The sequence below is a fragment of the Miniopterus schreibersii genome (assembly GCF_964146895.1).
Source record: "Miniopterus schreibersii genome assembly, chromosome: 2".
NCBI lineage: Eukaryota > Metazoa > Chordata > Mammalia > Chiroptera > Miniopteridae > Miniopterus > Miniopterus schreibersii.
The window spans coordinates 148,426,373-148,714,730 of NC_138102.1; the positions used below are offsets into that span (position 1 = coordinate 148,426,373).

The following is a 288,358-nucleotide window of genomic DNA, read 5'->3' on the forward strand; positions in this document are numbered from 1 at the left end:
ATGAGGAAAAACATTTATCATCATTCTTGGGATCATTGGGATTATTGGCTCTGACTTCAGATAAGCAGGATAAACAAACCTCAGCTCAAATGGAAGCTTCTGTTGCATTCCTCCATGCCAGACTCTCACAGCTTATTCTGAGAATTTCTAATGGGTTACATATATCTGCTTATTTGCTTTTCTCATGTGTCTTTATTTGCATGCATACTGGTCTAATGGACACCTCTTATGAGTGTTGTCGTTAAACGTGCTTCCTAATGATTAAATATTTGCCCTGTTTTGGCAGTGATAATCAGCTCACTTGCAGATAGGGTTGTCCAGTGGATTTAGTTTTTGCTTTTGTTTAGGGAAACAGTCAAATAGCTTATGAACAGGTCCCTTTTTGAAAACATCAGTGATATAATTATTTAAATAATAGTCCTACTTAAGTTACCTTAAATGGGGACAGGATAGATAAGATATCCATATGCCAGGCTGATTTCACATGCTCTCTTTATTTTTTTAAAAAAATATATCTTTATTGATTTCAGAGAGAGGGAAGGAGAGGGAGAGAGAGAGATAGAAACATCAATGATGAGAGAGTCATTGATCAAGCCCACAACCCGGGCATGTGCCCTGACCAGGAATCGAACCCCGATCGCCTGGATCCTAGGTCGACGCTCAACCACTGAGCCACGCCCGGCTGGGCATCACATCCTCTCTTTAATAAAAATTATGGCACAGGGAATTAAAAACTAATGTTTCTAGGCTTCTCTCTTATGGTTCTTTGCATTCCCCTATACCTACCATCTATGCTTGAGGTTGCAATGATAGTAAAGTAGGGTAAGAAAGGACTGGGGGTGAAGTGTAAGAAAATGGAATGAATGAGAGAGGCACTTACAATTGGTTCAGATTTAAGTACTGGATTACTGATTTGCAAATAGGCTAGTTCCCTTATGTGGAAAATATATACAGAGTTGACATAATTTTTTTATAATTGCTACATATAACTATATGTCACTTGTCTAAAAGACATTTATTCAGCAACCTCTCATCTCTGTAATAGAACCAAGAAGTAGGAAATAAGGGGGAAACACTGTGATAAAGCAAATGAGAAATGACAATTTTTGTACACTGATGTTCATGAACTTTATCCAGAAGACAGCCCTTTGAATTTTCAATCAGTCTCTATTTTTCTTGCCTGTGGCAACATAGAAGCAACAGATTAGAAAGGAAGACAAGGCAGGTAGTAGCAAGCACATTGATAGCATAAGTGGTAGTGGACAGCTGTATAATGAGGGAAGCGAGACAGAAAAAATGTAAAAGCAGACTGAAGACCTTAAAAGTTGCAGGCATCTTAGTACGTCTATTATTTATGACAAGCAAATCTACACATAGGAATGACAGAATATCTTTTACATGATACTAAAGTGTTTAGATAAGTAATTAGAAGTCACTAAGGACCTTTAAGTGCTTAATCACAATCAAATTTAAATATTAGTTTTAATCAGCCAGACAAAAAATATTTAACAAGAACCCTACTATCTGGGCTAGCTAGGGTCACAGAAGTCAACAACAGTTTCTGCCCTTGTGGGGTTCGCAATGTGGAGAAGAGGTTATAGAAAGAGTCAAAGGTTTTAGGCCAGGCAGAGGAATAACTAAAATATAAAAAAAAACCAGAAGGAATGGAAGTAATAAGAACTTAGATGTGGAATGTGGGTGTGGAAGGTTACAGAGAGCCAAGATTCTCCCATGTGGGCAGTTGGGTAGATTGTGATGTTACCCAGGATATGAAAAGCAAGAGGAACAATATATTTTGGAGGAAGGATGAGTTCACATTTGAGATGCTTATGGGATAGCCAGAAATACTATTTGGAAATTCCAAAGAAAATTCTTTGCCATTATCATTGTGATGGTTAATTTTATGTGTCAATTTGACTGGGCTAAAGGATGCCCAGCTTGCTGGTACAACATTATTTGTGAGTGTGTCTGTGAAGATGTTTCTGAAAGACATTAGGACTTGAATCACTAGACTGAGTAAAAAAAAAAATGTGCCCTCACCAATGTGGGTGGACGTCATCCAGTCCATTAAGAGCCTGAATAGAACAGAAGACACAGGAAGGGCAAATTCTTTCTTCTTAAGCGTGAGACATCATCCCCTCCTGCCCTCAGACATTGAAGCTCCTTATTTGTAGGCCTTTCGACTCCAGGACTTGCACCAGCGGCCCCCATGGTTCTCGGGCCTTTGGTGTCAGACTGGCTTTTCTGGTTCTCCAAATTGCAGATGGTATATTATAGCATATCTCAGCCCATAATCACGTGAGCCACTTCCCATAATAAATCTCTTCGTATACGTCTATTGGTTCTGTTTCTGTGGAGAACCCTGACTAATACAACTATGTACATGTAATGATAAAAGCTGTAGGTGAAGAGAAGAATCCTGTCTGTAGAGCAAGAAGATAAAGTACAGGAATTTGTGAAACATCTATATTAAAGATATGAATAAAAATATGAATAGGTCAAGAGGGGCATAGATGAGTCTGACCCTTCTAACAGAAAAACAATAGTTTTCCTGAAAACTGATTAGCTAAAACTGTGTCAATTGACCACTCTTGGTGTTGAAGGAACCTGAAAAATCAAAATTGTTTGATGTAGGGCAGACTATGTTTTAAGTAAAATTGGTGTTAGAAAAAAGAAGAGGTAATAGACCTTAGATAGGTAATAAGTGAATGTCAGAGTATTCATTTATTATCATCTCATGTGGTTCTGAAAGGTATGTAAGGAGGTTTTAAAAAAATATTAACACCATAGCGAAGTTTTAAAAAAGCATTAAAAATAAACCAAAAGGGAAATAAGAATAAGATTACAAAGTGGAGATGGAAGTGGAATTCATTCACAAAATTGGCTCTAAGCTGTCTAGCAGCCAATCCAAAGAGGAAAACATTCTAAAGAAAACTCGTGTCCTTGAGAAAGGAATTGTTTGGTTGGCTATTTGGTTGGTTGTTGGGGGCAGTACTGCAAAAGGCATAGTAAAAAGAACGAGGGTGGGTGAGCAACCACCAGAGGGGGAGTGATTTTTGGGGAATACGTACAAGCAGTAGAATGACAGCTATACTTTAAAAGACTAGATAGAGTGTAAGTGTTGGTGGAGGAGGGAGACTGTGATTCGCAATTGTGAGAGTGATTGAGGATGACAGAGAGATGAAGAAGCCTTTTAGGATTAATTGCCTTTGAGGTTCAAAGTGGCCCCAGGCTAAAACCTCAGATGGTGTCAGACCTGATGAAGCTAAAGTCTATGCCTCTGTCAAGAGTTTTTAGCCTTTGCTGGCATTCTGAACAGAACAGTGCATGCACGGCATGTGTTGTGAGTGCCTGAAGAGAGATCCAGCCGGAGGAGAGTGACAGTTTCCTAAAGTGCTCTCTCACTGAATGACAGAGAGGGAAGGAGGCGGGGAAATGTGTCAGTTCTCGGAATGTCACCTGTCTATGTAGTTTGGGGCCCAATGTCACTTGAAGGCCACAGTTTGCATTTATGGAAACTTTAAACTCTGTCCATTATGCAAGCAGTACCCACATCCCTAAAGCTGTCTCTCCCCAAACAAAAGTTAGCGGGGACTTGGCGCTGTTTCCATATGTGGTGAGAAGTGCTATTGCATCTAAGACATGATTATCTTTATTTTTTTGAGAATCAACAGTATTTTATTTTTTTACTTTACTTTTTAAATGTTTATTTTTTATTGGTTTTTAGAGAGAAAGGAAGAGAGAGGGATAGAGAGATAGAAACATCTATCAGCTGCCACATGCACAACCTCTACTGGGGATCGAGCCCACAAGCCGGTCATGTGCCCTGACCGGAAATCGAACCCATGACCTCTTGTTTCTTGGGTAGATGCTCAACCACTGAGCCACATCGGCTTGGCTACATGATTATCTTCTTAATTCATTTACCTGTGTTTTTTCTTTTAATGTCAGCAGTAGATTCTAAATGAGTGTCTTGTTTTTAAAATTCCTAAGAGCTATCACTATGCTGGATTAATAATAATAAATAAACATGGCTTAATAAATAAACATTTAGTTATTTGTAGTTTTTGTATCTTTTACTTTTTGTAGAATTTTAAAAACATCCAGATAAATTCTGGATGAAGCCATAAAATGGCTTATTATAGAAATTATTAATTTTTAAAAAACCTAGTAGAAAAGCTGTTCCAGAGCTAAGGAATTTGGAATGTCAGATTTTCTTTTTGCAAACAAAATTTAAAAATTGTAAATCCACAATTGTAAATATACCTCTGACATTAGAATTTTAGAAAGCAAATAATGATGCTGTGAACATAGTGTGACTCTAGTAGTAGCGTAAGTACAAGGAGATGTTAGAAATCCTTCACTGAAGTATATTTCCTCTCAGTAGGTTCTTCCTGACTGTCCCCACTAGCCACACTGTTGTCTATTAAATCTAAAGTCCATTTTCTTTTCTAAATATGCCTCACAAATCTGACAGTAACATATAAAAAGCAATGTTAAATACATAAGTCACTCTTTTAGGACTTTTAGCTCAATAATATGGTGGTTTCTCAAAAATTAAAAATAATCACATATATATGAAAGTCTCGTTAATAATAATCCTGGAGATCTATTGAGGTGCTTAGCGAAACAATGATCAAGAAACATATATTTTTTAAAAATACCAAGAGGGATGCTGCAGAGTATGTGAAGAGATGAGCTAATGTTGTAAACATTATGCCAAGCATGGTAATGTAGTTTTGCACTATTTTGCACCAGAAATTGTCTTTCAAATATGCATTGGTACATGAATCACTGTATTACTTCAAAGATAAACCCAAGCTGTATGTTAAAGAATACTGTAACATTAACCGCTACACGATATACTAAGAGCCGTAATAATAGATGAACAAATTTTGCCAACGGATAAATCATTCCACTATCTGATAAAAGTAAAAAGTCAGTGGAAAAAATGTCTTGCTATTAAAAACATCAGAGAAATTTATCTGGGTTTGGGCAGTGCGGGGTTTGTGCCTCTGGCAGAGTAGCTGGAAGCAAATATGGAAACTCAAAACCATCAAAGCAAAGCCGCTTATCCTCTTAGCAACTGGCATGACTTCATATACATGAAATCTAACTTGGACATCTTATAACGTAGAAATGCTTTGATGTCAGTTTAGAATCAATGACTTCGGTATGCTTGCTACAGAACCAGAAGTTTCCATCTCCATTAGCGCAAAGGTCTTCTGTTAAAATAAGACAAGATTGACTTTAAAAGTGATCACATCTTGCATTGGTAAAAGGTATTAACTGTGTAAAGAACTCTCACACATATATATTTCCTCATTTAAACTTAACATTTATGCTTGGATTTGTAAGGACTTTAGAAACTTTCAAACCTATAAAATTCTGTTATTTCAAAGTAGTTCAGGAGTTTTATGGTGATTGAGTCATAGAAATACATATAAACATGCCAATTTATTTTGGTCCTATTTTCTCCATAATAACAAGAAATTATAGGATTTATAGAAACCTACAGTTTAGGCAGCTGCCACCAACAGTGAGTCGTATTTGAGCTATGGATTTGATTCAAATAGCAAGTAAGACTCCATCTCTCAGACCACACCACACCAAACATCATCTTGTCACAGGGATAGAATGCTAGAGTTTTAGAATTTTATACCTGGAAGAGATATGAGAGATTTTGAGTATAATCCTTTCATTTTATAAGTGAGAAAATTGAGGATCAAAGAAGCTAAGTGATAAATATGTTGGTAAATATTTAGATACAAAAATACATAGATTAAGAAAACAGTTCCAGAGTAGAACTAAGCCAACTCAAATACATTATAACTTTCAGCTGATTCTGTACCTCTCTCTCTCTCTCTTTTTTTTGTTTTTAAACCTAAAATAGAAATAAGTATAATTATATGTATACTTCCATTTGTCTGGAATGTCACAGGGAACCCTGGGCAGAAGGAATCCTGGAAGGGGGCCTGGTTGCCCCATCAGAGGATTCAGTGGGTTCTGGGATGATGGGCTACCTGAAAATCCACTAAGTTCTGGGTTTCAAGCCTCACTGGTATTCAGAGTGAGCAGGAACAGCTGGTAAAAGCAAATGTTTATCTAGAGCTGAAAGTGTACCAGCCACAGTACTTTATGTATATCATTCTGCAATAATTCCATGAGGCAAGTGTTATTATCATTCCTGTTCTACAGATGAGGAAACTGAGGTACAAAAAAGTTAAATAATTTGTCCAATGTTATGCAGGGAGTAAGCTGTAGAGCTAAGATTAGAAACTGTCGGTCTGGCTCTAGCCATTCTGTTGAGCTACCTCAGAAAAACAGCTAGGTCTTCGATATTATAAGTGCTAAGCACTGTTCCTAAGGGCTTTACATATGTTAACTTCTTAACCCTCATAACAGCCCCATAAGTGCATACTATTAAGAGTCTCATTTCATAGATGTGAAAGCTGAGGCACAGGTTAAGTAATTTGCCCAAGGTAACACAGCTAATAAATTTCAGAGCCAGAATTTGAATCCAGGCAATTCGGCATTGGATAATGCCCTTAACCATTGGTTAAGCAAACAGTTTTGTTTTGCTTGTTGCCATAATTTATTCATGTTAAAATTTAAAATTATGTTTGATCTGAGAAATGTCAAGTAATATATAACATGAAAAATCTGTTTCGTATATTACTGGAATAAGATGTGTTTGCTTCTAGAATGTAATATACTAATGAAATGTATTATTTAAATGGCAGTGTGTTTGCTGCAAGAAATTGCTGGAGTTATATTTATATTACTGCAAAAACTGATGCTAGTTCAATCATTTTCCTATGAAGATACATATGACAACAGATTGAAATTTCTCCTTAAACATCTGTTTCCAAGATTATGTCTCGGGGAAATATTATTTTCACTACTGAGAAATATGGCACTGCAGCTGTGTTTGTGCTCTTGGCAGGAAGACTTTGGGTACTTAAATTTTTTTTTAGATACATTAAAGTATATTTTTCTGGGTCAAACATTAATATAAAATGATTAAAGTACATTAGACTTTACTAGGGGTGCTAAGTGTAGCTACAGTATTTATATTTTGTACTAGAAGTTTATAAAATTACTTAATATGTGATTGGGGATGAAATCTTTACAACTATGGAGTTTATTGCATGAAGAAACCTTCCACAGTGACTCTTCCTCTCCCTCAGTCCACATTGATGGCTTTATAAATAGTTTCTTGCAACCTATTGATTGAGCAGAAAAAACCTAGGACTGGGTTACAAATAGTTCTGCATGACATATGAGCACCAAGGAGAAGTGGACAATTGCATCATTACAGTCCCACTGAGAGGTGGCCCTGAAGGCCATTAATGGAGGGAAATTCTCCTAATGAGCATAGTGTGGAGCAACACATTTGATTGTTCACTTTGTCTGGACTGAAACATGATCAGAAATACTGATCTACAATGATTCGTGGGCACTTGCTAACATTTTGGCTGGATGGTGGGGAACTCAGAAAGGACAAGATTGGAACACTGATACGAGAAGGGGAAAGAGGCTATGTGGATGGACCTCTCAGAATGGGCACAGTGTGGAGATATTTGTGTTCCATGCAAATATGCACCAATACCCATTGTCTGAAGAGGAGGCTTTCAATAATCAGGTGGACAAAATGACAATCAATGTCTTATTGTCCATCAGCCATTGTTCCTAACCACCCTACTGTGCGGAGTGGCCATGTTGTTTGATATGGGGGCTCTCCATGGTCTCAGCACTATAATCTTCTCACCAAGGCAGACCTTGTAGCCTGCTACTCTGAGACTCCTGAGTGCCTAAAGAGTCAAGAGCACAGATCAACACTGGGTCTCCTATTTGGCACCCTTCCTCAAACGAACAAGCCTGGTTTGTTTATTATATTGGACCATTTTCCTCATGGAAAGGGCGGAGATATTTTTACTGGGGCAGACACATATTTTGGATATTGGTTTGCCTTCCCTGCCTATAATGCTTCTGCTAGTCCCACTATTTGTGGACTTATAAAATACCTTATCCATTTTGATTGCATTCTGTACAACATTGCTCCTGATTAAGGAATTCATTTCACAGCAAAGGAAATGCAGCAATGGGCTCATGCCTGTGGAATTCTCTGGTCATACCATATACTCCATCACCCAGAAGTATCTGGCCTGATAGAACAATGGAATGGCTTACTCAAGACTCAGTCAGTTTGGAGACAATATCCTGAAAAAATGTGGTGCTGTCTTACAAGATGCAATATATATGCTTTGAATCAGAGACCAGTATGTGATGCTGTCTTTTCCATAGCCAGAGTAAATATAGGAATTAAGAGCTGGAAGTGGGAGTGTCTCTTCTCACCATCACACCTAAAAGTCTGCTTGCAGAATTTTTGCTTTCCATGCCCATAACATTGAACTCTACTGATCTGAAGATCTTGATTTCCACGGTAGGAATGCTTCCTTGAGGGGCCACAACAGAGGTTCTTCTACTGAATTGGAAAATTAAACTGCCAGTTGGACATTTAGTGTTCCTCATATTACTGAACCAACAGATAAATAGGGGAGATGCTTTATTGGATGTGGAGATTGATCCTGATTACAAAGGGGAAATGGGGTTGCTGATACACTGTGAGGAAGGAAGGACTATGTGTTCAACCCAGGATACTCTTGAAAGCACCTCTTAGCACTTCAATGTCCAATAGTAAAAGTTAATGGGATTTCAACAGCCAATCAAGGCAGGACCACTGAGCATTCAAGAATGAAGATTTGGGTTACCTTACCAGGTAAAAACCTAGACTAGCTAAGTGCTTGAGGAAAAAAGAAACATTGCATGTAGAATGGTTAATAGAAAAAAATTACAAATATCAACTATGGCTTCATGAAGAGCTGCAGGAATGAGTATTGTAGCATCTACATATATCTTCTTTACTGCTTGTTATGTGTATGTGTGTATGTATTTGTAACTATGAACTATTTTCTTCCTCCTCTTATTAATACAAGTTTTCTTGGAGGTTACCTTTAAATTTAATTTTTGGGTAACAGAGTTTCAGGAGTCACTAAAATAGCGTAGAGATGGATGATGTGATTTACTCCCAGAAATGGGTATGACGACGATTGGGCCCTTGTGCCTCCTCATTTGCCGGGGAGTGTGAGAATGTCTTTGTAGACAGGAAAGTTGCATCTAACTAGGCAGGGGAAAGATAGAGATGTCTTGTTATAGTATAGATGTTCAAATATGTGTGGAAGGGTCTGTGTGCATGGTGAGTATCAAAGGGGTCACTGTGGCCGTTATTCGGTCATTGCCTATCAGCCCCAAACCCACCACCTATTCTATACCCGTTTGTGATGCTGGGGCTGGTAGTCCTCTATACTTTGGGACATTTCAGCTTTGTTAGCTGGCTCCAGCTGGCTCCGCCAGTAGGGGATGCCAGGAGGAGACTGAAAGGCAAGAGGAAGAAGGGATTTGGTTTTTTCCCATCAGCTTCTTGCCTTTTTGTTGTCATCCAGTCCACTTCCTGCTCCTCTGAGCATCACCCCAGCAGCAGCAGTTCCTTTCTTTGGTAGGCGCTGAATCCACTTTGCAGTTTTCCCAACATTTGCAGTACCAGCTTCACATGACCCTGCCAAAGATATCAGCTTTAAGGGGCCAGTGGCTCTTCTTCAGAGCCGTGGTTCAAGCCTTAAAACATCTTCTAACTCCCTGTTCAAGTTCCTCTGTTAATGCATCTTGTGTCCCCATCACATTCCTTTCTGGATTTGGGGAAGGTGGATGAGAGCCAACATGTAGAAATGGGAGGCTATCCTGAAGCTAGTGCTGGATTGGTTTGGAGTAAAGAGGAAATGCAGGAGAAATACAGCCCTGATGGGTGGGTCCTTTAGTCAAGGCCAGGCTATGGGATGAAATACAGAACTGTTAGAAAGCAGTAGGATATAGGAAGATAGAGAGTTGGAGAGTAGAGAGAACAAAAGGCCAGGAGCTGACAGTGTAGTAAAAGGGTTATACTGGGCTGAAATGAAATTGAGACTTACAAGCCATCATTAATATTTTGGTGCGTTTCCTTCTGATCTTTTTTTCTATGCTTTTAATACAGTTTAGTCTTTACTATACATTCAGTTTTATATTCTGCATTTGTCACTTAACATTACAACATAAGCACTGCCTCTTCTTACAGATTCTTCATCAACATCATGTTTTGTTGTTTTAAATTTGGGCAAGAAAGCAAAAGAGACTATAAAGATAATACACAGTGCCACAAACAGTGCTTTCACTATATTTATTTATTTTTGAATCAGTGACATTTTATTTTTTTATTGAGGTGCAATTGACACATTATGTTAGTTTTAGATGTTTAACATAATGATTCGATACTTGTATATTTGCAAAATTATCATCACACTATGTCTAGTTAACATCTGTCACCATACATAGTTACAGAATTTTTTTCTTGTGATGAGAACTTTTAAGATCTACTCTCTTAGCAACTTTCAAATATGCAATACAGTGTTATTAACTATATTCACCATGCTGTACATTACATCCTATGACATTTATTTTATAACTGGAAGTTTGCCCTTTTGACTTCTTTTACCTATTTGCCAGCTCCCCTTCCCTCTGGCAACCACCAATCTATTCTCTGTATCCATAAGCTTGTTTTGTTTTTCTTTTAGGTTCCACATATAAGTGAGATCATATGGTAGTTGTCTTTGTCTTGAATTATTTCACTTAGCATAATGCCCTTGAGGTCCATCCATGTTGTCACAAATGGTGAGACTTTATTATTTTTTATGGCCGAATAATATTCCATTATTTATATATATGTATATATGTGTATATACATATACATAACAATTTCTTTATCCACTCATTCATTGATGGACACTTAAATTGTTTCCATATCTTGGCTACTGGAAATAATGCTGCAAGGAACATGAGGGTGCATGTTCTTTGAGCTAGTGTTTTTGTTTTCTCTGGATAAACACCCAAAGTAGAATTGCTGGATCATATGATAGTTCCATTTTTAATTTTTTGAGAAACCTCCATACTGTTTTCCATAGTGGCTGCACCAACTTACATTCCCACTGATAGGGGTTCCGTTTTCTCCACATCTTGGCCAACACTTATTTCTTGTCTTTTTGATAGTAGCCATTCTAACAGTTGTGATATGACATCTGATTGTGGTTTTAATTTGTATTTCCCTTATGAATAGTGATGTTGAACACCTTTCTTGTATTTGTTGGCCATCTGTATGTCTTCCTTGGAAAAATGTCTCTTGAGATCCTCAACATAGTTTTCAGTGACTACTTAAAAATCAGGGATTTTTGGTTAGATCATTATTTATTTAACTATTCCTCTTTATGATGGGCATTCAGGTTATTTTCAATGTTTATTAAAATAACTGCAATGACTTTCTCTGTGCAAAAGCTTTTTATGTATTTCAGGTTGTATCCTTAGTATATATTCCCCAAAGTGGAACTGCTGTGTCAGAGAATATGAATGTTTTTAATCTTAATATTTCCATTCTGAATTTGCCCTCAGATTCTTACAGGTGAACATCCTTTTTTCATAATTCTCTAACCTAAAAAGCACTGAAAATTGAAAGCATCTTCATATTTTACCTGACCTGTAATCATTTAGCAGTAAAACCTGAGTAGAACTGATATAAAGTGATTTATCAACTTTATTTTTCAACATAGTGTGACTATTTGTGTTTTACATAAATATTCATGCATTTGATTATGGTGTGCTACTTCAGAACCCACTCAGAGGGTTAGGTAATTATGTAGTGTTTGTACCATACTGCCTTTTGAAAATCCGAAAAAGTCTTACTTACAAAATGTATCCAGGCTTAGGGGTTTCAGATGAGGATTGTGAACCTATCATATTAGTAATGTTACAAGAATGCACTAGATGTGTTCATTTAAAAAAAAATCTTTGCTGAAATTTTTACACTAGTGTTATGAGCTGAATTGTGCCCCCTAACAAATTCATGTTGAAGTCCTAACCTCTAGTACCTCAGAATGTGATTGTTTTTGGAGCTAGTCTCCAAAGAGGTACTTAAAGCAAAATGAGGTCATTAGGATAGGCCCTAATCCAATATGACTGGTGTCCTTAAAAAAAGATACTGGGGCACATACACACAGAGGGAAGACCACGTAAGAGCACAGAGAGAAGGCAGCCATCTACAAGCCAAGAAGAGAGCCTTAGAAGAATCCAGGTTTGTGGATAATCTAGCCTCCAGAACTGTAAAATAAATTTCTGTTGTTCGGCCAGTCTGTGGTATTTTGTTTTGGCATCCTAGAAACTAATACAATGGTAATGTATAAATTTATAATCAACAAAATTTGCAAAAATAAAACACCAACCAACTAAACTAACTGCCTCACCCTCCCAAATCAAGCTTTTAAAATATGATTGGCTTTGCAATTGTGGCCATTACTTTCACAAGTAAACCACAGTTCTTGTCAGTCTCTTTGAAGATCCAGCCAGTTGAGGAATTTAAAAACATCACAATGTTTTAGGCTTGAAAGAGGCCTTAGTTGAGATAATAGTTTTTAACTCCTTTATTTTACAGATGCGAAAAGTGACTAACCTAAGTTTACTCATTGCATTACTGAGAGATTGAAGACTAGGCCTTAGGTCTTCTCTTGTGTGTTTTCATCAATCATATTCCTCATGGTTTCTGTGCTTCTGAATCAAGGTTCTGCGTCTCAAGAAGTGACACATGCAAGAAGTACAGATGGTGCAGTGAGTTCAGAGACTTCTGTAAATGGAGTGATAAGGTTAATCACAAAGCAGGGTTGGTGAAAGTCTAGGAGGATATTTGAGCTCTAATCCTGGCCAGTTCATTAAAGAAAAACCACTTAACCAGGGCTCTAAGTTCCTTGTCTTTCAAATGAAGGGATAGGCTAGTTGATAAGAATATTTGCATAGTACTTGAGTCCTTTAAAATATGCATTTGTGTAAAGAGTGTTACGAAATGCCTGGCATGTAGTGTTAAAAAAATGTTAGTTCATTATTAATCACACAGCCCCATAAATATAGATGTTATTTTGCAGATGAAGAAGCTGAGAATTAAGAAATTAAGCACACAATTTCCAAGGTCCCAATAGGGAAAGTAGGCCGAGAACCTGGATTTCTATTTCCTTGGTAGTATATTAAGACCCGTTTAGGTATAAGATTATTTTACAAGAATTCAGACTTGCTGTGAATCAAGAAAGATGGGTAGAAACAGTATGGTCAAAGAGAAGAGGGAAATGGTTTCTGCAGAAGTAGGCCATGTGTGTGAAGGAAGGGTTTGGGGAGACAATGAATTTCATCTGCAGTCTTTGCTAGGAGGCAGCTTTTCTGATGGGGAATGGGGTGGAAGGTAGGGAGAAGGTGTAGCATGCCAGGGCCTTAGCAAAATCCTTGATCAGAGTGGTGGCACAATGTAACCAGCATTTTATTACCAGTCTGGTTGTGGATTGTTAAAGAGATTGGGGCCTTGGGGCTGGAGGTTGAGAGACCACTTAGATGGCTGTTGCTATCGTCCAGTATGTAGAGATGAGGGCATCCAGTAAGTTGAGGTAATTAACGAGCCCTGGGAAGGAACAGCCCTGTTTTTAGTCAACAGATCGCGTTCAGGCACCTGTAAACCCATTATTTTAAAAAAAGGCGGCGGGCTTATAGGTACTTAAAATTTTTTTTTAAGCAGCTACTGTATAGAGGCCTGGGAAGCCAAAGTAGCGCATTTGGAATTGAAACCAGGGTTAGATTCCTGGCTATTACCTTCTAATTATGTAATACAGAGGAAGTCATCTAACCTCTTTTGAGCCTCGGTTTCATTTCCTCTAAGTTTCCGGCGAAATTCCCTACTTGGTAAACCAAAGAGTATTTTAAGGGCCCTAGCAATAGCGCTTAACGTTGGCTCCCGTCTTGCCCCCGGGCATCCTGCGGGCTGGGTCTGAGTAGCCAAGGACGGCTGAGACCGGGAGGGCGGTTCTGCCCGTAGACCTCGCCCGGAGCTGGGCTGACCTCCGAACACCGGCCCCAGCTCGGGCCAGGCTTCCCGTGGGGTGACCGAGCAGCCCCCGCCAGCCCGCCGGACGGGGAGAGGGCTCCGGAGCGCGTGGCAGCCCGAGCTCGCCGCGCACGCCGAGGGGAGGCGGGGAGAGCGGGCGGGGAGGCGGCGGCGCCCGCGGCTGCAGCGTCACCCCCGCGCCGCCCGCCCGCCCGCGAACTCGCCGCGGGTGCTGGGCCGCGCTGGCCGCGTTTGAAGTCTCAGGCGCGGCCGCTGGTTGGCCGGCGCGGGTCACGTGCGCCCGGGCAGGAGTTTCCCCGACAGCTGGAGGCTGCGTGGGATCCGGCGGCGGCTCCGGAGCTCGGCGGTGCGGCCTTCCCCGCCCCCTCCCTCCCTCCTCCCCCGCCCGCTTCCGCCCGGCTTATTATCCTCCTTATTGACAAACAGAGCGGCCGCGGCGGCGACTCTCGGCGTGCATCTCTAGCCAAGCCATGGGAGACAAGAAGAGCCCCACCAGGTAACAGCGCCCGGGCCCCCGGGCCCGGACTGCGCGGCGGCAGGGCCCTCGCGCCGGGCTTCGGGCGACCGCCTCGCTCGCCGCCCGGGCAGCGGGGCGAGAACGGGGGCGGCGCCGCCGGCCGCCCCACAATGGAGCCGCGATGGCGGCGGCCGGAGCTGCAGCCCCGGGTGTCAGAGCGGCGGCGGTGGCGGTGGCGGCCGCGTTAGCTGCGGCTGCAGCCGCGCTCGCGCCCTCCCCCTTCCTGACTCCCCTCCCCCTCCGAGCCGGAGCGCGGCGCGCGGGGGGCCCGCGGGGCGGGGGTCGCGGAATTGGGGCAGGGGGCGGGGCGGGGGCGGCCGCGGGGCCCGGGCGCCGGGTGCGGCCTGCTGGTGACCCTGCGCGGCGTCGTGTCCGGGTTCTGTCCTGCAGGCCGAAGCGGCAGCCCAAGCCGTCCTCGGACGAGGGTTACTGGGACTGTAGCGTCTGCACCTTCCGGAACAGCGCCGAGGCCTTCAAGTGCATGATGTGCGATGTGCGGAAGGGCACCTCCACCCGGTGAGTCCCGGGCCAGCCCCGCGCGGCCGGCCGGGTCGCGCGCAGAGGACGCCCCTGCGGCTGCCCCCCCTCCCGTGACACTCGCAGACCTGGCGGGAGGAGGCCAGACGGAGGTGGTGGCCGCGGTAGGAGCTGGGTCAGATTGATCGCGACCCAAGCGATGGTTTGCGGTGAGGGGTAATCGAAGAGGCTGTAACGTGTTTTTTTTTGCTGCCAAGAGAGAATAAATTATTTAAGGGAGGCATTAGCTACTTCGATTTAATGCGTATCGCTAGGTGAACTATCACCCCCCCACGCACGCACACACACACATTCCGGATATTATAATGTTGGCTGCATTGTTGTTTTAGTGTGTAGGACTCAAAGAAAAATCATGAAGACCTCTTTAGGAGCAAAAGATGTAATTTAATTGTGTTCCTCAAAAAAAAGTATCTGATTAGAGAGAATACACAATAGGTTTAACTTCCTTTTTTTATATAGACGTCTGGAAGGGTCAGATCAAGGTTTTGTTTAGTGTTTGTATTCCAATTCTCCAATATTTTATAAATAGATAGTTGGAGGTAAGCCCAGTCACGGACACATTTTTACTGAAAATATCTGAGTATCTTTAATTTGATCAAATGGCAATGTTAGACTATACAAATGAGATTAAATGACTTAATCTGTCTATTTTCAGTCTTTATTTTATTGTAAGCTTGCAGTAGCTGAGTCTTTTTTAAAAAACCACTTAAGTTAATTAAGTGGGTAAAGAAAATCATACAGGAAATTCAGAGTCAGTGACATTGTTGATATGCCAGCACTTACAGTTTCTTTGCCTTTATAGGAAGGTAGCCTTTAAATTAATTCATTATAATCCTGTGATTTATAGCCTGATAATTAGATAACATGTATTTTGATATTACAAATTCTGTTACAAATTACAAGAGTATACTACTAATGTGGTATACTGTGTTTAAAAAAATGCCAACACAATATTGATATTAGATTTACATATTCAGTAGAAATTAGATTTCTAAAAATGAGGTATCAGATTTTTAAACACCATTTAGAGCATTTTATTCAATTTTTAAAATGTAGACTCAGAAACGGTTGGCAATAATTTAAAATTTCATGATTTACTTAGTGAAACTAGCTGCTTTTGACATGTGTCTTTTTGTAAATCATAATATGCTTTTTGCATATTCCCATTTACATTGGATGCAATATGAGCATTTTTCATGATATCCTTTAAAAAGCAAACTTTCAGACATCTACAAAATTCAAAGAAATGTAACAGAACATTCTAATAAAAAAGTACCTGTTTGTTAAAATGAATGTGGTAAATAGTTTTGGACCCGTGATTTAAGTGTTTTTGAAAAGCAGAATATCTTTATATCTCTATGTCTATATAAGGTTGGAATTGGTTTAGGTTATATTTGTGTATCTATGTTAGTACTTTATACTTTTTTAAATGCTCAATAGTCAATTTTCAGAAAATTTGGTTGTAGGAGGCAGGAACTTTAAAGTGGAGATAGTTATTATAATCTTAATCTCTGGTACGATATTATTGCTTTTTGTTGTTCCCTCTATTTTCTTGTAGCCATTAGAAAAATACTGAAACTAGAAGAGCCTATATGTTTATTTGCAGGGACAGCAAGGAAGGGGGGAAGCTGGTGTCCTACTCCACAGCCAGTCTTGGGGTTAGAGGAACCCCGAGAAATAGAGTAGGTGGTGGCAGCTCAGAAGAGAAGAAACAGGCTGAATACCTGGCACCTGGAAGAAGAAGGAAAATAGTGCACAGGGGAGTTGGCCCAGGACAGAGAAGTGGGCCTAGTTTAAAAGAGGCTTGAGGCCCACATGGGGGCCCCTGACATTTTTTACCAGTGCATCTGAGCTCTTGTAGATCCAATTTTTAGTGGATTACTTGAGGAGGACTCAGAGAAGCATTGTCATTTGGATTGAAACTGAAGAGGCTCTGGGCAACTCACCAGAAGTCTAAGGGACACTCTGTTCCTAAAAGTAAGTGTTCTACACTACAACCCTCTCAGCTTCTTCCTTCCTCTCTCTGAATTGTCTCTTTTTTGATTTTGGCCATAAATTAAGAGCTCTAATTTCTCTGTCTCTTATTTTCGTACCGCTGTTTCTGAAAATCAGAGTGGAATCCATGTTTGGATAGAACAATGGAGCAGGGCATTGTTAATAGGGCAGATATTGATTGCATCACAAAATATTGCCCTCTCTGGTAATGTTAGAAAACAGAATTAAAGGACTGCAGAGCACTATGGAAAAGCAAAAGTTTTAGTAGTTGGAAGAAATAATTCTCTACATCTGACATGTTAATTAGCAGTTAAGGCAATTTCAAGGATAAGGTTGGTGATTACCAAAACAGGGATTGGATAGCTGCAGAGCAGAAGGATGCAGATTGCTAATGACTTGTTTGCATGAAGACAGACGGAGCTTCAATCCCTTGGGTCAGACTGACCTTTGTACTGATTCTGTCTCGGTGGACAAATGGGAGGCCAAGTCTAAGCCATCCCAGACACTTGAAAATCTCTTTTTTCTAAACCTCCAGAAAAGATGGAGTCCATGGTCTCCCTTTAAAGTCTTCACTGGCAGTTTTTTTTTCTTTAAGGAATATCTAATTCAAGAAATATATATATATAGTTCAAATCCTTTATATTGCAACAGAAGACCATTTCCTTTGGCTATATCCTTGGTAGGTCACGTTTTTCTGCAGAATAAGTTTATATGGGATGAAATGAGGTTATATTCATAGCGGTATTTTAAATGAAATGTGATTTGATTGAAGTAGCTTCAATTCCAAATTGATAAATTATATTCTTTAAATTTAAACTATTTCTGTGATTGAATTTCAGTTTGGTACTTGCTGGCGTTGATTAGTTTAAATTTTATTGTTTTTTAAAATCCAGAATCTAAATAACTACATAGTTGAAGTGTACCTGAGGTTTTCTAGATTGTGTTTTTGTGAGCGAAAAATGATAAATGTCAAAATGACAGGAAAAATTTAAAAAAGAAAAAGTTACAGTGACAAATTGTTATCAGAGGTATGACATAACCTCCTTTATATTTATATCTCAAGTTCTTATAAGGCAATTAAGTGTCTCAAATATAAACCCAGAAAACTTTAAGAAATTAAGAACCATTCTGAATCATCACAGAAAATGAAATATTTAGTATAGTGTGCGTATGAAGATAGTACCATCAGTGTATGACAATTGAATTAGATTATCATCTTATTGTCACTTCTTCATATAGGGGTGGAAATTACTGCTTAATTCAAATGGCAGATATTAAAAAATGATAATGATGAACTGTGATCTAAATGAGAACCTATGAAACAGATCATAGCAGGCTTTCTATTGTAATTTCAAGTGGAACAGATAATGTTGTATCTTCTCAGGGTAAGTTGTAATAGTTCCTTTGGAGTCCTCAGATGTTATTTTAGAGAACGATGAAAAAGATTTCACATAGTAGAAAGAGGACTGGATATATTGTACCAGGAGTCTGGTAACCAGGGTTCTTATTTCCTCCACTTCAGTACCCAGCATTCAGCAATGTTTATTGAACATCTTATTTTATACATGGGCTGAGCAAGGTACTGAGCATACAGTGGTGAACAAAATAGATGTTTCCTTTGTAAAATTTTATGATTTTATCAAATCGGGAACACTTTGAATTGTTCCAAATTCTATACATGAGGTAGTGTTATTAAATCTTTCCTTTATGTGTGAGCTGAAGAGGTGAAATTTTCTCTTGTAAAGAAAAACAGTTTTTTAACTGAACACGGTGTTATGGTTAGGATTGACTGTTGGTAAAAAGAATGAATTATTTCATCTTTTATAAAATGAGATTAAACTGTATAAAATTCACATTTTGAAGAAACCTTAAAGAAACTAGTTGTCATTGATAAAAATCATTTTAGTGTCGTTGTCTTTTAAATACTTGCTTCCTATCTTGTAACTTGAAGTTTGGCACAGACTCTACTAGACTTTTGCTGTGGGAATGGGAGGAAAAAGTTGAGGACCATTTAAGTCAGTCCTTTTTTCAGATACACAGAGTTCCTGAGCCTCCCTTACCTGTCTGAGGAGCCTTTACAGCTACCACACAGTTGTTCAGAGACTCTTTATTCTAGGAGGTTTGTTTGTTTGTTTTCCTCCCTATATATTGGGTTAGAGTAGTTACATGGGTTTAGTGTTCACAGAGAAATTTTGAAAATTAGTTTGGATAGTCTAGAGTAGTGGTTTTCAAAGTGTGATCTGAAGAACCCTGGAGTTCCCTTTTAGGATCCTTTTAGGAAGCCTGTGAGGCTCAAACTATTTTCATAATCATACTTAGATATGATTTGCCTTTTTCACTGTGTTGGCACTTGCAGTGGTGGTGCAGAGGCAATGGTGGGTGAAACTGCTGACCTCTTAGCATGAATCAAAGCAGTGGCACTGAATTGTTACCTTCGTTGTAATCTTCACCACCATGCATTTGCAGTAAAAATAGTCAGTTTCACTTAATGATATCTTCGATAAAGCAGTAAAAGTTACTAATTTTCAAGGGAAAGCATTTGTGTAGTTGTTGGAGTTGCAAGCAAAACTAGCTGCTTTTTTTTTTTTTTTTTTTTGTAGAGCATTATTTTTACTTGAAAGAATGCCTGGCAAACTATGGTTATTCAGACTTGGACATTTAGCAGATACTTTCTAAAAAATGAACACAAAGAGTCTTTCACTTAAAGAGTGATAAAAATTGAGCTTTCAAGGAAAAATCAGAGGTTTTGAAAACTTGTAACCACTACAGTGACGTTAAGAACTTCCCGGCCAGCGTGGCTCAGTGGTTGATCATCAACCTATGAACCAGAAGGTCATGGTTCCATGCCCAGTCAGGGCAGATGCCTGGGTTGCAGGCTCGATCCCCAGCAGAGGGGGTGCAGGAGGCAGCTGATGAATGACTCTCATCGTTGATGTTTTTCTTTTTTAAAAAAATAAGTTTTTATTGATTTCAGAGAGAAGAAGGGAAAGGGAGAGAGAGAGAAAAACATCAATGATAAAAGAGTTGTCATTGATCGGCTGCCTCCTGCACGCCCCAGACTGGGGATTGAGCCTGCAACCCGGGCATGAGCCCTGACCAGGAATCAGACCTCGATCTCTTAGATCGTCAGTGCTCAACTGCTGTGCCACGCCTGGCCAGGCTCCCAATACTTTAATGATGAGATTGGCGATATCAGTTAATGTAATTTCTGATATTTTATCATGAAATTTGTCAATATTTGGAAGAGCTCTATAACTCAGTGACCCACTATTTCCCAATAACCAGTGTCTGATGTTATAAAACCATGCATGGGTATAACCTATTCAAAGTACTCAATAAGCTAGTGTGTTTTAAGTAAGGGAACACTGAAAACTTCCTTGATGTGGTTTCAGATTTAACATGTAGTGCATCTTTGAGAAACCTACCTGTTGTGTCTTTATGTAATATCAAAGAATATCCACTATTATCTGAAAAGGCTATTAAAATACTCCTCCCTTATTTCAACTACATATTTGTGGTAGTCCAGATTTTCTTCGTATTCTTGAACCGAAGCAGCATAGTGCAACAAATTGAATGCAGAAGTAGATATAACAATCCAGATGACTTCTGTTAAGCCAGATGTTAGAGGTTTGCAAAAATATACAAGTGCAACTCTTCAAGTAAAATTACCTTTGTTTTGGAAAATACAGAGTTTTTGTTTGTTTTTTCCATAAAAATAATATTTATATAAATGTGATGTACTTTTGTTAGTTTTTAAATGCACTAATATTTAATTTTTTTTCTGTTTTTATTTCTAATAAAGTATTTTATTTCTTGACAGATAAGACCTACATGAACAAAAGCTCTTTTAACTTTTGAGAGTGTAAAGAGATCCCGAGACCAAAAAGTTTATGAACTGTTTGGTCTAGAGTTGTACTAACTTGGGTTTCTACATACAACAGATTTATTTCAGCAGCATTCTTCTCCTTTTATCCTTTGTTGAGTAAGATCTCTCTGTGACCTAGTTGTTAAATTCAGTGGCTTAATCTCAGTCTTCTTTCTATGTTACCTTTGCAGTATTTGATATTGGCAACCTTTTTTAAAAAATTGAAATTCTCCTTCCTTGTCATCTATAACACTACCTTTTCCTAGTTTTCCTTGTATATGTCTGAAATCAATTTCTGCATACCCAAACTTGGCTTCTTCTCTGTGTGTGGCACAGACTTTCTGGAACCTGAGCTAGAAACTATTATTGACTTAGCTTTGATTCTAACCCATCATCATCCCTTATGTTTAGTCTTTCTCTGGATTTTCTCTCAAATCTGTCCTTTATCCAATTTATGTAGCTGTAGTTTAGAAGCCCATATTACCTCTCATGAGTTATTGGACAAATTATTCTCTTCTCCAGAATGCTGCTACTGTTATCTTCAGTATAGTTTTTGAAAGCTGTGTAATTATGTTGGTCCCTGTATTTTTAAAAAATTGAGACTCCAGTGACTCCTGAGTAAAGGTCAAGCTCCTGAGAATAGTGTTTCAGGCAATAATAATCTATCCCTAAACTACTTTCCTAGCTTCATTTTCTGCTATGTATCCCAACCAATCCTATGCTGCATCAGCACTGAAGTATTTTGATCAGATGGTCTTTCGTAAGAGAAACCCTCTGTGATTACCCCCCTATTATCATATTGATTTAATCTACCTATCTATGTATATATAATAATTATTCCTAGAGAATTACCATATTGTAGTATTATTGTCTAGATGTTTTATCTGCTTTATGAGGCACTGACTCTCTTCCTCACTTTGGTATCCCCAGGAGCTAGTAAAATACCTGGAATATTGTAGGCATTTAAACTTTTTCAATTAATTTTTTTTTTATTTGACTTTTGAATTTGACTACTGGCATTGCTTTTCCAATAACTTTTAAGTCTGTGTTTTTAAAAATATTATCAGACTGTTTTGTTTGTAATTTATATGTATATATTACTTTTAGCATTATTTTTCACAATTTATATTTTGATGCTTTGTTAATTGATTAAAAGCACAGTTTTTACAGTTAGACTAGTAACTGAGATGAGTGACTCTGAGTTTTAGTGTCTTCATCTTTAAACATGGCAGTATTTTTATAGCACAATAATGTTACAACAATATGTGATTATTTTGAAGATTAAATTAGAATATACTTAAAGAACTTAGCATGCCTTATTTTTCTCTATTACTGTATTTTTATTTGTTCTCATTCTGTTCTTAAAAACGTGTGCAAGTAGAAAATAGAATTTTCCTCTCAGTTTTTGAACATTTCTAGCTGTATCTTTTTTTTTTTTTTTAATCTTCACCCTAGGATATTTTTTCCCCATTGCTTTTCAGAGAAAGTGGAAGGGGGAGAGAGAGAGAGGGAAACATTGATGTGAGAGAGAGAGACCTCGATTGGTTGCCTCCTGCATGCACCCTGTTTGGGATCGGAGATTGAGCCTGCAACCGAGGTATTTGCCTTTGGCTGGAATCAAACCTGAGACCCTTCAGTCCGCAGGCTGATGCTCTAAACACTGAGCCAAACTGGCTAGGGCAGCTGTATCATTTTTTAAATTAGCATATAACATTATATTAGTTTCATGTTTTATCATTATTTCAAAGATGATATTATATGTGAGTACCTTAGCATTTTTAAGAAATAACTTTGGAACGTTTTATGTTTATTATTTTTATTACCTCATTTACCACCACTCATTTAGGTCTTGTTGTCCAGGCCATTGAGATTTATATAGTACAGCTATAAATGAGAAGTAAACTACTGAAGTCATGAAAGAATACAGCATATTATGAAATATACTTAATTTCTCAACTAAATTATAAGTTCTCGTTGAATGACTGTTAAAATCAAGATAGTTGACATTGTGGGTCTATCAAAAAATAAAATATACTAAAATTAAATAGAGGTTTGTGGTATTTGAGATCGTTTAATTGAAAAATAATTTAGAATTCAGATAGTGCATTTGTTTGAACTGTACTGAGTTTAAAATTAATGGAACAAATTAAATTTAATTATAATTAAAATTGAATTAATCTTTACTGATTGAGGTAGTATTGTTTTACCTATGAAATTATTGCTTTTAAAGATAAATAAATTATACAAATTAGCAGACAACAATTACAGAAATTAGATAGGCATTAAGAAAACAATGGAATTTTCCTTCATCTTGTACTTCTTTACTACATCTAATTGTTCAGAGTCAGGCTAACAGGATTAGTCACTGATATCTTTCTAGAATTTCATTATTATTTTGCCTGCCTAGTTAACTGTTCTTCAAGACCCAGCTCCCATGTCTATGAGATTCTCCTATGCCCATCCCAAACTTGCCTTCTTTTGTGTTTCTTTTGTGCATACCTCTGATTGTATTCTCCAGCTAGCTTTGGCATTTCCTCATAAATCTGGAGTTGATTTCTGCTTTCTCAGGAAGCCGAGTATTCTCTCTCAGAGGACAAACTGATCAGAGTGGGGAGGATGGTTCTTTGGTTAATGTGATGAGAGTAACTATATTCTCTTTCTAGAATATGAATAGTCCCTCAAAAGCAAACATTTGTGATGTTTACCTTTATTATATCGTTTAGCATACTATAGTTCTGTTACACGTATGCATTTACTCACTTGTTATGCTATCAGTTTCTAAGGAAAATACGAGTTTTTCATGATCTCTTTTGAAAATGCTTGGCAAAGTGCCTGGGAAGTAATAGGTATTGAATAAAGGTTTGTTAAAAGAGGACCATAGGTATTAGAAAGGAAAATTTATTATTTTTTAAAAATAAGCTTTGAAAAGTTGGAATTCTGATACAGGTTGTATAAGTCATTATTTAGAAAAGAACCCTTCTGTATACACGTGCAAATTATCGGAAATAAATGGAAGTGAACAAAATTCTAAAATTCTATAAATGCTATTGATTGGACACCTACCATATGCCAGGAATTATGCTAGGACTATAGAATTGTGGATGAGACCCAGTTCCAGCTCTCTTGAGAGCTTGAATTCTAGCAAAGAATATAATATCACTAAGGAGTAAACAGAAGGAATTTAAAATTAATTTTCCAACACAGTCCTAGTTTTCTGAGAGGTCCTATGCTCAAATTAAATATGAAATCAGTTATTGCTGTGGCCATTATTAGTAAAGCACTTTCAATAAAATGTGCTTTAACATCATGGCCAATTTCTAATTTGGTGTATTACCTCTCTCCTACGAAATTTCAACCAAACGAAGCTGCCACTTCATTGCTGGGTGAAAGAAGCCTTCTCTTTCTTTCTTTGTACATGTATATATGTATGTGTGTGTAGAAGTGTATGTTTTTAAAAGAAACTACTGTTTTTAAAATAATAGTTGTTATATAATTGAAGATTTCAGAAGACTAAAATGATTACTTGCCTATGACAAATTTACATGTAAATTTACAAATTTACATATATAATTATACTTATTCATCCCAGAAACCACCTTTTCTGAGTTTTGTAATAGGACTACATTATTAAATTTAATGTGTGTTTCTTCAGCTATCTTATTAGTTATATTGGCAATGCTACTTAGGTTTTTAAAATTTTCTTTAAAAAGTACTGCTGAGATGCTTTAACAACTTAATTTCTGTAAAGCTCTTTACACAGTGGCTTACCTGTAGTAAATGCTTACTATATGGGAGCCATTACTGTTAAGTACGTATTTGAAAGAATGTAATTTATGGCCCTGGTTGGTGTGGCTCAGTTCGTTGAGTATCATCCAGTTCACTGAAAGGTCATGGGTTTGATTCTTGGTCAGGGCACATACCCAGGTTGTGCGTTCGGTCCTCGGGGCGTGTATGGGAGGTAACTGATCAATGTTTCTTTCCCTCCCTCCCTCCCTCCCTCCCTCCCTCCCTCCCTCCCTCCCTCCCTCCCTCCCTCCCTCCCTCCTCTTCTTCTCTCTCTAAAAAAAAATAAAAAAATGCTAAAGAATATAATTTATTACTGCCAAATTAATTTTTAGTTACTATTGATGGTTTGTGGTGGGAGGTAGGAATTCAGTGAAAGCAGTATCTTTAAATTTCATTCATGTAGTACTACTGTACTATAGAATTCTTTCCTATGTATCCTTCATTTTGCTCATCAAACCACCCTACATGGATGGAGGAAAGGAAGATGGTCATCTCATCACAGATTTAGTGTTCGAATGTAGATTGAAACTCCGGTTTTTTGGTTGATCTTTTCACCCTTCCATCTCTGATAAACAGGTTTATAAAACAATCCTATTTGGGTAAAAGGTTTCTTTGCTCATTCCTCTTTCCTTCAAGGTTAGCTATAGGGCCAGTATACTGAAAGAAAGATTAGCATTTTGTGGGGTATCAAGTTTTCTCAAGGATTTAATGAAAACTTAGTGTATGTTTCTGTTTTTTTTTGGAAGACATTTTCCTTAAATAATCATCTTTTACAGGTTGTAATTTTACTGGTATTACAAGTGCATAAAATGTCATAGTGACTTTGTAAGTTATTCATTTAATATTGAATACCTAAAATGTTTCTATTTATTGGCTTTCAAATGTTTGCTAATAAAATCTCTACCTTTTTATATATGACCTAAGATTGATAATCATCTGTTTTAAAAGATTCAGTGTGCACTCCATTCTGTAATATTGTTTACTATGGAAAATTGCAGAATTACTGAGAAATTCAGAGCGGGAGGGAACCTTTCAAGAGCTTCCATAATGTTTAGTAATTCTTGAGACAGGCTAGTTTTTATTACTTGGAGCCTTAATGGTAAAGGGATAAGATGATCTTCAGAGGAAAGATCTTGAGGGGTTTCAGGTAGAGATGTCCACATTAAAACTTTTGAAGTGGGTTGAGGCCGCTATTGTTTGCAAACCCTTCTTGGTTAGGATTTTCAGCTCAGTTTGGAGGATTCTTGTTCTGGTACTGTCTTAGAGAACCTCCAGGTAACATACAGCAATCTGCTGGGTGAGGTCTTTTTTTCCGTTGTTAGAACTCATGGCTCTAGCCTAGCATCTTCTTGACAGGTAAGAAACAGGCCTGGAAAGACTGTGACTATGGCTAGTGTCAGATTCAGGTATTTGGATTTCCAGTTCTTTTTATTACATTGCTGTGGTAGCGTTTAAATTTGCTGGCAAGTAACTTCATAAGGATTTCTTGTAAATTTCATTATACCTAGATCTAGTGCTATATATTTTGATAACTCCTAACATTAAACCTACTACTTATAACTAATATGATAAGAACTTATGTTAAAATCTGGGCTAGTACTATAATGAATGAGAAACAAAATACTCTGTTATTTTCCCTATTTAACAAATACATATATATTTTTTTTCATTCATTTTTATTGCTGGCTAACGTTTCATTCACCACAGTTATTTGACCATTTTATTGTTGATAGGCTTGGCATAGTTGCTACAAATACTTTTGAAGTACAAATATTAACAAACTTCATTTTGATGTCGTTTATAGTAATGTTTATTGTGCTATGTATTTTTTCTTGTTTGATACAGTATTTCTTAGGAAAAGAATCCCAGTAAATATTACTTCCCCTTTTATTTGTGACATAAGTGATAAGAATCACTAATAGTATAACTAATAACCAGTTTGATTATATGTGTATACATGAATGTGTGTGTACGATAAAAAGTTTGTACAGCTCTACGTACATTTGCAGAGTAGGCAAAGCCGTTTTGGTCGTCTTTTGTCTTTTTCCATTCCCTTTTGCTATTTATCTTTTTCCCCAGGGCCCACGGTCTCCTTACTAGCCCTCATTCAAAAATGTTCTGATTCCTTTATTTTCTTCATTCCACCAACAGCTCTTCCTTCACTAGAAAATCTTACCTGCTTTATGTAAATCTAAATAAAGTAATTCTTTCAAATGTGAATGTAAATAAAAGTGAGCATGGTGTATAGCGTTATTTTTTTCCTTAAGATAATGCTCTGATGACAAAAGTATTACATGCTCATTGAAGATACTAAAGAATAAAGAAGTATAAGGAGGAAAATAGGAATGTCCATCATAACATATCTCCAATGAGAGAGAGCTGTTTTTCAAATGTTGTGTTTAATGTTTCTTTTCTGTCTTTTTACATGTAGATATTAGCGTTTAAAAGTGGAAGTTGAGGTATCTGGTTGGAAGAATGGGAGAATGGAGAAGACTTCTAAATCAGTGGCCTTCTCTGACTTCCCATGACTGCTTTCACCTTGCCTGATCCTCTATGCTCCAGTGTGTTTCACAGATACTAGTCCTAGGGAATGCTCTTTGAAAACAAGAAGTCAAGAAAGTTTGAAAATACTGCATATCATATCTTCACGGAGTTTAATAAATGAAAGTTTCTTAGAAGTCCTCTGGTAAAACAACTTGTTTTATTTAATTGAACAGTTATCTATCTTACTTGACCAGAACATGTTGGGACATATTGTTCTGTGGACCCTTTCTATTGAAGTTGGTCCAAAGACCAGTGGTATTGGCATCACCTGGGTATTCATTAGAAATGAAGAATCTTGCCCTGGCCAGTGTGACTCAGTTGGTTGAGCGTCATCCCATGAATGAAGAGGTCACCAGTTCCATTCCTGGTTAGGGCACATGCTCGAGTTGTGGGCTCGATACTCAGTAGGGGGTGTGCAGAAGGCAGCTGATTGATGTTTCTTTTCCCTCTTGTTCCTCTCTAAAATCAGTAAAAACATATTTCCTAAAAAAGGCCCCCACCAAGGACTTAGTCAGAACCTACATTTTCACAGGATCCCTAGATTATTCATGTGCACATTAAAATTTGAGGAGCACTGCTTTAGTTTTTTTTCAGGATAAGATAAACTGGGCAAGGTTCTGAGTTGTTTATTCCACTTGATCTGCTTTTTCCAAAGGGCTCTCCCCCCCCCCCCTTTTATTGTGTGAGCAATGTGCATGTGTGCAGGCAGGGTTGCAAATACGCGTGTATGTGGGCATGCATGTATATACAGGCATGTGAGTGTGGGTGTGTTTCTGTTCATGGTGCCCCTTCTCTGTTCAGCCAACACTTCCCTCATGAACTCTATGTCCAAAAATGACTCCCTCTGTTAACACCTTTTTCCTCTTATCCCTGCTTCTGTTTATTCATACACAACCATACGTTCCTTCAACCATACAGCTCATTCAGGGCTGACTTTGGAAGCCTCCTGTGAGAGAGCAAGTTGCAGGACATAAGGGAGTAGGAGGAGATAGGTCTGCCACTTAGAATCAAGTAACATTTCTTGGAGTAGAAGAGAGTTGGCTGTCCCTCAGAGGGCCCAGGGGTTTTGAATTGTGTTGATTGGAACCCTGAGGTCTCATGGAATTGTTTCACTGGCTGCCAATAGGAGCAAGCAAGTAGGGCTCCATGCTCCCCATTCCACTTCAGTCAGACCACCTACACTCATTTTATTTATTAGGATTTGTTTTGATCTTTATCTCCTAAAGGTACTTTGCTATCAAAGCACTATTTTTGAAAATTGCTGCCCTATTCCATCCATTTAGCCTTCTACAACTCAGATTCTTCTGTTTACAACAGACTGGGTTAATTGTGACTGGACTTTTTTTTTTTTTAATTATTTTAAATTTTATTTTTGTTTAAAATATTACAGATGTCCCTTTTTCTCCCCAATGACCCGTTCCTTCCCCCTCCCCAGACCTTTCCCTTAGCCTCACATTTCAAAGGGGAGAGTTGATAATGAGTTTTGTATATTGGTGGGGGAGATTTGAAGCTTGCTTTCTTGAAAAGCCTTTCCTCCCTCCTTTCTTCCCTGTATCTTTCCTTTTTTCTTACCCATCTTCTTAGACACCTCTTTTTTTAAGACCAGGGCTGGTAAGGCCCAGAGCTACATAATCTGATTAGATGAGTAATGAGCAGTACAATTTATAGATGAAAAATATATTAAATTCATAATGTCACCAAATTGTACTTTTGACAAAATTTAATAGGACTATTCCATTATCTATGAGATTCTGGTTAGCAAATTTGGCCACTATTCCCTTGTTGCCAATTTTCCATAAACTTAATGTCTGATTACACAGCATTTTTCAGTAATATTTACACAGTAATATTTCTTGGTAATTTACATTTTAACTGTAATCTTGCCATTTTCCCCTTGTATAGGGTTTCGTTATATATTCATATTTTTAGTGCAAGAAAATATATCTAGTTTTACTTCAAATATGTATTTATTTTAAATTTTTATATGTGTTTAGTCTGATAATGGAAAGCAAAAAGAGAAAAGAGAAAAGAGCTTCAGTATTTAGTAATTTTCTGCAATTAAGTAGTATTGTGGTGAAGAGTTTAGACTCTGGAACTCCACTCTTTGGGTTTAAATATTGGTCTTACCACTTACTGTGTGACCTTGTGAAAGATACTCAACCTCTTGAGCCACAGTTTTCTCATTTGTAAAATGGAGATGATAATTACACCTACCTGATAGGGTTGTTGTGAGGATTAGAGGAGATAATTCTTGGGAAGTACTTGGTACAGTGCCTGCTATGTAGTAAGTCCTCAAAAAATGTTAGCCAAAAACATCAAATACACAAGTGGTAATATAATTCATATAGGGGTATAACAGTCCCTATTGTCAAATGTGTGGATTGTAGTGAGGTAACTAACAAAACCAGAGCATAAGAATAAGTGTTTTCTGCCCTGGCTGGGTAGTTCATCTGGTTAGAGCATCATTCCAATACGCCAAGGTTGTGGTTTTAATCTCCAGTCAGGACACATACAAGAAGCAACCAATGAACGCATAGAATAAGTGGAACAACGAACTGCTGTTTCTCTCCTCTAAATATCGGTACATTTTTTAAAAAGTTAGAGAAAAAAAAAAGCACTTTGGTAGTGTGATAGTGATACGCACTGAATATACACTTAAGAGTAAGTTCATGTTGGATTGTCAGCATGGTCATGGTCCTTTTTAGGACACTGTGTCATCTTGTTCTGTGTCATATTATGCTGTTTCTTCTGCCTTACACTTTCCTATCCTCCACAACTTGTAATTCTTTATGATTGCTTAAGCATCATCTTTCTTGAGAAGCACTCCTTTATTTTGAGGCCAGAATGAATGCCCTTTCAAGTACTGTCAAAGCATTCTATGCAAAATGTGATGATTGTATTACACAGCATATTGAAAATATTTTGTTTTTGTTTCTCTTTCCTTTCCTGGACTAATCTTGAGAGTAGTACCATGGGTTCTGGAATCACATTTCAGTTTAAATCCCCATCTTGCCATTTGTAGCCATATAACCATAGGGCTTTTTGGTGATAATTAAATGTGATGAATGATGTAAGGAAATTGTCACTGTTCTTAATAATAAAGATAATTGTAAATGATAGTAATAAAAATTCTAAATGCCTGTCACGGTGTCTTACATAGGTATTAATAATGCTTAACTTAACTGCAAAGGCTCTTTATCATTTATCTGATTCTGTTGCTCCTTTAAATTGTTTTCCACTTCTTGTTTTTTAAAGACTAATATAATTTAATTTCATTATGAGTCAGGTGGAGTATGTTTAATTATGCCCATTTTATTTGATAAAAGAATTTGTGTAAACTCATGTTACCTTCATACCTGACTTTTTCAGCTGTTTAATATGCTTAACTAGAGGCAGATAGACCATTTAGTGGAAGCCATTGCAGTAGTCTGGGCAAGAGATAGTAGTGGCCCAACAAGGATAATGTCTGTGGTAAAGAGAAATGAATGGATTCTAGACATGTTTAAGAGAAAATTTATAGGACTTAATGAGTGGTTGGATATGGCTGTAGGAGGTAGGCAGGTGGGTTGTAGAGAGGGAAGAAGCAAAGATGAGTCCCAGATTCTAGCTTAATGAAGTAGCTGGGTAAATAAATGGTAGAACTTCTCACTGACATGGGCTACAGGAAGAAGGGCACGTTTGGGTAAGGTAATAGTTCCCTTTTAGATTTATTTAATTTCAGGTGTCTGAGGGAAATCTGAGAGGGGAGACCTATGAGGGTGTTGGATATGTGGGGCTTGAGCTTAGGAAGGAGAACAGCTTAGGATGGTGTCGTCATCAATATGTTGAAGACATGGGAGAGGAAAACATCAGGGAGAGAATAGACTGCATAGCATTAGAAAGGAGAACCTGGACAGAAACTTGAGAAACATCACTACTTTTTTGTGGTGGTAGAAGAGAGCAGCCACAAAGGAGAAAGAAATGGAGGAGAAAGAAAAACTGAATCTGGAGTAAGAAACCCAGGAAAGTGTGATGTGACAGAGACAGGGAAGAGTGTTTTGGAAAGGGTGGAATATGGCCAGCCGCCTCATGGGGCCGCCACTTCATCAGGCAGTCACATTTCTCCCTGCATTCTCTGTAATGTTTATTTTAACAAATGAGGCATTAAAATACACTTTCTAAGTTGTAACAAGATAATCCTGCATAGTGCTTGTACTAAGCTTTTCATGATAGTTACAAAAGTTCTGAATTATATCTATAGGTTAAGTAAAGGAGGTTGGGAGATGAGTAAAATTATTTAGCATCTAACTTTGTTTCTCAAGGAAGAGAACTTATCTAGTAAAATCTGTCATTAAGCCTGTACTTCCACAGGTAGTTCCTGATTATAGCTACAGAAATTAATAGAATGAATAAAAAAAGTTGGGTCCATCTTGGTATCAAGAACTTCTAAAGTGGTAAGTAAATGTATAGTAATTTGAAGATCTTGGAAAATTGCATGGTTAATTGTGGAGGAGCATGAATGGCTTGAAGAAGCCTTTATCTTTTGTTTTTAGGAAGAGTGAATCCTTGTGCTCTTTATGGATCAGCTAACCAAGCAAATCACAGCTTTTTCCATAAATCTATATTTGGTCTGTAAAGTGATAGTCGTCTGTGGAGTGCATTGGATTTGATGTGACTCGTGATTCAGATTTCATGAGTGCTGAATAACAGAGCTATTACTTAGAGCACAGGCAATAGTTTGAAAACTTACTGTTGACTTCAGACTATATTGAAATTTATTATGTTGGAAAAATTTGCCAGTGTTTTATAAAATCAGTTTTACACAGAAGATATGTACTTTAACATCTTTGAGATAGTTATTAAGAATTGATTTGAAAACTAATGGAGGGCTTAAACTCTGGTCGCATTAATTGTAATATAATCAGAAAAGATGAGAAAAAATGTAATTACAGAATGAAGGTTAGGCTTCCTTATTGTGTTGACATAATTGTTGACATTTTTGCATATTAACTTGGATACTAACTATAATCAGTGTGTAAATGGCTGCATGTAATGCTCCTGACATTTTGGACTGGGATTAGGGAAATGTTAAGAATAGATGGTATTAACTGACTACAAAGTATCCCATTTTAAGATATGGTTTATAAGATGCGCTTAATTAAGGGACTGGGGTATCTGTCAAATTAGGAAGGTTGAAATGTTTACGACCAATTAATGTGATTAAGGGATCCTTAGGATATATGACTAGTACGTAAAATGATGTAAAACAAAACCACACAGCATTACAACATTGGATAATTGGTCAATGTTTAGCGTAGTATAAGAGGTGGTAAGAAGTGAAAAACACTACTTGATGTTCACTAGAATGGAACTTTATTCTGGGGTTGTAGTAATATAGGCCTTTTTAAAAAAATTCTCACCCAAGGATATATTCTTAGTGATTTTTAGAGAGAGAGGAAGGAGCAGAGAGAGAGAAGCATCAATGTGAAAGAGAAGCATTGATTGGTTGTCTCCCATATGCCCCCCAACCAGAGATCGAACCCACAATCTAGGTATGTGCCCTGACCAGGAATCGAACCCACATCCTTTTGGTGTGCTGGACAATGCTCCAACCACCCGAGCCACCCAGTCAGGGCAATGTAGACTTTTTTTATATCTATATTTGCTACATCTTAACATCATTGAATTTTTAAAAAGTAGTCAGTAGATAGAGCAACCAGTTTCCAGGGCTGCTGCATACTATGCATTGTGCAATTCTTTGTACATGGAAATGTTGGGAAGGAAATGCCCTGGAAGGTGGCATCTGATTTATTAATAAGTTTGGTGAGGATGGTTGGTAAAATTCAGTCATTGAGTGTTACCCGCTTTGGTATTTGATTGAATTTTGGGGTCTAAAAACCAAGAACAAAATTCAGGATTGGGCCCCCCTTGTCAACTCATCAATATTATTTTCCTATGAGTTCCTTTTTAGGCAGCTGATTGACATTTGCTTTGCTACTTTTAGCTTAATACTAATTATTTTGTATGCTTTCTGTATTAGTTATATATTGCTGTGTAACAGATTACCTCAAAACTTAGTAGCTGAAAACAGTAGACATTATCTTTTTTTCTTTTTTTTTGAGTCAGGAATTTAGAAGCAGCTTAGCAGGTGGTTCTGGCTCAGGGTCTCTCTGGTTCAACTGAGGGAGGATCCAGGCTAATTCATAGTTGTCAGCAGACCTTAGAACACCTGTTTCCAAGTTACTCATGTGGCTATTGGTGGGCCTCAGGACTCTGGCTATTGGCCAGAGATATCAGTCTCTTGGCCATGTAAGTCTCTCCAGGGGGCTGCTCATAAGATGGCAGCTTGCTTACCCCAAACTGGGAGCCCCCAAAACAAAAGCTATAATCTTTTTATAATCCATTTTCCAGAGTGAAATCCCATTACTTCTGTTCCTTAGAAATGAGTCAGTAAATCCAGCCCATGTTGAGGGGGAGATTACAGAAAGGCATGTATTCCAGAAGGTAGGATCATTATGACATCTTAGAGACTGCCAAGGCACTATCCTTTAAAAGTTTAAAACTTTAAATTATTACAGAATTCTTTTCTTTTTTGTAAGAGAACATTTATTTATAAAATTATAGAGGTAGAAGAAGCAATTTCTAGAAGAAATGGGCTTAGGAAACAAGTTACAGAGGCAAAGGATGGGACCCTGGAGCTTGGGAGTGAGAAAGCTGATAACAGTGCCTGGGGGGAGGGAGAGGGAGAAGGGAAAGAGGAAAGGAAAGGGATAGGTACAGGTTTGCTCCTCGAGGGAGAACACTGCAGAATCCTTTCTTGAAAGGAAAGCATATGGGTAGGGGAAACTCAAAATAATATTGTAGATAAAAGGGGAACCGTTCTGTTCAGAGCAGGGGTCCTAGCCCTTGATCAGAAATCAAACCTGAACCACACTGGCCAGGGCATAACTCTCTTTTTTTTTTTTTAAATCCTCACCAGAGGATATTTTATCTATTGCTTTTCAGAGAGAATGGAGGGAGGGGGAGGGAGGGAGAGAAAGAGAGAAGTGACATCAACTGGTTGCCTCCTGCACGTGCCCAACCGGGGGCCGGGGCTTGAGCCTGCAACCAAAGTATGTGCCCTTGGCTGGAATTGAACCTGGTCCCTTCAGTCAACAGACCGGCACTCTAACCACTGAGCAAAACCTGCTAGGGCTATAACTCACTTTTAACCTTACTGTGGTTAACTGAGGTTCAACTTAATTACATAAACACACATCCCTGCATATTTATATATGAACCTTCAATAATGTCACTTATATATGTGTGAATATGTGTATAATATCAAATTTTATTATACTATTACAGGATTTATCCTGAACAACTTTCACAACTGTAATACCTTACATTAAATATTTAAATCTTAATGGAAATTAGAAAATAATATACCTGAAAACAAAACCAGTTGTAATTTAGGTTTCTTCTTGCCAAAATATAATGTCCAAACCAATGGGTAGTAATGGAAGTGAAAGTTAGCTACCACATTGTTTTCTGAGCACTTTTTTCAGATTGATTTGATGGAGTAGATTTTCATTAGTGAAATGCTTGATTTGGTTCTTGATTACTAAGGAGGGCGAATACCTTTTTGTGGATGAGTGTAATGATTATTAAAGCTTACACAGGTACTTTTGAATAGAACATCCTAATTTTTGGAATTTCTTTTCTAAGCTGTTCTGATAAAATCTTCATCATAATTGAGCTTCAAACATAACTTTGAATACTGGTCTTTAAGTGACCCTTTTGCTTACCTTAAAATATTTTCAAGAGATTTTAATTCATTTAAGTTTTTTGAAAATGTACTTGATTCTATTTTAAATTTGTAAGACCTGAGTTTAGTGGAGACTGCATTGCTATAAATAAAATTTGGAAATTATTGCTTAGTTCTTAATGACATCTTTTATACCAGCTTATACCATAAGGTTAGTATGTTTGGATTATTGCTCCTATGTCTGTTTTATCAACTCAAACCTTTGTGCCATGTACTTGCTCACTCTTCAGGGAATCGAAGTTAACAAGGAATTTAGTTAACTAGAAAAGTTAACTAGATGACCCTTTTGGTATTTATTCTTGTATTACAGTTAGAAATGGAGGTCTGTGTTGTGCCCCTGTTTGAGTGAATGATTCATTTAAAAATGAATGCATTAATTAGTGTCATTTTAAAAATTCAGATTTATAGAAAAATGGATATAATTTACCAAAGACCATTTATATCTTAAAATTAAGTAGAAATCTAGCAAAAATCTTGACGTGTGCTGTTAGCCTTTACAAAATACAAATACTACCTCATAACAAGATTGAAATGTAAGGTTTAAAAAAGAGTCTTTATTGATTTTAGAGGGAGGAAGGGAGAGAGACAGAGATAGAAACATCAGTGATGAGAGTCATTGATTGGCTGCCTCCTGAATGCCCCTGACTGGGGATCAAGCCCACAACCCGGGCACGTGCCCTGACTGGAATCCAACCACGATTTCCTGGATCAGAGGTCGATGCTCAACCACCAAGCCATGCTGGCTGGGCTTGAAATGGAAGATTTTAATTAGAATTACATTTTCAATTTTTTTGTTGAATAGCTATTTTATAAACCATTTTATCCTATTTACAATTAAAATGAAGGAAAAAGTATACATTATCTTTAATTTGTTTCCAAAGGATGAAGAATCATGAAACCATAGTTTCTTGAAGGTAGTAACATAATGGTAAAAGGGAGGTGTATTACTGAAACATATCTTTCTGTATCTTCAACAAGAATTAGTGTTTGAAGTCATCACTGCTGTAGCACATTAAAATGAACATATGCCTGATATGTATTGAGTTAAAGGATATAGGATATGTTAATGTGAACTTGAAGATAAAGTTCTGTTGAGTAGACCTTGTTTTCATTTTGTTAGAAGCAGTTGGATTTTTTTTAATGACAGGTCCATTTTTAGGCAATTATTTTAAAAGTATAACAGTTAATAAAAAATATTACTATACTACTTTGTACAAGTATTTAAATTAAAATCATCATTGTTATTTGTCCATGGTCTGGCATACTTTTATGCATGTGTATGTGGTTGGTTTGTTATAGGTGGCAAATGGTTATTTTAAAGACTTATGGAGTGATGAATGGGAATTGTATTGATGCTTTTTATTTGAAGTCTTGTATATTGTTAATCCATTGTAGTGGCCTCAACACCAAAATTCAGTGAATGTTAATGGCAGTGGCTAGTTAGGAAATTACAGATAATGATCAACTAATTATCCTTGTACTAATATTAAAAATGATGGTGTTGTTTCAGTGAAATGGAATAGTCTGATAGCTGATATATTTGTGTATTAAAATATAACTACCATTATAGTGGAAACTTAAAAACGAAACCATTTAAATCACTTTCTTTTGCTTGTGTTTCTAATAATTCCAGAAGTTTTTGTTGACAGTGTAGTTAGCAGTGTCTGTATTTACTTTGGTGCATGCATATGTAGTTATCTGGTGAATTTACAACCCTTTTCTCTGTAGTTCTATATGTATTAATAATCTCAAATAAAATGAAATTATCTTCTTATTCTGATAGAGAAGAAAAAGCTGGATCACTTACCAGTAACTGGAGTTCTCCTATTGGGTAATCTCCACAGATCCACATTCTTTGAAGTTATTGTGAATGCCTTGAGGACCAAGGAACCGTTGAAATTTCCAATTTCAGGAAGGTAAGCAAGTGCACTGAAGCATGTCTCTAGCATCTTCCAAATCCCCTCCCCCCAACTTTCTTACATATACATCTGTACTGCATGCCCCCTCAGTTCCAATGGAAGCCCATCAGGAAGAATCTCATGCTGGACAGAAGGGCAAGAGAGGTGGATCTGTGAGGGAAAAGACCCAATAGGATAACTCAAGTTACTGGTAAGTAATCTAGTTTTTTCAAGCTTGAGATTTTTTTCTCACATTTCTTCTCTTTAGAAGGAGTTCGTTTAATTACAAATAAAGGAAGTTGTTTGCGATAGCTTCTTTTTGTAAGTTTGATATGGATTATGGAATTTATTGTATGGATGATAAATACCTAGTTCTTCAATAGTGTATGAATAAACATGACGTTAATTTCAAAGTATATCATTTATATAATGGCTGTTTATAAAAATTATGTTTATTATCTTATGGAAACAGTATAAAAAGCAAATTAAGGAATGTGTTGAAATATGTTAAGTCATTTATTTGTGATGTTGCTTTTATTGAAATAAATATTTAACACTAAAAGTTATGCTTATGCCAGTTGGACAAATTCTTTTGACATAATGCTGAACAGCAAAAATAGTTTTATTTAACCTGACTAGCACTTCTTACTGACATAGTTTTCAGTGTATCTTTTAACTTCACTGAAGGTGTATTTAGAAAATAACTCAGGGCATGTTGCAATTTTATTTACCACTTCCTTGTTCATGTTCATAGTGGATGGACTTACTGATGTGAAGGGTTGCGCAGTTGGTTCAGTGTTTGCTCTCTGGTTCCTCAGGTACCAGATAATTTATTGAGCTGGCATGTAAATGTTAGAAATGGACAGAGTTCTTTGCTTCTCATTTCTCTCTCACATTATGCATTGTTACCAGGTTACCATTTCTAAAAGGACACTTTTAGCATGTAAAGAGCCTGTAGTGGTGCCCTGCTCTAGCTATTTTATAAAATTTTCTTCCATTTGCTAGGTACTAAAGGCCTCTCGTAATCCTATCTCATCCTATTTATCTAGCCCAAATTTCTTCACTTTGGAATTTTTGTTTGGCCTTATTTGGGCACTTATGTTTATATTTTGGTTTGTGCTTTTCCATTTTCTTGAAATGACCTTTCCATTCTTTTCTATACTTTAAGGTTGAGGTCAAGTAGTGCCTCTTACGTAAATCCTTTTATGCTAGCACCTCTCTTTTACATTTGTTTCAGTGAGTGGAAACATGAGATTGCTCTGAGGATTGAATTAATTCATGGAATGTACTTAGTTCAGTGCCTAGCAGCACATAGTAAACACTCTTCTTGTTAGCTATTATTTAATTGTAGATTGATCTTAAACATTTCTGTGATTATAGATATACTTCTTATCTGTATGACACAGTTTAGCCTTTAAATATTAGCTTCAGGTTATAATGCTGTTTCTTTTTAAATAAAACTCTTAAGCTGACTTGTATGGTCTTTGAGAACAAGTCAAGGATAGGATTTTTCAAAAAGTCCTTACCCCCAAGGACATGCTTGCTTTATTTATTTATTTATTTATTTATTTATTTATTTATTTATATTTATTTATTGATTTCAGAGGGAGGAAGGGAGAGGGAGAGAAACATCAGTGATGAATCATTGATTGGCTGCCTCCTGCATGCCCCCTACTGGGGATTGAACCCACAACCTGGGCATATGACCTCACCGGGAATCAAACCTCGATCTCCTGGATCATAGGTCGATGCCCACTCTGGCTGGGCATGCTCATTGGTTTTAGAGAGAGAGGAAGGGGGAGAGAGGAAGAGGGAGAAAGAAAGAGAGAGAACATCAATTGATACCTGAAACCTTTCTGTATACAGGATGATTTCCCAGCCAGCTGAGCCACACCAGCCAAGGCATCAAGGATAGGATTTTATTGTTCTTTATCTTATTTAGTTACTCACACTAGTGAGTAGATTAAATTGTATCCATTGAAAAATTAGTTTTTTATCTAAATTTACAAATATACTTAACAGTTTTTGCATTTATAAACAGATTTATTTGGCTTATCAGTGCTGTTTATACTGTATGTTTTTGTTAAGAACATTTCCCCCCCTATAATACTGGCATAGTAAAATTATAGTTTAGTACAATATAAACTTCTCTTATGGAATATTACAAAGGAGTGTATAGTTTTGAGAGAATTAGTTTGGCTTTACTTTAGGACTCTGTGTAATGTTAGAAAACAAACTGGAATTCAGTATACTTGATTTTTTGAGGTTTGACTATCTTAGAAGGTTATTGCTTAATTTTGAGGAATTGGATTTAAGTATACCTATCTGATGTAGCAGTAAATGAAATCTGTTTTCAAGGTCACTGAGGAAGGAAAGGCTCTTTGACAGATTGACTGTCACTTCTAAATAATCTATCAGAGAACCAGTTCATGTCCAATAGACAAGCCAAAATAAAGAACATTTAGTCAGATGGCTTCAGTGCTTGTCTTGAGTCTGTTTATGCACATCCACATAAGAGACTACAATCTTATGTTTTCTTTGGTTTGATAATGGTATGATGGTTATTACTGACAATACCTTTATTCTTTAGAGGTATATACTGAAATATTTAGAATTGAAGTATCACAGTGGATTTAGGAATGGGCTCAGAAAAGAAAATGTTGGTATTTGGGTGTGGTGTGTGTATGAATGTATAAAGATAAAAAGAAAGATAAAGCAAATGTTAATTTTGAACCTAGGTGAAGGGCATATAGATATACATTATACTTTCAACTTCTCTGTGACTTTGATATTTTTCCAAAAAAAAGTTGGGGAGGAAGTACTTTAAAAAGAACTTTACTGTGCTTCAGTTTCTCTAATTCTAAAATAGGAAAAATAGAACTTGTTCTTTCCATGCCTTGATGCAGGTAGGCATAGTGGGATAACACTTGGTTGGTAGAATAGCAGTCAAGAGGACTTTCAGGAAGTTTTTTTTGACATTAGAGTTTTATAATGGAGAACTTTTCAAAGAACATATCACCTGAAAGTGTATTAGCTTAATATATATTTATTCCCTTTTTAAATTAAGAGTATACTGCATTATAATTGAACAAGAACCAGCAAGAAATAAATATATAGACATATAAAGTAACCAGTTGAAGTATTGAAAATGAAAAACATATAGGAAGTTTTAACACCATAAATGGACGTAATAGAAGATTAGACACTTCTTGAAATTAAGAACTTCTTAATTAAGAAGTTCTAAATTAAGAAGTTCTTAATTTCAAGATAAAACTGGTAACTCAGGACACAGCACAGGGAAATAAAGAGATGAAAAATGCGAAAGAAAGCTGAGATATCTTGAAGGCTAGATGAAAAGCTCCAAATGAATGTCTTATTGGAGTTCCAGAAGAGAGGATACAGAGACTAGTAGAGAAGCAATATTGAAGGAAAAAATGACTAAGAATTTTTCAAGAATTAAAAAAGAGCTTAATTACAACAAAATGTATCAAAACTTGAGGAGTATAAGAGAAGTGGGGCTTTAGGGGTAAATTTATAACCTTAAGTGCATGTATTAAGTTGAAAGAAAATAAATGAACCAGATATTCAATTTAAAAACGGAGAAAGAAAAACCAGAGAAAGAAGGAAGAGAGAGGAAATAAAAGTAAATACAGAATTTGGTAAAATAGAAAATAATCAACAATAAAAACAGTAGTGATGTTTATTCAAATCAAAGCTGGTTCTTTTCAGTTGATTAAGTTCTGAAAATACTCATCAGGAAACAGATGACATATAATAAAATTTAAAAATGGAATATAATTACAAACAATTGCATATAAAAAGGGAATATAATTACATGTGCAATTGTAATTTAAATATCACCAGAAATCATCTTTTTTTTAAATACATCTTTATTGATTTCAGAGAGAGGAAAGGAGAGGGAGAGAGAGAGAGGGAAACCTCAATGATGAGAGAGTCATTGATTGGCTGCAGCCCGCAACCCAGGATGTGCTCTGACCGGGAATTGAACCCCGATCTCCTGGACCCTAGGTTGACGCTCAACCACTGAGTCATGCCCAGCTGGGCCAGAAATCACTTTTAATTTATATGTATATAAGTTTTTTAAGCCAGGTGAAAAGGTATGTTTTTTGGGGGGGGAGGGAAGTCATTCCAAAATTGACTATACAAGAAAAAGAAAATTCAAAGAAACTAAAAACCATTTAAGAAATTAAAGCTGTAGTAAATTTCCCCAAGGGGAGCTTTTTTTAAATAGCCAGTTTATTAAGCTATAATTCACAAACCATACCATTTACCTATTTAAAATGTAATATTCAGTAGTTTGTAGTATTTTTACAGAGTTGTACAACCATTACCACCGTCAATTTTAGAATATTTTCATCACCTCAGAAAGAAACTCTGTACCTATTAGCATTCAGTGCCAATTCTCTGCAAACCAGCAGTAGGCAACCACTAATCCGCTCTCTGTTTCTATAGATTTTCCCCTTCTATTTTTAAAATTAATTAACTAATTAATTAATTTTAATATATCTTTAATGATTTCAGAGAGAGGAAAGGAGAGGGGGAGAGAGAGAGAGAGAGAGAGAAACATCAATGATGAGGGAGTCATTGATCGGCTGCCTAGCCCGCAACCCGGGCATGTGTCCTGACTGAGAATCGAACCTTGATTGTCTGGATCCTAGGTCGACGCTCAACCGCTAAGCTATGCCCAGCCGGGCTTAATGTGTTTTTATTGATTTCAGAGAGAGGAAGGGGGAGAGAGAGAAACATCAGTTGGCTGCCTCTTGCATGCCCCCTACTGGTGATCGAGCCTGAAACCTGGGCATGTGTCCTGACTAGGAACCAAACCAGTGAGCTCCTGATGCATGGGATGACTCTCAACCAACTGAGTCACACCGGCGGGGCCATTTGCCCCTTCTAGACATTTCATATAAATGGAATAATTTAATATATGGTCTTCTGTGATTCACTTCTTTCATTTAGCATAATATTTTTAAGGTCCAACCATGTTATAGCATATACCAATACACTTCATTCCTTGTTATGGCCAAGTAATATTTCATTGTATGGGTATACCACATTTTGTTTATCTATTCATCAGTTGATAGATATTTGGATTGTTTCCCACTTTTTGCCTATTATGAATAGTTCTGTTATCAGCATTGTGTATAAGTTTTTATGTGGACATATGATTTCATTTCTCTTGGGTATATACTTAGAAGTGGAATTGCTAGGTTACATGGTGACTTCATGTTTAACTTTATGAAGAACTGCCAGATTACTTTCCCACCAGCAGTGTATGATGGCTCCCATTTTTCCACATCCTCACCAACACTTTCATTATGTGTCTAACGATAGCCATCCTCAATGGTGTGAGGTGGTTTCAGAAGGAATAGTTTTTTTTTACTTTAATTTTTTATTTTTAAATTACAGTTGATATACATTAGTTTCAAGTGTACAACCCAGCGATTAGACATTATATAACTTGTTAAGGGTCATCCCGATAAATCTCATATCCAGCTGACACCATAAATATTTACTACAGTATTGACTGTATTCCCTATATTGTATCTTATATTCCTATGACTCTTCTATAACTACCAATTTGTATCGGAAGGAATAGTTTTTTGTGTTTTTTTTTACTTTCTTTTTATATCTTTATTGATTTCAGAGAGAGGAAAGGAGAGGGGGAGAGAGAGAGAGAGAGAGAAACATCAATGATGAGAGAGTCATTGATCGGCTGCCTCCTGCATGCCCCCAACTGGGGATTGGGCCTGCAACCCGGGCATGTGCCCTGACTGGGAATTGAACCCCAATCGCCTGGATCCTAGGTCAACGCTCAACCACTGAGCCACGCCCGGCCGGGCAGGAATAGTTTTAATTGTGATATTTGTTACCATAATTTCAGGTGTACTTTTGTGGAACGGATAAATCCCAATTTTATTTTATTTATTTATGATTCATTTATTTTTTAAAATATGTTTTTATTGATCTTAGAGAGAGAAAGGGAGAAGGATAGAGAGATAGAAACATAGATGAGAGAGAAACATCATTGATTGGCTGCCTACTGCACGCCCCCTACTGGGGATCAAGCCCACAACCGGGCATGTGCCCTGACAGGGAATGGACCAGCAGCCTCTTGATGCATGGGATGACTCTCAACCAACTGAGCCACACCAACCAGGACAATACCAATTTTATACAAACTGACCCAGATAATAGAGAAAAAGAGAAAGCCTATCCTGCTCATTTATCATAGACAGGGTTAGCCTTGAAACCTAAATTGGAGGGAATATACAAGGGAAAATATATTACATTCAATCTCATCTATGAACTGAGACATAAAAATTATAGTTAAGAATGTAAGGACAGCCCAGCTGGTGTGGCTCAATGGTTGAGCATCAACCTATGATCCAGGACGTCACAGTTCGATTCCCAATGAGGACACATGCCCATGTTACAGGCTCGATCCCCAGGAGGGGACGTGCAGGAGGTAGCAGATCAGTGACTCTCAATCATTGATGTTTCTATCTCTTTCTCTTCCCACTCTGCCTTCCTCTCTCTGAGATCAATAAAGATAAAAAGAAAAAGAATGTAAGGACAGTTCAACATTTGAAAAATATATCAATTTAAATTTCATAAGACAGGTAGAAAAAATCTTGAAAGACTTAGTGAAAGTATAGGATAAAAGTCAGTGCCTTTTGGTGTTTTGTTTTGGTTTTAAAGTAACCCTTAAACCATGAAGAGACTTGAACTTTGTTCTTCTAGTAAAGGCTGTCTTTCAAATCCTGTCTTTCAAACAACAAGCATCATGCCTAATGGTGAAACCTTAGAGATATCTCATGAAAGTCAAGAATAGGACAAATATACCTGTGCTAGTAAGATAAGAAAAAAAAAAGAAAGAAAATGAAAAAGGATTGGAGGAAGAAAAAGGAAATGAACAAATCACTAAAAAATTTTTTTAAAAAGTCAACTGACTGTCAAAGGGAATTAAATGTTACTGGCTACAAGATCAACATTCCGTTTGGCAGTAGCTGTTCAGAAAAACAAAACAAAACTCCTTTACAGGAAATTCTATAAAGTACCCGAAGTTTTATTGAAAGACTTAAAGTTGGACATGAATAAAAGGCAAATAAGCCTGGCCGGGTGTGGCTCAGCGGTTGAGCATCGACCTAGTATCCAAGGGATCAGGGTTTGATTCCTGGTCAGGGCACATGCCTGGGTTGCGGGCTGCAGCCGATCAATGACTCTCTCATCAATGATGTTTCTATCTCTCTCTCCCTCTCCTTCCCTCTCTCTGAAATCAATAAAGATATATTTAAAATAAAATAAAATAAAAGGCAAATAAAACTCTGTTTCTAGGGGAGTACAAATATTGGGTAAAAATTATGTCTCTATGATTTATATGTAGTTTTAGACAAACACCCCCATAGAATTTTTTTGTGTGGAAAATGACCTTCATATACAAAAGTACAGGCGTAGGAATTACTGAGACAGTTCTGAAAGAAGAAAAAGAGTAAGGAGGAGGAACTTGTCCTGTGGACATCAAGACTAATTTTTAAATTACAGTATTTAGAAAGAAATACTACATAACCATGAAAAAGAATAAACTACTGCTCACAACATGGGATGAATCTCTCAGACTTAATGTTGAGCAAAGAAAGTGAGAAACAACAGATTACACATTGAATAATTCCATTTATAGGAAGCTGAAAAGCAGGTGGAACTAATCTATGGTGATAGAGATAGGAATAATAGTTATCTTGAAAACATGGTACTGATTGGCAAGGGATATGAGGGAACGTTCTAGAACAGGAGAAATTTTAATATATTGGTTTGGATCACAAAGGGGTATTAGACTTCTAAAAATCAAGCTGTATACAGTATTTGTATACTCTAAATTATACCTCAGTAAATAAGTAAGTTAAAAATGTACGGTGTTTAAAGTAATACAGTCTTGATACAGGAAAAGGCAGATTAATATGACAGAGAGTTCAGAAATGGATCCGTATGTATTTGAAGTTGTAAGTGCTAGAGGTGGCATTTTCTATCAGCAGAGAAAGAGTGTGAACAGGTGAATTGATTTTCTGTATGGGGGAAGGGACTAGATCTCAAACCATATGCAGAACTAAATTCCAGTTGAATTAAACACTAAACGTGAAAAGCTTTTTTAAAAAGAGGAAAATGTAGAAGAATATGTGTCTTTAGGATATGTAAGGCCTTCTTTAACAAATCAGGGAAAGAAGAATGGACCATCAAGGATAAAGGATTTGAGTACCTCGAAATGAAAAACTTAGGTTTAATAAAAGACATCACACTCCAAACTAAAACATAAGTGGCATGACTGGGAGATAATGTGCAGTGTTTATAATATCCAGTGGATTTTTTGTCCAGAATATATAAAGATCAAAAGAATAAGACAGGTGATACAAATAAAATGAACAGTGGATATTAAGGAAATTCACAGCAGAGGAAACTGAAAATTGGAATGGCTAATGAACTGAGAAGATGTTTAGTCTCATTTGCAGGGAAATGCAGTTAAAAACTTATGACCCATCAGTTTTCACTCATTAGATTGCAAAACTCAGGATCGGGCAAGTGTTACGTAGTTGAAAATGTACATACCCTAGTATCCAGCAATTACTATTCAAGGTATTAGTCTAGAGAAACTCACACATTTGCCCAGCAAGATTTGTACAGGGATATTAGTTTGGAAAAAAATCTAAACGTCTATCAATAGGAGTCAGGGATAATTAAAATATGAAATAGTTCTATAACAGAATTACCTAGATCTATGTTCAGATTATTGTTGGTGATTTTTTTTTTAACTTTAAGAAACATTGTACTGTGTGTGCCTAGGGATTGTTCTAAGCATTTTAGAAACATGAACTATTTTAGTCCTCCTCGGAACTCAGAAATATTCACCGACATTGTCTCCATTTTACATATGGGAATACTGAAGCATAGAGGGGTAAATAACCTACCCACTCTCATAGGTAGTAAATAGCAGAGCTGGGATTCAGAGCTAGGATTTGAACCTCAGTTGCCTGGCTCCAGAGTTCACTATGCCATGCTTTACATTTGATGTATATAAATATGGAGAGACCTCATAAGTATAAGGAAAAGTTTGTTGCAGAATGATGTGATCTTATTTACATGAAATTCGTGGAAGTGGTTACCTCTGGTTGGGGTTGGGAGGTGAGGGAGATCTGGTGTTATGGTGGAAGGAAACTAGCTTTATGGAACTGCCTGTTTTTCCTTAAAGAATATGTATATTACTTTTAAACACCTACATTTAATGTATGTATATGCTTGCTTTTGCGAAAAGAAACACTGGAAGGATTGACCTTTATTGTTTTAATCTTCATTTATTTTTGATACTGGTTTGTAGTAGAAAAAGAAAACAGTGGCCTTAGCACAATGGCTATAACTTAATCTAATTCTGAGATTCTGAGCTGCGCTTGAGCTCCAGACACTGAGTTAGGGGTAGGGGGTGACTAGATTTCATCCTCTGTCTTTAAGGATTTAGAGTTTTACAGGGAAAGAGATAATTTTAATTCATTATGTTAAATGCAGATTTCTTTTCTTCCCTGTTTCTCCATATCCACCCCTTTCCCTCCAAATACAAATAGGAGAAGGGGGAAATATCTTGATTTGGGAATGGGAAACAGACAATGAAATATCAATGGCGATCTTCTTATTCTTTTACAAAACTACCAGAGAATAAACCTATAATGGTTAGAGGTTGTAGCTTGTTCACCGTTGTGTCTTTGGAACTTAAACTTAGAATGCCTTGTGCTTGGTGTTTGAATGAATAACTGCTGCACTTTCACACTTCACTCTCAAATCAGCTAGCGCCTGAACCCAGAGTTCTCCTTAAGCCATCTAGGATGTCTTCAATTGGTTCCATTTCTTCCATTCGTTACCAAAGGCTAGAGTAATTTGAGAACGCTATATAAAGCCTTGAATTGTTTTGTGCCAAAGAACCCTGACTTGAGAAATATTTTAATCTGTAGGAAATACTGAATCTCTAAATCCAATTTTATTTTCATTGTGCTGAGTCTGAACATTTTTAAAAGCTACTAGTCTTCTAATATTGGGATAGTGCAGTTGTTTTTCTGAGAGTCACTGTATTCTGTCTTTGAGTCACTGCTGTCTTGTAATGTGTTTATAGTCTGCATCTTAATTGTGAAATTCTTAATTTTCCCAAACCACATTCTCTTGAAGTTTTCAGATGGATTAGTGTTCACTATCTGAAAATTCTAGTGTCTTTTTAAAATTTGTCATGGTATCTCATAAAAAGTAGTTACTGTTATTTCTTTTCATTCCAGTGAGAGAGGTATGTTTCCCTTGATAGCAAATTAGTCAGTGTTAGGTGAGATCTTTCCCAAAAAGGCAAATTTTAACATCTAAAAATTGCTGAAAATGGATATTTTTTAAAATAAATCACAGTGAAAGATGCTTATCCTACTTTGTAAGTTTAACACCTGGATTATAATTGAGAAAATCCTTAAAGCATATTACTGTGCTGGATGGATTATATTAAACTATTAGTCAAAATCCCATTCCATGTATACATAGTGCTTCTTTCTTACTATGTAACCCTTTGCCAGAGTGGAACAATCCTGCTGGCTCAAGCCACTGCCCAGAAATTTGATTCACTCTCTTTTCTGGACAGTCTGGTAAGCTGTCATTGCTCTGATTCAGGGTGTACCCAAGAAGAATTTAATACTAAAGGAACAAACAATAGTAAATTCATTGAAAATGTTAGAATAATCCATTAATCTAAAGCTTCACATTAAATATGGCTAATTTATAACAGTGCTGTCCAACTGAAATGTAATATAAGCCACAGAAGGGAGCCATATGTGTAATTTTAAAATTTCTTTTGGCCAATTTTAAAAAGTAAAATCTAACAGGTGAAATTCTTTTGATACTATATTGTATTTCACTCAGTATATCTAAAGTATTGTTTTTTCCATTATTAGATATTTTACAGCCCTTTTTCACACCAGGTCTTCAAAATCTGGAGTGTATTTTGTACTTAGAATACATCTCAATTTGGACTAGTGCATTTCAAGTGCCCACTACTTACATGTGGCTTTTTCATGGTACAGCTCAGACTTATAGAGTATCTGAAAAATTATTTGGTTCTGTATCATTCTTCTGTTACTTTTCATTAAAGATGCTTTGAGTATTTTTCTTTTATTGCTTCACCTGTTCATGGGTGCTCTGCTTTACTATTGATCATTGGTGACCTGAAACTCTACTATTTATTCCTAAATTTGACAGAGCATTTAGATCTTTCTGTAATGTTCCCTTATATTTAGGTTTACTTAATTTTTTTAAGATAAAGAGTAAAGTTTCCTTCCTATAAGCTTTGAATCAGAATATGGACTCCTGCTTTTTCTCAGACTATCAGATGCAGACCCTCTACATGGGCCATTGTAGGTAGGATTAAGCATTATTGCCATTGTCATCTCCCTTACCCTAGCTGGGTAACAAACCTCTCTTTTCTTGGTTTAAAGTTGTTGCTCTGAACCAGTAGGATTCCGTATATGATGACTTTTTTTGGGGGGGTGTACATTCTCTAAGATATTAATTGCTTAGAGATTTTTAAGTTAATGCATTTTTCTCTGCTTTTTCCCTAGTAGATACTTGCATTACAAAATAAAACCATATCTAAGGTATACACACATGACATTCTAATAGCCTGTTGGTTTCACCTTTCCTAGATGAGGGGCATTTAAGAAGATTATTCTCAATAAATGAATTTATAACATCTAATACTGGTTTTCATGTGTCCCAATAACAGCAGAAGAATCTTCTATGATTTATATCAAACAGTGCCAGACTTTGCTCTTATGAGATTACTTCGCTTCTGAACATATAAATGCTCAGATTCTGGGGGGGGTTGGATTCCCTCTTGTTTAATTATTAACTTTTATACCTGCTCTGAGTTTCTAGTCTTTCTCAGCCCACATCTTTGCTACTCCATTTCCCTTCCAGCAGATCTCAATTCCATTCTATTTCTTTTCCAACTCTACTTTCCATGCATACCCATTATTTTTGGTGGGTGTTCCCAGCACAGTTAGTGAAGCATTTGACTGTTACTTATCCCTGACGTTTAGGTAGCAGTTTTAGCAACAAGATAGAATTGGCATCGGAGGTCCTGGCCTGATGTTGAAGTGAAGCAAAGAATATTCTCATTCTGCCATCTGTTGTGATCATTCATCCTACTTAATTTCATTGTCCCTAGCCAGGTGAAAACTGATAGTTGCTAATTGTGGTCTCTGGTGTGTTGACCAAATTTCTGAGTTAGAGGCAGTTTTATAGCCAAAGAAAGAACACTAGGCAGCATATGGTAGCAACTGTGAACAAAACTAAAAACTGGTAGAAGAGTGGGCTAGTATTAGAGCAAAGGAGCACTGGATTAGTTTTCTTCTTAAAAAAATTTTCTGTCCTCTAGTTTGTCCTGTCTGCTGCCATGACACTGATTTTTAAAAAATTCCAGTTTTAACTTCATCTATAAATATTTACTGAAACTAATAAAGTATCAGATACTTTCTCAGCAGTGAATAAGGCAGGCACTGCCTTCTCAAGTGGTGGTTACTTGTGATTCCTCTTTAAATGTCCAGTAACTCATTGCTGCTTCAGGTCTAAGTCAATGGTCCTATAGTCTTTGAGGTTCTGCAGTAGAGTCTGGAAAGTGATGACTGCTGGTTTGACTCTCAAGTCTTGTTTTGTTTGGTCCCCTCACTATTGGTCTATACGATGTTTTAAACAAACCGAATTGCCATTTTAAAGAAATGCAGGGTATTTCTCTTGAAATTTCAAATTTCCAGCTTCTTTTTATTAATTGGAAGATCTAGCAACACTGAGCCCCATATTGTTCATTGTAACAGTTTGCCCCATTTAGAGGGGATTTTTACTCTCAGTAGTTCTTATCACTCCCTGTTATCTCCTGTGTTTTTCTAGTACCTAGTTCTCTTTACTCATTTTTATTACTTACCTGGTCTCTGTAGATTGGGGTGGGGAACCTTTTTTCTGCCAACGTCCATTTGGATATTTATAACATCATTCGAGGGCCATACAGAATTATCAACTTAAAAATTAGCTATGAAAAAAGCTCCTAGATTTATTTATTAAATATATCGTTATTGATTTCAGAGAGGAAAGGAGAGGGAGAGAGAGATAGAAACATCAATGATGAGAGAGCCATCGATCTAGCCCACAACCCAGGCATGTGCCCTGACCGGGAATTGAACCCCTATAGCCCGGATCCTAGGTCGATGCTCAACCGCTGAGCCACGCCCGGCTGGGCACTCCTAGATTTATTGAATTTTGAGTCCTGCCTGCAGCTGCCTTGGCAGGGCCAGTCCAAATGATTTCGGGCCTCAGGCTGGACGTTCCCCTCCCGTGCTGTAGATAATTGAGCTTGCAATCCCTGTTTAGATAATTTGGTCCCTCACTACGCTGAACTTTTCTTTGATGTGAACCTTTTAGTATGGCCAAAAGGACATCCTTAGGTAACGTCTATACTCTTTAACATGACTTAGAAATTTTTGTGTGGTTTGGTTCCTGTTTATTTGTCCAGCCTTAGCTCTTGCGATTCACCCCAGTAAAGTTATGCCCCAGCCATATCTACCACCCACCTACTGGTGGTGTGTTCTGTTGTTTCTGGCCTTTGCTCACACACACTAATCTCTGGATGCTAGTTTCCCTTTCCTCCCCATTCTCTGTACCCACTGCTTCCCGACCTTCACCAGGTTTGGTTAATTTCTGTTAATGTCTTAGTTTAGATGTCACATCCTTCAGAAAGCCTTCCCAGCTTCCACAGGGTCTGCCTATGTATTTTAATAACTGCCCGAATTTAACCCAGTCTTAATACTTACTACAACTGCTTTTGATAGTCTGAACTCCATATCATTCAGTAGACTTTTAAAGGGTGTCTTTTTCATCTTTGATTTCCAGGGCCTGTCACAAGATAGGTGTATAGTTAATATTTCTTGAATGGCTGACTACTTTCTCTAAGCTCTTGTAATAATTCCTGCTTCTGAGTCTTTGCTTATGTGGTTTCTATTGGATGAAATGTTCTCTTTAATCTTCCAACTCTGTTTGTCCTCTAGACTTCAACTTGGGGTCTATCCTATGAGATTTTTTTGGTGGTGGTGGGGTGCTTATTTCAGTATCTACTTACCTTTTGCTCCTTTAAGTTCTGGCAATGCTTTTTAGATACCTCTCATTTTAGCACTTGCCATAGTTTCATATATTTTACTTTGAGTTGAAGTTATTTCTAATGTCACAATTTCATATGTAAGGTGCCAGTACCTATGCTTTACTTATGGTATATTGCTAACTAAAGGAATTTATCTATTGATTATATTCATTCATGAGTCAAGCCTCTACTACTTTTCTGGATATTCTCCCTCATTTATTGAGAACTATTACATCTAGCCTGAAGTTTTTATCTCTACCTAAATTTCTTCTTTAATTTTGGACTTATACCATAATACCTTTTAGTGTCTATATTTTAACTGCTTGAGTGTTTTTCCTGTTTCTTACATTAAACTGTAAACTAAGGAAGGGTTGAAACCATGTCTGTGTTGTTATATCCACCTGTTGATATAATAGTTTAATCGTGGAGTTTATATGATCTGCATATTCACCATATGCATGTTTAAGATGTGGCTAAAAAACATTGAGTGTTTTCAGTAAGTGTGGTGTGAATATCTCTCACTTCTTTACATGTGAATTGTTAGGCAATTATTTAGGCAACTCCATTTGTTTGTCTCCAAGGTATCTCATATTTAACATGTGAAATTGAACTTACATTTCTGTCCCCAAATTTCTCCTCCTCTCTTGATGACACACTCTGTTTTTCCCCCCTCTCACTCTCTAATTCCTATTCATCTACAAATCCTAGATGATGTACCTCCAAAATATGTTTAAAATTGTACCACTTTTTCCACCCTCTACTGTGGCTATCCTAATATAAGCCACCATCATTTCCTGCCTGCCTATTATAGTAAGTTCCTAATTGGTTTCTGTGATTACACTCTTCTCCTACCATCTGGTCTCTGAATAGCAGCCAGGTAATTTTTTTTTTTAAGTTTCCAAAGCACATATTTATCTGATCCTCACAAACCCCTTTTAGAAGGACTATTATTATAATTATTTTACCAGGAAAGCAGAATCCAGAAAGGTTAAGTGACTTACAGGAACAGAAGCTATTCAGTAGTAGAACCAGAATTTAATTATAGATCTTCATGTCTCAAAGCTTTGTCTTGTGAACCACAAATTCCCATATAACTCCTGCCCTCAGACTTGCATAGCCTCCCCCATTATTAACATCCCCACCAGAGTGGTACATCTGTTATAATTGAAGTACTGACACATCATTATCTCCCAAAGTCCATAGTTTACATTCAGGTTCATCCTTGGTGGTATACATTCTGTGAGTTTGGACAAATATATAACGATATGTATCTATAATTATAGTATCATAAAAAATAGTTTTACTGCCCTAAAAAGCTTTAGTATTGTGCCTATTAACCCCTCTTCCCCTAACCCTTGACATCACTAATCTTTTTATTATCTCTGTAGTTTTGCCTTTTCCAGAATGTAATATAGTTGGAATCATATGGAATGTAGCCTTTTCAGATAGGCTTCTTTTATTTAGTAATATGCATTTAAGGTTCCTCCATCCCTTTTTATGGCTTGATAATATTTCATTGTCTGGATGTACCACAGTGTATTCATCCATTCACCGTTGCTCCACACCTGCACCAGCATTTGGTGTTGGCATTGTTCTGGAGTTTGCCCATTCTAATAGGGCAGCCAGGTATTTTTTATTTTAACTTTAGTTAGATCTTATTCTCTTGCTCAGAACTTCCCCATTTTACTTAGTTTCTCATTCTGCTTAGAATAATAGAATTCCAAGTTTTTCCCATTGTATGAAAGGCAGGCCTTACATGATCTGGCCACTGGCTGCCTCTTCAAACTGACTTTATTATTTTCTCTTTCACTCATTGCAGTTCAGACATTTTGGTCACTTTAGTGTCCTTGAACACGTCAGCCTTCTGCCTCAGGGCCTTTGCGGTTGGTCCTGCCTGTCCTAAATGTTTTATATCTAGATACCTGCATGGCTTACTTCACTTCATCAGGACTCTGTTTTAGTGTAACCTCCTCCCTCTAATGGGGTCTCCTTGATTTCCCTGTAGAAAAATAACACTTCTGTGTAACTCTCTCTTCCCAGACCCTGCTTTATATTTGGTCTACGACTGCCTAATAATACTTCATACATACATATAAGGTATCCCAAAAAATGTTTACACACTTTAACAGCTGATAACTCAATATTCACTCCTTTTCAGGTTTAACTTATTTGAAATAATGGGTGAAGCCAGACTAAGCTTTGAACTAAGAAAATTTATCCTAAAGTGCCACTAGACTTTTTTGTATGGGGATACATAAAAGATAAAGTTTACGGTACAAAACCGACAACAGTCGACCAATTGAGGGCACACAAACACTGAACAAAATGATTCTTCATGTTTGTGATTCTGTTGCTTTTCGTTAACAGCAGTGCCTGGACCAGAATGGTCATCAGTTTGAAAATAGGCATTGACAAAAAAAATGACTCATTTCTGTAGATTCTTTTAAATTTTGAGAATGAACTGTATGTTATAAACACTGACTTTATAGTCATTCAAAGTGTGTATACATTTTTTTGGGACACCCTGTATACTTGATGGCCTATCTTTTCTAGAATGCATGTATGCCCGTGAGGCAATATCTCTATACATCTGTTGAATAGGACCTGTGTTTAGTAAATGCCTGTTGAGTGAATGAATGACTATATTACAGCAAAAAATGTTTTAATGTTACTGATTTAGGATATTATGGTAGGACATAATCAGAAATATGAGGAAAGCTTAGTTTTATTTCACAAACTATAAGCTTTGTGAGGCTAGAGAATTTTTTTCTTCTTTGCTATACTCCCATGCTTAGTGTATTACCTGGCAGTAATAAACACTTAATAAATATTTACTGATTGAATGAGTTTATGTAAAGGAACAGTGATGTCTTTATTGTAAGAACAACCAAATTATACTATGTGTAAAAGTAATCTTGGAAGGGGAGGAAGAAGAGTGATATTACTACCTTGATTAGAATGTTTGGATCCATTCATTTCCATCTATCTTCACCAGTGCCAACTCTTGCAAGCCACTATCACCTCTTGTATGGGCTACTCTACTAGTGTAGCACTTGATCTGTCTAACTCTATGTGTCATGCACTGGTTCATTCTGTACACAACAGTTTAAAAATGGAAATACGATAGAAGTCACTTCTCTCCTGAAGAGTATTTTAGGATGTCTGTCTCCCCTAAAATAACTAGGTTCCTTAACTTGACCCATTTGTAGACCTGACCTGGCCTGCTACCTCTTGATCTTTCCCCTCACTCAATATTCTCTAGCCTTACTGACTTTCAGTTTCTGTAATGCACTAAGTTCTGTCCGCCTTTGTACACTCAGTACTTACTTTTCTGCCTGAGATAATCTTCCTTCCACTCTTTAATTTGGCAGCTCCTTTATCTTATTAAAATCTGAGCATGCCAGAACTTATGAGAAAATTTCCTTGAAAGCCTTACCTACCTCCACTCCTGATAGAGTTGCTCATGGCATTGGAGTGGGGTGAGGGCAGGACAAAATTATAGGTTGTAATTATATACATGTAGCTAACTTTTTGGTTTACTATTATATTCCTAACACTAAGCATGGTGCTTTACACATGGTAGGCACTTAATAAACATTTGTTTAATATGTGAAATATGTAGCAAAAGATGGAAAACAAGAAGAAAAAACTGTTAAAAAAATAAAAATGAAAAAAGAATGAGCATGATAGGGAAAAAAACAAACCCCCCAAAACTAAAATAGGACCACATATGCTTAAAACAATAAATGCCCATGACATAAACTCAGCTATTAAGCAAGACTTGGATTAGATTAAATGTAAAACCCACCTATACACTTGATGTTAGAAACACATCTAAACAAAATTACTAAGGGAGTTGAAAGTAAATTGATAGTAAAACAAAAGAGTAGGCAAATATAAATAAGTTATCAATGGATTGATATTATTGCTAGACAAAATTGAATTAAAAGGAGTAAACATCAGAAAAGTTGCTGTGAAATTTACACAGGTTAATACAAACACAGTTCTTATAACAATATCTGACATATGGAAAGCGTTCAATAAATATTAGTGACACAAAAATAAAGTGGTAGAGCAGGCATAATACTGATAACACCTGATGGAGATATCATAATAAAATAAAACTACAGATCAATTTTATCTAAGAATATTCATGAAGAAATTCAATATGTTCAAAATATATAGTACTGCTGTATATATACGTGTGTGTGTGTGTGTAAAATATATACTATGACTAAGTAGAATTTATTTCAAGACTGCAAAGATGTATTGGAATGCTCTTAAAATAATTCACCATATTAGTAGATAAAAGAGGAAAAGCCATATGATCATCTCAATAGATCTTGAACTGCAGTTAATAAAATGAGACATATATTTCTGAAAGTCATCTTCAGTAAAACTTTAACATAATTAAAATGCGCATCCCAAATCCATATCAGGAAAGTACTTTATATGTGAAATTAATATTAGGAACAGGGCAAGAAAATTCTCTTATTATTTAATGTTGTTCTAAATCCACTAAAAGTTATAGAAATTAAAGAGGCATGATAGAGAAGTAACCCCCAAACCCTTTGAATAACATCCAGTGCTTTGTTCTGGGCATTTAATTACTTTATCTTCAACAACTGTTTGCCTTGTTGAATTTTTAGCCACTTTCCAGTAACTTTCACCCAATGCAATCTTACAGTGTTTTCGGTTTGCTTATTTTAATAGTTTTCACGCTTTTAAAATAAAATCAGAATTTTGTTTTCAACTCCAATTAGTAAAACAAAAGCAGAACTACTGTGATTGTAGAGGGTTTCGTTACCTCTTTCTCCTCACTCACCCCTCCTGTACTAGGTACTGGGTGTACAGTATGCAGCTTTACAAATTATAACTATATTCTGTTTTATGCAGTTTTCTATGCCATAGTCTTTAACAGTGATATAAAACAGTTGTTTTATAAAATATGATCACTAATTTGATAAGGTTTCCTTACTCTTGGCAGCTTTCATTTCTTCTTTGATTATGATAGATATTAAATTAGATCCGGCTTGGGAGTTTGAGTTGTGAATGGGATGATTAAGGTTGCCCAGAGCAGATAGATATACTGAGAAGTGGTAACTGACAGCAAGACAGGAGCCAAAAAATTACCAACTAGGATGGCACAACATTCTGGAGCTACCATTTCAGATAAAGGCTGGTGGCCCAGAACATCTCTATTGCCCCAGAGAGACATGTTGTATGAGGTTCTAAATGGTGGTTCTATGTCGTCAAGACAGCACAGCATTGTGGCATAGAAAGTATGTGCTGTATAAAGACAAATACTGCACATAATCTCACGTATATGTGGAGTCTAAAAAAGTTGAACTCATAGAAACAGAGTAGAGTGGTTGCTGTTCAGGCTGGAGAGTGGGAGAAATGGCAAGATGTTGGTCAAAGGGTACAAAGTTTCAGTTATGCAGGATAAATAAAAGTTCTGAGGAATCTAATGTACAGCATGGTGACTATAGTTAATACTGTATTGTATACTTTAAATTTGCTAAAAGAGTAAATCTAATGTTCATACTATAAAAAAGATGTGAGGTTATGGATTTTTAAATTAGCTTGATTGTGGTAACTATTTTACAATTTATGCATATATCAAAACAATACTTGTATACCTTAATTATATACAATTTTATTTGTCAATTTTACTATAATAAATCTGGGGGAGAAAAAGTGTAGACTTTAGATTCAGGCAGACCTGGAGTCAGGTATAACTTGGAATATGATCATGGCAGGCTTCTTAAACATTTAGAGCCTTGGTTTCTTCATTCTGTAAAAAGGAATTTGAAATTAAATGAGTTAGTGAATATAAAGAGCTTAGCATGATCCTTGGCACACATAAGACACCCTTTAAAAAGTTAATAGCTTTTATATGTTATACTATTTACTCAGACAGTGAAGCATGTAACACATTTTAGGAAGAATATAAAAAGATTTGTGTTTTTAAAATGCGTACCTTACTCAGCTGGAAAATTAGTTTTATCTAAATATTTCATCCTCAATTACTCATAACTAAAGTCTTGCTATATTTAGTTTTTTGACTGAAGTATAATTAACATACAATAAAATGTACAGATCTTATATTTTCAGTTTGACAACACTTAACTTTGACTATTAATGTGGTAGTATCTCATTTATATTGAATGACTTACTAGTGAATTGCTAAATTTAGTTGATAACTGTGATGACTTAGTAAATTCTATGTTAAGAAAGTGCCATCATAGGAAGTTAATGTTATTTCAAAAAACTGAGTTGATTTGTAGTCATTACTCAGTGGTGCTGGTGGTAGTAAATAGTGGGCTTGCTAACAAAAATTTCTGCACATAGCTTCCATTTCTTAGTACATAATACATGTTAACTTGTGTAATCCTGTGTAGGATTAAAAAGTTTGTCTTCTCAAGTTTCTTTTTTTATCTCATTTGGAGAACCTTATACACTTTTGTTCTTATGTTTACCTTTGATCAAACAGCAAGGATCTGAAGTAGTCACTTATGCCTGCTGATTGGTTGACATATTACTAATTCATGTTTATAAATTTGTCAGTTTAGCCACACACTTATGTTTTAGCTCTGTGTGCTAAAGTAAGTTTTGGCTAGCATGAGCAGATGGAGAATTATGGGATGGAAGAGGAAATCACAATTTGGAAGGAAGGTAACCTTGACTTAAATTTCTTATGCTCATTAGAAATAGAGGATCCTGAAGTGGTTCCTTATAGTCTTTGGGAAGAGAAACTGGGAGTTCACTAGTGTTTGCTGAGAAATGCTGAAAACAGAGGGCCATTTGTCCTTCCTAAATAAGGACTCTGTTCATCAACAGAAGTCCCTTCCTTAGTCTTTTTCTCCCCTCTTTTACTTTAGGTAGGCCTCTTTTTTGTTGCATGTTTTTTATATTTGATATTATTGTCAAGTCTTAATTTCCTCTTTTCAGTTATTTTGGAATATATCATTATGACTCATTCATACTATTTAAACCTATCTTAGCAAACATTTGAGTGTTTATTTTTGTTCAAAATACTGTTTTTATTCTAAGAAATATGGTATTCTGCCATAAACTTAATATATAGCCAAATTTTTGGATCCACATTTTAGAGAACTTAATGAAGGCTGAATTAAGTCTTCTGTTAGCAGATAGGAGATAGTAACAATTTGTTGACTTCTTATGACCCTAATGGTGAAAAATTAATGTATAGTACAATGAAAAAGAAATAGGCTAGCTACGATTGGTATTATTAGGCTCAATTTTTTAAATCTTTCTAATTATAGGTATCTTTAAAAGAGTATTTTTTAAAATGGAACAAAATCTCTGTGATTATAGGCTTCTTGAATTAAATAGAAAAAACAGTCTAAAGAAAACGGTAAGGCATGGTATATTAAAACAGATGATTTTTTATCAAGTTTTGTGCTTAACACTTTCTGCTTTTATTTTTTACAAAGTGTATACCGATGTGTAAATTACTGAACCTGTTTGTCGTTAACTGATTATTTGTATATGAATTATCAATAAATGTTCATACTAAGATAATTTTCCTCTGATACTTTGGGTTTGTTTACCTTCCCTTTCTATCTGTACCATATACCATCAATTGGTACTTATGAAATTCCATCTAATATTAATATTAACCTAAGAAACAATCAGGAATATAAAATTTCTAATGATTTTATATCTGCTGCAAATATGTTATGTATTATATATGTTTTGTAATATATAATATATATAACATTTAAACATCAGGTTATATATAGGTGCTATATGTGTATGTATATATGTGTACACACACAAACACATATATGTATACACAAGGCCAAACAGCAAACTTTGAATATGTTTCTGCTATTGTGGCATCGTTATGCTCTCAGGCACCCAGCTTTAAACCTTAAAGTCATTATTTCTTCCTTTCCTCTGTCTCAGCAGCCCTAAATCTAGTTAGACTGCTGAGTATTTTTCTTCTCATACTCACTCACATATAACATAGCCCATCTAACCCCTAAAGCCCTACTTTGGACCCTTGTCGCCTCTCTCAACTATTACAATATTTGCTTAATGGTTTTTGTTTTTTTAATCCTCACCCAAGGATATTTTTTTCTATTGCTTTTTAGAGAGAGCAGAAGGAAGAGGGAGAGAGGGAGAAACATCAATCGGTTGCCTCCTTCATGCACCCCTTTGGGGGCTGAGCCTGCGACGGAGGTGTGTGTCCTTGACTAGAATCAAACCTGGGACCCTTCCGTCCACGGGCCGACTCTAACCACTGAGCAGAGCCGTCCAGGGCTTAATGGTGTTTTTTGCTTCAAGTCTCACCCTGATACTCTTCCATTGTCAGCAGTGAGGATTCAAAAACTATCTCAGTTTTTAAACTTTTTATATAACATTTCAGACATAAAATGTAAAAGTAGAGAGAGTAACAAATGGATTGAACTTGTGGTAGCTCCGTGTTCCTTTAGAATGAAATCTAAAATTCAGACCTCTAAATATATAAACAGAATTCTCCATAGCCCAGTTCCAATTTGCCTTTCCAGTTTTGTCTCCTATTATAATCTCAGTATTCCAGCTGTACCAGGTTACTTTCTAATTGTGTGTTTTCTGAAAATGCTTTGGAAATTCCCTGTATCTTCCTGATATTGTGACTGTTCACTGTGCTCTTTCTGCCTTTATTGCCCTTCTTTTCAACCTTATCCGTTGATATTCTGCGTGTTACTTAAGGCTCAGTTTGAACACTAGCTCTTTAGGAAGGCTTCCCTGGCGTGTTTCTTTTCTACTCTTACCCTTCCAGTTGTAGGTGTGCCTTTATTTTAGTATTCCCTACCTCTCATATTTATTCAGCAAATACTTATTGGGAATATATTCTGTGTTGTAGGCCATATTGGATTCCTCTTGTCTGTTTCTCCTACTAAATTGAGGCTCCATGATGTTTGGAACCATGATGTCTTCAGTCTTCATCTCTTAGTTCCCTCTTGCATTTAGCACTGTGATTGCATATAGGTGTGAAGTGGATGGTGATTTCAAGACTTGACCTTTATTGTTTTCAAGTAATTGTTGCATAATAAAATTATACATGTGAATACTTAGAAAGTTTTTAAAGTTAAAAAGTATATTTTTGTTATGCTAAGTGAAATAAGCCAATCAGAGAAAGACAAGTATCACATGATCTCACTCATATGTGGAATCTAATGGACAGAATAAACTGATGAGCAAAATAGATCCAGAGACACAGAAGCATGGAACAGAATGAGGGACCTCAGAGAGAAGGGGGCCATTGATTAACCAACTTACATGCATATATATGCATAACCCATGGACATAGACAATAGTGTGGTGAAGGCTTGGGTGGGGCAGGGTGGAGGAGATCAATGGGGGAGAAAAGGAAACATTCTGTAATACTTTGAACAATAAAGATAGATTTTTTTTTAAAGCTTACCTTTTTTATTTTGAAAAGTATACTGTTAAAAGTATGAAAATATAGATAAGGACAAACAAGATCTTAGGAACCTAGAAATAATGACAGCCTGAAATATTTTTGAATACTTTGCATTGATTTATTCTGTTCATTTTGATTAGCTGTATTCCCATTTCTCTCCTTTTCTCTCTTCTGTGTTCCCCTTTCCCAAACCAGACACCACTGTTGTTTTCACATGGATTTTTGGCAAACACTTATTATACATTTCTGTGTAACAAGTTATCCCAAAACATTTATTTTCTCACAGTTTCAGCAAATGAAGAATTTGGGAGCAGCATAGCTTGATAGTTCTGTCTCTGGGTTTATTATGAGGTTGCAATTAAAACATCAACTGAGCTGCAGTCATCTGAAGGCTTGACTTAGCTGCGCATCTGCTTCCAAGGTGGCGCACCCACACTGGCTGATGTTGGCAGGAGACCTCAGGTCCTTGCCATGCATACTTCCTCATAGGCCTGCTTTCAGTGTCCTGATGACAGCAGCTGGCTTACTCCAGATCAAGTCATCCAAGAGTGAGCACGAAGGAAGTCAAAGTGTCTTTTATGATCTAGTCTCGAAAATCCCACCTAGTCATTTCTGCAGTATCCTTTTGGCTACACGGGTCAGCACTTTTCAGTGTGGGTAGAGACAGTACAAGGGGCACAAATGCCAAGAGATGTGACGCTCATTGGCCACCATCTTAGAGGCTAGCAGTAGTTATCTGGAACTGGGAAACGTAGAGATGAAATGAGAAAGCCAAATAGCTTTTAGTTTTTCCAGATTGGGTATAGGATAGCATTGCCATTTTGTTTGAAAATGACTCAGTATGAAAGACTTAAACTCTTATAAGGATGCATTCCTAAATCATATTTTAGTGGTACCTTCACATACTAGGTTTCAGGTTTTTATACACTTAATTGTCTGAATAACCTCAAAGAATAGGAATAAATAATACAGTAGTTTATTAATCTTTATTAGTACTTATTACATATAAGACAGTGTATTAAGATATTTTCACAATCACAATATTTACTCCTCACAATTACAGTTTTATAAACAAGAAATGAGATTTTAAGTAAGTATCAGAATAGGATTAGACTCCAGGCAATCTTATTTCACCTCCAGGCATTATTAAACATTATGCTATTGAATCTCAGTCTTTCAGTATCTTTGGAACACTGTATAAGCATATCACTAATATTTGGTAAATTAAAAAATACTGTCACACTTAAAGTAATAAAAAGAGAATAGTATTTTTTAAAATAATAGTTATTATTTATTATGTCATATCTGTGAAGGAGATGCTGTTTACCAGGTTTTCTTTTTTACCAGGTTTTCTATAGGACTCATGAGCTTGAATTATATATCAGCTTCCCCAAATTGTATTTTTTAATGAGAGTGGAAGGGAGGAGGAGAGACAGAGAGAGAAACATCAATTGGAGAGACACATCAATTGGTTGCCTCCTGGATGCGCCCCAACCGGGGCTGGGGATTGAGTCTGCAACCTAGGTACATGCCCTTGACTGGAATCGAACCCACAACCCTTCAATCTTTGGTCTGACACTCCAACCACTGAACCAAACTGGCCAGGCAAATTATGGATAATTTCTTAAGCTGTTCCTTGTACTCTCAGACTCTGAACTTGTCCCACTAAAATACTGAAAGTTGGACTATTTCAAATCGAGGCAGTGGCAACTGTAATATTAATTAGCTTTTTGGTTATTAGTGGGAAAGTCAGTTACTTGCTGATCAACCCTATGCATTGTGTTTGACTTTTTCTTAAACTAAAAATTAAATTTATTCTATTGTGTTTTAAATCAATATATTCATACTATTCAAGATTTAAACATATTGCTCAGATATGCATACCACTTGAACAGATCTCTAGAAAACAGAAACGATCATTTCAGATATTATTAGTGCCTTGAAGAAATGTAAACACTTTTTCCTGCAATGGACAGTTTATGTTAAGGTAGAAAAGACAATATACTCAGTAATTCTTTTTTGTATAGAAAGACACTATGACCATCCTGACCACTTTGAATCAAAATTGGGAGGTGTGTTTTTTTTTATTGAGAGCTATACATCAAGGAATAAAATAACATGTAAATTAGGCGGTTAATTGCAACCTCTTTTATACCTTCATATCTACACCAATACCTGATGTTCTGTCAATACTGATTCCAAACCACCTTTTCCAGCTGACATCGCAATTCACAGTTTTTAGTGTAGTTTCACTCTACTGGAAATAACTTTTCTGTAGCTTGGAATGTCAGTGATAAACAAAAAGCCATTGATTACTTCTCTATCAAATAGGTTGTCTATAATGGTATAACAAGAATGGATTGATATTTTTTCACATTTGTAGTTTGTTCTTCCAGCTGTAAAGCAAAAATACCTGCTAGCCATGCACATGTAACAGTATTAACTCTTACACTGCATGCTAATATTATACAATGCCCAACTGCATCACATATTAAAAGAATTTTGTGTCTTCTGCTTTCTCTTCAAACATATGGCATCAGTTTTATGAATTTTTAAAAAAGTTTCTGTTTATCATGTTTTTGCTATTATGATTACAGCTCTGAATGATGCCATTGTAGTTTTAGACTTCTTTTTTTGGTGACAGAATATATCAGTTTTACACTGAAGACCATATTTTGTCCTTGTTTTGTAATAACTTGATTTGCTAGAGAAATACTTTATTTTAAAAATTACTCAAAAGCTTTGATTATGCTTCATGCCACTATTTGACAAAGAATTGTACTGTGGTCACTGGAGACAAAAGGATGCTGACTTGTTAAAAAACAGTTTTCAGATGTTTATCAATACACTTCCCATTTTTCTGGGTACTTGTGTGTACACATCAACACTTGGAGATTTATGCGCCTCAGTCATACTGATTGACCTTCTGTATTTTATTGAAGCTCTCTTCAGTGTTTAAATCATTACTCTGAATTCTGGTGTTTGTGGAATTGTCTACTTTTATGGGTTAAAACAGTTTTTATGAGTTTGGATTATACATTACAAAATAACAATGCGGTTTCTGTGAAAAATCATATTTGATCTTATCTTTTCTATTCATCTATTTATTTTTAATCCTCATCCCAGGATATGTTTTTATTTATTTTAGAGAGAGAAGGAGGGAGAGAGAAACATTTATCAGAATGTGAGAGGGAAACATGTATCAGTTGCCTCCTGCATGCACCTTGACCAGAGATTGAATGTGCAACCTAGGTATTGAACCTGCAACTGGGAATCAAACCTGAAAACTTTTGCTGCATGGGACAGTGTTCCAACCAACTGAGACACTTGGCCAGGGCTGATCTTACCTTTCAAATTTATGATTATACCAGGCTGACTGTGGAGCACTAGGTGAACTGACATGGCCCAGTAGTGGTACACAGACCATGCTTTGAGGACATTGCACTTAGCTGCTCTAGGAACAGATATTAAAACAGCCACAGATCTGATTATTACACAAGAAGTAACAGGGTTGGCTGATGAAAGGTAAAGGAGAGGTAAAATGAAAGGAGCAGTACTACTTCATGGTGATGACAGTGAAAACCAGTGTCCTACCAACATTGGGCCAAGAAGCAGAGGAAAAGCAGTAGGGCAAGGAGTAAGGAGAGACAATGCAAAATAAACTGCATAACAGGAATTATTGATAGCACAGAATAAAGGTGAATGTTGCAAAGGAGTGAAAAGAAACACCAAATAGAACAGCTGTATGAGAGTGCTAACTGAAGGGCAAATCAGTTACACCAGTTACCTCAAGCAAAGGACAGACAGCTTGTCCCCCACTGAAGGTGCTGTAATCTGGTGGCTGCTTTGTTGTAGTCAGTACCATAACTTCTGTGTAATGTATAAAGATTCAGTGGACAGGTGCTTCAAACAAGCAGTATGGGTGCCAGGTTTTCTGTAACGAAGAATGGCATCTCAATTCTTGGAATAGAATAGGTGCCAATAAGTATATTAGTATCTACTGCTGCATAACAAATTACCTCAAAACTTAGCTGCTTAAAACAAGAAATATTAATTACCTCACAGTTTCTGTGGGTCAGGAGTCTGGGTACAGCTTAGCTGGGTCTTGTGATTCAGTGTCTGTCATGGCTGCAGTCGTCTCGAGGTGTCATTGGGGGAGGAATTACTCCAGGCTTACTCAGGTCACTTTTGACAGGCCTTAGTTTCCTAATGGTTGTTGGACAGAGGATGTTCGTTCCTCACTGACCTGTTTCTTGACCAGAGGCTTCTCCCAGTTCTTTGTCATGTGGGCCACTCTATAGGAGAGCTCACAGCAAGATAAGGGAGGGTGAACAAGATGGAAACTGGAGTTTTTTTACTAACCTGTGTGTCATTAATAATTTTCTCTGTATTCTACTTATTAAAGGACTTTCCTAGGTCCATCCAACTCACAAGGAGGGGATTAGAAAGGATATGAATACAGGAGGTGGGGATTATTGGGTACCTTCTTAGAAAACTGTGTGCTAAAATAAGTGAGTAATGAATGAAGGAAAGAGAGAAACTTAGGGAAAATAGCTTGTACAGGCATACCTCATTTTATTTTGCTTCGATTCATTGCACTTTATGAAGGCAAGATCCTCCACTAGCAAAAATATTGACTTTATTGTGGTGGTCTGGAACTGAACCTGCAATATCTCTGGAGTATGCCTGTACTAAGTTGTCCACAGATATAGACTACAGGAATGGAAATTGAACCATAAAAGAGAAAAGTAATCTCTGGATAAGAATGGTTTAGCTAAAAGACATATTTTGATCAGTAAGGACACTATCAGTTCATTCATATCACAAAGGCTTGGAAAATATGAATGCTCCTTTCTGCAGATTCTAAATCAAGTAACATCTTCTACTACAGCCAGTCTCTATATTTAGAAAAGATCTAGCATCCAAATTTGATGCATTTCAGTCATTGGTTTTCTGCTCTCCCTGCATATTGAAATCACCTTGGAAACTGAAAAACCAAGCCAAAAAAAGATGCCTAGGCTCTATCTCAGGCTAAATAAATCAAAGCCCCTATAAAGGTAGGGCCAAGACAAGCATTTAAAAAAAAATTTTTTTTTTTTTTTAATATATCTGTATTGATTTCAGACATAGGAAAGGAGAGAGAGAGAGAGAGACAGATAGAAACATCAATGATGAGAGTCATTGGGGATAGAGCCCACAACCTGGGCATGTGCCTTGACCAGGAATCGAACCCCAATCTCCTGGATCCTAGGTCGATGCTCAACCGCTGAGCCACGCCCGGCCGGGCAAGCATATTTTTTAATAAAATTTCCTTAGGTGATTCCAGTGTGTATCAGGCATAGGAACTGCTGATTTAAGTGGTTCTTAATGGAAGGATTTGAGTATGCATCCTTTCTCCATCCTTTCTCTGGTTTAGTACAAATTGAATAAAGAAATAATTATATGAACAGGCTTTCTTCATTCAGTATGTATGTATTCAGTGCCCAGAATATACATAGCAGTTGTGGGGAATAAAAAAAGAAATTTAAATAATTTAAAAATGGGTGTAAGCTGTACTTCATGATATAGTTAAGTATTTACTACTATTATCTGACACAGTCCACATGTGCTGTAGGGTTCCATAGAGGGGAGAGATGAATACAGACCACAGTAGATAAGGAAGGCTATTTGGACAAAATGGGATCCAGGGCTCATTAGGAAAGCACATTAGTGAAATGCAGGAACTTGCTGCCCTTGACAGATCCAGATCCGGGGATCCAATTTGGAGAGATCTGACAGTTTAGCTGACACTTTGATCTTATTCTATTGGTGGGTGGCTGTGAGAGAAGGGCAGCTGAGGAACTTTGAAAAATACCATATTTCACTCCTGGAGACTTTGATTCAGTTGGTCTGGGCGGGGCCCAAGTATTGTCATTATAAAAAGACTCCTTGTGGTGCTTGTGTCCAGCCTGGGTTGGGAAACTGCTATAGATTACTTAAGGGCCCTGGAAATTTTTGAGTTGGAGGGTTTAACATTCACCCATCCATTAAAAACACATTAGCAGCACTATTTACAATACAAAGATCTGGAAACAGCGCAAGTGCCCATCAGTAGATATATGGATAAAAAGGCTGTGGGACATTTACACAATGGAACACTATGCAGCTGTAAAAAAGAAGAATCTCTTACCCTTTAAGACAGCTTGGATGGACCTGGAGAATATTTTGCTAAGCGAGATAAGCCAGTCAGAGAAAGACAAATATCACATGATCACATTTATATGTGGAATCGATAAGAAACAAAATAAATTGACCAGTGAGATAGGACCACAGACATGGAAGCATGAAACAGACTGACACATCTCAGTGGGAAGGCAGGACGGAGGGTGGGAAGAGATTAACCAAAGAACTTAAAAGCATATATGCATAACCCATGGACACAGACAATAGACAGGTGAAGGCCTGGGGTGGGAGATGGGGGGGCAAGGGGGGGGAAGTGGGGGACATTTGTAATACTCTCACAATAAAATAAATTTAAAAAAACTCATACGATATTTTTTATGTCACAGGCACAAGGCAAACAACAGTGAACAGAAACAGGAAAAAGTCCCTGTTTACACCTATGGGGGTGTTAGGGAGCTTATATTCTTTTCTGGTAGGGGAAGACAGGCAATAAACTAATAATATATAATATGGTAAGTAGAAACAAGTGCTTTGAAGAATGTAAAGCATAGTGAGGGGGACAGTAATGAGCAGAGTTGGAGAGGAGAGTGCTATTTTATGTCAGGTTAGGAGAGATTTCTCTGAGAACTGGCATTTGAGACCTGAAAGAATTGAGGGAGGGAGTGGGCAGAGGGGATAGCAGGGGACACCCCAGGCAGGAGTAGAAGGCCAGTGAGGTTGGATACTATGAACTGAATTGTGCCCCTGCCACCAGTGTATATATTGAAGTCCTAATCCCCAATGTGACTATTTGGAGATAGGCTTTTGGGAGGTAATTCAGGTTAAATGAGATCATAAGGGTGAGGTCCTAATGTGATAGTATTGGTGGCCTTATCAGAAGAGGAAAAGAGATCTCTCTCACTTTACCATGAGAAGACACAGAAGGAGGCCCTCTGCAAGCCAGGAGGAGAACACTCACTAGAAGCTAAACCCTGTTGGACCTTGACCTGGCCTCCAGAATTGTGAGAATAAATTTCTGTTGTTTAAGCCACCCAGTCTACAGCATTTTGTCATGGCAGCCCAAGTCACCTAAGACACGGGAATAGAGAGTATCAGAGGGGAGAGTATAGAAAAGTGGAGAGAGAGACTGAATCATGTAGGCTGTGGACTAGAGCAAGCATTTTGGATTTTATTCTCAATTTTGCCTTATACTCTGGTTGCCAGAGTGTAACAAAGGAAGGGTTTGGGTGGGAAGGAGGAACCCATTGAATTAAGGAGAGGAGTGATTTAAGTTGATTTACGTCTGGAAGGATCAGCTGGTTTGTGGGAGAATCGGGAATATTAGTTATGGGAATATTACAAGGGTGATATCAGTGGTGGTAGTGAGAAAACATTCAAATCTACATATATTTTGAAGGTAGAGTGGAAAGAATTTGTTGGTGAAGTAGGTGTGGGTATGCGGGAAAGTGGAATATTGTCTCTAAGCCTTTGGTCTGAACAAATATAAGTACAGAGTACTATTTACTAAGATAGGGAGACTGTCAGAGAATGGAAGAGTGGGAGGAGAGGGGAATCAATAGTATATTGTTGCCGTAGCCAGTTTGCTCAGTGGTTAGAGTGTCGGCCCACGGACTGAAAGGTCCTGGGTTTGATTGTGGCCAAGGGCATGTACCTCGGTTGCAGGCTTGATCCCTGGCCCTGGTTGGGGCTAGTGCAGGAGGCATCCAGTCAGTGTGTCTCTCACATCGATGTTTCTCTCTTTTTCCCTTCTACTCTCTCTGAAAAGCAATGGGAAAAATATCCTTGGGTGAGGATTAAAAAAAAAGTCTATTGTTGAACAAACTTATTTTGAGTTGCTGCTAGATAGCCAAGTGAAGATGTTAAACAGGCAGTTGGCTCTATAAATCTGGGGTTTTGGGGAGACATTGGAGGTTTTTATTTAAAGTTTGGCGCAGCCTGTGTGACTCGGTTGAGTGTCTCCCCAAGCACCAGGACATAGCTTGTTGGATTCCTGGTCAGGGCACATGTCCAGGTTGCCCTGGGATCGATCCCCAGTAGGGGGCGTGCAGGAGGCAGCCTATTGGTGGTGGTCTCTCATCAATGTTTCTGTCTCTCTCCCTCTCCCTACCTCTCTGAAATCTATAAAAACATGTAAAAAATAAAGTTTGGAGTATCATTGTATGGACTGTTTGTTGTCAACCTTGAATGCACTTTACAATCAGCTTGGGAACTTTAAAAAAATTTCTGAGCCTGGCCCCACCCCTACAGATTCTCATTTAACTTGGGAATGGGGCTCAGACATGTTTTAATTTGATTAGTGGTTAGGTTAAACATTTTTTTAAACAGCTTTTATTGAGGTATAATTGACATACAGTATACTGCACACAAAGTGTACTATTTGATAAGTTTCATTATGTGAATACATCGGTGAAAATTCTACAGTTAAGATAGTGAACATATTCATCATCACCAGAAGTTTCTTTGTACTCCTTTTCAGTTCTTTCCTCCTGTGTGTACCTCCTTTCCATCCTTAGGCACTGGATAACTACTGATTTGCTTTCTGTATAGATTAGTTTGCATTTTCTAGAATTTTGTAAGTGGAATCATACAGTATATACTCTTCTGTGTGGCTTCTTTAAGCATAATTGTTTTGATATTCATTTATGTTGTTGCATGTATCAGTACTTTATTCCTTTCTGTTGCTGAGTAGCATTCCATTGTATAAATGTACCACAATTTTTATTTAAACATTTGTTAAATTTATTGGGGTTGGATTGGTTGATAAAATTATTTAGGTTTCAAGCGTGCGTACAGTTCTGTAATACCTCATCTGTATACTGTATTATGTGTTCACCCAAAGTCAAGACTCCTTTCATCATCATATATTTGACCCCCTTTACTCTTTTTACCTCTGCCCCTACTCCCCTTTCTCTCTGGTAACTAGCTCTGAGGGAAGTGCATATCAAAACCACAGTGAGATACCACCACATACCTGTTAGAATGGCTTTTACCAATAAGTAATAATACGTAATAAGTGATGGAGCAGTTGTGGAGAAAAAGGAACTCTCATACACTGCTGGTGGAAATGTAAACTAATACAGCCGCTATGAAAAACAGTATGGAGAGTTCTTAAAAAATTGTTACCGTAAAACCCAGCAGTTCCACAGTTTCTTTATTCAGCTATAGATGGACATTTGGGTGTTTTCAGGTTTTGGCCATTGCAAATAAAGCTGCTAAGAACATTTGTGTACAAGTCTTTGTATGGACACATACTTCTTTCTCTCTAGATAAATATCTTGATGTGGAGTAGCTGGATAATATGGATCACATTTGCTCGTATGTTTCAACATGAGAGGTTTTGTGTGTTTTTTAAAAAAAAAAAGGATTTTTATTAAAGTTAATGTTCACTTTATTAGTTTCAGTTTAAAAATCTAATTTTTTTCTGCCCTGGCTGGGTGGCTCAGTTGCTTACAGTGTCATCCCATACACTAAAAAGTTGCAGGTCCAATTCCCAGTCAGGGCACATGCCTAGATTTTGGGTTCGCTCCCCTGTGGGGGTACATATGGGAGGCAGCCAATCTATGCTTCTATCTCACATTGATATTTCTGTCTCCCTCCCCCCCCCCCACTAAAATCAGTGAAAATATATCCTCAGGTAAGGTTTTTTAAAAAAAATTGAGGGTTTTCTTAAATGTTTGTTCACTTTTACAGATCTTACTCAACTTATAAAATTTGACTTTTCCCCCCTAGGCATAGCTATTTTTAAAAAGCATTGCAGGTTAATTCTAATTGAAGTCAGGGCTGCAAATCATTGTACAGATGGTATTTACAGCCAAGGACTGAATTAGATCACCTAGACTAGCGTTTCTCAAGCTTTATGTGCATAAAAGTACCCATAGTTCCAGGGCAAGGTCTGAGAATTTGGAATTCTAGGAGGCACCCAGTGCAGATTCCCTTGGTTGGGTTGGTGGACCACACTTCAAGAAGTACTGTCCTACAGGGTTAGTGTAGATAGAAGAGAGAGCTAAAGGCCAAGTCCTGGGGCACTGAACAATTTAGAAATTGGGAATGAGGGAAAGGAATCAGTAAGTGAGATTGTGAAGGAGTAGCTGGCGAGGCAGGAGAAAATTGGAAGAACGTGGTATTCTAAAGACTTGTGAAGAAAGTTTTGCTGGAAGTGAAGGAATGATAAACTCAGTTAAATGCTTCTTAAAAAGACCGAGTAAGGTAAGAGCTACATTGTCCCATGGATATGATAAAGTGATTGTTGGTGACCTAGAAAGAATCTGTTTTGGTAAATAGGGACAAAAACCAATTGAGGTAGAAAACAAAAGAGAGAGATTGGGCAGTGGCTAGAAAGGGATGTGGACTTAAGGAAGGGCATTTTCTCTCTTTTTTTTAAGGTAAGAACTATTATAATGTGTTTGTATGTTAACAGGAATAACCTATTAGAGAAGGAAATAAATATTGTTGGAGCAGAAGAGAAAGGAGATCAATTGCAGGAGTAGTGTCCTGGAGAAGGGACCCCATGGGCAGGTAGAGGCATATATATATATATATATATATATATATATATATATGTTTTTAAATCCTGCCCAAGGAATGAGGATATTTTTTTCCATTGATTTTTAGAGAGAGTGGAAGGGAGGAGGGAGGGGAGAGAGGAGGAGAGAAGAGAGAGAAAAAAACATCAATGTGAGAGAGATACATCAATTGGCTGCCTCCCACACGTGCCCCAACGTGGGGGTGGGGATCAGATCAAACCTGCGACCCAGGTATGTGCCCTTGACTGGCAATCGAATCCACGACCCTCTGGTGTACAGACCAGTGCTCTAACCACTGAGCAACTCCGGCCAGGGTGAGGCATATTCTTAAATAGGAACATGAATAGGGAGGTTAGAGTATATGGGCACAGCTTGTGGAAATTGTAATCCAGTGGCTTCTATTTTCTCTGTGAAATAAGAATCAAGGTCACCCCATGATAATATGGCACGTAATAAAAGTAAGTTTTGTTCAGTGCTCTATCCCCAGTGCTTAGAACAGTAGTTTGAACATAATGAGTATGTAATATGTTAAGTAAAGGAATGCAAGGAAGAGTAATCTTGGATTGGGAGGGAGAAGGCAAGGAGGTAGTGTAGGAGGCAAGTAGGTAGTGTAGGAGGCTGTTGTTGGATTAGGCTAAAGTGGTGTTCATAGGACTGATAAAGGGGAATTGTGACAATAATACGGAAGAAAAAAATGAAAGGAATTGATGTTTATTTGGCTAAGGGGAAGGAAAAGTTGAGGATGACCTGATTGTAGCTCTAGTGTGTGTCATTGGTCTTTTAAGTTAAGTAAACTGTAATGTTGTTTAATGATTTGAGGGATTTCTTAGAAACTTAATTGCTGAACACTCTAACCTAGTTTTTATAGCAGATGTAGTCATCTACTTTGTCTGTGCTTACCAAGGACTTTCATAGTAGCTGCCAAGGAATCAAGTCTTCCCTGCTGCCACCTCCCAGGAGTTTAGGGAAAATTGTGTTCTGGGCTTCTGCAGAAATGTTTGCTGTTGAAAATTATATATATACATATATATATATTTAATACTCTTCAAAATACTCTGCATAGATTCTTGAAATGGTGAAGGATATAGTTCCATACATTCTATAAGCACGCATTTAGGAAGTGTCAGGAAGAAAGAGTACTGAACCTGTGGTGTAAATTTAATTGGTATAGTGTGAATAATGTTGGATCAGTGGTTTTCCCGTTGTATTTGTCACAGCCACACATCAGGAATAACTGGGAGATTTGAGGATGTGCACTGAGCACATAGGGGCCAAGGAGTTTCCACATCTACTGCATAGATGTAGAAGTTTGTTTTTGCAGTTTTATATACTGAGATTCCTTGTAAAATTTTGTTAGCGTGATGATTCTGCTGCAAAAAAGCCAGGTGTGGCTCAGAGGTTAAGCATTGACTTAGGATCTAGGAGATCGTGGTTCGATTCCCAGTTAGGGCACATGCCTGGGTTGTGGGCTCAATCCCCAGTCAGAGGCATGCCAGTGATGACTCTCTTATCATTGATGTTTTATCTCTCTCTCTCCCTCTCCCTCCGTCTCTTTCAAATCAATAAAGGTATATTTTTTAAAAATACACTATCTAAAACAAAAAAAAATTTGAATATCCTTACTGTAGCTAATATATGAATTTTGCTAATAAGTCAGATAGTGCTGGTATTAGCAGAGTAGATGAGTCCATTGTTTAGAGGTGGGGAAAACCACTTAAAAATGACTTTTTATCCTTTGACTTAATAATAAAATTTTATAGAAAGCAGCAGTACATTAAACTCTTCATTCTGTCTTTATGGAAAAGAAGTAGATGGCTCAAAAGCAAGATGGCATCAGAAAGTTTTTTAAGAAAGTGAGTCCTTGGAAGTTGGCACCTAATCAAATCAGTGTTCACACAGTTGATTAATAGTTGTTTTTATACATTTTATTTAACTTATATTAATATCAATACATGTTTATTGAGCAGCTGATATGTATAAGATCTACTGTATTAAATGCTGAGGATACAAAAATAGGTAAGATGTCATCTTTTCCCATGTAGGAATTATATAGTCCAGTTGGTGGGGAGATAGAACACAGCCATGCAAGGATCAATAGCAGTACAGAGAAGTGTGGAAGACCACAGTTCTTTAGAGGTACTTCAGGGGCTCCACAAATATTTGATGGCCATTTCTTTTTAAAATATTTTAACCATTTAAAAAATAAAATAACACGTTATATAAACGTGTTTTTTGCACCAAATATTAACATCCACAGAAGGAAATACCACTAAGGCTAATTAAATTATTTTGCAGATTAATGTATTCTTTTTTTACAATTTCAAAATAAAGTAGCAAATCCTTAATTTGTATTTCTCAAACACTGTGAAAAAAGACATACAGCCCTAGAAGCATTTTTTAGTCATTATTTTCCCTTTTCCACCTCTGCCCTCACCTAATAGTTTTGCTCCCAAGCTATAGTCCTCAAAACCTCTCTAACTCCCACAAAAAAACAAAACCTATTCTGGCAGTTTCTTTCAACTTTCTTTACTTCTGATTCTCCATCACAAAATCTCAAAAATGGATCTATCAAGTAGATAGAGCAGGCCAAGCTAGAGAATGCTCTTCAGAGGTTCTGGGGAGGAAAAATCCAGGGACTTAACATGGAGTACTTTTTATCCCTTTATGTTTATTAATCCTTTCTAGGCTGCATGGTGCTAGAGCTCTCTGATCAGGTGTTCAAATGACAATATCCTAGATGACTTTTTCTCAGACTCGGAAGTCATCACATGAATAATATATGTGTAAGGACAAAAAGGAAATATGGTTTCTCATGAGTAGTCATTCAACAGAAAGGATTTTATCATGCAGTATTTTGCAACAATGAACCTAAACTGTCTTGTTTTGCTTCTAAAAGCAAAACAATATGTGATGGTATTCTTTTATCTTCTATGGTATTTGACACCTAAATTTATCTGATATTACTCATAAGTGGATAGATATACTGGAGGATAGGTATGTATACTAGCCTAAAAATGAAAATGCTTGGTAATTTTGGAGCAAATAAAAGGGCTGTCCTCTTTTCAAAGAATGATGAGCCATTAAGGTTTTCAAAGTAAAATGTTTTGGCAGTGCAAGTGTAAGAAGTGGTAAAGATAAGTGAAAATCTATCAGATATGTATATTAATTCAGGAAACCAGTGTTTATAAGATAGATTTGTTCCCAGGATTATATATGATAGCTGATGTTAGTTATATTAAAAAATTTTTATGTGCCCAGCCAGGTGTGGCTCAGCGGTTGAGCATCAACCTAGGATCCAGGAGATCGCGGTTCGATTCCTGGTCAGGACACATGTCTGGGTTGCAGGCTCGATCCCCATTGGAGGTGTGCAGGAGGCAGCCCATCAGTGACGACTCTCTTATCATTGGTGTTTCAGCTCACTCTCTCCCTTTCCCTTCCTCTCTCTGAAATAAAGATAGATATATTTTAAAAATAAAAATAAAAAAACCAAAAAAACACTTTGTGTATTTTAGGTCCATATACCTTTAAAATCACATTATTAAGGAATAAAAATTTGGCTTACTGTGTTACTACAATTTTTAATACTCATTTTTCCTTTATTTCATCTATAAATTATTTGTAAAATGGTTTAATATATTTTAAAAAGAAGTCCATGGTGATGGCTATTTTTCCTGGTGTGCTTGTAGTTTAGACATGAACTAAAGTTTTTTCTACTCTGTTTATAGTAAGTCCTCTGTCTGTTTTCTGTATCATAGCACACCATTTTCTTCTTAGTGCTTTTGACAATTTAGTTTTATGTAGTTTCCTTTTGAGTGGTGTCTTTCTCATCTGCTAATAAACTCTGTGAGGGCACAGGCTAAGCCTGTCTTGTTATATGGTGAATCTCCACCACCCCACCTAGTACCTGACAAATGTTAAGTGTGCAATAAATTCATCAAACAGGGTGGGTGCTTATAAAACCGTCCTTGGTTGGATTTTTGGACTTTTGTTGACAATATATCCACAGACTCAAACGATTTGGGTTTAGTTCAGCCTTTTTTACTCTTTGAGATTTATTATATTGCTTCACATTACCACAGTGTCATGAACCAGATTGTAGTGTCATGAACCAGATTGCTTTTTTCTGAGCTATGAGTAATGCTGCCTCTTTTAGAATAGAAGTAGTAATTGTTTTATACTTGTTTGTGTGTGTTTTTTTGTTTTTGACTGTTCAATTTAGATAAGTTAAATTGTAATGAGATTGATCAAGCTTAAAACATTTTTCTTATATTTAGCACATAGAATTTGTATTGGAGGGTAGTGGAGGTGAAGAACAGACACATAATTAGTAATGGAATATATTAAGCCTCCTACTCATGTGGAAGGCTTAACAGCTCCTAAAATATTTTGTTGTGGTGAATAGTAGATATCCATTCAATGGTTGTTGAAATGTTTCTCTTTTTTTATGTTACAATAGATCATTAGATCTGCCAAAATATACCGTCTATTTGGGCATTTATGATGGACACATAGAGACACAGGGGTTCCAAAAATTTTTTTAGTATGTTTTTTTATTGATTTCAGAGAGAGGAAGGGAGAGGGAAAGAGTGATAGAAACACCAGTGATGAGAGAGAGTCATTGATCAGCAGCCTCCTGCTGGGGATCGAGCCTGTAACCCAGGCATGTGCTCTGACTGGGAATCGAACCATGATCTCCTGGATCATTGGTCGGTGCTCAACCACTGAGCCATGCCAACCAGGCCCAACATTTTTGAACACAATATTTCACAAGTTACAGCCTAATCATGACATATGTAGGAAAGTATTAGAGTACATTTGGAATATAGCTGGACAGCACTTATTGTACTAGTTTGATGACCTTTTTGTCCTTATCACAGAACCTTTGGCATTACAGGTGTATTGTCAAAATCCTGAATGATAAAATCCCTGAACATAAAAAGGCAAACTATATAAATGATGCCCTGCCCCTTATTTCCTGAATTAACTGTCTCACTCCTCTAAAATTCCCTACTATCCTCATTTTTCTCATCAAATAGAGAAGGGATCACAGTTAAACCTTCCTACGCTCCCTGGAGATAGGAGGGCTTTCTTTTTAACAGGGCTTGGTGAAAATGAGTCACTTTATGATATGATAAAAAGATCATCATGAGCTATGTTCCCTCTATCTTTAGTGAAGGATCTTTAAAGCTCATTTAACCCCCCTAGAGAGCAGCAGAAAACTTTTTTTCAATAGGCTATATGTATACATATATATTTATATTTTGTGCTTTTCTCCCAAATTTGAACCAGAACACATAATCCTAGAACAGAGAAGCAAAGTTATAATCTTTAAGTAAAAATCAACCACCAGCCCAGCCAGAGTGGCTCAGTGGTTGAGCATTGACCTAGGATCTAGGAGATCCCGGTTTGATTCTTGGTTGGGGCACATGCCCAGGTTGCAGGCTCGATCCCAGTAGAGGGGGGGTGCAGGAGGCAGCCAATCAATGATGACTCTCATCATTGATGTTTCTATCTCTCTTTCTCCCTCTCCCTTCCTCTCTCTGAAATCAAGACATATTTTTTTTAAAAAAGAAAAAAATCTACCACCATTAAAATAATTTTAAAAAGTGTGGATAGTATATATTTAGTAAAGATAAATATATACTAATATTTAATATAAGATAAAAAGAGAATAAGAAATATTAATAACAGAAATAAATAACATTTTTCTTAAGAAAAAAGAGAACCACTATAGAAAATTTATTGGTGATTAAAAAATAAAATCAATAACAAATAACACTAGGTACAGATATTACCTGGTGCTTATCTAACCACTAGTCTCACATTTCCACTTGCCCTAAGGACAGCTTTGTTTATAGTTGATAAAATCTGCAGAGAGAGAGAGATGTGAGAAAGACACATAAATTTGTTGCCTCCTGCATGAGCCCCGACCAGGGCCAGGGATCGAACCTGCAACCAAGGTACGTGCCCTTTCCAGAATTGAACCCAGGACTCTAACACTGAGCAAAACCGGCCAGGGCTCTTGCTGCTCTTTTCATTACTTGTTTGCTCTGTGTAGTGAATGGTGGATCCTGGACAATGAGTAAGCTTAGACATTACTGTACTCCTTTTCTTAAAAAACAACAACTTCCTTCCTCATTCCTGATTTTATTATTCACTCATTCTTCAGCAAATACTAAGTATCTAGTATTTTTTAAGTACTGTGCTACGTACTGGTTATACAGTGGTGCATAATACCATCTCTTTCCATGTGGAATTTATTTTAGAAGAGGAAACAAGACAAAATTAAAACTTTATCTTCTCCCCCAACATTCCCTATGTCCCTTATTTGATTTTTTTCATAGCATTTATTAACATCAAATACTTTTTTTTTATGCCACCCACAGACAGTTGGCTTCATGAGGGCAAAGATTTCTGTATATTTTGCTAAAGGAATGTTGGTTGCTTGAGAAGTGAGAAAGGCACATCTGACTAGTCATCATGTCCCTTTGACTGTGCTGCTTTAGTCTGTCTTAAGTAACTCCACTGCTGCTTCCTTAGCTCAAGCCCTTTTTAATTTTGCCTGATCTAGTAAAGAAGCTTCTTAACAGTTTTCTTGCCTCTGTTGTACCTTTCCTCTTAAGACTGCTGCCAGTAATCTTTGTGAAATTTAAATCTGAATTTCTTCAGTGATCTCCCATCTTTTCCAGGTAATTCAGATTCCTTAGCTTTTTATTATCGAGTTTCTTTGTAGCTGTCCAGCTTTGCTCTTTTTATTTCTCTGCCACTCCCTGTTCTTCATCTCAAACTTTATGCTACAGTAGTACTAATATATTGCACTTCCTCAAGCTTCTTCGCAAAGTGTGGTGGCCAGAACAGAGGCATCAGCATAACCTGGAAACTAGTTAGAAATGCAAATTATTGGGCTCTACCTCAAGCCTGCTGAATCAGAAACCCTGGGAGTGGGGCTGAGTTTTCCAGGTGATCCTGCTGTACCTTAAATTTGAGAGCCACTCCTTTAACCGTTTTTTTAGGAAGTTCATTTCTTTTAAAAAATATATATATATTTTTTTACTGATTTCAGAGAGAGGAAGGTAGAGGAAGAAAGAGATAGAAACATCAATGATGAGAGTCATTGATCTGCTGCCTCCTGCACAACCCCTGCAGGGGATCGAGCCCTGGCTGGGAATCTAACTGCGATCTTGTGGATCATCGCTTGATGCTCAACCACTGAGCCGTGCCAGCCGGGCTAAAAAGTTCATTTCTTGAATAATCTCAGCCACTACTTGCCATGCTTTCAGTATCATTTTCATTTGTGTAACTTTTTTTTTTAACTCCTCACCGAGGGATATTTTTTTAGAGAGAGTCGGGGGGAGACATCAGTGTGAGAGAGAGACATCTATTGGTTGCCTCCCACACTGGGGCGGGGATCGGACCTGCAACCAAGGTACGTGACCCTAACCTGGAATTGAACCCTCCATCTCTGGCCAACGCTCTAACCACTGAGCAAACCAACGAGGCCTCATTTGTGTAACTCTTAATCTACATCATTAGCATTGATTTCTATGTCAATCCTACTTTTTAAATTGTGTATTGGACATTTATCCTGGATATCCTTCCTGTACTTCAGACTCTTAAGGCTCTGAACAAAATTCATTTCCCATCTGCTGAAATTTGTTTTACATACTGTGTTTCCTGTTTCCTCCTTCAAAGGATTCCTCCTTGCAGCTGTGAATTATAGATTATGTAGTAATTTTCTCATTGGTTTATTATTTTGTCTTGCTCTTGAGGAACCAAAAACAAAATTTTTTTTTTTTTTTAGTAACTCTACTGACCATAATAGGGTCAGGTTTTTCCAGACAATAAAATCACTATTGTTTGTAGACCATCTGTTAAAATGTATTTTTATCTTATCTTCCCTTTTTCCCCTTCCCTCCCTTTTCCCTTCCTCAGTCTTCTTTCTCTCTCTCATTTTGAGAACTTAGAGACTACTTCCTTTGAATCCTGACTTTAGTTGCCCAGATTCTACCGTAAAGCTGAAAGGATCCTTGATCTGGGCCAATAAAGTGATAGCTTGTACTGACTGGCACCAAAGGTTAAAGCCAGGCAACATTTCAGATATCTCTGTGCAGTTCCTACAGTAATTTCTCAATAAATTCTTTTTAAATGAATAAGTGAGTGAGGAGGCATGTCTCAAAGGACTGGGCAGATCTCCAAGGTCAAAAAAGCATTGTGCGATTGTGGCTAAAACCTCAAAAACCGCACAGTAAGGGCTGAGAAATTTCAACACTCAAATATTTATTAAATGAGTAAATGAAAGATTTTAAAGGAAAAAAACAGTCATCATAGATGGTTAGATATTTCCTTCTCTGAGGGAGGAGGGATAAATTTAAACTATTTCAGTGTAAACTTTCAAGTTTAATTTTTAAAATTAATGTTTATTTTTATGTGTGTTTCCCTATGAGCAGCTTGATAAACATTTTTAATAATTTTCACGTTGATTGATATAAGTTATTTTTGTTGGATTGGAAAAATGTGTGTGTGTGTGTGTGTGTGTGTTCAGATGTGTGTGTATATGTGTATATATATATTTGTTAAATTGCACATGTGAATTACCTTACGTATGAGGAATTTTTATACTTGAAAATCATGATATATACCTATTCTCATAACTTGAGCTATTTTCTCATAAAGAATATGTATTCTTAAGTTATAATAATAAAAAATTTCTTTTTGACATACACACAGGAAACCTCGACCTGTCTCCCAGTTGGTTGCACAGCAGGTTACTCAGCAGTTTGTGCCCCCTACACAGTCAAAGAAAGAGAAAAAAGATAAAGTAGAAAAAGAAAAAAGTGAAAAGGAAACAACTAGCAAAAAGAACAGTCATAAGAAAACCAGGTAAATTTAAAGAGTATTTTATGGTACTTTTGAAATAATAAAATTAACCATTTTATCTCTTTTAACATTGATACAAAATAGAAGTAAAAGATTTTATTCCCTTTATTGTAAAATATCATGAAATTGTGATTTTTTTTTAAGTTTGAAAGGTGTACTAGAAATAAACACAGAGGCCACAAACACAAGCCTAAATGTGTGGATGCTTTTTTTTTCTTCCCTAGATTAAAATACATTTATTTGTGTTTGAGCTATTTCTTTTCCATTCATAAAGCCAGGAATGGTATTCACAGTATTCACGGATATTTGCATGGGCTTTAATGAGTGAAAATGGTCATGGGTCCGGGGGAACAGACAGTCTCGATCACTGATCCATGCACATCAGCGGAGTAACAGCCCTGTGTATAATGCAGTCTTAGCTGTTACCAACTTCCTCTGTGATGCAACTATATCATTGCAGTTCCAAAACGTTTTTAAATAAAATTGATAAATGTCTGAAAAATTATGATAAAGCTATAAAAGCACAATTAAGAGACCATTATTTCCAGAGTGCCACTGTTTTTTTGTCACATCAAAGAAGATTTATGAGTGATTGGTTTGATTAATGTTAATGATTTGACACATTTAATATTTTTGTGATTACACATGAATGTAGAGCTTTAAACATAGGTGTATTCATTTTGTTGTTTTTTCCTAATTTATTCATTATATGCATAGAAAGTTGGTAGGCAGAAAAGCTAGTTTAAAATTATATCATCTTTTGTGTGTTTAGGCCAAGATTGAAAAATGTGGATCGGAGTAGTGCTCAGCATCTGGAAGTTACCGTTGGAGATCTGACCGTCATTATTACAGACTTTAAGGAGAAAACGAAGTCACCGCCTGCATCTAGTGCTGCTGCTGCAGATCAGCACAATCAGAGTGGCTCTAGCCCTGATAACACAGAGAGGGGAATGTCCAGGTCATCTTCACCCAGAGGAGAAGCCTCATCATTGAATGGAGAATCTCATTAAAGTTTATTTTCTCCAATTTCTTAGTCACTTCTGTCATACCATGCAGATACACAGATTATGCCAAGAAGTACCACATTTTCATGACAAACATATTCATGCACAATTCATAAATTTGCTTTTTACATAAAATAGAGATTTGTTAGAATTTGTTAGATTTTATTGCAGTTGATGCCTACTAGACATTTCCAGACTTCCTCATTTTGGTCCCCACAGTTAAAGGTGCCATGAAAATGTGGTTGAATTATTCATTATGCAGTGTTATTGGTAAGTCTGTTTCACTTTTAGTTTAGTGAATTCTAACACATAATTCTTGAATTCTCTACTATTGGCATGTAACGAATTTAAATTTTTATAACATAGTGCAAGCTGCCTAAATATGTATTATTTGAGAATTGTGAAACAAATAGTTATATGTATACAAGTCAAAGATCAACTTAATCAACTATTGCTGCAACAGGATTTTCTTAATGGTTATCCTCTTAATACACCTGCTGGTACTTGGTGTGGTTAAATAGGAAAATTGTTATTAAATAAAGAATTTGTATGAACCGTTGCCAATATTTTTGACACATTTTACTAAATTATTATTCCTGAATTATGTTTCTGGTTTAATCTGTTTTTGTTTTGTTTTGTTTTGTTTTGCTTATCTTTCAAAACATTCACTTATTGTAATGTTTACTTTCAGATTAGTAAACAATAAAACATTGATTATTTAGCTTTATAATTCAGGTTTAGTGCTATTGTCATTGAACACTGGTATTTTCTGTATTATATAAGATATTAATAAAATTCAGATAATTATAAGCATTTGGCAAAAGCAGAAAAGAAACCTGCCATATTTTAAAAGCTGCAATTTTGGGAAAAGCTTTAACTTAATAGTTCTATCACTGTTTCCTCGCCCCAAACTTTATCCAGGGTTATAGAAGTATGAATCTAATTAATACAGAAATGGCAACTGTTGCACAGAACTGGGAAAAAAACTAGTCTTAAGTCAGTTTAATTGGCATCTTATTAAATGTAACAATTCTTATGAAAATCATAGTGCCCTATTTTCAGACACAACTGCCAGTTTATGCATTTATCAATATCCCAGAATAAAGAACTATTTACAGCCCCACTTACTATTATGTAAAGTTATGAATAAAATATTTTTATGACTACAGATTTTGCATTTTTGTTTACAACTAATAAAATGTTTTATGTTATATTTAAAAATCAAACCTAGAAACCACACAGTACTACTTAAATTCTCCTAGGGTCTCCTGCTTTTTCTTAGCCATTTGCTTAATATATAGCCACCTGTAGGAGACTTCTGCAATATAAATGAACTTAACAACATAACTTGGATACAAATATCACATAAAGACATCATGCTAGCATTTCAAGAAAAAAATAAAACTGTAGACCTTGACAGTTGTGATATATGGTGGTTTCACGTGGTAATGTAATTTTCTGTTTAATTGCAGTACTTTTTACAGGCACAATGGTACTGTCTTTTTTGTAAGATGCTAGTTGTGAAATACAGTTAATTGCATACAGTAAAAGTCTGTGATTAAAACATTTATATACCTCATTCTTTAGTGTTGTTAAATGAAAAATTAAAATTTGTTTTTATTATAAGATACTTTCAATGGAACTGCAACTAACTGGCTATGTTCTTTTAAAACATGAAGTTTTTTGTCATTTTGTTTTTTTTTAATGTGTTTTAAATGTTTTTTTTATATACTTATTTTTAGACCTAGCAAAAATTACAGATAATAGTAATAGGGAAAAGATTCTAAATTTTAAGTCAAAACTATGCGTTAGAGGTACTGGGTCTCCTGATCATGCTCACATACTGTCAGGATGTATTTTCAATGAACTGCAAAAGAGAGAAAAATCTGACAGAAGTTGGGATTTTACCGGAAGGGGGCGGGGCATAGTCATCCTTCTATATTGGTGGGGAGATGATAATAACTGGTGCCTGGTGTTTGAAGCCCTGTTGTAGAACCTAAGTGAGGCTGAGTAAATTACTCAAGGTCCCTTCCCATCCGTTAAACGGTGGTGATGATCCTGTCTAACTCATAGGGTTGCTGGGAGGATTAACGCTCCATATAAAGTTCTTAACAATTGCCTGACACGTACTGGAGGCTCAGCAAATGTGAGCCTTTACTATCTTCATCGGTAAAATCCCATTACAAAAATTTTTTTGTAACAAAAATCATTCCCATGCCCTCTTGGGCCACCGAAAGGAATTGTGTTCTATAGGTTACAGTGAATTTTCTACATCAGATGTTTGCTCTGACCCCAGACCAGCCATCTTCCCATAACTAAAAAACCTGATGGTGTGCACTATGAGACGGGAGAAATGAACTGAGTTGGCTAGTTTAAAGTTTTGTTTTCCTTCCATTAATCATAGTTATTATCTTCACCTGCCTTCATTTCACTTTCATTTCACCCTACCTCAAACACTTCCAAACGAGGAAGCAGACCCAAATCCCATAAATACTTATGCCTAATATTAAAATATGCAAAAAGATTCAGAGCTTGGGCTCAGAGTACATTTTTAGCTCTGTTTCATCAATTTACCCTGTGATTTTAGCAGTGGGTTCTTTTAACCCAATTCCATACAAAAAGAATTTGGATGTTTTTCAGAGTTTATTACCTTATTTTGATATAAGTAAGAGTGAAGATATAATTTGAGGCATACAAGAATACATAACTCTTAAAGCCTTTTGTATTACACACTAGAAATAGTTGACTTAATAAAGGTTTTATTTTTATTAAATGCTTTCCTAAAATTATAGTGATGATAGTAGACAGTGAAAACATTAAAAAGGGAAGAAAACCCTCAGTTTTTCTAAGTTGATTGCATATTTATTACCTTTCTTTTAGATAATTCTTATTGCTTAAAAAGAATGTAATTTCTGCATATTATATGCATTAATGCTAAATGGTCTAGAAGTTTTAGTTTCCACTGAGGCTCATTTTTACATATTTTCCTGGTTTGCAACTTAATCTCTTTTCCAGAATCTTTTAAGACCTGACGTAGCAACTGTGAAATTGACAATTTCTGTACTGTACTTTGAAACTTAAGAAAAAATAGAAAAGTTTGTGTAAGGATAACTATAAAATAATACTTTGACCTGTTAGCACTGGCCCCTCTCCCCTTTAACCACAGGCACCTTCAGTTCTCTGGAACTATGAATGTAGAAAATGGACATGTAGAAAGTTATCAGTGACAAAAACAGCTGAGCAGAATCAAGAGACAGTGAAGGTTGCAGAATACAGGATGTGACTGATCATTTTGTGAAAGCAGAAGGTACAGAATACTCTCAGTGGCTAGTGATGAAAAATAAGCCCTGCTAATATCAAAGGCAAGGTAGAATGGGAATGGGGGAAAATGAGGGAAGAAGAGGCGGAAAAGCAAAGCACAGATAGCAGAAATTAGAAAATGGGGCATTGGGATGCAATCAGGATGATAGAGAAAAATCACTGGGAACGGAGAGAGAACAAATGGAACTTACAGCATGTTTGCCTCAGAATATTTGAAAAACATTCTATGATAAGTCATAATGACAGTCATTAAAGTTTCAGTTGTGTTTGGTAGACTTTTCACTAGGGCAGCAGTATGTAATTACTTCATTACGATGTTCTTCAAAACCAGTGCATTTTAAAAAGCTGCCTAGAGAGATTTTATCTTGAATTATATGAATACTTTCCTGAATTCACATCCCCACTAGCCCAGGTAATTTAAATATGTTTCTAATGTGGCATTCTGTTTAGCCAGTGTAGAAAGTCCTGCCTTTATGGAATAGGCCAATTCTGGAGCATATGAAATGCTATGATAAGACCAGGTACTTTATGGGGGAAATCAAGTGTAGCTCTGAAAGGTTTCAGTGCTGTGGGACGTTTCATGTTCTGAATCTTTTCTAGTGGTGATCCCCTCCTTGCCATCAGAAGGAGCTGTAGATTATAGTAGTAGCTATTTTACTGTTGTAGTATTTCCAGTATTTTCCTGATCTAGGTTTTCTTTACATCAGTATCATTCAACTCTGAACATTTATTGAGTATATTTTGTGTGCTAGGACTGGGCGAGGGGTTGGTTACAAAGGACAAAAATATGGAACTCGTATCTTGGAGAAGAGATCTGTAAATTACTAGAGTGCCTTCACTGCAACAATAAAAATATGCATAAGATACAGAAGTAGCAGTGAGGTGGGTGTGCTTGTCACAATTTTGTTTCTAGAAAATTCATCTTGGCCTAAGTATCCACTGCAAGTGTACAGTGAAAACGTTTGGATCTCATCTTGATAATTGAGCTGGTAATGTTGGGTGTCACAAATAGTTTTTAGCCAGCACTCTTTCATTATTCCAGTTTGGATTTTCAAAAGTTTAAAATGTTAAGCCCTGTCATGTGAGATTACTTATTATTTTTCCATACTGATTTTTAAAAATAAACATCTGGATGAGGATTGCTATTGCCTTTTTGTGAAGATTATTGAGGAAACATCACATCACTCAATCCAAATGAGAAATTTTATTCAGACCTGTTTCAGGAAAAGCTTTACTTCTGAGAAATCAACTTGCCTTTTCCTTACGGATAATACAAATCTTAATTGTCCTTGACTTTTGTCCTGTTCTTGTTGTTCTCGGATTAAAATTAAGTTTGCTTTAAATAATTATGTAGGACTCAAATGCCTGCATGTCTATATTCTAACTTGTTCTTCATTTTTCTTCTAGATTGCGATTTTTATCCACTTATGTTTTTCTTTGTGTCCTTTTAAAGCTCCTTTAATTTCTTCTGTAAATAAGGCTAAATAGTAATACTTTTTAAAAAAGCTTTAAAAAACGGCTTTATTTCAAGGTGTGAGGATAAGCCCCAAAGGGAAGTTTTTGACGCAAGGAGCCAGTAAAGTGGAGCCTCTCAGCTGGAATTCCTGATGAGTGGCAATAATTGTACGAGTTTGGTAGGTCTTGAGATTACACCTTGGTTTAGATTCTGCTGACCTGCTTAGAAGTAAGTACGGAGTTGGGATGAAAGCTACCATACCATCTTCATACTTCCATTAACTCTTTCAGCAAGAGAATTCAGAAACAAAACTGGGTACCAAGATTTATCAATTTAGACTTTTTAGTGTGTATTATGTTCACAGTCCTCTTTTAATTTGTAATAACAGCAGTGAATGAGCCTGTGTTTACTTTGGAGTCAGCAAGATAGAGAAGACTTGGGATACTTGTTTAAAAACAGTTTGGGAGAAGAATACTGAAGGACAAAATGGCAGTGACAGCATTTTTTTAAAAAAGGAGAGTAGTCTGAATTCAAGGGCAGAGCGACCTGGCCTCAGGCCTGAGAGAGTTTTTGATCTTTAATTAGAGTAAATAAAACAACAATAAACCTGTGTTTCCAGTACAGGATAAGAAAAATAAGGGACACTTAGAGCAACAAATAATTTTTTTTAACTTTACTCAAAATAAAATATGGGAATGTAAAAACAAAAAGAAACCAAACATAACTCAGCACTGCCTGGTGATGTAATTCCTGTGTAGAAAGGAGTATGCGTAGCAACAAGAATTCTGATGTTTTTCAATGAAGCACTGGACTTTGGAAGTGTGAGGATATCAGAATTCTTATTTTCAGCCTTCATTCTTGGGAACCTGGGTTAGGAGAATTTGTGCATATGTTTTTTAATTTTAATTTTTCCCATGACTAAATTTCCCTGCAAATCTAGCTTTTAATGTTACTGACAGCATTTCTTTTAAAATAATAGATTATAATCTACTGTAATGGGAATGAAGATTGAACCAGGGAGAAATACAGGGATGGTCCACAGGATAGTCCTTACTCCCTTCTCTACTCCAACCCCTCCGCACTCTCCCGTGTGGGTGGGAATGCCAGCTAAATCCTGGCATCAGGAGTTAAGGTGTCCCCATTTATTGGTTTTCTACCACTTCGTCCAATCTTGTGGCCTCTAGCTGAGTTTCTTAGTGTTTTACTCTTTCATCCTGTTCCTGACCCTCTCCATTTCCCACACTTACTGGTCTGAATGAACACTAAAAATGAAATACTTTTTGTTTAAACTGACTACATTATTTTCCAACTTTTTCCTTCCGTCCAACAAGGTCTCTAGGAAATGTGCTGTGGAAAATGGAGAAATTTTACTAGAGGCCTACGGGGGGAGAGAATAATTTTTACTTTTAGCCTGAGTTTCTGCTTCTTTGTGCTCTGTAACTAATCTGACTTGTAGTTCTCTGATTGTAAATCTTATTTGTTTTAACCCCCAACATCACCTTGAGGTTTTTATATAACATTGATTTTTCCCCCCTTTTTTTAATTTGCATCACTCAGTTGAGCATTTATTTGTTCACAGTGAGATAGTATGGTATAATGGAAAAAACAAATGTAGACTTTGTAACCTCAAAGATTTTCATTCATATTATAGATCTTCATTATTAGCAATGTGGTTAACAAACGTCTTTGAATTTCAGGTTCCTTGTTATTTAAAAGAATAAAATATCTCCTTCATATAAGTGTTATAAGGATTAAATTAGATTATGCATAGACCTTTATAAAGTGGAAGTTATAATAAAAAAGGTTTTTAAACTTTATTTTGAAAAGGTCTAGAATTTACCTTTTCCCCAATAGGATGTTTTTCTGGTGTGTGTGTGTGTTTTAATACATCTTTATTGATTTTAGAGAGAGGAAGGGAGAGGGAGAAAGAGTGAAAGAAACATCAATGATGAGAGTCATTGATCGGCTGCCTCTTGCACTCCCCACACGGCATGGAGCCCGCAACCCAGGCATGTGCCCTGGCCAGGAATCAAACCTCCGTCTCCTGGATCCTAGGTCAATGCTCAACCGCTGAGGCACGCCTGGCTGGGTGCAGGGTGTCTTTTTTTTAAAGAATCAAGTACTCAGTGTAGACAGAGATGGGAAGGAAATACTGAGCAGGACCCCAAGTTTAGTCTAGAGTGACTTAGAATAGACAAAAAAATAAAAACATTAATCAAATATCTATTATAATCTGTAAGAAATATCAAAATTAGAAGCTATAAGAAAAATCAAGGTTAATCTTTTGAATAGAAGATTCTTGAGATTTGGATTATCCTGGGTCTGAGAATTTTCCAGATCATGGAGAAGATCTCTTATCTCCATAATTTAAACAATAGATATTGCTACTTTTAAATTTCTTTTTGCCTAAATTTACCTTTTGACAGGATGAAAGGAAGACCAAAATTGATTAAAATTTTAGATATAACCAGCCTATCAGAGAATTAAGAGGATGGTCTAGATATGAAAAAATATTTAGTTATATGTACATACAGAGTAAATGAAAAAAAAAAACCTATTATGACATTAGAATACTTTAAATGTTTAAAATTAATTTTAGGAATATGAAAATGTAATGTGAATCCTAGAAGTGATCAGAAGGGCATGCACACAGCTCCTTATACTCCAAGATAACCACTTAAGACAGTATGTAATACAAAAATCATTTCTATTTTTGGAATACCTTATATACTTTTTCAACAGAATTTCCTTTTTAATTACAGGATTAAAAGGAACCTAAAGAGAGGATATGGTCCAGGACCCTGATGTCAAGTAGATGGATGATTATTCTTCTGGATATGTTCTTCCCATAAATTGTTGCAGAAAGGAAAACTGTCATTCCAGTATTTTAACAATCTGTGGGTCGTTAAATTATTTATTTTGACTACATTTTACTTCTTTGTTGAGATAGAGAACAATTGTAGTTAGCATCTCTTTATATTAACCATCCTTTATTTGAGTACTAACTCTTACTCTAGCTTCTTGGTACCATATCCTTTAGTTTTCTCTCTCAAATTATATTTTCCATTTTTATAAATGGCTTTATTATCAGTCTTTGTATCTCCTTGCACTTATCTTTATTTCTCTAAGAATTGTAAGGTGTAGTAGAAGGATTAACTTAATATTGTTGTTTCTATCTGCCTCTCTCCCCTTTGAGGGCAGTACACTCTAGCCCCTTGTCTGGCATGTAGAATATATTCAATAAATGTTTATTGAATGAATAAGTGTATGTTTTCATTCTATTTACACATCTTGATAGAATGCTAGTTTTTCATATTTTGTCAGGTAAAGCACAACATTTTATTTTTATAGTGAAAGAAACAAACTTAAATTTGTTTAGGGACTTCCCACAGTCACAGAGCCAGCACTTTTTTGGTGTAGCGATTTCAAATAGAGAACTATTTTTAAATTACATAGCACTTCCCCACCTTATTTCTCATGGCCAAACTCCTCAAAGCTCCAAATGCAACCTGAACAGTTTAACAGCAAGATTTTTCTCCCTGAAGTATGTGTGTGTTTAAAGCTTTCTTTCCCTCACTTTTTGGTACTGTAGCTGCTTTCTGGCTCCAGTCTCAATCTCTGTCCCAGCCAGACTGTGCTCCCTAAGAGGCAAATGTGATCATGTTACTTCCTAATTAAAAAACCCTTCAGTGGTTCACCATTATCTGCCAGATTAAGTTCAGACTCCTTGGCATATGAAACCAGGCACTCAAGTATCTGGCCCCTTCAGCTCCTACAGTCTTATCGCTGATCATATTCTCTCTTGCATTCACTTAGCTGGTGGTATCAAACTTCTGGAAGTTCACTAAACACAAGAGCCTGTTTCATTAATTCCCCCACCCTGGAATTACTTCCCTTAACACCCCTCCCCACCTCCACCCCCCAACCCTCCCCAAGGCTCTAGGGCCACATTTGCTACGAAGTTTCTCTTGACCACACCCACTGTAGACCTGATTGCTCCTGTTTGCATGCCCACCCCTTACAGGCTTGCATTCTAATGTCTGTATTGCACTTAGGAGTACCCACTGTCCCACGCCATACTGGAACAAGGCATCTTCATACCCCAAGGTACTCATATAGTACTTGGCGCACAGTGGTGCTCTGTAGATGTTCAGTAAGTGAATGGAGTGGAAATATGGCTGAGGAAGCAGGAGAAGAAACGTGTAGCTGAAGAGAAAGCTCTGTCCACAGAATATGATTGGACATGCAAACGAGTTGTGAGGAAGATAAAAGGAAAAAGGGAGGACTTCAGCTTTATAGGCACTTACAGTTAGGCAGGAGCAGAGCAAGGATGATGGGCCAGGAGGTCAACAGGGAGGAAAGCCCTGGGTGCCTAGCGAAGGACAATTGTAGCAAGGGACATTGGTCCAGGGTGACCTTTCCTCCCCTAACATATCACTGGTCATGTGGTTTGGACCCCCTGACCTTTCCTCCTTAGAGATAATATCTAGGCTTCAGTTGTATTTCAGCTCCAGGCCCAGACAAGCAGCAAAACCAGACAAGCAGCACTGTGGCTGACCTCAGGACAGGCTGCACTGACTAATGGCCCCTGCCCTGTCACTGACCAACGGGTCAGTGGAGACCACAATGGTGAAAGGACACACCTGGAAAGCTGATGAAGAGCCTATTGAGATCTCCCCTAACATCTCCACCATTTCTGGGAGCAAGCCTTCCCCCGCCTCCCAGGCACCTTACCTTTACATTCCTCACTTCTAAGCTCCAAGGGCCCTTCCTTTACCTCTATAACTTGTTTCCTAAGCCCTTTTTTCCCTAGAATTATTTCTTCTACCTCTATGATTTTCCAAATAAATGTTCTCTTATAGTCTGAGTTTGGCTCTGAATTCTTTCCTTGATAGACTCAAGTAGCAGGTTGCTGAACCTAGGTCACATCACACCCCACTGGTCTAACCCCACTGGCCTAACACCTGGGGCCTTCCCTCTGCCCCAACACTTGGGAGGCAAAATAAGCATTCCCAAGAGTATTACAAGGTAATTGAATATCTGGGTGAAAAGCCTCTGGCAGACAGTATTATACAAACTTAAGAGGCGGGGGAAGTCCCTGCTGAGGACAATGGAGCTGAAACATGGTTTAATCACGTGCCTTCTAAGTTAAGGGCGTTTTATGCGCATTAAGCAATCGAGCCTTTACAACCACCCCATGACGAGGCTCTTCTCTCCATTCAGAAACGAAGAAACGTGCTCAGGGCACTGAGGTTGCGCAACATCACGAGCTACCAAGTAGAAGCACCGGCCCACGGCTCGGGGTCAGCTGTCTCCAACGCCTTGCTCCCTCCGCCACAGGTCTCCCGTGCAGCTCGGAGCCCAGGACTCCCGGGTGCGCGGCCCCGAGCCCCCGCGGGACCCGCACCCCGCCGCGCCCGAGGGCCTCCCAGCGCGGCGCGCTCAGCCCTCGCGCTCAGTGCGCCGGCGCGCGCGGCCTCGGCCCGCCCTCCGGGGAGGGGCCGCGGCGGCGGAGGCCGCGCCGCCGAAGGTGGTGGGCGGGCGCGGCGGCGGAGGAACTTGTTGCGCCCGCGGCTGCGCCGTGCCGCTTCCTCCCCTCTAATTCGCCAGGCGGGCGCGGCGGCGGCGGCCGAGGAGGAGGAGGAGGCGGCCGGCGCGATGCGGCGCTACCTGCGCATCGCAGTGCTGTGCCTGGCTTGCGGCTTCTGCTCGCTCCTCTACGCCTTCAGCCAGCTCGCGGCGTCCCCGGAGGAAGGAGCTGGCGGCGGTGGCGGGCGGCCGCAGGCCGGGGTGGCTTCCTGGGTCGCAGGCGGCGGCCGCGGGGCCGCGAAGGGGGCGGACAGCGCGGCCACCGCGGCGCATCCCGGCGGGTCGGACAGGTACGGGCCGTTCCCCGTGTGGCGGGAGCCGGGCGGGGCGGGGGGCGCCGGGGCGCGGGGTCTGCCTGGCCCGGGCGGCTCGCCGGCCTGCCCCGCGCCTCCCGCCGTCGCGCCCGCGCCGCCCGCCCCTTTGCCGCGGTCTCCGAGCCCCTCCGCTCTTTTCCCTCCTTTCCCCTCAACCCCGGGGCGAGCCCGGCGCCGCTCCAGCCTGAGCGCGCCCCGCGCTTTTGTGTTTGCTTTCTGACCCATTCCTTACACGCTCTTTGAAGTACAAGAAATTAATTTTCAACTTTTAATTGGCAGTTGATCTAAAAAAAAAAAAAGATTCTTTGAAAATAAGAGGTGCCTCACAAAAGCCTCTTGCTGTCGGGCTGGTCGGGATTCCCTCTTGTCTCCATGGAGATCAGGTTGAGATATTTAAACATCAGACTGACGCCCTCGTTCAATTTCTTTTCTACCCCCTCCTGAACGGGGCGTCTGATTTTTGTGTGTTACTAAATCTGTCATCATTAGTTGGTTAGTTCAGTCTGGACAGAGCGTTTAGGCTGATTGTGAATTTTTCTTTAGGGAACAATCTGTTCTGAAATTTACAGCAAGTTAAAGTTGAGCGATACTTAACAGGCGCATGTCTTTTGTGAGATGGGATGGAGGTGTCCGTCTTTGAAAACTGGTATTTAAAAAGCAGCAGAATGACTTAAGTGGATTTACAAGAAGCACTGCCAGAGTTGGAATGGACCTGCGATTTAAATGGAGAAAAGAATGCAACGCAGCATGAATGCTTAACAAAACCCGAGCGCTCCCCCTTCCTTAGACGGACTCCTCTCTTTGTGGGCACCTCTCTGGGAGACCCGAGTGTTCCCTTCGTTAGAGGCAAAGGCTGCTTTGATACCGAAAGTATAGCATTGGAAAGAGGAGGGAGCGCGGTCAGATGTGGGCTGTTTAGCATTCTTTTGAGAGTTGCTGGTCATTCCCAAAATGAAAGGGGGACGTTTGGTCAGAGGAGCGTGGAAATGGTCATGTTTTTACCCTATGTTTTGATTACACTCAGGCGAATTCCTAACCTCAGCACTCTATTCGTAAAAGCAGGACTACTTCCAGAGCCAGGTTTGTCAGCTCTCAGTTTTCTGTCCTGGGAGAAGTAGTCACTTGAAGACCAGGATGAGCTCATAAATACTCAGGGAAAGCAGCAGTTTATGTTACTGTGAAGCACTGAAAATTGTGGAAAAGAAATTATCTTTGTATTGGCTAGACTGATAAAGAAGCAACATTTTAATCAAAACATTGAATGAAATTATACTGTGGTATTAACATTTCAATTTGATAGAGTGACATTCATTTTTAGTGCTTTGTCTCACATCTTTATTTTGACAGATTTTTATAAATTGTATTTGCTTGATCAGCTAATTTGAACAAAATGTCTTTGACATTTAGAAAATAAGCACCTCCGTTTTAATTAATATTTTATAGAGCCATTACTGAAATCTTAAGTTTGATGTGTCAGAATAGAGTCAACTGAAAAGCTGTACATTACAGGTCCCCTGAGCAGCATAACTCCTCATTTTAAATGGGGTAAACATCTAAGTTAAAACTGAACGTGTAATTAGAAAGAACTAAAGTCTGTAAAACTGTGGTGAAGTACATTTCACCGCATGTGCATGTGAAGTTTGGGCAGAGGGACAACGTGGGAAAGCCGAATATTGTCATGTTTTTACCCTACCATTTGATTAAGGTCAGGAATCCTAAGACATCAGGACTCTCTAAATTTTAGATATCGTTTGTAACATCTTTTAGATTTCTCAAAGAGTTCAGGCAACTTCTTTGGCTACCGTGGGATATGGAGTAGGTATCCTTGACCTCTTCCTGTGTTTAAATCATTTGACCAAGGTTCATAGGGCATCGGCCACAGGATTTGAACCATGATTAAAATCTATATATCCTTTTATTGCTCTCCAAGTGCTCTTTCTATAAAGCTGTTGTTATAAGAATCTAGCCTGTAGTGTTTTATCAGTGGAGAATGGGGCTATGGGTGAGGCAAACATCTTTCTTTTTTCTGTAGGACTCCATTATCATTGCCTTCTTTCTGTTTTTGAGGCTATCTTACCTGAAAGATTAAGAAGACTATTACTTCTCTTTAATACATTTTGCGACTTTAGCTACTCAGGGTGACTACTCAGGTCTCACATTTCACTAATGAATCTTCATAGAGATTATCAAGATCTCATCCTGTTGTAGTCATGGGGAATCAACAGACACTAAGCATTTCCACGATACCATTTCTGGACTGTCCATGCCCTTTGTGTGACTGATTTTCACACAGGAAGGTCGTCACTTCACTCCTTTTCAGATCTGGTTAGACCATTGAGTTGTTTCTGCTGGGTCCTGTGAACACTAGTAGGTTACATCAGTAATTTAGAGTGGAAAGAGTAAGGGCTTTGGAGACACAGATTTCAGCTTTACCACTTATTAGCTGTGTTAACCTTGAACACATTTCCTCATGAGTTACAGGTAAAAGTACCTATGATACTGGGTTGTTTGTGAGATTTGAAATGAAATAGCTTGTATAGATCACTAAGTATGGTGTCTGGCATAATAAAGTTGTAGCTAACCCTGGCCATTTGGCTCAGTGGTTAGAGCGATCGCCCATGGACTGAAGAGTCCCAGGTTTGATTCCGGCCAAGGGCACATACCTCCGTTGCAGGCTCATCCCCGGCCCTGGTTGGGGCATGTGCAGGAGGCAACCAGTCAATGTGTCTCTCTCACATGGATGTTTCTCTCTCTCCCCCTTCCACTCACTCTGAAAAAGCAATGGACAAAATATCCTCTGGTGAAGATTAAAAAAAAGATTGTAGCTAATATGGTGGTGATTTTGATCATTTAAGTTTTGAGGGATTTAAATCCCCCCCCCCCCCCCCAGTTTCTGATGTTTGGAAAAATTCTGGGGCTCAGACCCCAGTCCAGACCTGCTAAACCTGAATGCCTGGCCGTGGGGTCCAGGTTATTGTTATAAATCCAAAGATTTAGGAACACTATTTTAACAGAATGGTTTGATCACTATTTTCACACTACTGTTTTTAGTGGTGAAATTTTTTCCCTCTTCCTTGCAGTTATTTTTGAAGAAGAGAGGAGTTGGGGCAGTGACCAGTGAAGAAGTTTCAGTTATTAAAGTGACCTGAACTTCTGCTTTAAAAAATTTTTTTTTCAATTACAGTTGACATTCAATATTATTTTATATTAGTTTCAGGTGTACAGCATATTGGTTAGACACTTATATAATTTATGAAGTGATGCCCTGATAAGTCTATTACTCCTGGTACCATACATAGTTATTACAATATTATTGACTGTAATTCTCCACTTTGTTAATGCAGAGACATCTTATATAAAACCAATTTTCTGCGCCTTGTTATTTTAGTTCATTGAAGATTATACTTCACATAGGTGTAAAGTGTTTAGCACAAATCTTGCTAATAATTAATTAAAATATTGTTCTGTGCTTTTGGAGGGGAAAGTGATTAGGTTAATGAGAAAATGTGTACTTTTGATTTACAAATCCTATTTTAAAACATTAAAATTATTATCAGTCATACCTGTTGAAAATACTTCCCCTCATTTTAGATTAGATTTTTTTCAGTTTGTATACCATGTAAAACTTAAAATTTGTATGTATTCAGATAGACAGTTTTTTCTTTATCATTTTTTACTTTTGTCAGTCATAGAAAAACTTTCTAACCACAGGGAGTTTTCCCCCCAGTTTTTTTTTTTACGTTTAAATTTTTAATCCATTTTGGGGGGGTTGGGGGATGAAGGGAGTACAGTGTGATGCTAACTTATTTTTGAGATGGTTAGATAATATTAATACTGTTTAGTGCCATTTGTGTGTAAGCAGTCCTTTCCCCATCTCCTGAGTATTCATGAAATTTAGAGATTTAAGAAAAAAGAAACTAGAAATTAATTGAAGTTGTCTGGAGACAATTTTTAGTTGAAAATGAGTGACACAGGCTCTGATCTTCGAATAATGGTTCTCTGTCAGTATCACGGGCATGGTCTCCTTTACCAGGGCACAGCCACAGTGCAGGTATCTGCACCTGGCGGTTGCACTGTTGGCTTGTGGCGCCTGGTTCATGCTTCCACAGTCTCATGCTGGATATGCCTGGACATATCCCTGACTCTGTAAGTTGTGCATGGTTTTCATGAAAGCCTCGTGGACATTATGATGTGAAAAATACCTTTTTTCAGTTTAATTTAAAAGTATTAAAGACCTTCTGGTATCATTTAAGTAAACTTAAAGTTTTTTCCCCTCTTGTAAAAAAAAAATTATCTTTATTGTTGAAAGTATTACAGATGTCCCCTTTTTTTCTCCCCATTGATCCCCTCTATCCCACATCCACCTCACCCCCAGACGTCCCCCATACTATTGTCTTGCGTCCATGGGTTATGTATTTATGCATGTAAGTTCTTTGATTAATCTCTCCTCACCCCCATAAACTTAAAATTTTTAAAGAAAATTTTGTATGTAAGTTTTTTAAAGAAAACAAGTTTGAGAACTGATATTGTGAGCATTGTGTTAAATGCTCACTTTAATCTAGAGCATGAAATGTCTCAATTTTTGAAACTTTTTTCAAGTACTGACATTTTGGGGAATTTTATTTTTGGTCTTTTTTTTTTAATGTTTGAAATATAAGTTCACAGGGAGTTGCTGAGATAACCCATGTTCACTCAGTTTCCCTCAGTAGTAAAGTCTTACATGAGCATGGTGCAATACCACTATATCTGGAATATAAACATATCAATATAGTGCAATATAACCCCAGAATTTGACATTGTACAATCCAAGATCAGTTTTCAGATATTACTAGTTTTACGTGCACTCATTTGTATGTGTAGTTTTATGCAATTTTTTTACAGATGTAAATTCATGTAACCACCCCACAATCAGGATACAGAACTGTTTTATCACACAAAGATCCTTTGTTCTACTCCTGATCAGTTTGCTTATGAACAGGCCATCTAGAGCTAGAAACTTTAAGCCATATGACAGTTGAGGATGATCCACAGTAAAGTTTTATTTCATTTTGATCCACAATGAAAAACTGCATTTATTATGGACTTGTCTGACTTTGGATGTCACTATTTATTAAAGACATACCCACTTAGCTTACAGTTTTGCCTCATTAAAAGTATTTAATAGAGTTACTACCTCTTTGTTATGGACCTAATATTCCATTTCCAATAGTTTTAAGGAATAAAAACAAAAGCAGTTAATAACCAGAACTTGGATAAACTACCTTTACTTTTCCAGTATTTTTAAGCTTTATTATTTTTTTCTGGCCTGAAAGTACAAGTGCTATCTGTCTCCAGATTAGTTGCTTTCCCTAATTTATTGCTTGTAGTAACAGTCACTGCATGTAATGAGTTTCTACTCTGTATCTTAATTTTTAAAATCAATTTTTAATAAGAATATAAATTTAGGCAATAAGACTTTATGCCACCTTTTGCCTGCAGCACCTCAGTGTTTTATGATTAAAAAAAAAATAGTAGCTTGTGTAGTCACTAATGCTTATGTTTTATATTTCCATTAAAGAAAGATAGAAAAACATCCTTCTGTAACTGTTTTCTGACATTAAGTTATAGTTGAGAAACTTACCTAAAACTTGACTTTTTTGCTGCAGTTTCATCTGCATTAATCACTTTACAGTGATTACATGATCTAGCAATTCCACTTGTAGGTATACCTCAAGAGAATTGCAAACATGTTCACAGAAAAATTGTGCATGAATAGTCATAACAGCATTATATATAGTAGTCAAAAGTTGCAAAACAACCCAAATGCCTATAACCTGATGAATGGATAAACAAAATGTATATCCACCCATAAAATGGAATATTATTTTGCCATAAAAAGGAATGAAGTGTACTGATAAGTGCTACAGTGAATGAACCTTGAAAATATGGTAAGTGAAAGAAGTCAGACTCCAAAGGCCACATATTATTATGATTTCATTTATGTGAAATGCCCGTAACAGGTAAAATCTGTGGATACAGAAAATAATTCCTGGTTGCCTAGAGCTGAGGGATCGAGGATTGCAAGTTGAAGCAGAAATAAATGGTATTATTACATAATTTCAAGCAGTGATTTTTATAGAAAAATTTAATTAGGGAATAATTTTCTTTGAGAGTTCATTATCCATTTCCATTTTCCACCTTTGTGAGGTTTGACATGGGGAGATGGAATAACCAGATTAGTTATTTCCTTCCTGGAACAAAGGTACACTTTAGGATTGATTATCAGTAAATTGTGGATTTGCTGAAAGAAAGTGGTGATAATGTCAATCTGAAAGATGGAGATACCTGTTTGAACAGGTTCATTGTGAGGCTTAAATGGATGTGAAAGCCCTTGAATCTGAAAAAAACTCAGTGTTAGTTGTTACCACTACCAGTGAGCCTGTCTCTAGTATGAAAAGCAAGACTTAAAAAAATACATAACCATGTTGGAGGGGGGGACAAACATAAATTTCCTGGTCAAATTGTATGTTTCACTGGTCTGCACAGAGTTTCTTTTCTTTTTCTGATTTATCAACCATTTAAATTAAGATATGTAACATTTTTTTGTCTTGTTTGAAAATGGTGTCCCTTTAAAGGAAAGTCAGATTACAATGTACCTTTTTCCCATGATTTTAAAATTTTGACTTTGAACTTTATTATGCAGAAATGTACAGAATTACTTAGGCAGCATTTTAAAAACCAGCAGTGCCTAACCCAGTTCTCAGAGATTGATTTAATAGGTCTGGTGTGGGGCATTGGCATTTGTGAGAGGTATGATCAGAGATCTTTGCAAATCTGAAATTACATAGACCTTTCGTTGTAAGAACAGTGACTTATAATTGAATCTATTAAGAGAAAACAAAGCTACACGGTGATGGGATATGAGGTGACCTGAGTTAATACTTGCTTAATTTAATACCCAGGTCTCCACTATAGCGAATTTCAAGCTAGACTATTTTGAAAAAGAGTTAACAATGGAAAACATACTTTTTGTAATGTGAGGCATTGTTTTGTTTTTTTTCCAACCTGCAATTGAAGGAGAAAGAACACATTTAATTCTCCATTTTAGCTTGTGTAATATAGCGAAACTGACATAATGTAGATAATGAAACTGAACCATGAATATCAGCAGGATTTCTTATTTTTTCAATTTGAAACACCATATAAGTAGCTTTGATTGAGGATTAATTTGAAAACATTTAAATTTCCTCTCGCCTTTTCATTAGCATTTGTGGCATTTTAATTTTGCTTTAGGATAAGCAAATATTTTGTTTTGCTGAAATGGATTTTATTCTAAGGGGAGTGTGTGTAGTCCGTGAAGGAAAATTTTAGATGCACTCTTGTATTTTCTTTGTCATGTGAGGAGGGGATTTTATTTTATTTTTATTACTATTATTATTTTTTAATATATCTTTATTGATTTCAGAGAGAGGAAAGGAGCGGGAGAGAGAGAGATAGAAACATCAATGATGAGAGAGTCATTGATCGGCTGCCTCCTGCACGCCCCCACTGAGGATTGAACCCCAATTGCCTGGATCCTAGGTTGACGCTCAACTGCTGAGTCACGCCTGGCTGGCTGGGGATTTTAATACATTAGGAGAGTTCCTGACTAAGAAACTGGTTTCTGGTTTCTAGTCTGTAGTATATTCTACCCTAAGGTTTTAAAGTTCTATTTAAAATAATAATACCCTAAGTAATGGAGACATCAATTTTCAAAAATCCTCAGGTTACCTTAGCAATATTGAATTTGCAAAATTGGATTTACAGTTTTATTGCTGTAAAATAGGACAGTAAGTTATTATGTTATCGAGTAAATTCCTTGTTAGTTTTAAACTGAAATATTCACATAGGACTCTATTTCTGTCTTACTCTGTTAGGTGTAAAGATTTCTCTCTGTGTTACTGGAATCCCTATTGGATGCTGCCCTCTGATGTTTGTGGAATGAACTGCTTTTGGGAAGCGGCTTTTAGGTAGGCACTTAATATTTAATTGGTAGATCAGTCAGTGTAGGTAAGATTAGATAGTAGATACATTTTTAATAATAAATAGGATGTAAAATGTTTTTTTCTATAATATAATATTATCATACAATTATTTATTTTCTGATTTTTCTACTTTTCCCCCCACTTTGTAGTTATTACTGATTTTTAGTACATACTGCAAATAAAATGCTCTAACTTTTTTTTTAGATGTTATTATGATAAATAAACCATTGTTCTTAGAATTTGTGACCTAACTTTCGTTAATGTGATAAAGTGGTAAACAGGTGGTTTAAGGTAGACTTCCACTAACACAGACATATGTACGTATATATGACGTTTATTTAATTTAAAGCTGGTATACTGAAAACACCATTTTACAGGTGCATGGGGAGACCCGAGCAAGGACTGTGTTGGCTCTTAGTAGAGGGATTGAATATTGGGGAGTGGGAGAAGAGAGAGAAGGGTTTAACAAAGGACCAAATGGCATGGCATTGTTTACTGAATAGTTCGGCTTTGTTCACTTCTCTGGATCAGGAAGGCTTTGGATTGGCTGACAGCTCAGGTCCCCTTCCTGCCTTACTTTCAGTGAAAGAAACTAGTATGGGTAGGAATAGGACCTCAGCCTGTCTCCCTGAGATAGTGGCAGGGGAGAGTGAGGCAGTAGCCTGAAACGCCCTTCCCAAAAGTAAAATTTCTTTGAGAAGTCACCTACTTTTACTGTGTCTTGTGATTCATTTAAATTTTAATTTTACTCATTCAGTTTGCCAGGCACAGTGCTAAGTACTAAGAACCAGACCGTGAGTCTGGTTAATGTGGCGCCATCCTTCTGGGGCTTACATTCAGACTCGATCTTCACACTGGTAAACCTCAGATTGCAATAGAGGGTGATGTATTGTAGCTCTGACTATGGGGGAAACAGATGAGTCATCTGGTGGGATCATCTTAAGGCATCACGGAAGTCTTCCTGGAGGGAGCAACTGAATGAAGAACAGGCTCAAGGATAGGAGGTTGTCTAGGTGGGAAGAACTAGTACATATTAAAAATATGTATCAGTAGCATGTATTTTAAAATTCTTGTATTCCCTATACATTATGTGTTTCATGAACTACTGGGAGGGAATCGTTGAAATCAGATATTTTAATTATATCTTGTTGCTATGGGAAAGATGGAATGATTAAAATTCTAACAGGGATCAGTCAAGTCAGATTATTCAGACTTTTAAAAATGATCTTACCCTATTGATGGGTAATCTTGCTCTTCAGCTTGTTAATAATTTTGGAGAATTGGGGCTCCATATTTTTATTCTTATAAAAGTTTGCTAATGAATAGAGCCTTGACAAGCACCACTTTGCTGTCTCCAGCCTTGTGACATAAATCTCCTCACTCTCAAAGCTGGGTAAGTTTGAAAACTTTCTTATACTCTAATTTATACAACCCAGACCCTTTTGTAAGTTATGGCATGAGTAATAATCTCCCCTCCTCAACGGCAAGAGTAGCCCAGGGAAGTCGCCTAGTCTGAATCCTGGAGCATCTGCTTATTACTCCTTTTGTTTTGGCTTCTCCAGCTCATTATTTTCTTAATGCTCCTAAATAGTCCATGGAAGGAATTACATGTGGATGAATACATAGTGTTTACCCTTGTGCTCGTTACTCTCCTGAATTTGAAGTTTTATTTATTTAAAAAAAAATATTTATCTTTATTGATTTCAGAGAGAGAGAGATAGAAACGTCAATGATGAGAGTCATTGATCAGCTGCCTCCTGCACGCCCCTGACTGGGGGTCAAGCCCAAAACCCAGGCATGTGCCCCGACCAGGAATCGAACCGAGGTCTCCTGGAGCCTAGGTTGATGCTCAACCGCTGAGCCATGCCTGGCTGGGCCCAAATTTGAGGTTTTAAAGGTTGTACTTCTGTTATACTCTCTACTTGTAATATTGAATCCACAGTATATATCTGTAATCATTTTGTTTCTTACTTAGAACTTAGGATCCCTCACATTTACATGCAGTCAAGCCAGAATGCCATATAATTGCCATGTTATTCTCCTTCCACGTCAGAATTTACTCTAAGTAATTCCTCATTATCCCCTGACTCTTTAAGAGCTTATCTCGTCTGCCTACCTCCTTACTTCAAAGGAGTAAAGCATCTTTGAAATTCCCTTTACTGTCCTTTTAGGTCTTGCATTTTGCCTGGCTCCAGTGGGCACTAACTGGTACCATTTTCTTCTTCCCAGGCCTATCCCTGCTATTCCAATTTGAATTCTTTATATAATTTTATGTTGATTAAAGCTTATGTGGGGGGATTATTTTCTCCCAATCAATTTATTATACAATAAACATAAAATAACATAAAAAAGAAAAATTGCCTCAACACCCATCAACAGTGTTTTCACCATCGATAAGTAAGCATATCCTTTTAGTAATTGTTCCTGCATCTGCTGCTGAGTCACCTACTTGACCAACTGCTTCCCGGCAGCTTGTCAGAATAATTACACCTCTTCTGTTTCTTCTGTCCTTAAAACCAAACACAAAATCCCTGCAATACCTTGCTTCAACCCTTTTTTCCTTCAAGCATTCTTACTCTCTTTTCCTTCATCAGCAAACTTATAAGAGTTTCTACTGGCTTTACTTCAGTAAATAAGCCGACCAACCCTTCACACCTCAATCCACAATGAGCAGTGTCTGCCTCTCATTGAAGTCACCCCGGCCTCTGTATTGTTCTTCTGGGCCTAATCTTACACTTGTCCGTTTGACACTGGTTACCACTTCCTCTTTCTGCTCTGCCAGCCTCCGGCTCTGGAGACTAGTGTCCTTAACTCTGATCTCTCTGCTCCCAGACGACTTTCTCTATTTCTGACTCCTGAGCTTTGAAGTTCCTTAGGACTCTGCTCTTTTCTCTCCCCACTGAGGATAACCTGTTTAACTGGTATAGCTTGTGCAGATCTCTTTTCTGAGCTCCAGAACTGTATTTCCAGCTGCATATTGGTCATTTTACCTAGCCGATTCAGCTGCCTCAGACACTCTTGTTCAGACCTGAACTCATAGTCTAGTTCCTCACACTTTCCCTCATCTGTAGTTTATATCTTGGTTCATGACTGACTTTCCACATCAATCCACAGTGACTCTTCTACCCAGCTCCTTCCACAGTTGTTCCTGACTGCCTCTTCCTTCCTATTGCCTTGACTACAGTGCTTATTACTTCTTATCCAGCTAGTGCGATCTCCTTCCCTGCCCACTGCTCCTGCCTTTTCTGTATCCTCTGTATTACTGCACCTATTGCATCTATTGTGGTTCTGAATCTACTTCTAGACTGTTGACTTTACAGATAGATACCACGTGGCATTCATCATGTAAGCCCCATGCCCAGGAAGGTGCTTGCCAAACAGTAAATAACTAATATTTTCCCCCCGCACTTTCAGACTAGTGTACATGTTTGTGTAGTAAGCTTCCTAAGCAATCTTAATTTTTTACTCTAGAACAGTTCCTCAGCCTTTTGGAGTAGGTGGGTGAGTGGGTGCTATCCTTCATGACTTGATGTTTTTGTTTTGTTTTGTAGAATATCCCTTTATTTCGATTGGCCTGTCTCATGGCTAGTTTCAGGATTTTTGGCAGGAATACTGCATAGTAGATATTGTGCTCCTCTTTGGGCCTGCTCTCAGGAGGCCTCTGATGTCATAAGTTTAACATTGGTTAAGTTTGATCATGTGGTTAAGGTGGTGATGTTACATTTCTACACTTGCAACAGTGTCTTTATCCCCTTTGTTACTTCCGGGGATAATACTTTGATACTCAGTGGTCTTAGCATCCATTAATTATTCTTGTTTAAATCGTCTATTATAATGGTGATTGCAAAATGGTGATTTTTGTAATTCTGTTATTCTTTCTACATTTATCAGTTGGTACTCATTTATTTATATATATGTATACACACACACACACTTTTAAATATGTGTTTATTGATTTCAGAGAGAGGACAGGAGAGGGAGAGAGAGAGAGAAACATCAATGATGAGAGAGTCATTGATCGGCTGCCTCCTGCATGGCCCCTGCTGGGGATTGAGCTTGTAACCTGGGCATGTCCCTGACCTGAATTGAACCGTGACTTCCAGGTCCTGGAGTCAATGCTCACCCACTGAGCCATGCTGGCAGGGTGGTGCTGGTTTTTAAAGAAGAGTTCCACCTCCCCCTTATCCTTTTATTTAGCATCATTGTAGACTCATGGATTCATTTTTAAATCTAATGTGTTGCTGTGCATTTTTCTCATAGTTCCTGTTCATGCTCAGGTTTTGCCAAATTTAGCCATGCCAGCCCTCAGGTGTTATCTTTGAATTACCTGAGATCTTTCCTCTAATCACGTATCTGTGGAAAATAGGTTTGGCTTAAAAATGTCCTTTTGGACAACATTTCTTTATCCCACAGGGCCTTTTCTCTTATTTACCCTGATTAAAACATAGCACACTTTTACAGAGCCTGATAAGATTACACCACTCAGTTGTGACCAACATTACTTGAATGGCAGTTTCCCTGTCATTTCTTAGAGGTTTTAGTTTCCGCTTCCCATAGAGTAAAAGCTTACTTTAGATATTTCTTCCACTTGGAATTATTTCCTGTCCTTGAGGTCTAGGGACAGGGTGATGGGCAGAGACATGTAAAAGTGTGTTTCATGTTGTCAGCTTAGATATTGAGTCTATACTGTGTATAATGCTTTTGCTAAAAAGGATTACACACAACAGAAAAGCAGATGCAATGTAGCTGATGGTACTCCTTCCGTAGAAATTGGTGGAAGGAGTGGGGACAGTGTGACTGAAACCAGCCTTGCTAAAGTGCCTGGGAGGAGTCCCTGGGACTGATTTTAGAGGGATTTTTTTTCTTGAACATTTAACTTGTTTTTCTTAAAAAGGTTTGTTAATATTTCTTGTCATTGTGTGTAGAGAATGCTGTGCTAAACGACACATGACTATTATGGCTTACTTTTAAAATCTCTTGGCTTTTAGCTTTGGGGCAGGATCTAGTTGAGGCCAATTAAGCAATCCGAGCCCTTTATAGATTCTCAAGTCTTGCTTGGTACTTTAATGAGGGCCTTTATGCCATCATGAGAAGTGGGATCTGGAGGCATTTGCTGGAAAGATGAGATAATTAGAGCTCTGTGAAATTGTTGTGTGTCTTCACTGCCTTATCTTTTGTTGTGTCCTTTGTGCTTTGAGATGAACTAGGTTCCCGCCCCCTTATTATAGGTATAGAAGCGTAGGTAACTAGTCTTGAATATTAGAAACTGAGGGGCCCAACAGAAAAGAGGGGAGCTGATAGAAGGTGCAGACAGGGAGGAGGTGCTGCTTCTTTCTGTTGCTGTCAATGGAAAAGAACAGAGCCCAAAAGACCCGAGCTTATGTTAACACCGATTTGTGAAAGAAGTGGCAAAGCGGGTGGGCAGAGAGAGGGTCAACTGGCAACTGTAACAGAGGTGCTGCACAGTTGGATAGCCATGTGCAAAACTATGTGATTGTCCCCTACCTCAAACCTTCATAAAATTCATCCCTGGTAGATCAATCTAAATTTTAAAAACAAAGTATGTACCTAATATTATCTTAATTAATTATTATTATTTTTAATCTTCACCCAGGGATATTTTTTCCATAGTTTTTCATGGGTGGGGCAAGAGAAAAACATCGATGTGAGAGAGACACGTCAATTGATTGCCTCCCGCACGTACTCTAACTGGGGCCTAGCCTGCAACCAAGGTATGTGCCCTTGGCCGGAATGGAACCCAGAACCCTTCAGTCCACGGACCGACGCTCTAACCACTGAGCCAAACCAGCCAGAGCTATTATAAACATTTTTATTTTTATATATCTTTATTGATTTCAGAGAGAGGAAGGGAGAGGGAGAGAGAGAGATAGAAACATCAATGATGAGAGAATCATTGATCGGCTGCAGCCCGCAACCCGGGCATGTGCCCTCACCGGGAATCGAACCCTGATCGCCTGGATCCTAGGTTGACTCTCAACCGCTGAGCCATGCCCGGCTGAGCAGGGGCTATTATATCTTAATTTAATGATGATCTTAATACCTGGGCAAAGAATATCACCACTGCTTCTGGAATAGCAAAAATAATTCTTGCAAGAACACCATTTTACATGTGACTTCTCCATTCAACAGTATTTAAGTAATATTGAACTTTATGAATTATCTAGGGAAGAGTTTTATTTTCCTTAAAAAAACACACACAAGTTTTAAAATAACCTCATCTAATATATCTTTATTGATTTCAGAGCGAGAGGAAAGGAGAGGGAGAGAGAGAAAGAGAGAGAGAGAAACATCAATGATGAGTCATTGATCGGTTGCCTAGCCCGAAACCCGGGCATGTGCCCTGACCAGGAATCGAACCCCGATTGCCTGGATCCTAGGTCGACGCAACGCTCAACCGCTGAGCCATGCCTGGCCAGGCAAGAACCTGATCTATAGAATAATTGGCCCATTACAGTACCTGAACAAAAGGGGAGCTATCAAGGAAGGCATTGAGGAGTGTAAGTTTCAGCCTCCCAGTAAAGGGATCAGGGAAGGAAATGATCCTTTTGTTTTCTAGGAGATGAGTAATTTGGCTGAAGAGCTTTTCTGCTCCTCTGCTGAAAGAAGGCTCACAGTTACCAGTAATTGTGTATGTGAGATATCCCAATGTAAGCAGAACGAACCCATTTTCAGGCCCAAAGAACCTAGTCAGATCAGAAAAGCAGCAGTTTTAACCACTGTCTTAAAAATCTCCAGGCCCTTAGCAAAACAAGCTTGTTAGTAGGAAGGGATATATCACAGTAAAAGCAGGATTCAGACTTAATTTTCTATCCTATTACTGTGAAAAATTCCAAATGTTTAATGTCACAACATTAAGATGTATGAATTTGATATTCAAGTGTGTTTTTTATATATAGTCAGTTGCTTTAAGAGAAATGATTAATTACCCATCCCTGCTATTGCAAATCTGTTATGTATGCATACAACTGATAATGTTAAACACTATAATTTCTAATTGTTATACATCTTACGGAAAGGATCTTTGTAAGCAAAAATTGAGTTAAAGTCAAATTTTTATATTTTTAGTTTGGAATGTTTGTACTTTATAATACTTTAATGTATTACTAGTTTTGTTTTCCTCTGTCTTCCATTCTTACATTACGTTGCTGTCAATTTCAAAAAGATTGTTTTATGCCATAATTACAGATGGGATCTATATATTATAAATATGTTATTTTATTTGATAACAATACAGTCACACATAATTAGTTCCATTCTTTAGGTATTGGTGGATTATTATTAGTTCAGTTAAGGGGCAAGAGGTTTGAAATAGGCCTGATACTGTTTACTGCTGCTCTGTGTTAGAAGTAGGGTCTAACATAGCCTATGCCAATAACTTGGGTTTAGGGACTCTCTCCTTCCAAGATGCAGTACTAGTGTTTTTGATTTGTATGTTTCAGACCACCTCAGAAATTTTTACTACTCTCTGATTACTTGGTAAATGGGACTGAATGTTACGTCATTGAGAAAAGTTACGGGAAGGAAACTTTTCTTGTAATCAGCATGGGTGAAGATTGGATGTGATATTGAAATATTTATGGGTGAATTTATGTCTGTGTTTGCTTCCAAATGATTCATTGGTTAGTGAAAGGGATGTGGGCAGAGGTTTTAGATAAAATAAGAATAATTTTGAATGGATGATTGTTGCAGCTGGGAGATGAGTAACATGGAGATCTTTAGTTGTATTCTTTCTACTTTTATGTGTGTTTGAGATATTTTTTAAAAAATAAAAAAGCTTTAAAAATTGAATGGAAGATCTTTAAATTGGTGGTGCTCCCCTTCTCGATTAGGGGGGGTTCCTTGAGAGAATTAAGCCCTAATGCCCTAAGGCATGCAGTGTGAGTAATGAATGAATGAACTTCTTTCCTGTGCATCGAGAATGGTGTTAATTATGTACCACTCTTGGGAAAACTGAGAAAGTAAGTAGGCTTTTTATTTTATTTATATTTTATGATTCCTAGAGAGGAACGTTGACCAAGAAAGGCCAGTTGAGGGTATAGAAATACATGATTGATTCAACATTGTACTGTTCTGTAATTTGACGTTTCTTTGCTTTTTAAATGGAAGTTTCAAACTTCAGTTTTTGAACATGGTCAGAATGCCTTGTTGTTAACAGGTTAACCCTTTACTAAAACTGTGTGAAAATGTGGTTTTCTTTTTTATTAGGTATAGTGTGAAAATACAGCCGGTTGAGAGAATGCACCTAGCTGTAGTTGCCTGTGGTGAAAGACTGGAAGAAACTGTAACTATGTTGAAGTCAGCGATCATTTTCAGCATCAAACCTCTTCAGTTCCATATTTTTGCTGAAGATCAACTACATGATAGTTTTAAAGGCATAGTAAGTATTTGAAACTTAAGTCTGTAGAGTTGACTATTTAATGGTTTATTATAGTAGAATGTTGTTTTACTCCTTCTTTGAACAAAAATATTTATTCCTTAACTCTGGCCTGCTAGAGGGGAGTGTTTCCTGCTCCCACTTCCATCTAAGAGTCCAGATCTAGGGTGTAAGAGGAAGGTTTGTTTTGAAAAGGAGGTGGCTACTTAAAGTCCTTTGCCAATCATGGAGGTTTTAATTTACTGACTATAGTTTCAGGATGTTTGCCTGAGAAGTCCTATGATTTAATTTTGTTCTTACTCTTGGCTTGGAAGTGCCTCGGTCAGAGTATGCACAAAGGATTTAATTCTTTTCTGAGGAGAGGAAACTCTTGATTGACAGTATGGAGGGAAGTGGCTTCTTGCTCTGATAAGAAATTTCTTTATTTTGGATTTATATTAGTTACAGTCAGTTTGGCTGTAATGGCAGAAAACGCAAAATAACCTGTCTTAATCTAGATAGAAGTTTATTTCTCTCTCATGAAAGTAGGCAGTCTGCAGTATATATGGTAGCTCTGCTTCTTTTGGACTCTGGCTTCTTCTCTCTTGTGGCTGAGCCTCCTTTAACCTAAGGGTTCTACCTCATGACCCAAGATAGCTGCTGAAGCTCCAGCTTTCACATTCATATTCTAGCCAACATGAGGGAGGAAGTAGTGAAGAGGGCAGTCCTTCCCAGTAAGGACACTTTCCAGAAGTTGCACATGACATTCCTGCCAGTGTCTCATTGGCCTGAACTTATTAATGTGACCATACCTAGCTTTTTGTGAGGATTGAAAATATCTTGAATCATGGCAGCTATGTAACCTCCTTAACAAGCAAACAAACAAATTACTATGCAAGAAGAAAACAGATAGATATAGGAGGGAAAACATACAAGAAAAAGAAAATTCACCTGAAATCTTACCTGTGCTCTGCGATGGTGCTATGATGATGATGATGATGATCCAACCTCCCTGCACCTACAATGAATTAAGCTTTCCAGATTGATTTGGATTATTATGCTTGGTCTAACTATGTAGGAAAAAAAGTATTTTTTTTTTAAGTTACATTTTACACATTGAGTGAAAAATACTTGTGATCTCAATTCTTTTAGTTTTCTCTCAAAATCTTTGATTCCAAGAGGTATAAAGCTTTACTTACTCTTTAAAAATATTTCTAGTATCTGTATTTTTGATACGAGCTTTTGTGATCTTGATCTCTTTATCTGGATTGTTTTCTAAAATATTAATTGAGGAATTAATCTTATCCTAGCAGTTCAGAGAATAGCAACAGATTACTACCAACTGTGGAAACCTTTGAAAATGTAATGAAAAAATAAAATAAATGTATTGCTTTATTTTATATGCAGCCTTTTTGTTGTGTTCAGATCTGGCTGAGTTATTGTTTGTGTAATACTAAATTTTAAACTTAGTTTTTCTTTAATTAGTTCTGAGAATGTTTGGTTTTGCTTTTGATGAAAGGTATGGAATATTTTGTGGAACTTTTTTTTTTTTTTTTAATATATCTTTATTGATTTCAGAGATAGGAAAGGAGAGGGAGAGAGAGAGAGAGATAGAAACATCAATGATGAGAGAGTCACTGATCGGCTGCCTCCTGCACGCCCCCAACTGGGGATTGAGCCCGCAACCCAGGCATGTGCCCTTACTGGGAATCAAACCCCAATCGCCTGGATCCTAGGTCGACACTCAACCATTAAGCCACACACGGCCGGGCATGGAACATGATTTTACTGTAGAAAAGACAACTAAATATTAGAATGTTAAATAAAAAAATGACCAAGAGCCCTGGCCAGTATGACTCGGTTGGAGCATTGTCCTGTACACTAAAGGTGGCAGGTTCGATTCCCAGTTAGGGCACATACCCAGGTTGTGGGTTTGATCCCCAGGCTGGGCGAGCATGGGAGGCAACCAATCCATGTTTCTCTCTCTCTCTACCCACCTTCTCTCTAAAATCAATTAAACATTTTTTTTTTAAATGACTAAGATTTCATTTTGAAATTGGTATTAAGAGGATCCATATAGGTTGCTCAATGAAAATAAAATGCTAATGTTTTGAACTAATTAACAGAGACATCAAACTAGAGTGTTGGAAGTAAAGATTCCCTTAAGCTATATTGGAAAACATTGTTTTAAAAAATTACTTGAACACAGTCATTATTCAAAAAGAGAATATCCTCAGCATGTTGTGTAAACTATTTAGTCCCCCCTGCCCGCTCCCCACCCCCCCGACCCCTAATAAATTGTGAATGCTCTTTAGGAAATTTGAATCAACAATTCTGATGAAACAACAATGATAGGTAATATGTACTTAAGCTGAATTTGAAACAATTCAGTGTCTTGAAATGCATTCAGGGTGCTAAAGAATAAATATGTTCATTATAGATTTTTAGATGTTTTACTTTTTGTAATGATTTTGTAGAAATTGTCATTGGATATGTATTTGTCAGAATATTTTCAGGAATATCTACTCAAATTAAAAGCACATAAATAGACAAATATTTTCTAATTAGTTTCATATTAGTCTTTGAATATAAACATTTCCTCTTATACATATTATGGTAATAAAATTAGTGCTTACTTTTTCTGAGTTTAATTTGTTTAGGGATTAAAAATTTATTTATCAGGTAAAGTTGAAGGAGATGAACAACTTTCAAGGCTCTTTCAACTGTCTGATTTTGTGATTGACTTCCTTATAACTTTAATTGTGCCTCAGATCTTTGTGGTGGAGCCTTTCTAGCATATTACTGTGATTTTAAGATTTTGAATGAAAACAAAATGGTGAGAAAGAAGATTCTGACTTTCTCTTAACTGTATACAACATAAAATGTATACTATCGTAATGTTTAGCTTTAAAAATAATAATCTGTTGGTGTTTGATTTTAAGGAGAAAATTGAAAGTGAAACAAAATTAAACTTTTTTTATTTTTACTTTTTAGCTCGACAGCTGGTCATTTCTACAAACATTTAATTATTCGTTATACCCAATAACTTTCCCAAGTGAGAATGCAGCAGAGTGGAAAAAGCTCTTTAAACCATGTGCTTCCCAGAGATTGTTCTTGCCAGTAAGTTTTCCCCCCAGTGTTTTTTTGTGGTTTTTTTTTGACTCTTACTCTTACACACATGAATTAATGAAGAGTTGCGTTTAAATCATTAAGTAAATACACATGTATGATTTTTTTTCTTTGAACAAAAACATAAGGAAAACAAACATTTTCATGGAACAGATAAAAGTTACAAAAAAACCCTCTGTTAAAATGAAAAATGTAAGTAATTTCTATGGAAATACTATTTTTTACATTTTAATTTATTCAGTGCTATAAACTGTTATATCTCTAAGAAGAAGTCGAGGTCGTCAAATTTTAACAGAGCTCAGTCTGTTACCAGCAGAAATGCTGTGGTAATATCACCTTCAAGTTGCAGACTTCATCTATAATTTGGGAAATGAAGTAGATTGCATCATTAGGTAACCATTTTTGTCTTATACCAAGCCAATTTACCTTTTCTAATTGATATTTTAACACAAAAAAACCTTAAGGCATGTAAACTCAAAAGAACATGGAGCTGTTGTTTGATATTGTCCTCTGTCAATAAACCTTATTATTTTTTTAATTTAAAAATATTCAGAAGCAAGGTTACCTCTTTCATTTTGAATTGGTTTCACTCACAGTTTTCAAATCCACAGTAGTTAAATTAGGACCACTATAATGTTTAAAATAGTTATGGCAATAGAAATACTGAATTTAAGAGGCTTACAAGTTTCTGGAAAGTATATGAATTATGGGGAAGAAACTTCAGTTACTTGTTACTATTAAGTGGGTTAAGGCAATTCTTAGCACATTAAGAACATAGTGTACTGAATCCAGGATGTCAATAAGATTTAAAGTTATGATTTTGATAGCTGAGTCTTCCTAACCAGTGTCTTTGTTGCTGTGCATAAAAAATTTGGATCCTAGGATCTTTCTCAGTTTCCACTTCCACTGTAAGAAGCACACAAATAAGGAATTAAGATGGAAAAAAGCCTAAGAAGTTTTAGGTACTTCATGTAGGCTTGATACATTAAAAAAAAAAATTTTATGTTGCATTATTGCAGTATCACATTCATTTAATTAATAATTTGAGTGCCTATTTTTTTTTTTTAAATATATCCTTATTGATTTCAGAGAGAGGAAGGGAGAAGGAGAGAGAGAGAAACATCTATGATGAGATAGTCATCACTGATTGGCTGCTTCCTGCATGCGCCCAACTGGGGATTGAGCCCACAACCCGGGCATGTGCCCTGACCGGGAATCGAACCGCTGTCTTCTGGATCCCAGGTCAATGCTCAACTGCTGATCCATGCCCGGCTGGGCTAAGTACCTTTTTTTTTTTTTTTTTACCAGGCATGTGTAATGAAGTGCTGGGTGTATGGGAATGAATGGAACAGACAGGTTTCTTGTTTTCATAGTTCATTTTCTGATGTGGGAGATAGACATTAAACAAACACAATATGACATTAAACACACACAAATATGTTCCTTAAAAAAATAAGCAATGAAAGCAGCATGAGGGCACTACCTTTTTTATTCTGTTCTGCATTATTAACGAGTTTAATTTTTAAAAAACTTTGACATTTTTAAAATGCAGTCGACATATTATATTAGTTTCAAGTGTACAACCCCGTAATTAGACATATAACTTACAAAGTGATCACCCAATAAATCTCGTACCCATCTAACACCATGCATAGCTACTACGATAGTATTGACTATATTCCCTATGCTGTACTTTACATCCCCATGACTTTTCTGTAACTACCAATTTGTACTTCTGAATCCCTTCACCTTTTTACCCATCCTCTCAACCCCTCTCCCAGATGGCAGTCGTCAAAATGTTACCTGTACCTATGAGTCTGTTTCTGTTCTGCTTATTTATGTTTTATTTTTTAGATTTCACATATATGTGAAATCATCTGCATTTGTCTTTCTCTGTCTGATTTATTTCACTTAGCATAATACTCTCTAGGTCCATCCATGTTGTTGCAGATGGCAAGATTTTATTCTTTCTATGGCTGAATCATATTCCATTGTATATATGCCCCACTTCTTTATCCATTCATCTATTGATGAATACTTACAAGTTTAATTTTTGATGTTGTGATACAAAATTTGCCAAATCATATAATGATGTAATCTGGCTAAATTCCTGAGTGGAATTTGAAATACTAAAAGTACTTGAAACCTGTCAGATTGTCTCCATACTTCACTGTTACTTCTGCATCTTTTAAATGATTTTAGTAAATTGATGCTTTATTTTTCTAAGTGATAAAGTTTTTTACTGAGTTTCTCTTCCTTTAAAATAGATGGATGGAAAGAACTAATGTAAGCTCTGCCAACTTCTTCCCCCAAAAGGAACCATAGAAAAGTACTGATGTGGTTATTATTTAACCTTATGTCTGATCTTCAGCTGGCAGTGGCTCCAAAAATGGACTTGGAGATTTATGCAGTGTCTTTCTAATCTGCAACAAGCCAGTAATCTGTAAACTCACATTGTACCGTGGTACAGAAGCAGAATGCTGATATAAAAACAGTTGCCCCCAAAAGAGAGACAGGCAGACATACAGACATATACACATACTCTTTTAATTGGGGGCTTTAGTCAGACACTGCAGTCAACCATCAGATATTTTTCAGCCTGATATTTAACCAGCTGGCAGGGGGGGGAATTGGATGATTTCAGCCTCCTAGCTGCTCATTAAGGTAATTGCTCAACCTTAGCTATAAGGAGGAGGTAGCATCTTTGAAAAAGAGCAGAATGAAGATCAAGCTCTTATTCCCATTATATTCTTAACTAAAAAGGTTTAGCTTAACCTAATTATTGAGTCTTACTAATACACTGGGATAGCAATACATTTAAATTTACAGGAGTCAGATTCTGAAGTTCATGGGTAAGGCAGAAATTAAAAGAAAATTACCCTTGGAAATCCCTGTAGAAGACATGTTAGAGATTTAACCTCTCTCAGAAAGTAATGGCATAGCCAGTCTGTCTTCCAAGATAAGTATTGTCTTTACTCTTGCTAAGCATGTGCACATTCTCTTTGATTTGTTGGGGGACAGTAAGCATAGAAGTAAGAGCATGGACTTGAGCTAGGTGGTCTGGGTTCCAGTTTTGGCTCTGCCATTTACTAGTTGAAACCAAAATGATGTAAAGGTGCCAGTCATTAGTGTTATAGGCCAAGGGAACAAGTTCAGATCTTCATTTGTATTGGTTTATTTCTATATTTATCTCAAGAAATTAAGATTCGAGATAGAAATTCACCTAAGTTAGTGTTTTTTAATTAATATTTTCTCCCTAATTTCTGAGCATATTGCGTATATTTTATTTCATTTATTATTATTGTTAGAGTTTTTGTTCTGATTTGTTTTATTGCTTTTCTTCTCTAAAAGTTAATATAAAGGTTAGCATAATATTTATATATATGCTATTGTAAAAAATGACAAATTGAGGAAAAATTACTCTACTTTAAAAAGTTAATGTAGTCCAGCTGGCGTGGCTTAGCAGTTGAGCACTGACCCATGATCCAGGAGATCTCGGTTTGATTCCCAGTCAGGACACATGCCTGGTTTACAGGCTCGATCCCCAGCAGGAGGCATGCAGGAGGCAGCCGATCAATGACTCTCTCATCATTGATGTTTCTATCACTCTCTCCCTCTCCCTTCCTTTCTCTGAAATCAATAAAAATATATATATTTTTTAAGTAAATGTAAAGTAGCTTATCTCTTAGGTATTTCTTTTATAATTAAATCCTTTTATATTTTATATTAAATAAATAGAATTATAGTTCATGATTCAAATATCTCTCCTTATAGTTAATCCTGAAAGAAGTTGACTCACTATTATATGTCGACACTGATATCCTTTTTTTACGGCCTGTTGATGACATCTGGTCTTTACTCAAGAAATTTAATTCCACACAAATTGCTGCAATGGCACCAGAACATGAAGAGCCTCGAATAGGATGGTATAATCGCTTTGCGAGACATCCATACTATGGAAAAACTGGAGTAAACTCTGGAGTTATGTTGATGAACATGACTAGAATGAGAAGGAAGTATTTCAAGGTAAGTCACTGGTATAGGTAGTTGGTTAACATTTCTTTATTTTCCCTCCAAATTGTTTGGTTTCTGATTTAATTTTGCTTATTAAAAACTAGATCGAACTCTTCAGAATTTTTTCACTTATCTAAAAATTTGAAGAATTGTATGTTCTTAGTATTCTGTTTATTAGAGCACTGCAGTAGCTCAAACGAGATTGCATTACAGTGAAGTGAACTAAAGCATGGTAGTGAACATCACCTTCCTAGGTTGTTACTTCAGGCAGCAGTCATTTTCTGTTTGTGCAGCTGTAGAATACTTGAATCTGAAGTGAGAGACATCTTGGGGGAACACAGAGTTGTGGTTAAGAGCTTAAGACTCTGGAGCCTGCTGGCTTGGTTCAAACTCTAGGACCTTGGGTAAGTTTTGAACATCTGTGGGGTTTAGTTTTCTCATCTGTGAAATGAGGATGGTAAGGTAACAATACCTATGTCAGGCTTTTGTGAGGATGAAATTATTTAGAACAGTGGTTGCCCGGCTGGGTGTGGCTCAGTGGTTGAGAGCTGACCTAGGAACCAGGTGATTGGGGTTCGATTCCCGGTCAGAGCACATGCCGGGGTTGCGGGCTCAATCCCCAGTCGGGGGACTGCAGGAGGCAGCGATCAGTGACTCTCTCATCACTGATGTTTCTTTCTCTCTCCCTCTCCTTTCCTCTCTCTGAAATCAATAAAGATATATTTAAAAAAAAAAAAAAAGTAACAGTAGTTAACATATAGTAAATGTACAGAGCATGCCACATAGTAAGCACTTAAATGTCAGCTAACAGTGTGACTTCTGAAACACCCACATAGACTTACTTTTTATCCCTTTATATCTAGTTAGGACTGAAGTAAACATTAAGAGATAGTAAGTCTTATATGATATGAGTATATATGTATGTATTTTTTTATGGCTTTTGGTGGAACAGAATTTACATCATTATTTCCCAGCCTGCGTGGCTCAGCAGTTGAGCATCTACCTATGATTCAGGAGGTCGCAGTTCGATCCCCGGCCAGGGCACATGCCCAGGTTTTGGGCTAGATCCCCAGTGGGGGGCGTGCAGGAAGCAGCCGATCAGTGACTCTTTCATTATTGATGTTTCTCTCTCCCTCCTCCCCCTCCCCCCTCCCCCCTCTCTCCCTCTCTCCCTCTCTCCCTCCCCCTCCCCCCTCCCCCTCTCCCTCCCCCTCCCCCCTCCCTCTCCCTCTCCCTCTCCCTCTCCCTCTCCCTCTCCCTCTCCCTCTCCCTCTCCCTCTCCCTCTCCCTCTCCCTCTCCCTCTCCCTCTCCCTCTCCCTCTCCCCCCCCTCCCTCTCCCTCCTCCCTCTCCCTCTCCCTCTCCCTCTCCCTCTCCCTCTCCCTCTCCCTCTCCCTCTCCCTCTCCCTCTCCCTCTCCCTCTCCCTCTCCCTCTCCCTCTCCCTCTCCCTCTCCCTCTCCCTCTCCCTCTCCCTCTCCCTCTCCCTCTCCCTCTCCCTCTCCCTCTCCCTCTCCCTCTCCCTCTCCCTCTCCCTCTCCCTCTCCCCCTCCTCCCTCTCCCTCTCTCCCCTCCCCCCTCCCCCTCCCCCCTCCCCCTCTCCCTCCCCCTTCCCCCCTCCCCCCTCCCTCTCCCTCTCCCTCTCCCTCTCCCTCTCCCTCTCCCTCTCCCTCTCCCTCTCCCTCTCCCTCTCCCTCTCCCTCTCCCTCTCCCTCTCCCTCTCCTCTCTCTGAAATCAATAACAATATATTAAGAAAAAAAAGAATTTGCATCATTATTTATTATTCCTTTCTGATTTAAATCTTCCCTCATTTAGAGTTGTTCCCTCTTATCCTTGGTGTAGGCAGCAGTGATGCCACCACCACCCACGTCTTGACATTTCAGTCTTAGGACAGTTTATACCCATTACTCTTTCCTTCCATAGATCTAGGAAATCTAGGGTGCTTTTCCATTTTCTGAACCTTTCTGAAATCTATTTCATTTTACCTTTGTCTCCCACAAATGAATGCATTAATGAGGCTGGTGTAACCTGTGTTCTTGCTTAACAGTGAGCAAACAGTTACCCAATTTGTTAATGAGTTTTAAAATTTCATGTACCATGAATTTTGTTAAACAAAGTGTAAAATCCTGAGTTTTCTTCCTTTTCTATGCACAGTAATATTATACCAGAAGATGGTGCTGTAAGATTATCTGCTAAGGAATAATGTGACTTCTCAGTAACCCTTCATTTGAAATTCACAGAATTATGAGAAAGTTAGTGTTGCAAAGAGCCTTAGAGATCATTTAGTATAACACCATTGTTCAATTTTTTAAAAATTTCAAAATACAACTATATAGTTCAAATCTGTGATTATTTTTTTGCTTACTTTTCACTTACTTAAATGTCATTCTTAAACACTTTAACAGTCTAGTCTCTCCCCCCTCCCCCCTTTTTTTTGCCTGTGGCATGTTCTAAACCAGCTGGAGATGCAGAGATGGAAGTTGAAATACTTTCTAAACTTTCAAACATTAGCTTTCTTCTGTGCATTAATGACTTAATGAAGAAAAAATATGAGAGGCATGGTTGTACATTAATTTAGTAGGTACAAGTTGCTTCACACCTACTATCTTTGTTCCAAGCAACCCTATTCTTGCTTAGTGGGAACTACGCAAATTTGCTTTGTTTTCAAATATTACATTTATGATTGCTGGGGTACTTCTACAAAATTTATTGAGCTTTTAATTCCTTTTTCATAATCTTTCTTTCTTTGCCTGATTGTTTTCCAGGCTATATCTGTAGCAAACATTGCCTTGTTTTTTCCTAATTCTACAATTTCTGGCACAGATCTTAAATTTTAGAACTCTAGTGTATAACCGAATTACTTGTAATAACTTTCTAAACTGTTTCACAGATCCATGAATGTTGTCCCGTAGTTCTTACCACATGGAAAGCTGTAAGACTACCCATTTAGGACAATGGCAGTGTTTTAAACTCTTACTGCTTTGCTGTTCCCATTCTGTACCATCCTTGACTGTTCAGTTCTAACCTGATGTATTATAGTTATGTATATTATAAATAGTAAAAATTCTACTCTTTTGTTCTTTGCTTATCATAGTGCTTGATAGACAATGATATAATGCTGGTTAAGCTATTTCTTTGTGTTTTGTGTTATTGTATGTGCAGTGTTCAATCCCTATTAGACTATTCCTTCAATTTTTTCTATTTATTAGAGAAAAAACAAAGAATATAAGTAAGGCACCTTGAGAATCCTTTTCTTGTGTGTTTACAGTACCCTCTTCATGTTCTGCCATATATTATTTTGAAAAGTAATTTTTGTCTTTTTTTCTCCACCCACTGAGTGCAGGGAGTATCTTTTGTTCAACTTTGTATTCAGAATATTTAGCATGGAGTCCAGCATAAAGTAGCAACTCTATAGATGATCACTGACAAAAGGCAGGTGAATCTTTAGAAACCAGGCCATTTGCCCCACTGGGCGTGGCTCAGTGGTTGAGCATCGACCTAGGATCCAGGAGATCATGGTTCAATTCCTGGTCAGGGCACATGCCCAGGTTGCAGGCTCGATCACCAGTTGGGGGCATGCAGGAGGCAGCCGATCAATGACTGTCTCATCATTGATGTTTTTCTCTCTCTCTCTCCCTCTCCCTTCCTCTCTCTGAAATCAATAAAGATATATTAAAAAAACAAAAACAAAAACCAGGCCATTAATAAATTATTGAAAACATTGGAAAAGAGAACACTTACTATGAGATAGACATAATGGCTGTTTTTACATATTTGAAAGATGTATGTGACATAGGACTTTCACTGGTTTATATATACTATACCTTATGAGAACAGAATATCAATGAACCTCTTACCAAAAGGGATAGAACTTTTCAGAGATTAGTGGGGTAACTAATCTTTGGGAATTGATGAGTTTGTTTCTAGCATTGTTGGAATATAATATGAGTAGCCACCTATCAGTTTTTCCTTATATTTATAAGGAAAACTGATAATAATAATGAGCCTGTATATTTTCAAAAGCATATGTAATTTTAAAAATGAAAGTAATTGATCTTGATATAATACATGCGCATTTTAATAGTAAGTTTGCTAAAATTAGTAAATTAGAACTATGTATGGGGTGTGGAAAATAATACAATAATTGATAAATAATGATACATGAATAAACTGTTTTGAGTACTCACAACTGTAAACCTACTTGTGCCAACCTCTGTGTTGTTGTTTTTTTAATTACAAAACTAAAATCATGCTTATAAAAATGTAAACAATTCATTGCATGTAGAGTCAAAAAACAAGTTACCCCTTTACACACCACTCTCCCCAGTTTCATTTTTTTGCCCAAATGACATAAACTTTGCTATATAACATATTCTTCATACCCTTTAAAAAATGTAATTTGAAACTGATACACCTGTACATTAGCACTTGTATATAGGGTCCTTTTTTATATCTTCACCTTGCTTTTTTAACTTAGTAAATATATAATTGACTGCTTTTTGTCAATGCATGTAGTCTGTCACATTTGTTTCTAATGTGTTTGTGGTATTGTGGAGAATGGATGATTGGGTTTTATTGTTTGTGTATACTAGTATGAACAGGAAGTTACATGGCTGAAAAATAAGTATTTCAATTTGTGTTTTTCTGACTGCTATCAGTGTAGATAAAAATGTTACATAATTTTTAGCCTCTACTTTTTCCTCCTTTGTGAATGGCTATTTGTCCATATCCTTAGACCATTTCTCTACTGATTGTTTTTCTAATTCTGTTGACTTGAACTCCTTTTATATATAATGCCTTTATATTAAACTCATATCTCATTGTTTTTTCATTGGTTGTCTTGAATATTCTAGGTTATATCATCAGCAAATAATATTAGTGTTGTTGCTTCTTGTCCATTATTTTTCTAGTGGGATTTTTCTTTAAGTTATAAAGGGTTTTCCCCCCACCAAGACTACACTGGATCTTGTAATATATCATTCATTGATTTTTCTTTGAATAGGGTGTGTGTGTGTGTGTGTGTGTGTATGTGTGTGTGTGTGTATAAATCTGTCTATCTGTCTATATTTGAATAGACTGAACCCGGTGAAGGCTGGAACATGGCAGGGTACCGGGGGTCCACCAGGCCTGTCTATTGAATGTGTTGCTGGTCTTTGTCTTTGTGCAATTCATTTTTCCGTTTTCAGATTCTAAGAACATATTGTTAACCTGCTCAATGACTTATTTCAGAGTCATCCTTTCAATAAAGTATTTTCTTATTTCCTTAAGTGAAACTAGTTTCAGTTATTTTCCAGATTGTTGGGGGAGGGACTTTTGATTATTTTGTAATTACTGCATTCTGACAAACTTCACACAAAGGTAATACAATTATAGTAGATCATATTTAGTTTAAATGTGTTTTTTTCTTCTTCAGGAATTCTAGCTTTTCTTTCTCTTCCTTTAAGAATTAATTGTTTATATCCCCACTGAGTTTATCCTAGAATAGCTCACAACAGTGCTTTTTAAACTTCGAAGAAGGATTAGTTTTTTTTTTTAATTTACAATCTGTCATGAGCCAGTACTTTTCTAAAAATGATATAAACAAGTTATTTTAAAATATTAGATTAAATAGACATAAAATTATTCTGTTAAATTGCTCTAAAAGTTCTAAATCTTTTGCCCAGCTGGTGTGGCTCAGTGGTTGAGTGTTGACCCAAGAACCTGGAGTTTATGGTTCGATTCCCAGTCAGGGCACATTGCCTGGGTTGGGGGCTTGATCCCCAGTAGGTGTGCAGGAGACAGTCAATTGATGATTCTCTCTCATCATTGATGTTTCTATTTCTCTCTCCCTTTCCCTTCCTCTCTCTGAAATGAATAAAAAAATATTTTTAAAAAAGTTCTAAATTTTTAAATTTCTGTACTTGTGGAGTGCATAAAAAATTCACTGATTGTCATGCTGCAAACTGCACTTTGAGGACTACTGATTTAAGTCTGGAGAGTTTGAGAGTCGAATAGGTATCAGAAGCTTACTATTCAACTCTATCCCTTCACATTCCAGATTCATATGATCCAGGGCCCTCTTTCAGTTCTCTTGTTTACTTAGGTATTTGACTCTGTGTTATAAAATAGAGCTATGAGGCTGAAAGGCAACTGATGAAATATAGTGTCTATTTTTGATAATATCAATTTTAAATGATCTCTTTGAAATGCCAATTATGGGAGATTAGCAAATCAGTTTAAGAGTAATAATGATCATAGCAGCAATGATAGTTCACTGCATACGTACCATATGTCAGGTACTGTGCCAAGTACTTTTAATTATATAGTAATAAGTTGTTTGTTTTTTTTTTGTTTTTTTAATGTATCTTTATTGATTTCAGAGAGAGGAAGGGAGAGGGGGAGAGAGAGAGAAACATCAATGATGAGAGAGTCATTGATTGGCTGCCTCCTGCACACCCCCTGGTGGGGACTGAGCCTGAAACCTGGGCATGTGCCCCAACCAGGAATCGAAACTCGATCTCCTGGGTCATAGGTTGATGGTCAACCGTTGAGCCACGCCGGGCCGGGCATATTGTAATAGGTTTAATCCTCAACAACTCTGTGACATAGACATAGACAGAAGTACTTTTTCTGGACATCAGACATAGGTACTAACATGCTCTGCATCTTTAGATGAGGTTACAGTCATAGGACTTAGACTACTGCCTACTTTTTCTTTCCATTACTCTCCCGACTTTGTTAGTATTATCACTTCTACATGCAGTTTTAGATAGCTGATTTTGTTACCTTCCCCACTCCAGCTGGACAGCCTTACTCACATTAAGGTTTACATGAGTGTCACTGGGTTTTGTAACAAAAGAGGTTTGTTTCTTCTTGTTCTATAATGATTGCTAAGGGAAGAGTGGGGAACTGTCATCATTTTGAACCTGGAAGCCTGAGGATCTTTTTAATGTGTTTACCAACAGAATGATATGACAACTGTACGACTACGATGGGGGGATATACTTATGCCTTTGCTCAAAAAATACAAACTGAATATCACATGGGGTGATCAAGATCTGTTGAATATCATATTTTTTCATAATCCAGGTAATCATTTCATTTCTTTAATTCTTTGCATTTGTAAAAAATTATAGATAGTGTTTAATCAAAATGAAAAAATGCATTTATTTGATTTTGGCTTATATTAATGATTATCACTATTTATGTTAAAGACAGAATAAAACTTGAATATTGATTTAGTAGGAAGAGATCTAAATGCCAAACATATTTTTTGTTATTTTAAATTTTATTTTCTCAGGGCTATGTTTTTAAACTAAAATTTTTGTGAAATTTTAATTCTGTGGAATTAGGGTTATTTGCTTAATTGTTTTGTGTTTCTTCACATAGAAAGCCTTTTTGTTTTTCCATGTCAATGGAATTATCGACCAGATCATTGTATATACGGAAGCAATTGCCAAGAAGCAGAAGAAGAAGGAATCTTTATTCTTCATGGGAACAGAGGTGTTTACCATGATAATAAGCAACCGGCATTTAGAGCTATTTATGAAGCACTGAGAAATGTAAGCATTTTAAAAAGGTTTTTATGTGAAAATACTTGCAAACTTACGGAGAATTTGCAAGAGTGGTACAGAGAATTTCTATACCCTTTATGGCAGGATGTGGATATGTTGGTAACATTTTACCCTACTTGTGTTATCATTGGTTCTCTTTATTTATTTATTGTTGTTTTATTTTTTTATCCTCACCCGAGGATATTTTTTCCATTACTTTTCAGAGAGAGTGGAAGGGAGAAAACGAGAGAGAGAAACATCGATATGAGAGAGACACTTTGATTGGTTGCCTCCCGCAGGTGTCCCGGGGATCAAGCCTGCAACTGAGATACATGCCCTTGGCCATAATCAAACCCAGGACCCTTCAGTCCGTGGGCTGACGCTCTAACCACTGAGCAAGCCGGCCGGGCCCATTGGTTCTCTTTATGCATTGTTTGGTTTCTGAACCATTTGAATGTAAGTTGAATACATCATTCACTTTTACCCCTAAAAACTTAAGTATGTTTTCACTAAGAACAAGGACATTTTCTTATTATTCACAGGAAATTTAATATTGAAACAGTAATTTAATGTACGATCCATGTGGCTTTATTCTTTTTTGATCTAAAACAGGTTCTCAGACTTCCATCATCTTTTATGGCATTGGCATTTTGGGGGGCGGAATAGAGCTCCTTAACCCCTTATGTTATTAGAATGTTCTTCCTATTGGCTTGTCTGATGTTTCCTTATGCTTAGGTTCAGGGTACGCCCTCCTGGGCAGAGTACTATACAAGTGAAGTTGTGTCCTCAGGGTATCCCATTCAGTCACCTTTGCCTGCCTGCCTGCCTCTCGTTGGTGAGGTTGATTTTAATCACTCAGTCAAAATGTTGTTCAGTTTATCCATTGTATAGTTATTTTTCCTCTTGCAAGCAGTTTATGGGGAGACTCTTTAAAATCATGTAAATACCCTGCTCATCAAAATGTCCATACTATATTTAGTATCCGTTGTCAGTTCTTGCTCAAACCAGTCTTTACTCTGGTTGTTGAAAATTGGTGATTGTCTAACTCTGGCACTCCTTCCACATATAGTTTGGTATTCTGCACTCCCTTTTGCCAATTGGCACATAATTAGTATGAAATTAATATGTATTTTTTCCTATAATCTAGAATGCATTGTTCCCTTTTATTTATGTTCCAAATTTGACCCCTTTTGGCTGCCTCCTGTACCCTTTGACATACTCTTATCATTAGTTTTGAGTACCTCATCGTTTGTCCCTACAAACTCTCCCAGGCTCATCTTGATACACCCTCCCTACTGTCGCCCTAAAACTAACTGTCAAAAAAAGCTCTGGTTTGTATGGTGGGCTCCGGGTGCTGGGCATGCTTATTGCTACAACGGTGTCTTCATTTCTTGGCCCTTTCAGTAACAGTGCTGGGAAACACCACACACACACACACACACACACACACACACACACAACTCTCTCTCTCTCATGTAACCACACCATTGCCTCCAACCACTGAGCCAAACCAGCCAGGACCCTGCCAACTATTTTATATACCACAAAGTTTACCCATTTCAAGCATATAATTCAGTAATTTTTTTTTTTTTAATATATCTTTATTGACTTCAGAGAGAGGAAAGGAGAGAGAGAGAGAAACATCAATGATGAGAGAGTCATTGATCAAGCCCTCAACCCCGGCATGTGCCCTGACCGGGAATCGAACCCCGATTGCCTGTATCCCAGGTCGACATGCAACCGCTGAGCCATGCCCGGCCGGGCTAATTCAGTAATTTTTTAAAGCACATTTGCAGAGTGATGCAACCATCACCATGAAGGTATTTTGATCTTTACTTACCCCTTCCCTGACATTTATTGCAAGTTCTTTGTATATTAAGGATATTAGTCCTTTATCTGCGATTTCTGTTGTAAATATTTTCTCCCAGTTTAACTTCGTGATATTTTTTGCCATTCAATCTGGCTTTTAAAAATTTTTGCTTAATCAAGTTTATCAACCTTTTTTTAAGAAAGTCATAATTAGACAGCCTTTTCCTAACTGCACTCACCTACGTATTGTTTTATTATTACATTTAGTCCTTTGCTCAGTTTGTAATTTAATGTGTTATATTGGGTGAGGAATGGATCTCATTTGACCTTTTTCCAAATGGCAGTCTTGTCATCCCAACATCATTTATTTAAAAGTCTGTCTTTAACCCGAAGATTTGAAATTCTGACTTTATTATATACTAAAGTTGCATTTGTAATTTCTGTTTTGTCCCATTGGTCTCTTCATTTGTGCACTAATACTACACTATTTTACTCACAAAGGCTTTGTGTTCTGTTTTATTATCTGGTAGGGCCACTTCCTCTTCATAGCCTGTCCTTCTCAGTGTGTTCCTAGATCTCGTATATTTATTTCCCCACAAATACTAACTCATTTAACTATATAAAAATCTTGTTGGTATTTTAATTGGGAGTGTATCAGCTTCATATATGAGGGGCTGCTGCTATTTTGATGGTGTTGAAACATCTTAAGAACAAGGGCTGTCTTTCCATTTGTGTCTTTCGGAATTGTTTAATAGTTTCCTTCATACAGATTTTGAACATATCTTGAGTTTGTGCTTAAATATTTTATCATCTTTGTTGCTTTTGTAAATGGGATTTTCTTATCTAAGCATTCCTTTTTATTGAGTTTGGGGAAAACGTTACACTGCCTCAGATATCTGGTCTCTCTTTTCTTGTTCTTGTGTAATTAAGGTGGTTTACAAGAGGGGGTGATTATACTTCACATACCTCTAGATTGAAGCCTAGGACCAGGCCAGAATATGTTGGGGACCACAACTTGGGGCAAATCCAAATGAGAGTTGAATTTATGATTTTGTTTAATGAGCTGGATCACTCACTATACATGCAGCTAATTCACTGATACCTGGGGAGATGTATATGTGACCACTGATCTCTCATGTAGTTTTGCTCTCTGTTAGGCTAGACGGTGCCTAATCTTACATGGATGTGAAGACAGAACATACGTAAATCACAGGAGTCCTGGTTTGGTTTAGATGCGGGGATCAGGAGAAGAGCTGATGCCCCTCTTTACTGAATTGTCATTCTAATTAATTGCTAATGACTGAAAACCTCTGGTCTAGTATAGCCTCATCAATAGGAATGAGAATAAAAATACTTATCGGCAATCCACTGTGACTCGATAGAACTACACTCATCTAAGAATTATAAAATTTAGTGTTGATGTTTAATGTAGCATTCAGAAGTCAGTATTGTATTTCAGCCCTAGCCGGCTTGGCTCAGTGGTTAGAGCGTCAGCCCAGGGACTGACAGGTGTTGCGTTCGATTCTGGTAAAGGGCACATACCTCGGTCGCAGGCTCAGTCCCCAGCCCTGGTTGGGGCATGCGCAGGAGGCAACCAAGCCATGTCTCTCTCACATTGATGTTTCTCTCCCCCCCTCTCTTCCTCCTCTCTCCTCCTTCCCTTCCACTATCTCTACAAAGCAATGGCAAAAATATCCTTGGGTGAGGTTGAAAAATATCTATATCTGTCTATCTATCTATCTATCTATCTATCTATCTATCTATCTATCTATCTATCTTGTTTCACTGATGCTTTTTCATGGGTTGTCAAAAGGTGATAAAAATGAAGTAAAGTACTTTTGGGGATTCTGAGACTTTGCAGGATAGAAAAGAAATGCATACTTATAAAAATTCAATTTCTTTGTTTCCTTTGAGCATGAAAAATACGTTATTAAAGAATTAAATCTTGCTAATTCATTTGATCCTTTCTTTGAACTTTTATAAATATGTGCCTTTAAAAAGCTGAGTAATGATTTTAAGCTGATTAATTACACTTGATTTTTAAAAAAATAAATCTTTTAAGATGATTTCAAATACTGAATTAATGATTTTTTGTGTGTTTGTTTTGGGTCTGTGGTAACTCTATTGTTCAACTTAATGTAGTTAATCAGCCTTTTATGGTGCTTTTCGTTAGTGTTTTTATCTTCCCTTATCTATAATTCAGTGAGTGTAATTTTTAAAAGAATTGTATTCAGACAAAGGTATTTATGCAAGTTTTAGACAGACACTTAGTCATAGCTATTGAAAACAGTGAACAATATGAATTATAAAGGATATGAATCATTTTTAAATTGTAAATGCATGGCTATGTCTGCCAGCAAATCAATTTTTACAGTCCATACATATTTCTTAAATATTAGTTGTTGAGTGAATAAAAATATTAAGATTAAAAATTGCAAATTCAGAATGGGAACAAAACATTTTATTGCTCTATAAGGTATTTTCTGCTTAATGTATTTCATTCTGAATTATATTTCTTGGTATTTCTATGTTAACTTTGATTTACTTCACACCCTGTTTGTATTTGCATAGCTATCTCTGCATGGGGGTTCTTAAGTGCTTACTCCTACACTACCTTCTAAGATATGGTTGTACCCATCTTTTGCTGGATTGAACTGCCATTCTGCCATAATTTTAAAACATGTCCTATTCTTTGAAAATGCCTTGAATTATCTAACTGTGGTCATCATAACCTCACTATTTATATGCTGCCTTTCAATCGACAGTCTTTGAACAAAGCATGACCTTCTTGAAAGTCTGTGCCAATGACAAGGGAGGGCATGATTAACTGTGTCAGGAGAGGATTCTCAGAGTAGCTGATGCTTGAAAGGCATGAGTACCAGGCAGAGAAGGGTAGGTAAAGATGAAGGTGAGTCAGGCACAGCATGCAGTGTGGAAAGAGGCCTGCAGTCAGGTTAGGGCATGTGTAACCTCTGGAAAAGGAACACCTAGATGCTGGTTATGTCCTACACAACTCTGTGGGCACTGCGCATTGCGTGAATGGAAGAATGCAGTGGCCTGAGGCTATATTTATATTGGTGGAAATTTTGGTAATTTATCAGCTCCCTTAAAGGTCAATTTATTTGTGTTAAATTGTGCACTAAAAGAGGTCTGATTCATGAGGTACTATTTTTATTTCAGGAAAATAGTCATCAAAAGACTTTCCCAGTGAAGAAAAAATGTTTAACCACAAACACTGGGATTTAAATCCCATGAAAATGAATGAACTGAATCTCAAGCACTTCGTATTCCTGGGAACTAGCTTCTAAACACCTTTATAATGTTTTTATTTTATTGTCATTGATTAGTAAGAAAAGACCATAGTTTGGTCTTCCCACTCTTAATGGCCTCTTAACCCGTCGTCCAAGTATGCTTTTGTGTACTCATGGAAATGTTACTTGAGAGTGTCACTTGGTAAAGGTGATCACCCATGATAAAGGTTACCTCCTTCAACTTGGCTGCCACTTTTTACCCCAACAAATTTATATCAGTATACAGCATGGCACTTTCTCCAGTTTCCCACTGTTAATTGAGCTTCATCTTTATCAGGATTTTGGAAACTGACTTGGCATGGTGGTGGTTGCTTGTTCAGATTAAGCAGTGCTGTGTCACAGTAAAGCGCTTCGACTTTTGGAGCTGGGCAGCTGGGGTGGATTCCTGGCTTTGCCACTTACTAGCTTTGTAACAGTGGGAAAATTCTCTCTCCCTGCCTTCGTTGTTTCATTGGAAATGGGGATAATTATATTACCATTTCATAAAGTTGGTGTGAGGCTAGCATGGTGCCTGGCATGTTGAAAGTGCCCTTTTTAAAACCAGTCCAGCTTTTAGTAGTTTCTCCCAGATACCTGTGTGCTGTTATTATTTTCATTACATTCTCCTTAGTTAAGCTTCACCCATTTTTTTGGTCTTTGGAACAACTTTAGATATTTATCTTCAGTATATGTGACTGGGTTTTAAAAGTCACCCCAAGAGTGATGGTTTCATGCAGTTAATGCTCACAGTTTTCTTGCTCAAGAGATACAAGGTTTAGGATCTGTTGGCATCTCTACACTGATAAAAATCCATGTAATAAATTAGCATAAGTTTATCCTTGACTCCCTAGATTGGCTTTGGCTTCCTACAGACTCAATAATGTGATCTGAGTAGCTCTTTCATTTCCTCTCCCTTAGTGTCATGGTTGTGAACCTCGGCATTTGCAGCCCTCTGAGATTTCAGGTTCTGAATTTCCTTTGGGATCTTGCATTTTTCACTGACTTCAGCTTTCATGTAAAGAGTTCTGATTTAAAGCCCTATCCAGCTTTCTAATTGAAAATATTCCTATTAAATGCTAAATCAAAAAATATTCCTGATTGGCATACTAGGATCACAACTTCACCACTTAACCACTATAATGTTTTCCAAAACATATTCCTTGGGATATATGTTATTTTACAGTAACAAAGGACTCTGGTGAAAAATATATTTTGGAACTAGTGGACCAAACAACATTCAACAGATGTATTTTGTTTTGTTAGAGTTTTTCCTGTGCCTGGGTGAATCCCCACTGAGAGTGTGTGATGTTTAGCAGTTCTCAAGAGTACTTATTTTTGGGATCCTTTTGTGCAGTTAGGGTTCTTTGGGAAATGCAGAGCTGTGATGTCATTTTGCACTCCTGCCACTGCCTGCCTCTGTCTCATTCCTTTCCAGTTCAGCCTCAACACTATTATCAGAGTGATTTGGGATTTTTATTAGTTTCTCTCAGAGCTTTTGGTTGCCATCTCACAGCAGTCAATGTCTTTGGGTGTTCTCTGCCCTTGAACATGTAAGAATTCCTACCTTGGCTTGAAATGCCCGCCTCCATTACTCTTTCTGTGGAAAGCTTTCCCTGGTACCCCAGTGATTTACCATTGCTTTCTCCCGCCTCTAGAATGTGAGCTCATACATAGTTCTATTTAATTCATTGAAAATATTTGTTGAGCATATGCTCTTTGTGACTTTATTTTAAAATATGTTTTTATTGACCTTAGGGAGGAAGAGAGAGGAGAGGGTGAGAGAGAGAGTGTAACATCCATCGGTTGCCTCCTGTACACACCCCAACCGGGGACCAAGCCTGCAACCTGGGCATGTGCCCTGATCGGGAATCGAACTGGTGACCTTTCAGTGTACTGCGGGACAATGCTCAGCCAACTGAGCCACACTGGCCAGGGTGCTTTTTGTGAGACTTTTATGGAGGTTGTCACTATTAAATTGATTGAAGAAGTTATTTGGAATTAATTGCACACACGCACGCACATACACACACACACATATATATATTTGTCTTTGTCTTTTCTTCCTCTAGTGTTCTTTTGAAGATGACCACATCCGTTCCTTATTAAAACCTTTAGAACTGGAATTGCAAAAGACAGTGCATACATACTGCGGGAAAATTTACAAAATATTTATCAAACGGCTGACCAAAAGCATACAAGACCGCTGTGATAGCCCACCAAAGGAAAGGTGATGCTCAGAGACCACTAAGTCAGACAAGTTAAGCCCACAGATCCAGAACGTGAAGGAGGAGCCGTGGGTGAAGTGCTGAGGAAGGGATTACTCGTTTTCAGAGTAATTTTTATTCCTAAAGAAGTTAAATGAGCAGTATATTCATTTAATGAAGAATAAGTTAAAGCCTTGGACTCCAAAAAGAAGACGTTTTCATCTCTGATGTTTTGTCGTGGTTGCTGCCGTCCCAGTATTGATGAAGATACTGAATTGTTGTAGCCCCTGTGTACCGACTTTGGTTGGCTCTTATCCTCAAGTGAGTAAGAACAGTGGGGGTGTGGGCAGAGAAGATGTACCTCACGCACAGCAGGACACTCAGACTGTGAGCATAGCAATAATTTTATGTCAGCACTAACCTCACTTTAAATGTGTGAGAAAAACGTTTACAGGAGCAGAGAAGATTCTGTTTCTAAAGAAATGTGATGTAACCATTGACAATCTGTGTGTGCCTTTATAGATTTCATCTCTGTTTTAAAATCTTTTGGTGACAATCATGTTTCAAGTTATTTTTAGATTACAAGTAAACTGCACGTTTAAAATTGAGCTGTGTAAGAAAGAGGGAAAACTGAAAATTATGGAGTTCTAGTGTGTGTGTCTGCTTGTGAAATGTAGTATTTTCATTTGTATATGTTAAACTGTCTTGCCAAACTCTGATCTAAGATCGTTAAACAGATATTTTAGGAAAATTTTTTTTTATCACTTCAAATGAAAATCTTCAGCTTTACTGGACATTCTGGAAGCAAAAAGAGAGATGATAATAAAATGAAAACCTAAATAGTATACCTATATGATGGTGGAAAATGTGATGGACCAAAATGCACAAGCTGTATACTTCCCTTGAACAGTCATTTTAGTTACAGTGGAGCAGGAAGAAGTGGTCATTTAACTTATTTTCTTCTACCTCAAAACAGTTTTGCAAGATCTGTTTGAAGAAGCCAGTACACAGAGCCTTACCCTAAACAACTGTCATGGATGATTGAGATTAAGAAAACCATTACCTCTGACTACAGAAAAGTAGTTTTGATTGGGTCAATGTGAATAGCTTCCCTTTTTTGAACATCAGTTAAGACAGTTATTTTTTTTAATGTTGAAATTGCGAAAACTATTACTTCTCTCAGTGTTCCTCACTGCTGTCTATAAGTTTGGAGGGTATATAGAAGGTTGTGTTTAACAGTCCCCAAATAAGACCATTCCCTACCTGGCTGTATTAGACTCTCCAGGAGAGCTTGTTGAGATTGGATTCCGAGGCTTTATCTTTCTTGTCCACTGTGTTTAGGATGGTGTCTGCAAACATTTTTTTTAATGAAGAGATTTAAGAATTACACCAAAGTAGAGAGAAGAATGCAATGGTGCTGATTGTCCAGATCAAGCACTTACCAGTATCTTACCATATTTGCATCATCTATCCCTTTTTTCTTTGCTAAAGTATCTTAAAGAAAATCCCAGACAGCATGTTATTTCAACACCGTGAACAGTTTGGTAACTGCAGTGACATCATGCCTTCTCCATATTAAATGCATCTCCAGTCCTTAAGCGAATTCCCGATTGTCTTCAGTGTTAGGATCAGGGTGCAAAAGTAAGTCACATTATGATTTTGTTTTTCATAAGCACCTCAGGTGATGTTGATGTCAGCTAGTTTGGGAACCACTGGAAATCATTTTGCCAACTTGATGGTTAAAACTAGGATATCACAATTCTTGGCACAGTTAGTGGATTATAATTGTGGTTCTGAAATGTTAGAGGAAGTACTTGGGGTTATTGACAAGATATGAATTTATATTATAAGCACGTTCCTTAGGTTTAATTTCCTCAGTGAAAAGGGAATCTCAGCCCCATGGGCTCTGATATGAGTGATTGGGACTAGAGGGTGGTCACAGTTTAATCCAGCTGGACCGTATACAGTGGTCTCACACATGTTGTGGCTTATTTACACTGTCACACACACTACATTGTCAATCAGTTGGAAGATTCTTCATCTGGTTTATTCAGATCTGGCCTAATTGGGCATTTTACCATAAATTGGGTTATGGTGTTTTCACTTAGGGACTATTTTTACCTAAAATTTAGGGTATCACAGGAAGTCCCTAAAAATATTAAAACGAGTTTTCTGAATTTATCTTTAGATACAGTAACTTTGTTCTTGAGAATTCTTAAGAAATGCAGCTCAGCATTAATGAAGTTAAATTATAGAACAATGTAGAGAATATATTTCTTTTTATAAAACAGTATATCTATGCAGTTTATATAAATTACATTGTATATTTTTTGAGTCTATATGTTAGAACAATTCTGACCTCAGAACTATCTCTGGGCTTACAGTATTACCAAAGTGAAATGGCTAAAATGTATTCACACTTCATTTGTATGAAGTAGGCATCTTCAAAGAACATGGAAAACTTCTAGAAACATACAGGGTGTCCCCCAAAATGAAAAGTACTTTAATAAACACTGCCTTTATAATTATATTCAAAGTATGTGTACATTTTGGGGGCACCCTGTATATTGTGATTTACATGTCCCCCTTGTGAAGAATAGTTCGGAATGTATTAGGTAACCCAGTTATCTTTGGAACCTGAAGTGGTATCAGTGCTTACTGTTGCTCTCTCTCATTGCCTCCAGTCTGATGTTACTGGTGTAATGGAAAGAAAATCAGACTGTGAACTAGGTCTGGATTCTTTTCCTGGTTAAGGGACCCCAGGCATATCAATTCACTCCCTCAGTGCCTTGGGTTTGTAAGTAATCAGCATGCCCTAACCGCGTGAGACCAAGCAGTCACGAATTAGGAAGCTGTGAGACTCAGAGGTGATGGAGTTGAGACACTCCGCATGGCTGTGTCACGTGGAAGTGCTGTTCCTCCTGTGCAGATCGTCCTGTCTCCCTAGGCCTATGTTTTCTGACAGGTATTGTATCTCCAGTATTAATTTGCTTATATTAGGTGAGGGAGAGTTTTTAAGGAAGAGAAAGCAGAGAAAAGAATGATACAAGTGAATGATTAAAAGAAAGAAGGAGAGGAAGTGAGGAAAGAGAAGGGAGTAAGAGAGAATGGAAAAGGGCAGAGTAGGAAAAGATGGAATGAGAGTGGGAAGACGGAGGTGCAGCGATGGGAGAAATGGCGTGGGAACAGTCGCTTACTGGGTTGTGGGCCGCGCCCGCGCGCTGACTGCTCGCCTTCCTCTGGCTCCGTGCAGGGAGGCCCTGCAGGGGGGCCCTGCAGGGGCTGGAAGGGGGCTGGCCTTCAGGGAAGGGGCAGCAAGGCCCAGGCCCCCTTTGTTTGGGTTGTTGGTTCTGGAGTTATGTCCCCATCACCTTATGTATTTAGTGCTCATGATTCAACACTGTTTTTTGTATTTTTATTTTTTATTACTGGACCCCAGTTTATGAGGTAGGACCCACAGAAACACAGCGACAAGTATCTTCCCTCAAAACTGTCATTTTAGTCATCCCAAATGTTGGATTATGAAAGACTCACCACATAGAATCACAGGAGAGGTTAGGGTGGAGGGGATGGCGTCGTTAGGCCTGAAGGGGCCGGGAACTGGCATCCTTTTCCCAAGATGACACGATAGGAGGCCAGGTTTGGGAACCACCACCCTGCCTTGAACGGCAGCTTCAACAGTCAGTCACATCTGTCGACTCAATAGGCATCCTTTCCATTGAAGCGCTCTGAGTGCATTCAGGAGAACAGGAGAGAGCAGACATACATGAAAGGGAAAAACCTTAAAAGATAGAATTCAGCGTCTCTTTCAGAAGTTTATATTTTAAGTAGTAAATTCCTTAGTAATAGTCAGAACCTCTTTGAGGTGTTTTTAGAAAGACCACTGATCTGTTTTAGTTTTTTAAAAAAAAATAACTTCTGGTTCCTTAGAGTAAATGAAGAAGAAAAGTAGGGGAGCAATATGTCAGGTGTGGGGTCAGTTACCTATTTATTAAATGTAATTTCAAGTGTGTTAAAACAACAATTGCCTTTTAATATTTAATGAAAGTAGGCTAAACAATGATTTGTCCTGTAACAGCTGTCTCTTTACACACAGCCAAAGCAACCCTTTTTTGCCTGTTAAATTCTGGCCGAACTCTTCTTACATCTGTTGTTTCTTAATTCATTGAACATGAAACTAGATTTTTAAAACTAAGTTATAAAGTTAGATAAACTTAAGTCTAACAGTCTAAAAAAGAATGTTCTTTTTTAAAATGAAAAATGAATATGCTGTTAAAGCCGACTATCTAGCAATGCAGAATATTGAGAACATGGAATAGCATCTTGGGGTAGGCCATTTAGAGTTGATTACAAACCAGTGTCAAACTTACTTTTAAATGGGAAATATGTATTGTCACCTCATCTATCAATAATTCCAAGTGTCTAATGGGATGTATTTCTTTAGAATTATCTATAAACTCAGTTTTCAAACAGAGAGCCTTTGAAAAGACAGGAAGGAAAAGAACTCCAATACTAATACTGTGAGTGCTGTTTGGAGGGTCTTGGTCAGACATTTTGATGTCAAGCTTAACTGATGTGGAGCCTTTGACTGTGTAGTGTATGCACAGCCTGAGTATGTGAGCATATTCACACACACAAGACCATAGCAACTCCTTATAAAAATTGAATACAGTGCAACAGTGTGTGTTGCGTATAAAGTAAATTGACTTTGACTATGATGGAAAATAGCTATTTTCAACCTTTGTATAAGATCTCTTCAGGGAACATTGGAATGTTGTGCAAAAATAATTGAGGGCTTGTCGTAGATAGCTGTAGAGTATGTCATTAATTCCGGATTTAGCAGAACACACGTGCTGTGTGCTCATTATTTGAGAGCCGGACCAGTTGGTTTTGATGGGTGCGATAACAGAAGATCTATGAAGGGGAGATGGTTCGCACCTGTTCCTGAAATCAAAAACTGGGAAAGGTTGCAGATGTTTCCATTTTTTACAAGCATTTTGCATACATATATTTGTAATTTGAGTAGAATGGTTGTAAAGCTGCAGAAGGCATCTGGTGTACTGTGATACGCAGAGATTATTACCTTTACACTGCGTTTTACCTTAGAATATTATGGTTTTAGGATAATTTGGATGTCTTCCTCCAAGTATTTTATATATCTTGACATTTATTAAAGGGGAATATAAGATTATAGATTTGACTGTCACCTGAGAATAAAGGAAAGTTGCTTTGTTTTGTTTTGGGGGAGTTCAACTTATCTTTTTCTTGAGAAATGTGTTGCTGTTACTAAACGAACATCTCAATAAATGTTTAATTTCTTCAGATAGCCTGTCTGAATTATTCTATCAATCATAATCAGTTTTGAAATGTTTAGGGTTAGGATGCTTGATAACTTGGAGTATAGACACTATATCCTAAGGAACAGATTTTCCTCAAGTGCTTCATACTGTAGAGTAGCTTATTAAGGTCATGAATTCATTATGGTGAACTTCAACAATGAAATGATAAAACAGTTGAATGAGATTTAAAAAGAGATTTGGGCCTAAGAAACAAGTTGAGGATCAGAAGGATGCCATTGAAAGTGTGATAAATTAGAAAAGATAGTTGAAAATTAAATTGATGACCTAGAGAAATGGTTTAGCACAACAAGTCAAGTGCCACTCACCAGCGGCATAGAAATCCCAAGGTATTTCTAATTCTAACACTTACCATGAGGATGGATGAAGCAATTTCCCAGGCAGGCCTAGCATCCCCTGAAAGAATTAGCCTTCAGGACTCTCTGAGGTTAATCCTGCAATACCTAATTGAAGTATATAAGGAAGAAGGAAAGTAAAGGAATGGGGGAAAGGCATAGAAGGAAAAAACAAAACAAAATAAAATACTAGAAAAGTAAAATCAAGACCCAAAGTTTAAAACAGGACAAAGTAATGTTTTTAAACAATTTTGTACAGTAGTCTACCAAAATACACAATAGTTGTTATATAATAAACATAGAAGTTTACATATAGCAAAGTCTCCCAGAAATATGACATTGTTGAAGCCACCGTCATTGTGTCAATCTTGAATAAACTTGTTTCTGAATTTGCACATCAAGAGCAAAAATAAACATGTATTTAGAGGATTTGAATAATACAATAAATACCGTATTTTATATCCATATTATATCCATGTTTACAGAATTTAATAACCTACAAAGAAAACCTTCATGAACTTGTATATTCGGTAAGGTTACCTGGGGTGAGAATTGACTACAAGTGACAGAAATCCAAAATAATGGTGACTTGAAGATAGAAGCTCATTTCTCCCTCATGTAAATGTGGTTGTCAAGTCTAATTTGGAGGTTCCACTATGCTCAAGGACTCAATCTTCCTCTTGCCTGCTCCTTGGTCGTTTCCAGTAAATGGCTTCCACCAGTGGTACAAGAATGTTATTCTGGTTCCATTTAGCATGTATGCTTTCCAGCTAGCAGGCAGGAAGACGTGGAAGGAAAAGGGCCTGCTCCCAGCTTTCAGTACAACTTTTGGGGAGTGTCACAAATTATGTTCCTTTGGCTCAGAACCTAGTCATATGGACTAGCTGCAGTGGAGGTTGGGATATTCTTCACATGGGCCTAGATAAAATTTTCATGTCTACTGCTGCTGAAGAGGGAGAGGAGAACAGAGAGGAAGGGAGAGAGAGAAACATCAGTGTGTGAGAGAGACAAGCAATTGGTTGGGTCCTGTACATGCCCCGACGGGATTGAACTCCAAACCCAGATGTGTACCCTGACCAGGAATCGAACCTGCAACCTTTTGGTGTACAGGATAATACTCCAACTGAGTCACCCAGCCAGGACTAGAATTTCAGCTTACTTGACGGGGTAGTGGGGCATAAGAGTCCCTGTAACAGTACTGGAGATTGGGGGCTGGGATTAAAATGCTCTTAGAAATGATGCTCAAGTCTTGATTGCTCAAGTATGGCCCAGGCAAACAAAGTATGAGCTACATGTATATCAAGTGATATATATTGTTGCTGATTTAATGTCTACATCTATAGCACAGCTGACTGCTGTTTACTGAGCACCTACCATATGTCAGATACTTTCATAATTATCTAACTAAGTCTTCACGGTAACCTTGCAAGGGTAGATGTTACTTAACCTATTGCACAGATGTGCAAACCAAGGTGGAGAGGGGGTAAGTAACGATGTAGCTTCTAAAGTAGCAGTTGGTCCTGGAATCTAGGGCTTTGTGAATCCAAATACCTGTGTTCTTAATCACCATGTGAAGAGATCCATAGTCAAATTATTTGGAATGTGCTATTTTAGATAAAATTACATTGGTTTCTTCAATGCGAGACTTGTCAGGGCTTTTAGTATGCAAATAACACTGGGCATTTTCAAGAAGGGAAAAGAATGCAGCATCTCCTGAATTTGTACCCCCACCTCCTGTGTCTGAACACTTTCCCACGCAGTGCTGTTTGCACACACTGGCTGGAAGGCGGAGTGTGCGGGGCACAGAGAGGGTGGATGTCAGAGCTGTGGTTAAAAAAGGAAGGCTGGAGACTCTTTACAGGACAGTGGCCAAAGAAGTGGTGGTTTTTATGAATCAGCCACTTTCTTGAGTCCCCTCCACGTCTGGGGCTTTGCTGCAGCTGGCTACACCCCTGTCGCTCCTGCCCTTGCAGCTGACACAGCCTCCAGGGAAGTTTCAGACCTGGGTTAAAACGCTGACTGAGCAGCAATCTAAAGGAAATGTTGGGAGGAGGGGCGACACCAGCTAATAAGGACGCCAAGGAGCAACAGAGAGCATTGAGTGGGACTCGGGATGCGCAGGGGAGGGGAGGGTGACAGAGCTGAGGGGTACAGGTGGGCAGGGCACCGGAGGTCACCAAGCTGACTTTAACTCCAGAGGCAGGGAACTGGTGGGATGGTCAGAGAGCACTGAACGGAGATGACTCGGGTTTCTTTGGAGAGCATGGGCCAGGGGCTGGGGGTGGCGGGAGGGGGGTGGGGAGTGGGGAGAGTTGTTTAAAGGGCGTGGAGTTTCCGTTTCAAAAGATGAAGGAAGTGCTCAAGGTTGCTGCAGGACAATGTGAATGTACCTGATACTGCTGAAGTGTACACTTAAAAATGGTTAAAATGTTGAATTTGATGTGATACGTATTTTAGCACACACACAAGAAAGCCTTAGGGACCAGCCCTTGGCCTCCCATCCCAGAGTCCAGTTTGAGGAGAGGGTCCCCTCTGCCTCGGTGTCGGACACCCTGTCAGCCCACGGGATGCTTTTCAACAAAATGCCATAAAACCAGCTGAGGTGAAACTTGCCACCAGTGGGGGAAAAGAATTTCGAAGGACACGCTTTGCTCTAAAAAATTACTTCTAAAGGAACGGTTTTATTTGTATTTTAATTTACATTGTATTCATTTACAATTTTTTTAGTTAAATTATTAAGAGGGCAGTTGATGAGCAAAACATCTTTGAAGAATTCTCAATCCTATCCAGATGTTACATGCGATGTAACCATACTTGTTATAATTTCAAAGAATAATAAAAACTTATTTTATATAAGGAAAACACCAACAAAGATAAATTTTATTCAGAGCACTTTGATAGCCTTTTTACTCCCAAGTCCAAAATGTTTAAAATGTATTCTCTCTGTTCCCTTCCCACCTCCACCACCAACTCTCACTGCCTTCATTTAGGTTTATACACGTGCTCACAGACACCATGCAATTGCACAGTTAGAGAGTTAAGTGTATATTTTGGTGGATGGCCCATGCATGTTAAGCCAGTACGAAGAGTGACTAAATGAAAAACAGTATCAGGATAAAAGAAAAATCCCACTCAACATTCTGTTAAAAAATAAATAAAAATCATCCTGTGCCTGGCTGGCGTGGCTCAGCGGTTGAGCATCGACCTAGGATCCAGGAGATCGAGGTTCGATTCCTGGCCAGGGCACATGCCCGGGTTGGGGGCTTGACCCCCTGCAGGGGGTGTGCAGGAGGCAGCCGATCAATGACTCTCTCATCATTGATGTTTCTCTCTCTCTCTCTCCTCTCTCTGAAATCAATAAGACATATTTATTTTTAAAAAATCACCCTGTAACACAAGTGGAAACTGGACAAGGTCTGAATTTTTGCATCTTTGAATAACATATATGGGAATAATTCTCTGCTTTATAAATCATTATATAGAAGTATTTTTTTTTAATGCTTAATTACTGGATCACAGAAAGCCCAGTGTGTAGTACAGACCAAACAAATAGAATCAAGATTTTAAAAAGAGCTTCTTTCCATCGGCAGAGGCAGATGGAGCCAGGTAGCAGAAATGGAAATCCCTTAATGTCTGAGCCAGTATGACACCACTGAGGCAGATTTGTAACTTGACACTGTTCCTTCTGTGGCCAGATAAAAAACATAGTTAAACAGGACACCAATTGCACATTCCAGGTTCAAGGGGGAAGACCCCATAATATAATAAAACGAGATAAGTCGTATGTTTTGGAACTAGCGATAAAGGAGGCAGATGCTCCGACAATAATGCTAATGTATCCAGGGAGGCATCAAGGTCTTGCAGGATGATTCTTCCTTAGATCAGCACCACCTAATTATGAATAATTGAATTATGGGCGCTGCTTGTGAGGCTCCCATCATTTGTCTTGTTGAAAGTAACTCGGAAACACACCCACACTTGAATTAATTCACTGGGAGTTATTGAAAGAGAAGTAAAATGGTTCAGTAGGCTAATCAGAAGGGCTGGACAAGTGGGCCTGACAGCTGCACCATCGATTGCATCCCGTGGCCCAGCTACGCTGTGCAATGTGTTACTAAATAAGTCAGCTGAGCCTTCTGCCTCAGTTTCTTCGTGGCGGAGCTGGAAAACACGTGCAGCTCAGACCTACACAGAATTCTTCTCATCTCAGCAACCCACAGTAAACACCAGAGTCCACATATTGGCCCCAAATTCCTCTTTGATCATGGAGAAGCAAGAAGTGACCCTTTGCCCTGCTTCCAATATGATTAAGGACCTCATTTGTGACAGAGAAAACATGTAACTGACGCGAACTGAAAACAACAAGGTTGCCTTGGTGGAGTTTGGTCTCTACCATAGTGAAACCTTGAGCATTCCCCGTAAGCCATTTTGTACCTGATTATTTGCCATGTTGGTGTCTGAAGATACGTCGTGACTTTTGAATATGGTAGCCATGTGAGAAAGCTCCTGTTTTCCTTCATGGACAGAGTATCTAAGCTTGGTAACGTCGGTAATTTTGCAGCTTTCAAATTTAAATACTTGGGCCAGTATGTTTGTCTGAACCTTATCTGTTAATTTCTTGTTTTGAAGTTTCCAAAGCCAATCAGAGACTGAATTTTAATCCCAAATGCATGAGGATAGGCTTATTCTTATGAATCTATGAATTTATATTTTTATATCCTTATGAATCTATGAATTGATATTATGAATTTATATTTTTAAACACCCTAAATCTGTGCCAAGACATACAGATTACCCTGTGTTCCATCTTTGCTGGCGGGCAGCTTTTTTTCTAGCCTTTTTCACTGAAGGTGAGCAATGTATGTGGGACTTCAATTCCAAATCCCTACCTTTTGCATGTTCAAGGCCTTCTTTCCGTCCCCAGGCAGCCATTAAAACCCAAGCCTTTTGATCAGGGGTGGGGAACCTTTTTTCTGCCAAGGGCCATTTGGATATTTATAACATGATTAGTGGGCCATACAAAATTACCAACCTAAAAAATTAGTTATGCTCCTAGATTTATTGAATTTAGAGTCCCGCCAGCGGTTGCCTTGGCAGGGCCCGACCAAATGATTTTTCAGGCCTTATATGGGCTGGACATTCCTGACCCCTGCTTTAGATAACCGCCAACTGCACTTTCAATGTCAGCCTGCAACTGTGGGTTATCACTTGCTTTTTAGTCTTGGCTCTTGGGAATTTTCCTTTTTTTTTTTTTTTTTTTTTAATCCTTCTTAAATGAATTCAGCTATGCGTTAGAAAGGCTGGCTATTTTTACTCAATTTTTCTAGGTATCTTGTAGGAGAATTTTTGAAACGATCTAGCCTGCTCTTCCTTTAAATTTCAAATTTTACCTACCTGCATTTTAGAATTTTCTCATCCTGTTCTGAAGCAGTGCCATAGTGAAACCTACTGCTTATTGAATGCCTTCTGTGTGCCCAGGGCTCAGTACCTGTGATCCCATTGTTGTCATCTTTACTGTAACAATGATTGCTATATACACAGGACCCTGCTCTTCTCTGTGCTTACCCCTGTGTATCCTGTATGGTGGTGTGATATTGTGATTTATAATAAAAATATATATATATTTGGTCTTCACCCCTATTGAGCTCCTAATACCCTTGGAATTTCCTAAGGGTTGAAAGCGTTAGAAGTGTCTTTTGTTATGTTAATGAGTGGCCTTTGGACCCTACCTAAGGACAGGGGCTGGTGGCCTGGAGAACCAATCAGGGATTAGAGGGTTAGAATTATGGAGGGAAAAGGTGCTGGAGGTTGAATCACGTGCCAACGGCCAAAGATTTAATCAATTATGCCTATGCTGTGAAACCTCCCTAAAAACCCAAAAGGATGTGGTTTGGAGAGCTTCTGGGTTGGTGAACATGTGGAGATTTGGAAAGAGTGGCTCGCCTAGAGAGGGCATGGAAGCTCCGTGCCCTTTCCCCATGCCTTGTCTCATGCATCTTCCAACGGGCTGTTCCTGAGTTATATCCTTTTATAATAAACCAGTAATCTAGTAAGTAAAATGTTTCTCTAAATTCTGTGAGCTACTCTAGCAAATTAATTGAACCCAAGGAGGGGATCATTGTAACCTCCAGTCCGTAGCTGGTTACAGCACCGGTGACAACCTGGATTTGTGATTGGCATCTGAAGAGGGAGGGGCAGTGCTGTAGGATTGAACCCTTAACCTGTGAAGTTTGATGCTATCTCGTGGCAGATAGTGTCAGAACTGAGTTGCATTGTAGGACACCCAGCTGGTATTGGAGAATCGCTTGTTGGTGTGGGACCCTCCATCCCCCATGTTGGAATTGGGTACAGATTTTACTTGGTGATGAGAAGTGGGATCAGAGTCAGAATATTAGATGTGACCGCCATGATACATGATTATTTGTCTGCTTTCTTATTTTCTTATTCCACTAAAATGTAAGTTCATAAGGATAGAGACCCTGTCTGGTTTTTAATCGAATTTCCAGTATCTAAGTGACTAGCTCCATTTGAGCACTTGAGACGTATTTGTCATATAGATGAACAGAATGTATGCTGTAGGTGTTATTTTGCCTATTTTCAGATGAGGACCTGGGCTCAGGAAAGTGAAGTGACTAGTACAAGGTTATAGAGGTAGTCGTGTGGTAAAGATCAGATACCAAAAGTCCATCCCCCCACCATTTGGGAAGCTATTTCTTTCATTAGTTTCTGGGAAGCCAAGGTGAATAGTTAAATTAAGAAAGTGGTTTGATTAAATGATAACTGAAATAAATTCTTCACATCATTAACTTCTAATTATATTTAATTTTAATACTGTTTGATGATTTATATTGTATAGAATTAAAGACGTTTCATAGAGTCAGCATGACGGAGTAAAACTTCCAAGCCCTACTGATTATACTTTGTGCCAATTTTGTCTTATTTCTGAAAAGTAGATATTATTTGTTTTGCAAATTACATTTTAGGTTCTCACTCCATTCAAGAGAAATATTAAAAATCATCGTGCTTTATTTCTTGCCTCTGCCACTTTTCTAATTCCCTGATATAAAAGAGAAGGTGGGAAAACAATTTCCTATTCTTCGAAGTCTCTAAAGATTCTAAAATAGAGAAAAATTGCCTTGCTCTGACTAATCTACCACAGTTTCTAAGACTATATCTCTAACCTAGAGGATATTTTCTGCGATAGAGGCTAAACTGTCAAATTGGTGATCAAAATCAAGTGAATGTTGCACAGAATATCCATGACCTGACAAAAGTATACGTCGAGGATGCGAGTCTCACAGTAGAAGCGTAGATACTGCATGCTGAGTGGAAAGGCCAGTCTGCATCTTTTCAGGACAAATCTGTAAGAAACTCTAGGTCACTGCTGCTGTGGCTCATTCTCAGATAGAAGTTGAAATCAATGAATCTCTGTGCTCTCTGAGTATAAAGACTTTGACTCTTATGCCTTTTTCAGTTTTGTGCAATGAAAAAAGTAACTCCCATCGTCTCAAAGGGTCGTTTTCTGGAGGGTCTGGAAAACATTCTTATACTTTTAATGGTAAATTTAAACATGTTGTCTACAGGGTTCTGTATTGTACAGCTGGAGGCAAAGTCTGAGTCCACCTCACATGAATCGTGGAGCCCTGTGTATTGGATGGGTTCCCAGGGTGGCCTGCACGGAGAACAGCTTTTTAATCTTTGCAGCCAGAGTGGGGTTTGCTTATGTCAGGCTGTAAATCAACGCCGTTTAACTTCACAATGGAATACAAGATATTTTGGTGATGTAAAAATTTTTGTGATACACAAGGACTTGTAAAAGCTAACATTTAGGGGAAATAACCTCTCAAAAAGACAAGTTTTGAGTGAGAGTATCATTTCACTGTGCTAATTGATTCCCACATACCTCTCTCTGCCTGTAGAGCCAGGTATCACTGTGGGTGCCTAGAAGGCAGGCATTGCTTATTCATTTTTCGTCTCCCTGCCTCGTCAGAGCTGGATGAAGGTCTTTGGAGACATCCACCCAAACGATCGCAGACGAGCCTCTGCTCGAACACGTTCCGACACCGTCACTCCCACCACACCCGTCGGTCTGTCGCGTTTGACAAGCTCAGGCAGAGACTTTTCCTTCTCTGGGGCGAACGTGCGCGCTCCTCTGACTACCCCGTGCCGGTCTGTCCCCCAGGCCTCCCGCAACGACTCTGACCCTTCTTCCACACCAAAAGACCTTTCGACATTGGAAGGCAAGGACAATGACAAAATGTAGGGCAGGCACCATGTCCTGAAGTCAGATTCTGACGTCTCCCTTCTAGGACTTGAATTCTGAAGAAGTTTGTTTCGTGGGTTACCCCTCACTCATGTGAGTCATACTGATCTTGCGGGAAGCTAAGGTCTTGTGGACCTGGAACAGCCACCCCTGTCCCCACACTGACACACAGTTGATCTCGCGGTCACCTGATCTTGCGGTCAACTAAGGTCTTTTGCACATGCTCCGCCCTGCCCTTCAGTAGTTAGATTTTGAAATTTGCATTTATCCCTATTAAATTTCTTGTATTTAGCCTGTCATTTTGGCTTACCAGAGCTTTATGGGCTCTTATTATATAATATAGTGTCACTAGTGAGCCTCTCAACTGCTTTCACGTCACCTCCATTCTCATTTCTATTACTCCCACCTCATATACTCTGCTCCATACATACGCCCAGGAATATAATTCTTGGAACAGCCCATGTTTACCTCAGGGTGGGTCACTGCACATTCTGTTCTGTAACATTTTTCCTCTTTTTAATTTATTTATTTTTATTATTTTTTCTTTCTTCTTTTTTTAAATATATCTTTATTGATTTCAGAGAGAGGAAGGGAGAGAGAGAGATAGAAACATCAATGATGAGAGAGACATTGATCAGCTGCCTCCTACACGCCCCTGACTGGGGATCGAGCCCGCAACCCGGGCATGTGCCCTGACCGGGAATCAAACCCCGATCGCCTGGATCCTAGGTCGACGCTCAACCGCTGAGCCACGCCCGGCTGGGCTATTATTATTTTTAATCTTCACCCAAGGATATATTTTTTCCATTGCTTTTCAGAGAGAGTAGAATGAAGAGAGAGAGAATGGAAGGGCGAGACAGAGAGAAACTTTGATGTAAGGGAAACACATCAACTGGCTGCCTCCTGCATGTACCCTGACCAGGGCCAGGGATTGAACCAGCAACCCAGGTACATGCCCTTGACTGGAAATCGAACCCGGGACCCTTCAGTTTGCAGGGCGATGTTCTAACCACTGTCACACCTGCCAGGGCTGCTCACTCAGTCGTTTTTTGTTTTTTTTTTTATAAAACCAAATAGGCCCTCCTTCTGACTTTTATTTCTTTTTTTTTTTCCCCTTTATCTTTATTGTTTGCACTAAGTCTTATAGCAACCACCACCCATCCCAAGTGGACACTGTTCGTGTGGACCTGGAACAACCACCACTGTCCCCACACTGACACACAGGTCCTCCCGCACCTGCGATTGCCATCGTGTCGATGCTCCATACCCACGGGATCCTGCAGCCACGCCTCTCCTTCCCAGGGGGGGAGAGAAAATGCACACGACACTAATTTGGGGTGACTTTTAGGGCATTCCTGGATCTCCACAGGACTTTCCGTGGTCCAGGTTAGGTCTGCGGCTCTAAAGCCCATTTCACACCATCACGCTACCTCTAGGACCAGAGGAAGAAAGACTTTCTTCATGTGTGGACAGGAATACTAGGAATTTTTTACCTTGATTTGAATGACTGTAAACTTAGAAAGTAATGTAGATGTGTATTGTAGTAGAGCATGTACTGTCTGTAGAATGGTGACTACTGAAAGATATTTAGTGAGCAGCCTGGAGCTGGAGAGATCTGGGAGTCATCAACTTTGAGGCAGAAGTTGAATTAGTTCAACAAATAGCTATTGAGTATCCACCCAGGCCGGGGTTTCTGCTAGGCACAGGGATGAAGTGATGGACATCAGACCAAGTAGAGAAGACACTCTGATACTAATGATTTAAAGGGTATGCTTATGCATGTAAATACAACTTTCTAATTTTCTAGGAACTGAATTATAAGTCTGTCACTGACAATTGAAATCTGCTAACTGAAACTCAAAAATAGCAATGTCATTTAAAAATGTTGTGGGATATTTAAAAATACAGCATTTAATTTATACATGAACAGAAAAAGCGAAGCCAGTCCTGTCATAATTTGACAGGCGTAATCACTTGGCCTTGACTGCGAGCGGAGCCTAGCGGCGCGACGGGAGCGAGCCCGCGCAGGTGCTGCTAATTAGCCTTCTCTCTGCCTCGGCGTGATGTTCGCGCAGAATGCAAACGTGAGCTGGAAGCGAAACGGGCGCCAACCCCGGCTTCAGGTCGACCTTGAATCAGTGCGAATTTTGAGTTGGGTAATGATCCTGGCTTACCTGTAGTTTGGAGCTCAGTAAGATTCCTGGTTCTCCGGCGGGTCAAGGTTTGGCCTCAAACAAGAAGTTAGGATAATTTGGGCTCTGGCCGAGTGACTTAGGTGAGAAGACAGAAAAAGCCTTTTCTTATTTGCTCTTTCTACCCATTTCTAGTATTTGGGCTGCTCTGGGAGAAATGGCAGCAATTACTAGTATAATTAGGGATCGTTCCTTTGTTTATTTAGCAAATATGTATTGAATGCCTCCCATGTTCCTGCACTCAGCATGTAGTAGGAATGATAGAAATACTTGTTGAATGAAATATAATCACTTGAGAGATAAGAAGCTTTCCATAAATAATTTGCAAACTTTAAATTCATCTGTAGTAAGGAAGTTATTTCTATTTATGTGATTGAAGTGTGGAAGAGATAGTCATAACACTCATCAAATAGTTCGTTTTATTGGCCTACATTTTTAAGCCTCTTTTTAGTGTGGAGGGAGCAAATCCTAGTTCTGGCTAAGAGAGATGAGGCTCCTTCTGGGCTGAGATGGTGGAAAGCCAGTGACTAAGGAGGGAGGCTGTAATGCCTGGCTGATGCAATCAGAGGATGGTGGAACTGTGTGGAGCAGAAGCTCTTGCGGACTCCTATAGGACATGGCACCTGTGTAAGGAATAAACTCTTGTTTTAAGAGAATTCGAGAGTTTTTTTCTACTTTAGTAAAGGGTTTGGGGGTTGTTTTTAACACCATATTACCTAATCTTACCTGATTAATGCAAGAACTATTGGGCACTGTTTATTTAGAGGATTTGTTGTTGTTGCAGAATTTTCTGTTGTAACAAAAGACTAATTAAGTTATCATTGCTAACAGGTAACTTAGATGAATTATAGTATGCCCAACCACAGAATATCAAGCAGCTTTTTAAAGTAATGTGCTCATATGGAATTATGTCTAAGCTATTTTGTTATTATAAGAAGAGAAGGTACAGAACAGTGTTCATAGCTTCAATTACTATAACAACTAGCTCTATCTATCTATCTATCTATCTATCTATCTATCTATCTATCTATCATCTATCTATCTATCATCTATCTATCTATCTATCTATCTATCTATCTATCTATCATCTATCTATCATCTATCTATCTATTTATCTATCATCTATCTATCATCTATCTATCTATCATCTATCTATCATCTATCCTTCTATCATCTATCTATCTATCTATCTATCTATCTATCTATCTATCTATCTATCTATCATCTATCTATCTATCATCTATCTATCTAATCTATCTATCATCTATCTATTCTGAACACACAAACATTTAACTATTTTTGAATTGTGCAGTTCAGTGGCATTAAGAACATTCTCCTTATTGGGCAACTATCACCATCATCCATCTCTAGATCTTTTTCACCTTCCCAAATGGAAACTGTATACCCATTAAAAAATAGCTCCATAGCCCTAGCCCGTTTGGCTCAGTGGTTAGAGCATCGGCCTGCAGACTGAAGGGTCCCGGGTTAGATTCCAGCCAAGGGCATGTACTTTGGTTGCAGGCTTAATCCTGAGCCCTGGTTGGTGGTCGAGTGGGAGGCAACCAATCGATGTGTCTCTCTCACATCGCTGTTTTCTCTCTCTCTCTCTCTCCCTCTTCCACTCTCTCTGAAAAGCAATGGAAAAAACATCCTTGGGTGAGGATTTAAAAAACCCCCAAAGCTCCACATTTCGTTCTTGCCCCAGCTCCTGACAGCCACCATTCCTCTTTCTGTTTCTATGAATTTGATGACTCCAGGCATCAATGAATTCGATGACTGTAGGCACCTCATGTATCTGGACTCACACAGTATTTGTTCTTTTGTTCACTCATGTTGTACATGTATCAGAATATCCTTCATTTTTAAGGCTGAGTAATATTTCCATTGTATGTATATATGGCATTTTGTTTATCCATTCATCTGCTGATGGATACTTAGGCTTGCTTTTACCTTTTGGCTATTGTGAATGCTGCTGCTACAAGCATGGGTGTGTAGATATCTGTTTAAGACCCTGCTTTCAGTTCCTTTGAGCATATACTCAGAATTGGAATTGCTGGGCTGACTGCATGGTAATTCTTTTTAATATTTTGAGGAGACTCCACACTATTTTCCATAACAGCTGCACCATTTTCATTCCTACCAACAGTGCACAAGGGTTCCATTTTCCCCACATCCTCACCAACACTTGTTAGTTTCTGTTGTTTTTTTCCCCCCTATGCCAGCCACCCTAACAGGTGTGAAGTGTAGCTCATTGCGGTTTCAACTTGCATTTTTCTAAATTCTAAGTCTAGAGGATTTAAAGGTATAAATCATGATAGGAAATCTTCCTTGAGTAAGTTATTAAGCTATGAAAAGATAACTTAATTTTTGTTATTCTCTAAATTATTTTTTTGAAGATAAACCAGAAAAAGTACTTACAATTAAAAAAAATTACCTTTCCTTTTTCACCTTCTTCAGGTGCAGAATAATGTCACAATTTTGACAATGAAGTTTCTCACATTTTCCTCAATATTTGAGTACCACTGTGTAGTGGTTAAAAGTATCATTTCTACAGCCAGCTTATCTCAGTTCAAAGCCTAGCTCTCCCACTTCCTAGCTGTGTGACTTTGGGAAAGTTACTTAATCTTTCTGGGCTCCAGTTTCCTCTTCTGCAAAATGGGGATAATATTGGTATCTCCCTCAGAGGAGTGTTGTGAAGATTAAATAAGTACATATAAAAAAACATAAAAAAGTAAATCACTTGGAACAATTTAGGGGACATAGTAAACACTAAATGTATTAATTAATAGTCTAGTTAAATTATAATATCATGACATTTGGTGACAGTACAGCCTATGTTTATATGTATTTGGAAAATACGTTGACAGCATTATTTAGATCTCAAGCAAGGGAATATAGCGGTCCTTCCATTATGGCTTCTGGAGACGAGTCTATGGCTTTGAATAGAAGGGTTTATCTGGTCTGTGCTAGTCAATAGAAAGTAGCTGAAAGTCACCTTTAGTGCTTCTTTTAAAGGTAACTAATCTTTTGGCACCATGGGGCCTTCAATCAATGGTTGCAGATCAATATTTTCTATATACAGTTATTGTTTCCTTTTACCTTACACACTATGGGCTGAAAATCAACACACTGTAGACTGGGGAAATCAATGGGGTACATTTGTGGTCTCGAGAACACTGGATAGGAGACATATGTCTTCTTGGAAAACCCATACAAAGGAAATTATGTAGGCACCTTCTCAGAGGAATCCTAAAGTAACCACTGGGTGAATTTGTGATCCAACAGGCTTTTCCTCAATTACAGCGAGAGAGCACATCAATTCGTTTACCTTGCAGTAAACAGGCTACCTTGAGCGTCCAAATAAAGACACCCGAATTGCCCATTAGAGTAATCGGCTCTGGTGGGCCCAAACTCAGGATTTACAAACCGCTCCTCATTTCTGGCCCATTTGGCTTTGGTTTTCAGAGCAAATTACCATTTGCTGCTTGGGAAGTTCTCTCATTTCAGCAGTCTGAAGGAAACTCTGCCTCATGGCTTTGAGCTTTCCCCGTTGGAGGAACCAGATGAATTATTATCAAAAGCTAATTCGCATAATGAATTATGTCTTTGTAACAACATGGACTCCCTCTTGGGGAGTTAAGAAAGGACTGCCTTGGTTTCAAAGTCAGGACCTCAAGTGTATTGGTTGGCCCTTATACTGGGAGTGAGCCCTGTGATAGCTTTTAAGAAATGAACACATTTCTGTGGTTTGGATGGGGGAGGCAGAGAGTGGAATTTAATGCTGCGCTTTTTGAATCCCTAAATGCTGGTCACTGGATGAAGTCTGTGGCAGGATAGATATGCAATGAGATTTTCTCAAATAGAGGACCACTCCCTTCAAACGGGAGAAAACCAGAGAGGCAGAATTTGTACTATTTTCTGAATGTTTCAGAATATTTAAGATTCATTGTCATTTGCAAATTAGATTCAAACAATTAAGAGAGAAACTTACTCCCACTTCATTTTGTAGTTGTCAGCTAGCATCTGAGCCAGCCAGAGCTCAGTCACATTCTAGCTAAGACTGGGCAGCTCATTCATTCAGTAGTTTGCTCATTGTGTGAATACCTTGTATGCTGAGTGGCAACTAGGTGCTGGGGATACAGTAGTGAACGAAACAAAGCCTAGTCCCTTATAAACCTTATAATCTAGTTGGGGAGAGTGGGGTGTCCTGGTCTACTCAGGTTTCCATAACAAAATATCACAGACCAGATGGCTTAAACAACAGAAATGAATTTTCTCACAGTTCTGGAGGCTGGCAAGTTCAAGATCAAGGTACAGGCAGATCCGGCTCCTGGCGGTTTCTGGCTTGTAGAGAGCCCTCCTCAGGGAATGACGAAAGCATTGCCTTGGCTTTAAAGCCAGGACCTCACATGGTGGGGAGAAAAAGAGAGAAAGCAAACTCTGAGGTCTCCTCTCCTAAGAGCATTAATCCCATTATGAGTAGCCCACCCTTATCTCAATCTAACTACTGCCAAAGGCCCATCTCCAAATATTGTCACTTTTGGGTCTTCAACCTTTTGAATTCTGGAGGGACACAATTCAGTGCATAGCAGGATTCCACATAGAACACTCAATAAATACGTAATAGGTCAGATGGTGCTCTGCGCTACGGGAAAGATCAGGTCAGGAGGTGAGAATGCATATGGCATCGCTGTGTCATATAAGTGGTGAGGACAGGCCTTTTTGATAGTGTGACGTAAAGTGCTTGGCTTTCCTCCGGGTGAAATGGGGTGTCGCTGTGGAGTTCTGAGCAGCGTGGCAATGTGCCCCAACGTGTTCCAGCTGGATGCCTCTGCCTGTGGTGTTGGAAACAGACGCGGGGTAGGTGGGTTCGGGGCCATTTCAGGAATCCAGATGGAAGCTTGCGCAGGGCTACAGAGGTGGGGGTGCTGAGATGCAGTAAGACACGTGCTTGAAAATATTTTGAACATAGGGCTGATAGGATTTGGCGATGAATTAGATTTGGGATGAAAGAAAAATCAAGATGACTGTTGACTGAAGCAACTGAGAGAACAGAACTGCTATTTATTGCGAATTCACTCATTGCCCTTGTCTCTAGCACACTGGACATATATCCCGGCGAGACAGTATGCCCCAAATTTGACTGTGAATGAAACCCCTCGATTTCACAGAAAAGTTTAAGTTCCTCTTCTCATTACCATTTTAATTTTTCTCATCGAAAATCGAGAGACTGAGGGAAACGTTTTTCTTGGGGGACATCAAGAGTTTGGTGTGTGCTGTTAGACATTCAAGCAGAGAAATCAAGAGGGCACTTGAATACATGAGTCAAGAGTTGTGGGCAGGGTCCGAGCTGGAGATCCATATTCGGGTACATCATCAGTACACCGATGTTATTTAAAGTCATGAGACCAGATGATCAGAAAGGAGGTCATGGGTCTGATTTCTGAGAGACGGAGAGGAATCATTTAAAGAGACTGAGAAGGAGAAACTAGGTAAAGGTGATGCAAGAGATGGCTCTGAGTTAGAAGTGGACACTAGGGAGAAGCCTGCATTGACATTTGGAGGGTGGAAGCGGACGCAAGGCCATTATTCGCGGGAAGTCGTGGTGGCCACACTGTGGGCTTTGCGGTTTCTCCAGAGCCCCCCTTGGCGGTTTTGAGGGCCAGCTGCAACGGTTTTCGGGGCTTCCCCGTGAGGCCCAGCTCCCCCTTCTCCTCCCGGGCTTTAGTATAAGCCAAGGTTGTTAGTGACTGTTTTTCTTCTTTTCTAGCTGCAGATTTGAATTCCTATGTTAAGCTCCTTATTTTTTAATACTTGCCATGACCCTGTTTTCTAACCAAATCCAGAGTGACATATCCTGCTTGGATCTTTTTGGAGTCACTTCAAAAATCTTAGACACTTTTTGGGCTAATTAAAAAGGCAGTGCAGCCCCAGAAGGGCTTTTGTAAGTTCCTCTTTTATGTTGCTCCCAGAGATTCTGAAATGGGTCAAGGAAGAGCATTAATTAAGGAAACTTGAAGGCAACATACACAATAAATTCCAGTAGAGATAGAGGTCTCCCCACCCTGGAGAAGCACACTGGACATATATCCCAGTGATACAGTATGCCCAAGATTTGATTGTGAATGAAACCCCTTGATTCCACAGAAAAGTTCAAGTTCCTCTTCTCATTAATATTTTAATTTTTCTCGTCGAAAATCAAAGCACACATGACTATTAAATCTTCCTTCTGTTATTCCAACAAAGTGCAAAAAGTGAGTTTCCCTTCCTCATATCACCATAATGAAATTAAAGTCTCACAATAGCTTTCCCATTTCCTATTATTTTTCTATCATAGGCAGAGAATTTTACTCGTGGACCTGGAAGGAGTTGGTTACATTCTCCATTTGAAGGTGTGCTCAGTCATACCCTAGGTCTCTACTCCAGAACTTCTTTTGTTTTAAATTTTTATTTTTCAGTTACAGCCGACATTCAACATTATATTAGTTTCAGGTAGAACTTCTAAAAAGGAATCTTTTCATGTGCTACAGTTTTCTAAAGAGTTAAAGGTCACAAACACATAAAAACATTGCTTCATCCCCCATCCACAGAATTAAAAAAATACAGTGAAATCCACAGGCCAAACAAACTCAAGGTAGCAGTTTATAATTTGAACTTCTAGTCTCTTAGTGGATCCCAAACAGGAAATCACCTAAAATCTAATCACACAATTTCTAGATTCACATTATTCTTGTCAACCACAGGCCATGACAGAAACTTAGTATTTTGTTTGGGAGGAGGTAAACAGAGGAGATGGTACAGGAAAATGGAAAGGTATTATGGCCTTAGCGTGGCCATAAAGCCAGTTAAACCATGTCAGTTGGCCAGAATACAGGGCCTATAAACTTAAAACTCAACTGGAAGAGATAACACAAATGATAACATACTATACAGTGTCTTCTGTACCTTGTTTTTTGTGGTTTTTTTTTTACTATAATAACTTGGAGATTATTTATACTGTTACAAACAGAGATACATTAGTCTTTTGATAGCTGTATAGTATTTCATTGTGTGTGTTGTGTCATAATTTATTTAACCAGTCCCTTCCTGAGTGATACTAATCACATGGTTGGTTCACCTGGCAACAAGCTCCCATCCTTGGATGTTTTCCAATGTCATCTAATTTTAACATAACGACACTTTGCTTAGGAAATTCCAAAGGTTTTAGAAGCTCTGTGCTAGAAATGGATATGAAGACCAAATCTATATATATATTTTCAAATCTATATTTCTTATTATAAATCATAATATCATAATTGCCAAGAATTGACTCTGCAGTGACCAGAAACAGAGAGTAATTCTTTGGAGCTGGATGTGAGGCTGATATCATCTAGTCAAAACCCTTTATTGTGTTGATGAATGTTAAGGAGAAAAACACAGGCCCAAAATGGTGTTGCTTGTGCTAAAAGCCCATGATACTAAACCCAGACTTAGTACCTGACCTACCTGCAGTTTTAACCTTCATCAGAAATGTAACCTTAATCAACTAATGTGGAATTTTCTGGTCTAGCACCGGCAAGCTACCTGTCACAGGGTCCCTCACAATGCGCCTCCCTGCCCCCACAGCTGCAAGGAGGAAGAGGCAACTTGCATGCAAAACGCTCGTTGGTCCCTCCCCCCAAAAGAAGTTGTCCTGGCTACAAAGAATCCTTTCCTCTTTTGCTCAGAGCTCCGTTGCCCCACCTTTCTTCCCGTAGAAACCTTCCGTTTTGTACAAAGTCTTAGAAATGCCGGGTGGGTTGCTGCCTCATTAGTGAGTCTCTTACTAAAGCCAGTTAGATCTTCACATTTACTTGGCTGAATTTTGTTTTTGAACATGAAGAGGCCTGGAGAGGTGAAGTCACTGAGGGACAGGAGCAGAACGAGGGCAGGACAGGCCGAAGAGGACTGCACCCCAGCGGATGGGTGGAGGGTGTCTTATGCTTAGGGAACCAACACATTATATTTTGGGGGAGGGTGCTGGGGAAATGAAATATTTAACAAAAAACATTTATTATTCATTATGGGAAAAATTAGGACTCTGCCTTAGTTTATGGCTTAGTATGGTTTTAATTTTTTTTTTTAATGATGAAATTTTTTTTTAAATATATCTTTATTGATTTCAGAGAGAGGAATGGAGAGGGAGAGAGAGAGATAGAAACATCAATGATGAGTCATTGATTGAGCCCGCAACCCGGGCATGTGCCCTGACTGGGAATCGAACCCGGATTGCCTGGATCCTAGGTCGACGCTCAACCGCTGAGCCACGCCCGGCCAGGCTGGTTTTAATTTTTAATTACATATTGGTGAGGGGGTTCCATTCACTACTTATGACCTCTATAGGTTCTGTTTAGACCTGAAATATAGGCCTCTGGAGTCCTAGTTCTCTCTTCCTTCCCCTCAACAGGCCATCTTGTTTGAGCACCACTGGACTTTAGGATATGTCAGAAAAATGGTATTTCTGGCACCTCAGTATTTATTTTGATTTTCAGTGAAATCAACACTGAGATACACATACTATCTATACTTTATTTAAAATGAAATTTCAGAATCCCTGAAAAAAAAATTCAGTGGGACTACAAACTGCACGTTTCAAAAATAAAAAATATAAACCTATAAAACCTCAAGTAAAATACAAATCTATGAAGATAAACATTCATTATAAAAGTATAAATTATTAAGAGCTGAAATACATGAAATAATTCCTTACAAAAGTAGTCTTTTTATAGAATGAAGAAAATTAGTCCCCAAATGTAAAGTCAAATATTTGATATAATTTGTAGTTCTTTTAAGAAGTACCAACTTAAAAAAAAAAAAATGAGGTGAATGGTATCATCCTTCAGTTACAGGCGTATTTCTGTCGAATGTTTCCAGCTGCTGGATGTTCTTTCTGGCTCCACCCAGGCGGGAAGAGAGGAGCAGGCTATCTGCTAACTCCAGACTTTACTTTTCAGCCCCCCATCTTCAAACCACCCCATCTCTTCGAGGAGCACTTTTTGAAAATTTGCGTAGCCTTTTTTTCCCGAGTGACAGTCCTTTTATTACGGCAAGCTGTAGTATTTTGTTTCGAAGCAATCATTTCGGGTTTGTCTTTTTCTCAGTTTCGGCATGTGGAGACTGAGGCTGAGGGATCTTCATCAGTTTCAGTGCTGCCGCTTCCATATTTCACTTGTTCAGAAAGTCTTTGAATCGGAAGAGGCCTCATCCGTTCAGTGGGAAGCTTTGCAATTGCACATTTGGTTGCTTATTGCAACTCTGATGGGTATGGTTTTGCCCAGATGGAAAAAAACGAGCATAAATTTGTATTGTGGCATAAGATGACCACTGTCATTGATCTTTGAATACATAAATGATTCAGATTTCACATTCTTTCAAATATTAAAACAACAGTATTATCCAGAACCGAATACGTATTTCAGTACTTAAAAATAGTATAGTGCATCAGAATACTGGAAATGGTGTCACAAACACTAAGGGTCACAGTGTCACTTTCTGATCCTTTTCATTCCGCCTTTTGTCTTTCTGCTTCCTGGGCTTGCAATTCAGGTTTGTAAAGTAACATCACTGTGTAGCTGCATTGTGGATTATGCAGACTCGTGACCTGGCCTGGGAGCTTAACATTTAAAAAAAAAAAAAAATCTTTATTGATTTCAGAGAGAGGAAAGGAGAGGAAGAGAGAGATAGAAACATCAATGATGAGAGTCATTGATCGGCTGCGTCCTGCACGCTCCTGACTGGGGATCGAGCCCACAACACGGGCATGTGCCCTGACCGGGAATCAAACCCCGATCACCTGGATCCTAGGTCGATGCTCAACCACTGAGCCACGCCCGGCTGGGCATTTTTATTTTTTAAAAAATATATCTTTATTGATTTCAGAGAGAGGAAGGGAGAGGGAGAGAGAAAAATAGAAACATCAATGATGAGAGAGTCATGGATCGGCTGCCTCCTGCATACCCTTGACTGGGGATCGAGCCAGCAACCCGGGTGTGTGCCCTTCACTGGGAATCAAACTGGGATCATCCTGGATCCTAGGTCGATGCTCAACCGCTGAGCCACGGCCAGCTGGGCTGAGTTTAGCGTCTTGTTATTTCTTTGAGGAGGTGCTTTCTTATTTTCAAGCAACTGCCTTAAAAATGGACTTTTGCAACAGAGCATGCCTATTAGTTGATGTATGAAGATGCTAACTTTGTATGTAGTTCCTATTTATATTATAACAAGAAACATTTGACAGAGATTTAATTACTAAACAAGGATGAGAAACTAAGTCTTAACACCCGAATGGCTCGTCCCTATTGGAAGCGTGTCTGCGTGTGTGGGCCTGCTAAGCGATGGTGCTCCTTTAACTTCGTAACTCGCATAGCAAGCTCCAGCGTTTGTCCAGCTCAGTGTCACATGCGCACGGGGTAGTCATAAACAAATTCTGTGCAGTTGAAAACTGTGCTTCCATGGGATGTTATTTTCTAGTCACGTCCATGCCAGTGTTCCTTTTCTTGAGTTTCCTAAGAATTTCCTAAGTAGCATGCACATTGCTTTATTTTAGGTAAAAATAGTCAAGTAGCAGCAGTTTCTTATGGCTCAATCTATAATTTGTTTCATGAGCACTATTTCTAGCATCTTGTTCTCTCTTAATATTTTTGGGAATGTTTGTAATAAAAAACAAGCATCGTTGATTTCTTGCTGTCACTCCTAGGAATAGAAGTTTAATTAATAAAATCACTCGAGTCAGATGTTGGCAGAGGGGGCCAGAGGAAGCTGTCTCTGGGCTTCTCTGTCCAGGTGGCTGCTGCGGTAGCAATACAGAGTCTTAGGGACGGCCGTCTGGTAGGTAAGGGTTCTGAGACATTTGTGGCTGTCCTTGACATCTTGTTCAGCATTTTTTTTTCTGGTCATAAAGCACAAGCCCCAAATCATCCAAGCTAGAGAGCCAATATCTAGTCCTAACCAGGGCTTCTTCATTCATAGTTGAAAGAATATCAGTGCACCACTGTCAGCTCTAAAAATAGGCTTTATTACCAAGTCCAGTTAAGAAAAACGTTAGTAAACTCGATGCAGAGTTTTGGCATTTTTTAATTAAAAATTTTTTTTTAAAATTTTTAAGAAAGCAAGACTACATTTGAATCAATTTATTTAAATTTCAATATGTTATTTTAAAAATAATTAACCAAAGAACTTAAATGCATATATCCATAACCCAGGGACACTGACAATAGTGTGGTGAAGGCCTGGTGGGGATGGGTGCGGGGTGGAGAGGAACAATGGGGAGGAAAAAGGAGACATCTGTAATACTTTTAACAATAAAGATAAATTTAAAAATATTTATCTTAATAACTCAAAACGTGCTGTTGTTTCTTTTATAACATTGATACATTTTCCCTTGTCAATAGTTCCCTGTGTGTATTGCATTAACTTTATGGTACTTAAAATGAATGCATGCAAAGGAAAGCATTGTAATTAAGGTCAGATGCTTTTTAAAGAATGTGTGTTGTTGTTCTATGAAGCACATACATTAAAATATTCTAAACTAGGTTTTAAACTTAAAATTTCATTTTTGTCTGAGACCCTTATGTAGAATATCAGACAAAAACAAAACAAAACAATAGAAAATAATAAAGCATACTTCAAGAACTAAATTTCATGTATTCCTTTACAGTAGAGAAAACTGATTTACAAAATGTAGTCACAGTCCCATTGGAAGGAATTCCTTCCAGAGCAATTTCTTCGCAGCTCCCCGCGGGCGGACAGCAGGTGGCGCTGCGCTTCCCCTTTTGTCTGCCTTGGCTGCTGGGCGGGGAGCCCAACTTTGGCAGAGCTGAGCTGAGGCCTGTAAACAGCATATTCAGAATGGGGTGAGCAATTGAAGCTACGCATTTAGCATCATAATTTACCTTGCTTCAGGCCAATTTGTGCTCTTGAGGACCCAGTTTTTGCTCTCCTTGATCTAGCGGCTCTGGGGGTTGGATTAACCGTGTTCATCCCGCTAAGGGAAGGGGCTGCTTGTCAGGAGAAACGACTGGATTGTTGTGAGGCAGGTGGAAAGAATGTTTTCAGCAGCCCAATAAACACCAAGAAACGGGCACTCTCTTCTCCCTCACAACCAGTTTGTGTTTGTTCAGGGTCCCTTGGTGCTCGGTAGTGGGCTGTAAGGAAAAGGTGCAACTTACAACTTTGAGAAGTTTGTGATTAAGCAGGTGAACCACAGACACTCAGCCAAAAGGACTTCCTGCCCATTCATGCTAAACCACCACAGCTTCGCTTTGCTGCTCCAAGGCTCACCTGCCCTCTCTCCTCTCTTTAGTCTTTTGGTTCTGTTTTCTTCTTCCCGTTCTGCTGCTTTAGCTAAATTTGCATTTGTTGACCTCGGCTAAACAGATATATTTAGCTTCATTTCCTTAAATAATTTAATAAAAATGCTTTTTTGTGGGAAAATGATGACAGTTCAGTATAATAATCCTATAGTCTTCAGCTAGAGAAGGTTGTGGAGATTGTTTAACTCAAGTGGCTAAATAACATGGTTATTATTATTTACGACTTGCTCACATTCACACAGAGGCGGAGTGAGAGCTCTGACCAGGTTTCTCCAGTAGTTGATTGACGCACTTTGCCTTATGCTCTATTGCATTTTAAAACAGGTGCAGATCACAAATGTCAAGGTTAATTTGTGTCGCTGACATGCTGATCATGGATGGATTTTGGCTGGTCACATTCATCACCCACAGCCATACTGCAAAGCCTTCCCCAGCTTTCCCACTGGAGTGAGGACTCTTGGCTCCCGTCCCCTGTGGTACACACCTACGCCAAGCACGGGCACTGGAGTTTGTTGTCTTCCTGAGACTGTAAGGTTGTCGGGAACCTGCATTTTGTCTCACTCATGTTTGTTTTGTCCCAGATGCCTTGCTTGGTGCCTGACACCTCATAAGGATTCAAAAATGTTGAATGAATGGATGACTGAACTTTTTACAGAGACTACCTTCCTTGGGCTCTGAACACATAGACATGCTGGATTAAATGTAAGAGAAACCCATAACTGTACAGTTGAGCTGGAAAGCAAGAAAAACTAGAAAAGAAATCATCAAATGCTAAAAAGCAAGCAAAAGTTAAAATTCAGAGCGCTACAGAGTGGGAGCAGAACAGGACATGTGTAGGAGACATTTACCAGTAGATGAGTAACAACATAGTTTATATTCACACACCCTTCCATGGCAAGGAACCATTAAACTGACCTACTTTTTATGCCCTAATGAAAGGCCCTGGCACCAGGGCACAAAAAATGGCTTAATGACTGTGTGCCTTGGGAACCCCTTCTGTTGTGAGTCTTGGCAAGACATCCTTAGGATGATAACTGGTGTTGAGACAATCAATCATGTAAGTCAGTAAAGGACAGGGGCACCCCAAAGTCACTTGAAAAAATTGAATTCTCTAAAGGAAACAAAGAGAAAACAATAAATTAGCCAACAGGTTGCCTAATCAACCAAATGTCTCATCACAAACTAGGGTTGCCCTCTTACCTCAAAAACGTGTTTTTATGGATGTTTGGCATCTTAGTTTCTTTCTCATTCATATGGTGGGAAGAAATTTATAATCACAAAATAAGATCCACAGGAAATTTTATGTTTCTTCACTTAAAAAGAGTCAACACAAAACAAGTTGTCCTTCAGGAAGTAAGTGGGTAAATGAACTGTGGTACATTCAGACAACCGCAGATTGCTCAGTACTAATAGAAATGAGCTTTCAAGCCATGGAAAGACATGGAGAAACCTGAAATGCATATCACTAAGTGAAAGAAGCCGATCTGAAAAGGCTGCATACTATATGATTCCAACTTTATGACTTTCTGGAAAAGGTGAAACTGTGGAGTTAGTAAAAATATCCGTGGTTGCCAAGGGTTAGGAGTGGAAGGAGACATGAGCAGGCAGAGCACAGAACATAATGGTGAATACATGTCATTATATTTGTCCAAACCCATAAAATGCTCAACACCAAGAGTGAACCTTAATGTAAACTATGGACCCTGGGTAATCAATATTAGTTTATCAGTTGTAACAAATGTATACCACCCTGGTGAGGGGTGTTGATGCTGGGGGAGGGTATGCACCTGTAGGGCCACAGAATATGTGGGAAACCTCTGTACCTTCCCTGTAGATCTGGTGCGAACTTTAAATTGCTCTAAAAAACTGGTCTTAATTTTAAAAAACGGCCAAATTAAACATGTTGTGCTTATTTCCCAGGGTGAGGAAGAAACTTATTTATAGTTATTATTGGGGCTCCTCCCAACTCCCTTCGGTTGTAGAGAACCCGGGAGTTTCAGTGGTGCCTTGCTTTACGGGGAGGATGGCCCAGCCTCAGCCCAGCAAGGCCACAGCTGGCATCTGTGCCGTCCAAGCCTTAGAGGCAAGCAGCTCTATGGTGCCTGGACCAAGGTTGGGCCCAAGAACCTCGCCCAGCCCTGAAAGCCCTACCCTCAGGGGCCTGATCTTCATGAGTCCACTTCTATGCCCTATAGCTTAGATACAGAGAAAACAACAACACAATGTACTAGCTCAAAATATCATCCTGCCCCATCTACAGGATGGGACAACCGCATCCCTCCTGCCTCCCCTTTCTCAGGGATGTTGACAGGACTGGGTGAGGCGGGGTCTGTGAAAGCACTTTCTCCACTATGCACGCTGGACAATGAGGGAGCCACAGCTCTGAGGATGGTGGGGGGGCGACATTGTCCCTCACTAGGGTTTTTCCTCCCACATCTAATGTTTCCTTGGGTTGAGCAGCAGGTGAACAAGTTGTGCCCAAGTGTGTTTAGGGGCTGTGTTATCAAAAACACAAGCCTTTAGGTCTTAATCACATTCAGTGAATGAGATGCCCTCACTGTGAAGCATCTGAGAACAGAGTCAAGCTGAGTGGCCCACGTGGCCCTGTTTCCAGTCATTTCTCCTTCCACAGCGCATTTGCATGGGTTCAGAGATGTTGCTTAAATTACTTAAATGGTTCCTCCTGGACTTTTTCTTCTCTTCGTTTTTCTCTCTCTCTCTCTTTTTTTTTTTTTTTCTGTATAACTGACTTCAAGTTCAGTCTGACTCTGATGTGACTGGCTGGATTGAGAGAATTACAAGATTTGAAATCAAAGCCTGGGATTCAGGTTCCAGAGCTGCCACCTTTGTGCTGTGTAATCTTGGCCAGTCACTCAGCTTTCCTCAGTGCCCTTTTCCTCACTTGTAAACTTTGGGCTAACCATGCCGACCTCACGGTGTTCTGAAAGGCAGAGGTGAGGTCATGTGGCTGGAAGCACACTGTGAATGCAGTGCTTGTCAGGAATTGGTTATCATGGCTGATTGTGATTTTTTTGGACTTGCATCTTTAATACCTTGTCACCGCTAACAATCTGATCACTTGTTAGATCATCTTTTGTCCCTTACCCAAGGATGTTATGACCATTGAAAACGTACTAGTGTTTAAGCCCATGGAAAGGCTTTTTCTAAAGTCAAAGTTCATATTTTGAGTTTTTTGTACTGGTTGGGGACCCAGTTAGGAGCAGGGTTTAAAGGTTTCTTTAAAATTATCCTGGGAGTACGGACCTCCCCTGGACTCCCCCACCTGAGGAACAGGGGCTCTGAGGGAGGTCCAAGCAAAGGGGCTCTCAGGGGTACACCTGGGCTGCAAGGCTCAGGAGCAGGGCTTTTGGAGTGGAGGTGGGGCCAGCAGCTTATGTCTTTGGAGGCTTTTTCCCTTCCTGATTGCTCCCTTCCCTGTTAGTCCCTGAGGCTGGTGTCATTGAATAGGCTCCATCTGCTTCCAACAGGTGTGAATGACTTGGAGGGACGTGCTCTGCAAAGCCTAGAGGCTGGACAATCACGCCTGGATGTGCATGAGAGAGGGTGTCTCGTTAATAATCACACCAGGCTTGCCCCGGCAAGCTAAGGCAGGGGTCACTCTCCCTAGGGAGTGGTTTCAGGAAGGCCTTTGTCTTGCTGCTCTCTTCATTGACATTCTTTTTCTGTACATCTTTCCAGGGAGTGGGAACCTTCAGGAGCTAAGATCAAAGGGAAGACCCAGAGGAAGGAGCCATGGAAGTTTCCTGGAGTTTTTGGTTCAGGGATAGGAGGGTTAGGAGTTTTACATAAGGTTTATGGTGAGTACTTACAGTAACCAGCAGTGGGCATTTGACTGCCTTGACTTTGTCTTCCTGAGGGGCCCAGCTGGAGGTAGAGTCTGGCTGTGGTAGGATGGGAATCTGAGGTCCCCATTTCCATTCCACTTATCACAAGTTGTACTGGGGACCCAAAAATGAATCATAATTCATACAAGCTAACATTCATCGGATGCTCACAATGCATGTTTGCTGATCATTTTCATGGGTTATCTCGCTTAATTCATACACCCATTCCAACAGGGAAGTTAGTATTGTGTCCATTTTTCAGATGAGGAAGCTGAGGTGTAGAGGATAAGCTGCCAAGCTTGCAGTCGGTAAGTGGTAGACCTGGATTTGGATTTGAGGTCTAGCTGTAAAACTAGCTCTTAACCATGACCCTGGCGATCACAGCCCCCTCCCTGAAGAAGTGTACTGCCTCTCGGACGGTGAGCTGTTAAGTTCACGCTGCTGTAAAAAGCACTGTCATCGGACTTATCCACCTGAGAGTCCACGCACAGAACAGGGCGCATGACCCCTTGCAAGGAGAAGCTGAGACACCTTCAGAGATGTGACAGTTTAACCATCTCACCGTCTCTATATTGTTTAGCTTCTGAAGCTTCCCCCAAAGCTGGCTTGCTCACACTTTCTCTCTAGCCTGACAGTGTAATTAGGCTTCTCTGCGACTCCTCTCACCTCTCCTTAAAGGTGGGAACTAGCTGCTCAGGACCTGGCTGTGTGTCTTTTCTGCTGCTGGGTTCCTGGGAATAGACTGAGGCTAAGGTAACAAAAAGCCAAGTGAGGGGAGACATTGCTTAAGACTCTCAGGCATTCGTATGAAAATGTTTTCTCACATTTCAACTAATTTCCACGGAAACTAAGAACGGGGAATGTGTTTTAAAGGCTTGACCGTCTCCTCGGCTTAGATAAACGATGTGACAAAACAACAGCAGAAATAGACACTTGCTACAGAAATGGGCCAACTTACAGCATTTTTCTTATGGCAAACATTTACAGTTTTTTTTTTTTTTAAAGTAAGAGATGAGTCAGATCCATGGAGACAACTGGTACTTTGAATCAAAGCCTGTCACTTAGGGTGCTTGTTGAAATTGAGATACCTGCACCCCAGGGTGGTGGAGTGCAAGAAGAATTCATATTTTAAAAACGATTTCAGGTGACTTTTTAAAAGGTCAGTTAAAGTTTGAGAGCCATTGCTTTTAATTAATTACTTAATCTAGTCATTCAACATTTTTTAAAATATAATTTTATTGATTTCAGAGAGAGGAAGAGAGAGAGATAAAAACATCAATGATAGGAGAGAATCCTCGATTGGCTGCCTCCTGCACCCCCTCTTGGGGATTGAGCCCCCAACCCGGGTATGTGCCCTGACCGAGAATCGAACCTCAGTCTCCTGGATCATAGGTTGATGTCCAACCTCTGGGCCACGCTGGCCGGGCAAGTCATTCAATATTTAATAAGCCCTGTGATCTGTCACTCATTGCAGGGCTTATAGACTGGGACTCTCCATTTCAAGGACTTACATTCCAGCTGGTGAAGCGTAGGGAGGGTTCATGAAGTCAAGCTATTTAAGCACCGTAGGAATTCTGGGCTCTCGGGACTGGCCCTGGAGGTACATGGCTCTACCGTGAGGACCTAGGAAGTAAGCTCCCTGGAGAGAAGCTGCTCTGACCGCCAGTTTGTGAAACATTGGGAGAACACTCGGATAGCCGGGTCAACATCAAGTCTTGATCTCTAAAAGGCATGAGCAGGGCCCCCAAGGAGCGCATCGAGTGGCCCAGTCTGCTCTACCCGGCCCTGGGCTGGAGCTGGCCAGGAGATGTATTTGGTGCTGCCTAGCAAGTGTCTCATAGCCTGGTGCCAGTTGCCAGGGGAACTTAAAAATATCTGGAAGAGCTGGGCTCCCCTTTTGTGGCCATTTTGGCTGGGTGAGAACCTTACCTACTATGGTGAGAGAAGCAGCTGCTATCCTGGTGATGGGAAGCCACGGAGGGCCCTGGATTTGCATGTATCCACAGCATCGGTTCAGCTCAATGAGCTGATAAAATTGATTTTCTCACTGCATTGACTGGTTGTCATGCTGAATCGCTGAGGTGATTGACTGGTTCAGCATCTCACAGATAGAGCCACAAACTCCAATGACTCGATCACATTCTAAAACATGAATTTTAGAAATGCAGTTTTTTGCCTTTATCAGGTTTGAACCCATCTGAGAAAGTTGCAACTTTGCTAAGAAATGGGTAAAAATCTCTTATTTGGTGGCATTGGCAAAACTTGGTATAGAACATTTGTGGTTCTGGACAACAGTTCATTCAGCTGAATTTTACCCTGACGTGGCTTTGAGAAAAGGATGAGTGATAGTTAAATAAATTAGATATATCCTACTTTGCATTCTGTAGGTTAGCCGATATTTTTTCCTATTTGCTGTAACCACCTTCACATTTTGAGTCATCAAGCTATTAATTGAAGGTTGAGACCAAACTCTGGAGGGCTCTCAATCTAAGCACAAGGAGAGCTTTTCCATAAAGCACCATTTTTACTTGATTTGCTAGACACCACTTGCGATTTTTGAAGTCTGTGTAGAAAACAAATATACTCCGCTTTCAAGTAGGACATGCCTGACTAGAACCCGCAAATGATATTAGCATCACTCATATAGCATTAGTGAGATCCCTGTCATTAGGAAATGTTATTTTATATAAAAAAGTTGATAATAGGAAACAAAGATGCTAATATAATTAGGTGATGAGCTGATAATGGGAATTTTTTTCATATCACTGATTTTCATTCGTCACCAGCAAAGCTGATCTCCCTAATATGATATGATATTATAATAAAGCCTAGGCAGAGAGTCAGCAGTGGAATTTATGATGCAAAAGAAAAGTCAATAGCATTATAAATCTTAGAAACTGATTATATTTCAGCTGTCAATGCTCTCGGCTAGAATATCTCCTTTAATTCCCATGTCTTAGTCCTATTCACTTTGCTGATCCTGAGCAAGGAAATGAAATAGATTTAAATCTTTATCTTAAGGATAACTTTAATGAGTGACAGTCAATTCCACATGGCCTGGTGGCTGCAGATCTGTCACCTTTGCCTGGCTAAACGCCCATCCAATTACGTGTACATTTAAATGCAAGTAGTCGGCAGGGTGTAGTCAGCAGAATTTAATTCTGTGAGATATAAACCGAGTTTTCTCTGATATGATGGTTTTAAGTAATAAATGGCTGCCTGAAGGTGTGGGGCAACCATCTGAGTATCATCCACGAATTATTGGCAGGCTTCTGTGATAGGTTAGAGAAGGTAGGTCCTTCTTTTCAATGAAAGTAGAGTCTGGCCAATGAGAATTTTTGGAAAAGCATCTCCCTGGGTGGGGACAGGGGGCAAAAAGCAATGAGATTCTTTGGAACCATCCCATCATCCAATGAAAATCTCTTGAGTTTAAACAAAAATATGTAAGCAATCACGTCAAAGTAGTGACTCGACAGTTGCTATGACTATCAGTGGGTTAGAGACATTCTCAAAGGGATGTGGCAGTCCTAGCAGCCTGTGAGATGCACCACCAGGAATGTTAAATGATGGCTCTCCCTTCTAGCTTATAGATTAAAAAAGAGGTAGCATTGAAGTGTTTTTTTCTCAACAGTATAACAAATACTGTGATAAGATGTGAAAGTCTTAGTGTGAGTCTGTTTCAGTGGCCAATGCATTGCCTATAAATCTATTATTCATCATTGATAATATGGAACAGCAAACATGAGAACAATGAATGTGGGTAGCTAGGCGAATTTGTAGGTATAGTCCAAGAACTGGGTGAAAAACATTACTGAGAAAGCCTTATCCACTGGGGTCCTAATATATATACCAAGATCAACTATAGTGTAGAGGAGTAGGAGACCCTTCTAGCAGCTGTTTTTGTTTTTTAAATATATCTTTATTGATTTCAGAGAGAGGACAGGAGAGGGAGAGAGAGAGATAGAAACATCAATGATGAGAGAGTCATTGATTGAGCCCGCAACCCGGGCATGTGCCCTGACCAGGAATCGAACCCTGATCACCTGGATCCTAGGTCGACGCTCAACCGCTGAGCCACACCCGGCTGGGCATAGCAGCTGTTTTTAAAAAGCTTTATTTGGGGACATGAGGAGAGCTTTGTTTCACTCATGCTATGCCAGAGCTATGCCACCCAGAGAAAGACCCTGTCCGCTTAACTTCCATAAATATTTTTACCTGCAGAGTTTCCAAAAAACTTTATAAAGCAGTATGGCTCCCCTCATCTGCATAGCTCATGTTGGCTTCAGAATACAGGAGAGAAACCTCACGCTTTATGTGTGCTGGGCCAGTTCACTTCTTCATAAGATAGTCACTTGCATAGTTCAGGGCCAGAGAGTGCCCCTCCTTCTTTCCAATAAAATACTTGACTTGAACATTTCCACTTTAAATGTGCATTGAGCTCTTGGCTTACCATGAACTTGGCTGGGCTAAACTTAGACTTGATTGGACTAAGGTTGGGTCAGAAGCCACACGTGCAGCTTTGCGCTCCATGTTGGTAAGAGTTGCTTGGAACGGGCAGTAAGAGGAACAGCCCCAAGGAGGCCAGTGGAATTCTTTCTGTGGAATTCCCGCCTCTCGCTGATTTAATCGACCCTGTTACCCTAACCTCATAGGCTAGGTCCAGCTCTTTTGGTTCCCAGTTATAAGCTCTGCTTCAGCCCGTAGCCCGTCCTGTGCCTGCTTTCCTTGGCTTGGCACCTAATGTGCCCACTGTGTGCTCAGAGGCCACCTTGGGCTCACGATGCATGAGAGCCCACTTCTGCCTCTTGGTCAGTTTCTCCCAAGAAATGTGGCAAGTGGGCCAGAAATAACTCACCATATGTGATTATTGTGTAGGAGTTGGCTCCTGGCTTGTAATATTTTTTTTCAAAGGATATTTGATTATAACAGGGCTACTTTTACAGTTTTTCCTTTTCTTTCATCAACATGTTGCCCGTGAATTGTTTGTCATTAATAATTTTTTTTTTGCATAAACAAATGTTAAAATACATCTTTCCAGTGAGTTTCTAGTAATGGACACTTCCCAGCCAGAGCATGTGTCAGGCATTGCAGCAATGCATCTGTTCAAGTAAAATATAAGATAAAGTGGGGGAAGGGAAGGGAAGAGAAGAGATGGGGTGGAGGAGGGAGCCAGAGAAGGGCAGAGATGTAGCTACAGCAGTGCCTCCTGGCATTACAGTAACTACAAGCCTAACTTTTTCCGAGTCCTAAGCATCTGCCACACATTTGTATTTATATATATTTCTTAATTGATTTCAGAGAGAGGAAAGGAGAGGGAGAGAGAGAGATAGAAACATCAATGATGAGAGAGTCATTGACCGGCTGCCTCCCGCAGGCCCCCTCCTGGGATCGGGCCAAAACCCAGGCATGTGCCCTGACGGAATTGAACCCCAGTTGCCTGGATCCTAGGTCAAGGCTTAACCGCTGAACCACACCCGGCCGGGCGTGCCACACATTTTTAAATGCTGTCCTTGAAGCTACTCTGTGAAGTTCATTTCTATAGCCAATTTAGAGGTAGAGAAATTGAGGCTCGGGGATTTTCTCAAGGTTATACAACCAGTAAGCGTAGGGATTTAAATTCAGATCTGTCTGACTACAAAGCTTTTATTTATTTATTTATTTTTTTAAATTTTAACAGTTTATCTGAGCCAAAGTGATGACATATGCTGGGAGCAAGATCTCCAGAGAGTAACAGTTTTGCAGCTTCTTTTATGCATTTGAAATTAAGGAGAAAAAGTAAGGAAGTTCACACGAAGGAGAAAAATGCAAGGCAGGGACAGGGGTAGAGGCTGGTTAAGAAGACTGCGCGCTCCCCCGAGGGCGCTCCGGCCATTTCAAAGGTGCGCTCCTGTAGATGCGCAGACGGGAGGACAGGGCTTGCTGGAGGCAAACATAAGCCTTTACTAAAGAAGTTACAGACCTGGGGTGTGCCTACCCACAGTCGCCTGCCCAGCCAGGGATGAATGATCAGATCATCCTGTGAGGGTACTTTTCATAGAGACTTCCCCTGTTTTTTGTCCACAGCTCCTCCTTTTGGTCGTACATCCATTCCAAGGGTGCACTGGTGACCGGCATTTGACCCGATAGTGTGGTGTCACAGCGCTAGGAAAGTGGCTTCAAAGCTTAAATTCTTACTCACCTGGGAAGATTGCTTACACAGTTTATAAGTTGATTAAAAAAATACTTGACCAAAATTTGTTAAGAATTCAATATGTCCTTCGATAAATTCATACTTTATGAATTACACAGTGAAAAACACTTGACAAGTAGCAGCACTCCCGCTGAGAGGTGAAGGCTGGCCCCGCGCGTGGTTTGACCGACAGGGTGAGGTGGAAGCGACACTGGTGGCCTCCCGGGCAGGGTCCTGAGGAGCCTTGCTGCTCCCATCTGGCTCTTTGTAATTCTCCTTGTCTGAGCGCTGCCTTTTGCAGCCTCGCCACTCCACTAAGAAGCCGCATCGACATGGAGAGCCACGTGGAGGGGTTTTGATGGACAGCCTCAGCTGAGCTCCCAGCCCACTCCAGGCAGTGAGCCCATAAGTGGGCCATCGTGGGTGTTCCAGCCCAGTTCAGTCCCCAGAAGACAGCAGCCATCCTGGCACCCCAGCAGACGCCATGCGGAGTGAAACCACCTGTCAACCCAGAAAATTATGAGAATCATTTTTGTTTTAAGCTGCTACATTTTGGGGTGGTTTGTTCCACAATAGACCACTGGAACACAGGTCCTTTGTGACAATATGACTTATGTGTTCTGCTCACAGCGAATGACTATGCTCACACTGATTTGAGGATCCCTGGCAATAACTGTAGGCCCGTAGATGTTTGAGGCCAACTATCTGGGACCAGAGAAGAGATTCATGGGAAGCTTCCTGTAGCGACACATCCCCCACATATTGGTTATCTCCAGATCCATCCTGGTCCCAGACAGTGCTCTTCACTGTCTCACAGGAGAAAATTCCCATGAGGCACAGTGGAAAGCCGAGTTAAAATGCACACACATATGCTATTTAGATGATCTCAAATGAACACTATGTATCTGGGTGACATTTGAAAGAAGCAGCCATTTGGATTTCTCTCTTCCAAAGACAAGATTCAGGCTAAATGATGCATCAGTAAGTGCCTTCTGCAGGCGTTCTTAATAGCCCCGGTTTATATGCCTATAATTCTAACATGGGGTTTTAGAATGCAATAAACAAAGAACAAAGTGCAACCATTTTATGATATTATTAAAATAGTGCACATAATTGTTGTCTAGTAATCAGAATATATTAAAAGACACTTGATTACAATGAGTGCTATGCTTTAAATGTTTTTCTTCTCTCAGCATTGGTTGAGAGAAAGTTTTACAATTATTCTTTTGAAAACATGACCCAAACCTTTACGGTTTCATTATTATTTATTTATTTTTTTTGGTTATAATGATAGTTTCTATATTTTGTAGGGCACCTTTGTGCCCTACATCATGGTGAATCCTTACACAACCTTGCAAAGTAGTTATTACCATCCCCTTTATAAAAGGGGAAACTGAGGCTTAGAGAGCTTAAATTACTTTCCCAAGGTTACTCAGTAAATGCAGAGCTGGGAGTTGAGTCACAGTCTGTCGTATTCCAAAGGCATATACTCATGCTGTGTTATGATGACCGCATCTCCTATTGCCCTTCTAAAAAGCTTATGATTCAAAAGGCAATTTGTAATAAAGAGCCAGACTGGTGAGGTTTTAAAAGCACTGCCTGCCCTTTCAGGTATAAAACATTTTGTTAGAAGCAATAACAGCGTAATTATAGCAAATGTCTCCACCTTCGCTGTCACCACTGTGCACAGGTCTAGGTTACAAGTTCGGAATTTCACTGATTATTGGTGCATAATTGGCTTCATGTAGGTGATAAATGTATTACTGATTGATTATAATGACTTGGTCATATTTGAAATGTCAAAGTAGAAAATTGAATTGTCATATTATCGCATGTTCTCATTCAAGCACCAGATAAATATTACAAATGATGCTTTCCCACTGAGTACTATATAAAGAATTTATGGAATATTAATAATACTGTTCTCCACAACCTTCATGCTTGGTGGATGACCCCAAATTGAAATCACGTTTGACTTCTGAGGAGTAAACCTGCCGACTGATCTGCTTCAACCCGCGTCTCCGCTGCGCGCAGCTTTGTAGTGTGACTGCTCCTAAGGCCGGTGTCCGCCTCTCCCGGAGAGAACTGGGCGTTTGTGACCTGCTTGGCTCTGCTTTCTTGCCTCTTCCTTTTCTGCTCACCATGCTCGATGCCAGTCAGGGGTAAAATCAGATCTTCACGGAGAAGGAAGTAGTGGCTCTGAGACAGAGGCTCAGTCCTCAGTTCTACACACGGTGAGGCCCTGACAGCTTTTGAAAATGCTGCTGTAAGGAAACTGCAGAAACCCAGCATTTGCTGTGAGCCTCCCTATTTCCTAAAAGGTCTGACCTTCTTGCTTCCCATGGGCACTAAGGCTCTCTCTTCACAGACCAGTTAAAAAGAAGAGCCTGGGAGGAAATCCCTTGAGATGACAGGCTGGGGCAACAAATCTCAGCGGGTGGGACTCAAACCTCTGCTCCGGGCCCTCCAAATGATTAAAGGGATCTTCGAGTTCCCCAGTGCACCAAGCATTGCCTGTAGACTGAATAAACGAAATGATTTAACTCCTTTTTAGGCATATGTAGAAATTGCTGCACTTAATAAGAAAATGCAAGTTATTTTAAGGTAATACTGAATTTATGGTGCCTTTTAACAATATGCATTTTCTTAACGGATAGTAAAAATAATATAATAGAGGATGGGTGGATTCCCCCCTCCTCAAATTATCTGGAGTCATTGACGGGGCCAAGGAACCATTAGTTCAATCCTGGCTGTTCTGGGAAACTGGAAGGGCGGCCAGGAGAAGGCAGCTCCTGCTCACCGAACCCTGCTAGCTGATGAGGCCGTTGAGGAAAACTTACCTTCTAGTGTTTTTACGATTCCTTTGGTGAGACTGGGTGTCGATGCTCCTTAAATGTTCCAGATCTGATCCGGGACTCAGTTCAATCATCCTTTTAGATGCTGTGATCTTCAGGTCTCCGTGGTGTAAACCTGAATATTTTTCGAGTCTCTGTTTCACTGTACGCCCCGCCCACAGCACGTGCTCAGTAAATGCCCGCTGACGCTGGTGAAGGGGCTGCTTTACTCACCAGGTCTTCATTGTCAATCACGCTCCTGTGGAGGCTGGGCTTTCTGGGTGAATGGAGAACCCCTGGGTGAGAAAGAAGGGAAATCAGCACTTGGAGAAGGTTATTGAACGTGTGTCTTTTCCGCCCCTCTTTGTTATTCAGAAAAGGGTCAAGATGCATTCTAATCTCAACCAGCCACCTGGCTTCCAGAAGTGGCTTCCTACACAGCTTGATTTAAATCTCTGTATCCATTTTCCTTGCATGAACATTTATATGTTTGAAGTGGAAGTGCGGAAAGGTATGGATACCCTTTAACTTGTAAACGTGGAGTGGGCATGAACCCCAGGAGATAAGTGTTTTTGGAGCCACCACACTCCCTCTTTCTTTGTGTTCTCTACCCAAGTTCCCTTTAGTTATTATTAGTGCCAAGGTTTAACTAGGTCCACAGCGAAACCACATTATGGATAACCCAGCTTTGGTTGGCTAACCTAAGAGCCCAGCAAACATTTGTGGTTTTGCTTTTACGAGAAATGTCAAACAACTGTCTTTGTGACCAAACTTGCTTGGGGCTGGTGAAGCCGGCTCCAAGGGCCCCCTGGGTCAACCCGTCATCAGTACACGGTTTCATGCAGGGTAGTGCAGACCAGCGCCCTCGAACATTAGTGAGCTTCAGGGTATCCCAGCGGCCTTGTTAAAATGCTGAGTCGAGCCCCACTCTCCTAGATTATAATTCACTGGATCAGGGGTGCGGCCCAGGAACCTCTGTGGAGGCACCGAGGAGAGCGTGAGTTGGAGGTAGCAGAGCGTGGAGTTAGGGGTGTGGGTGCTGAGGCCTGACAGGCCTGGTTCTGAATCCCTGACAACCTTTCAGACTTAAATGAGTTACTTCACCTCTCTGACACTCAGTCTCCTCATCTCTAAAATGGGATAATGTTGGTATCTATCTACAAGGGTTGGTGTGAGGACCAAATGAGAAAATGCAGTTAACGTGCTCAGCACATCTTAGGGTCTCAATGAACATTAGCTTTTATTATACATACATAAGAAAAGTTGTATTAAATTTTCTTTTTCCCCATTGTCATAGAATTTATATTTTGAGATTTTGTTTGTTTCTCTTTTTTGTTCTGTTCTGATAGTTGCTAAGTTACATAGAGAAGTAGGAAGTACCCAGAGTCCGATGAAAAGCAACAGAATTTGTTGGGAGGGGTATAGACTATGTATTCTTCTAAAAAAAAATAAGAAAATCCCTGAACATTTCCAGTTTTACGTATTTCGAAGAGAGAGCCGGGGCATAGCTGGAGGAGGGCATGGACCATCAGCAGGACTTCGTGTTCTGGCTTTGCCACCGGCCTGCTATACAATTTTGGGCAACTTAGGACCTTTCTGTGTGCCTTGGTTTCCTCATTAATAAGTTGAGAGGATTCTGAGAGCTTTTCTGTGGGGAGCAGTGCAGGGGCTTTTGAGCAGAGTGTGGGTGCAATGGGTGCAGAGCACGGCAGCTCTTGGAAGAATTGCCTGTGCCTGAATCCCCCTTTGTTACTAACAGTGTAACTGTGGGCCATTTATGTCACCTTTTGGACCTCAGTTTCTTGATCTTTAATATGGGGGTAGTTATTATTAGATCTACCTTAACGGATTATTAAGAGCATATAAGTAATTAACACATGTGAAGTGTCTAAAATAGAGCCGGGCACACTCGAGCGCTCAGCAAATGTCAGCTATTAGTGTACTGATGCACCGTCAATGTGGAAGCAAAATATTCCTTTTAGGGAAAAGCTTTTTCACTGGGAGAATTTAGATTAGTCTCAAGTCCTTGCCAAATTCAGCCCTTATCTTTCATTATTTCTCAGGCTAAATCTTTTTTTTCTGAGCGAGGTTCTCATCACTGTCCTCGGTTCTTCCATTACACTTACTGAGAACTCAACACATGGCCCCAGAGTGCTCTCAGAGCCTGTCACAGTTCATCTTCGCCACCACCCCACAAGTGTGCGTCCTCTCCACTCTCAGCCCACGTATCTGGTAAGTAAGTGGCAGTGGCTGCTCCAAAGCACATACTCTTCACCCCTGTTTCACTCTCTCAGAACCCTGCATATTCTGTTCTCTGTACTGTTCATTTCACCCCAACCCCACCCAACCACAGTGCCTTCCCCCGTTTTTTTGCATTTTTAAAAGTTTATAATCATTTAAGTTCTGATTGTATCTGTCACCCCGATAAATTCAGTAAAATTTTTTAAAAAAATGCTTTCCCTTCTTTTCCAATTCTATTCTTTCTATGATCCCTGCTGACCTATCTTGGCTTTGAAACCCTCAGGGTAGCCTTTACCTCTATTGGACCTCCTGTTATTTTCTAATTGTTTCATCCATGTGTGTGTCTTTCTGAGAGACTGTAACTCCTTTGAGGAAAGGGTCCATGACATCCCCTAACAGTGCAGTTTTATGTCAGACAAAGAAAGGTAATTACTTGTTAAATTGAATGCAATATGCATGTGTATTAGTTTGCTAAGGATGCTGGAACAGAATATTACAGACTGGGTGGCTTAAACAGCAGACATTTATTTTCTCACAGTTCTGGAGTCTAGAAGTCCAAGATCAAGGTGTTGACAGGTTTAGTTTCTTCTGAGGCCTCTCTCCTTGGCTTGCAGATGTCCGCCTTCTCGCTGTGTCCTCACATGATTGTTTCTGCCCTGCGCAGAAACAATGCATCCCTGGTGTCTCTCTGTGTGTCCAAATTCCCTCTTCCTATAGGGGCACCAGGCGCAGTAGGTTAGGGCACATCCTAATGGCCTCATTTTAACTCAGTCACCTCTCTAAAAGCCCTGTCTCCAAATACAGTCACATTCTGAGGTACTGGGGTTAGAGCTTGGACATATGAATTTTGGGAGGACAGAGTTTAAGCCCACAACAATATATGTCTTTAAAATAACTCATAGCTGGCCCTAGCTGGTTTTGCTCAGTGGTTAGAGCGTCAGCCCACAGACTGAAGGGTCCCAGGTTCGATTCCCGCCAAGGGCACGTACTTCAGTTGCAGGCTCCATCCCCAGTCCCAGTTGGCGCTCGAGTGGGAGGCAGCCGATCTATGTGCCTCTCACATCAATGTTTCTCTCTCTCTCCCCCTTCCACTCTCTCTGAAAAGCAATGGAAAAAATACCCTTGGGTGAGGACTGAAAAACAAACAAAGAAAAAAACAAAAAACTCTGTTGTACTGAATGTGAAATGATAAAAACTTTAGAATTTCTATAAATATATGATCTTATATCACGTATGATATATCATATGAGTATCTCATATAGTACATTGAGGTATCCCCAGTGTATCTCTCATATAGGGAGATTTAATGAAAATTAATTTCAAAATTTACCAGGCTTGATTACAATAATTTTCAGGTGTCCAACAGGTAAGCTAATGATAGCTGTGTGGCCTGCCTAATCACAGCCCGTCTGGGAATTTAAAATAACATTTATTTTACACAATTAGCACATATATTGTAGATCATTAAGGCCTAACCACCCACCCACATCTACTCCCTTGTCAGGTGTCACATTAGCAGGTGTGAATCGAATTAGTAATTTGTGATGGAAACTGAATGTAATCAATTACACCATCTTGAGCTGTTCAGATTTAGTTCCATTAAATTCCATCACAAAACTGGCCCATCATAAAGTACTGAAAACAAGATGGAAAGAAGCATAAATAAAGGGCTTCCGCTGGGAAATGCTGTTATGAGAGAGGTTGTGAGAAGACTGTGTTTTGTTCCTCAGACCGGGTATGAGTCCCAGCTCTGTCACTTTGTGGTGGTATGACTTTGGGCAAGTTTCTTACCTTGACAAAGGCTCAGTTTTCTCACCTGGGTAGTGGGGACAATGATAATCACTACGTATGTGTGTTGTGAGAATTAGATGAGACGATGAGAGGAAAATGAATCCTCCGGGGTGCAAACAGCATGTGAGCAGGGACCTTGTCTCCTTTCCTCGTTGCTGTATCCCTGGTGTTTAGAACAAGCCTGGAAAATGGAGGTGCTACATTTTAATTAATAAATATTTATTGAATTATTATTTAACCTACTGAATGAATTAATGACTAAAGACATTAATAAGACAAAAGGGAGAATTCCCACGGAGCAATAATGACCATTTCCGTGGACAAAGACAGTGGTTCTCGTGTCTGGCTGCGCACTGGATTCACCTGGGGAGCTTTGAAAAAGGCCGATGCCACATTCACCTCGCAGGGGAGATATTATGATCACGAAGGTGGGTTTCCTAGGGTGAGGTTTATCCATTGCACTCCAAATGTGCTTACCCCTGCGATTTCCCCAAATGCGGGAAACTCGACTGTATAATTTGTGGTAGTCTGTGTTCACACTCTCCCTGTAAAAAAATAAGCAAATGAATAAAAATAAAATAAAATAAAAAATGCTGATGCCAGGACCCCATGCCCACAGAACTTGGTGAATTGGTTTGCATTCGGCCCCCAGCAGTGGAGTTCTTTTTCCATAACACATATCTTCTAATATACTATTTAATTAATGAGTATGCTGTGTAATCTTTTCATATGGTAGATGTAATGTACTAAATGTAATAATATAATGTTTTGTGTTATTGTTTATAGTCTGCCTTCTCCCTCTAGTATGTAAGCTTCCGAGTGCAGATTTTTGTGTGTGTTTTGTTTCTTGATGTATCCTAAGTGCCTAGGACATCTTTGATGCAATAGTATATATTCAATAATAAACAAATGAATGAATAAAAGAATGACCAAGACACATTATCCAAATAATTTGGAGGTAGATTAGGTTGATTGTTTTTTAGGTATCAGATTTTCTGCACAAAAAGAGATGTACTTTGAAGCAAATAATAAAGTGATAAGGGTGAAAAAAACTTAATTAAAAAGGGAGATGTAAGGTCAATCAGTTGGTGGTAGGAGGTGGGTTGGAGGGGCTATAACCAGAGCTGGTGGGTGCTGGAGAAGGGATCCCACACCTCCCGGGATGAGTCCTTGGCAGGGATTGGACAATGGAAAGCCCAGAGAAATCTGGGGAAAATTCCAGAGCAGGAAACTTGTGCTTTGTTTTCTGGGTGAAGCCTGAGAAAACAGAAAGCCTCTTAGACCAAGAATCTCCTGTACCAACTGGGCACCGAGTAGATTAAAAGTGACAGAGTGGTTTACTTAAGCAGAGAAGAGTTGACAGCCCACAATCATCAAGTTTCCTTGTCTCCGAAGTGGTGTGGAAGGGTAGAGAAAGTTCTCTGTGTCCTGAAGAATGGTGCAGAAGTGGCTGAGAGTGGCCAGATCTGAGAGGCCTAGACATCAAGACAGGAAGGGTGCAGGTGACCAGCAGGTCCTAGTGCCCGAGGAACAGAGTGCAGCCTGTATGGCTCAGCAGCAGTATGGTTAGTGCCCAAAGAGCATGAAAATCCTGCAAGATATACTAGTAGTGGACACAGCATATGACCAGGGAAGGTGGAGACGGGGAAATGCTCGCTACCAATGCACAAGAAGGCTACCGAAGCCCCCATGACTGAAATAATCTCTGGGCAAAAAAAGAGTTAATAGGAGAGGGTGAGAACTCTGAATTGATTGAGTTTTTCTGGAAGGGACTAGACAAAGTTTTCTGCTTCAGGTGAAATGGAGGTTTGAGAGCTAAGGTAGATTGAATTATAGGGAAATGATTTTTTAAAAGTTCTATTTATGTACATCTGAGTTTGTGACTGCAAAGTTTATACCCATAAGTAACTATTTTAATACTTTTTATCATGAATTATGCACTTGACTCATGTTTGTGTTCAGTTCAGTTTCCATAGCCGCATACTTACCAACAGAATGCCCACTTGGCTGCCACGCATGGATCACACGGCCCAGCTCTGAAAGTTCCTGCCAACATCTGGCCATGTGAAGTCGTTGGGTCTGAGGCAGATCTTGGATGCAGTAGCCTCCAGACAGCGGCTTGTCGGATAGTCTCCGTGTTATATTTCAATTTCTCAGTCAATTTATTGAATCTGTTTGATTTCTGTGGCCAATCATTTCTCAAGACAGCAGGAATTGGACTGGAGCCCAAAGATGATTCCAGAAGGATAGTGAGCTGGTCTCTCATGCAAACACTGATCTGACCTGAAAAATATTCTGGTTGTTACAAGGTTCAGCTCCTTAGATCAGAATTTAAGAACCTACACACACTAATCTCCAAACATTCCCACAAGCACACATGAAATTCTTTAATTTCCAGCGTGTATCAGACTCTTTCAGTGTCTCAGCTGTCCTTTGCCCGGGGAGCAGGGTGCAGCTGTCCTTGATTCCAGGGTCACCTCCTTATTTAAAAACTTTCCATGCCTGACTGGTGTGGCTCAGCAGTTGAGCACTGACCTATGATCCAGGAGATAGCGGTTTGATTCCTGATTAGGTCACATGCCTGGGTTGTGGGCTTGATCCCCTGTGGGGTGCGTGCAAGAGGCAGCTGATACACACACACACACACACACGCACAAATGCCAACTATGTGAGGTGATGGATGTGTTAACTAACCTTATCGTGGTCATCAATTCATAATATGTATGTATATCAAATCATGACGTTGTACACTTTAAACCTACAAAATGTTATATGGCAATCCTATCTCAATAACGCTGGAAAAAAGAAATGCCGATTCTCAGGCTCCACCCGAGCCCTGCTGTGTCAGGAACTCAGAAGTGGGCCCCACAGCCTGTGTTTCATACACCCCCAGGGGATGCTGTGCCTGCCAGCTACTGCCCGAGCCTCCGGGCCTCCGGGCGGTTGCCAGGCAGGGGGCCCGGCAGGCTGTGGGCGGTGGAGGAGCCACCACAGGGCCTTGGCTAAGGTTGGGCTGGAGGGAAGTCTCAGAAGGGGAGCCACTCCTCTGCTCCTCTGTCCCCCACCTGTGGCCGTCCTCACAGGTTTCTACAGCCGAGCATTTCCGCTAAAATTAGAGCCCTGTGAGGAATAAGTACAGAGCTCTGCCACCTCGCCATGGAGAAAATCGCCCTTTCGCTCTGATGCATGAAGTGGGGTGACCTTGGAGGACTGCAGGCCCCTGGGCGCGTCCTCTGGCGTCGGGCAGCTCCGGGAGGATTCTGCGGCAGAGCCGGCAGCGCCACCTCGCGGAAAGTCGGGGGAGCGAGTGTTCCCGGGCTTTGTGAACCCTGTGGAGGAAATCATGGTTTATCTATGTTCGCTTTTGAATGTAGTTGGATTTTTATTACAGATATTTTTCAAAGATGCAAGCAAGTGGGGACAGCCCTGGGGCAGCACGCACCTCAGAAGAATGTCCCCGCGGCGACCTGATTGGCAGAGGGGGCGTTCACATTTTACAGAGGGCCTGAAGTTGGCTTTCACAGGGGTCTAACCAGAATGGAACTGGAAAGTTTTAAATCATGACTACAAAGTGCCTGGTTTTAAAAGGAAGATTGAATTAATTAATTAATTTATCCATTTTATCTTTATTGTTGAAAGTATTACGGATGTCCCCTTTTGTCTCCCCCTCCCCCCATCCCTGCCTTCATGGCACTATTGTCTGTGTCCATGGGTTATGCATACACGCATATGTGTTCATTGGTTAATCTCTCCCTCTTCCCTCCCCTCTGACATTTGTCAGGCTGATCTATGCTTCCATGTCATTGAATCTATTCTGTTCATCAGTTTATTAAGTTCTTTAGATTCCACATATAAGAGAGATCATGTGATGTTTGTCTTTTTCTGCCTGGCTTATTTCGCTTAGCATAATATTCTCAGGTCCATCCATACTGTCCCAAAGGGTACAAGATCCTTCTTCTTTTATGGCTGTGCAGTATTCCATGGTGTAAAGGTCCCACTCAGCTACTGATGGGCACTTGGGCTGTTTCCAGGTCTTAGCTGTTGTAAATAATGCTGCTATGAACATAGGGTGCATATATCCTTTCTGATTGGTGTTTTGGGACTTTTAGGATATATTCCTAGAAATGGGATCACTGGGTCAAATGGCAGTTCCATTTTAAAAAGAAGATTTAGCATAAGTGAATCACAGGGCCACCTAAGTGATGTGGAGAGATTCTGATTGAGAAAACAGAAGGAAGAATTAGGGTTGCATCTAATTAAATGGGCTAATTAATTGAACAGACCACACCACTTGCTGCTTTTTCAGAATTCCCCTTCTCTGGTACAATTTAGACTAGAACTGTACCCATTTATCATCCCTGGAACCCGGCTCAGCGGCAGTGCCTCTCGCAGCTGCCCTCATCACCAACGCTGATCATCGGGGCCAGTTCCCCAGCTGACTGATTGTGTGCCTCTTGGCACCAGTCAGCGAAAGGGGCCTAAGTGACTGTATTGTGTACATCACGAGGAGGTGCACTTCTCTTAGAGATGTGGCTGGTGTCCCACTCCTACTTGAATAGCACAGAACTTCGAGCTGTTGGCGCTAAAATGAAAATGGACATTCTAATTAAAAATTTTCATTCTGTGATTTTGCCTCCATAAACAAAGGCATTTGCTCAGTTTTTGCAAGCATGTTGAATTTAGGGACACCATTCTCTTTTTCCATGTTGGTATGAAGTTAGCCACGGGGGAAAATATGTTCTCAATAAATGAGGAATGTATTTCTTCTCCAACATACCATTGAAACAGGACATAGGAAAATGTTTTACAATAAAAAGATGCATGAAGATGCCAAATGATGGTACTTTCCTTGTATCTGATTTCGTAGTTCTCCCTGTTATAGGATAGTGCAACAAAAACACTGGTCCTGGAAGGAAAGCATGCCCCTGGAATGGGAAAGCAAAAGTCAAATATGAACATTTTTGTTGATAAAAACTGTACATTTAAAGGTTTTAGATAGCATTTTGAATGACACTGTTAGCTCTCATTCGTTGATGATTGCCATGTAGTACCGTGCCTAGAACTTGGTGTTTGTTTACTCACTGGTTAATTCACTCACGTTTATTGAGTTACTAGTGTGAGCTCTGATGGCTAACAATTCACACAACTTAGCAAAGACCTGCCTACTAACTATATAGTTCACAGCTGAGGAAACTAAAACTCGGAGACCTGAAGTCAGAGGTTCTCAACTTGGCTCCATTGGAGTCATCCGGGGGGCTCTGTGTTTGAAAATACTGATGTCTGGTCCTGACCCTAGATCAATTAAACCAGGATTGCTAAATACAGAGCTGGGGACCAGCATTTTCTTTTAAAGTTTCCCTGGATTCTGATGTGCAGCCAGGGCTTGGGAACACCACTGCACGGTCACATTGGATTGGCTGGGGACAGGCATCTAAGCCACAAAGCCAGGGGACTATAGGACATTATGAATGGCTAAACTCCGCATCTGTGCCCTGGTGTCAGATGTTAGGAAGCCAGTTGTTATCAGCAGGAGTGTGCTCCGAGGGGCGCCTCGTTTCTCAGCACAATCTCTGCTTTAGGCCTGTCAGTTTCTTGAAAAGTCCTGTCAAGGTTCCCCGTCTGAAGACAAATATGTGACCCTCTGAAGGCTTTCCACTTAATAGACTTCTACCCACCATGTGGCATGTGTGTTTTGTAATTTCACTTAAGAGGTTTGTTATATATATTCCAGCAGTAGCAGTAGCAGAGATAGCGGGGAGAGCGAGCACGCTGCTGAGGGCTCCGTTGGCCCTCTCAGAGGAGAGCAAGTTATCGCTTTGTTTTCAAATAATGCAGTTGGTAATAAGTTTTTGGATGTGTGTGAGCTGTAAATCGTTCTGAAAATTGAACTGAAGATACAATATCGTAAATCTCTTCCTTGGTGGTGGAATATTTATGGGGAGAGCAATATAATCAGTTATGTGGGTATGCTGTGCCTGACATCTGACTGCACGGGACCCTGTCCTGAGGATCTATCACCTATTAGGAAATTCCTCTAGGTGAGGGTGTGTGTGCGTGCGCTCTGGAGGACTATTTTAAATAGGAATAATCAGATGATCCTTTGTGAAACCCGTCCGGAGCGCGTTAGGGAGCGGGGGGGGGGCCATTTGGGGCAGCACAGTGCTGGGAAGGACAAGGAGCTGCGGGCTGCACTCGCCTTCCTGGGCAGCTCCTCCCCTGGTAGCCGTATCGTTTGCTTCTCTAAATCAATGCCTGTGTATTCTAGGAACTCACAATCCTGCCCAAAGTGCACATTTTATTAGATTTGTTTTGAAACTCATTATCCTCGGTATAAATACCTCTGCGCGGGAAGTAATGAAATAAAGCCACGAGCAGTAGTGAAATCATGGCAAGCTGTGAGAAGTGAAGAACCAAGGCCCGGCATATGCCATTATTGGAATTTTCTTTTGAATAATTATGACAATTATTTAAAGAAAAAACCCTATAATCACTATTTAATGGTTTTCAGACTTTTGGGGGGCGTGTGTAGTGAGACTTTTTTCAAACAAAATGTGATTTGCAGCCACATTGTATAAAACAGGCTAAAGTTGAGGCGGGGAAGTAATTCAAATCTTTGGCTCCTTGGCCTCTAGTGTCATCTCCTTCCAGGGCCCCTGATGTACCTCCACCACCCTAGGGTTGTGCCAATTACAGCTTTGTAACTGTTGACCTAGTCCAGCTCTCTCTGTTCATGGCCCAGGAAACCAAGTCCAGGAAAAGTCAACTGGCAGAGAGAACAGGGACCCACCCTCTTGTGTGGCTTTCATTAAGCCAGGCTGCTTACTGACGCAGAAGAAGAGGGCCGCTTTGGGTACCATAGCTCATTTGTCAGAGGAATGTGGTTGATTTTACCCCCCTCAAGTCTGTTATTAAATGTCAGCTTCGCCTTCTTAATAAACTTTACCCCATCACTCCATTTAACATTGCAATTCTCTCTCTAGCTGGGTACAACGTTCTGTATGTTTTTTTCACAGCACTTATCACCTACCAACATATGACAGCATTTATAGCATTTATTTGTTTGTGTTTATTGTCTGACCAAGCTGCTGCCTCTCATCACCCACCCAACTGCCCTCTACTGGAAGCTGAGCTTCATCAGGGCAGGGATTTTTGGGTGTGTGCCTATTTTGTTCACTGATATATCCCCAGTATCCAGAATAGTGCCTGGCACATAGTATATGCTCAATACATACTTCCCGAAGTATGTATTGAGCATATACATTTCAGTTTATGAAGACTGCCTGTGGAGTTGCACACAGGTTTCACCCTTTGGTCTAGTGCTGAATGACCTACTCCTTGCACCCTCCAGCTACCGTCCGGGATCCTAGAGTCTTGATGCCTTTATGTGCCACTTGTCACAGTCCCTGTTTCCCCCACTTGGTCCAATCCCTTCAATCAACAGACTCTGCTGTAGGTAATTTGGTACATTAGTGAACTATACAGACAGCATTTCCTGTCCTTGTGGTGCTTATATTCTAGTGTGGGGAGGGGAGCATTAAATAACAGAGACTGAAGAGCCAGGAGAGCAAGTCAGGTCCACAGGGTGGCTGTCAGAGTAATGAAGACGAGCGGGCTGGAATGCGGGGTGTCCATACAAGACCTGTGGGGGACACACGGGAGGCCAGGCCCTTGTTACTGCTCTTCTGCCCCCAATCGCTGAAGCATCTGGGGCCTATTCCACGCTTGCTTTTCTCGCCTCGGGTGCCCAGCCATCCAGGCCAGACGTTTTGAAAAACACACAAACCTGTGACTTTTTCTCAACTCTTGACCCCACCCCACTTCCTGCCTAAACTGAATTCCTGTAGTCCCGCTCCTGTTGCTCCCACCTGAGTCCATTCTTTATTTTCCTCTGCCTTGGACTATTATAAAAACCAAGTCCCCTTACTAGCACCTATCTGTTCGCCTTCCAGTCTTTCTGATGTAAGTTCAGGCTTCCTAAACCACGGCTCTGAACTTTATCTGCTGCACCCCAAACCTTAGCAGCCTCTCCTGCCTCCGAAATCAAGTCCCCAGTCTCCCCCCTGTCATTCGAGACACGTTGTGAAATGCCCCAGTCTAGTTGTCAATGTTCTCTCTTCGTACTCAGCAGTCTGTGTCCCAGTCTACAGCCAAATGGGGCCGGGGTGGCCCCCCGCCTGTCCTGCCACGCCCTACCTTGATTGACTCCTGTTGCTCTTTCCACCTGGGACCCCTTCCCCCACCCTTTCAGCTTCACCTTGGGTAACCCTACCTTGCTCGCAGGCTTATTTTGAATTCCACCCCCTCCAAATCTTTTCCTAATTTCCCTCTATGTTAAATGTCCTTCATTTACTTCCTCAGATGCACTCTCTACCTGGCTCCACTTGGTTCTGTGCCCCCGAGGCTGACCCTGGATTGTGTCATTTGCCCTCTGGCTTCCAATCGGGTTTGGACAACAGGACAAGGTCAGAGGTCAAGAGTATATACAGTCAGGGTGATTGTTTCCCTGGCTCCCTCCTGCCCGGCTGCAGGTGGCAGAGACGGCCCTCCTTACTGAAGGCTCCTACAGCTTCTGCCCTTCCAGGTCCTCTCAGGTTGGGGGTGGGGGGGGGCTCTGCTCTCGTTAACCCTGCAGTGCTGTACCTTTTTTTTTTCCATTTTCTTAATTTGTCCCATGCTTTCGTGAGTAGTTATTTCATGCAGTGTTCTGCAATTATTCCTTTTGAATGTTCCATCCACTTCCTACCAACATCCTCTCTGGTATACTCCAGAGCAGACACAATTGCTCTCCTCTGGATCCCTTCTCTCTTCAGGCGTTTCCTGTAGCCTTAGATTTCCTTATTAGATTAGAAGCACCCACAGAACACTTACCATCTATTGGTCACTATTCTGGGGGCAGAAAATACAGTGATGGGCAATAGAGGTAAAGTCCTTGCCACCTTGAGCCAGATAATAGGACTAGCATTGAATACGTGCTTACCGTGTGGCAGGCACTTTAAAAGTCTTTTACGTGTAGTAAGTCATTTAATCCACATAACCTTGAGATATATTGTATAAATGAGGAAACAGAACCCCAGAGAGATTCAGTCATTTTCCTTGGGTCACGCAGCCAGGAAGCAGAAGGGCTGGAATTTTGACAGGTGGCCTGACTCATGCTCTTAACCACATCACTGTATTGCCTCTTAGGACCTTAGTGCCCTTTGCAATAACTAGCCCATGGCAGACACTCAAGGCATATTTGTTGGGCTGATTTGAGTAGACAGTCTCTTTAGGACAAGAAGACACCAAAGGGATTATGCTTTCTGTAGTCTCCACAAAATTTTGATTTCCATAGCTTGATTTTCTTTTATTTTGTTTTAGTTTCAAGTGTTTGTATGCAGTAGCAGGTGGTAAACCTTCTCACTTAACCGAGCTAAATTGCTGCTCTCAGGGCTGGGTCTCTATCATACACAGAATTGTGTGCTCTGGCCCCGGGCAGGAGACAGCCTCTCTGTGACACAGCACTGCTCAGGGGATAGTATTTGCAGCACGTGCTTAGTTACAAGAGAACTGCACCCACCTTGTAGTCATTAATAGGAAACCATGTAAGAGTTCACTGCCGCTGTGACTTCTACTGGTGAGTCGCTCTGTTTGAAATATAATGTACTCAAGAAGCAGCAAACACTGTAGTTAGAAATCACTGTAATGTCTTTCATGAAAGCTATCGCTAATTTAGGGCCCAATTAAAACTAGAAATCCAATTATTGCTGAATAACATAATTGCAAGAAAGTAACTTGAATTGCACATATGTCAGTAATTAAGGAGGAAGCTTTAATAACAGAATCCGTCAGAACCACTACAAGGAGCGGCCAAAAAGGTTGAGCATCGGCTTTGTTTCTCCCCCAGGGTGGGTCAGAGCAAGAAATGCCCAGTCATTGGGTGCTGGCAGTGGGCTCTGAATCTGGTAAGCATGGTGCGCTTTTATAGCCTACCTCGTAAGATAAATGCAGAGTTTACGAGCAGGGTAAGGTTGATATCTGAGTCTACATCCTGTGAACGTCAAGTACATTGTTAAATGTGAAAAATGAAATCTCAGGAGGTGCTACTTGTTAAATATTTGAGACGTGATAGGAAGCAGTTGGCAGTGTAAATGTCAAATGCTGCACCTTTATAGTTCAGACTCAGATTTTGACCTTGTGGCTAATTTCACTGCATTGATTCTGTTGTTTGCAGTGGAGTGGCCAGGCGGCTGGAGGTGTGGGCTTGGGGAGCCTGAGATTGGGCACAGCCTGTGTGTCAGCTATGAAGAGCTCTGTCCTGAGTGGAGCAGGATGAGGTCAGCCGCTTTTCTATCTTCATGGTCTGCAGAGGGCGCTAGCAGCATCTCTGACAGAACCCAGGTAGGGTTTTCATCTTACTGCAGAGGCTATCAGGTGCGGTGAACTTTCACTGAAATACGCTAGGGCGAAAGTCTCAAGTTGTGTCCATCAGAATTATCTGGAGGGTTTGTTAAAATGCCGATGCTGGGCCCCATCCCAGAGTTTCTGCATCACTAGGTCTGGGGTGGGGGCTTGAGACTCTGCATTTCTAATGGGTTCCCAGGTAATGCTGATGTTGTTGGTCTGGGAACCACTACCAGTAGGGAAGGGAAGGTGTGGGAACTGGGAGCACCTATTATGGGTTTTCAGCACTGGCTGAACTGTAGAATCATTTGTGATGCCCAAGTCCCCCAGACTATGACTTAATTCAAAGGGGCAGTGAACTTGCATCACTGTTAAATTCTGGTAGGTCAAATCTACTGGAAATGGTACAGCAGTTGGGTAATAGTTCAGGTCATGGAAGACTGGTGATTTGGGGAGGTGGATTGGCTGGCAAGAGCTAGGAAGGGGGTCAGACGCCTGACCTATTGGATTGGGGCTCAGGCTATGGCTCCAGCCCCACTGGGCATCAGGCAAAGAGACAAGGCAGAGCATAGAGTAGTAGTTAAAACAGGCACCATTTATTGAAGTCCCACTATGTGCCAGGTGTTTTACGAGCTTTATTAATAATTAAAATAGTTATACGAGGAAGGTGATATAGTCTAATTTTACTGAGAAAGAAACTAGAACTACCACTCCAACTCCATCTGATCTCGAAGGCTGAGCCCTCCCTGCGGGTGAGCAAAATGGGTGAAGGGAGGGGCTATAGCTCTGGGCACTTTGAGCAGCAAGACTGTCTCTAGAAGGATCTGGTGAGACAGAGGTCTCTGAACTCCTACATGTTCCTGTAAAGATTGGCCCAAAGCCTGGACAAGTGAGTTTTCAGGTGAAGGGTCTCACTCAGTACCTGAGTCAGAGGGGAATGTAGGAGCAGAGTCACAGCCAGTGCCCTACAAACCCCAGTCCTAAGTGGGAGCGAAACATGTCCTTTGAATTTTAAAGAGGAAAGATCCTGTATTAAATTTTCGTGGCTAATGTAAAAAGGTTACCAAAACCTAGGTGGCTTAAAACAACAAATTTATTCTCTCCTGGTCCTGGAGGACAGAAGTCTTAAATCAGGGTGTCAGCAGAGCCACACCCCTCTGGGGCTCGTGGGAGAATCCTTTCTCACGCGTTCAGCTTCTCATGGCTGTGGGCTCTCCCGGGCTTTCTTGGCTTGTGACCACATCACTCTGCTCTCTGCCTCTGTCTTCACATCACCTTTTCCATGTGTTTTCTCCTCTTGAGTGTCTTATAAGGTCACTTGTCTTTGGATTTAGGGCCCACCTGGGTAATCTCGTATAATTTCATCTCAAAATTCTTGATGACGTCTGCAAAAACTGTTTTTCCGAATAAGGTCACATTGACAGGTTTTAAGGATTTGGACACCTTTTTGAAGGCCACCATCCAACCTACTATGATCCTTAAATAAATAAATGTTTCCTGGGAAATCAAAGGTAAAAGGCATTTTACCCTTGTTGAGGAATGGATGAGATGTTTTCTCAAAAGTCCTAATGAAATAATTCGCTATTGACCTGGAAGCCCAGATTTTACAAAGAACGTTTTTGGTAAATACTTTCAAAGACGGCCACCAACATTTCCTCCCAGGAACCCCTCGCTATCCTTGTGGGAGCTTGTGTGCATCAGGAGGTAGGATCTATTTCTCCCTTTGCACCTGAACTAGCCTTGGGGTTTGCTTTGGCCAACGGAGGGCTTGGAGGTGACCTTCTGCACTTCTGAGCTCTGGGCTAAGCTGCCGGGCAATGTCTGCTTTGTCCCTTGGGAGCTAGCTGCTTTGTAAAGAAGCTTGGGCCACACAGCTAAAGAGTGTGGAGGAAAAGAGAGACCCAGCCAGCCCCCAGCTGTTCCAGCCACACTCTTGGATGCACCAGACATATGAGTGAAGCTATTTTGGATTTTCCAGCTAAACGCAGCCACAAGTGAGCCCAGTCAACACCACATGGAGCAGAACTGTCCATCTGAGCCCATGCAATGTACAGACTTGACAGAAATAACAAATTGTCCTTCTAAGCCTATAAATTCTGGGGCAGTTGTGTAACAATAGCTGATTAAAAGCAATGTGGTACATTGTGTCATTTAGAATTTAAAAAATTGTTTTGTGAGCTAAGGAAAATAATAGACACAGTATAAGTAGAAACATGTTTTGCTATTGGGAATGAAAGTCTTTTTTAGTGTTTTGCCGTGGACATTGTTCAGGATCTGAAAAGAAAAGTGTGCACAGGACACAGAGCACGAAGCTGTATGGGAGGAAACGTCTCATGGTCTTGTTATGTGGGAAATATAGCTCACGGGGAAGATTTCTTTAGACAAACTGACTCTGAGTTTTGGTTTTATTACTAATTAGCTGCAAGACCATTGGAAAGTCATGCATTTTCTCCAAGTCCCATATAAGAACATCTCTGTGGCTGATAGTAACTGTTTCTAATGGTTTGGCCCCTGGTCATTCACTGGGGCACATGGCGGGCTCAGGAGCGTCTGTGAAGCTCACAGAGTCTATTCTCCCTGAGCGCTTTCTCCTTTAGCTGGTGTCTCAGCATCATCTCTCCGCCTCCCCCTCCCTCGGCCCCAATCAGCAGCTGGCTGCCAGTGATTTTTATTCTTTGCCATGTTTTCTTTATCGGTCATGTCCTGCACCTTTCTGCCTTTATCCTGGTCTGGTCTGGCACCGTCTTTCACAGAAGCCCCTTATCGGCCTCACCTTCAGTCTCTCCATCAGTGTGTTCATTGTTTGCACAGCCATCAGAGTTATCTTCCCACGCACAGGTTCGAGAATGTCGTTTGCTTGTTTAGAAGACTTCCACGGCTTTTTTATTGCCTGTAGAATAAAGAAAAAATTTTTAAAAATTTAGGATGTGAATAACTAGTGTTTATGGGTACTGGTATTTCCTAACCGAAAAAACAACACAAAACAAAACAGAGCATCTAACCTTTTCAGCTGCTGGAAATTTCTATCAAGTGTTTCATTTTTTGGGGGGGGGGGAGGGGGAAGAAAAGTATTAATGAAACACTGGCTTTATACATTATTGTTATTGTTACTCTTATTATTAACACTCTTGACAATGAAACTTGCTCCTTTATCTTCTATATAGAAGGAGTGGCCCATCCCTGCCTCTCTTCTGCCTCCCTTTGACTTTGATACACATTCAAACTTACTTTTTGATGAGACTGGGTTTGAGCTAGAATTCACTTCTAATAAATGATGGGAGTCATTTGCTAAAGACCCAGTTTAGGAAGTTCATTAGCCTGGTAATTGCTAGAACTTCCCAACAGACAAGAACCAAGCTAATCAGAGCTGTCCTTGCTCAAACCTTCAGACGGGAGCAGGGGTACTTATTTGGACTTCACTGGGCTTTCATGCTAGGCAAGAGCCCCTCCAGCGGGCAGAGAGAAGACAATTGATATTAATATCCAAAATGAACTCTAAGCTGCAGTTGTCAAGAAAATATATCAACAATCCAAATTACTCTGATTGTTCAACCTACAAAGAGAACCAGCTTGGGAGCCCTACCCCTCAAGTGTGGTCACTGCTAGGTGGCAGGTGGCAGTGAATGGGAGGGAGAGGAAGACCTGTGAACAGAGACGAGAAAGCAGGAACATGAATTTCTAACTAGCTTCGCATTCAAAAGCAACAGCTGCTAAAGGAGTAGAATTTTCTGATGTTTTATAGTGCATTCCAGGTTTTCCCCAAATTTCTCAATACCAAGGACCTCTTTAGTGATTGACACGTCCCTCATGTACCCAGTGTTAAAAATATCTACAAAATGGCCTGGCTGGGCGTGGCTCAGCGGTTAAGCATCAACCTAGGATCCAGGAGATCCCAGTTTGATTCTCAGTCAGGGCACATGCCCTGGTTTCGGGCTTGATCTCCAGTTGGGGGTGTGCAGGAGGCAGCTGATCAATGACTCTCATCATTGATGTTTCTATCTCTCCCTCCCTCTCCCTGAACTCAATAAAGATATATATATTTTTTAAATCTACAAAATGATTTTATTAAGTGATGACTAAAATATATTCTTTATTAATCAAACAAGAACAACAGCAACATATGGTTGTCAGTCAGAATGTCCGATGAATGTGAGAGTTGACACAATTCCAGCCAAATACTAATAAGCTTTCTGTTGATGTTGTTGGTGTGTGCAGATGTATTGTTTAATTTTTGCTAGACCTTCAGAAATAGAAAAATACTTAGGGGCCCCCATTTGCACCTTCCCAAATTGCCAGGAATCCAGGAAACCCTAGAATGATACTAGGTTATTTTATAACCTTTCTAGATAGGAAGCAGCCACCCCAAGATATTAAAAAGGGTTAAGTGTAGAGTTCTGGGTGTTACAAAGTTATGGGATGAACTTCTGCCGAATGCTGGTCAAGACAAGATAAAGATAACTGAATTATGAGCACTTAAAACTAATCTGTGCTGACCTGTCAGGAGAAATTTATGATTTCATTTATAGAAATAGGGTAAAGAAATGAAATAAAGTCTAATTCCAGGGTGTAAATTAGGGAAATCAACCTCTTCCAGTTTAGTCCTGAATAAACTGCTTTCTATTTGACATGCTCAAGAGCATGGTCTTCCTTTTAATTCACATTGTGAAGTAATTGCCCTGGTGGAAATCAGAAACATGCAATGTAATATATTAGTTTTACTCAATGATTCTTGAGAGGTGATACCTCAATTAACAAATCCTCAGGGAAAGAGGCAGTGTTGAAAAAAATATGCTCCGATCTCATCTTCATAAATCAAGCCAGGCAGAGCTGCCACTAGGCCTTGGCAAGACAGAAATGCCTCTGAGCAGGGTGGCTCTCAGCCCTGCCCAGATGTGGGCAAGCAGGGCCATCCTTTGGCAGATTATAAAATATTTCAACGCTGTTTCTCCACCTTCTGTGATCGGTGACCTCTTAGGGGTCGCCCTCCCCCAACTTAAGGAATCCCACATCTTTTTTTTTCCCCTCCATCAGAAACTGATTTTGTAAAAATTATGTTTGTCAATTAATACATGGAATGTTAATATAACCCGAATGAATTTTAGTGGATGTGGTAAACCCGAGAATTTGGGGACTCGGCCCTGTTTGCCGTGGTCCCCGCAGCTCTAGTTCAGTACCTGACAGGCAGGTAGCCAACTGTTGTTGGGTGGATAATGAAGGAGTTGGTTCCATCTCACTTGAAGAAATTCACACTGAAGGGGTAGGAGAGGAGAAGGCTTGGGTGGGGTAGAAATGTCGGGAGGCTCAGGGGAGTGGGTGGCCTGAAATCCCAGTAGGTCCCCTCTGAGGGTAAACCTGGCAGCTCTTCCGAGTGTCTGATGGGTTTCTCTTTCTTCCCCCCAAACCCCAGCCTTTTTTGTCTCTGGGGAAAAGAAGGAGGGACTGTGGCTGCTGGGTGCTCATATTCCCTTCACAGTTATTTTGCTCCAGTGAGGACCAGCTACATCATTTGCTGGGCCCAAGGTAAAATGAAAATGAGACGGCCCTTGTTCAAATTTCTGAAGAATTTCACGAAAATCAAAGCAACAGTGAAATGTAACCTCACTCTCACTAGGATGGCTATAGTAAAAAAGATAGACAATAGCAAGTACTGGTAAGGATGTGGAGCGATTGGAGCCCTGGCACAGTAAGGCCTCACTTAGCATTGTTGATAGGTTCCTGGAAACTGCAACTTTAAGTGAAACAATGGGTTGCAAAACCAATTTTACCACAGGCTAATTAATATAAACACGGGTTCAGTTCCTACGGCATATTTCTGGTCACAGAAACATCACCAGACTTCTAAATAAAGACCAAAACACTTTTGAAATAAATGTGAGCTTTATGAACATTAAGAAAGGCTAATAAAAACAAGTAAGATAATGATTTCCCAGCCTGCATATTCTAGTTCAGAGACATGGATGACCAGAGCCTGTCCTGGCAGCTCAGGGCACCAAGTGGGACCCAACCCTGGACATTAGAAGGCTGAGTGGACAGGAGATCTCTACTCTGGTGCCAAATTTTTCACTAGCTGGCTGTGCCAACTTGAGCAAGTTGCTTAACCTCTCTGGGCCTCAGTGTCTTCACCTGTGAAATGTGGGCGTTGGAGTCCTAAAGCTGGTGGCCAATAGACATGTAAATATTTGCTAAGTTTGTAGCACCTGGAATTGACCTGCCCTGATCTACCTGATTCTAAAATCAGACCACTCTGCTTTGGTCATTTACTAGGATGACATCTTTGGTTAAGTATCTTTCAGTTTTCTCATGCGGGGTTGTTGCGGAAAGTGAGATAAATAACATTTACAAAGTGCCTGGCTCGGGGTAGACTCCCGTTAAGTGCTAACTATGTATTAGTTTTTGTATTGTCAGAATCTGAGTTTCTGATAAGAACGTGCCGTTAGAATACATCCTAGTCAGATCTGGAGGTCTTTGAATAATTGCAGGAATCCTTTTGTCTGCTATTGAAGATCATGTAGAATGTCATTGTTGGGTGGCAGAATATATTTTGTTCCAGCTTTCTTATTTAGACGGTTTCAGCAAGGAGGTTTCTCAAAAATCCAGTCTGCATCTTCCTAACACATAGCTGCTGTGTCCTTAGGATAGAGCCATCAGCTACAGAGATAAAAAAAAAAATCATGAAAAACACCTGCAAACAGGATGCATCGATATGGTTTCCATGGTTAAGCAAACTAAGCTTTGCTCTTTGAGAAAGAGCCGTGACAAAAGTTCAGAGCTCGAGGTTTGCTGTGCAGGCTGCATCTGACCGCTGACGGGGGCATGTCACAGTTCTGAGTCTCCAAGGTCTTTGTTGGGTATTTTTTTGTTGTTCTTTGGTCCCAGCGCTTCATCAGATTTACATGTTGGAGGTATAATTAGCTATAGACTGATTGCAAAGAATCAGCCATAATTTAAAAATACGCATTAACATAAAATGGCAAGCGTTAAAAGTTAATGTTAACTTGATGCGCATTTATTTTTGCATCCAGATGAGCCTTATTAAGTTACTTAGTCCATCTAAACATCAGGATTTTTTTCTCATAAGCTAAGTTGTGATAACAATTTCTCTTATGCTAAACTCTGATGACGATTTTTAAAAATGCAGGCCCCGTCTGCTGTGGATGTTCAATTTTTGGTTTCCTCCGTGACGGGGCACGGCTATACAGTCTAGCGTATTCAAGTTCAGAATCTAAATGGGGACTTTATGTTTTCTAAAGAGCTTTCTAATGAAAATGGTGTTGTGACTGTCGGTGCCCTGTGGTTTTCTTCACTGTCAGCACAACCAGGAACTCTGGGCAGGTGGATGGAGTGCAGATGGGAAAGGAATGCATGGAAATGTAGCAGGTCTGTGCGATCTGGGCTTAAGTAAGCAAATCAAGCCAATTGGCTCAGAATTATGATGGCTGGCTTTCTAATGCATATTCAGAGAGGGCTGAAGAAATGTATGAAATTTAATTGTACCATAAAGCTGTCACAAGAAAATATATACTGAATATCAAGTAGGGTAAACTTCTTCTGGAGGGTTAATCCATGAAAGTTAAAAAAAAATTTTTTTTTTAAAGAATGTTATAGTTGAATAAATAGCAGGAAGAAGTAGGTGCTAGGGAACAGTTTTTGGAACAAGAAAAAATTGCACAAACATATTTAATAGGTGAAGCATATTTGATATATCATAGGTATTAGCAATTTCCCCATTGAATGTATAGGACAAATTTGGGGAAAAGAATTTAAAAAGTGAGAGTATTTTAATATTTTATAATCCAGAGTTTTGAGAAAAACATATCAACAATATTTAGGTAACCACTAATATTGTGATGCTATATGCATTAGTATCAATGGATGAATTGTTCCTCTGTATTGAAAACCCAGTATTTCTTTCCTTTTTCTTTTAGATGTATCTTTATTGATTTCAGAGAGAGGAAGGGAGAGGGAGAGAGAGAGAAACATCAATGATGAGAGAGTCCCTGATCGGCGGCCTCCTGCACGCCCCAGACTGGGGAATGAGCCTGCAACCCGGGCATGTGCCCTGACCGGGAATCGAACTGCGATCTCCTGGATCCTAGGTCGATGCTCAACCACTGAGCCACGCCGGCTGGGCAACAAACCTAATATTTCTATAAACCAGACTGAAAATACCTGATAGTCCATCTGTTGGAGGTTGCTCCTCAGACTTTAATGTGCATACGAATCACTTGGGTGCTCTTCTTAAAATGTGGATTTTCTCATTTTAAAATCTGATTTGTTTTCTACATACCTATCGTTAATCCATATCCAAACTCTCCCTCAGAGCTATAAATCTCCTCTCAGACATTCAAACACATGAAGTAGTCTATCAATTTCAACTTTTTCTTAGAAACCTTTCTCTTTGAGCCTTCTATCCTATTGCTAAAAAAAAAAGAAAAAAAAGTGGATGTTTTCATTTTTATTGAGGTAAAATTCACATAACATAAAATTAATCATTTATCATTTTAAAGTGTACAGTTCAATGGCATTTAGTACATTCCCAATGCTGTACAACCATAATCTCCATTTAATTTTAGGATATTTATGTCATCAAGGAAACCCCATGTTCATCAAATAGTTAGCTCCCATCCCTCCCTCTCCCCAAGACCCTGGCAATAAACAATCTGCTCCCCATCTGTGGGTTTACCTATTCTCTATTTTTCCAATAAATGGAGCCATGCAACATGTGGCTTTTGTGTCTGGCTTCTCCCACTAAAATGCAGATTCTGATTCAGAAGGTTTGGGGGCAGAGCCCGAGGTTCTGCATTTCGAACTGCTCCCAGTTGATGCCGAAGCGGCTGGTGTAAGGATGGTGCTTGCATGGGGCGGGCTCCCAGGTGGAGGGGCTGCAGGCCAGTGAGGAGCAGGGAGGCCAGAGCACTGACTGGCTGACGTCAGCAGGACAACCAGTGAACTGACCACTGATGGAATCGAACAATATTGAAGATCTGCAAAATATCTTTCCCACAGAGTTGATAAGACTTTTCAGAACATGTGTGCTGCAATTCACGCTTTACTTTGTTAAATTATTTTTACCGTCTGTATCAGGGGTTGACAAATTATGGCTGGGAGTCCAAATCTAGCTCACTGCCTGTTTTTGTACAACCTCCAAGCTAAGCATGGTTTTTATTGTTTTAAATGGTGGAAGAATAATATGTTGTGGCATGTGAATGCTATATGGAATTCAAATGTTAGTGTCCATAAAAAAAGTTTTCCTGGTACACAGCCATGCTCATTTGTGTACATATTGTTCATGGCTGCTTTTGTGTTACAATAGCAGAGATGATGGAGACCATATGGCCCTCAAGCCAACATATTTACTGTCTGGCCTTTTATAGACAAAGTTTGCCAACTCCTGGTCTATATGATCACTTCTTGCTGCAAGTGCAGAATATAGACAACTTATTAAGACCTTGTGAAGAGAATTGCATGTGAGACCAGGCATACAAACCAGCAGTTAAACATTATCAGGAAAAATGAGCTCACACAGCTAAGTGGTTCAAAGCACAGCTTGTAAAGAAGTTCTAATTTTCTAGTCAAAACAAAGAGCTAAATATCAGACTTTTCTGCTCCCAACCAAACATTAGAACCCTTTTTCTTTCTTTTTTTAAGAAAGCCATTCTTGGCCATCTCTTTCTAAGCCTCTTCACATTTCCACGGCTGTAAAGCTGTATGTGAAAATGTCAAGTGCTTTTTAAGAATGGATTTTACACTTGCCATTTTCAAGTGCAGTGGATTTACACTTCAAAAGTCAGACACGGGTTCATAATTGAATTGCACCTGATCTTTTCAAGTGCTGGGCAAGGACAAACTCAGAACTAGAATGAGTTTTTAGAGGTTGCATCTATCCTGAATTCAAGCCCTCAGAAGGGATAACAGAGGACTTACGCAGCTGAAATGCAGGCAAGGAGGAAATGCTTGTCAGTTTCAGACCAAGTGGCTGATGGAGGTTCACAATGTTAATTCTCTTGGATTATCTTTTGATATTTAAAAACAATAGGCTGGATGACCTAGGATTTATGATATAACCACATTTGACTGGGGGAGCCACTAGAGCAATCTCTAAGGAAATTACAGACTAAGCTTTAGGGATTTCTCAAGTTCTCGTACCTTAAAGATAAATAGACTAGAGACTGCCATTACTAAAAGCCCAAGGTTTCCCCTAAGAAAGGTTCAGTAGAAGTTGTTGACTACTCAGGATCTCAATGCTGAAAGATAGTCATATACACACCTAGACTTTCACAAACATGTAATTTTTTTTTTTAATTTAAAAAAATATATTTTAAAATATGTCTTTATTGATTTCAGAGAGGAAGTGGGTGAGAGAGAGAGACAGAAACATCAATAATGAGAGAGTCATTGATCGGCTGCCTCCTGCATGCCCCCTCCTGGGGATTGGGCCTGCAACCTGGGCATGTGCCCTGACCAGGTATGGAACTAGGATCTCCTGGATCCTAGGCTGATGCATAACCACTGAACCACACCGGCCGGGCACAAACATGTAATCTTTGTAGCTCTTTTGAAAACATGGAATGAATCAAAACTCTGGTATTCTAGGAAATAATTTTTTTAATGGAGTAAATTAGGAAACCAAATAAACATTTTCCTCTGACTCACTAAAAAGCAGCCAGGCAAATATTTTGGCAAAATTTATGCTCTTTGCATCAAGGAAGTACACTGATTCTAGTATTTGAGTTTTTAGTCACCTCTCATATGCTAAAGGAGAAAAAAATTGTGCTTAAATCTTTCTAAGATGAAGTCACAGGTACAGCGTGAAAATAATGTATGTAAATGTGCCCTAATGGCATGCATTTTATCAGCACAGTTGTGCATCTTTGTAAAATGTGGATGTGCTGTGCAGTGGTTCCTTCTGTTAAATCTAGTGAATGGTGTTGGAAATTCAGAAGAAGCAAAGAGAGAAAGAGACCCAGAGAATATAGCCTCACCAAAATCGGAGAGTTGAAGTTCCACTGACACATGGTCTTCTCTTCTTTTCCTCTGAACACAGGGAGTACTGTCACCCAGGGAAGCTCACCTGAGCTTTGTTGTCAGAGTTTTCACTGGGACTTTACTCACAGGCATGGCTGATTGATCGTCTGTGCAGTTGAACTTGGTCACCCGGTTGACTGAGACCATGACACCCTAAGGTCCCACTCTAAACTGCATGATTGGTCTTTCTGACATGGCCAACCCCCAACCTAAGGCCCCAATCCTGAACAAAAATACTCCAATCCAGTAAGTATGTCAGAGATGACCTCCCAGAAGCCAAGGGCAAAGGCCAGGCCTCTCTTTGGGTAAAACATGTTTTCTACTATACGTTTTCCTTTCAAAATAAAAATAAGTATATATACTTGAAGCCAATTATCTGAAAGGATCGCCAGCCTGTGGGTTAGCCCTTTCCTGTGCTTCCTTAAGCACCTTGCTTTACACTCGAGATCAGTGAATAAATGGAGAAGAATCAGGGTTCTGGTATCTCTTGCTAAGTCTCTCATTTATATCCCAAAGACAAGGATTTTTGTTTGTTTATTGATTTAGAGAATAGTAAGACCTTTTCCTCCAGGCAGACAATTTCGAAGACAAATCACTGTAAAAAATGTAGAGATTGTCCACTGTTCTAAATCCATCAGGATTAGGTGTTCAGCAGAAAACACAAATTAAACTTTAATCTTTTTCATTACTTACAACTTTCTGAGACCAGCTTTATTGTTTTTGAAATGATAAAGCATACACATTGTAAAACTTCAAACCATAAAGTAAAACAGAATGAAGGAAAACTCCTCAGACGTTTCACTACCCAGAGAGAGCCAATGTAGTAATCCTTTTATTTGCTTCTTATCAATTTTAACAAACTGTAATTTTTCTTTTTCGCTTTCTTTCTTGCCCGTCTTCTCCACTTGACCATGAGCTTTGTGAGGGCAGGGACCAAGTTTCTTTTGTTTACCACTGAATCACTAGCTAAGTCAGCATAGCATCTGGTACAATCTCCAAAGACAGGCTTGATCAATGGCGAACATTCGTCTAATCAGATTATTCATATCTATCTATCTATCTATCTGTCTGTCTGTCTGTCTGTCTGTCTATCTATCTGTCTATCTATCTATCATCTATCTATCATCTATCTATCTATCTATCTATCTATCTATCTATCTATCTATCTGTCTGTCTGTCTGTCTGTCTGTCTGTCTGTCTGTCTGTCTGTCTGTCTGTCTATCTATCTATCATCTATCTATATCTATCTATCTATCTATCTATCTATCTATCTATCTATCTATCTATCTATCATCTATCTATCATCTATCTATCTATCTATCTATCTATCTATCTATCATCTATCTATCTATCATCATTATCTATCTATCTATCATCTATCTATCTAATCTATCTATCTATCATCTATCATCATCTATCTGGCTATAGAATATAATGTTTATGGAGTCAGAGCTTTTTGTATATTTTGCTTCACTTATATATTCCAATTGTCCAGAACAGGGGTTAGCAAACTAATGGCCAGGGGCCAAATTTGTCCAGTAGCCACACCCCTTTGTTTACATGTTGCCCATGGTGGCTTCCATGGTCGAATGCATAGCTGAGCAGCTGTAGCAGGAACCATACACCTGCAAAGCCTAAAACATTTACTATGTGAAATCTTCCAGGGCAAGTCTGCTGACCTCTGCTATAGAACATTGTCTGTTACTCTGGAACAATGTCTGTTACTTAGTGTTTGACAAATATTTGTTGCATGAATACTTTTAATGCGAATTTTATATACTGTAGAAGATGTTTCTTATTAAACAATATTTTAAATGTCCTATTAGTTTAAATAGTTGTGTTAAATTTTATTTGCATACCATAATATATTTGACTAGTTGCCTTTTATTGGACATTTATGATGTTTCCTTTTTTATTTTATTTTTCTGTTGTAAAAAGCACAACAGCAAACATGAATCTTTTTCTAGGTGTACAACTATATCAGGGTAAATTTATAGAAGGGGATTTATGGGTTAAAGGATAATCACATTTTTACATTTTTTTGATATATTTTGGCAGATTTTCTCCAGAAAGGTAGAACCAATTTACACTCTTAACAACAGTGTGTTTCCCCATAACTGTATTGACACTTGATATTAAGACCAGCATTTTTATTCAGGCAAGACATAAACACGGAGAAAAAAAGTCAGATGGCAATCAGATGACTTCCAAGCTTCTTTTAGTAATAAAACTGCCTTGTCCTGCCACAATAAATGGTTTTTACTTGCCAAATTAAGAGCACGGTGGTGTCCTTGATTACATTTACATTTATCACTAATTCTCCGAGCTCGGGAACACAGGGGAAAAATCATTATGATAATGAAGGCAGCTATTTTTAAACAAATGTATGCACGTACGTTTTGGAAATAGAAATGTTGTGTTCTTTAGAGAGTAAAACATGCTTCATATCGTTCATTTGTTCAAGGCATAACTTCATATCCACAATAAAATAGAACAGATTAAAAAAAATTTTTTTTTTTAAATTTGGGTGATTTCACATTTAGAAAAGAATGAAGGGCCCGTCTAATTTCTGGGCACTTTGGTGGCAGCGGAAAGGTACTACTGACAGCGATGCATTTGGGGATGACCCTGATCCGAGAGCTCACAGAGACGGGCCAGCTGGTGTGGCTCGGCGGCTGGGCACCGACCCGTGCGCCGGGGGCCAGGGCTCCGCTCCGGGGGGGCACAGGTCAGGGCGCGCCCGGGCTGCCGGCTCCATCCCCAGTCGGGGCGCGCGGAGGCAGCGGGTGGATGATTCCGCCTCATCATAGATGTTTCTCCCTCCCTCCCTCTCTCCCTTCCTCCCTCCAAAATTAATAGAAACAAATTAAAAAACAAAGCTGGTCGGGGCGGGAGCGGGGCGCCCGCGGCGGGCCCCAGGGCGTAGGTGCGCCCCCGCGGTGGGGGGGGGCGCCCCGCCCGTGCCCGCCGCGCCCTTGCGCCCCAGCAGGAGGCGGAGCCGAGCGGGGTCCGGGGCCCGAGGGCGCGGGTGCGGTCCCCGCGCGGACGCCGGGCTGCTGAGGTTTGAAAGCTGCCGTCGGGAAGATCCCGGCCCGCGTCTGATGGCGGCTGAGCGGCGACGTCTCAGACCTCGGTCCCCGCGGGCCGGCGACTCGGGAGCGGAGGGGGCGCCCGCGCCGCGCCGGGGAGACGCAGGCCTTCGCGGCGAGGGGCGCCCTGCCCTCCGGGGGACGACCGAGGCTGCGGCTTCAGCCCGACGGCTGACATGGAATCAGGCGGCTGGCCCGCGTGGGGCTCCGGCCACGGACAAGGGGGGAAGCCGGGCCTCCGCGCCAGAGACGCGGGGGCTGCGGGGGCCGGCCACGGGGTGAGGAAGCCAGACGAACAAGGCCCTCCGGAGCTGGAAATCGATCTTGGGCCATTGCCGCAGCTCAGAAGCCCCCAGGAGGTGCCAGGGTCCCGCTTCTGAGAGGCGAGTGCCTGAGACGCATTGTCAGAGTCGGCGCCTCCCCGGGGAAGGACGAACAGTGCACAGGGAGGACTGTCTTTGTTTGGACTTTCCAGCTGACTTTCCTTGTTTCACTGTGCAAATATCTCCACCAACTCGTGTATTAAGGGAGGAGAAAATAATGGTTAAAAAACACCCCCACTCCCAAGCTGACTGCCTCCGTCCACACCCGCATCCGGCAGGCAGGGGCCCCGCCCCGCGCACCACGCTCTCAGAGCGGCCGCCGCAGCGTCTTCGTTTCAGCTTTGCTCTGGTTGCCTGCGCGACCGAACGCCAGCAAGGAGGCTGGCAGTCATCTGGAAGCCCTGTCCATGGAAATCTCAAACATACCTGATGTGTGTGCAGCTGTGTACAGACCCCACGTTAGTGGGATAATTGCCATCTTTGCTTCCAACTTCCTCCCAGTCTCTTTTACAAATTACAATTGACAACTAGAACTGAACCAGAAAAGAAAATCCATATGATTGCTGATTAGATCACTCAGGAATAGGGAATATTTATTTGTTAAATGACTTCCAAAGGTTATTTGCTGAAAGGCCGCTGCTAAACTGGAACTCCTAAATCAGGATTATTGACTGTAACTCTTGGGTTCAGTCCATTAGAAACAAGTCAGGATTACAAACGAGGGGATTATCATTTTAGTTACAGAGTAGATGGTGAGTAGATGGAATATCAGGCCTGGGCAGTCATTCAGTTTGTTGTTAATTCCTCAGATAGTTCACCTTGGTGGTTATACCTGAAAGTGGCAAAGAGTCAAGTTAATTACTATAGGTGCTTTATTGTGATTTATTTTTTTGGGTGACATCTGCCTTTTTCAGTTTCTATTTTTTTCAGGCTAAAATTGTGGTGGCCCAATTCTTTGAGCAAAATATTGTTACCTCAATGAATGCCATTGTGTAGCAGAGAACATTCGAAATGACTTTCAAAGGAGAATTTTGTTCCTGGCCTCAAGTGCTCCCCATGCTCCCCACCAAGTGGAGGTGAAATCACCCTTCTATGCTTGTCAGGCTTTTCAATTCTCACCTAAGAAGGTTGACTCTATCCCCAGCTCAACCATCTGCTCAAGTGTGAGGATGTGTACCACATTGACAGCATAAAATAGCCATATTTAGTTATTTTTTTGATGAGTGCCACACTAAACTTACTGCTCTATACAGTAGTCCCTCCCCCCCATCCATGGAGGACCTGTTCCAAGACCCCCCAGTGGATGCCTTTAACTGCAGATAGGACTGAAACCTATGTGTACTATGATTTTTCCTATACATACGTATAATAAAGTTTAATTTATAAATTACTCACAGTAAGAGATAAACAGCAATAACCAATAATAAAATAGAACAATTATAACAACACACTGTGAGAGGTTATGGTGGTATCTCTCTCTCTCTCTCTGAAAATATCTTTTTGTGATGACGTGAGATGACACAGTGCCTGCCCGTTGAGATGAAGTGAGGCGAGTTGGCGTGGACATTGTGACAGTGTTAGGCTACTCTAAGGGTTACTTGAACACTGCACTGCGATACTGCGACACTTGCTCTGATACCCGAGAGGACTGCTAGGCGGTTGATGGGCGGGTAGTGTATGCAGTGTGACTACCCTGACGAAGGGGTGGTTCGTCCGTTCCTGGGGGAGACAGGGTGGGACAGCGTGAGATTTCCTCATGCTCCTCAGAGCAGCGCACAGTTTAAAACTCATGAATTGCTTACTTCTGGACCGTGGTTGACTGTGGGTAATTGAAGCCACGGAAAGTGAAGCTGCAAATGAGGGGGACTACTATACATTCTCTCTCAAAACCTAAGTTGAGATCAGCAGTATTCACAGAGGGTTGTGTGAAGGCTGTGCAGTATAAATAGTTTTCTAGGTAACCCCAAAATATCCCTGGAGCAGGCCAGGCTGCATACACCTGTGTACTGGTCCCTTCCAGATTGGTTCTTTACTGATTCGATGTTGGACATGTATTATCACCAGGGTGGCCAGCTATCCTAATATGTCCCAGACAGTCCTGGTTTTAGAACTGAGTGTGCCATGTCCCAGGAATTTTCCTGGTCCTAGGCAAAGCTGAACGGCTAGCTGGTCACCCTACCAGCCAGTCACACATCCCCATGCAACTCACCTGTACCTCTAATGTAAGGCTGTAAAGATCCTTATATGAACTCTCAGGAAGTATTTCTCTTTGGCCTTGTTTTTTCTTGAGCAACTCTGTACTTAACCAGACATCTTAGAATTGATGAGTTTACTTTCTTTTGCATTGGCAAAGAAAGAGCCGCATTGATGACTCTGCTAAGGGATTCATTTTTTGTATTAGCCACTTGCCTGACTCCGCTTTGCCTTTTTCCTTGGTTTTTTATTTTTTATTCCTTCATCCTTTCTCAGCCACCTCTTGTATGTTAACTTGTATTTACATATTCATGAAAACTGCCTTGGATGCTTTTTTGTTAAAGAGGAGGCATAAATAAACATTGCTGCGCTTCCCCACAAAACTAATGTTGCAGGTGAGATTTCCCAAGAAGCAGACTCTGAGGAGGAAATTTGTGTGCAGGAAGTTTGTTAGGAAGTGCTCTCAGGATCCACACGGTGGGGGGAGGGAAGGAAGCAGGACAGACAGACAGGGAAGCTGAGCGGCATGGCAGTTATATCAAGCCTTCAGCCTGTCCCAGGGGAGCTCTGGAGCTGGGATGGCCCTTAGGGTTTCCTGGGTTTGGGCTGGTCCTTAGGTTCCCTCCGCCTTCCTGAGCTGGGGCATGTGGCTGCCCCAGGGAGAGGTGTGGCGGTGGGTGGGGGCCTCTGGTCAGCTGAGGGCAGATCTCAGGGAGCTCAGACGGGGAAGGCTGTCAGGCAGAGCAGGCCCAGCAGCGCAGGCCAGGGGTCTGCCAAGCACCACAGTGCCCTCTACGGCGGCATTTCTCCCTCTCCCGGCAACCCCCTTGACGGAATGGCTGCGGAGTAGCAGAAGGAGCAGCGAAGTCTCAGCTCTTTCTCTGTAAGATTAGGATAATACCTTCATTGCAGAAGTTTTGTGAAGATTAGCCTATATAGATTAGCATATATAGGTACATATATATGTATCTATATAAAGGACTTATCACAGAGCGTCCCATGTAGTGGACACTCAATAAGTAACCACTATCATTTCTCTCTCTCTACCGGGCCCTAATGAATCAATGTATGCTGAAGGGATCATTTTACCCGATGATTTGACTGCGCATAAATATGGTTATAGCGAAAGCTTAGGTTAGGAAAAGACAACAAAGACAATCTGGAACATGCACACCCTACCACTAGTAGTTATAAAGTAACAGGCTTCTCTAACAAATTAATAGCAAAAGAAAAATGACATAAATTTCCTAGGTAGATTATTTGAAAGTCCCTATTACACAAGATTATTTGTGAGTCCCTTGAGTCCTCTGGATGATGGAATTAGAGGAAGCCAGAGGAGTAGGTACCAAGGTGGCTGGGCAGCTTCGGTACTTTCCTGTTGTAATTGGATTCCTTCCATTGTGCGCATTCCTATGACCTACATTTTTGTCAGGCACTGTGAAAGCAAGAGGCCAGAAATGAAAAGCAGAAGATGAGAACAGTGGTGGTTAAACAAAATGAAAGAATTTAAAGAAGGTGAGACAACTTCTAGAGCTAAAATATTTTAGAACAAGATAAGTGATGCATATTTAAATAAACTGCTTTTAAAGACAAGTATAAAAAGCTTAAAGGGAAGCTAAACCTATGAGGTTGAAAACGAATAACATAATGCTGAATTAAAAATAAACTAGAGTGGAAATTTAAAACAAGAGAAATGAAAAACAGAGCACAGAAATATTTGAAATTCTCTTGAACAAATGCAGCTATAACATTGCATAAATGTATGACCAGAAGAGTTATTTTACAAATCTCAGACCAAAGATATAGAAATTAAGACCAAAAATAATCTACTTAAATTTAAGATGATAATGAAGCCATCTAAATATGTTCATCTTAATATTTTCAAATTGAATGTCTGGACCTTTAAGGAGTCATTTGGTATGTAGAGTGTGAATTTGCCTAGAAATGTGAGTGAAGATAACGGGATGATGGGAGAACACCGTTATGTTCACTTCTCTGAAAAGACACTTGGGAATTGACAGGGCAGTTAGCAAATCTCTATCACTGTTACTACCCCCTCCCCCCAACCCCCTGCCCCCACTTCCCCACCCCAGCGCCCAGTTCAGAAAAGAAATTTGTGGTCCTAAAGAAGTGTTTAGATATCATGTGCAGATTAACGTTAATCGTTTGGGGTACTTATTAAAGGCACTTATTCTTAGATTTCTCTCTTCTGCCAAATCAGAGTTGCTGAAGCTTGGGAATACGTATCTTAACAGATGTGACAGGTGATGCTGATGTCCACTGTTTGAGAACCACTGTTCTAAATGATAGGACTAATAATGCTAGACTGGGTAGGTGAGAACTCCTGGTGACACACTGGGTCACACAGGGCAGCTGAGAGGCAGTGAAAAGGCCTTTAACACTTACATTTGAAAAATCAGCTGTCTCCAAGCTGAAATTGACACAGAAAAGAGAAAACCATATAAGGGATGCTTATCAAATGTGTAGACAACTCAATAGAAAGAAGGGTTAACATGATAGATGATAGCATTACAACTCAAAAGGACCTTGACAGGCTGTGAAATAGGATTGAAATCAAGACGTTGAAACGTAATAGGGATAAACGTAAAATCCTATATTTGGGCTGACAACAAACATTCACTGCTCAAGGTCAAGATGCACGAGAGCAACTTGGTAAGAATTCATGAATGAGGACCCAGGAGATTTTGTTGGCTGTCACCAGGATAGAAGTGACTGCCGTGAAGAGGCAGCTAACAAAGCTAAGACAATACGAGGCGGCAGCCGTGCAGCAGTGGAGAAGCCGAGTGGGAGAAGCAGTCTTGAGTGTCTCCAGGCTGGTCAGGATGTGCTCCTTCGTGGCTGAAACATTTCCAGGAGAATATTGGTGACAGAGCTCGGCCACAGGAAGCAGCCAGGATGAGATCCTCTCATAATTATGCTAAATGAGGGATGACTGAGATTTAACTCAGAAAAGGCAGGCTTTCCACATATTTGAAGTTATCTATCATTTACGATAGGGAACAAAGAACAGATGAGACAGTGGAAGCTAAAGCTGGAAGGATTGAGTAGAATCAAGTAGAGCAGAGTGTTCTAAGGAACTAGGACTGAAAGAAGGAGATTTGATTGAGCAGAAAGTTCATTCAGTTAAATGGTAGATGCAGAAGACTATTTAATTGGAAACTAGAGAGGAGGTGAGTGGTGAATACACGGAGGCCACATCTGTAGACAACAAGGTCTAGACTTTTGGCAGAGAAGAAAGGAAAAATGAATGAGTTCCTAGAAAAGGCACCGGACTGAACTGTAATTTTGTTTTGAGAATAGAGAAGTCATGTAGGTATTCGATGGAGCTATCGGATCTTGGTTTACAGATTTAAATGTGTTATACTGAGCAGTGTTAACATACTGTTCCTTTAGACTCTCAGAGGTATTCTGATGTGGACCATAAACCTCATGGTGTTGCAGCATTAGAAGGCTGAGGGAGGCGAGCCAGGGGAGAGGGCATGAGATTGAAGATTTGGTAGTGAGCACGCATAATGAGGGAGCCAGTCTGGCCAGGTCCTGGCAGGGCAGCAACAGGCCAGGGTTGGCCAGGGAGCTGGGCTGGGAGTGTGGACAGATAGGGGAGCTCTGGCAGGTGCTGGGGATCCAACGGCTAGAAGCCACATCCAGAACTGCACTGCAAGCAGCAGGCCTCTGCGTGATGGAGGCTTCTGCATTTTAATAGAGGATCCTCTGAAAGAGAAGGCTTCAGAGCTCCAGTGGATGTGAAAGAGGAGAACAGTCTGGGGCTTCTCTAACCAGACCATTCGAAGGCCAGCTTCAAAGCCCATTGGTTTCCAAAAGCATGCTGCCAGAGCTCTCCTTCCTGCTGTGCTTTCTTTCTCCTGAGTGGAGAGGGAAAGATCTTGCTTCATTAGCAGAAGGCAAAAAAGAGAAACCTATTAAACCTGAGATGTGTAAGTCTGAACCTCGAAACCATGATAAATATACCATCAGTGAGGGCTTTTCTGTGAGTACACATTTAATAGGACCCATGGATTTGCATGTCCTGCAGAATCCCCACTGACAACAGGCAGACTTGACGCCCTGGCTTTTCAAATGCAAGGGAACCCTGGACCGCCAGCAGTCCTTTGATCTATTCTTGGATTAGCCTCTTTGGGGCTATATTTCTTTCTCCAACATGAAGGATAGATGTGGATATTACAGCCTCATTTGTGGTTAAGGCATAGGCATTGCAGTCAGAGAAACCAGTGGAAGCTTATTTCCATTACTTACCATTTGTTGTTTGCCTTTGGGCAAATGACTTCATGTATCTGACCTCAGTTTTCTCATATGTGGAATGGGAATAATGGCAGTACTTATGTCCTAAATTTGTTGTGGGAATTAAGTGAGGTAATGAATATGAAGTGATTAGCATGTTTATTTTAGCCTGTTATAGAGTTAGTGTCAATAAATAGTGCCTGTTGCTATTTTTACTCTTATGCTGTCTTGGGGGATTGAGGAAAGCTCAAGTATTGTCAGGGAGTATTTCAATTTGGGTCTATTCATTAAACATTTAATGAGCACTTCATATGTATGCAAAGGACTTTGCTGTTCAATAAAGTCATTTATCACCTCACCAATGTGGCTCAGTTGGTTGAGCGTCATCCCATGCACCGGAAAGTCACTGGTTCGATTCCCGATTGGGGCACATGCCTGGGTTATGGGCTCAGTCCCCAGTAGGGGGTGTGCAGGAGGCAGCCAACTGATGTCTCTCTCTCATTGATTTTCCATCTTCTCCCTCTCTCTCTAAAAAATAAATAAAAACATATTTAAAGAAAAAAAAGTCACATCAATAAAGAGCTTTGCCCTGCTCTTGTCTAGTGGATATTGTCTGTGCACTTTGAGTGAACTACAGTTGACTCCTTAGTGATGTGGCTGTGGATTTTTTGAATAATATTTAATAATAATAATGGCAAAACAACAACAACAACAACAACAACAATACATGCCACTTAAAGCTGTGTCGTGCAGAGCACCAGCAAGGCCACTAGAGACCTCCCTGAGTGTTAGAACTCACCTGGACAGTGCTTTACAGTTACTCAATGTCTCCAAACTGCGTGTGTGTGTGCATGCGTGTGTGTGTGCGTGTGAGTGAGTGAGTGAAGGTATTTTCCTCATTGTAGTAGCCACATGGCTGTGGGTGGAGCAGATATTATTTTCTTCATTCTTTTGGTTGAACTCAACTGCTTTTGAAAAAGAATGAATTGAGCAGCTTTTCTGAGAATAGGCAAAATTACATGATGCTTTGTAATCTTCAAGTGATTTATTTTGGAGAGAGTTATGAGTTCAAACGTGGTGAAAATTTTAATTTATGCTGCATGTCAGGATTGCAGATTAGTTAAAAAATGTTTAAGCCCTTCAACCTTGGAATTAGTAATTTTTTACCATTCCTTTTTCTTTTTCTTAGGCTTAGAAGGGATGCATTGGCTATCACTCAGCATTGAGTGCTTTAAAAATGACTGCCTTTTCTTTCTTCCCTCCCTCCAACATTTATTTGGCATTTATTGTGTGCAGCTCAGCATTGAAATATACAGGCTAATGTGCTTTTAAAGTACACTTTAATTAAAAATATATCTGCATATAGTCATGTGCCTTTCCGGCTAGCCTGATTTCTTTTTCTCCATGGGCTTAGTTTGTGGGTCTGGAGTCCATTTGCATAACTGATTAAAGTAAGCCTAGATAGTTTGTGACCCATTTTTGTTAGTAGTTTTTCTCTCCCTCATCTGCTAACACGGCAATTAAGATAGTTTTCACTAGTTTGGCTAATGATTTTCAGATTTAATCTCAGAGAACTGTAGGCATGAGGTTTTTACAAACCCTTAGAATCACTGAGTCTGAGTTCTCTTATCTGGGAAATAACGGTATCAACATTTTACTGAAACGTGATGAAAGATGTATCTTGTAATCCTTGGTCTATAGCCTTTTAAGGCCAAAACTTTAGCCTATGTAATTCTTAAAAGCAAAGTATTACTAACTTGATAATAGAGGTTTCTAGGCCATCATTGACATTCTCTTATTAATGGCAATGCTGGTAGTGATGCCCGTGGAAAATAGATGAAAAAAGACTCATAACTATAACAGCATAGTAATTAACATGTCACTGGCGGTCCTTTGGCACTATAGTTTGAGGTAATAATGAAAATGTCATTTCAAGTTATTCTGTAATTTATTAAGAAGAAGTAAATGAAGTTCTCAAAATACAGGTCAAGATTAATAGGTGTTCTTTGAGCCATTAGCTGCAGGGTCATTTTAACTTTAGTTTGGTGCAGAAGACACCTTGTCACTGTCTTCCTGTTGCTGCCACACATTGTTACCTATGCACCTTGTGCATTTTGCATGGCAGTGTGGCCTAGTAAACTGAGCATTGGCCTTGGGGTCAGTTACACTAGGGGCAAAATCTAGGGTGGGTTACTTGTAATTTATGTGACACACGTAACTGTTTCTAAGATGTAAAAAAGAAAATAACAATACCTTTCTCAGTGTTATTATGAAGATTAAATATGATAATACCCAACATAAAACATTGGTAGCATTTATTGAGTGCCTCCTCTATGCTTTATCAAAATCAAGAATTACAACGTTGACACAATCTAATAATCTTATCCATGGTCTTTGTTCAAATATTGTCAGTTTCTAAGACCAGTATACCTCAGATACTCAGACACCTTTCCAACCACTGGAGACCTAGCAGTGAACCAAATAGGTAATGCTCCTATTCTATCGGACCTCCATATATTTCTTTTCCAGTGCTATTTGTGTGTATGTGTGTCTGTGTGTATCCAAGTTTTAGCCTGATATTGTTATAGACTGAGTGTTTGTGCCCCCCTCCTATCCCAATTCATACGTTAATGTCCTAACCCCCCACCGATGTGATAGTATTTGGTGATGAGGCCTTTGAAAGGTGATTAGGTCATGAGGTCAGGGCCTTGGTCTAATGGGATTAGTATCTTTATAAGGAGAGACACTAGAAATCTTGTTTTTCCTTCCTCTCTCTGCCATGTGAGGACACAGCAAGAAGGTGGCCATTTGAAAGCCAGGAAGAGCACTGTCTCTAGAACCCAACCATACTGGCACTATGAATATGGACTTCTATCTTCCAGAGCTGTGAGAAAATACATCTCTGTTTTTTAAGTCACCTAATTTATGGTATTGTGTTTTTTTTTAAATAGCCCAAGCAGACTAAGATGGATATCTTCTCCCTTCTGCTTGAAAAACTTATTTAACATTGCTTACAGAATAGGTATGCAGGCAATGGTTTCTCTGTTTTTCTTTATCTGAGAAAGTCTTTATTGCTTCTTCATTTTTGGTAGATACTTTTGCTGGGTATAGAATTCTAGTTGGCAGATTTTGTCTTCCAGCACTTTAGACAAGTCACTCTCTTGCCTTCTGGTTTACATAGGTTCTGATGAGAAGTCTGCTATAATTTCATCTTTGTTCCTTAATATGTAATATGTCTTTTTTTCTCGGGTTACCTTCAAGATTTTTGCTTTTTCTTTTCTTTTCAGCAGTTTGAATATGATGTACTTATGAGTAGTTCATAAGGGAAATAGAAGCCTTATCTTACTTATTGGTGACAGGAGGGTCCCACCAAGAAGTTCCCTTGCTGTTTGACAAGTGTTGATCCTTTGCCTATGGTGCTCTTCCAACCTCTAGTTCTCATCAAACCCTATTAAGATATTAGGCACTAGCTCAAGTCCCATCCCCAAGAGGCCTTCATAGCAGATGAGTACCATGCTGTACTTTCTGGACTTACAAACTCTATATTCTTTGACCTTGACACATTTTAGACAAAATGCATTATTTCTCTTATGAAATGATTTTGAAATGCTTCACCATTCACAACCTTTCTTTAAACATCCTCTCTTGACTTCTAAAAATCAGCCCATTATTTAATCAGGCATTTTGGGGTTTTTTTGGTTGTTTGTTTTTTGTGTATTGTCAAGTAAATCCCTTCAAGTCCTTCTTCTATTAATATGATAAATGTCTTCAAATCACATGATTAACTTAATTAAGATTGCTTTCCTTTTTTAATGGGTGACCCAAAAAGTAAGGGAACAAAAGCACCTGCCCCACTCAGAAGGATCTCCTGCTTGGTTTTATGCTCTGCTGTTATGTTGAAATTCTTAATAACATTGGAACAAAGGGCTCCACACTTTCATTTCATACTAGGTGGCCATGAAAATTATGTAGCTGGGTCCTGGGTTTGGGATTAACATCTCAGTTGGAAATTTGGATAGTGGGAATGTGATATAAGAGTATCAGGCGTCTTGGCAAATAGAAAAGAGAATACAAGGAGGCAAAACCAATCTTGAGGCAGCCAATCCAAAACTTTGTCCTTTAGGGCATTTCATTTCTGTGCCATAGATGAAAAGGCATTAGTAGTCAAATTTCAGAAAAGTGTCAAGAAAAGTTAAACAGGTTTCCTTAGGCTAGAACATCTCAGTCTTTAATTTGAGGAGCAGTACTCTGACTAACCCAAATGGGATGCCATCTGCAGAATTTCCAAAACTCATTTAACTATGGCTACTGGTTTGTAGGAACAAGTGTTCTTTCTTTGGATCACAGTTTTGGAACACAATTTGACAAATGGGGACAATAGTTCCAGGCTCTCAGGGAGCCAGGTAGACCTGCTCCTACCAGCAGCTTTGGGAACTAGGCTTGTGGATTGTTAAGATGAAGGAATAGAGAGGGTCACTGTTCTCTACTTATGGACCAAAGGTACTGTTGTATACAGTGAGTCTGGGATTGGCTCTATCACCATTTCTACTCCCAGGTACTTCCTGGGTCATGTCTTTCCTTACTTTCCTCTTTACGATTGCCCTTCAACTTACATCTTAGTTAATTTTTACCTGATGAAAGATGACTGTTAAATCATATGTATGTATCTGCAATGTACATGTCTCCATGGGAAACTTTGGAGGGGATATTCTCTAAGTGACAGAAAAAGACAAGAAAAGAAAAGAATAAAGGAGAACTCTTGCTATAGATGTGCAAAACCATTTATAACTAAGTGAATGAAAGCAGTGATAAGAGCTTGGATCCTTTTCTCTTTGGGGATCTCCATGCATAGCATGCTCTGCATATCCCACTATACTAGCCCTGGCTGGGAGCTGTAGAAATCACATTGAAAGTGATCCCATATTACCCTCTAATGTAGCCATCAGCCTTACTCTATAAATTGGCTGGAAAATGAGCCTACACTTAAGAAGCTGGTGTCTAACACACAGGAGACCACTAAGAAGTGTGTTAGTAAAGAGAGGAAGGAATAAGTGGGAAACACACACTAGGAGCTGTCGGGAAGTTGGCATGAGTTAGTGGGTAGATTGCCAGTGAGTCTTTATTATGTGCCCATTGCTTGTAGGGTATATTTAATATCTAATAATGGCATGGTTTTGAGCCATGGTTCTCAATTCTGGCTCAATCATGTATGAAAACTTTTAAAAAAGAGATAAAATTACAGTACCTTTCTGAGAATCTGATTCAGTTAGTATGAGCTGAGCCCAAGTATCTGAAATTTCAACAATTTTTTTTCTAGTGATTCTAATGTTCAAGAACTACTAAATGTTGAAAAACACTGATATAGGCAATAGAGTAAACTGAGCAAAGAGCATTAAAAACACACTTGAAATTCACAGTATCTGACCTTAAAAAAAAAAAAAAAGCAGATGTTAATGTAATCTGAAGAAAAACTTTGCCATCAAATTTTCCTGAGATCTTCTCCTTTTTTTTGAGCTAATTTATACTTTTTTTTTTTAAAGTTTCTTTATCTTTGTTGTTGAAAATATTACAGATGTCCCCTTTTTATCCCCATTGATCTCTTCCACCCAGCATCCAACCCACCCCCAGACCTTCCCCACATCAATGTCCGTGTCCATGGGCTATGTCCATAAACATATAAGTTCTCTGATCAATCTCTCCCCACCTACTCCCCCATCCTCACTTTCCCTCTGAGATCCCTCAGTCTGTTGCATGCTTCAATGTCTCTGGATCCATTTTGTTCATCAGTTTATTTTGTTTATTATATTCCACATATAAGTGAGATCAAGTGGTATTTGTCTTTCTCTGGCTGGCTTATTTCACTTAGCGGAATACTTTCTAGTTCCCTCCTTGCTGTGCCAAAGGATAAAAGATCCTTCTTTTTTTACAGCTACATAGTGTTCCGTGGTGTAAATGTGCCATAGCTTTTTTATCCACTCATCTATTGATGTGCACTTGGGCTGTTTCCAGATCTTAGCTATTGTAAATTGTGCTGCTATGAACATAGGGGTGCATAAGTTCATCATGATTGGTGTTTCAGGTTCCTTAGGATATATTCCTAGAAGTGGGATCACTGGGTCAAATGGCAGGTCAATTTTTAATCTTTTGAGGAAACTCCATACTGCTTTCCATAGTGGTTGCCCCAGTCTGCATTCCCACCAGCAGTGTACTAGGGTGCCCTTTTCTCCACACCTTTGCCAGCACTTGTATTTCGTTGCTTTGTTGATGGAGCCATTCTGACAGGTGTCAAGTGATACCTCACTGTGGTTTTAATTTGTGTCTCTCTGATGATTAGTGACTTTCAGCATTTTTTATATGTCTCTTAGCCATTTGTATGTCCTCTTTGGAGAGGTGTCTATTTAGGTCCTTTGCCCATTTTAAAATTAGATTGTTTGTCTTCCTTTTGTTAAGTTGTATGAGTTCCTTATATATTTTGGATATTAACCCTTTATCAGCTGTTTTGTTGGCAAATATGTTCTCCTATACAGTGGGCTCCTTTTTTGTTTTGTTGATGGTTTCTTTTGCTGTGCAGAAGCTTTTTATTTTGATGCAGTCCCATTTGTTTATTTTCTCCTTAGTTTCTCTTGCCCTAGGAGATGTATCAGCAACATACTGCTAGAAGAGATGTCTGAAATTTTGCTGCCTGTTTTCCTCTAGGATTTTTATAGCTTCATGTCTTATATTTAAATCATTTAGTCATTTTGAATTTACTTTTGTGTATGGTGTAAGTTGGTGGTCTAGTTTCATTTTTTTGCATGTACCTGTCCAGTTTTCCTAACACCGTTTATTGAAAAGACTCTCTTTACTCCATTGTATGTTCTTGCCGCCTTTGTCAAATATTAATTGACCACAATGGCATGGGTCAATTTCTGGGTTCTCTGTTCTGTTCCACTGATCTGTATGTCTGTCCTTGTGCCAGTACCAGACTGTTTTGATTACAGTGGCTTTGTAGTATAACTTGATATCTAGTATAGTGATCCCTCCAACTTTGTTTTTCTTTCTCAAGATTGTTGTGGCTATTCGGAGTGTTCTTTGGTTCCATATAAATGTTTGAAGTGTTTGTTCTAGAACTGTGAAATATGCTGTTGGTATTTTAAAGGGATTGCATTGAATTTATAGATTGCTTTGGGTAGTATGGACATTTTAATGTTCATTCTTCCAATCCATGAACATGGTATATTTTCCCATTTGTTTTTATCTTCCTCTATTTCTTTTTTCAGTGTCCTGTAGTTTTATAAGTAAAGGTATTTTACATCTTTGGTTAAGTTTATTCTTAGGTATCTTATTTTTTCAGTTGCAATGGTAAATGGGATTTTTTTTTAGTTTCTCTTTCTGAGAGTTCATTATTGATGTATAAAAATGTCATCAATTTCTGGGTGTTAATTTTGTATCCTGCTACCTTGCTGAATTCATTTATTAAATCTAGTAGTTTTTTGTGGAGTCCTTAGGATTCTCTATGTACGATATCATGTCATCTGCAAATAATGACAGTTTTGTTTCCTCCTTTCCAATTTGGATGCCTTTTATGTTTTCTTCTTGTCTGATTGCTGTGGCTGAGACTTCCAGTACTATGTTGAATAAGAGTGGTGAAAGTGGACACCCCGTCTTCTTCCTGTTCTTAGGAGAAATGGTTTTAGTTTTTGCCCATTGAGTATGATGTTGGCTATAGGTTTGTCATATATGGCCTTTATTATGTTGAGGTATGATCCCTCTATTCCCACTTTGCTGAGAGTTTTTATCAAAAATGGGTGTTGGATTTTATCGAATGCTTTTTCTGCATCTATTGATATGATCATGTGATTTTTATCTTTCAGTTTGTTTATGTGATTATCACATTTATTGATTTGCGAATATTGTATTAGCCTTGCATCCCTGGAATAAATCCCACTTGGTCATGGTGTATGATCTTTTTACTGTATTGCTGGATCCGACTTGCTAATATTTTGTTGAGGATTTTAGCATCTATGTTCATCAGGGAGATTGTTCTGTAATTCTCTTTCTTTGTAGTGTCTTTATCTGGTTTTGGAATTAGGCTAATGCTGGCCTCATAAAAAGAGTTTGGAAGTGTTCCTTCCTCTTGGAATTTTTGAAATAGTTTGAGGAGGCTAGGTACTTAATCTTCTTTGAATGTTTGCTAAAACTCTCCTGGAAGCCATAGGGACAGGGCTTTTGTGTACTGGGAGTCCTTTGCTGCTTCAACTTCATCAGCAGTTATCAGCCTATTTAGGCTTTCTGACTCTTCCTGATTGAGTTTTGGAAGGTTGTATTTTTCTAGGAATTTATCCATTTCATCCAGGTTGGCCCACTTGGTGGCATATAGTTGCACATAGTATTTTCTTACAGTCTTTTGTATTTCTGTTGGGTCAGTTGTTACTTTACCTCTTTCATCTCTGATTTTGTTTATTTGCGTCCTCTCTCTTTGTTTCTTGATGAGTCTGGCTAAAGGTTCATCAATCTTGTTTATTTTTTCAAAGAACCAGCTCTTGGTTTCATTGATCTTTCATATTGTTTTTTTAGTCTCTATGTAATTTATTTCTGCTCTGATCTTTATTATTTCTTTCCTTCTACTTACTCTGCGCTTTTCTTGTTCTCTTTCTAAGTTTTTCGTTGTAGGGTTAGAGAGTCTATTAGAAGTTTTGTTTTTTGAGGTAGGCTTGTAGTGCTATGAACTTCCCTCTCAGGACTGCTTTCATTGTGTCCCATCGATTTGGAGTTATGTGTTCATTTTCATTTGTTTCCAGGAAATTTTTGATTTCTTTCTTGATCTCTTTGGTAACCCATTCATTGTTTAAAAACATGCTTTTCAACCTCCATGTGTTCAAATGTTTTTCAGTGTTTTTATTGTAGTTGATTTCTAATTTCATGCCATTGTGGTCCGAGAAGATGCTTGATATGATTTTAATCTTCTTGAACTTGTAGCGACTTGTTTTCTGTCCTAACATGTGGTCTGTCTTTGAGAATGTTCCATGTGCACTTGAGAAGAATGTATATTCTGCAGCTTTGGAATAGAATGTTCTGTAAATGTCAATTAAATCCATCTGATCTAGTGTGTCATTTAGGGTCACTGTTTCCTTGTTGATTTTTTGTCTGAAAGACCTATCCAGTGAAGTCAGTGGGGTGTTAAAGCCCCTTATTATGACTGTATTGCTGTTGATCTCTTTCTTACAGTCTTCTAGAAGTTTTTTTATAAATTTAGGTGCTCATATATTGGGTGTATATATGTTTATCAGGGTTATATCCTCTTGTTGGGTTGTTCCCTTTAGTATTATGTCATGATGTTTCTTGTCTCTCATTATGGTCTTCATTTTGAAGTCTATTTTGTCTGATATGAGTATTGCTACCCTAGCTTTTTTTTTCTTTTCCATTTGCATGGAAAATTTTTTTCCATCCCTTCACTCTCATCCTGTGTGTCTTTTGTTCTGAGGTGGATCTCTTGTAGACAGCATATATTTGGGTCATGTTTTATTATCCATTCAGCCACCCTATATTTTTTTATTGGGGCATTTAATCCATTTACATTTAAGGTTATTATTGAAAGATACTTATCTACTGCCATTGTGTTTCTTTATGCCTATGTTTCTCATTCTCTTTATTTCTACTTCTAATTATAGCAGTCCCTTTAATATTTCCTGTAATGCTGGTTTTGTAGTGATAAAGTCTTTTAGTCTTTTTTGTCTGGGAAGCTCTTTATTTCACCATCTATCTTGATTGATAATCTTGTTGGATAGAGTAGTCTTGGTTTCAGATCCTTGTTTTGCATTACCTTGAATACTTCATGCCATTCCCTTCTGTAGAGTTTCTTATGAGAAGTCAGCTGACAGCCTTATGGGGGCTCCTTTGTAGGTAACAGGTTGCTTTTCTCTAGCTTCCTTTAAGATTCTTTGTCTTGAATTCTTGGCATTTTAATTATGATGCCTGGGCGTGGGCCTCTTTGGATTCTTCTTGCTTGGGACTCTCTGTGCCTCCTGAACTTCTGTGACTTTTTCCTTGACCAGGTTAGGGAAGTTTTCTGCCATTATTTCATCAAACATGTTCTCTAACCCCTGCTTACTTTCGACCTCCTCTGGCACTCCTATAATATGAATATTGTTATATTTCATGCTGTCCCACTGCTCCCTTAGACTGTCCTCCTGTTTTTTAATTGTTTTTTGTTTTTGGGTCTCTGATTGAGTGATTTTTTTCTACCCTGTCTTCTAATTCACTGATCTGATCCTCACCTTCCTCTAATCTGCTGTTTATTCCTTCTAATGTATTCTTTATTTCTGCTATGTCATGTTTTCATTTCTGACTGGTCATTTTTCATAGTTTCCATATCTTTTTTCATGCCTTGGAGCATCCTTACAATCAGTATTCTGAACTCTATATCTGAGAGATTGTTTATCTCCATTTCATTTAGCTCTTTTTCTGGAGACTTCTCTAATTCTTTCATTTGGGGCTTGTTTTTTGGTCTCCCCATTTTGGCTACTTTTTTGGGTTTGTTTTTAAGTGCTAGGTAGATCTTATAGGACTCTTAGTCTTTTAGGAGGGTCTCTGGTACAAGCCAATGTCAGATGCAGTTTGTGACTGGCCCTGAGCACCCTGTTTGGGGCTATCAACAACCCTAGGCTTGAGGTCTCCACTGCTGGGGCTGGGTGCATTTGGAAAGGACCAAGATGCACACCAAAGTCTGCTTTTCTAAGGCCCAGGTCTTGAAGCATATCAGGCAAAGACTCAAAGCACCCTGAGGTCTGCCTCTGCCTGCAGACTGATTAATCTGATTCTCTTAATGAGCCTCAGGCTGTAGAAGCTCCACAGGGTGGGGGGTCTGGTTGTTATCAGTCTCTTAACAAGCCTCAGGCTGTAGAAACTCCTTTGGGCTGGGTGAGAGGCTTTCCAGCAGAGTGGGGCAATTGCTTTTCTCCTCAGGCAAAAGCTGAAAATTCACAGCCCAAGAGAGCTGTCCTCCACAATCTGGGGGAATGACATGGCACAGGAATTCAGACAGGCATCCCTTGATCTCACTCTCCAGAGCCCACAACCCCAGACTCTCCTCACACAGCTCCAGTCTACTCCACTCCGCCTCTGCCAGAGCCCAAGGTGAGTGGCTGCACGCAAAACGTTGTGTGTTGGCTTTTTAAGAGGGTGCCTGTAGTTCCAGCTGTCTCTCCCTGGCAGACAGAAACCCAGCTGCTTTTCACAGTCTGATGTTATGTGGTCACCTTTCTCAGTTCTGGTGCTCTTGGCTGGGAAGCCCAGCCTGGGGTTTAGGCCCCAGAGTCCTCAGTGGGAACCCCCACAGCTGAGATATTCCTTGAGACCTTCAGCTGCTGCCTGTGGGAGCCCAGCCAGGCCTTCTCACGTCTATACTTCCTACCAGTCTCTGTGCGGCCTCCACTTTTCCTTCTTGGTTATGAGGGTGCTCTCCAGGTCGTCTTCAGTTGGTTTTCAGGATGGTTTTTCCATGTTTTAGTTGTAAATCCAGATTGGTCCTGGGAAAGTGTCAGTGCAGCTTCCACTCAGTCCTGATCCTCTCCTTCTTAAAGAATATTTTTGGTGATAAAAGAACCTATCACACATTTTCTGTGATTAAGATCTTGTGCTAATATTCTTTTAATTATACTTTTATTTCATAATCACTATAACTTTTAAAAACTGCTCATATTATTTTTCTAGGAAAATGGTTATATATCAGACAATACTATAAATGCTTTGTGACACTATTGTAATTAAAAGACTATGTATGTGTGCCTATGATTTTAAAAAATTGTGCCCTTCATGGAATTTCTTTAGCAACTACTGTGAATTTTTTCTCACCATTGAATTTTTACAGTTCAGTTTTGCATTATTCAAAACAAATTTTCCAATATTTTATTATGAAAACAACTAATTTTACAATGAATACCCATATGCCCATTGCCTAGATTCGACATTAACATTTTACTCTATTTCCTTAACATATATTTACTTGATTATTTTTCCTCTTCTTTTCCCTTAATCCATCTTAAATTTTGACACATTTCAAAGTAAACTGCAGACATCAGTCCATAGGCTGCAATATTTATTTACTGTGTTTTGCTGTACTAAGAAGTGCACAGCTCTTAAGTATATATTTAATGAGTTTTGACAAATATAAACCTCTATACAATGCAGACCCCTATCGGGATATAGAAAAGTTTTTCTGTAAACAAATGCTTTGTTCCTCTTGGGTGAAATCCTAGGAGTGGAATTACTGTCTCATAGGGGATGAGAGTTCTGTTGACTCCATATCCTTGCCAACATTTGATATTGTCAATTTTTAAAATTTTAACAGTTTTGGTGGGTGTGTAGAGTACTTTATTATGATTTAAATTTGCATTTATTTGATGATTAATGATGTACACTTTTCCATGTACTTGATAATTCATGTATCTTCTTTTTTTTTGAAGTGTCTGTTCAAATCTATTGCCCATCTTTTATTAGGTCCTCTTTTTATCATTGAGTTTTGGGAGTTATTTTCTTTCACAGTAATTTGTCAAATATTTGTTTTGCAAACATTTCCCCCTAGTCTATAGCTTATGTGCAATTTTAAAAACTTACATATTAAATATGAAAGTGAAAAAAGGGAGAGAAAACTCAGATTCTATAAAAAGGCAAAACATGCTGATTGATGGGTGGTGGGACGTGAGGCTGTCATTTGTAGGAAGAGGTGATCACTGAAGTGGGGAGTAGAGAATTATAACTGAGAAGTGGAGCTATAATTTTAGGTTCCTATGTATCACTTGACATGCATGTCTGATTTAAATTTATCAACATCTTTGTGAAGTAGGTCAGATCCCTAAAATCAAAGTTCTGAGAGTTTTCATAAGTTGTCTAATCGATTTCGCTGTAGGCTAAGTATTGTGGTCCTCAGGATCATCTGCCTGACTCTTCTGCCCCACCAATTCTTTCTCTAGTGAAGAAAACAGGTTTTTATGTAATTTAAAAATTGCTTATGACCTGTGGTAAGATTTCTTTTGATAAAACGGTGACACTAGTATTTTACCACCAGATAAAAAAAGATGAATGTAATTTAAAAAATTAATGTGTCAAGCTTTGTTTTGAATGGAATCTTTCCTCCAGATACTTAATATAAAAATTATGTATTATAACTTTTAAATCCATACATTTGACTTCTAAACTGTGGGCTTAAAAGTAAACTCATAGATATTTATATCAGTATTATTAGTATATATCCAAACACAAAAATGTTTCTTATGAATTTAATATAAAGATAATTAAAAAGTTACTTATGAGTTAAGTTTTTTCTCTGTCCCCTAAATCTTCCAGTAAAATAGCAGCTTCAAGAAGAAGCCCTATGATCATTTACACTGTGGCTGTGTGCCCTGGAGGTACACGTGCCCTTGTAGGAAAACCGCAAGGTTGGAAAATATTTCAGGATATTGGATTAAAAAAAAAAAATCTTTATTGATTTCAGAGAGAGGAAGAGAGAGATAGAAACATCAATGATGAGAGAGTCATTGATTGGCATGTGCCCTGACCGGGAATTGAACCCGGATCTCCTGGATCCTAGGTTGATGCTCAACCACTAAGCCACGCCCGGCTGGGCAGGAGATTGGATTTTTTATTCAACAAAATTCATTGTGCTTTTATTACCAAATCATTAGGCTGTGGACTAATGATGTAATCATGAATGTTCTATGACGACTCCACCACATTGCATTCCGTATACTACACCCTTTTAAACATGTTATCTCATTTTACTCCCCCATTTAGATGGGAGGAAACTGAGGCTGGAGGAAATGAAGTAGCTTGTTCAGGGTCACACAGTTTGCAGGTGGAGGAGTGAGGGTTCCAACCCAGGCAGCCTGCCTCGAAGCCCACACTTGGGATTGTTAGTGACAGATAAACAATCATCTCATCTCATTGTACCAAATGTTACCGTGATAGTTGTTAATTTAGAAGTGAAAGTAAGGAGTGAAAGCAAGTCGCAGGAGTGTTGGACAGAAGAAACACTTCATTTTGTAATTTCCAGTGATTCTGTTAAACAGCCTTCTTTTCCCAAACCTCAAGTTTTTCCTCTCTCCCATATGATGAGCATTCTAGAGGGTCGGACTGGCCTGTGTCTGGTTGGCTGTGCTAGGGGTTGGAGGGCCGAGTGCTCCAGTGCTTAGAAGGTAACTGATTTCCCTGGTGCCCTTCTTCTAGGATTTATGACTTGGGGAGGGTGGTAAAAGCCTCCTAAACAGACTTGCTCTTTTTTTGGCAAGGTCTTTCTTCCATTTACATCTAACCGAAGATGCTTCTTGAGAAATATTTTAAGCTTAATAGTCAACATTTATTTGTTTAAATCATTTACAGCCCCATTAAAAAAGGCATTGCCAAGTAGAGATGGATATCTACCTTGGTTAAGATTGAGATTTATTCTTCTAACTGTTCTAATTTAAAGCTTCAGATATATTGATTACAGTGAGGTGGTGTTACTTGATTCATCTTAGTAATTTAAAAACTTCTGCTTAAAAACCTGCAATAAACCTTTGGTGATGCATCTCTGGCTTCCTAGACTTCAGCTGGTAGCCAGCCTTCCCCACTCCTGCCCCCTATCATTCACTCAAATAAATTTTTTTGTAATTGGACCATTTCCGCACTCTCCTATAACACACCCTTCCTTTCCTGCCTCCTTTCTCGCGCTGGTCCCCCATCTCATCTCTTAGCTTATTCAGAATCAGCAATTCCTGCTCTAATCCCACCTCCTCTTTGAACCTTTCCCTGGCAAATGGTGGTTAAGAAGGCAAAATCTGGATTCAGTTACACTTACGTTCAAAGCCTGGTTTACCTGTTGACTGGCAGTTTATTTGACCTTTCTTAGTTTATTTTTCACCCGTAAAGTGAGAATAACTGTAGCGCAGTAGATAGGCTTTTATGGTGGCTCTCGTGTTACCTGGTCCTGGTGTTCCCACCCATGTGTGATCCTCTCCCTGTGGGTGTGGCCTGCGACTTGCTCCTAATTAATAGAATACAACCAAGGTTGCAGATTATACATAATTACATATATATGATGATGTTGCATATGATTGGAACAGCTGCCTTGCTGGGAAACACTCTTCCTTGCTGGCTTTGAAGAACAAGCTGCCATGTGGGCAGCTGCCATATGGAGAGGGCCCTGTGGCAAGGAACTCACAGTGGCTGACAGACAACCAGAAACCGAAGCCCTCTATCCAACAGCCTGCAAGGAACCGAGGCTGGCAGCAAACATGTGATCCTGGAAACTGATCCTTCCCCGTCAAGCCTCAGATGACAACCCAGTCCAGACCCACACATAGATTGCAGGAGACCTAGCTAAGACTCCTGACCATAAAACAGGAGAAAATATGTATTGTCAGTTTAGGCTGCTAAGTGCATAGTAATATTGCTCTACAACAATAGATAAGTAATACAGATAATATCTACCTGTGACATAATAAGTAATATTAGGTCTCTGCCCCTGTTTCCTGGCACACAGCTCCTAAAACTCTTGGAATCTCCAAGGTAAAGTGTTTTTTTGTATGGTAATGAAATGACTGGTGGCTGAAGGCCCCTAGATAGCCTTAGGGTGAGGGCTAGTTGTCAGGAGAAACAACCCTATGATTAGAGGGTTGGAACTTTCAGCCCCACCCCTGCGCAGTGAATGGGGCCTGGAGGCTGAGTTAATCAGGTGGCCAGTGATTTTATCAACCCGAGCCTAAGTATGAAGCCTCCATAAAAATCCTAAAAGACAGGGTTCTGAGAGCTTCTGATTGGCGAACACATCCATGTGCTGCGAGGGTTGTGCATTTCAACTCCAAAGGTATGGGAGCTCCTGTACTCAGGACCCTTCTGGGCCTCACCTTATGCATTTCTTTATCTGGCTATTCATTTTATCTTTTATTATATCCTTTACAGCAAACCGGTAAACATAAGTGTTTCCCTTAATTCTATGAGCCATTAGAAAAATATAGGACCCAACGAGGTGGTTCTGGGAACCCTGATTTATAGCCTGTTGGCCAGAAGTACAGGTGGTAATTTGGGACCTGCCACTAGCATCTGAAGTGGAGGCAGTCTTGTGGGACTGAGCCCTTAACTGTGGGGTCTGATGCAAACTCCTGGTGGTAGATAGTATCAGAGCTGGATTGAATTCTAGGACCCCCCAGCTGGTGTCTGAGAATTGGTCATTGTGGTGAACCACCCCCCCCATTTGGTGACCAGAAGTGTGAATGTTGTGTGGAGAGAGAAGGAAACTGGAGTTTTTCCTTACAGTATCTTATATAATTATTGTAAGAATTAAATGAATTAAAGCATGTAAAGGCTTAGTACAGCCCTTGTTGCACAATAGATACTCAGAAATTAAAAGCTTTGTCTTTTGACTTCCACCGTCTTCCTTCCAGCTCTTACTGACTTACCAATTAAATCCCTGTGGAAGTTACCAGTGTTGGAAGAGACAGTTAAGTTAATTTAGTCTCACCTTGCAGCTGATACTTACTTTCTTCTACAAATTTTCCGTTTGTCTGGTCTCTGCCTAAATAGCTCCAGTGTCAGGCAGCTCACTGGGAGGTTGCCCCTTTTACAAAAGTCACAGCCCCAGTGTCATTTGCTAATCAGGACTTACATAGATTCTCTGAGGCCTGCAAAATCAGCAGTACTGCATCCTGTTCATTTGAAACCTCAGCCCTTCTCAAATATATCTGTTGGAGCTTTATTACAAAAGAAGATATTCAGATAGTCAGTGAACATATGAAAAGGTGCTCAACATCACTGGTCATTAAGAAATTTCAAATTGAAGCCACAGTACAATAAAAACAATAACAATACCTAGTGTTGGCAAGTGTATAGAGCATGCAGAACTCCATCCCTTGTGGTTGTTGATTTGGTACAACCACTCGAAAAGCTGGTCGTATCTGCTAAAGCTAAACATATACCTACTTAGCAGTTCTACTTCTTGGTTTATGTATGACATAGCTGTGTGCTCATGTCCACCAAAATAAATGTACGAGAATGTTTATAGCATCTTTATTCATATTAGTTAAAACCTGGAAAAAAATGTCAAATGTCCCACAGGGGCAAATAGATAACTAAACTATGGTATAATTATACAATGCAATAGTACACTGCAGTGAAAAATAACAATGGCTACATGTAATATGGAAGAATCTCGCAGATGAAAAGTTGAGTGAAAAAAGCCAGACATCCAAGAGTAGACTACTCTATGTCTTCATTTCTATGAAGTTCAAAAACAGGCAAAACTAACCTATTGTGGTAGGAATCAGAATGATGGTTACCTTTGGGGCAGGATAAATTGAGGGAACATTATGGAGTGTTGGAAATTTTAATATTTGGTCTGTGTGGTAGTTATATGGGTATGTACTATATAGGTGAAACATTTACTGCTGAGCTATATACCATTAAAACTTGTGCACTTTACAGTAAGTTATACTTCAATTAAAAAGTTTTTAAAAAGTGTCTGTTGAGTGTTAAGCATCTGGATTTTTCTATCCACCAATATAGAGAACAGCAGGTTAAAGGAAGCTAGGTAACTCTGCAAAACACATGGATTAATTTTCAATGTGCGGATCTTAAACTTTTACATTATAGTCTCTGTATGTCCCTCATTGGCTTATGCATATTATCTTTACTACACTGGTAACAAGTTAGGGACCATGTGTGAAAATATTTGTATAGCCCAAAGCGCTTAGCAAAGAGCAGGACCTGTATATATTCCCAGTAAAGATTTCTTGAGAGGGAGAGACCAAGGAAAGACAAATTGTGGCTTTGCTTACCAACATTCTGTTGCTCAGCAATCATGCGGTGGTATATAGGAGTCTTTATCTCTCTCTAAAAGTACTTTTTGCCTTTTTTTTTTTTTGGCATGATTTCTCCTTAAAATTGATTTAATATGAATCAAGGTTCTATTTATTCAATCCCCAAATACCCCTGTCTGACCAGTATTCTGTTCATTTAAATGTCACCTGAGAGATTGGAGATAGATAATAGGTAAACTCAAATTCCTTTTTAAGGCAACTTGGAACATTTTATCTCAGAAACCCCCTTAGAAAGAAATGAAATTTGAACAAAATAAAACAAACGAACAAAAAACCCAACAAGGAAAAACTGGAGTCGGTTCTCAGGTTAGGACCCCGTATCCGTCTGTTCCCATACACTATGGGCTCTTTGTTCTGATTGTTCAGACACAGCCTTAATCCTGGAGGCCTAACTGTCACCCACAAAGCTCAGGGATGATGGTGACTAAGATAGAAGCTGCCAGGCCCACTCTGCCCCCTCAGCAAACATCCGAACTGGGATCTGAACATTTATCCTCCCTGAGAATATTTTTGTTTAAAAAGAAAAAGAAAAAGAAAACAATATCTCTTCTGGTAGATATGCACAAATCCACCAGAGACTCCTTTAGGATAATATGAGCCCCTGAGTATCTATTTCTATGCAATATTCAAGTACCACAGCAGGAGTATCTAATGGATAAGGGACTTTCTGTTTTTTCAGCTGAGCAGTGGATAGGAAGCCGGGCAGAACCCCTCCCCAGTGCTTAAGGGGTGGAATTCCTTTCCTTGCTGATCCTCTTGGCTTCCTGGCTTCCTGATTTACTGCCAGCATCGCTAGACACCTCTGGTGCCTGATGTCACTGCTCCATTAGCATGTTTTGCACATTTGATTGCTAAGCAACAATTAGCAGTGTGAATCCTGCCTTCTGTGATTTCAGTTGGGGCATCACACATGGCGTCCTGCTTTCATCTCTGCAGCACAGCACAGTCAGTGTTCTCTGTTCAGCTAAAGCTGTTTCTGGGAGCGCCCGAGAGAAAAGATTGAGGAGTGAGCAGCAGGTATTCGGCCATTCAGTGGTACAGTTTGGAAATGTATATTTATAAAAAGCCCCTTCCCTAATTAGATACCCAATAATTTAATTTTTAAAAAAATATATCTTTATTGATTTCAGAGAGAGGAAGGGACAGGGAGAGAGAGAGATAGAAACATCAATGATGAGAGAGTCATTGATCGGCTGCCTCCTGCACGCCCCCGACTGGGGATCGAGCCTGAAACCCGGGCATGTGCACTGACCGGGAATCGAACCTCAATCTCCTGGACCCTAGGTCGATGCTCAACCTCTGAGCCACTCCAGCTGGGCAATACCCAATAATTTTAAAATAATACTAAAGATTGAAGATAACCTCAAAGCAATGCAATTTGACCTTAAGGGAAAGCTGATACATAATGGTGGAATAATTACGAAAATCCTGAAAGAAAGCAAACTAAAGGTCCACAAGAAAAAGAAAAAATCTTATGCCAAAAAATATATATATATTTCTCATGATAATAATGAAAGGAAATGCTTTCCTTCCATTCTCACTACCATACAGAATTCTTTTTCATGCAGTTAATAGGATATTATGACAACTTAATGGGAACAATAGATCTAGAAAAAGTAAGTAAAAGAGTAGAACAAACAAAAAATTTGATCAAATTAAATATAAACTGGTTCTTCTTTACCCATAAAAGAAAAGACCATGTTTCAGCTTAACATTTTTATAAAAGTCCAGTTTCTTATGAAATACTATTATTAGAAAAATAAAATGATCAACATTTAGGAATTTGGTAAGTATAAAAGCATGCTTATTTTTCAGCAGATATAAGAATAATGTTAAAACGAAACTGACTGGGCCCTGGCCCGGTAGCTCAGTTGGTTAGAGCGTCATCCTGACACACCAATGTTGCAGGTTCAATCCCTCGTCAGGGCACACACAAGAATCAACCAATGAATGCAGAAATAAGTGGAACAACAAATTGATCTCTTTCTCTCTCTCTCTCTTCTCTCTCTGTGTCTCTCTTCCCCTTCCCTTCTTTCTCTGAAGTCAATCAATGAATTGTATATAAAAAATTTTTGACCGCCTGGCTGTTGTGGTTCAGTTGTCTGGGAATCGTCCCGCGCACCAGTTTGATTCCCTGTGGGGGGCGTGCAGGAGGCAGCCGATCGATGTCACTATATTCACCCTCTTCACTGAGGAAGAGAGGAAATTGTTTATACCATTTAGGGTAAGTAGAATCTAGACAATTTACTCTTTTTGTAACGAGAGATCTAATTTCTAGTCTCTCAAAATCTTGAAAGAGCCAGGGGGCATCATGATGGAGAAGAGCCATACTGCAGAAGGAGAGGATATGAGGTTTTTGATTCTCTCTTGTAGCTCTTTGAAAAACACAAAGAATATTGTTTTAAGTGGAACAACGATTTATAGGGGATTAAACTTTTGGAGTTAAGAGGAATTGATCATGGAGAGCCGAAGTCCCTCACAAAGTAAGAAACACTGTGACTAAAAACTCTTTGACTTTAAAGATGATTAATTCACAAGCATTTGGTTCCACTTGGAACAACAGTTGCTTAAATCTCTGACTTTGGCTTCACTGAACAAAATCTTTAACTTCACTTCCATTCAGTTTGACAAACATTATTAAACATGCTATGTAGACTCCATGCATATATCCAGTTAAATTAAAGGTTTCTTGTCCTCAAAGAACAAACAGTTCAATGGATAAGACAGATAAGTAAATAGAGTCATACATCATGTTTAAGTCAAGGATAGAGGATGGTACTGGTGCTATGATATGCAAGAGAAACTTCCCTAACTCATTTTGAGGGCAGAAGGTCAAGGAAGGATTTGTCATGGCATTTGAACTGCTTGGTTTTCATATGAAACTGCAAATAATGATTCTATGAACAGACACCTGAACTGATCACACTGGTTACTCCGGAGGAGGGGAGTTGGAGGGAGAGAGAGGGTTGAAAAGAGACCAGCATGGTTTATTATATTTATATATATGTATTCCTCCTATATTTTTAAAATGTTACAGTGAGAATATATTCATTCATAATAAAAAAAAATACACAAAGAGATGTCAAAAAGAGAGAGAGTTCCTTTTCCTTTAATCATTTTTTGGCTCCATAGAGGCTTTGTTTTCATAAGCTATCAAGAAAATAGGGCCCCAATTCTAAATTTATATTATCGAATTTTAAACTTAAATTCAGATTTTATATTAAATCCTGCTAAATTTAATCTTGATGTTTCTGTCATTATTCCTACTATTGGAATAATTTTAAAGGCTGATTTTGTCATCTGAAATATTATCTATCTCTCCCAGTTTAGTGATATCTTCAGAAATGATCAACACACTTTCTGTTTTCACTGAAATGGTTACTAGAAACATTGAACAGGCCAGAAACAGGGACAGCGCTCTGTGGCGTGCTGCTATGGTCCTCTCTCCAGTTTTAATATTTATTAATTATTCCTTTCTGGGTTCTATACTTATTCGGCTTTGATTCTGCGTAGCTGTGCTCTTATCCAGCCCTTAGTGCATCTTCTTGATCATAGGTATTATGAACAATGTTGTTTATTGCTTTGGTGATAAACATCTGTCTATCCATCATCTGTTAATATTGAGCACAATGGGAGTATTTGTGGTGGGGTGGAAGCAGAGGTGATGTGAGAAAACAGTGTACCACTGTAGGATGATGTTCTGAGGGGAAATAATCTTGTGAAGTCTCAAAAATTCATGGAATCAGTCACATACCTAATGTACTTCGTGACACTGCTCACTGAAATTTTGCTTTGGAAAATGGCTGAAAACAGATTTCTTTAGGAGGGTTATTGGTAGGATTATGGACAGCTTTATACGGTGTAGATTTTTGAATTTTATACTTGAATTATGTTTATTTATCTATTCATTTATTCATTCAAAAATATAGTGAAAGATCATATGTGCTAGGCACTTCTGTATTCCACATGAGCAAAGTCAGATATGAGCCATTTCTTCATGAACTTGGTGTTTAGTGCTCCGAAAATAGAGCCCGGTGATTAAGAGTGAGAGTCCTGGAATTAGAATGCTTAGATTCAAATTCCAGCCTGTCCCTTATTAGCTGTGTAATCCTGGTCAAGTTCCTTGGCCACTTTATGCCCCAGTCTCTTCACTGATAAAATGGAGGTAATAATTGCACCTCCAAACCTTTATGCTTAAAGGTTTGTGGTCAGGATTAAGTGGGGAAAAATAAAGGTGAAACATTTAACATACTATGTGGAACATAGTAATTTATTGTGTATTAGTATTAGTGGCAGAGACAGACATTAATGATATGTTCATACAAATAAGCATAAAATGGTCTGTGGGATAGGTGCTTGGTAGAGAGGTATGTGGTACTTTAAGAGGGATGGTACCTCTTGTGGGGATGAGATGGGGACTGTGATATGACCATGGAGATGTTCCTGAAGAAGTGATGAGTGAGCTGAGTTACTTATCAAGAAAACAAAAAAGATGTCAAGATCCCTTCTAAAAAACAGCTGGAAAAGAAAGGGAGCATGTCTGGAAAACAGACTGCTTGACTGATTGCCTCTTTGCTAATATCTGCTGGTTGTCTGAGCGTTTATGCAGAGTGGTCTTCGGTGGATACTACGAGGCATGTGAGAAGCAGAACATAGCTGGGAGACAAAGTCAGAAGGAATGAAGTTAGAGGCTCAGCGCCCCAGTCTATTGGTTGCAATAGGACGGATTCATTTCCATTGGGCAGGTTGAATTCCCATCATGAGGTGAGGCAGGGCCTGCAGCCTGATGCCCTCAAGGCCCTTGTCCTAATTTCAATATTAAGATGTTAAATAAATCCTGGGAGCTGCAAAGGCCATAAGGGTTACTGGGGAGGAAACTTCTAATGTAACTCTTGCCAAAATGTACTCCAAGGTCATTAATTTATTGGATTTAGCAAGATTAAAAAAAAAAAAAAAAAAAGATTTCCTAAAACAGCATCAAATTTAAACATGTTTCATTATTGTGGGCATTTTTAAAACTTTTAATATGTGAATGGACTTTATGAATCTTCTAAGGGAGGTTCTCAAATGTTAAATCATTAGCCCCCTTGGTTACGGAGCGCCGTGGGCATCTTCAGGACTGGTTATGAGAAGCATGCATTGGAAATGTCCTCATATGCTGTCGGGGCTGGCTCCCAGTGGCCCATAGCCGCAGAGAGCTTTGGAAGGGCCGGCGTGAGAACACTTTGAGAATGGAAAAGGCCAGTAGAGGGAGACTGCAGGATGCCGTGAGGGCAGGGGAGAGTTCAGGGAGAAAAAGCTGGCTCCAGACAAAAACAGTGACCTCACGTCCCAACTCCCAGATGCCATCAGTTATAAGCAGATTGTGTAGGGACCCACCGACCACAGTGCTGGCCTCCGTGCGGGCCCCGCCTCTTGTTCCTATCAGGTCTCCGGAATCGTTTGCAAGACGAAGCGCGCATCTAGGGGAATGGTAACAGAAGGAAGCTAAAGTTCATTCCCTTTCTAACACCTCTTCTAGGTTTTCAAAGCTATCAAGTCAAGAGTTTTTCTGAGACTTTGTGCCCGATGGTTTAAGATACCCATAATTTTGAAAACCACAGCCTTCTGGCCTCTTACTTAATGTTTATGGGTCCTCAGGTATTAGCGACACTGATTCCTCAATTGCAACTCCTGGTTCTGGGATTCTGGCCTTATTTCAGAGTGCCTTGGAGCTGCTTTGTAATAGCCTCGTGTGTCTTGGGCTCCTATTTTTGTGTTTCTTTTTTACTTTTCTACTTCTGTTTTCTGATTATAAAAGTAACAAATGTTCATTGCTTGAAGGCTCATAAAAATATAACACACAGAGAAAAAAATACCCATAATCTGACCAATCAGAGGCATATAGCCATCTGGTGGTTTTTCTCTGATTTTATTTTTTCATAAATCAAGATGATTTGCGATTCAATTTTGTATCCAGCTTTCTCCCCCACTTAATTTTATTCCATGTTTTCTTCTTTCTTCCATGCCATTAGGAACTCTTCATGAACATAATTTTTAGTGGCCGCCTAATATGCTAAAGATGGAGGCACTGTAATTTACTTAGCTGTTCAATTTCCTCTTACCCACATTTGTTCCTTTTCAATCTGTATGTCTTTCTTTTTGGTGAAGACGAGGCTGTCAAGGACTTGAATTCTCTTCTTTCTTAGTCATACATTACTATTAAACAGTCTTTCTCAAGAACTCGGCTTATTCCTTTCATTTTTATTGATTTATCGAACATGGTTAACCTTTGTATTGTCTTACTATTTTCTCCTAAGCTTCGGCTCACTGTGCTATTTAACTTACCTGTCTTAATCTTACAGATACTTCTCACTTGCCCTTTTTTCTGTCTTTGTTATGTGCCCTTTCAAAGCATCAATCTATCAGAAGTTTCCCTGTATAGACACTTTGGATGGTTCCAGCTGGTGCTGAGAAACATACTATTTTGAACAGTCTTGCCTAAGAAACTTTCAGTCGTTTGCCATGTAACATACTCTTCATCCATGAAAAAAACTGTCCCCTAGACAAATCATTATGAGGAAAGATTGAATTTGCAGCGATTGGGTGGTTTTGTTCCCTCAAGAGGATGTACATACATCAAGAGGTAACAATATTATGGTATTCTGCAGCTTTTGTATTTGCTCTATGTCATGAGAAGTTTTGCTTGCTTGCTGCTTGGAATGGGGGGGGGGAAGGGGAGAGGGAGAGAATGAAAGAAAAGAATAATCTTTTCATTGCCCCCAAATAAAAGGATGATATTGGCACTGGATGTTGGCACTGCCAATTAGGTGAAGAATAAAAGATCCAACCGTAACCATAATTCTGAGAAGTTTAGAGAGCTCAACCATTGGCTCTTTTTCATCTCTTTCTAACTGAGAATAGAGGTAAGAATATTAAATGCTTGGATAGATGAAATATTTCAAGGGAAACCATCACTAGTAGAGGACTTGAGAAACCAGTGTGGGATATCTTGTTATCTATCAACACACATTTTTGAAGGCCGATGTGACAGGGGCACTGTTCTAGTCACTCATCGTACAGAGGTGAATATATAAAATCACTGGCCTTGGTGGGCCCACATTCTAGTGCAGTAACAGACAATAGACAGACAAACAAATAAATATGTAATATGCAGGTGGATAAGTGCTATAGTACATAAAACAAGGCAAGTGGCTAGGGAGTTACTGGAAAGTCCTCTCCAAGGAGATGTCATTTGAGAAGGGACCTAAATGAGGTGAGAGTGAGCCCTGCAGGTATCTGGGGAAAAGTGTCATAGAGAAATGGACTAGCATGGTAAAATGCTTCTGATGTTTGTCTCTTAGAAGTCTTTACTGTCCACTCATTACACATGAATAGAATCTATTATTCAATGTAGGATGTTCCTATATCTTTGACTAAGAGCTTCCCCCAAACAAGATGGTCCTGCAACTTTCTGATAAGGACATGAGCTTTGTACTTTTTCTTCTGGGAGGTCCTGTGATTTAGGTGTTTGCAAAGCACAAGCATCTTCAAGTACTTCTAACAAATTAATTATTATTATTATTTATTACACAGAGTGAGACCTGAAGAAAGTTTGTGTTTTTTCTTACACTCTAAAGGAGTATTTCACCAAGTTTGAATTGTGAAACCTTTATCTATTGATGTGCTCCCCACTAAAGCTCGTCCTGTGATAAAATGGATTGGATTATACCCTCCTCTATCATCCCAGCACATGTTATTATAGTAACGGCTCTGAGAAGTCTTTTAGTAAAATGTTTCATTTTCCTCAGTGTTTTTCAAACTAATTGACTATGGGACCTTAAATGTAGTAGATTCTTTAGAGTTTAGAACTTCTGCACTAAAGTGATGTAAACCCTGATACTGTTCAGATGAAATATAAATGTAACATTACTTGTAATGCTTTGTCTCTGATTGGCAGCCAACTAGTGATCAGTAGCTTTTTCTAAACTGTTCCTCCAAGCTAACACACCAGTCAGCATCATAGCCACAGCTCTTGTCAGAGGGGCCCATTTTTCTGTGAGGTTAACTATAGCCAAGTCTTTACCTGTCTGACGTCCTGTTCTCACTTAAGACTCCCCAAGTGGTTTCTTAGGCTTTATCTCGCGCCTCTCAATAGGATTAGGCCCTAATCCTATTCCTGGTCACCGTTTTCTATCTTTGGCTGGGGTCTCTTCAGCTAGATCTACAGGACACTCCAACAGCGTGATCCATGCTTTCATTCTCTTTGCTCCATTCTTGGGAGACTCTAATACTAATAGAAGCTGCCGAAATTAGCAACATTGACTTTGTTTGATGCCTGGACTTGATCCTTAGCCCTGCCACATACACATACTTTACACACAGTGAAGCACTGGGGGACTTCCCAGTGGGACAGAAAATCCCTGGGGAAATGCTATGTGTGTGTGTGTGTGTGTGTGTGTGTGTGTGTACACGCGTGCCACACAAATTTCAAGAGTCTTCTGATGCCATTTTTAGAGTAGGTGTGAGGATTACAGGAGTCCCTTAGCCCGGCCCTCAAATGGTACTTTTAACATTTCCTCCTCTAAATCAGATTACTATATATCTATATATATTTTAAAATATATCTTTATTGATTTCAGAGAGAGGAAGGGAGAGGGAGAGAGAGAGAGAAACATCAATGATGAGAGAGTCATTGATTGGCTGCCTCCTGCGCCACCCCTCCTGGGGAGCCCGCAACCTGGGCATGTGCCCTGACCGGGAATCCAGCCTTGATCTCTTAGATCCTAGGTCAGTGCTCAACCGCTGAGCCGCTCCTGGCCGGGCAGATTACAAGATTTTCTATTGTTGAAGTTGAAAATCCTTTTAACTGATGAAAACTTTCTTTTTGTAGTTTCTTTACAGCATGTCTTTTTCTCTCCTATTCAGTACTGCTTCCTACTATTTCATGCCTCGCCTTTATTGTACCACGAGGACTTTTTTTTTTTTTGAGTTTTTCTAAATTGAATTTATTGGGCCCAGCCAGGCATGACTCAGCGGTTGAGCATCGACCTAGGATCCAGGCTATCGGGGTTCGATTCCCGGTCAGGGCACATGCCTGGGTTGTGGGCTTGATCAATGACTCTCTCATCATTGATGTTTCTGTCTCTCTCTCACTCTCTCTCTCACTCTCCTTTCCTCTCCCTGAAATCAATAAAGATATATTTCAAAAAAATAAATTGAATTTATTGGGGTGACATTGGTTAATAAAATCATATAGGTTTCAGGTGTACAATTCTATAACACATCATCTGTATTGTGTGTGTACCATGAGATCTTGGTACACAGTTTGATATTATTTATCACAGAAGTTGAGGTGTGATTTAGTGAAAAAGAGGGCCTTGGGCAAAATTGTAAAAGTGGTTAAGTATTTGTTCCTCCCCCTCCCCCACACTTTCTTTTTTTGAAGCTCCCGGTCCTTTCCCCAGGTACCCAGGCCCTTCACACTGTGGGCCCCAGCCTTACCTCAGTAGCTGAGATGTCTCAACCAGTCTGGATCTCCCTCTACCTCAACAGCCCTAAATGTTAAAAAATTTGGATTGCAATGAGCATTGATGTCCTTTTTTCTTTTTCAAAATGGATGCTTTTAAAAGAGTTAGGGATAGCCTGGCTGAGCGTGGCTCAGCGGTTGAGCATCAACCTAGGATCCAGGCGATCGGGGTTCGATTCCCGGTCAGGGCACATGCCCGGGTTGCAGGCTCGATCAATGACTCTCTCATCATTGATGTTTCTATCTCTCTCTCTCCCTCTCCTTTCCCCTCTCTGAAATCAATAAAAAGATATATTTAAAAAAAAAAATAAATAAAAGAGTTAGGGATATATTTCACTGTGAGCCACAAAGACCTGAAAAATAATGGCATAAATCAAGCCATTTTCATGTTAGATTTTTCCTTTGTAGAAGAATCCTAGAAGCGGGTGGTTGGTCCACATTGTCAGAGGCCCAGATCCTTCCTTCCCTTATGCCATGCGCGGCTTCCGTTCTCAGAGAAGTGTGCTCCCTGCTGGACGTACCACACAGCATTTCCACTGTGTCTCAGTCAGAACTTAGTCACAGGCCACATCGAAGTGAACGGGAGGCTGCTGAAGGCTCTGCTGGTTGCCCAGTAATGAGCCACCTAAAACTCTGGGGCTCTTTTATCAAGGAAGGGGTGACTGGATATGGAAGCAGCTGGTAGTCTCTGCCACGGTTTCATTTCCCTAATTATGAAAGTAATATACACATATAGTATAAACATACAGAAAACATGGAGAAATATTCATTCTCAGAGATAAACTCACTTGACATTTTGGTCTAGTTTTTAAGTCTCTCTTCACCCCATTCCCATAACTTCAATTTTTATAGACTTGTGAGAAAAGTTGGATCATATATATAATTTTTAAAATACATATAACCAAACTGGGCTACTACTATGTAGAGTTTTTTCTCACAATTAAAATTTTATTATATTTTCTCTGTTATCTTTCTATCTATCACCTTTTTGCCTGTTCATCAATTCACTTTACTTTTCGAAGCATTTTAAAGTTGCAGATATTAATGACTTAAGCCATAAATACTTCAACATGCATATCAAACAGACATTGAATGTGTTTTTTGTTTTCTTTTTTTGAAGTAAAATGAAATACAGTGAAAGGTACACGTTGTAAATTCAATGTTTACATAAACTCGCTGTTTTCGAGTGAAGATGCCCCAGTTGTGTGATTAGTATGTGATGTCTTTACATGTTAATAATGTAGATCAAAGTAATTATTTTAATGGTTTGTGTATACATTTATCCAGTTCCTTAATGTTAGATATTTTGGTTGTCTCTAAGTTTTTACTATTTTAAACAGCCTTGTGTTATTTTTTATATCTCTCTCTTTATCTCTCTATTTCTCTATCTTCTTTTTATCTAGAGCTTTGAGATTGTAGAGAATTTCATACAAAAGGCAATCTTGCTATTTTTACCAGCCTTCCTGTTACTGGTTTCTAAATATCTCCCTTTCCTCTACATTTTCATGGCCAAATTTTATTTATTCGTTTTGCTAGACAATTTATATTCTTTCTTCCCTGTCTATATTTTTATACATAAAAACTTGAGCCACTGGCAGATTTGTCTTCACTTACCCTTATCCAAATTGAAAGCCTGACTGTGTACTTATTTTGTTAAATCAAGTTGTCAGTGGATAATTCAAAGATTTACCATATTTGCATTTTTGTTTGCTAACGGGAATTTTATCTTTAGGTACCAGTTACTATAACAAGAGTACTTTTATGTTATTTCCAAACATAAAAATGACTGATAGATTCCTGCATAATTGGTAATGAAATTGTGACTTTTCCTTTAATCTTAAAGCATTTGTTCTGGTAGCATCCAAAACCCTAAATTGTTTTCACATTTGAAAACTCTTTCCTTCTTTTCAAAGTAGCCCATTTCTGGAGTTCACATTATGTTTTCTTTATTATAGACTCACTATAGTGCAATGACACACCAGTGGGGACCAAGAGCACATGGTCCAACAGCTCACTTTAGAGGTGAGAAAAGTAAAACCCAGAGAAGTTAAGGGTCTTGTCCGAATTTAGTTAGGATAACTCTACCAAATGTTAAACATGCTAGGAAGTGCTCAGAAAGACTAAGATCTGTTTATCTGGTAGATTAATAATCCTCACAAAAAACAATATAATAATGTTTATTTGGTTTAATTTCTCAACTTTCCAGAAAAAAAGAGATGATTCCCAGTATGTGATATAATCCAACATAGGTAACAATTTGATCAATAACTAGGTTTTTTCTTTTTCTTTTTGCTATAGAGTATGGAAGAGAGAGAAAAAGAGGATTTTTGTTTAATAAATGTTAAAAAGTCTAAAAAATTTTCTCAGCTTTGCTTTCAGACACTTATGGATGGAATATAATGTGAAGAACACAGCCATAGTCCCTGCTTCCATGGAGCTTATTTACTAGTAAGGAGAAAAACGTTATTTAAATCATCACACAGTAAAAGCATAATTACGAACTGAGATACATGCTCAGAGAGAGAGAAACCCACTGGATGTTGGATGGGAGCATCAGAAGAATTCTTTCTAAGCAAGTGATGGGTGAGCCGAGGGAGTAGCAAACACCCATATCGTGTCAGAATTAGTAATATAACCTATCTGCCCAATACAAAATGAAAATATAGAGCTCTTATTCAAAAACTATCAAGAATTTCAACATGTGACAGCAGAGTGTTAAACCAAGCTCAGGGCCCTTAGTGAGGGGCCTGCACAACTGACTAGGTTGTGCCCTGATAAAGTTGGCCAGCCCTGTCTCGTATTTTTCTTGGGCCAAGCACTGTCTTAGGTACATTACATTTACCAACTCATGTAATCATCACGTTAACCCTGTGATAAGTTAAAAATATTATTCTGACACTTGTTAAAGATGGTAAGGCAGAGTTTATTCAGGGGAGAGAGACTGCGCTCAACTCCAAATTCAGCAAGGACAGGTAGAGATTTATAACAAGGATCAGGGTGGGAGTCTGTGGATGGATAATCACCCAGAGGACATCGGGGCAAGGGGGAATTCTGATTAAATCACCTTGGTGGGATTTTTGCTGAAGGCGGCCAGGGTAACAAGGTATTGAGAATGGCCATGTTCACTAAGCTGACTCAGGATTCTTGCTAAAATTGGACTCAGCGGGCCAAGGACAGAGTCCAAGGGTGAGGCCTAGTCAAAAAGAGGGCTCAGGGGAGCCTGACTCAAGCTTAGTCAAAGGAGAGCGTCTCTGTCACATAGAGGTATGAATATCCCTACTTAAAAAAGATTGTGCCCAAACAGCATGGCTTAGTGGTTGAGCATCAACCTAGGATCCAGGAGATCGCGGTTTGATTCCTGGTCAGGACACATGCCCGGGTTTCGGGCTCAATCCCCAGCAGGGGGCGTGCAGGAGGCAGCCGATCAATGACTCTCATCATTGATATTTCTCTCTCTCCCTCTCCCTTTTTCTCTCTGAAATGAATATAAATATACTTTAAAAAATTGTGGGTCACATTTTCTGATTGACTCCTATTTTTTTGAAATTATATGTTGGCCATTGGGCATAAGTGGAAGAGACTGAAATAGGTAACACTTGCCCGGAAGAGCACTGGCCCTTTCTGCTGTTTCACTAGGGTGAGGGGTGATGCCTTTGGTGGACTCCAGAGCTGAAATGGGCTGCACACTCCCATAAGTTTCAGTTTACCAGCAGTTCTCAAAGTTTTGCCAGTGGGCTCTGGTTCCTACCTCCAGTAGGCTTGGGACCTAAGCCCCTAGGAGTTTGCGGCACTTTCCCTCTCCATCCAGCTCTGCCCCAGCTTTCCATGCCTCTGGATGGAGGTGTCTCTGTCTGGTTGTAGGTGCTCAGTGCTCCCCAGCCTCGGATCCCGTGAAAGCCCTGTGCAGAGGAATGGATGGGCCATGTGTCTTTTGGGACCTTGGTGGTTCCAATAAACATGCCAGCTTAGGCATGGCTGTTAACAGTCCAGTTTTTCCTATTAACCTCACCGAGTCCCCAGCCTATAGCAGGTAGTGCCTTTGCCTGCCCTGCTCCCAGAGACGAAAGCAGCTACCCCCTTTCTGCCTGGAAAGGGCTCATCCCTCTCTGTCTTGTGACCTTCTGCAGCCTAACTGGAAGCAGAACTCTTTTACTGATCCTCAATTCGCATCACCCTGCTTACTCTTTACGCTGTAGAAATGGAGCTTAGTTTATGGTCTCCCCCTCCCCTTCTTTCCCCTCTACCCTGGTCTTTCTGGCCCCTTCCTTCTGTGTTCTGATGCATCCAGGGTACTTAACCCAGTACTCTGACATTACTGGTCTGTGTTCCCCAATGAACTAGGAACTCCTTAATATCAAGGGCTGCTCCTAGCACAATGCCTGACATATGCATAGTATTGGTGCTTAATAATATTTGTTAAATGGAATAAGTTGCATATTTTTAATCTTTCATCTTCACTCATTCTTTTATCATTCATTAATCATTTAATTCACTCAACACTATAGAGTATCTACTGTTCTATGAATTGGAGAGGATATCAAGAAAAATGGTTCCTAACGGAAAGATAGGATTTCTGCTTTTAAGGGACTAGTAGTGTGTGTGTGTGTGTGTGTGTGTGTGTCTATTATCTACTGACAAGACTCAGCAAAAACTCTTCTAATAGAGGCCTCCCTACTCCAGGCCTTACCTGCTACAATTCTGGGGCTCAGTTGGAGGTTAGAGTGGGAGTGGATGGCCCCAGGGGCAGGTGGGAAGCAGCAAGCTGGGGAAGTGGTCCCCTGACTCCTGGAAGGCCAGGGAGGAGCTTCTGAGGAGGGGAAGCTCGTGGGATTGTGATAGGCTCCCATATAAGGCTGCCCTTCCTTTAATTTTCTACCTCCAGAGAAAAAGCATTTTTAGTTTTTAACAAGTAAATTAAATTAAAAATAACATTTGTAATTATAAAACAATTAGTTAAATTAAATAAATCAAAGGACATGAAAAAGCATTCCCTTCCCAAACTACTGCATATACATTTAAAAATCAATTCCAAATTCTTTCTGTATATATTTTTCATCTACATCTATCATCTATCTATCTATCTATCTATCTATCTATCTATCTATCTATCTATCATCTATCTATCTATCTATCTATCTATCTATCTATCATCATCTATCTATCTATCTATCATCTATCATCATCTATCTATCTATTATCTATCTATCTATTATCTATCTATCTATCATCTATCTATCATCTATCTGTCTATCTATCTATCATCATCTATCTATCTATCTATCTATCTATCTATCTATCTATCTATCTATCTATCTATCATCTATCTATCTATCTATCTATCATCTATCTATCTATCTATCTATCTATCTATCTATCTATCTATCTATCTATCTATCATCTATCATCATCTATCTATCTATCTATCTATCTATCTATCTATCTATCTATCTATCTATCTATCTATCTATCTATCATCATCTATCTATCTATCTATCTATCTATCTATCTATCTATCTATCTATCTATCTATCTATCATCATCTATCATCTATCTATCATCTATCATCTATCTATATCTATCTATACCTATCTATCATCTATCTATCATCTATCATCTATCATCATCATCTATCTATCATGACTGTGCATGCCCTCCTCTCCTCCACCTGCCTTGGCTGTGGGGGGCGTGGGCCTGACAAGCACCCACCTCTGATGCCAGGAGAGAGCATTCTTACTGATTTCCTCCTCATTGCAGATTTTATTAAAATGCACCACTAATAACATTGACAAAACTCTGCGCCTCTTTGCAGAGAGGTTGGGGCCTCGGTGTTTGATTGTTCAGCAGAGCTTTTCTCATTCACTTAAAAAATGGAACAGAAGATTTTTGATGAGTTAGGATTAGGCTGATGAGATGCTGGTGGTGGCCACTGTGGGGAGGGGAAGGGACTCCCCAAATTCTGACGCCTCAATTCTGAGATTTGATTAGTATGCCAACTTCCTTCACAGAGCCTGGGGTGTGTAGCGACTAATTTTCACATGCTGACATGATGTTTCCCGTTGTCCTTGGGGATTTCAGGTGCTGAGCTGTAAGCTACCAGCCTAGTGCGACGCTGCCTTCCTTAGGCACCTTGGAGAATCCTCTCCATGTGATTGTGACACAATCAGGGCACCTACTTGACCAAATCTTTCCTACTAGGCTCAGTTGAACTGACCATATCTTTATTTTTATGAATGCATTAGTGAATTTTTATAATTATTCTCGTCAAACCAAAACAAATCAACATATATTGCTTTGGTATCAACTCCATTTCTTTACTGAAAGCTCTGCAGTGAAATAGAAGTGACTCTTGGTTTTTCACTGGAAAAGTGGTTTGGATATTTATAATCTGCATGCATACAGCATGTGTTGGACAAGATTTAAATCCTGATCTGCCGAAGGACCTATAATACTAAACCTGATGACTTATAACACTAAAAATACTGTAAAGACGATGCAGATATGTTCATTATAATCATTAAATACACAAGGTCAGAAAGCAAAAGCATTACTATTAATTTGTGGTGAATTGTTAATAACCTATGTTCAAATAAGCTACACGAGGGCAGGGATTGATTTGTCCATTTTTGTTCCCTGCTGTATCCCTGGAGGCTGTGGAACACAGAAGGACCCAACAAACATTTGTTGAAGAATTGAATGGAATATATACTTGCCTCCAAAGTTGTTACTAAGAATCAAAACACTTATTTCAATAATGCTGTCATTGCTCAAACTATTTTATGGAAGGAACTTTTCTTTGAAAATTTCTTTTGAGACTACTTCCATTTTTTTTACAGTCATATTTCAATTTTTGGATCAAATCAATACACTCTGAACGTGTTTACTTATGTTATTTATCAGGCATGGATCCAAATAACTTTCTCAGTTTATTCTCAAAGGGTGCATTTACCATCCTGAGGTTATTAAAAGAGCGCCACAGGTTCTGAAAGCAATTCTCTGAGAGGCATGCCAAAATGTTTGCATTAATAAAACTTCATTGGGAAAAGTGTCTAACTTTTTGAGATGAATACCTTGAAGGGAGTAGAACTCATCTGATTTATTCTTGTATGTTTGATAAAAAATCAATTCCCTTACTCATATTTACATTATACTCCTGGAAAGAGCTTAAGTGCTTTTGATTGAGTAAAGACACAGGCACAGGAATTGTTTATTCTTTACTACCACTCTCCTAAAGATTTTAAGCTGGCTGAGAATAGGAGCTCTTGCTTCCTTTTTGATTAAATTTCCATTCATTTAACTTGCTCTCACTCACTTCCAGAAATCCCAGAATCTTTCATTTCTCTGTTTTGTAAATTATGGGTTTTAATCCAAATTAATACAGGATGTTTTAAAATAACTCACATAGTGTAGATTTATATAGAGTAAAATGTTAGTCTATTTGGAACAAAGAGAGCAGATTCAACATATAGCCACAACCCAAATTCCACCATAAAAAAAAAAAAAAGGGATTTTTTCCCCTCTAAGCATTTCTGTTTTGAAATATACCTCACTTGTGAAGATGTGCTTAAAATAAAATATAAAAAATTAGTGAATTGTTATAAAATGAATGCCATGTAACCATTACCTAAGTCAAGAAAGGGAGCATTGCCAGCACCTAGAAGTTCCCTTGGGTGCCCATTCTTTCCCTTTCTTCCTAAAGATAACAGATATCCTCCTGCTCTTTGTGGTAATAACTTCCTTGCTTCTTCCTATACTTTTCCATCTTAGTAGGCATCTATAAACACCATGAATAAGTTTTGCCTAATTTTGGATTTTACAGAATTATATATAAGGCACATCTGACCCCTTTCAGTCAAAATGATGTTTGAGATTTATCCATGCCATTTATCTTTGGTGCTTAGAAATCCATTGTATGATTCTATCACAGTTTATCTATTCTACTGCCGATGAACATTTGGGTGTTTCCTGTTTTTAGTTATTATGATTAGTGCTGCTTTGAACATGTTTGACCATGCCTCTGAGTGCACACTTGCATGTATTCCTATTGGTGTGTAGCTGGGAGTGGACTCGTTGTGTCAGAGGGCACGCAGTGAACACTCCAAAAAGTGCCACAGCGTTTCTGTCACTCTATCTCCTCGTCAATAGTGGGTACTTTTAATCTTTAAAATTTTTGTATTTTGGTGGGTATGTAGTCCTTCAACTTTGTTCTTACTTTTCAAAGATGTTTTGATTCTTCTAGGTCCTTTGCATTTCATATGAATTTTAAATCTGCTTGTCAATTTCTATAAAAATATCCTGTTGGAATTTTTAATGGGAATGCATTGAATCTGTAGATCAATTTGAAGGAGAATTAACATCTATTATTATCTATTATCTATGAACATCTATTATTATTCTTTTACATATATTATAAATCCAACTATGTATACTGCTATTTTTATTTAATTAATTATGAAAAATATTTATTGTTTCTATTGAGTTATAATTCACATATCATAAAACTCACCATTTTAAGTTGTACAAATTCAGTGGTTTTTAGCGTATTCATATAGTTGTGTAACCCTCACCACTATCTATTTCAGACAATTTTCATCACCCCAAAAGGAACCCCTTAACTGTTAGGAGTCACAAGTTATCCTTGAAAGAGATACAAATCATAAAAATTGTTATGTATTTCCTAATATAGGCATCTCTTTCAGTGTTCTTGTCTATGTAGATCCATATTCCCATCTGATATCATTTACCTTCTGCCTAAAGCACATCCTTTAGCAAATCTTGTAATGTAGGTCTGCTCATGGTAAGTTTATTCAGTGATTTTGTGTTTGTAAAAGCTTACTTTGCCTTACTTTTTGAAAGCTATTTTCACTTGATATAGAATTCTAAGTTAATAACTTTCTTTCTTTTAGTACTCTAAAGATGTTGCTCCATTGTTTTCTTGCTTGCACTGTTTGCAGTGAGAAATCTGCTGTAGTTCTTTTTTTTGTTTGTTTTCTGTATGTAACATGTCTTTTAAAATCTGGCTGCTTTTATTTAGTTTTTATTTCACTATTTTTTTCTTTTTTAAATTTTTCAGTTACAGTTGACATTCAATGTTATATTAGTTTCAAGTGTACAGAATAGTGGTTTGACATTTATATAACTTACAAAGTGATCTCTACTGATGGGTCTAGTACCCACCTGGCACTATACATAATTATTACATTATTATTGACTATGTTCCCTGTGCTCTACCTTACCTCCCCATGGCTATTTTGTGACCACCAATTTGTACTTCTTAATCCCTTTATCTCTTTCATTCAGTCCCCCCAAACCTCTCCCCTCTGGCAACCACCAGTTTGTTTTCTGTATCTGGGAGTCTGTTTCTGTTTTGTTTGTTTTTTTATTCTGGTTTTTAGATTCCACATATAAATGAGATCATATGGTACTTGTCTTTCTCTGTCTGACTTATTTTATTTAGCATAATACCCTCTAAGTTCATCCATGTTGTTGCAAATGGTAGAATTTCATTCTTTTTTATGTCCAAGTAACATTTTATTCTATACGTGTACCACATCTTCTTTATTCAGTTGTCTATCTACGGGCACTTAAGATGCTTCCATAGCTTGGCTGTTGTAAATAATGCTGCCATGAACATAGGCGTGCATATATTCTTTTCAATCAGTGTTTTGGGTTTCTTCAGCTATGTACCCAGAAGTAGAATCACTGGGTCATAAGACAGTTCCACTTTTAAATTTTTGAGGAACCTCCATCCTATTTTCCACAGTGGCTGCACCAGTCTGCATTCCCATCAACAGTGCCTGAAGGTTCTCTTTTCTCTACATTATTACCCACACTTGTTGTTTGTTGATTTATTGGTGATAGCCATTCTGACAGGTGTGAGGTGATATTAAAACTTGTTCTTTATCACTAGTATTAAGGGATTTGATTACAATGTGCTTCAGCATAGTTTTCTTCCTGTTTCTTATGCGTGTGTCTTTAAGCTTCTTGGATCTATGGATTTAAAATTGTCAACAAATTAAGAAAATATTTGATCGTTATTTTTTCAAATATTTTTTCTTCCCTTTTTCTCCCTTTCATTTATTTTTGGGACCCCAGTTACATATTTATTAGTCTTCTTGAAGTTGTCCCACAGAACATAGGTGCTCTTTTCTTTCTTTCTCTTTGGAATTTTTTCTCTGTGTGTTTCATTTTGGAATGTTTCTATCAGGTTGTATCCAAGTTGACTACTCTTCTATCCTATCTTATATAATGTGCTATTGATCCCATCCAGGGTGTGTTCCTCTAGTTTTCATCTCTAAACTTCAGTCTGTCTTTAAATATTTTCCATGTCTGTACTTAATTTTTTGAACAAAAGGAACAGTTATAATAACTTTTAACTTTCTTGTCTGCTATTATTATCATGTGGTAATGCTGCATATATTTTGAACTGTAATAAGATATTATTTTTCTTTTATGATAATTGTTTTCAGAATCAGTGTTCATTTAGATGTAAACATTTACTATTTTTCCTACTTTTCTACTTAACATTTTTTGTAGTATTGTTTTAATCCTAGAAGTATTTAATTTTGCTATTGGTTGACTCTTTCAGTCTATTTCCTGTAGGCTTGTGAGTCCTGTTTAGGAAGACCTTCCAAACCCAAGATTATAAAAATATCGTTGGATAGTTTTACCTGTATTTTTACAATTTTATTTTTTTAATATTTAGACTATTAATAGAACCAGATTTGTGTTTTTAAAATATGTTTTTATTGATTTCAGAGAGAGGAAGGGAGAGGAAGAGAGAGATAGAAACATCAGTGATGAGAGAGCCATTGATCGGCTGCCTTCTGCACGCCCCCAGTAATCAAAACGCGTTCTCCTGGATTCTAGGTAAATGCTCAACCACTGAGCCATGCTGGCTGGGCAGATTTGTTGTTTTATATTGAGTTAAGGTAAGGATCTGATTTAATTTTTTCTAGGTGATTAGCAAATTGACTTACCACTGTTTATTGAATATCTTCTCCCTCTGATTTGAAATACAACCTTTTATGTAATTGTCTCCTTATAAACACAGGTCTTCTATTTTCTGGCTCCAATGTCCCAATGATATTAATTACTGTACTGTGCAATAATTAATAGGAAACTAATTAATAGGAAGGCTATTGCCTTGGGTTCTGTAATGATAGGTCATTGCCATTGGATAGAAATCTAATGCTTCTGGCTCTATTAATGAGAAACAGATAGCCTGATAGAGATAAGCAGCAGGGCTCTCTGGACAAAAGTGTGACGTTGGTAAAAGAGACTGTCCTTTCTCCTTTCTTCTGAACAGGCTTTCCAGATCTCTGGAATTCCAGAGTCTTCATGCAATCCCACGCTATACAGGGCTTTTCCCGGGGTCTACTCTCTTGGGGCAATATCTATTTCTCTAAACCTACTTTTAAACCATCTCCCTCAAATTCTACTCTCATCTGGTCTATATTGGAAAGATTCTGAGAATATAATTTATACCTTAGTATTGATGACTGAACTGGTAGACGTTTAATGTAGTCATGGCAAATGTGCGGCTTAACATCCACATGCATCCTCCTCTACCTGAACTAAGCAGTCGTGATGGACTTTGTGTTTGTTGATCCTGGGTTTGACCTGAGAACCTTTCTCAACACAGCACTCCAGGAGTCCCTAACCATTGATCAGAATTGGTGTGTGGGTTGGAATTAGTTTTCAGCCCCTGGAACAATGCTTTCTTTTCCCAGGAGAGACAGGCATTGAAGAAATGGAGCCATAATGGTGGCTGTATTAGCTTCCTACGGCTGCTACAACAAAGTACCCAAGACTTAGTGGCTCAAAACCACAAGGTCATGCTCTTTCCAACAGCCTAGGGAAGAATCCTTCCTTGCCTCATCTAGCTTCTGGTGTTTGCTAGCAATCCTTGGCATTTCTTGCCTTGAAGATACATCACACTGATCATATGGCCATCCCCTCCCTGTGTTTCTTCACGTTGTCTTTTCTCTGTGTGTGCCTGTATCCATGTCCAAATTTCCTCTTTTTATAAGGACACCAGTCATATTGGAAGTTACTGTGATGACCTAATTTTAACTTGATTAGCTCTGTAAAGGCCCTATTTCCAAATAAGGCCACATTCTGAAGTACCAGGGGTTAGGACTTCAATATATGAATTCTGGGGACACAAGTCAACTTATAACAATGGCACTCAAATAAAGTTGTGAGTGGAAAACTCTTCATCCATATGTAAGAACAGCCCTGCCAGGGTCAAGCAGTCCTGTGTTAAAAACATGTCATTGCCTGATAGTGGAAGAGCATAGAAGACAGTCTTTATTATCTCTGTGGTTAAAGAGATTCTGGGCTGAGAGTCACAATTCAAAATTAAACCGTTCACAATTTCCAGAGGATTTAGCAGGGTTATCTCATCTTTGTTCTTATTTAGATCTATTTTAAAGGGATTTTGAGGCAATGTATATTGCTCACCAAGTTTTTCCCAAGCCTTTTCACTGTAGACACAGCAATTCATGTAAGACAGAGGCACGTTTCGAGAACAGGTGTTTGTTCATTTGTTTTAGTGAACCTGGAAAGTTTTTGAGTTTATGAAAGAAGAATCCAGTTCTGCTGTATTGACTTTCTGGTATCACAAATTATAGGTCAACTGAAATTTATGAGCACAGACTCAACATGCTTCATGTGTGATTTGAGTTCATCTGTGGGAAATGAACAGAGGCAGGGAGTAAATTATGAAGTAAGGAGTAGTATTCAGTAGGCATTTGTGAGAGTTCTTGGTCAGCAGATTAGCTGATTCATGGTTAAAAAAAGGACTTATTAGATTGTGCTTTATGAGGGATTAGATTTTTATTGCGTATGTGAAATAGGTATAATCCAATTTTATTATTAGTGCAGAACAAATGTGCTAAGTCTTGAAAGTGTGCTCATCCAGGAATGGATAAAAACTATTCTTGAGGTCAAATTCATTTGGTGCTAGTTGGGAAAATATTTCAGGTGACTAGTCAGACACCTGGGCGATGCCACTAAGCTACTTGCTGTTTCTTTATTAGTTAAAAATAAATTCAATATTGTTTATTAAGGAAATCATGACATAAGGGCATTGTCCCTTAACCACAACAGTACATGGATGTCTCTTATTTTGCAGCTATTTCTATGGGAAATTAACTTAAATAGTAGTTTGGTTTGTAGCAGGCAGGGAGACTCCATGGCATGGTGGGAGTGCATGCACTTTGGAATTACATCATCCTAAATCCAAATTTCAGGGCCATCTCTGTGCTCTCTTGAGCAAAATTCTTAATCTGGGGAACCTCAGATGTCTCAATTTTTATTTTCTTATTTTATTTAGCTTTTGAGATGATAATCTTTTAAAATTGAAGTACATTTGACATATAACATTATATTAGTTTCACATGTGTGATATAATGATTCCATATTTGTATATATTGCAAAATGTCACCACAAGTCTATCACCTGACTTTTCTTATGATAAGAACTTTCATATCTACCCTCTTAACTTTCAAATATGAAATGTAGTATTATTAACTATAGCCACCATGCTGTACATTACATCCCTGTGACTTATTTATTGTATAACTGGAAGTTTTCACCTTTGAACCCCTTTACGCATTTTGCCCACCCCCTACCCTGCCTCTGACAACCACCAATCTGTTCTCTATCTATGAGTTTATTTTTCTAAAATTTTAAAAAATATATATTAGGTGTACAATATAGTGATTAGACATTTATATAACTTATGAGGTGATCACTCCAATGTGTCTACTATCCATGTGACACCATACATAGTTATACATAGTTATAACAATATTATTGAGATGTCTCACTTTTTAAATGCAGACAATGACACTTCTCTTGAATAACTGTGAGGATTACATTCTATTATCATTGTAAAGTGCCTGGACCCAAATTAATTTTGCAATAAAATTAGTTCTCTATCCTTTCTCTCAAATCCCATTTTTTTTGGTTACATGATCATGTGACTTGATTTCCATCAGTCTAAACTAAAACCCAGCTCCAATTGGAGAAGTGCTTGGTTAGCAATTCTCATTTCTGTCCCATGAATCCATAGAAGAGGGAGCTGTTAAAATTGTTTAGGTTGCCCAGCTGGGCGTGGCTCAGCGGTTGAGCATTGACTTAGGATCCAGGCGATCGGGGTTCGATTCCCGGTCAGGGCACATGCCCGGGTTGCGGGCTGCAGCCGAAGAATGACACTCTCATCATTGATGTTTCTATCTCTCTCTCCCTCTCCTTTCCTCTCTCTGAAATCAATAAAGATATATTAAAAAAAAAATTGTTTAGGTTAAGCACTTTAAATAAAACCATCCCTTAGCAGGAGAGACACTGGTTTAAAGTATGTTAAGAGAAAGGACATAAATATTCTAAAAGTATATCCTCAGGTACAGAGCTCTTGTTCTAGGGAGCTACAGTAGGTTTCCTAAGTAATTTGGAATGGAGGAGCTCTAACATTATTTCCTTCTATTTTCCCCTTTATCCTGTGCACAGTTCAGAGGGGTCATTCATTGGCAATTTTTGGCTACTCCTGCACTATTAGAGAGAAGTTGTTTGGCCCTGTTTGACAAACTTGGGACAGCTAGGATGACAGGAAAAAGGAGCCCACATGTCCTTGCTTTAATTTTACAAAACTTGGTAGTTTTATTTGGACAATTCAATTGATAATGGGAAAGTTTTGTTTAAACCCTTAAATTCCCTAGTGTTCAAAGTCTTTATTGAAGCCATCCATTTTGAAAAAATTATCTTTTAAAAATTGTGAGTGCCAAGTTTGGGTACAGGTTTTAAAAACAAACTGCATGGATTGCAAGTTTTGTTTTAATGGCATCAAAACTAATGGACTGCCTTTTATAGGGTGTCCCAAAAATGTATATACACTTTAACAGCTGATAGCTGAATTTTGAAAGTAAAATGTATTTTAATAAACACTTCCTTTATAATTATTCAAAGTGTGTAAACACTTTTTTGGGACACCCTATATATGGCTTTCAAGGAGTATTCTGTGATGCACCTTCCCCCCTGCAGAGTTATGTCTGCATGCTCACTAGTTTCATTGTTTGATTCACAAATATCTATCTTTGGTTTCAAAATGTGTGTGTAAGCATTGCTGGGTGGTGCTAACCATCTGTAATTTTCTTCATTTCTCAGTAAAGAAATGGTGTTGAATGGTCAACAATTAATAGTTTAGCAAGAGAGGATTTTTAAGCAAGCTGCTGCTTTTCAGGATCAGGGAAAAGAGAACCAATCCATGTGCTTGGTCTATGATTGGGACAGAGCTTTGTTCCCCATAGCTCTTTTTAACAGCAATGGATGCCAGCAGGTTTATGACTTCATCTCTAGAGTTATTGCCCCAAGAACTAATATTTCAATTGTAGCTATCTCTGTGAGATATCTTTATAAAAATTCTCTTTTATTTTGTGCTTTGAAACATATACTGTCAACAGACCAACCCTTCTTATGACCAACACTGTCAATAATGTAGATAGCAGAGGTGTATATATCAGTAAAGATTTTAAAAAATTGAAATATGGAATGCAAACAGTGAAATCTGCTGAACATTATACCAATAATTCATGCTCAAGCATTTTCTGAAATCAATATATTGCTAAAAAATAAGAAACACCTGAGATAATCTAGAGATTCTTTTGGTTTAGTAGGGTGATTTTCCACCCCCAAAACAATAACACAATGCTAAACCTTCTCTAAATTGGCCTGATGATCTATGAAAGTCTTAACTTAGTCAAGTTGTACAAACAAGCATTATCTTCTCAAACATATATTGCTTGAAAAGCGTGTTTTAAGAAAAAATGTGGTGCAAATTAACACACAGGTATAAATGTGTAAAAATGATAAATGTAGCAGAGAGCCAAAGCTTTACTTTGCTCAACACTTGATACATTATTTTCAGTGTTGTCTTTAGTAATTAACCTCTGATGAATCTTAAAAAGGTCTGTTAATCTGAATCTTTTTTAGGTGTCTTGGAGTTTTAGGTGATGGTTTTAGACATTTAGAATTACAGCTATTCTCCTGAGGCTTGTCTGAGGGGAGGCTGCTTGCCTAATTCCTAATGCAGCAGCAATAAGAACTATATTTAGCACTGGCTGGTGTGGCTCAGTTGGTTGGAGCGTCGTTCCTTGCACTGAGAGGTCGCCAGTTCGATTCTGGTCAGAGCACATACCCAGGCTGCCCAGGCTGCCCAGGCTGCCGGGTGGGCCCCCGGTCATGCAGGGGTGTGTATGGGAGGCAATCGATCGATGTTTCTCTCTTACATGGATCTTTCTCTCTCCCTCTCCCTTCCTCTTTCTCTTAAAAAAACAAAACAATATTTAGCACTTATGAGGCTTCACTTCTCCATTTCAAAGCACTTTACGAATATCAATTAATTGCTTTGAATGGGGAGGTCTGCAGCTGCTGGAGGAAAGAAAAGGCGTGCACAGTGATTGACTCATTACCATTTACAGCTGCTGAAAAATGCTCTCCAAAAAAATAATTACAGATTTTCATATATATATTTAAGGAAAAAAAGGAGCACGAGAAGGCTACTAAGGATCTTTTTAAACAAATGACTCTTGTCTTTTCATTCTGTTTGCAGAGCAGCGGCTTTATTGCAAGCAATTATCCTTCCCTAGACAAAAAGCAGCACTATAATACCCCCTCTCCTAGAAGACGCAGGCAGGAAAGCCTCTTTCTGAACATAATCTCAGTCTCGCCACTTTTCAGTTTGGGACTGCTTAGGATTTTTGTTTATCAGTAGTAGGACCGATGCTGGATTTTGCTTCGTGCAGCCTCATAGAACATCTGATCCAGGGTTGGCTTTGTCCAGCTTTAATTATGCACGGAAACAAAACAAGTAGACAGTCCTTGGTAGTGCTTCTTGCATTGTTTTGAGCAGAGCTTTATCGCCACAGGGGGCCGAAAGAAACTATCCAGACTGTCTCTCTGTCACCAGGAAGAAATACAGGCAGCCCTGGCCATAGAAATGGATTTTTTTCCCCTTTTATTTTTCATTCTTTTTTCTTTCCTTCTCTTCTTTTTCATAATGTGAATCTCCTGGTTGAGCAGATAAGCTGCTAATTCTATTAATTTTCTTATCAAAATCAGCGAGGTAACTGAAGCTTCCAATTTAGTGATTTATTATCCTGAGCAAGCTGTGCGGAGTCTACCTTTCATATTCTGTAATTGGCACTAGAAGGGGAGAGGCTTTCAAGGGAGCTGCACTCAGCTAACCGGTTCCATTTCAACTGACTATTGAGCAAACAAATGGAGTGTCCTTTCATTGGCTTAAATCATTTAAAATGATAAAGTAACCATTCTGCATTTGAATATATGCCAGTGGATATCTGTGTGCAGGGATGCTGACCCCTAAGACATTAAAATATGAACATAATAACATCCCTCTATAGGATTTTGCCATCAATAAAACATCCAAATATGATATGTTAATTGACATGCAAAAGGCCAAAACTGATCACACATGTAATCTGACCCTTACTATTACACCATACCCCCAGCCCCTGGAAATAAGCATCTTTCCTTTGCATACCGAATGCTGGATCCTTTCGTCTATAAAAGGTGGCTGCATATGCAATGAGCTCCAGTACTTAAGCATTGAAATAGAAACTAGTATCAAAGTCAGGACTATCATCAGTTGGAAAGAAAGTGCTGAGGTGTTGGATACCAGGGGTGAGTGGCACTGATTCAGATACAGACATAGAAGGAAGGCTGGATGTGGGTGGGAAAAGTAGCTACTTCTTGTTGGGTGTCATTTGAAAAGCCTGGGAAGCTCCTCTGCCCTAAATATTACTCTCAGTAATATAGAAACTCAAATTGTAGGCCTCCGTTTCTTTGTTTATGACAGCAATTTTCCTTTAAAAAGTAAATTTTATATAAGAATTGCTATCAAGTAGCTTAATGATTGCAAATAATACTGTATATGGTGCACTATGTAAATCTAAGAGCAAAGTGTTAATCCCTCCGTTTCATAGATGGTGCATAGAGAGGCTTGAGAAGTTACGTATCAGACGTGATGCCTAGAGGCTTGTCTGATTTCACTTCGTTAGAAAGTGTTGAGCTGAGATTTGAATTCAGAACCACGAGATTCAAAGCTGTCCTCTAATCACCATCCTATTCTTCCTCTAGACTCATATTTCTGGAAGAAATAACACCCCAGGCCCTTAAATCTTCAACATAAATCACACCTTGAAATACACCACACCCAACCCCTTGAATTAGTTTTTGGTACTTAAGACTTCAAAGAAAACTCCTATGAAAAATTGAGTCACTGTTTCTCGTGAAATACAGTTTTGACAATTTGGAACTTCCCTCCTAATTCTTTGGGATCTTTTTTCCCTTCCATTTCCTGGGAAGAACTCCTTTCCCCTGCAGAGTGCTGTCCATGGTGCCTGTGGCCGGGAAATGTACTGCAGGGGTGTGCACAGTGATTTAGACATTTGTTTGGGCTTTTAATCTTTTCTCATCTACACGCACCACCAAAATAAAAACCAGTGAAGTATGTACCCTATAAATCTGCTTGTTCTCTCACTCCTCGGAAATATTTCAGAAAGAACTTGACACTTGTAATCAGAGCTGGGCTTAGATGCTGCCTCCGTTTGATTCAGCCGTTGGCCCCCCTCCCTTTTCCATTTTAAACAGGAGGCCCAGGGCCGAGGCAGTGCTGCTGCTGGGAAGGTATAAAACCTACTTACGTGAGATGAATTTTCACCCGCCTCCAAGTGTATAGATTATTGAGCTAAGAGAAGCACAAGTTGAGAGGGCAGTTAGTAAGTGTTGCAAATTATACAGGGGGGGTGGGGTAGGTTGGGAAGGGGTGAAACTATCCAGTTTTACAGGGGGTGCAGCCTGAAGGCAGGTGTATGAAAATCGTGACACAGGCCAAGTGTCCTTTGAGATCAGCGTCTTAAAAGACCTTTGGAGATTCTTTACAAACAGAAGAGACTGGACAATAATTAGTGAGCTAAAGCAAGATGAGGTGGGACCTCATTAAAAAAAAAAAGAGGAAAGTCAATAAAAATCATCATGGGATAATCACCCTCTGGGTTGCTGGGAGGTACGCAATCAGTAAGAGTAAGACAGAATGACTCGGCCCGGTGAGGGGAAATATGGAAAAGTGGGCCAAAGGAAGGCAGGGGCATGGGGGAGCAACAAAACTGTGTTAGTGATAATTGATACTCTTTATGAAACACGATAGGCTATGCGCTCTCTCCGTGTTATCTCATAAGATTGTTATTTCCATTTTATGGATGAGAACATTGTCTGGTTTTCATTACATGCCCTAAATCGTTTTTGCAAGGATATAACAAATGTGATGAATTTTAGAATTTTTGTGTGTCTGCTATTAGGGGAATACTAGCTATAAAAGCATGGATATTGTGGATTAAAAAGAAAAAGTGCATGTGGAGCAAAAAAATTTGAGGACAGCTGACTCAGTGGTTTGAATAATGCACTAAGATTATACAAAGCCTGATTACTAATAGTATTACATCAGTCAAGTCACAGAAATTCTCTATCTTTGGTATAAGGCAGACTAACATTTTGCTGTTATCTACTCTACAGAAATATTCTCAAAATAAGTTATAACAGACACAATAAAGCAAAGCCTAATTGTAAAAAAGGGCACTTATAAGACAAATTATTTATGATTTTAAAATGACTATAGCTATGTTTCTCAAGGACAGATAATGCTCATAAAGCTAGTTAGGACAAAACTTGATCTCGGTTTGCTTCCAAGTTTCCATCTGTATCCTCTGTGTACAGAGGTGACTTTGACTTCAAAGGGCAGTGGGAATGGATCTTGTATGAAAATGGAACTAGGAAATATATGGTCTTTCAGGAAAAGGTCATTACATACCATACAGAAGCTCAACTTTTATTTTGATTAAATGCTTTTTTCCCTCCCAGTGGGATTTACTAGCTAATTACTTGCCCAGTTTTGTGGCTTGGCAAGACTTACCTGATGTATAATGTCTACTGAAGGAGTTTGAAGCCTCAAGGTTTGTGTGCTTTTATGTAAAATTATTAATATTAATAATAATTAACCATAAGTGGTAACTAGGGTAGACTAGATGGCCTTTCCTTCTTTCAGAAACTATTTTATGTTCTTAGTTTCAAAAGGTAAAGGTGATCATGCAGAGGTACAAGTGACATTTAAATTAAATTATTGATCTTAGAGTGAAGTTTAAATAACTTACTCAACAAAGGGACTGCCTTTCACTTGTATCAAACTGGAAACTCTAAATACCATCTGCTCATGTCGTAGGAAAACTTTTTGTCTGTAGTCACGCTGAGTTTGGGGCTCCTGTTGGCCTCATTTTGAAGATTCTCATCTATTAATCTTGCTATGTATTAGTTGGTATCACTGGTAATTAGTCTTTTAAGTTGCATCCAGATGGAATGTATAAATTATTACAAGTTTCCTGCCAGGCACAAGTGGAGATGATTCATGGACCTACAGCACTTTTCTCTGCTTTCTGATAAGAAGCTATGAAAACTATGCAGTTGGAAAAATGAACTTTCACACTTTGTCTTGATTTCATCAATTCTGGTATGCCTGGAAACAAAACAGGCTGAGCTCTTTTTACTATTTTTAGACTTATTTTGCATTCTTTAATTATCCCCCTCTCCCTTTGGTTCCCTTTTCTATTCTTCCTTCTTTAATATCAGTATCAGGTCTTTCTAGAAGTAGCCTTGTCTGCAGTGAATGTAATATTGCCAAGAATCTCCTTGCCTTGGCCGATGATAGTGGAGTTGGGAGTGGTGGGGGTGTGAGGGGGTGACCAGATTAGAATTTTCTCAATGGGGATTTAGCCTCGAATATAATTGTCATCCAACTGCAATCCTAGCCTTAGGTACATGAGATTTGGCATATAGATTAAGGGGAAGAAAGTTGGCCATGAGGTTTATGCTGACTCTCTTGTGCCTTTTCTTTGTTGTTGCACTTTTCCTGGCAAAATCATTCCCCTACGCAAACCCTGGTAGCCACCTACATCTTCCCATGCCTACATTCAAGCAGTGAGGCATTTCTAGAGAAAGCAAGATGAGAGACTGGTAGGAATATACATGTATGATTACTGTGTCATTAATGTATAAGTTAGACAAAATGCAACTTAAGCCAACTTAAGCAAAAATGGAAATTTATTGGCTTATTTAAGTGGAAAGCTAAAGGGTTGGTCAAGCTGGAGGCACTGCTGGATCTAGATGACCAGACAATATCACAGGGCTCTGCTTTTGTCTACAGCTTGATGACAAGGTGACATCCAGCAGCCTTAACTAAGCTTGCATGATCTTTGTACTCATAATAGCAGTGAGAGGGAAAGATCATCCTTCCTGATAATGGTGGTAAAAGTTTTAGTCTGAACTCTGATTAGCCTAGCTTAGAGCACATGCTCATCCTTGGACCAAGAACTCAAGTCTACTCCAGGGTCAAGGTCCAGGGCAGTTCCACTTAAATCTCTTGGACTGAGCAGGCCTACAGTAGAGTTGGGGAGAGGGATATCCATGTTCATAATCAAACTCAAAAGTGTTCGAAAACTGCTTGGCACTCTCACTACAATCTTCTGGTCCAAGTTGCACTTCCACTCTTAAAAGCAAATATTTTAAATCATTGCCATTGTTACCAAACCTCTGATCTCCTCCAACATCATTTCAACATTTTCTCTGACTCTCAATGATGAATGACCTTTCCATCTGTCTTACAAAGAAAGTTCATATCAACATATGAAAAGCACTACTATCGATTTTCTGCTACTTAACACTTATGCAATTGAAAGGGCTTATATTTACATTCATCACCCCCTGTGATACTGGAACAGGGGCTGCTCTTTCTATTTATGGCCAGTGCCATTATCTGTGATTTTTCTTGGCCTTATGCAAATGATCTATCTCTTCCATGCACATTGAATTGCATTTTCCTACCTGGAACATTCCCATTCTCTTTTACCTTTTAATAAGATTCTCCATCAGTCCTTCACCCCTTCTCTGACTACTACCCTAGAGCTTTCCTTCCTTCAAAGCCAAACTTCTTATGAATAATGGTGATCCTGGTTATCTCCACCTCCTCACTTCCCACTTATTTCTCTACCCACTTTAGTTCAGCGTAGACAAAAACAACAAACCCTCTTATGTCCCTTTTGCTTAAAACTCTTTGATGTTTGTCCACTGCTCTTACAATAAAAATCCAAATTCACAAAATTGCTTAGGAGGTCCCAGAGAGTCTGGCTCCTCAGGAAACCTCCAGCCATGCCTTGCGCCACTCTACTCGTTTCACGTAACAACCATCTTCTTTCAGTTTCTCATACTTAGTGTATCACATTCCCAGCAGGAACTAGCTGGTACAGCCAAACTCTGCAATTGAGGAGCTTCTATGAGAGACTATTGGCTAAGTTATAAGCAGGGAAACCAACAAGAGATGATGAAACATCTCAGAGCTATTGCCGAAAATGCCAGTCCCTGATGGTACAAGAGGAAGGAATGATTACAGGTTCTTGAGATGGCCTTAGCTGTAGCTATGGGGTGAGGCTACCCCACAGGAGCTGTGCTCTTAGAAAGATGATGACAGTGATTGCCAACCCACAGCCCAGCAGGGAGAGAAAATGAGAATAACTTCCCCATACAATTGACTAAAAGTTAGCAGAATCCAGAGGGCAAAGGACCTGACTGACGCATGGAAGTTAACCTTTTGGGGTACAGAGCAGGGTAGAGAAGGGTAGAGAGTAGGTTAGGAAGGGCAATCGGTAGCCTCCAGTTCCTACTCACCATGGTAGTTTTGCACATTCTGTTCCCCTGTCTGGATTCCCCTCTTCATGCTGATCCTCTTCAACTACTTAATTATTTTTCATCTTCAAGCCTCAGCTCAAGTATTTGTTTCTTAGGGAAGCTTTCTTTAACCAACTCAAGTCAGGCCCCTTCATTTATGCTCTCACGGAACCTGGCTTCTTTCCTTCTCCGCACTTATCTCTGTAATTATCCTGCTATTAGTGCAATAATTCAATTAAAGTCTGCCTCCTCCATCAGCCTCTGCTCCATGTGACAGGGACCTGTCCCATCTGACTCATGTTGCAGTCCTTATGCCCTAGCATACAGTGCTTGGCATACAGCAGGAACTCACCAAATACCTGCCAAATCAGTAAATAGTCTGGCAGTGTAAGGAAAGCATTCACCAAATCTCCTTTACGGCTGCCCTGTGATTCCTTTCTTCACTCGTTGTCTTTAGCTTAGGCACAGGTCCTTTTGCTAGCCTGGCAAACTCTTCAGCACTTTGGCCAAAAGGGCAAATCCTGCCTACTGGTAATGCAGCTTGAAATTCACAGTTCTCCCATGATATTTTAGTCAATGCACAGTTTTCTCCTTGTTAAACTTGTGCTTGATCAATCAATCACCTTTCACTAAATGCAAAACATCTGATTGACACCAACATGCTTTTCTTCCTACGGCAGGGAAGGACTTACTGCCTGAAAAGACATAAATGGGCACCGTACATGTTCTAGCTCCTCTGCGCTCTCAGTTCAGCTCAGGTAACACACATGTATCGAGTATGTATGATATGTCAGATGGTGTTAAGTAAGGGGAGGGGGTGGAGAGATGAATAGGACCTAATCCTATTTGTAAGAAGTTTAGAGTCTGGAGAGAAAAACAGACACATAATTAATTAATTAATATGCAATCTGGGAAGTGCAGTGGTTAGACCTGGATTTTCTATGAAGTTAATGACGCTTGAGCTCAGAACTCTCCCTTGCTGGGCGTGTCCCAAAGCCCTAGCCATGTGTTCATGTGGTCCTGTGTTTTTGTAAAATTTGCAAATATTGGCTCTTTTAACTGCACTCAGGTAGAAGTGCATCCTCTCTGACTTTACCTGCATCTCTCTTTTCCTTGTGTTATGTAGCATAAGACTAGTAGCAGGCATTTTGGGGATTTGTATGAGAGGAAATCGAGTTAAGGATACATTTTGCTTGGGTTTTGTGGGTTATATCTATGTGTTTTTCAGTCACTTTCTTGTATAGTTAAGCTATTGCTAATCATCATTGTGTAGAAATGTCAACTTGCCTGACATTGTGACATGAGGGACAGAGTTTGTAAGATGGTATGAATGTGGTCCTCAGTCCTGGTACAAAAAGATTGAGGGTGGAAAAAAATCAAGATCTGAAATAAATGCAGCCAGAAACCATTCTGTGGAAACTTCTTCTAGTCATTCAATGTGTAAAACTATAAGCAAAGGTTTTGATTTTCATTGATATCTAGGAAGATCTGTCATATGCATTATAAACACACCATATGTTGTTTTTTTAGATGGGAATCATGTGAAATAGAATTGATCAGAAATTCTCTGTTTGTGACAATACAGAGAGTGTCTGTAAATAATTTACCAGGTTTTATGAAGTCCAACTATAAAAAATAATACATTGATCAACTGTGGCAACAAAAAGACTGAATTATATTTCTTCTTTCTTTATGGAAAATGATATTAAATATCATTGTCATAAGAAGAGATAATAAATAGTATGCAACCAACAAGTTAGAAAATGCATAGGAAAGGTATTTTAAAGGTATCAGGCAGTTAATTAACTAAATACAATGTTATTTTTTCTTTTTTTAGATAGATTGTATTTTTTGACTTTTCAAAATGTTGGGGTTCAATGTGATTTTTCTCATAAATAATATTCACTTTTCATCTCATTTTGTGTTTGTAATTTTGCATTATTTTGTTTAGAGAAAGTTGTGGAAATTGTGTTAGCTTCAAGCGTCACTAACCTGCAGCTGCCTGGTAGTGACAAAGGTAGGTGTTAACTGTTGAGGGTGTTTGCAGCTTTGGATGGGAGTGGTGAAGGACAGGCAGTGACCAAATGCTTCCCCAAAGAGGGAACTTTTACTCTGAGGCCTAGAGGGTAACTAGGAGTTTTTCAGATAAACTCTCCAAATTGCAGAGGGACTTGTCCAAATCATGGAATTTCTTGTACTCATACTAGGGCCCATTTGGTTACTTGCTTCCTTCAAGATGTTTGCTCTCATTAGTATGCATGTGTGCTTATTTTATAACTACTTACGGAGAGAGGAAGTTTGAGATGGAATCTACCGGGTCCCGTGGATTGATTTTGAGTCCCCTATAGAGAAAAGGGGCCAAGGGCCAAGAACTGGTGGAACCTCAAGGGTATTTGGGTCTCCAGGCACACAGACTGTTTTAGAGCTTAGGTGGCCATTTCCTCTACCTGCATGGAACCCAGATTCACTCTGAGTCAAGCCCTTTGGCATGGACAATGGTATAACCTAGATGGTGGGTGATAGCTAGGAAATTTCTCTGAGTGCCTGTGCAGGCTTCAGAGGTGGGTAAGTGGGAACCCAGCCAATGAGAAAGAATTGAGCCCTCTAGCCCTGTGGTTGACTGGTTTGTGGGCTCTTTTATTTATTCAATAAATGTTTATTGAGTACTTCCTATGTGCCAGATCCTATTCTAGACTCTGGGTAATAGTAGTGAAGAAAACATACAAAACTCCTGGCTCCTATGGGATATATGGGAAATATTCCTTGAAAATGACAAGAAATAAAAAATTTGTAGGGGAAGGGAGTTATGTTACCGCACAGGTAGGGGCCATTGAGACTGAACTTTCAGTGTCCAAATGTTATAATTAAGCTTAAGGCAGATTTTGCATTGTGCTCTATTACACAATGGTGCTCACTGTCATATAGAAATGAAGTTTGCCCTGCCAGCTCCTGAGGAAAACTGATAGTCCAGGGAGGTGTGCTGTGTGGAGCTTGGCACATGAAGCCCCCGTGTGAGCTGTACAGTTAAGTGAAGAGAAGGCTTTTGAAGGTTTCAAGCAAGGAGATGACAGAGTCAAGTTTGTGTTGACATAGGTCACTATGACTTCTCTGTGGGCTTGAAGCCAGGAGACAGGGAGTCTAGTTAGGAGGCAAATGCAACACTCCAGCATGGAAATGATGAGGGCAAGAGGCAGAGCTGGGTAAACTGGAAAGAAAGAGAGGACCAGATTCAAATACTACTTGGGAAATGAAATCAGCAGGAGTTAGTGAAGTTGAGAAATATTTCCAGATTTTTGGAGTAGATGGTGAGACCACCTACTGAGATAGACTATAAAGGTGGGAAGCACTCATTAGAGATCAAATGATGAGCTCAGTATTGAATGAGGGCAGTTTGAGATGCCCATCAATGTGGTGGAAATGACCATTAGGGAGTTTGATTATCTGTTGAGGGAAGTGCTGTGGAGTAGAAATAAATATTGGCAATTATTGGAATACAGGTGATGAGCAGAAGTAATGGGTGGGATTGCGAAGAGGAGTGGGGACTTGAGAAGGGCAGTGCCCCAAAGATTGGACACTAGGGAATGGCTAACACTCAGTATGTGGATAGGAGTGTGCAGGCTTGTGAAGGACATTGGAGAGGGGCCCAGAGAAGTACAAGAAGTTTCTCTATTATTCTCTTGGGGAGTGAGCAAACTGGAGCTGCTGAACCTCATTTATCCGTTCAAGAAATATTTATTAGATACATGCAAAAAAATGAAAAGATACATGCAAAAAAATGAAACTAGACCACCAACTTTCACCATTCACAAAAATAAACTCAAAATGGATAAAAGACTTAAATGTAAGTCATGAAACCATAAAAATCCTGGAAGAAAACATAGGAAGTAAAGTCACAGACATCCCACGTAGTGGAATTTTCACTGATACATCTCCTAGGGCAAGGGAAACAAAAGAAAAAATAAACATATGAGACTACATCAAACTAAAAAGCTTCTGCACAGCAAAAGAAAACAGCCTCAAAATACAAAGGAACACCACGGTCTGGGAAAACGTATCTGCCAAGGATGTATCTGATAAGGGGCTAATTTCCAAAGTGTACAAAGAACTCATGCTGCTCAGCAAGAGGAAGACAAACAACCCAATTAAGAAGTGGGCAAAGGACTTGAATAGACACTTCTCCAAAGAGGACATACGGGTGGCCAAGAGACACATGAGAAAATGCTCAACATCCTAATCATCAGAGAGATGCAAATTAAAACCACAATGAGGTATCACTTCACACCTGCCAGAATGGCTCTATTAACAAATCAACAAACAAGTGCTGGCGAGGGTGTGGAGAAAGGGGAGCCCTGGTGCACTGCTGGCGGGAATGCAGACTGGTGCAGCCACTATGGAAAACAGTATGGAGGGTCCTCAAAAAATTAACAATGGAGCTGCCTTTTGACCCAGTGATTCCACTCATAGGAATGTATCCTAAGAATCCTGAAACACTAATCAGAACGAATATACACACCCCGATGTTCATAGCAGCCCAGTTTACAATAGTTAAGATCTGGAAACAGCCCCAGTGCCCATCAGTAGATGAGTGGATAAAAAAGCTGTGGGACATTCACACCGTGGAACACTACGCAGCTGTATAGAAGAAGGATCTCGTACCCTTGGGGACAGTATGGATGGACCTGGAGAAAATTATGCTGAGGGAAATAAGCCAGGCAGGGAAAGACAAACATCACATGATCTCGCTTATATGTGGAATCTAAAGAACTTAATAAACTGATGAACAGAATAGATTCAATGACATGGAAGCATGGATCAGACTGATGAATGTCAGAGGGATGGAGGAGGGCGGGTGGGTGGAGGGGGAGGGAGTAATCAAAGAATTTATATGCATATATGCACAAGCCAAGGACACGGACAATGGTGGGGAGAGGGACTCGGGAGGGGGGTGGGATGGGGTGGAACAGGTCATTGGGGAGAAAAAGGGACATCTGTAATATTTTAAACAAAAAAATAATAAAAAAATATTTATTAAATATTCCTGGATATGCTGCAACATTTCCCACTAATTACTTGGTGACTGGCATCAGATGCCCAGATGGTTGTATTGTTGAAAACACATATGATTAACTCCTTGGTGGGAAGAAATGGGTCTAAATAAGGTCCCAGGGCCCATGGAAGGAAGGCCCCAGCCATGGAGCATGAAGTCAGCGAAGCTGTTGCGGAGACGGCCGGATGGGGCCTGGGGATGGGGGCATGTGTGGTGAACAGGCCGGCCTGAGGGACGCCACGTGTTGGACACTGGAGGCCTGCTGCGGGGCTTCTGTCGCTGGCTGAGCCGAGCCAGTCTGGTGCGCTGCTGGCAGGCTCTGCCTCCGGATCCTCCTTGAGCGACAAGACTGCGACTCGCCGGCTTCCTCCCCCAGAGCAGCCTCGCAATCTGTTCAGTGCCATCTCTGGGCTTGGAGGAGGTGGGGGGACAATGATTCACCGCCTGCGAGGCTGTGGCAGGGAAAACAGGACTGATGCCCTACTTTTGGAAAATGATGAAGAAATTTAAAAAATCCTCATCAGTTTAGAACTAGTTAAATTCATATATTAGGTAAGAGGGCATCTAACGGCTGGCAACAACTGTTAATTTAATCCATCAAATATGTTCACAGAGATGCCAGGGTTGCTAATATTCTCAAACAGAAAATGTTGAAGGATCTAGGAAAAATTATAACAGCCTTAGATACAGGACCTAAATCATTATTAAGAACAGCCTCAAAGGGATATAGAAAGAATATCAGAGAAAAGTTTTGGACTTTGTTCTTTTAAAGAAGAAAATCTTAAGACAAAGATGGCTTAAAAACAAACAAAACAAGTGAACAGTGGCTGATTCTGATTGTAAACATCCTTCCACTTTTGTTTCCTGCACTGGACGCCTTTTAAAAACTTCACAGAGCAGGGGCCATGTGTTAACTGCTTTAACATTCATTCATTTGATCCTAAGTACTTGTGATTGGCATCATCACCTCTGCGAAGGAGAAAACAGAAGCTCAGAGAGGTCACACGCAATGCTCTGTGTTCAAAGGTGCCGAGTGACAGAACTGGGTCTGCCCCTAGAGAGGAGAGCTTGGTCTCCGTCTCCACATTTTTCTACTATCGCTGTACTTCCTGATGCTCCCCGCTTTCCACACCAGGTGCTACTATGTATATTTTTGTGTTTGGGGGCCATGCCTCCTAATCAGTTCATGTCTGAATCAAGAGCTGGGTTTGTGGGAATGTCGGGAGACAGGGTGGCTGATTGCCCTGGCGGCCGTACCTGCTGTCTCTGCCAGTATGCAGCAGAAGAGGGGAGAGTTTACAGTGTGTGGCTCACCCCTCCTTTTGTTTCTTCCCACCATCAAAGTCCCGCCATGGGAACTGCAAGTGGGGGGTCAGGGCAGGGGAGCAGGCCCCCACTGACAGGCCCAGGCACGGATGCGTCGCCATGGGGTCGCATGGGGCACAAACAGGAAGTCACACGCAGGATCATTTACTCCTCGGAGGGAAGTAGGTCAAGACCTGTTTTAACCTTCACGTTGAATCAGGGGAGGCAAAATCGGAATCTATAAGAAGGCACGTAAATTCATTTCAGCATTCAATTTAAGTAGACCCCGTTCCCACTGGAAAAATAGAGTTTTACTGACAGCTTACATTGTGTTGCTAACGAATTCCTTCACCTGCCTTCCCTAATAGTGACAGCATTAGGTGGCAGGACCATGGCACTGAGAGATTTCTCTGAGTTGATTGATTCTTGATTTTTATGTTGTCTTGTCCACCCCTCCCCCTGCCTTTTTTGGGCCACATTGTTACAGGAAGACAAATCGTGAGTGTAGTCTAGGTCTGCCCCCAGTTCCTGGGGGAGGTACATCATGAAACCTCAAATAAAATTATTACCTAAGTGTGTGCAGCTATTTGCTTCATTAAAAAACCTAGGTATCAGTTGTGATGACTGCCAAGTGTCCAGCTTAGAGAGTCGTCACCCCCACGAGCATCTTCAGGACACATAGTAATTGTTTTCTGTGTTGAGCTCACTGCAGAGATTACCGGTTGCCGTATGGAAGTTACCTCACTGGAAGTGGCGTGACCTAGTTGAGTCATGATGCATTCTGGGGGAATAAATGTCTTGATGCCACTCTTTTTGTTGCCCTGGTAACCCTTCAGGGTCTTAAAAAATATGGTCTGGTAAAATTCCTTCTTTTGTTTCTCCTTGCAAGAGTGAACGTATAATGTGTTTTTGCAGATCTGATGGCAAGAGATTGGCCGGCTTCCATACTCATTTAAAAATCACGATTGGTGCCTCTGCTGGAGGGGTTTTCAATTCACCATCTCTAATCTGCTCTTCTGAAAGATTTAGTGACCAGATGTCCAGGATCAGTGAGGAAGATCTTGCCTGCCAGAGTCAATATTTCCTCCCTATCATCCTGCTGGCCCAGGGATTTGAATATCCCCATCAAGAGTAGCTAGCTGTGGATGTCTTTGGTAGAGGTTTTGCCAACCAGATTCTAGGTTACTAGACTAATCCAGTTCTAATATATTTAAAACTCCTTTGATAGTTTCATCTTTATAAATTCTTTTTATCAACTTTTAAAAAAATTACCTTTTCTGTTCTTCTATTCAAGGTCTGTTTATACCTCTTATTATCTTTGGTTTTATTTCTTCCCACCCACAGAGATATTTCTACCATGATTCCATTTTTCTATTGCTTTTCCTGTGCGTCTGATATAATCTTGCCAAGCAAGTACCTTTGCTACTCAAAGTGTGGTCCTTAGACCGCCAGCATCAGCATCATCTGTGAGCCTATTCGAAATGCAGGGGGATCAGGGGAGATATTGGTCCAAAGCTACACAATTTCAGTTATGCAAGGTGAATAATTTCTCTAGATCAGATGTGCAGCAATGTGACTATAGTTAACAACACTGTATTGTATACACACACACAGGAAAAAGGTAACTATGAGGTGGTAGATATGTTAATTAGCTTGATTGTGGTGATTATTTCACAATGTATATGTACATCAAAACATCAAGTTGTGCATTATAACATAATTTTCATTTCTCAATTATAACCCAATAAAGTTATAAAAAAAGAAAAAGAAGAGATGCAGAATGTCAGCCCTCACTCTAGATCTATAGATTCAGCATGTGTGTTTTCACATGATCTCCAGGTGATATGCATCTATGTTAAAGTGTGAGAAGCTCTGTCCCTCGTGTGACCTTGAAAACTCAGTTTCTCCTAGCAACCTGGATGCAGAGGGGACACTTAGCAAATATTTTCCACTTTGTTCATGTCCTGGGGTAACCAGGACATTTGCAATTGGGGAATGGAGTGCCAGAGGGAAGAAATTGCTCAGCTGGGTTAGAACCATGTTCCCAAGGCCAGCGGTCCATCTTTGGCCCTGGATAAGTGGATTATCTGCTGATTGTCATTGTCTGCAGTAATTTAGTGCTTCCTCCTCTCATATTTGTGCAGCCAGTCAATGAAGCCACTGCTGTATGAAGCTACATTTCAAATGAGAAAAAAAGTGTCACTTTAGAGCCAGAGTCCACAGAAAGGTGGGGAGACAAACAGATGTCTCAATTTCAACTACACGTACTAAGTGACACATTTCACAAGGCATCCAGATGCTCCATTTCATCTGTGTAACAGCTCTTCCCCAGGAGACGGGCAAGTGGGTGGGCAAGCCCACCACTCTGGGACTTGTGTGTGCCTCGATGTGACAGCCTTCGCACAGAAGTGCGGGGTTCATAGTTGGTTTTCAAGTTATTTAACAGTTTCCACGGTTATATATCCATATTTTCAAAAACTATAGGCATTCAACAGAAATTTGCCATGGCAGTGCCTCTCAGACTTCAATATGAAGTTTAAGGGCATTTGAATCTCCTGGGGACCGAGGACAAGTGCTGATTTCGGTTTAGAGCTCTGGGATGGGGCCTGAGGTTCTGCATGTCTCCTGGGCTCCCTGTGGTGCTGATGCTGCATTTTGAGTAGCAGGGAACTGAGGCAAGCTCTAGCCTATTCTCCCCCAGAAAGGAATTTGAAACTGGGTAACAATTAGCATTTTCAAATACAATGCTAACTTGGGCTACTCTCCGTGAGCCGAGGAATTTTATGAAGATTTAGGAGAGTGATGGTAGTGGTGCATTTTCTTTTTAAAATTAAACTTCATATTCTTGCTATCATAGATTCACCCAGAACAGAAAGACAGAGTACATCAGTCTTCAGTCCCTTATGCCTCCCATCTATCTGAGCACATCGTCGCCAACATAATCTTCCGAAACACTGCTCTTACCAGGTCACCTCTCTGCTTGAGAATTTACAGTTGTCCTCTGTTTCCTATTGGATTGAGTCAAAACTCATCTGCCAGGCTTTTAAGGACTGTCGTAACTTGGCTTCACTCTATTCAATCTCTTCTTCCACTTGGCAGCCGCAACTCTCGGGGTCAGACAGGCCTGCCTCTGCGCCCCCCTACCTCTCCTGATCACGCTGTGCCCGGCTCACCTCAATCTTGCTGTTTCCATAGCAAAACTCAAGGGCTTGACTGTCCAGTGACCCTGACTCTACCTTTTCCAGATTACAATATCACAACTTTCTTTGCATTCCTGTGGCCACACAATTCAGCACTTAATTTAAATTTAAAATGGCCTTGAGTAGTGTCCCTTCCCTAAATTTATGTCCATCTGGACCCTCGGGTGTGACCTTATTTATTATTTACAAAAACATATATCTTTATAGATGTAATTATTTACAGCTGCGTTGGGGGTGGGTGGGCTAAATCTATTGACTGGTCCTTAAAAAAAGAGAGGAAGACACAAAGAGACAGACACAGGGAAGAAGGCCATGTGAAGAGGGAAGAAGAGATTGGAGTGATGTCACAAACCAAGGAACACCAGGAACCGCCCTGAAAGGGGCAAATAAGGACCGTCCCTTAGAACCTTTGGAGGGAGTGTGGCCCTGAAACCCCTTGATTTTGGCCTTCTGGCCTCCAGAACTGTGGGAGTATAAATTTCCATTATTAAAAGCCATCAAATTTTAGTAATTTGTTATGGTATCCATAGGAAACTAATATGCCTGTATTAATTTTAACTTAATGTATGCATGTTTGCCTTGGCTGTTTAACTATACATTGTACATTCCTGGCGAATAGGGTCTTCCATGCTCTTCTAATATTTGCTATAATGCTCTACATGGGGTTAAATCAAGAAAGTAAAAGATCATTTGGTTTTTTAAAATTTTACTTTTTTTATTGTTGAAATACATCATACCTATTATAAAGTGCAAAAATCATAAGTTTACAGCTTGGCAACTTGTTGAAAAGTAAATGCAATCATGGAGTCAGTACCCAATCGAGGGAGAGGACATTCACAACACCCAGAAGCCTCCCCTGGACCGCCTCCCAGTTAGGACCACTATTTTAACTTTAATCAGCCCACATTAGTTTTGCCTGTTTTTCAATTTTATCCAAGTAGAATCATACAGAGGCTTCTTTCCATCAATACTGTGCTGTGGGATTCATTCCAATTGCTGCACGTAACAGTCTGTACTTTTTCATTAAACTAATTTATCAGCATTTACACATTCTGTTCTTGAAGTCCCTCTGAGTTGATTCCAGTTTTTGGCTGTTATGATAAATATTGGCATAAACATGCATGGACCACATTTTGACCCACATTTACAAACAACATATGCACTGTTGGGTCTATTCCTAGGAGTGCTTAGTCATGGGCTTTGGCCATATTTTTGTGTGGTCCAGCAATTTGTTCCTTTTTATTGCTGAATAGTATTCCATTGTTATGAATATTTTGTTTATTTTTCACCTGTTGATGGACATTTGAGGTGTCTTCAGTGTGGGACTGTTGTAAAGAAGACTGTATGAACATGCATCTTTTTGTGAACACATATTTTCCTTTCTCTTGGGTGTGGAATATGTAGGAACAGAATTGCTAGGTCATACAGGAAGCATGTATTTAACTTTATAAAAAGCTGTCCAAATATTTTCCAAAGTGGTTGTACCATTTTATACTCCCACCAGCAAAGAAAGAGGATTTTAGTAGCTGCACATTCTCATTAACACTCGATATTGTCAGTTTTCCTAGTTTTAAGCCTTTGAGAGAGTGTGAAATGATATATCATTGTGGTTTTAATGTGACTTTCCCTAAATGACTAGTTATGCTGAGGACCTTTTCATGTGCTATCAGCCATTTATGTAGGTTCTTTTGTGAAATATCAAGTCTTTTGCCCATATATTTTATTGGGTTGTTTGTCCTTTTATTGTTGATTTATAGAAGTGCTTTTATATATTCAGGATCCAGTCTTTGTCAGATAGCTGTATTGCAAGCCTGTGGCTTGCCTTTTTGTTTTCTTAGTAGTGTCTTTCAAAAAGCAAAATTTTTAATTTTAGTGAAGTCCAATTTGCCATTTACTTCTTTTATGATTTATATTTTTTTGGTGTGTGTTCTATCTTAGAAATCTTTACCCAACCCAAGATTATGAAGATTTTCTTCTAAAAGATTCATAGTTTTATCTTTTATGTTTAGATCCATGGTCCATTTTGAGTTTATGTGTATGGCAGAAGATAAGAGTTGATGTTATTTATGTATGTATATCTATCTATATCATCTATCTATCATCTATCTATCATCTATCTATCTATCTATCTATCTATCATCTATCTATCATCTATCTATCTATCATCTATCTATCTATCTATCTATCTATCTATCTATCTATCTATCTATCTATCTATCTATCTATCATCTATCTATCTATCTATCATCTATCATCTATCTATCTATCTATCATCTATCTATCATCTATCTATCATCTATCTATCTATCTATCTATCTATCTATCTATCTATCTATCTATCTATCTATCTATCATCTATCATCTATCTATCATCTATCTATCATCTATCATCTATCTATCTATCTATCTATCTATCTATCTATCTATCTATCTATCTATCTATCTATCTATCTATCTATATCTATCTATCTATCTATCATCTATCTATCTATCTATCTATCTATCTATCTATCTATCTATCTATCTATCTATCATCTATCTATCTATCTATCTATCTATCTATCTATCATCTATCTATCATCTATCTATCATCTATCTATCTATCATCTATCATCTATCTATCTATCTATCTATCTATCTATCTATCTATCTATCTATCTATCTATCTATATCATCATCTATCTATCATCATCTATCTATATCTCTATCATCTATCTATCTACCTATCATCTATCATCTATCAATCCATCTATCTAATCTATATTCAGTTGTTCCAGCTACATTTGTTTAAAAAGCTATTCTTTTTTAATCCTCACCTGAGGTTATGTTATTTATTTTCATTTTAGATAGAGAGAGAGAGAGAAACACCAATCGATTGCCTCCTGTACATGCCCCCACTAGGAATCAAACCCATAACATTTTCGCTGTATGGGACGATGCGCCAACCACCTGAGCCACTGGCTAGGGATATTCTTTCTCTATTAAATTTCCTTGGTACCCTTGTTGAAAATCAACTGACTCTATATATGTGGGTCTATTTCTAGAGTCTCTATTTTGTTCCACCGATCTATTTGTATATTCTCATACAGTACAACGTTTTCTTTTATTACTATACTTTTATAATAAGTCTTGCAATCAGGTAGTGTTAGTCTTTTTTTCAAGAGAATTTTGATCCTGTTTTGTGAATTTTCATATAAATTTTAGAATTAGCTTGTTGGTTTCTATAAAAAGCCTGCTGGGATTTTGATTGGGATTGCATTGATTATATAGATGGATTTGCATTGAATTAATATCTTTTTAAAAAAATATATCTTTATTAATTTCAGAGAAAGGAAAGGAGAGGGAGAGAGAGAGATAGAAACATCAATGATGAGAGAGTCATTGATCGAGCCCACAACCCGGGCATGTGCCCTGACCGGGAATCAAACCCCGATCGCCTGGATCCTAGGTCGATGCTCAACTGCTGAGCCATGCCTGACCAGGCAATATCTTAACAATATGCTTTTAGCTCCACAGAACATGATATATCTCTATATTAACATATTTAAAAAAATTTCCCTTTGAAATATTTTGTAGTTTTCAGTGTAACGATAGTGCACATTTAGCCCAGCCAGCGTGGCTTAGTGGTTGAGCATCGACCTATGATCTAAGGGATCACTAGTTTGATTCCCAGTCAAGGCACATGCCCGGGTTGTGGGCTGGATCCCCAGTAGGGGGTGTGCAGGAGGCGGCCGACCCACGTCTCTCTCATCACTGATGTTTCTATCTCTCCCTCTCCCTTTCTCTCTCTGAAATCAATAAAGATAAAAAAAAGATATTGCACATTTAAATTTATTCTTAAACGTATTTTTTTGACATTATTGCTAACAGTACTGTTTCTTAAATTTTATTTTTCAATGATCTGTTGCTCTTATATCGAAATACAATTGATTTTTGTATATTGATATTGTGTCTTGAAATTTTCCAAAGTTCACTTGTTAGATCTAAGGGTGTATGGATTCTTTAGAATTGTCTATGTATGCAAACTAGTTGTCTGATAATACACACAGCTTTCTATTTTTATTTGTAAGCTTTATGATTTTTATTTCCTTTGCTTGCTTAGTTTCTCAATCTAGAACCTTCTAATCTAGGAGAACAGATATCCTCTCTTTTTTTTCTTTCTGTTTTAGAGGAAAAGCACTCATTTTTAAAATCATTATATATCAATGGGTGTTAATTTTTAACAAATAATTTTTCTATATCTATTGAGGCTATCATATAACTTTTAAATTCTAGTAATGGAATGAATTACATTGATCAATGAGCTAACCTTGCATTATTGGGATCAACTCTACTGGTCATGTTTTATTTTATTTTTTATTTATTGCTAGATTTGATTTGTAACTATATTGTTGAGGAATTTCGTACTTGTGATCTGAGGTATGTTGTTTTTCTTGTATTGCTTTTGTCAGGTTGACATCAGCATGCCGAGCTCATAAAATGAATTGGGAGCGTTCACACTTGTATTTTCTGAAAGAGTTGGTTTAAATTCAGCATTATTCCTTCCTTAAATATTTTATAGAGTTTACCACTGAAACCATATGGATCTTGACTTTTCTTTGTGAGGAGGTTTTAAATGACAACTTCAGTTTTTAAAAATAAATAATAAGCTGTTCAGATTCTGCATTTGTTCTTGGTTGATTTTAGAAATTGTGTTTCTCAAAGAATTTGTACATTTCATTTAAATGGCCAAAGTTATTGGCAGAGTATTGTTCATAATATTATCCATAGTGTCTGCACGATGGTATAGCAAAGCCCCTGATTTTATTCCTTATATTGATAATGTGTTCTCCATCTCACGCTTACTCTTGCTCTGTTTCCCGTCTTGCTAGAGGGTCATCATTTCCATTAACTCTGCAATGGGTAAAGTGATAGGAAATTTTAGGAGAGATCTGGAAACTCTAAAAAAGAAGTAAATATGTTTCTATGTCTATTTCACCCAACCTGTGTACTCAACAACCAGGGGATTGAAACACAATGATTGTAAGTGGTGTGGTCCTTATTTCAGCACAGTACAACTTTCCTTGTTAGGATAGAGTGCATTTACTGCCACATAAGATAACCTTTCCCTGAGAAACAGTATCAGTGCCTGGCATCTATTGGTTTCCTTACCAAATTTGTACATTGCTGGTTGTAATTTTCAAGTTGGCATATTTATGAACACTAAATATTACATTAGAAATTGTATTTATTCATCTATATTGCATTGCTATAAATTTCAAATTTGTGCATCTCCAATATATTACAAATAAGATGTACATTTCACTTAATATATATTGCATTGGCCTTGAATTAGCCAATAGCACAATGGAATATATATATTGTAATTCACCTATAAGATCAATAGTGGAAAAGGGAGGAATCTCTTGGTCTAGCTTAACAGCATGGCAGTGATTTAACAGTAACCTTGACAGGGTTCCCAGGATAAATAATTACCATTTCCCTTCTTGTTTAAGAGAGCTCGTTAAGTACAAAATATGTGAGTAGTTAGGCATCATGAATTACTTATTGTTGGGGGCCTTCTTAAGGTGAGAAGATAATTTCTTATGTCCATAGGTGTAGGAGGCAGAAAGAGGTGTTCAGTCCTGAAATGTTGCTGATAACACACAGAGAACAAAAGGTTTCAGTTAAGACTGTGGGAAAGTAGTGACCATAAAATAATTACATTTCTGGAACAAGAAAGGGGTAATGAAATGAGACCTTGTAAGACCAGAAGGGCATTATTAGAGAGGCAAGTCTTGCAAACCAAGGCAAAGGGTAATGATATAATGAAAGTATAACTGGCTGTATGGAATGTATAGGAATCCTGTGGGTCATAAAAACGCTTGAGGGGCTAAACTGACCTGGAAGATAGGGAAGGAGCTCACATGATCTCCCTGTTTCTAGACTGACAGGCACCAGTGCCCCATTTGCTCACTGTTTTTAGAAGGTATGAAAATTCTGTATCTTGCCGCTTCTAATTTAGTAATTTTTTGATGGGATTGAAAAAGCTTCTGGTTCATACAGTTTGCATCATTTGAGCAGTTGCTGTTGTTTTCCACACATTGCAATACTTTAAAGACATTCTTGCTCTGCCCTGGACGATGTGCTCAGTGGTTAGAGCACTGGCCCACCCACAAAGGGTCTCAGCTCGATTCCCTGTCAAGGGCGGGCCCTGGGTTGCGGGCTCGACCCGGGCCCTGGCTGCGTGAGTGTGGGAGGCATCCAGTCAATGTATCTCTCTCACATCGATGTTTCTCTCTCTCTCCCTCCCTCCCTCCTTTCCACACTCTCCAAAAATCAATGGAAAAAAATACCCTCAGTGAGGATTAACAACAAAAGACATTCTTGTTCTTATTTCCACCCTGCCAGTGTCCTTCCCGAGTTTCTCTGTCATCTGAACTCCTATAATACGCGGCTGCTCTTCAAGTCGTGTCTTCTTCCCTTTTTCTTGACCATACTCCCTTCCCTTGGACAACTCCATCCAGCCCCTTGGCGCTGAGTGACAATCTGTCCTGGTGACGTTCAAAACCGCAGTTCCAGAGCCGACCTTTCTTGTGAAGAAAGTCCAGTTTCCAACCGCCTGCCGGCCACACGCTGTCTGCCTGCTTCTTATAACGCGGACTTGCCGTGTTCTCCCCCCGGCTCCTCAGTGTGTGTTTTCCGTTCCGCGTTCACGCACCGCCTTACTCTGCCTTTCACCTTGGAGAGCGTGTCAGAGTCATTTTCCCGCTTTCCTTCTCTTTCCCACCCGCATTGCTGACCCTGTTTACGGTGCCCTGTGATTATGCTGCTTCATCCCTTCAATTCCCACGGCCGCTTGCCTCACTCATATCTCATTCGTCTTGCAGTGAAGTATTTCAAGAGCTTCTTTATTGTCTTTTAATTAATTAGTTAATTATTTAAGTAAGTAAATCTTTATTGGATGCTATTATGTACCAGGTACTATTCTAGGCACTCAGAATATAGCTGTGAACAAAACAGACCAAAAGAATCTCCCACATTAAAGACATGCTCAGTGGGACAGGGGAGGCAATAAAAAAGAAGGAGATTCATAATGTGTTAGGAAATGATGAGAAATATAGAGAAAAAATAAAGCAGGGCAAGGAGGAAAAGGAGTGTCAGATAAGAAGGGTTGCTTTTTTATTTATTTCCAGTGGAAACTTCATTGATTAGGTGGGTTTTGAGCAGAGCCCTGGAAGGAAGTGAGGGAATGAACCGTGTACGTATTTGGGGCAATAGTGGAGGGGGGCAGGCTGTGAGTGTTCATTGTTCAGCTCTCCCTTCCAAAGCAAGGAGGCCAACTTGGCTGGAGTAGAGTGAACTAGGGGAGGGAGAAGAGAGAGTGTATACTTTTGTTCTGAGCAAATTGGGACTTTATTTAATATGTCAAATAATCATATAATGTCAAGCTGTAAGTGCTATATAAATGTAAACTCATTTAACCCTAATACTAAACCTGAGATGTTGGTGTCACTATTATACCCATTTTATATATGCAAGACCTGAGGAATGGGGGCACAGTGAGGGAGCTGGGATCTGACATTTGGTCTTAGCCAAAAGGCTGAGAAGGGATGGGGAGCTGGGATTTGAGCCAAACTTGCTCAGAGCCCATGCTCTTAGCTACAACACTATGCAATTGGAGGGATTTGAGCATAGGAATGATGTGATCTAAATGTCAAAGATCATTCTAGATGCCCTGTGGACAATAAACTGTCAGATACAGGGGTAGAGAGAAGGGACTAGTTAGGATACTATTTCAATAATTAAGGCCAAATATGATGGTGTAATGGACCAGGGTAATAGCGATAGACACTGGAGAAGGGTTAATATGTGATATACTTTAAAGGCAGAGCTGGTTGGCTTTCTTGACAGATTCTATGTGTAGAATGTAAGAGAAAGAGAGAAATAAAAAATGACTCCAAAGCTTATGGCCTAGGCAACTGGAGGGGAAGATTGACATTTACTGAGATGTAGCAAGAGGGGAGGGTGAGAAAGGAAGAATATCTGGGCCTGAGTGTGGGTCATGAATTGTAAGTTCGCAAATGTTAAATAGGCAGCTGGATATGTGATTCGGGGGTTGGAGAGAAGTCAGGATTAGAGATGTAAGTTTGGAAGTGTCAGTCATGAGACTGGGTGGTATCGCCCAAGGAGTGAATATACAGGGTGTCCCAAAATATGTATACACACTTTAACAGCTGATAGCTCAATTTTGAAAATTTAATGTATTTTAATAAACACTGCCTTTGTTATTATTCAAAGTGTGTGTATACATTTTTCTGGACACCCTATAGATAAAGAAGAGGTTGAAGCACCAAGCCCTGAGGAAACGCCAAAATACACGGGTGGGCCAAAGTAGGACTATAGTTGTCCCTATGGAAAATAATGCAGTGATAAATAATACAAGAATCAGCTCTGTGTTTCTTCTAATGAGAACTGTAAGCCTACTGTTTTTGGTCTTTTTAAAAATAATTTTTATTTTTCAACTACAGTTGATATACAATATTAGTTTCAACATAGTGATTAGATATTTATATAACTGATAAGACATTTACATAACTGACCAAGGGATCACCCCGGTGAGCCTTCTCCTTTTGTCCACCCCGGTATAGAGATCAGGCTGCAGAGGAGGAGGGAGCAAAGGAGGTCAAGCGAGGGTGCAGAACAGGACAGTGGTGTCCTGGGAGCAGAGGGAAGACCGTGTGCTAAGGAGGGAATTATCCACCGTGTCACAGATGGCCAATTTGACTAAGATGGCCACTGAACGCTGGCACTTAGGGGTAGGACTGTGGAGGTCGTTTGTGGCCAGGAGCTGTTCTGATGGAGCGGTGGGCATGAACATTTTATTAGTGTAGGTTCAAGAGAGAACAAAAGTTGGAGCCTGAGACAGCGAGTTTAGTCGACTATTTCAAGGCGTCTCTCTGAGCAGTTCCCAGTGGGGCTGTGTAACCCCTTGGGCAAGGCAGCTCCCGCTTGGCCCAGGGCAAGGCTCTGAGGACGGGGGCAGCTGTGAGCTACTAGCAGTCACCATAGCAGCTGGAGGTGGGTCCGCCAACTCGGCAAGAAAGGAAAGGGTTGGGGAGGGGAACCAACCACATTCTCTGTAGGGGTCAACAGATTCTCTTCTAAGATAGGAGATATTATAGTGTGTTTCTTATGGATGGGAAGGAACGAGTTGAGAGGGAAAGTTAGTAATTCATGAGAAAGACAGCAACGAATCCCACTCAGCAATCCAGCCTTTAAACTGTGATCATAAATTCACATCCAGCAATTTGACAAGATACTCTGAGAAATCATCCTAAAAATGCTGGAAAAATAAACTTTAAAAATACATTGCTGAAGGGGTCCAAAGAGGTATGCACTTCCAGTTATAAAATAAATAAGTCCTGGGGATGTAACGTACAGCATGGTGACTACAGTTAATAACACTGTATTGCATATTTGAAAGTTCTAAGAGGGTACATCTTAAAAGTTCTCATTACAAGAAAAAGAATTTTGTAACTGTGTATGGTGACAGATGTTAACTAAACGTATTGTGACGATCATTTCACAGTATACACAAGTATCAAATAATTACGTTATATGTCAATTGTACCTCAATAAAAAATAAAATAGCAAAAATAAAAAGACCCTGCTGAACATGGAAATTTCAGAAGCTAGACAAACATGCCATTTACTAATTTTCTTTTCCTTGAACAACCTAATTTACCTTTCTGTGCCTCAGTTTTTCCATCTGTAAAATGGAAATTATTAGTAATAATACTTATCCGATACGATTTTTATGATATTTATATGAGATAATATATGAAAAATGCTCAAATAATGCTTGGGTGCTCTCCTCTCCCTCCTCCCTCTCTTCCTCCTCCCCCCTCTTGTCTCATTAGCTCAACTTCCATCATGTGCCTCTTGCACTTTTCTCTTTAACATTATTGAGAGACATCATTTTCTGTACACATCACATTACTTACAGCCTGTCTTTTTGGATGTGCTTGCTCCCCTAAAGTAATCACACTCCACCTCACCCTTATTCTCTTGGGTGCTTCTGGCCTTTATACTCAGATGTCATCTTTAAAATCCTCTCCATATACAAGCAGAGTCATTCACTTCTTACTCTACGCTTTACTTTATTTCTTGTATTTAATATACTGTCATTCATTCATTCATTCAACAAGTATTGAGTGTTTCAGATACTATTCTAGTCACTGTATTATGTATCAATATGTCATATTGTATTGTAATTACTACTTGTTTAAATATTCTGTCTTATCTCATAATGTAAAGTCCTGGACTTGGAGAATCCATGTCTACCTGTACTCTCAATGCCTCCTCGCTGCATGGGGCTCCTTTGGAGCCATTTGGTAGCAGACACTAGGATGGGCACTTTCACTTGTGCTCCTAAGCTTTACTAGAACCCTTGAGATAGGTTGTAACCAACATAAATCCAGAGTTTTCATTGGAATAGAATATTTGAAGTAGCTAATCTAAAATTTTGCTTACCTTCCAGTTCAGAAAACAATGTATTCAGACTTGCAAAGTGTCTAGTAGAGTGCAGGGAGTTGATTAGGCACAGCTGAGAAACATAAATTGGATTAAAAATGCAATTCAATAGATAGCTACAAAGAGACTTCTACCAATATTTCTTATCATCAGAAATAATAAATGAAACTGGGTTGTTTCTAAATACTGTGAGAGTATTTTTTCTTCCTATTGATGATTTCAGCAGAACCGTTGAGAGATTTTGCTGATCGTAGGCTGGGGGACTCATAAACACCTGGACACTCCCTTTAGCAGCTCCCTCTCCCTGAGCTGTTGTACAAGAATATAAGCAAAAGACAATTAAATAGACAAAGTGCTTTTCTTTAAACCTCCTGTGGTTTTGGTGCTGAACCTCACGGAGGACTTGTGACACAGCACCTAGGTAAAGCCAGGCAAGATTCCACTGAGAATGCCCTCTGCCTCTGCAAAGTGGCTTCAGAAGCCTAAAGCCAACGCGAGCCAAGAGAGTTGAAGAGGAGAATATGTTGCCACTAAAGCCTATTGCAGAGCTAAGCTGGTCACCCATCCCAAGCCTTTGGGGATGAGAGGAGAGGTGGCAGAAAAACAGAAAAAGCCCCCAGGGCCATTTCACCTTGAGTAGTGAGAGAGGGAGAAGAGAAAGTAAGGGGTGGGGCGGAAATTTGCTGAGAGGGGGAGTAATAACAGTGGGCTTTTGTTGGGAGCTTACTATGTGTTAAGTCTTGTCTTTGTGCTTTATGTATTAACTCTTATAATCCTTGGTAATATTTTAATCTCTACTTTTTTAATACTCACCCAAGGATATTTTTTTCATTGCTTTTTCAGAGAGTGGAAGGGAGAGAGAGAGAGGGAAAGAGAGTAAGAGAGGGAGAGAGAGGAAGAGAAACATCGATGTAAGAGATTCATTTTTCAGAGAGAGTAGAAGGGAGAAAGAGAGAGGGAGAGAAAGTGAGAGAGAGAGAAACATCGATGTGAGAGAGACATCGATTGGTTGCCTCTTGCACATGCCCCAACCAGGGCCAAGGATGGAGCCTGCAACCTAGGAACATGCCCTTGGCTGGAATCGAACCCGGTACCCTTCAGTCTGAGGGCTGATGCTCTAACCACTGAGGCAAACCAGCTAGGGCAATATTTTAATCTCTTTTGGATTAATTTTTCTGTTTAAAATTTTCTGACTGATCTTTTACTCTTATTAACCTTATTCTGCATATGAGGAAAGTGAAGAATAGAAAAGTTAAGTAACTTGTTCAAGGTCACACAACAGGTTAGCATCAAAGAACCCGACCAGTCATAAAAGGCTTCCTCTTCTTGGGCAGGAGATGGAAAGCGATGGAGAGGAGCACTGACACTTGTTCTGAAATGACACAGAAGGGACCATGGTTCACACTATTGGTAACGGATCTGCACAGAGGGGAGCGAGGCAGCAGTGGGATGTGAACAATAGAATCTCTGCTGTGTTCAAAGTCACTCTTTCCCTCCCACTTCGACCTCTGGTCCTTGGATGAATACAACTTTCTTGTTTCTTCATGCTCATTGCTTAGGATTTCTTTCTCAGGAGGCTCTTGGTTCTCTTATACTAAGATCATTTTTCTGGGTTTGTCCCACCAGTTCTTTAGACATGCCTGAATCCTAGAATCAATGTAGCTTAATTCAAGTTTTAATGATAAAACTCTTTAAAAAATGCATTTTAGGCAAGAAGAGAATATTGGATGTCGTGAGGGCTAATGTTAGTTTTTAAGAGTATTATTAAAGTAATTATGATCTACTTTCCTGGTCTACTTCTATAATAAATGAAAGAATTCTTTGTGCCTGCCGAATCCTCTACATAATTTTAGTCTAGTATTGATAAATCATTATAGCTTTTGTTGTTCACACAGGTTTCTTTCCCTAATAGACAATGATACTTATTTTTGTTTCCCAAGCTCCTGGTATAGTTGCACCACATATATGAAGCTCAGCAAATAACCCATGATTGATTTGAATTTTAGAATTTCTCAAAATTTCTAGGCAATGAATTTCACATAGTCAACTTTAAGAGAAGTATGTAGGAAGGAGAAGTAAATTCAATTTAATGAAAACCAAAATGAATTATAATAGTTATGATATGGATCTAATGAAGTATTTGCTTTTAGTTAGCAGATACTTTAGCTGGAGCTCTGTTTATGGCCTATTTCTGTAGCAGATGCAAGGAAATTTTCTCAACCATAAGATATTTTTTGGAGCTGACATGAATTTTTTAAAAAAATATGTTTTATTGATTTTAGAGAGAGAGGAAGGGAGAGGGAGAGAGAGAAATATCGATGTGAGAGAGAAACACGTTGCTCAGCTGCCTCCTGCACGCCCCCTGCTGGGGATCAAGCCCACAGCCCGGGCATGGGCCCTGACCAGGAATCGAGCCAGCGACCTTGGGGTGGATGAATTCTGCTCAAACAGCTCAGCCACGCAGGCCAGCACTGACATGAATTTTTAAAATAAATTTGTCTTGCAAATTTCATCTCCAAGAAGACTAATTTATTCCACGGATAGAGGTGTACTTTTATAGAATATAATTCATAATAACATGAAAAAAAGAACATAGCTCAATTCAACAAATATTTTTTGAGCATTTCCTACGTACAAGGACTGTACTATGTGCCAAAAGTATAAAAAAGAATAAGCATCGTCTCTGCAATAGGAGAACTGGTGTGGAAGACACATATAAAGAGCTTATCTCTGTTTAAGAGAAATAGATGGCACAAGAACAGGAGAGGAGGGGAAAGAAGGCTACCTGGGGTTTCAGGGAAGGTAAGTAAGCAATCTGAGCTGAGTTCTGAAGGATGAGGGAGAGTCAATAAGGTAAGGAAGGAGGGCAGGGTGTGCCAGGAAGAGGAAAGGAAAAGGAAAAGCTGTGCTCCAAAATTATGTCTGTTTAGAATTATCCACATTTGGTTTTACTAAAATCTAACAGGCGTGGGGCTAGATGATGGGTGGGGTGGCTGGAGAAATAAATGAGGCTCACATCTTAGAGAGTCTTATATCTCATTCTAAAGAGTTGGGTTTGGGGCATGTCCTGTAGACATTGCTAAGCAATGCTCTGGTAAAAGCATAGGCTACAGACATGATCAAAACAATGTGGTGGACTGGAGTGGAAATCAGTGCGATAGAGAGACCAGAACAGATCCACGAATCATCAGTAGAAATGCAGGTCACAACAAAGGTAGTATTTCAAACCCGTGGGGGAATGCATCACTTACGCAATAAATTGTGCTGGGAAAATTAGTTATTGATTCAGAAAAAAGTAAAAGTAAGCTATTACCTTAACCATCAATAAAGATAAACTTCAGATGAGTTAAGCAGATGAGTCTAAAAGACATTATAAAAATATTTGGAGACCATATTGGAGCACATTTTTATAAGGAGGTGGAAAAGGCCTCTTTAAACAAGACATAAATATCAAAAGCCATAAAAGAAAAGGACTGGCAGATATAACCTCATAAAAATTAAAAATGATCTCTGCACATTGAAAGTCATGATAAAGTTAAAAGACAAGTAACATACAGAGAAAATCATTTGCAGCATATTTAATGGGTGACCGATTATTGTGTAGAATGTATATAGAGCTTCTAGAAATCACTCAAAAATAGAAATATGGGTGGAGGTTATAAATAGGCAATTTACAGGAGAAATAGAAATGGCCAATAAACACATGAGAAGATGGGCATCAACACCAAATTAAATAAATATAAATAAAATATAAGTAATAGAAAATTTTGGAGGGGATACTGAGAAACAACCACTTTCCTATGTGGTTGGTGGTAGAATAAATTTTTGGAAGACAATTTGACATTGATCTATCCAAATAAATAATTCACCCTGGTGGACATTCATTCCAACCATCTGTGATCTGTTTGGGAATCAAAGCATTCCAGGTAAGGTGGCTCCACCTACAGCTTCAGAGGAGTGACAGATGATTCAAGCCAGTGAGGACATTCTATCTCTCAGGCTACAATGATTAATGAAGCAGGAGTGGACATATGACCTAAGCTAATCAAATCAGAAAGAATCTCAGGAGTTTGGCTTAGCATTCAGGGCCAAAACACTCTCTCCTTTCTTGCTGGTTGTAAATGAAGAGACATTTTTCCAGAAGCTATTGGCAACTAACTGGAATCTGAGAGATGAATCATCCTCAGGAGGAAGTGAATATTGGGGAAGGCAGGAGAGGAAGATGGGGAACAATGGGATCCATTGGATCAAGCCTTTTCTAAAGCAAGTTATTCCCCTGGAGTTTGACTTAAACCAGCCTATAAATTCCATCTTCACATACATTGGTCTTAATTTTCTATCACTTGTAGTCCAAAGATTCCTAATTGATATATGCACATATGCTTTAACTGAGCAGTTTATTTTCTATGAATTAACTGCAAAGAAAAACCAAGGCATGTGCACAAAAATGTTTATTGTAGCATTGTTTGTAATAAGTGAAAAATTGGAAACAACTTAAATATCAAAGGCATTAAAGAAATTATCACAGATCCACACATGCAACATGATACAGCCATTAAACAGAGCAAAGCAGACTTTTATTTACTTTTAATATGAACATATTATAGTATTTGTGTATAAGTGCATATATATATAGATCTAAATAAACAAGGGACTGAGTGTTTGCTCACCAAATATTGACATTAGTCATCTCTAGGGAGGGGAATGAGAGTTGGGCGATTGTGAAAGGGGGACTTTCATTATTTACTCTGTATGTCTGTATTAGATATTATTCAAGTAATATTAACTTGTTACTGAAGTAATATTACCCAATATTAACTTACTAGTTTGATAATTATAAGTATATATTTTTCTTTAAAAAATGGAATACTTTGCTGTATCTAAAAGATGTCATGACTTTTCCCTGTGGGCCAATGGTTCTAAGACGTCGTCTGCATAACAATTATCCGTGCTTTATAAAGGAGAAGTTTCCTGGGCCCTACCCTCAGTGAATTTGAATTGGTGGAATGTAACCTCAGAAACACATTTTGAAGTAACATGTTTTCAGAGGACAACAAGAATTTGAGTGGGACATAGACAAGTTGGGAGACAAATTAGGAGGCTATTGTCGTAGTTTAGGTGAAAGATGAGGGTTTTAGCAGGGACAGTACTAGGGGAGAATGAAATAATCCAGTTAAAAAACTTAGAACATTACCTGGTACATTGTAAGCACTCAGTAAGTGTTAATATTCACCTAACATATGCAGAAAATTAAAATTTTCCATCTTGCTTATACCACTCACAAAATTAACTCAAAATGGATTAAAGACTTAAACATAATATCTGAAACTGTAAAACTCGTGAAAGAAAACATAAGGAAAATTGGTCTTGGCAGTGATTTCTTTGATATGGCACTGAAAGCAGAAGTAACAAAAGCAAAAATAAATAAGTGGACTACATCAAACTAACAGGCTTCTGCAGAGCAAAATAAATAACCAGCAAACGAACAGGCAGCCTACATCGGGAGGAAATCACCAGGGAGACCAAGTCACAGCCGCAATGAGATTTCACCTCCCCCTGTTTGAATGGCTGTTTGCCAAACGGCCAAGTGACAGCAAACGCCGGTGAGGGTGCGGAGAAAAGGGAGCCCTGGTGCGCCGTTGGTGGGAATGTAAATCGTGCAGCCGCTAGGGAACACAGTGTGGGGGTTCCTCAGAAAGCTAAGAATAGGCCTAGCATGGGACCCAGTAACCCAACTTCTGGTTATATAGCCAAAGGAAATGGAAAGAGGTATTGGAGAAATATCTGCCCCCTCCTCCATGTCCTTGCAGCAGTTCTCACAATAGCCAGGTAGGAAAACAACCTAAGTGTCTGTCAACAGGTGAATAGATAAAGATGTGGTATATACAGTATATATATAATATACAGTATATATTATTCAACTGTGACATTGAAGGGAATCCTGCCATTTGCATCAGCTTGGATGAAACTTGAGGGCATTATGCTTAAGTGAAGTAAGTCAGACCAAGAAAAACAGATACTGTACAATATTACTGATAAGCAGAATCTAAAAAAGCTGAGCTCAGAGAAACAGACCCTCCAGTGATGGTTACGAGGGGCTGGGGGTTAGGGAAGATGAGATGTTGGTTGAAGGGCACAGACTTCCAGTTATAAGATGAATAATTTCGAGGGATCTAATGTATGTGGCATGGAGATTATAGGTAATAATACTACTGTGTTATATACTTGAAAGTTGCTAAGAGAATAGATCTTAAATGTTCTCACCATAAAAATAGATGGTAATTATATGATGAGATGGAGGTGTTAGCTAATGATACAGTGGTAATCATTATATATGTGTATAAAAGTGTATAAAATCAAGTGTATGCAAGTGTATCAAATCAATATGTTGTATACCTTAAACTTGCATAATGTTTTAAGTCAATTGCATCTCAATAAAGCTGGAAAAAAAGCAAAAAACCCAACTTGCACTTAAAATATAAATGTTAATAACGATAAATGTTGCTTTTAAATTCCCCCCAAAAGTTAGCCTCCACCATTAGCACAATTACTACTACTTCTATTACTACCACTCAGAAGGATTCTAAAAACATTTAAAAGTAAAGATCAGCGTATAAGAACACAGGAGATTTTAATGAGATATTAATTAAGCAGGCCTAATTAATACGCACATATTAATATCAATATTGTTATTATGTTTTATATCTGTAACACATTTGTGTAAAATTCTATACCATAAAAATATAGAGTATATTTTCTTTTCAAATGCCCATGAACTACTGCCCCAAATTGACAAAGACAGTCACAATAAAGTAAAAAATTCAAAATTGTGCAAACATTCTTTGATCACAATATAGAAAAACCAGAAATTAACAACACCCCCAAAACAAAAGCCTTTACCTGTTAGAAATTAAGAAAAATTTTTAATCACTTAGATTCAAAAACAAGATATAAATCAAAATTGCAGAACATCCAGAGAATGTTAATAAAATGTTTGGGTATTGGAAGCTGCGGGGCATGGCTAATCAGTACTTAAAGGAGATACAGCCTTAAATACTCGGATTAAAAAATAACCAGAGTGAAACAGAATTGAGTTAAGCATTTCATTTAACTCAAGGTTTTTGAAAAGAACAATATAAATGAACTGCACAGAAAAATTAATAAAGATATAAGAATAAATTAATGAGTTAGAAAATAAAAAAGTAGCAGAACTAATAAATTAAATCAAAGCTCATTCTTTGAAATAAGCAATAAATTTGATAAACTGAAAGCTGATTGAAGCAAGAAAAGAGGGAGAAATTGCAAATATGAAAAATTAGCAATGATTATAGGGCAAATAACCACAAAAAGAAAAGGAAAAGTCGAAATTACTTCGCTCAAATTTCTGCTAACAAGTTGGAAAATGTTTTTAAAAACGAGATTCCTAGGCAAATATAATTTACTTACCATAACTCCAGAGAGGATTGGGACTCTGAGAGATAATGGAAGATATAAAGTTGTCAAATAGTTCTCCTTTGGAAAAACATCCAGTGAAGTCTACCTCATTTTTAGAAAGAAGATAATTCCCAAACTATTTAAACTGCATCAGCTTATAGAAGAACAAGTATAACAAATTCTGGCAAATAACTCACAAAACAGAAACTTGGATCAACCATACTCACAGATATTGAGACAAAATTCTACGTTAAATATCAGCAAGGAGGGTCCCACAGCACGTTAATATGAGAGAGCATGATCGAGTGGAGTTTATTCCGAAAATACAAAAAGTGGTTCAGCAGGAGGGGAAAATCATATGATCTTCTTTCACTTATGCTGAAAATGCATTTGACAAAATTCTATATCCATTCTTGATAAGAACACTCAAAAACAAAAGAAAACAAAGTCCAGAAATAGATCTAAGTATACAATGAAAACAGTCTCTGCTAATGGCGGCATCTCAAATCAGAGAGGAATAACAAATGGTGTTGAATCCACTGAGGCAGTGCTACATGAATCTTTACAGCTATTCTTTAAATTCTTCATATATGATTTATACATATGTCTCTATGCATGATATATGTGCAATGAAATAATATACAATGGTGAGGATCCTGCTTTAGCAGGCTAAGGGGCCTTTTGGTCATTACACAGCTTCCTGCATCTAGGAATGTATGCAGTTGTTACCTAATACACAAGACTGAGCAAAAGAGAAACCCCACAGGAAATACAGTGAAAAATAGGCAAGAGACACAAGTAGGCAATTCATAGAAGAGAAAATATGAATGACTAGTAAGCCTACAATGAAATGCTTGCCCTAACCATTAATCAGAGAGCTAAAACCTATCTGCTTGGCCAGCCTTAGAAAGTGGAAAAATACCAGCTGCTGAAGGAAGATGTGAGGAAACAAGATTCATGATGGCAGGGACATTGTATGTTTGTTCATTTTTGAATCTCCAATATAATAGATTTTTTGCAGTTATGGGTGCCAATTTGATCACACCTCCCTGTATCTATGGGTGAGTGGTTCCCTTCCACACTGATTCTGGGCTTCGCCACGTGACTTGCTTTGGCTGCTGGGAAAAGAATAAATGCGATTCAGTTAGGGAGTTGCAAAGTTTTTGTGCATTGGGATGTAGCCTCTCTTGCTGTTCTTTGGACCCTGAGATGGCCATGTGAAGAAGCCCAGGTTAGTCTCCTGGATGATGAGGGACCCCATGGAGCAGAGATTAGCTGTCCCAGCTGAAGACCAGTGATGTGAGAGCCAGTACCCCAGCTGACCTGGCGAAGCATGGCAGAGCCAGCAGAGATCACCTAGGACTAGCAGAAAATCACTCAGCTGAGTCCAGATTAAAATACTGATTTACATAGTTATGAACTAAACAAATGGTCATTTTTAAGCCACTAAATTTTGGGATAGTTTGTTATGTAGCAAAGCCAACCGCTATACCAGCTTATAGGACTGTACCTGGACGATAAAAGGGGTGCTTAATAATGTTTTGTTGAATAGATGAATGAAAACATCTTTCAAGGATATATACATATCAAAAAATATATTTACATATTAGAATGAATGGTTTCGTGGGGACAAGAGAGCATGGGAGGGGGAGGGGGAATTATAGAGAAGAAAGTGTCAAGGATTTGGAAGGTTAGAGGGTTTATTCATGGAGAGGACATATTCAAAGATTTGGAAGGAAGATAATTTGCATTTCATATGTGTTGAACTTGAAGTTAGCAGAAAATCTAAGTGGAGAGAAAAGTAACAAAACAACTGCAGTATTTGTTAGAATTTGTGTTTTTTTAGTCTGTGATTTAAAACAAATGGAACAGGGAAATAAGAACAGGGTAACTCATTTAGTTTCTTACCAATTGTTAAACTACATTGAACAGCACTCTGTTTAGTCCTAGGTTGCCCAGCTACAAATATGGATATTCGCTTTTGTGGACAAAGATTTGCAAACACTGAACAATTCAAAGACCATCCTAGAGATTTGGAAGAACCACTGGCTTACAAATATGTAATTTTTTTCATACAGCATAAATAGTTGTCACTAAGTATCAATCTGTGACCCCTGGGAAGGAGACTTAATAATCATTCAGATGCATAAATCCTGGAATGTTTTAAAAAATGCAGGTCTGGTTCATTACTTAAGGTCAGTGGATAAGGTTGCAAGTGTTCCTAGTTCTACGATCTTCGGCTCACCAGCCTCTCAATGTCTTACTTAAAATGGAGACAATAACACCTATTTTGACAACTCATAGATTTGTTTTAAGAATTTTAGGACACAATAAAGTGAGAGTTATTTGTAAAACAAAAAGCCACACAGAGAAACGGGGATGTACTGAATGGTCTGATCCATTTTCTATCTCTTGTCTGCAGTGGCAGATCACGGCTCATTCTACTACGCAGGGAATGCATGTTGGTGTTACTCTTCATTTAATGACCAGTTAAGCCATGCTGAGCTCTTTGGGACATAGCAGGCCTTTGAAAAAGTTTCTGTTTTTATTCTTGTAACTGTCAGAGGCAGCCATGTAATAACTAACCCTGTTGCAGAATGTCTTCTAATTGGGTAAGGAGTTTCAGTGAGGTGAGGAAGGGACTAATGAAGAGAGAAACGGGTGAACAAAATGAAATTTCTTCCTGAGTCCCTGGCTGGCTTCAGTTAACATGCTCCTAACTAAGGTGTTAGTTCTAAGAGGGTCTCTGGTGATTAAAGAAATGCTGAAAAATATTTGTCTCCTAAAAGAGATGACACTGTAATAAATGGCTTCCCCAACCTGCACTCCCTTTGAGTAGAAACGCTCTGTTAGGCAGAGCCCTTGGGAAGAGTCGCTGTTTGGTGGTGATATATAATGAGCTGGCTTCTTTATTCAAAACTATAAAAAGCTCCATATTGAGATTTTTTTACATGTGAATTTATTTGGTTTAACTCTTCAGGCACTGCTGCTAGTGTTTTTATCCCTGAAAAAGTAGACCATGCTGCCTACCCTCTCAACCTAGAGTAGGAGCCCCTTTAGCAATGTCCCTGCTGGCATTCACCTAGGCTCAGTTTACCAATTCCAGTTATGGGAGGCTCATCACTTTTGGAGGCAGATCCTTGGCAAGCATTCCCCTTCGGGAACTGTTCAAATGAAACACCCATGCTTGGTCCATCTCCCTGATTCTACCTTCTTGGCCACGGCAGAGTGTATCTACTTTTCTATTTGGCTTAAATATAGGGATTACAGAAGAGCAGATATCCTTGGTAGATGTTTCATTCCTCTCCCTGACCACTGCTCCTTCCTCCTTTCTGCTCCCCTGATGATAATCACAAATTGTGATTCCACTTTAGTGTTACTTTCCTTAAGTTTCAAACCTGCCAGCTCTCTCCGCAGATATCTTTCATGGTTATATATGAAGTTGGAAAAAGATGCTGTCCTTAGCCTAACACTTCAAATAACATTTCTGTTTACCCTCCCTAAAAGTTTCTCTAGGGTCTTCAAACTTTAACCAGTGTATTTAGAATAAATTTTGATTTTTTTCTGAAGAAGTAATGAATGACAAATATTTACAAATTTTTTCATTATTTAAATTGATTATATATTAGTATGATTCTACAGGTACCAGCTGAAGGAGATCAAGTCAGCCCTTATAAACCCCTAGTGAATAGGTACTTTGTGTTCTATATGCTTCTTTCACTACAGTGCATGGCACATAGTGGGGGCTAATTAATGTTGAATGAATAAATGCAAAAATCAGGCAAACAAATATTTTTTCTAGTACCAGTGTTCATAAAGACAAGAATAAAGTTTTAAACATCTTGAACCATAGTAGGCACTGCTTGGGATAATGGGAAGGCAGCAGAATCTGGTTAGCTTCTGCCAGGG

The 288,358-nt window shown here is 39.2% G+C and overlaps 2 protein-coding genes across 7 annotated transcripts; both read left to right on the top strand.

Moving 5' to 3' along the window:
• Positions 1-14,348: 14,348 nt before the first annotated feature.
• YAF2 (YY1 associated factor 2) lies at positions 14,349-81,727 on the top strand (the record flags this gene model as incomplete). Of its 4 annotated transcripts, none has more annotated exons than XM_081125585.1 (5): positions 14,349-14,366; positions 14,447-14,516; positions 14,928-15,053; positions 80,015-80,167; positions 80,937-81,727. In XM_081125585.1, the coding sequence occupies exons 2-5, from the start codon at positions 14,491-14,493 to the stop codon at positions 81,172-81,174; spliced, it is 543 nt and encodes a 180-aa protein (XP_080981711.1). In that variant the 5' UTR covers positions 14,349-14,366; positions 14,447-14,490. The 4 variants fall into 4 exon arrangements, with proteins under 4 accessions (XP_080981711.1, XP_080981712.1, XP_080981713.1 ...); XM_081125586.1 differs by lacking the exon at positions 14,349-14,366 and adding an exon at positions 36,895-36,966 and having other exon boundaries at positions 14,384-14,516; XM_081125584.1 differs by lacking the exon at positions 14,349-14,366 and having other exon boundaries at positions 14,387-14,516.
• A 9,768-nt stretch (positions 81,728-91,495) lies between these two features.
• Positions 91,496-135,523, top strand: GXYLT1 (glucoside xylosyltransferase 1). Of its 3 annotated transcripts, XM_081129141.1 has the most exons (8): positions 91,496-91,824; positions 99,744-99,836; positions 108,078-108,249; positions 111,220-111,345; positions 115,129-115,380; positions 122,311-122,434; positions 122,735-122,907; positions 130,067-135,523. In XM_081129141.1, exons 1-8 carry the CDS (start codon positions 91,604-91,606, stop codon positions 130,226-130,228), a joined length of 1,323 nt encoding a protein of 440 aa, XP_080985267.1. In that variant the 5' UTR covers positions 91,496-91,603; the 3' UTR covers positions 130,229-135,523. The 3 variants fall into 3 exon arrangements, with proteins under 3 accessions (XP_080985267.1, XP_080985269.1, XP_080985268.1); XM_081129143.1 differs by lacking the exon at positions 111,220-111,345; XM_081129142.1 differs by lacking the exon at positions 99,744-99,836.
• The last annotated feature ends 152,835 nt before the right edge of the window (positions 135,524-288,358 follow it).

Excerpts from the sequence above, each read along its gene's own strand:
- GXYLT1 (XM_081129141.1), top strand. The coding sequence starts at position 91,604 with ATGCGGCGCTACCTGCGCATCGCAGTGCTGTGCCTGGCTTGCGGCTTC. Across the intron at positions 99,837-108,077 it reads TTTTGGGAAGCGGCTTTTAG|GTATAGTGTGAAAATACAGC; the intron begins GTAGGCACTTAA and ends CTTTTTTATTAG. Across the intron at positions 122,908-130,066 it reads TTTATGAAGCACTGAGAAAT|TGTTCTTTTGAAGATGACCA; the intron begins GTAAGCATTTTA and ends TTCTTCCTCTAG.